The 279,680-nt window shown below is 45.2% G+C and overlaps 14 protein-coding genes across 33 annotated transcripts; 4 read left to right on the top strand and 10 right to left on the bottom strand.

Moving 5' to 3' along the window:
- Positions 1 to 4,052: 4,052 nt before the first annotated feature.
- TXN2 (thioredoxin 2) lies at positions 4,053 to 12,463 on the bottom strand. Of its 2 annotated transcripts, none has more exons than XM_033057873.2 (4): positions 12,387 to 12,463; positions 11,699 to 11,883; positions 10,572 to 10,695; positions 4,053 to 5,846 (listed from the first exon to the last, which is right to left on the bottom strand). In XM_033057873.2, exons 2-4 carry the CDS (start codon positions 11,881 to 11,883, stop codon positions 5,730 to 5,732), a joined length of 426 nt encoding a protein of 141 aa, XP_032913764.1. In that variant the 5' UTR covers positions 12,387 to 12,463; the 3' UTR covers positions 4,053 to 5,729. The 2 variants fall into 2 exon arrangements, with proteins under 2 accessions (XP_032913764.1, XP_032913765.1); XM_033057874.2 differs by lacking the exon at positions 12,387 to 12,463 and adding an exon at positions 12,217 to 12,370.
- A 940-nt stretch (positions 12,464 to 13,403) lies between these two features.
- Positions 13,404 to 22,200, bottom strand: FOXRED2 (FAD dependent oxidoreductase domain containing 2). Its single transcript, XM_033057872.1, has 9 exons — positions 22,076 to 22,200; positions 21,061 to 21,606; positions 19,399 to 19,650; positions 18,648 to 18,917; positions 17,770 to 17,936; positions 16,975 to 17,140; positions 16,240 to 16,481; positions 15,241 to 15,411; positions 13,404 to 14,474 (listed from the first exon to the last, which is right to left on the bottom strand). The coding sequence occupies exons 2-9, from the start codon at positions 21,582 to 21,584 to the stop codon at positions 14,209 to 14,211; spliced, it is 2,058 nt and encodes a 685-aa protein (XP_032913763.1). The 5' UTR covers positions 21,585 to 21,606; positions 22,076 to 22,200; the 3' UTR covers positions 13,404 to 14,208.
- Positions 22,201 to 22,386: 186 nt separating this feature from the next.
- Positions 22,387 to 29,550, bottom strand: EIF3D (eukaryotic translation initiation factor 3 subunit D). Of its 2 annotated transcripts, none has more exons than XM_033059030.2 (15): positions 29,469 to 29,550; positions 29,048 to 29,181; positions 28,724 to 28,769; positions 28,205 to 28,341; positions 28,021 to 28,106; positions 27,479 to 27,551; positions 27,231 to 27,346; positions 26,940 to 27,072; positions 26,235 to 26,382; positions 25,871 to 26,001; positions 25,339 to 25,424; positions 24,981 to 25,110; positions 24,401 to 24,543; positions 23,349 to 23,629; positions 22,387 to 22,542 (listed from the first exon to the last, which is right to left on the bottom strand). In XM_033059030.2, the coding sequence occupies exons 2-15, from the start codon at positions 29,168 to 29,170 to the stop codon at positions 22,529 to 22,531; spliced, it is 1,647 nt and encodes a 548-aa protein (XP_032914921.1). In that variant the 5' UTR covers positions 29,171 to 29,181; positions 29,469 to 29,550; the 3' UTR covers positions 22,387 to 22,528. The 2 variants fall into 2 exon arrangements, with proteins under 2 accessions (XP_032914921.1, XP_032914922.1); XM_033059031.2 differs by having other exon boundaries at positions 27,231 to 27,343.
- Positions 29,551 to 43,151: 13,601 nt separating this feature from the next.
- Positions 43,152 to 95,999, bottom strand: CACNG2 (calcium voltage-gated channel auxiliary subunit gamma 2). 2 transcript variants are annotated; one of them, XM_033058150.2, is made up of 5 exons: positions 95,682 to 95,998; positions 94,998 to 95,143; positions 48,947 to 49,030; positions 45,113 to 45,253; positions 43,152 to 44,676 (listed from the first exon to the last, which is right to left on the bottom strand). In XM_033058150.2, the coding sequence occupies exons 2-5, from the start codon at positions 95,137 to 95,139 to the stop codon at positions 44,141 to 44,143; spliced, it is 903 nt and encodes a 300-aa protein (XP_032914041.1). In that variant the 5' UTR covers positions 95,140 to 95,143; positions 95,682 to 95,998; the 3' UTR covers positions 43,152 to 44,140. The 2 variants fall into 2 exon arrangements, with proteins under 2 accessions (XP_032914041.1, XP_032914040.1); XM_033058149.2 differs by having other exon boundaries at positions 94,998 to 95,999.
- Positions 96,000 to 110,685: 14,686 nt separating this feature from the next.
- IFT27 (intraflagellar transport 27) lies at positions 110,686 to 120,236 on the bottom strand. Its single transcript, XM_033056958.2, has 8 exons — positions 120,092 to 120,236; positions 116,436 to 116,515; positions 115,323 to 115,382; positions 114,620 to 114,679; positions 113,557 to 113,674; positions 113,132 to 113,241; positions 112,831 to 112,932; positions 110,686 to 112,208 (listed from the first exon to the last, which is right to left on the bottom strand). The coding sequence occupies exons 1-7, from the start codon at positions 120,123 to 120,125 to the stop codon at positions 112,834 to 112,836; spliced, it is 561 nt and encodes a 186-aa protein (XP_032912849.1). The 5' UTR covers positions 120,126 to 120,236; the 3' UTR covers positions 110,686 to 112,208; positions 112,831 to 112,833.
- An 86-nt stretch (positions 120,237 to 120,322) lies between these two features.
- On the top strand, positions 120,323 to 174,644 carry NCF4 (neutrophil cytosolic factor 4). Of its 5 annotated transcripts, XM_033056948.2 has the most exons (18): positions 120,323 to 122,999; positions 128,414 to 128,502; positions 134,181 to 134,869; positions 144,056 to 144,206; positions 148,251 to 148,375; positions 149,577 to 149,585; positions 153,462 to 153,539; positions 155,974 to 156,081; positions 163,918 to 164,004; positions 165,907 to 165,991; positions 167,154 to 167,307; positions 167,628 to 167,698; positions 169,011 to 169,138; positions 170,120 to 170,177; positions 171,746 to 171,844; positions 172,580 to 172,710; positions 172,804 to 172,869; positions 173,658 to 174,644. In XM_033056948.2, exons 9-18 carry the CDS (start codon positions 163,973 to 163,975, stop codon positions 173,875 to 173,877), a joined length of 1,044 nt encoding a protein of 347 aa, XP_032912839.1. In that variant the 5' UTR covers positions 120,323 to 122,999; positions 128,414 to 128,502; positions 134,181 to 134,869; positions 144,056 to 144,206; positions 148,251 to 148,375; positions 149,577 to 149,585; positions 153,462 to 153,539; positions 155,974 to 156,081; positions 163,918 to 163,972; the 3' UTR covers positions 173,878 to 174,644. The 5 variants fall into 5 exon arrangements, with proteins under 5 accessions (XP_032912839.1, XP_032912840.1, XP_032912841.1 ...); XM_033056949.2 differs by lacking the exons at positions 149,577 to 149,585; positions 153,462 to 153,539; XM_033056950.2 differs by lacking the exons at positions 120,323 to 122,999; positions 128,414 to 128,502; positions 134,181 to 134,869; ... (2 more) ...; positions 149,577 to 149,585; positions 153,462 to 153,539 and adding an exon at positions 137,794 to 138,507.
- Positions 129,889 to 139,769, bottom strand: PVALB (parvalbumin). 3 transcript variants are annotated; one of them, XM_033056963.1, is made up of 5 exons: positions 139,751 to 139,769; positions 139,266 to 139,333; positions 137,178 to 137,310; positions 136,589 to 136,698; positions 129,889 to 131,443 (listed from the first exon to the last, which is right to left on the bottom strand). In XM_033056963.1, exons 2-5 carry the CDS (start codon positions 139,324 to 139,326, stop codon positions 131,415 to 131,417), a joined length of 333 nt encoding a protein of 110 aa, XP_032912854.1. In that variant the 5' UTR covers positions 139,327 to 139,333; positions 139,751 to 139,769; the 3' UTR covers positions 129,889 to 131,414. The 3 variants fall into 3 exon arrangements, with proteins under 3 accessions (XP_032912854.1, XP_032912852.1, XP_032912853.1); XM_033056961.1 differs by lacking the exon at positions 139,751 to 139,769 and adding an exon at positions 139,618 to 139,702; XM_033056962.1 differs by lacking the exon at positions 139,751 to 139,769 and adding an exon at positions 139,435 to 139,675.
- Positions 174,645 to 176,118: 1,474 nt separating the features above from the next.
- On the top strand, positions 176,119 to 191,227 carry CSF2RB (colony stimulating factor 2 receptor subunit beta). Of its 3 annotated transcripts, none has more exons than XM_033056939.1 (14): positions 176,119 to 176,293; positions 177,105 to 177,299; positions 178,424 to 178,553; positions 180,504 to 180,688; positions 181,018 to 181,166; positions 182,050 to 182,221; positions 182,304 to 182,436; positions 182,534 to 182,694; positions 183,438 to 183,583; positions 183,684 to 183,858; positions 184,876 to 184,966; positions 185,239 to 185,308; positions 186,089 to 186,192; positions 186,469 to 191,227. In XM_033056939.1, exons 2-14 carry the CDS (start codon positions 177,230 to 177,232, stop codon positions 187,670 to 187,672), a joined length of 2,790 nt encoding a protein of 929 aa, XP_032912830.1. In that variant the 5' UTR covers positions 176,119 to 176,293; positions 177,105 to 177,229; the 3' UTR covers positions 187,673 to 191,227. The 3 variants fall into 3 exon arrangements, with proteins under 3 accessions (XP_032912830.1, XP_032912829.1, XP_032912831.1); XM_033056938.1 differs by having other exon boundaries at positions 177,010 to 177,299; XM_033056940.1 differs by lacking the exons at positions 176,119 to 176,293; positions 177,105 to 177,299 and having other exon boundaries at positions 178,478 to 178,549.
- A 12,443-nt stretch (positions 191,228 to 203,670) lies between these two features.
- Positions 203,671 to 210,838, bottom strand: TEX33 (testis expressed 33). The gene is made up of 4 exons (XM_033056960.2): positions 210,087 to 210,838; positions 208,209 to 208,356; positions 206,879 to 206,989; positions 203,671 to 206,673 (listed from the first exon to the last, which is right to left on the bottom strand). The coding sequence occupies exons 1-4, from the start codon at positions 210,093 to 210,095 to the stop codon at positions 206,600 to 206,602; spliced, it is 342 nt and encodes a 113-aa protein (XP_032912851.1). The 5' UTR covers positions 210,096 to 210,838; the 3' UTR covers positions 203,671 to 206,599.
- Positions 210,839 to 210,929: 91 nt separating this feature from the next.
- Positions 210,930 to 219,654, bottom strand: LOC116994942 (thiosulfate sulfurtransferase). The gene is made up of 2 exons (XM_033056957.1): positions 218,993 to 219,654; positions 210,930 to 211,402 (listed from the first exon to the last, which is right to left on the bottom strand). The coding sequence occupies exons 1-2, from the start codon at positions 219,576 to 219,578 to the stop codon at positions 211,104 to 211,106; spliced, it is 885 nt and encodes a 294-aa protein (XP_032912848.1). The 5' UTR covers positions 219,579 to 219,654; the 3' UTR covers positions 210,930 to 211,103.
- Positions 218,315 to 222,473, top strand: MPST (mercaptopyruvate sulfurtransferase). Of its 4 annotated transcripts, XM_033056942.2 has the most exons (4): positions 218,315 to 218,379; positions 218,785 to 218,858; positions 220,202 to 220,854; positions 221,466 to 222,473. In XM_033056942.2, the coding sequence occupies exons 2-4, from the start codon at positions 218,818 to 218,820 to the stop codon at positions 221,762 to 221,764; spliced, it is 993 nt and encodes a 330-aa protein (XP_032912833.1). In that variant the 5' UTR covers positions 218,315 to 218,379; positions 218,785 to 218,817; the 3' UTR covers positions 221,765 to 222,473. The 4 variants fall into 4 exon arrangements, with proteins under 4 accessions (XP_032912833.1, XP_032912832.1, XP_032912834.1 ...); XM_033056941.1 differs by lacking the exon at positions 218,315 to 218,379 and having other exon boundaries at positions 218,620 to 218,858; XM_033056943.1 differs by lacking the exons at positions 218,315 to 218,379; positions 218,785 to 218,858 and adding an exon at positions 219,710 to 219,785.
- Positions 222,474 to 223,726: 1,253 nt separating this feature from the next.
- Positions 223,727 to 235,811, top strand: KCTD17 (potassium channel tetramerization domain containing 17). 6 transcript variants are annotated; one of them, XM_033056952.2, is made up of 8 exons: positions 223,727 to 228,774; positions 229,393 to 229,501; positions 231,216 to 231,307; positions 232,244 to 232,339; positions 232,713 to 232,838; positions 233,556 to 233,640; positions 233,885 to 234,110; positions 235,087 to 235,207. In XM_033056952.2, exons 1-8 carry the CDS (start codon positions 228,568 to 228,570, stop codon positions 235,106 to 235,108), a joined length of 963 nt encoding a protein of 320 aa, XP_032912843.1. In that variant the 5' UTR covers positions 223,727 to 228,567; the 3' UTR covers positions 235,109 to 235,207. The 6 variants fall into 6 exon arrangements, with proteins under 6 accessions (XP_032912843.1, XP_032912842.1, XP_032912847.1 ...); XM_033056951.2 differs by having other exon boundaries at positions 223,731 to 228,774; positions 233,885 to 234,183; positions 235,087 to 235,176; XM_033056956.2 differs by lacking the exon at positions 233,885 to 234,110 and having other exon boundaries at positions 225,837 to 228,774; positions 233,556 to 233,706; positions 235,087 to 235,161.
- A 547-nt stretch (positions 235,812 to 236,358) lies between these two features.
- On the bottom strand, positions 236,359 to 253,808 carry TMPRSS6 (transmembrane serine protease 6). Its single transcript, XM_033058444.1, has 18 exons — positions 253,731 to 253,808; positions 251,984 to 252,140; positions 251,667 to 251,809; positions 251,425 to 251,492; positions 250,035 to 250,219; positions 247,366 to 247,407; positions 246,375 to 246,579; positions 245,919 to 246,055; positions 245,597 to 245,709; positions 244,993 to 245,102; positions 243,785 to 243,930; positions 242,768 to 242,866; positions 240,739 to 240,852; positions 240,336 to 240,452; positions 239,456 to 239,624; positions 238,820 to 239,091; positions 237,997 to 238,133; positions 236,359 to 237,304 (listed from the first exon to the last, which is right to left on the bottom strand). Exons 2-18 carry the CDS (start codon positions 252,129 to 252,131, stop codon positions 237,146 to 237,148), a joined length of 2,364 nt encoding a protein of 787 aa, XP_032914335.1. The 5' UTR covers positions 252,132 to 252,140; positions 253,731 to 253,808; the 3' UTR covers positions 236,359 to 237,145.
- A 2,264-nt stretch (positions 253,809 to 256,072) lies between these two features.
- On the bottom strand, positions 256,073 to 270,134 carry IL2RB (interleukin 2 receptor subunit beta). Its single transcript, XM_033058877.1, has 9 exons — positions 269,740 to 270,134; positions 269,288 to 269,414; positions 267,711 to 267,825; positions 266,413 to 266,524; positions 265,729 to 265,877; positions 265,122 to 265,299; positions 263,312 to 263,408; positions 261,429 to 261,513; positions 256,073 to 260,099 (listed from the first exon to the last, which is right to left on the bottom strand). Exons 1-9 carry the CDS (start codon positions 269,819 to 269,821, stop codon positions 259,272 to 259,274), a joined length of 1,773 nt encoding a protein of 590 aa, XP_032914768.1. The 5' UTR covers positions 269,822 to 270,134; the 3' UTR covers positions 256,073 to 259,271.
- Between the last annotated feature and the right edge of the window lie 9,546 nt (positions 270,135 to 279,680).

Genomic DNA, 279,680 nt, shown 5'->3' with positions numbered 1-279,680 from the left:
GCAGTCACTTCTGAGCTATGCCAGGACGAAAAGAAAACAACCACTTCTGCCTGCACAATACCAGCACAGAACAAAAAGCCACTGTAAATGAGGTTTTTCGGCATCACTCAAAACTAGCCAAGCTTTGAAAGACGAAACTCGCAGTCAAAAAAAAAATAAAAATGTTCCTAGTGAACAAGTGAACAGAAAGGGCTTTGACAGTTTACTTTAAAAGCTGGATTAAAGCAAAACTATGTTATATAAATACCAGCGGGCGTGCTGGAGCTTGCATCACTCCATCTCTATCCCAGCTGCTGGGACAGCCAGACCCAGGGCTGGGTTTGTTACCTGCTGCAGCCAGACCCAGGGCTGGGTTTGTTACCTGCTGCAGCCAGACCCAGGGCTGGGTTTGTTACCTGCTGCTGCTGCCTGTGCCATGGCCCTGCGGGTAAAGCCACCTGCAGGGAAAGGAGCTGTGCCATCCCTCTGCCCGCGGCTACAGGCGCTGCAGGAAGTGTTATTGCCTCTCGATGGAGCAACCCCGGGGGATGCAGCTCCTCTCCTTCCCGAGGCCATGAAGCTCCATGGGCATGGCCTGCCGGGACAACACCCTCTCACTGACAGCTGTGGGGGACTGGCGTGGAGGAGTTGCAGCCACACGGGTGACCAGAGGTCACCACCTCTGGAAAACACCAAAATCCCTGGTGCGTGTTGTACCCTCTGGATGACTTGAAGTCAGTATTTCTGAGGACTCTCACTGCAAAAATTTCCTGTTTTTCAGGAAATTGCTCAACCACTTGTCCACTTGTAAGAGATGGAGCCAGGGTGCCTTTAGCAGCAGAGCGAAGAGAAACGTGTAGAGGCTGAGAAGGGTACAGGGAGCTCAGCCTTGCCTTGGATGGGAGAGCCAGCAGGCTGGCTCCTGTCCTTTTCTGTCAACAGCTGCAGCTGCTGGGGACATCTGTAAGTCACAGAAACTCCTGGCACTCTCCAGAACAGAGAACAAGTATGGGAGTAGATAAACACATATATATACATATTCACTGGCAGGAACCTTATTTCACAGGCCTTATTTCCTACAGGCCATGGAGAAAACCCATCAATTTTAGTGCATTTTTATTGTGACTTCTGGATCATGAGAACCTAGGAAGTCAATGTGAGGTGGGCAGTTGGGTGCTGCCCTGTTGCACGCAGCTTCCAGCTGTCCTCCACCCTCAGGACACGAGCAGCTCCAAGGGACCCCTTGCCATCAGGAAGGCAGCCACAGGGTTTCTCCTCACTCCATTCCCACTGGGATGTGGGCAGATGCATTTTCAATCTCTCCCTGTAGGCCTCTTGTTTTCACCTATTTGGTTCCTCTGGTCCAAGAAATTTGGGGTTTCCCCTGCTGCTCCTGCCTCCATCGTTCCCTGGCTGGTAGAATGCACAGAGAGAAAAAGCAACCAGGCATGGCTCAGCACAGCAGCCCCCTCCAAACCACATCCAGCCTGTGGCTATCACTCTCCTGAGAGCTGCAGTCTTTGGGTTTTGCCTGTGAAAGGTTCTATGGAGAAAAGTCTTGCTGAAGTTACAGAGCTGCAGAGGCAGAGAAACCACAAAGCTCACAAGGGCACCTCACATCCTTGAAAAGAGCAGCAAGACATGGCAGAACACCACCCCTGTGTGGTGATGGACAGTGTCCTTGTTTTGACTGGGACAGTTAATTGTCTTCCTAGTAGCCAGTGCAGTGCTGTATGTTGGATTTAGTATGAGAATAATGCTGGTAACATGCCAATGCTCTACTTCTTTCTAAGCAGTGCTTACTTTAAATCAAGGACTATTCAGTTCCCTATGCTCTGCCAGCGAGGAGCTACACAAGAAGCTGGAGGAGCATGGCCAGTAGAGCTGATCTAAAATGGTCAAAGGGATATTCCATGCCACAGGACATCATGCTCAGTATATAAACTGGTGGAGTTACCGGGAAGGACCCAATCACTGCTCAGGGACAGGCTGGGCATCAATCAGCCAAATGGTGAGAAATTATATTTTGCATCACTTGTTTTTTTGTAGTTTCTCTTTTCATTATATTATTGTGTTATTATATATTCTTATATTTTACTTTTATTCAAATTATGAAACCATTCTTGTCTCAACCTATGGTTTTGCCTTTTTTTCCCCTGATTCTCCTCCCCATCCCACCAGGAGAGGTGTGAGAGTGAGCAGCTGCCTGGTACTTAGTTGTCAGCTGGGGTTAAACCACAGCTTGGGTGTGTTGCAGGGCAGGTAGGAGGACAAGAGACTGTAACAAGTGATCTAGTCTGGTTTTGGTTTGGAAATCAAGCCTATGGTAGTTTTATCTTATCTTTTTATTGACTAGACATTGCAGCTGCTGTTACTCTTTAACTTGCAGGAAACTCAAGCAAACACTTGCCACCCTTTAGCAGTAGTTTTGAACAATTCTGTCTGAATCCTGTAATTACTTGGATGAGAAAAAGGATGTGTGTGAGGGAAAGCTCAAAGTGATTAACAAACTGTCTGGGCCAACAGCCTGGCTGGGCTGGTGAAAGGCCCTGCCTAAGGCAGTGGGGGCCATTTCCCTGTTGACATGGAGCTGGTCTTTGTTTTCTTCTTTGCACAGGAGGAATCATAATTGTTGATAAAGCAAAGGATTTACTGGCCAGGCGGCCAAGGTCAGACCTCACTGGAAACAAACTGGTCCCCTTCAAAGGACCACATATACAGCTCACAGTGTGCTGCAAGCCAAGCAAGTTTTCCTGAGTTTTCCATCTTCTACCAGCCTTGAAGCTGCTCCTGGCATAGCACTTTTTAGTAGGGAAGACAGCAAAGCTCTCCCTCCCTCCTTGCAGATACTCACTGTGAGCCAGAGCAGCTGGAGATTAACTTGGAGTTCAGCAGGCAGGCACAAACATCTTGGGGAAAGGAGCAGCTGTGTTAGGGCTTGATGTAAGTGCAAAGCCAACAGAAAGGAATGGAAAACCTCTGCTTGTCCGGAATCAGGTGCCTTGGACAAGACTGCAAGGACAGAAGCACTGTGCCTGAACCTTGGGGGAACCTTGGCATTGGGTTCAAAACATGCATGGGGAAGAGAAGTGGGCTTAGGTGAGTGTTGCTCCACATGGGAAGGCACTGAATGCCATGGCCTCTTAAAATAGAAACAAGGAACATTAAGAGCTGAGAAAGCTACTGCAATAGATGCTTGGGTAGGACAGAGCAAATGCTGGACCCATCAGAGGAGGATTCAATGTGCTTAACTCTGAAAGGGAAAACAAACTGCATCCTCGCTAGAGAGAGGAAACAGTTTCCCAGCTGACATAGAAAAAACAGCTACTGCTGAGAAGTTACCCGTTGCTTCAGCTCTCTTCAGTCGGGAAAGACCAACATCACATTCAGGTGGCATGAAAATTGCAATGCAACCCCTCTTTAGCCACTACATAAATACACTGCTGGCACTGCTTCCTGCTTGCACCTTCTGTTATTAACACCACTGTGGGAATCCTGAAGGCTTCCCCAGCAGTTGGCAAACAGGGAGCCGACTTAAAAACCTGGCACAGAAAATATCCTTTTGCTCTGAGTCCTGTCCTGTGGTGGAAACCTTGCAAAATGCTTGAGGAATCTCAAGCTGTCCCCAGACCTCTCCTCCTACTGCCCACCTGTTACACTGTTCTGAAGGATTCCCACAGGGCCCCAGGTACCTGGGTCTTCAGCATTTATCTAAGAAACAGTAGTGGCTTTTGCATAATGCACTCTAAAGTGTGCTGGCACTTTAACAGCTGAGTGACACTTTAACTCTGCTTTTCCTTAGAAGGAAGTAATAAAATAACTATTTTATACTGCCCCTTAATTACACAATGCAAAGTCACTGTGTTTTTTCCTGTTCTGTAGGATGGTAAGGCAAGAAAGTTGATTATTGTTGGGTATGTGACGCTGTTCCCCTACTTTTTCCTGCTTGTGCGGGAAAATGGGGAGTCTTTACACTAGAAGTGTTTACTGAGCAGGAACACTAAAACTGCAGGGGAAATTGCCCAGCCTGAAACCCGAGGTCAGGAGCAGCACAGCCTCTGTGATCTCTGGAATAAAATGAAATGCCAGTTTTTATTGATCGTAACCAACAAGCAGTCCTTTACCAAATTACATCCAAGTGACATCACCTCTAGCAGCATGCCAGCAGTGAGATCAGTCCAGCCCGAGTGGGAGGCACCCACCTCAGGGGACCAGTACCACCTTGTGCAGTGGCCCAGGCTCCAGGGTGACAGAGGCAGGGGGGAGCAGTGATGCCAGCCAGTGTCACTGCTGCAGCAGGACTTGGATCACCACTCCCCTGGCTCCTTCAAAGGTCATACATTGTTATGGAGAGGTGTAGAAAAAAAATTACCTGGCTGCTCATATGCCAGGGAGGTGAAATGGAGCAAAGCCAAAGCAGATTTAAGAGTGACTGAAGGAAACAGAAGCTGTGGCAAAAAAAAAAAAAAAAAAGCAGCTTGTACATAGTTATTAAGCACTTACAATGTTCTCATGCAGCTTAGATAAGCAAGCTGGAATTAAACAGTACAGTAGTCATCAGTGCTGGTGCTGTACTCTGCCTGCAAGCATAGGAGGAGGCTGGGAGTACTCAGAAGCCAGGTTGACAGGAAACAGGTGTATGTGAGGAGGAGAAGGAGGAGGAAGAGGTTGGAAGGGCTGAAGGCTGCTCAGATAGAAGTCCACCCTTAGTCCAAAGGTCAGGGCAATTGAAGTTAAAAGGCTGCCTTCTGGCAGAGCTCACCTGAGTGAGCACATTTAATTATTCACAACAGAGAGAACGAGGCTCTCAGGCCCCACAGAGAGGGGAGGGGTGACAAAAGCACAGGGGGGAGCGAGCACAGCTCAGGTTCCTTGTGTGCAATGAACAGCTGTTCATCTGTGCATGAGAGGCGAGTCCTCCCTCTGGCCTCCCGGATCCAGCAGCACACAAAGGGGGTCCTACAGGCAGCACTGAAAGCCCCAAGGAAGGAATCCCCTATTTTGTTTTTCAGCACATTACCTTTTAGTAGGAATCAAGTCATAACCTGTACTTTCCCAACCCATCATTAGCAGCTGTGCTGCTGATACTCCCAACTCACCTCTCCGGACAGATTTGTGAGAATCAAGTTTTATTCTCCTGGCTAGACAGCAGTGACTGATAAAAGTTCTCTACTGCAGACATACAAAAGGAGATCCATAAAATATTTTTCCCTATTTTCTCTTACAAAATTATGATGGGAGCCCATAGATTTGTGAAGGAGTTTTACCTGTCCCAGTAACACAAGGACAGAAGAAGAAAGAGACAGGTTTCACAGACAAGGCAGAGGCATTCTCAGCTTTAAACAAACCCACCCAGGGCAGGTATGTACCATCATCTTGCAGGGAGCAGCTGCCCTCTGCTCTGGGCTATCAGATGTGAGGCAAAGACAAAAACATTCCTCCTCTTAGTTCAGCAGCAGCAGCAGCTCTGCACGTCAGCTCTTGGCTGATAAATACAGGCTCCTAATTCCAGCCACATTCCCCGTTTTGAGAATAAGCAGCCCTGCTCCTCAATGCCCTTTACAACTACTGCTGCTCATGAGAAGGGGGAGAAGGAGGGAAGGATTACATTTTCCATCTCCTAAAAACACCAAAACAGAAGAAACCCCCGGGTTGTACAGGGCAGGCAATTGACCTGCCCTCAGCTCTCCCAAGCAAGGAATGCACAACACGGACGTGTCCAGAGGCAGAGGTACAACCATCCTTTTACTTCAGGCTCCAATGAGTTTCTTGAGGAATGCCTCCAGCTGATCCTCATCCTTTATGCCCACAAATTTATCCACAACGTCTCCGTTCTTCATAGCCAGCACAGTTGGCACTGCTGACACCTGGGGCAAGAGAAACAGGGAGACAGGTGAGCAAAGCCTGCAGGAAGCCACCTGTGCCTGGTTCCCCAATGGAAGCGGCTACAAGGGAGCTGAGCATGCACCGCTCTAAGGTAAGATGTCCACTCACAAAACAGGCCAGCTGAGCTCCAGGTTCCCCCTCATTGAACTGACTTACACCACTCTGCTGAAGTCAAGGCTGAGCTGCTTCTTGAGTTTAAATATGACCCAAATTTTTAAAGAGAAAGCCACAGTTAATACGAAAACCATCTCCAGTACAAATACTTCTTCTCCTTCCCTTTTGTCCTATCATAAATGAACACATCTAGGACACATCTCAGACATAGTGACCTTAATGATCTTATGGCCAGGACAGCATCGGACCTGGACCTGTGTTTTTCTCCAGACAGGACTGGAGCTCTAATCCTAACCTGCCCCCCATTCCACAGGCAGACTTCCTGCTCCATCATACTATGGCAATGCCAATATCCTCCAAGCCTTCCTCCTTTCCCACTTCTGTTTTCAGTGGTTTATCTGGTCACAAACCAGTGGTCATTCACTGCAGATGTCTGACAATTAGGTAAGAAGCAAAAAAGTCCCTCTGACCAGAGTTAGCAGGCTATTGTTCTAGGCGCTGCTTTTTTAGCTAAGAACAAAGTTTTCTGGGAATTATCCAAGAGAACAGTGTTGGAAATGACAATACTCCCCATGGACTTGCTGGTTGACTAATGACACCAGAGACCCCAGGGATATGACTGAAAGAAGGAACAAGCAGAGCTTGGAGACCTGCAGTAATGGAAGATCTGATCACATTTCTGACCCCACAGCTTTGCCCTTATCTCTGCAAAGTCTCTCCCCCAAAACACATCCCGTCCTTATCTTGCCTGCTGACTCTCCTCCAGCCTGCAGGGCCTTCCCGTGTGCACTGCCACCCCTAATGCCAACAAAGATCTGCAAATCCTTCTGGAAACCCATCAGAGAGCTGGCTTTTCTCCCACTGAAAGCCTGAGATGAAAGGGACATTTTGTCTTCCCTTCCCAGCCGGGCAGTCCAGCGTGGCTCCCCGCAGTGTCCTTCAGGGCTCTGCAGTCCCATCTGAAGGGATGGGAGTGTTGGGGCTGCTCAATGCACAATCTTCAGCTCCTCCTAGTGACTGCAGGGAGCAGATCCAGAGGGCCTAGGCTCCTGCACTGCAGATGGTGCCAACACATTTCCCTTGCGATTTTAGGAGAGAGAAAGGATGCACTGCATTAAGCTGCTCCCTCCCTGAGAAGGGCAAACCTCCACTGAGCCTCCCTCTGGTTTGCACAGTAGGTTAATATCGAGCAGAGTTGCTCCAGTCCCATCCAAGAAAAACAAGAGCTGGCTCCTATTAGAGCCAGGGTGAGGAACAGGCAACTCCTGGAAGCTCTACAGAGAAGCAGCCAACACCATGTTGCCAGGCCCTGCAGGCTGACCAGCACACCCACAAGCTTCACACAGCCTTGATTCCTCTGTCTCTTTCCCTCTTCATGCTGGTGAGCAATCTCAAGAAAGAGTGGAAGGTCTGGGGCTGGTGCTGCAGAGCCAGATGAGAACTGGGGGCACAGAGCAACTCTGCTCTGCTCAGAAAACACAATGTTTTTGTCAGCTTCCTTCCTGCCAGCTGCAGCAAGGGCAGCCTGTTAATGGAGCACATACTTTGTTTTGCTGGTTGAGAAGCAAATGTCATGGGAATTTCTAGAATGCAAAGTTGAGGGCACATTTTCTTTTTTTGGGTCCCATCTGCACTGAACCTAAACAAACTTTCCTCCTCTCTGAAGAGCATTTCTACAGAAAAAAATCAGTCTGCTTTTGATTAGTGTTGACCACACAGATAAATAAACATGGCCATCCAGGTTATTCCTGGCAACACTCGTATCAAGGGAATTCTCTCCTATCTGAAATTTTTATATGAGCTTGGATGCCACACAACAGAGCAGGGGGAAGGATTTTAGCCAGACCTCTGAGTGAGGAGGTAACAAGATGGAGCTCCATTGATTAATGACCATCTCTGTAGCAGCAGCTCTCCTGAGCTGCCCACCCACAGTGTCCAGAGAAGGGGCTGCCCTTTCCCGGTCACCACACACACAGGCAATTGGCTGAGGCAAGAGATGAATCTAAAGAATTTTAAGACACTGCAGATAAACAAAAGTATTTATTCTCCCTTTCTGTTATTAAGGCGAGAGGTCAGGAGCTGGCTGGAAGAGTGAAGAAAGGCCACAACCAGAGATGAAAGGTATTAGATAAAATGGGGAGTCCCCAGAGAAAGCACTTTTGTGCTGGGCATAACAGGACAGGGAAGGGCACTGGGGACATTCCTAGTTGCAGGAAATGCATCCGTGCTTTGTGCTAAGCTGGAATGGCTGAGAGCCAAGGGAAGACAGCCGCTTGTACAAAGGAACGCATCAACATTCCTCAGCTCTTCCAGGGGGTCTCCCCCTCCCATGGCCTCCCCCTGTGCCAAGGAGGCTGCTGAAGAGGACATTGTGCAAGCAGGCAGCAAGCTGGGGCTGCGTGTGCGCGTGGGCAGGGGAATAAACACGGATGGAGTGACACTTCCTGGCAGCTAGTGAAGGAGCTCTGGGGGTGGCATGGACACTAAAAACCCCCAAACAAAGACTTCCTCAGCGTGCAGACATCTGATCCCCAATGGAATGGCTTTAAAACAAATCTTTTCCGATCCCATCTCTGGTTCCCCTGATCTCTCACAAACACTCTATTTGGTCACTCTTTGATCTCAACTTGGTGCCTTCCCATCAGCCCTTACATTTCTCCTTACATGGCAATTTCCCAGAAGATGAAGCAAAACCAAGCACACGCTCAGCACATGAACAGAACGTCTGCCTCAGAAAGGATGATCCAAACTATGAAGATCTGAGCAGAAAATTCTCCTATCCTCCTACCTGTTTGCAGCTATGGTACTTGCAGACTGTCTAGGGATAGTGTTTTAGACATGGCCAAGACACACACACATCACTCCAAAAGTGGAGGAGGGCCTGTTGCAAAACAAAAACGTCATCATGTTTGTTTATAAGGTTCCAGAATGAACTACTAGAAGCTGACCCTCCCCTGCAGCCTCAGTCCTACCTGCACACAAACACACACAGCAGGCAGTGCTCCTCAGCACCTGTGGGGAGAGGACACGCAGCACATCATCAAACCTGCACAATGCAGGACTTTCAGCCTCTTTTCACAGACCTTTCTCTGCATGCACACGCCCTGCTTGTCGTTCTCCACTCGTCTGAGATTATCCTCTTGTAATCCCAGCTAATTCTATCTACTGGAAGGCTTGGAACAATGCGTGAGTTGAGCTAATAATCTCTATTCTCTTCTCCTTAGCGTGGCTGCTACCAGAGCTTTTCCCTGCATCTATTTAAGGATTTACACACTTTCAGATCATCACTGAAAGCACCTCATCCTCTTCCAATTTCTCACCAGCACCCTCTGAGCTATGCAGCCTTTTGGGCTTGCAGCAGCCAGCCGCCATCTCCCTTGGTCTGGGGTGTACCTGCCAGCACACCTCCACCCTGGAGAGCACCGGAGATTCTCATGCTGAGCTTGTGGGAGCTGCAGTTCATGACTGTGGCCACCAGCTGTGTGGGCATGCCACCACAGCACAGGCAGAAAGGTCTCCCTGGGGAAAGAGTGGGAGGGAACAAGCTGTTTCCACTTCCGTCTCCTTCTGGCTCGGCAGGGCGCGGGAATAGAACACAGCATCTTCTCCAGGCTCAACAAAATGACAGCTTGCTCAGGAGATGGTTCACACTTTTCAGGGCAGCTTGAGGAGCTTGCTGTGCTAATTGTCAACCTGGGAGCAGGACTTCATCCTGCAGAAGGGGAGCAGATCCATCTATGTGGTACCCAAGTGAAAATGAAGCATTTTTTCCCCTCTAAAACGTAACAGCAGGATGCCCCAACTCCATGGGCAGAGTGGTTGTTTACAAGGAGAGACAAGAGAGGCAAGCACGGCCCTCAGAGGAACTTTTGTGTTTCTTTAACTATCCAATCACTGACAGAAGGAACAAATAAATGAATCACGTAAACTAAATCCATGGCCTTCTCCAGTCATTCCGCTCCTTCCTGGGAGAAAGTCAGCACAGGGAACACACCCAGCAGCAATGTCACACACCAATGTAAGCACCAAGGTCCTCTCCTTTCAAGAGCAGGACACAAGCTCCGGTTGTTTATGTGTTTTTTCTGACCTAGCTTCTGCCTGTCCAGACAAAACTCACTGTGTGTCCTTGTGCTGCAACTGAAGGATGGGGACGTTATGACCTAGCTAGTGATCCTGAACAAGGAGGGAAAGAGAAGGTAGGCTGGTTGCACAAATAACCACGGAGCACAGAAGAATGGAGACTGTAATTTCATGTTCTTGCCCTGCACCTGAGCAGCCCCAGCTGGCACCAAAATGCTGTGTGTGGTCCAGGCTCCTCGAGGCCAGGGAAGTGTTTACACTGACAGACACCTGCAAGGCCTAGAGGACACCTCCCTGCAGAATTAGAGTTGGGGATGCTGGGCATGACCAGCAGAGCTGGAGCAGAGCGAAGCAGCAAAATCCACCTACTGACAAGTGACCCAATGGATCAGGAATGTGTAGGCTCTGAGCTTCTCCTCCCTTCCAACGCTGCTGCTGTGCAGGCACAGCTCTCCCCAGGGAGGCACTTTGCACTGCCAGCTAAAGAAAGTCTGTGCTCTTCCACCTCCTACCTCGTACTCAATAGCAAGGTCTGTGTGATCATCAATGTCCACTTTGGCCATCAGCACCTTCCCTTCCAGTTTGGCCACAAGCTTCTCCAACCTGGGGCCTAGGATCTTGCAGGGACCACACCACCTGATGGAGCAAGAAAAGAGAGGGGAGATTAGGAGAGGCAGGTACAGCCATGGAAGGCATGCTGGTACACGTTTACCACCATTGCTCTTCCACTCAAGAGCCAGCCTGGAAATACAATTCCTGAACTACGGCTTAAAAACACACTTCTCTCACAAAGGAGCTGTCAAAGGTTAAGGAAGCTCTGTATCCAGTTTCAGGCTTCAATTAACTGTCCTCTCCTCCCTGGATGATCCCAGCTAATACTGATTTTGGTTTGTCACTTGGTTTATTTAGAGCAGAAGATTTTTGGCCGTTTTGTGTTCTGTTTGCCACAAATCAGCTATAACAGGCTCACATAACAGTACTGGAGGACTATGAAAATACACAAAAAACCCAAAGATAATTAGTATCGTTAAAAGAGCAGATAACATCTAGGAATATTTTTACTGGCAGGTGGATGACAGCATTTTTATTGATGACAACTGCTGTCACTGGTGTCACATGGCTGTTACTAACACATAAAGGTGTTTGCCATAAACAACCTCAAAACCACACAGCTTTAAGAAACATGGACAGATACACCATAACAATAGCAAGCCATAGCAAGTGCAGAACTCTCCTGGCTGTTAAAACTTTAATGTTTCTAAGACAAGACGACATTTCATCCATGAAGCCAAATAGGGCAGATATCAGAGCTTTTTCCTGAGGCATCTTTTGTAGGATGATGCAACACTGGGGCTGGGGTGGCACCTGAGCACCTGGAAGGTGCAGCTATGCCACCCTGGGGAATGCCTTCCTGGCACTCCTGTTTAACACTGCTGCAGGGTGTGGCTGTGAGGGGAATCTTCATGGATTGAGCCTGACAGGCAGAAGCATCTTTCCACACCAGACTACACAGCGTGGGAAGCCCTCAGGCATGCTCCTCCATGGTGTGCCAGCAGTGCTACTACATCAGGAAAGCCACAGGGACACACCTGCACGGGTGATGCTGGAGAAGGGTGCAAGAGCCACGGGTGGAACTTACTGTGCGTGGAAGTCCACCACAACGGGCTTGGGGCTGTTCACCACCCGGTCCTGGAAGTCGCCGCCATCCTGCACGTTGAAAGTGTTCCTGCGGCCAGCTGAGGTGCCAAAGGCCCTGCCGTGGGACACCAGGGGCCCCCGGGTGGGGAGGGACAGCAGCCGCTGGAGCGCCAGCCTCTGGGCCATCTGTGGGGAGAGTGGTTGGTGGGATGGGTGCACCCCATGGCTGGTCCCACTGCAGCAGCGCCCTGATCCGAGTCCCTCGGCAGGACAGCCCCAGGCCAGGAGCTGTTCACGAGAGAGGCTTATGGGATATGACATGGGAGTGCTTCCCGCCCCTGTGCCCTCTTCTGCAGCGCCAGCCCCACAGCCACGGCGCCTCCAGCTGGACCCCGCCTCCTCCCCATTTACAGGAGACAGCTCCAGGCACATGGTCCCCGTTTCCCTCAGCCCTGCAGAGCAGAGCTGTCCTCGCCGCCCGTTCCTCCCCACCCAGCGGGATTCCCAGTGCTCCGATACCGCAGGGCTCCTTCAGCTGTCCCAACAGGTGGCGCAGGGCCCCCGGCCCCCAACCCTGTGGGGGAGAACAGCCCCAGACGCCGGCGTTCCGCTGCTCCTCGAGCCCGAGGGCAGGACAGTACAGCCGGGAGGGCCCCACTCCACCCGCCGGGCCCGCGCCCCGCCCGCACCTTCCCGGGCACGGAGGTGACCGCTCGCACCGAGCTTCCGTTCGCCGCCCTGCGCTGATTGGCCGCCGCCGCCGGAAAGCGGCTGCAAACGGGGCCGGTCGCCCTCCCAGCCGATTGGAGCAGTCCCGAGAGCCGGGCACCTCCGATTGGCTGCCGTACCTGTCCTTTAGGCGACTTCGCCCCGCCCCTGGAGGCCGCGGTGGGATGAGTCACGTCGGGCAAACCCTGGCTGCCGATTGGCGGTGGAGCCCTCCAATGGGCGCAGCATGACCCGTGGCGCGGCCCGGCGGCCCCAGTGCCGCTCCCGGTGCCGGTGCCTCCGACCGGCAGCTCTCTTCAGCTTGAGGCTGGACAAAGGGTTGTCTGGTTCACCTGCTTCTTTAAACTCTCCTGAAAGCGTACAGCTCTACAATCCCTCGGCTAGCAATTAACTCCGTTTTACGACGTGCCTGCCCGGGCAGGGCACCGGGAACAACCTGCACCCCCGCCACCCTCAGCGGTGACCACAAACCAGCATGGCCCAGGCCCTCTCCAGCTGCACGTGAACAGGCGCTGTCTTCCAGCAGCAGCATTGCTTGCATAGCCCTGTATTCTCAAAGAGAGCAAGAACGCCCCTGTCACATCCTTGACCTCTTCTGCTCCCCAGCCTCTGTAAGGAACTGGGGTTTTACTGAAACAGCAGCTGAATTCAAAGGATTGGGAGAGGTTCAGGTACATGTAAGGTACAGTCCCTCCTCAGTTTGGAAGCAATAGCGTGTATTTTTCAACAAGCTAAAGGGTTGAAAAACATGGAGATAAAAGCCTGTTCCCTGTCACCCGTCCTCTATTTCCTAGAAATCACGGGGACATCATGAGGTCAAGCTCAGAACTGCTCTTGCTTTGCAACTCCAGGCCCACGGAAGGAGTCCACAGGGAGGTGACAGGCAAGCGCATGTGGCTCACAGAGGGAGCAGTAAAGTGCAGACAGCCTTCCTGTCAGTCCCTTCAGGATTCCCCCTTCAGGAATGGAATAAAACAGACATTTTAAGGAGCATTTTAACAACATCAAACTTTCTTGATGGGACATAGTGCAAATAGGAGAAATATTTGTCATGCTTTATAAAAGACAGGCTAACCTTCTAGGCTGCTTGGTGTGAGAGAAGAAAAACATGAGGACAGCAGAGCCAAACTCAGTGTAAGTATCTGTGTCCCAGGCATTCCAAGCAAGCTACTCATCCATTGTGGAGGAAAGAGTCCCTTGTAGTGCTCTCTGGGAAATTATAAATTACCTGACTTATACAGTAACTAAAAAAAGTCATCTTTCCCCACTCAAGCTACACAACTGGAAAAATACCAGGAAGTTTGCCTGAAGTACCACTTCAGCATTTGACGCAGAAACAACTCTTCAAGTGTACACAGCATAAGGCTTCCAGGGACCAGAGAAGTGGCACTGGGCTGCCATAGGGTGTGAGCAGGTCATCTCTGATGGGGCCATGACATCTGAAGTTTCCCAGACATTCCTACGCTCACTTCTGTGGCCTCTGTATGTCACTGCAGATATTGGTCAGTGAGATAAACACAAACACCATCTTCAGGCAAAGCTGAACTCTGCAAGGACAACATGGGAACCTCAACATCACTGATTTTGGTCCCTCACTGAATCCTTCAGAGCATGTTGGTCCTCTTTGTAACAGCAGAATCTGAGCAGGTCTTTGGCAACTCACGATCAGTGGGAGGCACAGGGATAGAAAAGGGACACTGGAAAGGGCAGAATCCTGCTGTGGATCTCTGTTACAGTACTGTCACAAAAGCACCTATAGATCTCAGTGTGGAGCAAGAAAGGTTAAAGCTCATCCTTGGCATTAACAAGATGCTGCAGAGGACGAACTGGTATCCCATGATCTCTCATCAACTGCTCCTGTGACCCATCATGGCTGTCAGGGGGTCTGTCACCCAAAAAGTCTGTGTGAGTGTAGTTCTGGAGCAGCCCAGCCTGCACCGCGTGGTGCCGGAGCTCCTGGCTGCCCACCAGTCCCTGCATTCTCATGTAACCCTGCTGGCAGGAGGGAGGCAGCTTCTGATGGGTGAAGGCAAACAGGAAACAGGACTCTGCAAGGGAAAGGATCAAAAATTAGAGTCAGCAGAGATAGTTTATGGGAATATTTCCCTACAAGGTATCAGAGACTTGTTCAAAACAAAAGGCAGAGAGGATGAGGGAAGATGGCTGGAGTTTCCTACCCGGTACCCTGCCCTGGGTGGCAGCACAGTAATTGACTTAATTCTGCAGAGCTCAGCAGATGCAAACAGGGATACCCAGTCTGCACACTGAGAGAAAAAGAAGACAGAGTTAAGTTTGCATCCATCTGACATCTTCTGTGTGCCACATGGTGGCTTTTTTCCTCTGTGTGCCACAGGGGCTTCCTGCAGGAGGGTCCCACATGAGTCTTAAGACAAGGAAGGGAGAGAGCAGAGGCTCTTGACTTCTCACATCACAGCATTCCCATTTCCCATGGGAAAGCAATCCAGTCACCAGTACATGAGATCTAGTACACAATGGCACAAAGAATGTTAATGAAGAAGAAAGGAAAGCAGCTAGAAAAAGGATTGAACCCAACCTTATATGCCTTCCTCTAAATCCTGGCATGCCTGGGCCAGTCTTTTCTAATGGTGAACAAGAGCAAGGACTCTTTAGGAACATACACACAGAACAGCACTTTGTACCATCTGGTGAGTGCATTGAGGAGGTGTGACTGACAGTGAGACAAGCAGCTCACCACAGGGAGATCTCAGCTACTTGCAGAGGAGATCACTCCTGTCACTTATTCCTCACATTCCTCCTCCTCTTCCTGCCACTTCGACCCTGCACACAAATTACCTGCAAAGAAATTGCGCAGGTCGGTGCTGAGGCAGTTCTCCAAAAACCGCCTCAGCGGCAGGATGTGAGCATTTGGAGCTGTCCAGTCTGTCAGAAAGTCCTCCACAATGTGATGGATGGCATCTGGCCGGGGCAGAGGCCAGTCTGGGGGACGGAGCCTCATCTCATGCTCTGCCAAGAGAACATTAAGGGAGTCTCTTAGAAGCAAAATGGCATTGAAAAGAGTTGGGGAGTGGAAAGCAGATGTGACAGCTGTTTCTGCTTTTGTCCTGACCTTTTAATCCATTACTTTCATTTGCAATCCCCTCTGCTAGCTCTGTCCTCAACAGCCCTGCCACTGCACAGCTGCCCTCTGTCCCTGCCCATAGCATTCCTGTCATTTCACTCCTGTTCTCCCTGAGCAGAGACTGCCAGATGGGCTAAGCTGCGTTTAATGCTGCTACCTATCATGCTTATTTCCATGAAGGCCAGCTGGACCCTGACCTTAGGTTTCTGAAGATGAAGATTTCAACACACTCATTTCCCAAGGAAGTCTACCCTGAGCGTCTTTGCTGCTGGATAGAACACTCCTCTTGAAACCGTTGCCTTTGGCTGCCTCTATGTCTGTGTGACCTCTCAGACCTGGGCCTGCCAGAGAGCAGCTTTCTCTTGGCAGCAAGATGGCCAAACAACAGCCTCATCTGTCAGGCTCTGCAAAATACACACAGGGTGCCAGCCAAAGGGAAGAACTGTTCCTCTTTTTGGCTGTGGGGAAATTTCCAGCATGCCTGTTTGTTCCTATTTTCAAATGTAAGGTCTCTGGTACAACCCCCCGCCACCCCCTATATCAGTCTTAACAATGGAACTTTCTTGCCAACTCTCAGCTTCCAGTTCAGCTCATACAGTGGTGGAGGGTGTCTCACAGGAAGGGGGAATACTGCTTTCAACCTCACTCTGGCTCTGATTTATCTTTATCCCTCTTTGTTTTGGTTGTGTCACATAATTAGCAGGAAAGCTTACCTGTTGGGAGGCGTTTGTAATAGTAAATAACAGGGTGTAAAAAATTGGACTGCCAGGCATGCTGGGCCTCTCCCACAGCACGATTGTAGTAGAAGACATCCTTGTCAGCTCCAGAGAAATTCCTCCCATACTCCATGATAATGACAAAGAGCCCACTGCAAGCCTTTCTTCCTGTCTGCATTTCCAGCTCAGCCAGGATTCCAGTAGGGTACTCTTCCAGGTATTCAAATGCTGTGGCATTCCTGTGAATTGCAAACACACCATCAGAATTCTCCACCAGAGAAAGCCAGCTGGGATTCAACCCACCCTCAGCTGGTCAAGGCTAAAGCTAAAAAGTCATCAGACAGTACTTTTGTTTTGTCATTACAGATCTGAGCTGGACTTGATGCAGAGCTTATAAAAGGCTGCAGAGACTGTTACAAGACACCATTGTTTTCCTCAATTATGGGATTCTCTCTACAGTAGCACCGCTCAACGAAGTTTTTCCCTGGCGTCAGTAAAAACTACTACAGCTGTGAGCCTGAAGGGGAGGTCTGGACCATTTCAGCTCTTTAAGAGGGAGAAATAGTCTGCACAATTGGGCACCAGTTGCAGCAGTGGTTTGGGGTGGCTGCCTATGCAATGTAACATCCTTAGGCAGGAACAGTGCAATCTGTGAGGTGGCAACACAGGAAGCAATGGAAGAGACATAAATGAAATTATGGAGTGCAGTGCTGGGAGTAATTACTCACTCACTCTCTCAGCAGTATGATGTCAGCCAGGACACTGAACATCTGGTAGAGGCCTGAGGCCTCGTTCACCCTCTTGATGATGGAATTGGTCAGCTGTGTAATAGGGTAGACTGTGGATGGCCAGGGGACACCATGGTGACGGTTTTCCAATAGGCGATGGACTGCCCGAGCTAAGACACGGAGAGAAACAAGACAGCTTATTTAACAACCCAAGCTTATGCTTTAAGAAATCAAATCTCTGTGCTGCAGCAGGACTCGATAAACAGCCTTTACAGCTCCTCCGTGCTCAGGATCTCCCACTCCAAGCACTAGTAACCGCAGTAGAGATGCCCTTGGAAAGCTGATGGGATGCTAAGTGGTGGGGGAGGGCACGGGGGGATCCTTGGGGATATTTCATTACTTCTCAGCAGTCCTTTAACGATAAGGATGGGCACACACACATAAAGAAGGAGATTCTCTGCCCACAGCTGCTGGGTTTTAACTCTGCAGCACAGACCTCTCACCCACAGCCTGTCACGAGGCAGGGCGTCTGGCAGGAAGAAATCTATTGTGTTACATAAATAACAGACAGCAGGGAAGAGAGACACAAGACAAAACAAAGACAGACAACCAAAAACTTCATATATGACCCCAAGTCACTTCTCCTCCACTTCAGATGATGCAGCTGCAGCTGTGTTTTGTCCTTTTTATTGCCAGAACAAGACTAAGGGCAATCTCTTTCCAGTAGTAAGCTATGGATTGTTCCTTTGAAGGGAGGAACGATTTTCACCTCTACCCTTTCTGTACACCCAGTACTCACTTGTATACCGGAATCCATGGATGAAGCCCCCAGCAGATTTCCTGAAGTCAACTGAATGGCTAGCAGTGCCAAGAACAAAGAGCCCCCGAGTGCCTCTAGACTCATAGCTGGGTTTGATTTGAGGATACTTCTTAATATTCCCTTTTCCTGGCATCATTCTCAGGGATCTGATATGCAAAAGAAAAGCAGGCTATCAGGAAAGACAGGAGTAGAAAAATAAAAAGGGTTTCTGATACACATTATATTGCAGCCACTGCAAGGTTCTGCTTCATACCCCTGGCTGCCTTCAGTGGCTTTGACTACTAAAATGAGAGTCTTTGGAAGCTAAGGGTGTTCATCTCAAGATAGCCCTGGACAAGATCTAATCCTCAGTTGAGCCATTAACAATGAATTTTGGAAGACAGTGAAGTTAGCAGTATGATTTTCAACTGCAGGATGTACCAAGGTGGAATGAAGGTTGCATCCTCAGGGAATTTTTTTTTTCCCCAGACAAAACCTTTTCATAGCAATCTGCACCTTTATCCTCCTCATTTCCAAAAAAAAAAAAAACCCCAAACACTGCTAGCCTTGTCATTGTGATCTGGCAGGTCAGGATATTAAGTTCTAAAGGTACAGACTTTTCTGTGTCACTGAAGCCTCACTGCTGCCATCTGTGCAGCCTTAGAGCCTGTTGGTCAGAGGGCAGCGACACACATTCCCACTGGGAAACAGCCTTACCTGCAGGATAAACAAAGGACTGTGCAGCACCAAGCAGCTCAGAGCATGGAGCATGGAGGTCCAAACAATGCTGCCAGGAAAGACTTGCTCTTCCCTTTCCTCCCTACTCAGGTCCTTCAGCCTAAATGCCTTATTTCATGGAGACCCTGGTTCTCCCTCACCTATTATAGATAGAGAAGTCAAACTTCCAGCCCAGGCAGCGGATGACACGGTCGTAAGGTGCGCGGGTGGCAAAATTGTCCAGTTCATCCTGAGGGAGAGTGATGGAGTCGATGCCTGCACTGATGTTCCTGTTCTCCAAGTAGAACCGCAGGGTGATGTGCAGCTTTCCCTTTTTGTCCTTAACAATGGCCAGATCTTCTAGGTCACCCTCCAGAAGCCCATCCAGAGATTTCAGCTGGTAGGTGTCTAGCAGGCCATTGTTAATTGCTCTATGGAAAACACGAGTACATAAAGAAGGGAGGTTCTGTCTTAGCTGGTGAAAATGGGATCATTTATCAGACATCCCAACTCCTCTCCAGTGTAAGGGTTATCCTCAGAGCCTCAGGGCTCACAGGAACAGCCCAGTTAACAAAGGTTTGCTGTCCTTGCAGCATGTAGCCAACCTCCTAACTTTTCTTTGTGACTGGAAGCAAGGGAATAACTTGAAAGCCAGTACATTTTAAAGATTACAGTTTGCAAGTGGACATGTTTCTATTTCACACAGATACCAAAAAGCTCTCACCAAGCCTCTGTATTCAGCAACGGCAACCTGGATTTCTTTAAACCAAGGACCTATAGAAGGCCCTGTATTTCCCCTGTGGCCCCCACGAACATAGCACCAATCCAGCCCGTAGCCTGGGAAAGAAGTGATTGTGATTCTCCTTGTTTGTATTCCAGCTGGTTAGAAACAGGAATAGAAGTGGTTCTTACCTCAGATCCCCGACGTAGTGGGTGGCCCACGAGAGGCGCACGCGGGACCGGCTCACCATGTGGATGAAATTGGTGACACCCAGGATGTTCTCCGCTGTCTCGAAGGCCGAGTTCCCTCGGCCCAAGATCAACACGGTTTGGCCAGCAAAGTCCTCCGGGTTGGTGGACACAGTCTCGTAACCCTCAACGTACTCTGAGCCAGGAAAATTTACCACATTGGGAACCCACGTCCCAGCAGCAACCAACAAACAGCTGAAAAAACAGGAATAGTACTTGTAAATGCAGAAATTTCAAGAAAGGGGCTCCATCTCCTCATTCCTTTCTCCTCCCACTGTGGAAGGTGGCTGCAATGTGACCCCAACAGTGAATTGGACCATCTGCACAGGCCATGGTTTCAAAAGGAACCTCTACCTAGCTTCAACTAATGACCTGCTCTTCTCTTCCCTATCCTCAGGACAACTAGGAACACTGTTATACATAGCAACAGTCAGTGTGGGTGCTATACATATGCATCTCCCTCGCCTGTTCATGAAAGCAACTTCTACTCATATGAACTCATTGACAGAATATATAATATAGCTGGTTGATTATATGTTGCATAAAAATGACTTTGATTTAAAATTTGAGTTGACATTTGGCAGAGCAGAAGTCATTTTTAAGACAGACAGGAAATTGTTTCGATATTTTGAAATGTAACTCCCAGTCATAAAAACATGTTAGCAAGATCACTAATTGTTAACACCAAAAATTACTGCAGTGATCTTTTTATATCACTCCATAAGAGCTTTTACTTGATTCTTGAGGAAGTTCTGATGACTTAGATGGAAACACCAGGCAGCTGAGGCAAGCAGCACTGCCTGCTGTCCCAGCCTTGCTTACACAGCATCCCGAGAGCAAGTCGCTCACAGTACGTGGGTGTCCGGGATTGCCTTCTGTCCCCTCGGAGCCTGCCAGCAGCACACCGGCAAGTGACAGCCAGCTCGACCTGCTGTCGTAGAGCTGAGGTTCTCAGGAGAGGTGAGAAATATACTCCGTATGTTCATACGAGTAACTTCGAGGTTTTTAGGAACGGCACTCAGTGGCGGTACAGGATACACACACGTAAATAGGATGAGTGGAAGGGGAATTCAGTCACCAGCAGACTTGAAGGTTATTCCTCACAGTCCTTGCCCCTCCTCCAAAAAAGCCCCACTTTCCTCTGCTTCCCCCTCTGTGTTCCAGCTCTGTGCCAACCAAGGGCTTCACTTGTCTGGGACACACCCCTGAGCACAAGTGGGAAAACGGAGCAAGATGTCACCGCACTGACTCAATCCAGTTTGTACTAATGGCAGTGTTGGCTGTGAGTACAACTGAGTTACCTTTTTCACAGATAGCAATTATCTAGTGATAAAACAAAAGTGATTTCAAGCATACCTATCAAGGACAGACGCTGCAGTGACGGCCATCACGGCCAATTTGTGCCTGCCAAAGCCAAAACACTGCTCGTGAAAGGCAATGTCTTCCCAGGAGCAGTTATTCCACCCATCCACCTGCCAATCCCTAAAAAAAATGTTTTCCGCCTCTGATGGCGATTAAGGCTCTAATAGGCTGTGAAATCTCCCTTCTCGGAGATATTCACACCTCAGCAGGGCAAAGCTCTGAGCTGCGTGTCAAGCCCATTACCTGCACTTGTAGGTCTTCCTGTCCTGGTCGGTCAGGATAAAGTAATGGCCGTTCCAGGCCTGCTCATTCTTTTCCAATGTCACATGGATGATGGCCGTGTTGTACTGAATCTGCAGCTTCAGCAGGGAAGCAAAGTCCTCCAGGTAGCGCACCATCGCGTCAGCGTTGGGGAAGAAGTCGCGAGAGTAGCGCCGGAAAAGCAGCCGCCGGTCGTGGCTGAGGAGCGAATTCCAGTCGTGACGCAGGTTGAACTCGCTGTTGGACTTGCCCGTGTACTGCTTGTTGATGCTGATGAGTTTGCGGTGCCGAGGGTAGAGCGCGAAGAAGCTGCCGGGAGCATGGCTCCGCTCGAAGACGACGTAGTCCCGGCCCGCTCGCTGGAGGAAATAGGCCGCCTGCAAGCCCGCGGGGCCGGCCCCGATGACGCAGTAGTCGTGGTAAAGGAATGTGGCACCACTCACGGCGCACAGGCTGCTGGCATACAGGGCCAGCCCCACGAGTGCCCCGCAGACCGCCGTGGCCATGGCGGGGCTGGCACAGCCGGCCCTGAAGGGAAGAGGACCAGGAGGCGTCACCCCTGGGGCTGCAGCCTTCCCACAGGAGACCCCCAACCCCACCAGTCCTCGCCCGCCACCGCCCAGACTCGGCCGCCATGACGCCCCCACAGAGGGTGGGGTGTTGGGGCGGGGTCCTGCTCCCTGCCAGCCAATGAAAGCTGGGGTCCAGGGCCTTCCAGCCAATGGGCGCACAGTGCTCCCCGCCCACAGCACACAGGTGGCAAGGTGGGGCAGCACCTGTGGACTACGGGTCGCGAGCGCCCCTGCGCCCCACCAGCCAATGGGGACGGGCGGCCCGAGCCCCCCAGCCAATGGGAGATGGGGTGCCCCGCGCTGCCCTCGCTCCCCCGCCAATACGGTCCCGGCCCCGATGCCCCCGCCCCCGCCCCCGCCAAACGGCGCACGAGGCGCGGCGCACGTGACGCGCGGGGCCGCCGCCGGCCGCCCGGATCCCGCACCTGCACCATGGAGCTCCCGCCGCGCCGCTCCTCCCGCTCCGGGCTTTTCCCGCTCCGCTCCCTCCTCCTCCTTCCCGCGCCTCCCGGGCAGGGCGGGGCGGGCACGGCGCTGCCTCCCGCCCGCTGCGGGGGCGAGCGAGGGGGGGCAGCGCGCTCCCCGCATCACGTGACGCCGCCACCGCCGCCGGCACCATGGCGGCGCACGCACCACGTGTCCGGGGGCGGGCGGCTCTTAAAGGGACAGGCGCGGGACGGAGCCGTGACCGCGGGGGGCACCCGAACCAGGCACACACACACACAGACAGCGCCGGCACTCGCCAAAATCAACTTTATTCCGCTTTCCCCCCATTTATGATCGATGTGCAGCACAGCCGGGGCGAAGGTGCAGCCACAGCCCGTCCCCGGGACCGGGGCTGCCCAGGCACTACAGCCCATCGGTGCTGGTTGGAGGGTTCAGCTCTCCTCCTCTGAAAAAGAAGAGAAACAAAAATGAAGTGGAGGCAGCTGGGGAAAGAAAACCCCAGAATTAAACCCTCGCTGTCAAGGAAATGCCACAAGGAACGCAAAAAAGCAAGGCTGCCACTTCGGGATATTTATCCCACCTCCAACTGTCTCCTCGCCTCCCCCCAGCTTCCCAACAAACCTGCCATGAGCCAAGACCACACACTCCTCATACACAATTTACATTCCTGAGCAAATTATGAAGCAACCCAACTAACATTTCCATAATGAAATCCACAGCAGCCAGGCTAAGCTTACAGCCTAAAAATAATCTGGGAGATATTTTTTTCTCACAGAAGCACAAGTCTAGGATAAATGGTTCCCCACTGTCAGCAGAACACACAGATCTCATGTCAGGGATCAAAGATGGTTTTAGGCAGCAAAGGGAAGGCAGCATTTGTCCACTGGGCACCACTGATCCTCCAAAACTTGCATCCTGACCAGCCAATGATTGTCCAGCTTCAAGAGTCACTTCAGAAAAGCCTTCACCACATTCCCTCAATTGAGCTCCATCACCACACATTTTAAATATGTCACCTTATAGTCACTTCCATTTCTAAAACTGCACAAAAAAAAAATCCCAGTACCAACAGAAATAAGCACCCACCCACTCCTGCAGACCTTGGGGCCACTGAATGAAAAGCTTCTTGGCAGGTTTTGTTATGCCAGACAGTGCTCTGAATCTGGGTACTTCCCCCAACTCCTGCCAAAATCAGTCCTCTCCAGACTACTACATCACTTAAAAGCAGTAAGCACCAAGTATGCTACAAACCTTCCTCTTCCTCTTCTTCCTCCTCATCCTCCTCATCTTCATCAGAGCTGAAGGTGCCATCAGGTAAACTGTAGATGCGGATCACCTGCTTGTTGGGGTCTTTGAGGATGAGGTACTTCCCCTCATCCAGCTTCATGCAGATATCAATGACGCATCTCAGGATGCCCCAGGCGTTCTCTATGCTCAGATTAATCTGGCTGGCAAATTCATTTGGCTTGAACTGCTGTGTGCCCAGGATCACATGGCGGGCAGAGTCCTTCACATGGTAACGGGATACGTACCTAGGGGGGCAAGAAGTAACCAGAGGGGTATGAGGAGATTATGCCCAGACAGCAAAACACCAGCAAATGAGCTGTGTGATCATCTTATTTTTGTTTTCTGGGCTGGAAAATCATAATACTCCAACACTGACAGCTAAGAGGATCTCCTGGCTATAAACTGTCAATCTGCAAGGCACTTGAAAATCCCCAAATCGGATGGAGAAGTACAAAAGATAAAGAAGAATTAGCCCCACAGATAAAATTAAGCAATAGCACGATTAGCTGGGAGTTTGGAATGAAAAAGATGGAAAAATATCAGTTCCATGTCTGTGGATGGAACTGAGGGTTGCAGAACCACTAGAACTTATTTAGCAAAAGCCTCTTGCTTATCACCTCCAGTACTCAACTGATTTTAAGCTGACCATTTAAAAAACACAGTGGCCATATATCCCTTCACTACCCAATTCCTCAGTAACAGGGCACTGAGGATCTCAGATTCCTGACAGGCATTGCAGTTGCTGTATGTATTTCTCGTGTTGGTGACCACAGCAGAGGCTGAGAGCCCATGCAGGCCACGTGTCCTTTGTGCATGGTGTTAGTCACAGCTGGATGCTGAGGGGAAGCAGCTTACACCAAGACTGGTGCACTCACCACAAGCTTTCCTTTCTTGGCCACTCAAACACTGGGTGATTTTAGGATTACTCATTCTGTAAATGCTTCACTCAGACATATAGGAAGTTTAATAATGCAAAATGCACCTGGAAGATATTCACTGTGAACTGGCCCCCTTACCCGAGTTTAAGATACTCTGATCCAGCCAGCAGCGCACAGCATGTCCAGCGGGCCAGTTTGTAGCTGTTGTTCTTCAGCTCCGTGGCAATGACAGCCCCTCTCTGAGAGTCCAGCTTCTGGCGCCAGTCCACCCCATTGCAATACTGAGAGGAGAATCAGAACCAGGGTCAGCCTGACAAGCCAGCAGCCATCTCTTTGGCCATCTTGTCAAAACACAGGGAAGCTGTCTACCCTACGGTACCACGTGCGGGAATGGGAACTACAGCCTACAGGGCAAACTCTTGCACCGGGAAGGGAGAAATGTGAACAGTTAGGATTGCTCAATGTTTGTGGCAGGGGTTAGAAAGGGTAATTTGTGAAGGAAGAATTCTAAAGAGAACCATACGAAGACTGGCTACTGTGCTGACCACCAAATGACAAGAGTGTTCAAATCAGCTACAACATTTAGGGGAGAATCCTTAGCGGAATGTAACACCCAGGGGATGCCGCCAGATGTTTGTCTCATCTTCCCTGCTGTACCTGGCATGTCAGGCAGCAGTGAAGCAGTTAGAGCTAGCTTGGGGATCCTGCTCTTCCTCACCCTCGAATCCCACTCGTTCAGTGTTTTGATGTTGATGAATGACACTTCTCCATTAGCTCCTGTCATCACTCCATCATGTTCACAGCGGACAATGAGATCTATATCATCTCCCAGCTTCCACCTTCGGTATCTGCCAATAAACAATCCAGCTCGTTATTTCTGACCTTTGTTCTCTTCCAGATCCATGTAAGCATTCTTTAAGTAATCCTTTCCTCCTCTATCTTTTCGCTGTGAGGTTGTCCATTAATCCATCTCAAGGTAAAGCTTCCATCAATAACACTCCCAACCTATTTTGCCTCCGTATCACACTGACATCCTGCCCCCTTGCCAAACCTGGGCATCAGAAATATCAACTTACCTGTATGCAACAGAGGCTACTTCATTTTTATCCATGTCATCCTCCACAAAAGGGTTTGGGTTGGGAAACTTGTATTTCTCCTTTCCCTGCAGATGAAAACAGCAGAGCATGTTAGGAGACAGCTTTCCTCTATTAGAAAAATATTCTTTTACAGCAACAGTAGCTGATTTCCCTTATGTATAGAAACACCAAAACATTAAGACAGCTGATGGAAGCCTCATGCCCACATTAGTCACAGCACTATAAGCAGTACTTATACTGGCACTTAGGCTTCATTAAGTGTACTGAGAAGCCTGTCAGCATCATCAATGGGAGTAGGATGACTTCTCTGTGAAATCAAGGTGAAAACCTTTCTACAACAAAGTCACACTGCTCACCAGAAATAATCCCATCTCTTTCAAAACTGAAAGACCACTGGTGTAACAGGACTGTCAATTAAAATGCTTCTGTGTTGTATTAAAGCAGCCTTAATGAAGTCCCTTCTGGAGACTCTCTGAAACAGACCCCACTACTCATCACCGTTCCACCTTACCATCCTCAGACACTGCTGGGAGAAGTTATGGTTGATGTAGGTAGCTTCCATGGCCAGGTTGCGTGGAGAATTAAAGGAGTTGCCCTCCTCCTGAGGTGGTTCATTGGCTGTTTCACTCACTGTCAGGAGGTCTGGGAAGAGAACCAGATGCAAGTGGATATAGTTGGGGGACTAACTATGTCAGCTTTAATGAGTTTCTAGCCACACATCAGAGCAGATCAACACTGAAATTCCCCACACAGCTATCACATAGCTGCAACTATCAGCTTGTTCAGGGGGTTCAGTGTGGACATGCAAACAGGCATAAAGAAAATTAGACCCTTTAGCTACTGCAACAGAAATTTCTTCCAGGACTTTTCCTCACCAAAATCTGAGTTGTCCCTCTTGTCAAAGAAAAGCTTGGATCCAACTCTCTGGACAATGATGTCCCAGGAATAGACAGAGCGAGTGCAGCTCATCAGAGTGGCCAGGATGGCATCTGTGGCAAACACATTCCCTTGTGTCTTGGCCAGCTGTGAATACAGGAGGAGGGGAAAACTGTTTCAGCGATAAGAACAGATACCCCTTCCCTAGGCAGGACAAGAAGTGCTAGCAAAGCACATCACTGATTTCTTCTGCTGCTCTGACTGAGAAAGCTGAACTGCTTAGTATCACATCTACTGCCAGACAAAGCATAAGGTACTACCCAGCAATCCTGGCCCACCCTCACCCATACAAGGGGAAAGCAAGAAACTACTACAAAATGCTAATTCTCTTGAAAAATGCATGGTTTCTTATTGCCCATCAGGTCACAAGAGAGAAATGTCTGAGCCTTCCCTCAAAAGCAAGGCCCCAAGGATCAGGTCTCTGACATAAGTTTTGCTCCCAACACAGCTCAAGTACTGGTTTCCTTGCCCTTCCAGAATTACAGTTTTTCCTTGGCCAGCGTTCCTAAACTGCATTAATCTAGCTCTGCCTTCCACCTAAGAAAAATACACCAGCTAATGCTTCTTGCTTTTGCCCTTTGGTCCGAAGGTGACAGCTGATCTCCAACAACAGCACCCACTGAGTTTTACAAACTGGTGGATACCTTTCTGATAACTGGGTCATCCGTGGTGGTGACGGTATGGAAGATGCGCTTGATGCTCCTCAGGAGCTTCTCGTTCCTTGTTGTAATGCGGTCAAAGGCTTTGTCATAGTACTCTAGGGCTCCACAGCACTCTCTGCAAAGGTAAGAGGACCATCTGGATACCCCTCCTACAAATACCACCACCCATGAACCACACAGGGTTCCATTACCTCCCCCTGGTTTTGGTACCCCCACGAGAACATTGGCACCAGGCAGGAGACCCTTGAGCTCCCGATTTCCAAAAGAACTCACATGTCCTGTGGCTCTGACACCTCCAGGTAGCGCATTTTCATCAGCCGAGGGAAATCCATCTCCTCCTTCACCTCCCAATCGCTGCGAACTTCAACAGAGGAGTCACGAGGTTTCTGCTGCGCGGCCAGAGGCAGGACAGGTACAGAGAGAAACAGAGACACATCAGGATTTGTGCAAGAGGAGCTGCCCTGTGAGCAGCCAGCAAAACCTAACCATCAGAGGGGCACAATGCTCATCAGTTTGTCTACCTGTGATTTCTGGTCCCATTTCTGCCTCACTCCAAACTGCTTCTGAAACTTCTTTTGTAGGCGCAAACGATCTCTAAAATGACAAATGTGAAAAAAGCCGTGAAGAGAAGTTCTTGATTCCCATGTGCCACAATCATTCCTCCACTTCCAAACTACTACCAGAGGAGCAGTGCTCTCAGGCACTGAGCTGCTAAAACATTTGTTGAACCATCTGTTGATCAAGATGTTCTTTGATCTGAGCAGCTCTTTATATAATTTTACCTGAAAACTGAAATGCAGTTTTCAGAGAGGATATTCTGTTTTGAATGCCACCTTTGTTTTCTAAATACAATTAAAAAAATCTCCTAAATTATTAGATAGCCATTTGAAGTCCATGCTTTTAAGTACTACTGACACTAGCACAAAATTGGACTTGAAACATCCTGAAATTCTTTGCTGACTGTTTGCTCCAGCAGATTCTGCTACTGTAAGTTTGCAAATTCATCAACAGTATGTTCACACACTCCAACCCGAGCTCGGTACGCTCATCTCCGCAGCCTCACCTCTCCTTTTGCTTGGCACTCTTTGGCAGCGTCTGCATGCTGAACTGCAGCATGTTCCGACGGTCCTTGTCTCTCCGAAGATTCCTCTGCAGAAATGATGGAAAGAAAAATGAAGACATTTTAACTGGGAAAGAACTGTGTGCTGCCAAAGCTCCCCTCTGATCCTGTCCCCTGAACACGTTACCTGTGCAAACCTCATACGGTTCCTCTGGTACGCTGTTTTCTGCGTCCGGGCCGTGTCCACCAGCTGGAAGCTGGTCTCATCCTCCTCGTGGAAATAGGCATATTGGCTTCCACCGCCGAACTGTGAGGAGTACTTGTCTGCAAATAAAACAAAGTATCTCAGCACCAAGGTGCTAAGAAAAAACCCTGATGCTTTGCCCTTTTCTCTTCCCAGCTCCCTTCACCTAAGTTTGATATCTAAATTGGGACTCCTGCCTTACACCTGCATGTCTTCTCCCCCTTCAAACCTCCCTTATGAGCCCGGGTAGCAAGGCAGTACAAAAACCCCCAGAATAAGCCCCAAGGACAGGGAGAACCCCACAGAGCTGTCCCAAGGGCAAAGCACGCTTCCTAAAGTAAGCTGCCTGTCTTGCTGAGTTGTGCAGGTAATTACAGGGTGGGTGTGAGACATGAAAGCAGGAATGACGCTTGGAAGACAACTTTGCAGAAAATAAACCCCAGGAACAGCCAGCACACGTACTTGTGTATCTTTTATCCTGATACGTGGCTCCTGTCCAATCGGCCACCTAAAAATGAGCATAAACAGTCAAAACTAAGTATTAACACAACATTTCTCCCCCACACCTCTAACTGCGCATGCAGGACTCCCAGCAGCAGAAACAAACACGTGCTCCAGGTCTAATCCTTCTGATTCCCACCTCTGCCTGCCAGGTGTTCAGTGTGCTAGGAGGCACTGCCAAGGGTGCCAGAGGAGCAGCCGAGGTAACAAAAGCGAGCAGGGGAGGCAGCGTGCGGGGGAGGCTCGGAAAGTGCCCAGAGCTCCGGGCTCAGCACGGCACAGTACCTTGCCCAGGCGGTCTCCTTTGCTGAAGGGCTGGTAGGGCATGTCCTTGAACTGCTCGGGCACAGCACACGGACCCCAGCCGGACGGGTTGTCCTGGATCACGGGTGCCACAAACTTCGCCATTTTTTAGTTTTCTAAAGGTGAGAAAATGATAAAAAACCCCTCAAACCCTCAGCTGCCGCACGGTGTGGCACCAAGACCTGAGGCCTTGCCTCAGCACAGGCTGCCGGGAAGGGAAAGCGCCTCCGCCAACCGGGCCGGGGAGAAGGAAGGATCCCGGTGGGGGCTGCGTGTGCCGGGGAGGGGCGGGGACGCGGCCCCACCGGAACCGGCGGGGCGGGGCCGGGGGGGTCTCGGTACGCGCGGGTGGGGCCGGCGCGGCAGGCGAGCGGCTCTGGGGCAGCCTCAGCGCTTTTCTCACCTTCGCGGCCCCGGGGCGGCCCCGATGGCGGCGGATCCAGTGGCGGATCCGGGAGCGGCTCCGGCGGCGGCGGCGGCGGGCGGGGAAAGGGCCGCGCGCAGCCCCGGCGCGCCCTTCCCGCGTCAGCGCCGCGCGACGGCAGCGCCCTGTCGTAAAAGCAGAGAACCAACAACCCGGAACAGCGAGCAGCGAGCGCGGCCGCCGTAAAGCGGCACCGTTGTCGCAAAACGTCAACTACTAAAAAGAAATTCTAAAGGAAGGATGTTGTTTGATGTTTGATCTTTCTGTGCTTTCAAGTCTAGTCAACAAGAAAAGAGGTGTAGTCTGTAAAACAGCAGCTAACAAGCAAGCTCCAAGTGATGTCCAGGTGTTAGAAAGACAAATTGCTTGACAGTAGAATTGCCTTGTTAAGGTTTAGGAATCAATGTTTACCTCGGGGGAGCTAAACAAAGCTCGGGAAGGATGTACCACAGGTAGTGGGGGCAAAGAATGCAAATTTACAGGCCACGGAGACATTTGGCAGAACCCCTAAGATAAGGAAGAAACTAATAAAGACAGCAACTGTGCTGAATCAGCTGCAATGGAGTAAAAGGTAATTCTGGCAGGGGGAGATCGTGACCACTGACCCAAGAAACCACCGACTCAAAGGAAGAGAAAGATTGAGCATGCAGACTAATTAGCATGAGCAATGAGAGGATCATTAGCCAATAGAAGACAGAATACTAATTAAAAAGAGAATTAGGTAACTTGTAGCCAAGGGTCATTAATGCCTTTGTTTGCCAAAATATATAAAGAGTGAAAAGTTTTGGTAGTTGTTGTTCTGGCTTTGTGGATTTGCCATTCAGCACCTCCTTCTATGCAGAACTGTAAATAAATCAAATGCCTGGATTGTGTGGATTGGCCTCTTGCAGACTGGGTGAAAGAACCTATTTTTGGCTAACACTCATTTACTGAAATTTTGTTCCTGCATTGTTGCCACTTAATAAGGAAAAATATGCAGTAGTGGAAAGAGAGTGATGTTAAAGGATAGTATAAATTTGCCCTGCTGATTAAGATGCTCGAGTTAAGTATAAAAATTGGGGGTAGCATGTTACAAAACACCATTCACTTTGTACCCAGATGTCATAAAGAGGAAGAAAACTTGGCTTTCTGTGTGTGCTGAAGGCTCAGCAGAGCACTAGCTCAGACAATGGTGAGGTCAGAAACATTTCCTGGAACTGTGGAACTTCTCCTGGCAGAAGTATTCAGCCCTATAGTAGGCAAATGCCTATTGGGAATGGCTTTGGTGTAAATGACTTGCCCTTTTTCTTTTTTCTTTTCTTTAGAAAATCATGCATTCAACTTGTACAAATCGTGTATTGGAAGAATATTGATCCTCAGCTTACTCAAATACAGATTTCAACTATTAATGTGCAGTTCCCATCTGGTAAAGTTTGCTTTACAGACATGATGGAGTTACTGTGATGTCGGGTTGGTAAATTCCTGTTTTCCCAGATAAAAACTGAGATAGAGGTTAGGAGATTACTTTGACAGAGAACAGACTTACAGGACTCTGGACAAGAAATATGCCAATAAAGTCACATGACTTAGTGGTGTGCCCTCTTCATTTTCTCTCACACACAACTTCTTAAAATAAAAATATATTCCAAACTCTGGAACGACTGTGGAAAATTGGGTACTTTTCAGGCTGTAGCTGTATGATCATTCAACCAACTTTTTGTTTATAGAGGGTGTTACAGAAACCACTGGACTTTGAGAGTTAAAGATGTGTGAAGAATGGGAATTGCGGTTGCCCTTGCTGTGTTCACAGTGTGATATTCAAGCTTTCCCGTCGTGGCTTCCCTGGACCTGCTGGAAGGCAAACCTAGGGCTGGAAGTTGGATTCAGCTCTACAGCCTCTCTAGGAGACCATGAAGCAGTGATTTAATACAGCAGTGCCTCGGGTCCTTGTCTCTGTAATTGGCATAGTATTTCTTCTCAGGGGGTGAGGGCAATAAATCATTAAATCCCAAATGTTCTCATGCCAGAGTGATTGAAATTTTTTCTACCCCTAAAAAGAGCAGGATCTGGTTTACAAATCTCTTCAGCTTGCAGGCTAAAAAACTCTTCAGAGAATTTTACTGAGTATCTTTTACCTAGGAAGAGTCTGGATCAATATTTTCCAGGCAGAGAGGCTGTGCATTTTCTTCTTTATTTTCCACTTGTGATTCCTCCTCGAGAAAGAACCGAAGCTGCAGCGGTCTTTGCTTTGACAAGACTCCCTGCCATTAATCAGAAGTGGGATTATTAAAGTGCCTCTTCCCGCTAGCAAAAAAAAATCCACTTACAGAAATACAGTTTATAAAATACGATTTGTAACTGTCTCACCTAAACAGCCTTTTTGGAGACAAACATCATTAGTGCTGGAGCTGCCTCGCTGCTCGCTTGCAGAGGCTCAGTGGGATCTCAGCTCCATGTGACCCCCACAGTGCCTGTCCCTCATCCCCCCAGGCTGGGATGATGGGCTCTATGGGCTCAGAGGGACTCACAGCTTAGCAGATGGTGAGGAAAAGAGGAGGAAGTCCTGAAAAGAGAAATAGACTTAGGAATGAACGAATTAATGAAGAGAATAGACTAATAAAACAAAATCCCGTGGTTTCCACACTTTCCTCTTCACTCCTGAGCCTTTGTGAGGTGCATGCAAGAAAATGTAGTGCTGCTGCTGTCTAGCAGAGATGCCAGATCACGTGCACCTTGGTCTCAGCCCATCAAATTTCCTTTTCTGGGGACACAGTTGGATACAGGTGTAGGTTGGAGGAGACAGCATGCATAGGGAGTGGCTGATGTGGGATAAACACTCCCCTGGCTGCGGATCTAACCTTCCATTTTCTTAGCAAGGAGAAGAAGAGTTCTATAAAAAAATATCCAGTCTTGAGCAGTGGAGATTTTCTGTCACATTTAGAATCATAAAGTATTAAGGGTTGGGAGGAACCTTAAAGATCTTCTAGTCCCAACCACCCCTGCCGTAGGCAGGGACACCTGCCACTAGACCAGGCTGCCCAAGGCTTTATCCAACCTGGCCTTGAACACTGCCAGGGCTCAGACATTCAGAACTTCCCTGGGTAACCTCTTCCAATGTCTCATCACCCACACAGTAAAGAATTTCTTCCCAAAACCCAGCCTAAATTTCCTCTTTCAATTTGTAGCTATTAGTCCTTGTCCTATCAGTACAGTTCCTGATGAAGAGTCCCTCTTCAGGATCTCCATGAGACCTTCTCTTCTCCAGAATGAGCAGACCCAGCTTTCTCCGCCTGTTCAGGTCAGATTTACTGGGAGAGGGAGCAGGTCTGTCTTGCTTCCCACCTCACACCAGGCACTGCACCTCCTGTGTCCTACTGGGACCCTGCAGCTCCACGTGCCTTTGGTCCTGTCCTGCTGACCCCACACTCTGCTGCCGCTGCAAACATTTCCCCTCCTGGCCTCAGGTTTTCATGAAAGGCACGTGAAATATGTTGCTTCCTGGAAAAATACTCCAAATACACTTGTCTTGCAATCATTTGATCCTTGATCCATAATTTCAGTTCATCAGTTAATTAATCATTTAATCAGTTAATAAGACTAATGACTCTTGCCTGGAAGATGAGAACAGCCAGGATAAATTGCTCCCATCTGTTTCTCTGTTCTTCCCTCCCACTTCTCTGGCTTTGGGCTCTCTGCTGGTGTGACCAGTCCTATGGAAGAGGTTCTCATTCCAGCACCTTAGATGTTCCAGTCCAAAACCTTCTCTGCCATCCATCTCCTCTGTGGTTTGGAACTTGCTGGGGAGCTGTTGCCCCGTGAGCTGGTGCTGCCCTGAACAGCCTCCTCCTGCTGAGAGAGGGTGATACACAACTCAGCAGTGTTACCAGAGCTTTGCCAGGTTTAAGTGAAGGAGAGCAAGTCCAAGCACCCAACCCATTAGGGGCCTTTCCTAGAAAATAGATCGCCTCTGCCTTGAAAAAACTTTGGAAAGCATTAAAATGGGTTGCTTTCCAGCTTGTATGATGGTATTTCCAATCAAAGAGCCAGCTGAGGATTGGAAGACTAATGTTCACATTAAAACTCTATTTTCCAGTACTTCCTTTTCTCATTCTTTCAAGAAATGCATCAAAAATAGACAGTTGGGTTCCTTTTCCTCACTAAAGACCAGACACACCGTATGCCTATGCCATATGCTTAGTCTCCACTGCCCTGTGCTTCTTGACAAACCCAGAAACCAAGGGGTATAGTCTTCAGCCTTAACACCTTCCCACTGTGGGGAACCCTGATGTTCACACACACCTCCTCAGGTCAGATTCCTCTTCTGCAGTCATTGTCATCATCTTTAAGCAGCAAAGCTTATTGCTGGCTCCAGGGCTTTTGTTGTAACCAACCTTGGCCATGTGTGGACTGGCTCATGCCCCGGACTGATGTTCAGGGGCTGGGAAGCCCTCCTTCCTTCCCTGGCCCTCCTCTTTGCATCCCATCTTTTCCATGGCACTTTTATCTGCCTCCTCAGTCTGCTGTTCTCTCAGGCCAGGTGCTTTGCTGCAATGCTTGCTCTCCTTTCCAAGAGCTTCATTCCTCTTGCTGTTGTCCTGGTTGCTGAAATATAAACCTGTCCTCTTGAATGGTGGTTGCTCACCAGCTTTGTCAGGGAAATTCTTGGTAGGATTTCCAGGAAAATTCTTGATTGGATTTTCAGGATCCTTGGAAAAATGGCCATAAAACAGTGTTAGTGTGTTTGTGCAGTGAATCTGATTTTTAATTTGCTGTCTGTGCAATCTGTGGGGCTGGGAGCAGGTGGCACCTGGCAGATTTGCTGTGTGTTTTCAGACCAGTGATGTCTGTCCAGTAAGGTCCACACAAAGAATGTGCTGGGTTCATTATTCTTGGTAGCCGATAGTGTTTTCACTGTGAGATTTTTCCCCTCTTCCTCCTCCTGCTATGCTGAGCTCTCCCTGGCTGCTGGGCTGGACTGTCTTGTCCTCAAAGACAGACAGAAACTGAGCAAGGGCAGACTTAGCCTTGTTAAACCACACTGCTTCTGTAGGCTGGGCTCAGAGCCTGACCTTGCACTGTCTGCTCCTTCCATGCTACCAGGAAAAGCCACAAACTTTTGGTGTGTGCAAAAATTGTATTTCTCTGAATTAGTGCTGTCTCTTGCCTGGTTTTTGACTATTTTTGCCACCAGTGTCAGAACTCCCTCAAGGCTTCTGTAGCTTTGACCACCAGGGTCTGGACCGCATGAATTGCCGAAGAGGCAGTGCGTGTGTGTCATGCTGCATCCTCACCCTTGGCTGCTGAGCACTGCCCTTTCCAGAGCTGCAGAAGGAGCCCAGGTTCTGCTGCCTCCCCTCAAACTGTCAGCAAGATTGTCTCCTTTGATCTGCACTCAGTGCTGGATTCTATCCCAGCAGCCAACAGGCTAATTCCACAAGTTTATTCTACAAAGCTCAATTAGAGCAGCTGGCGCCAGCAGCGTCCCTGCTGGCTCCAAGCCTGCATCAGGAGAGGAAGGCTGGTGCAGTGGCTGGGGTATGAGCTTGGGAGTCCACAGGCTCAGCTGCAAATCCCTGCTCTGTGGCTGTTTTCTAGGCCACACCAGTGAGCTTCTGCAGTGGGAGCTTGTCACTCCCGTGCTGTGCAGGGAGGACAACACTCCCTGCCTGACTGGAGGAGATACAAGCTTTGGTGATAGGGAACCGTGTCAACAGAGGCTGCTGCTTCTGGGAAATGCTGCATAGATCCAGCAGATCTACAGCAGGGAAGAGGATGGGGCCCTGGGTAGTGGAAGGTGCAAGGCTCACAGTGCCTTCTCCCCACTGAGTTAGCAGTTTGCTTTTCAGCTGCTGGAGCCCTGCTCTGTGCCCTGCGATTATCCAGTCCCTGAGTTGTCTGTAGCACTGCTCTCAGAAGGATCTCAGTGTGAGCAGGGCTGTGAGCAATATGGGTTTTGTTGCCCAGCACAGGAGCACCCACTGTTATTTCCTTCAACATCATCAGTGTTACAGTAACTTATGTGAAATATCGAATCTTCTGGGTCTAAACATGCTGTGCAAATCAACTCTTGCTGGGCTGGTCTCTTCTCTGGAAGGCTTAATGTTTATGCCAGCCAGGAAAAGAGGCCTAAGCAGAATATCAGGAGCCAGAAAAGGAGTGCAAGCAATTTCTGCTAGGAAACACAGTTGAACCCTATTACACAAGACCTAGTTTCAAGGCAGTAAGGAGCCAAAAGCAGATGCTACCTATGTGAAACATACTGTTCCCTTCCCAGGGACTGTCAAGAAGGTCCCCACAAAAGAGAACAGCAGCAAGGGATAAAAGCAGCAGCCCAGCAAGTCCATGATTGCCATTCCCTTCTCTGCTCCTTGGTAAGTCAGAGACAGGGCTGGCCGACACGCTTGGCCGCGGACAAATGTGCCTCTTGGGGTACAGGGAGTACGGAGGGTACAGGGAGTACTGAGCCTCGGGGCCATTCCTTCCTCTCCTCTTGAGCAGATTTCAGTGCCATCTGCTCTCTTCTCTCTTTGGAGAAGTCAGCCGGGTGCTTTTGTCCCTTCTGGCAAAGCTGTGTTGCGTATGTCCCCCATCGGGCGTCAGGTACCCCGAGGCAGCTGGGATGGATGCGCACTCTCAGCCTTGCTCCAGAAAGCTCCCACTGCAGCAGTCCAAGGTCTTTCTTTCTCTCCTTTTCCCTGTCTGCAGCCTGTTCCTCTGGATCAGGCACTTCCCAAGGTCACAGCTGACTCCCAAGGTCAGGCCTTGGCTTTGTGTTTGTAGGGGATGGGAAGGGGTTTGGGCTGGGAAGGAACCTTCTCTTCACCTCTTTGTCCTCAAAGGACCCACGAGCAGCACCAGGTACTCGAGGGAGAGTAGCAAGGGCAGAAGGAGACATGCGGCAGCCGTGGGGCTCCCTGACTTTGGAAATGCTTTGTGGAATTACTCTTTTCTCTGCATGCATGATGTATTACCCCACTAAACGCTCCTAGATGATCCCTGGCCAGGCACCAGTCAGAGCTGCAGATTTTAGAGCAGGAGAGGTGGGGGGACTTGCTGATGGTAGGCAGCTTCCTGGGACATGCTGCCTCCAACCTCAGGGCCACACCGAGCTCACAGTAAGAGCTCTGTTATCTGCCCTCCCCTCCTAAATTAGTACCTGCCCCTGTGCTGGCTGGAGCCGTCACGGGGGGGACTAAGCTGAACCCCCAGGTAAACTATGTCCTTGTGTCCCCTCTGAGCTGCTGTCAGGAGAGGAGGAATGAGGGAAAGCAGGTAGTGAGGAGCCCTGGCAGAGTGGGAATGTCCGCTGGCCACCGCTGTGTCCAGGGGGACACCGGGCAGGGGTCCCAGCGCTTCGCCTTCCCGGGAAGCTGAGGGGCTGCTCCAGTCCCGCACCGTGCGGCTGAGGCTCCGCTGCTGTGCCCAGCTCGTCCCACGGGATGGCACTGCCTGCTCAGGAACAGCCAGCCCGGCCGGCGCTCCTGGCAGGCAGAAATGCAGCAAATTAAACGGGGCTGGCAGATTCTGATTGACGGGTCCCTAGAGAGCAAAGTCTCTTGTTTTTTCCATCCCCGAGGGGATCAGGAGCAGCAGGAGGAGCCGCAGCAGAGAAGACCCTTTCCCGAGCTCAGTGCTTTGCCCTTGTGGATGTTTCTGGGACTCAGCCCGTGGCCGTGTACCTTGACCCCTTTGCCGGAGCGGCGGGTGCCGCCGGCTCCTGCGCTGCGGGCGCTCCGCAATGTCAGGGGCTGACCCCGCTGCGGAGGCTCCGAGCCCCGGCCCTGGCTGCGGACACGAGCCGTGGCACCCTTGTCCCTCCGAGCCTAGGGTGCAAGGCCTGGAGGTTTCAGTAAAGGGCAAGCGAAATGAGGCCAGCGGGGTTTGGCGTCATTCGCACGTTACTCCTCTCCACGGTGTAAAATTGGCACAAGTGACAACGCTCTGCCAGAATGGTTCACGTCTGTGTTGGCTCTGCCAGAGCCAGGTCAAAGCTGGGATTTGCAGCCAGGAAGATGGAGGCAGTCACCCAATTTTTGCTGCTGTAGCTGTGGGAAGCAGTGTGGCCCATTGGGGTCCTGGATCCCTGTCAGGGTCCTCAGTGCAGCTCCATGTCTGGCAGGTCCTCAGCACCCCTCAGCACCCAGTGGCTGATGGCTTTAGTAAGGTGCAGCCACCACAGACGCTGGGACATCACAGATATGCCCTACCCCTGCAGGCACAGATCCCCAGTTAAAGGTCTTTTTATGACCATGTCCGGGTGACAGGGCCCTGTCCCCTCTCTAGGGCTGGAGGGGAGTTTCTCATCTCCATGGGGCATCTTGGTTGCACAGCTACTCTGGAGCTCTGTGTAGCCAGCAAGCTGTGGTACTGATCAGAAGTTGTGTAAATGCCCTGCCTGAGTGAGGAGCTGCATGTACACAGCAGCCCACGTATGGTCCAGCTCCATGCCTCATCTCAGCCTGAGGGGTGACTTGTTGGAGTTTTACCTCTTGGAGGTAAAACTCAGGCTGGTGGCATTTAATTCATGTCTGCATAATCTGCATCGATCCCACTCAAATTTTATCCTCTATCTGCCACTCTTTGCTGCCAAAATTGTTCCCTCTTCTTTCTCTCTCTCCAGAATGTGTCCAGAAAAGTCTGGGGAGATGAGGGGAGAAGGTCCCAGCAGCTGGAAGGGACCTGGGAAGGAGATGCCAAGATGTCTGGACCCACCAGTACCTTTGGGGACTCTTCCAGGGCAGTCAGATAGCCTGTCCTTTGCCATCCTTGCTCGCCTAGCAGCTTTAGTTATGCTGACTGTACCTCTTCACAGGCCCTCCTTCTCCATCAGCTCTCCATCTCAAACCTTTCTGTGTCCTTGGCTTTTGAAAGGTGAGCTGTGTGGCTGCCTCCTTCCCCCGTGGCAGTCCTCACACACAAGCAAGACAGCAGGCTTGCGTGTCTGACGCTTGGCCTCTCTCTGTAGTCATCTGGCACTAAAAATTATCTGCAGAGAAAAATACTGGGCTCCATACCTGGGTCTTAATATCCTCCCTCACCAAACCATAATTACTAATTATCACTCCTGGGTGTTTAAACCATTATTTCAATGATGCAGTTAAATGCCTGACGTTAATTTAATAGCCAAGTATCTGGGTTTCCCCACATGAGGAGCTCTCAGAGCGTCTCCCAGTGAAGCAAAATGCAGCCAGCTCTGGCTGTGGTCCATATGAGGGAGGCAGCAGAGGAGCAGCAAGCACATGTTGACAGAAGACCCACACACGTGAGGGCCTGGGCATTACTCAGTAGCAAGTGCTCCCTTGCCCCACACCATCCTCCAAAGGCAGCCCCTCTCCAGCCATGCTGTGCCTCCATGGGATGGAAGACCTGGCACCACTGCCAGCCCAGGCCAGCATCCCTTGGACAGTGCAGGGCCTCTGGAGCTCAGATCCTTTGCCAGAGGCATCCTTGTGGATTGCTCTGAGTAGGGCAGCACTCCCTCTGGCAGATGCCCTGCCTGCCTTCTACCCATGCCTGGCCAGCATTTGAGAGCATGTCCTCAGGTTTAGAGGGGTGCTGTCCAAAATCAGCCCCATACAGGGCCAGGCACTGCATTCCTCTGGCATCTGAAAGCAGGGAATGACCATAGGCTCCAAAGAGGTCACGAGGCTGGGGCATGACAGGGACCTGGATGAAGGCATCAGACCAGACTTTGCCTGCTCCATCTCCACTCTGGCTGTGTGGTGAGGGGCCTGCTGTCTCTCCTTCCCTATTGCTGGGGCTTGGGACTGGGGCAGGAACTTTTCCAACCCAAATACTTTCACTGACCTCTCAGTCATGAGTCTTGGGCTTCCCTAAGGCCTCAGTGGCTCAGTGCTGTGGAGGAGAGGACCCCGGTGCCCTGCTCACCCCTGGCATGCTCAGGGCCTGCCGGAGCACACAGTCAGCAGTGGGAGCACTGAGAACTAGGAGGGGTGCAGGAAAACATTGGGGTCTCTCCCCTACCTAGGTGTTAATGTGCCTGGGGAGAGATAGGGAACGAGAGCTTCTGCCCACGCACAAGTCGTTTGCTTTCGATGCTGCCCCTCTAAGACATCACTTAATATGACATTAATTAGTTAATGTTTGCAAAGTGCTTTGAACATGAAAAGTGCTGTATAAGTGCTGAATATTAGTACTAATTATTATGGCATGGAGGCTGGTGCTGTCTGAGGAGTATTCTCCACACCTAATTTCAGGCCACTGCTGCTTCGCTTCCTCATCCCATAAATGCCAGACAGAGAAGGGGAGAAGCATCTGCTCCCTGCGAGGAAGGAGCCCCTCATGGAGTCATGTGGAGGGGGTGAGCCATGCATCCCCTTCACTCCGGGCAGGACATTGTGTGGGAAGCGTAGCCACATCTCCTCAGTGCCTCGCTGGCACAGGTGAGGATGAGAGAGCACACTCTTGCCCCAAACTCTGCAGCAGGCCAGGACTGGAAACATCACAGGGTGATGAAGGAAATGCAGGGGGGTTCCTTCAGCTTATCCCACCCCGCACTGGTAGAGGCTTCAGAACCAGGCAAGGAGATGAGAAGGAGGTGAGAAGGTTTCAGGGTCTGTGCACTAGGTGGGGTGGGAAGGCAGCTACCTCCTAGATGTGCATGTGGCAGGGCCAGAAGCTCCCTGGTGTCCCCCAGACAGGCTCCTGGCCTGCTTTGCTGCCTTTCCCCTCCCTGTGCCCTCCTTCTTGGCGAGGCCGCTGCTGGGAAGGGTCCCTGGAGGAGGAGCAGAAATGGGTCGGCGGGTGCCCCCAATTACCTTGGCAGTGAAGTGTCCTGCCAGCTGGAATGCTGGGGTGGGGCTTAGGTGCTCCCAGGGGCCCAAAGAAGAGGGATGGGCTGGAAGAGGTTGTGCTGGAGGGGGTGCAGTGAGGACCAGAGTGGGGACCCACTGGTGCTGGCCAGGGTATAAGGATGCTGAGCACAGATATCAACAAGTGTGAGGTGCTTTGGGCAGCAGAACTGCAGTGCTGTGACCACACTGCGACCCACCAGCGTCTGCTGAGACTCCTGGAGCCAGCTGTGCCTTCCTTGCCGCTGCCAAATCAACTCCCGCCTGCTCATTCAGCTTGAGGCCTCACTTGTCTGCTGTGGGTCACACACAGAGAAGCTTTGTCACTCAGGTGGCTGTCCTTCCATGTCATCCCTCCGAGCTAGTGCTGACAGAGTCTGATGGGAATTCTGGTCTGCTTCAGAAGGTCATGGAGGGTCTCACGGGGAGTTAGAGCCCAGTGCAGGGTGAAGGGATGCTCACTGGTGATACCCTTGCTGCCAGTGTGAATGCGAGGTGAGGTGCCAGGAGCCCAGTTCTCTTTGTGGGGATCTCGCCTCCCTGCTCTGCTGCCACCTTACCTGTTTCTGGGTCTGCATCTCCAGCTGTAAGTTATTCCCCCGTTCCAAGCTCCTACGCTGAGCATTTCCACCAGGCATCCACTGCCAACCCAGATACTGAGGAAATTGCCATGAGTGCTGAAAAAAACCCCAAAGCAATGCTGGGGTCACTTTCTTTCTTCTTTTTGAGCCCTCCAGTGCGTATGAATTCCTACCTTGCTGGCAATTCTTGGCTTGCCACGAAAGCTACTGTTCCAGTAGGAATTGGAGCATCAGCCTTTGTGGTATCTTCACCCCAGGAAGAATGGAACAGGAGGGAAGATGCTGGAGGTTAAAGGGAGACTGGAGCAGATGTTTTGGAGGGCAGCAGAGAAAGTCCATATGACTTGAGTTTACCCACATTTACTTAAAATAAAAAGTTGTGGCAAAGCCCTCTCCTCTTGCCTCATGCATTCCTGTGTCTCGAAGACCATCTTGAAGCAAGACCATCTTCTGAATTGGCAATGAATAGGAAATTGTCCACAGTAGTAGATTCTCGTGCTGGGTTTTGAGGTACTTTTCTGGCACTACAAATCCCCCCCAGTAAATCCACATAAACGACGACCAAGTTATAAAAAAAAAAAATCTTTATTTCATGTACCAGGATTTTTTTTTTTGTCATTTTCTCTTTTTAAAATTTTTTTTCTTTTTAACAGTCTGAAAAAAACCCACGAAATAAAGAAAATGGAGGTTGGTTTCTTGGACTGGTTTGAGCTGGACATGAGCAACACCCTGGGGAAAAATCTTCCCCGCCAGCCCTTGCCTCCTGCACACGCTGTCCCGGCGCCCTCCCGCTCTCCCTTTCCCGCCTGGCCCCGGGCGCGCTCAGCCCTGTGAATGCTTCCCAGCTCCGAGCAGTGTTGGGTGGGGATGGAAACCCCAACGCCACCTTCCCTCTACGCCGGGGTCTGGGGAACTGGCTCTAATTTATTCCTCGGTGGGCACTGGAGGGGTGGATGTCCCCTGTGAATCGTTCTGAAAGGGCTGGGGGGCCACGGGAGCAGTGTCAGCATGGGGTGGGGTTCGAACACTCAGGCAAGGCGTTCGCATCCCCCCTTGCCCTGTGATGCCGTTTCTGGGGGTGACCCCGCCGCTCTGCTGCCCCCCGCCCTACCCCAGAGCGGGGAAGGGGGGGTGAAGCAGCAGTGGGTCGGGGGGAGCGGGGAGGATCTGGCTGCTTTAAAGCAGAATCCCCGCTGGGACCTGGAGCGGGGACTGCGCAGCTCCTAAAATTGGAGCAGCAGGAATGGGGACGGAAAAAACGTCGAAAAGTGGGTCTGAGCTGCCGAAGGGCTCAGCGGCCCCATCCTGCAAACTCTCGGCTTTGTTCCTGCCCCGACGCTTCTGCTTTCGGGGGGCAGCCCCAAAGGGTCCTGTCCTCGCCCCGGGCTGGCCGGTGTCTGTGGGTGTCACAGGGGCACCCCATCACCGCTGCTGCCGCCTCCCTCGGGGAAGGAGCGGCATCAAAAGCCGGCACTCCGGTGCCCCTTCCCCGGGGGCAGGGAGGGAGGGAGGGGGCGGCAGCCAGGCCAGGGGGCCCGAGGGAACGGGGAGACCCAGCTCGCCTTGCCTTGCGGCTGTGGAGGAGAGCACGGCAGTCGGGAACCCCAGGAGAGGGGTGGGGAGGAGGACAAAAGCCGGCGGGCATGGGGACACCCGCTGGCTTGGCAGCTCTCTCTCCCCGGCACGGCTGCTGGGGCTCGGGGGGCTCGGGGGGCTCGGGGGCTCTCTGCGATGGGGGCTGGCAGGCTGCACGGATCAGGGCCAGGGTCAGGGTGTGCTCACTGTGCCCAGGCGAGGATGGGAGCGATTTCAGGGGGCGGCTGGGCAGCCTCGCCGAGCCCCTGCATGGCTGCAGCCCCACTGATGTGACCCAAGGGGGATCTGGGCAGATTTGAGGGGTGCATGGCCACCCTGGGGAGCCTCTGGAGCATTCACAGGAGAGCATGAGCCCACCAGGGCACGAGTGTGTGAGCATGGGCACACCTGTGCGTGAGTGCTGTCCCCCCCACAGCATCCCATGTGTGTCCCCCCCACAGCATCATCACCCTAAAAGGATGGGAGCCCCAGCTGCCGTCCACCAGCCCCCCCCACCTGTGCCTCCCACACAGCTCCCTGCTGCCTCTTTTCCTTTCTTTTTTCACAGTTTAAAGCTGAAGAAAACAAAAATTAAAAGAAAAAAATACTATCTGTTCTTCTTGCGAGTAAATCCACTTATTATATTTACATTTATTTATAGCTGTTGTTTTATTAAAAAATTGCCACTTTATTTTTTTAAGAAACCTCTTTTGTCCTTTTTTTTTTTTTTTGTCTCTGCGTGTGTCTTTATTTACTGTATCTGTTTGTTTTTTGCACTGTCACCGTTAACCCCAGGGTCCCCAAGGCTGGGGGAAATGGGGACCCCCCTGGGGACTCTGTGGAGGGGTGACTCAGCATCAGCTCCTGCACTCCATAGGGACACTTTAAACCGCTGTGGACCTGTGGAGGATAAGCGGATCTCCACAGATCCCAGGGGAATGGAGTGGATCCCCATGGGTCTCGGGGGAACAGAGTGGGTCATGGCTAACTCCAGCACCGAGGACCCTCCATAACTGGCCCAAGGACACCGAAGTCACTGGCAGCCGAACTCCCATCCCCTGTTCCCCAAGAAGCCTGTGCTGGGTTAAAGGTTAGTGGGAAACAAACCATAAAATAAAAGAATAAAACCTCCGAAAATAAAAAAGCTGCCTCCTCTTCCTCCCACTTGATTTATTTTCATTTGTTATTTCTTGGTTCCCTTTTATTTTTTTAAATCTGTTTTTATTAAATGTTAAAATAATGGTACATGGGAAATCATGCATTTTCTTTTAAATTTATTTCTATTTTTTAAATCTCTTTCTCTCAGTTTTAAGATTTTTCTTTTTTTTCTTTTTTCTTTTGCTTTTTTTTTAAGAATTTTTTTCACTGTTGTCTCTTTCCTCATGTTTCCTTTTCGTTTGTTTGTTTTATTTTTTGTTCACTCGCTTGTTTGTCTGCTTATCTGCTTGTTCGTTCGTCGTTTTTTTGTTTTTTGTTTTTTTTTTTTTGTCAGTTTTTTTGTTTGCTTTTGTTGGTTTTTTGTGAATTTTTTTTTTTTTTTTTTTTTTTTGCATTGGGAAGGTCCCCACTCCACCAAGGGGCGGTTCCACCTCCTCCTTCCCTACCCCCCTGCTGCCCCCTGCCCCCTTCCACCCTCCCCACCCTGCAGCCCACCCCCGTCTCCTCCTGCCCGTTCCTGCCCCATTTTCAGCTCCTGGCGACGGCTTCATACCGGGGTGGTCCGGCGGTTGGCTGTGTTGGTGTGGATAGAGTCCTTGTTCTCTTTCTGGATACAGTTGTGAACCTGGAGGAAACTGTTATCCCTGTCGGAGTTGTAGGTGGCGGTGGGGGTGGTGGTTGCCTTCAGCGGGTCCCTGGTCAGGGTGTACATCGAGATCTCTGTTGATGGGAGGGTGTTGAACCCTTTGATCCCGACGGGAGAGGCATCCCTGGAGTGTGAAGGCTCGGTGGAGCGGGAGCTGGAGCGACTGCGTCTCTGATAGCGGTACCGGTAGCTGGGGATGCGGGTGATGGCGGAGGACTGGAGGTAGTCCGTGGCACGGGCGTTGGCACGCAGCTGTTTGTGCCGGTCTATGAACATGTGGACAGCCAGCACTCCCACCATCTCGGCTATAATGAAGGACAGGGCCCCGAAATAGAAGGACCAGCCGTAGGAGTAGCTGTTCTTCTTGGAGTCACTCTTGGAGGGGTCTCCAGCGTTGGCTGATATGTATACGATGATGCCAATTATATTACTCAGACCTGCAAGCCATCCGGCGGAGGAGAGAGAAGGAGATGTCAGAAAGGTCACACGTGGCAGTGGTGGGGGCTGTGGGGTGGAATCCCTGCCTGCAGGGGCAGTTTTCCTTGGGAAACTCAGCCAAAACCCTCTTCCTGTGCCTGCCCCTTCCCTGGACTGCACTCCTGGTCCCTGAGAGATGTCAGACTTTAGGGAATCTCTCCCTCCATCAGCTCCCAAACAGGAGGAAAGCCCCTGCCTGCCTGGCTCTGCTGGGCGAGCAGGCAGGGTGGACAGTCATCTCCGTGACGCTGCTTTCAGCCTGAATAAGACTTATCAGGGCTGGGAAATGCACACACTCCTGCCTAGGCAACTGCGCCGCTGCAGACGTCCTGGCTGGGCAGCCCCCCAAGCCCTGGAGCCCAGCCCCGGGGCATCAGACCCTGCGCATCCCTTTACCTGCAGACACGAAGAAGATGCCGGCACTAAGGATGATGTTGTGTCGGGTTTTGTAGAACTCGCTGGCTGCAATGCAGAGTCCACCCATGAAAAGCAGAATCACACTCAGGATCGGGAAAATACTAGAGGCTCTAACAGCCCCTGCAGAGGAGAGAGAGAGGGCGGGGCAGAAAGAATAACAGAGGTGTGAGAGAAACAGGGGCATGGAAATGGCACCGGAGTGGGGGGACAGGGGCACGTTTTGTGAGTGGGGGTGAAGGGGAGAGACAGAGGGCAGTGTGCAGTAGGGGAGTAATTTAAGGAGAGATAAAGCCATTGGGGGATGGAGGGAGGGAAGGAGGGAGAGAGAAACAAAGTGTGTCAGAAAAAGAGAGTGGTCCAAAGCAACTCTCCCATGCCCTGGCCACTAGTGCTGCCACGAAGCTGGTGGTCCAGCACGGGGAGGCAGTGGGCTGTGGGGCTGGTCGCTGAGCTGGGAGCCTGCCTGCATTGTCTGTGCCCCCTCACTCTGTCTTTTCCTCTGTTTTGGGGGGAACTGTGGGCTGGAGGGGGAGCCCAGGCACCATACAGCTCTCCTTCTGCGGGGCTCTGCTACTCAAGTCTGCACTTCAAAGAGCAGCAACCCAAATGCTTCCTGCAGAGCTTCTCAATCTCAAATCCTCCCAAAAGGGCATGAGCATCTCAAGGAGATTTTTTTTTTTTTTAGGGCTGAGAAGGAGCTTGTGGTGCCATGCACTGCTTTGCAGCTGCAGTGAGGACTGAGAAGAAAAAGTCCCAGCCCTGTGTGCTGAAATGCTGGGCTTATCCTAGTGATTAAATGACTGGGCTCCTTCCAGAGGGCAGTGATGGGTTTGGATGTGCCAGCTCCCACACACGCACACTCTCCATCGGTCGATATGGGAAGAGCTCAGCCAGCAGAGGGCAATGGCATAGATGCACAGATGCACGTATAAGCTCATATGTGCATGCAAAATGTACCCCAAAACTTCTGGGGGCCCTGACTTGTGTTTACACAGTGAAAGGCCAGGTCTGTGTGTACGCACACCCACGCACACAGGCACGCATGCACGCACCGCTCGTGGGTGGCTCAGTGGGAGCCAGTGCTCTGCCTCAGTCTGCGTTGCGAATATTCCTATTTTTTTTTAACTAGGAAGGCCTTCTCTCCTCCCTTCACAAGGGAAAATAAGCTGTTAAAGTGTGAAATGAAGCCTTGCTTGATAAAGAAAGGTATCAGACGGGCTGGTGCAATTCTGCTTGTGGAGCAAAGATCTGGAAGGGGGGATGAAAGCTAATCCTTCCTTGCCTGTAAGAATGAACCCAATGAAGCAAATGAAGGACTTCTCCCTAAGTGAGCAGAGACCCCGCTTCAAAGACCCTGTTGGCCTCTGGATCCTGCTAGGCACAAGCAATCAGCTTTTTTTGGGGGACCAAGCCCACTGCCTGTGCATGGGCAATGCAGAAGGCAGGGAGAAACCTCTCTTGCTTGCTTTCCAGCTCTGCCTGGCTGTGTTTCAGGGAACAGGATAACAGTAATAACCATCTTAATAGCTTCTGGAAAACAAGGTGGCATTTGACGATGGAAGACTTAAATAGCAGGAAGCAAACGTCAAACAGACACCCACTGTTGAGAGGGTTTCTAGGGGGATGCTTGGTCAGTCCAGCAACCTGGTCCTGACTACGTCAGTTTTAGCTGTGTCTTCATTCTGAAATTCATGTCTGTTGGGAGAACACAAAGTTGCTGACTGACATGGGAAGATGCAGGTGTAATGTGATGGAGAAGGACAGCAGCCTTCCTCAGCCTTTCAGGAGGACCATGCCAGCAAAAGAGGGGGAGGATATAATCCAGTCTTCCTGACTCCAGAGCCTGTGGTCTAAAGAAAAGGTGGTGTATGCTCCCTAAACTCATCTGTGTCTGCTAGCAAGGAAACACAGAGATGCTTTTGCTTCCTCTCTGATAACAGGCATTTGATTTCAAAAATCCTAAGATGCCTTATGGGGATGGCTGGCAGAAATAATGGCTAAGCCATTCTAGCCAGGCCATAGACACTGCCCCATCACTGTCTGGTCCCCTGGGGCATGAGGGAATTGCTTACTCTTATACTGATAAACAACTTCTTAGCTGCTCCTGATGGTACCACCAGGCATTGCCCAAGCACAGCACCCAGGGACTCTGGTTTGACAGAAGTTCTGGGAAGAAGCTGTTCAGTGGGGTCCTTCTCCAGGCAGGTCTAAGCCAGCAGAAATCTCAGTTCCCTCAGGAATGACCCTTTATTGACTTGCCAAATCCCTCTTTGAAGCTGGCTCTTTCTTAAAGAGGGCTCTGCCCTCGGGACACTGTCAGGTCCTGACATTGGGCCAATTTTTGTCTTCAGATCTTGTTCCCTCTGAAGGAACAAACCCATCCTTCTTGAGTTGTTTAGCCCCTTCCCCCAACTATTTTTTCTGAAGTGCAACTGATGCTGCAAGCAGCTTCCTTGCTCCCAAGCAGCTCTGCAAGGGCTGCTATACCCTTGGAGGCAGCCTGCAAACCTTTGGCATCCCTGTGAAAAAATGGATCAAACCCCCTTTCACTCTGCTGTTCAGGGACCATGCAGCAATTAAGAGACTGGTGCTGCAGAAAGGCAGCTGGAATAAGCAATCTCTCTCGGTTATTTACAATTTACACTGGATGAAGGACTGTTTGAGAAACCAAGAGGAAGCAGCATAAGATCTGCCTCTTTTCACATACAAATGAGCCTCACAGATCCTAAATTATCTCTCTTATCCTTGCTGCAGGGCTGGGTCTCCACATCTGGCTTGGAGCACACCCGGATGACAAGGAGCTATTCTGAAAGACTCCCAGTCTTTGGAAGCCTCTGATGATTAACCTTGGAAGGTCAAAAGCACTTATCTCAGATTTCTGTTGGGAGAAAAATCTCATGATGTCAAAAGACATTGGACTTGTGGAGGCAGGTCAGGATAGCAAGGTGGAGATCTAAAAGGAGGTGTGTTCCCTGTTCAGCTATGCTAAAGGAAGAGTAAGCTCCTGCTTCTGGAGTGGGTGGAAATGCTGGCTGGAGAGGGCAACCCAGCAGGGTAATTCATGATGTGGATCTGTCCTGCTGGCCAGGGTGCTGCGGCACAAAGTGGTGTGAGATTCACTCACACATCTCAGGTTGGACTTGGAGCTCGGCTAGGTTTCATTACAGACATGCCACGTGCCTAGGGTCCAGCACCTCTCCTAGGGGCTCTGGGTGAGCACCAGGTCTTTCCTTCAAAGGACTCTGACTGTCTTTATTCCTGCTTCCTGCTCCCATCACTAAAACCAGCAAGATCAGATCTGCAGCCTCTGTAGGGAAGTGGTGTTTGGGGAAGGGTGAAGACAGCAATAAGAGCTCTTCAGACAAAATCCAGCTAATTTCTTAAGTCTGGTGCCACTCGAGTATCAGATAAGGGTATATAAATTTCCTCTGCTTTAGGAGGACGTGCGCGCGCACACACACACACACACACACACACACACACACACACACACATACACACCCACACACTGCCCCAGCTAGGCCAGTCTGACCTTAAGCCCAACCAGCAGCTTTTCAGTGGATTTTCATTAAGACTGATTTTGTACCACCATTAATTGCTGCTAATAAAAAAAAAGCCATTGGTTGTTACTGTGAGTTCAGATTTGCACTGTCTCACAGGCAGAGCCCCTGGGAGGTGAGAGCAGAGTCATTTTTAGGGGGATTTCCGCTGAGCCTCACAGGTCCTAATGTCTCCACCACCCTGTGTTCAGAAAACAAAAGGTGCCCGACGCTAGAGCATAGGAGCCATTGCAAAAAGAGCCTGCGGACTTACGGAGGAAATATTCTGCTGTATCGGCTTCATAATCTGCATCCTCAGGGAAGTGATCGATTTGCTTACACAGACCTTTAAAATTCCCTAGGGAACAAGAGAAAAAAAAGAACAAATGAGAACACCAAAACCTGCCTTGCAGGAACAGCTGCCCTCTGCATCACCTTTTGTGCCCGCCTGCCTTCCTCCCAGGCAGCATGCCCACTCGTGTGTGCATGCCCGGGAAGAGCCTGGGGCCTCTCCTTGCACACTGGCACATGTACCTCCCTCGTATTTGCACAGGAATGTGGGGATCCTTGCTGTCAGGATCCAGCCTGATGCCCAGCATTCTGCAGAGGAGAGCACCAGAAACTCTGTGACTCCTGCCGCAGACAGGTGGGAGAGCACTGCCCTGGGAATGGGAGCTAGATACTGGGCAAAGTAAGGTGTCGGGGTCCCCTCCCTGAGTTACATCATCAGAACTCAGTGTTTCCCTTGGTGTGACCTCAGTGGCTCCCAGCAGTGAGGGGATCAGGGCAGGATGATTAGGTGTGGGTTGCCAAAGTACAGTAATTTCACGACCATATGGCACACTGGACTATAAGGCGCACTCCCCGGGAATTGGCAAAATTTGCAACTTTGTAGATCATATAAGGCGCACTGGACTATAAGGCGCACTTTTTTTTTGCAGCGAGGCTCCGCCCCCATCTCCCCCCACGCGGTTGCTGGCCGAGGCCCTGCCTCAACCCGGCAGCCATGGGCCCCCGGGCCCGCCTCCACCCAGCAGGGGCAGTGCCGCGAGCCAGCGGGCCTCCCTGGACCCGGTGGCCATAGGCCCCCAGGACTGCCTGGACCCGGGAAGGGGGTGCCGCGGGCCCCCTGGCCCGCCTTCACCCTGCAGCCATGGGCCCCCTGGCCCGCCTCCACCCAGCTGCTGTGGCACTTCCAGCTCCCCCCACGGCTCACAGCTCACACTTCTGGTTTGGCAAATTTCGCAAATTTGTAGATCAGATAAGGCGCACCGGACTATAAGGCGCACTTCCGGGTTCGAGGGAAAATTTTAGTCAAAAGGGTGCGCCTTATAGTCGTGAAATTACTGTATTTGTTTCTCTCAGCTGTGAATTTGCTGCCCTCTCATTCCATGGGAAGGATACATCCCTTTGTTCTGGTTTGGTGTGAGAACAAAAACCCTTCATCTACTTTCTCCATATGACTGCTTGTTTTTGCATACCTTTGTCAAACCTACTCTCGTGTCTTCTTACAGACTGAGGCTACAAGAAGCTCAGTGCAAGTGTGTATACGCAGCTCAACAGCAAAACACCCTTGTGCTGGGGGAGCAAAATCTTCCACCGTAAGTGAGGGAAGCTGGGCTGGACACAGTTCTATCAGGCTGGTGTACACACAGGGCCTTCTGTTTCAGTCATGGGGCACCCTTTTTCACACACTCCATGACCAACAAGGCCATCCCAGCTGGAGACCAATGACATCTTCCAAGTCTTTTGTTAGCTTGGATGTCTATCAGACTCTTATATTTATCATTCATATCTCCTCTTGACATCAGGATTACCACTCAGGCCACATCAAAATTTTCACCATGACCATTGATTAATTAGTATCTCAAATAATCAGGTTGTCCATTCTTGTACAGGATTGTCCATGTGAAAGACAATTTCACAATCTCCTGGGGTTCCCACAAATTTTTTCGCCTGCCTTCCATTCCATTGCCCTCTGGGTACTTGCACTGACAGGCCATTAACACGGAACTGATGGACATAGTCTGTCCAGAAAGGAGAAATGCATTGTCTGCATGAGGTGCATGGTAGGCATGGTGATCCCATAGGCCTACTCACCAGAGATCAGCCAGCAAAGCGACTCAGGCTCATTGATCCCTCAGCAGAAGCATTTGGAGCCTGAGTCTGAAGAGTGACAAATGCTGTGGCAACCTGGGTAAGCCTCCTGCCATCGTGACCTTGAACCCAGCTGCTGAACCAGCTGAGTGTGCAGGGCAAGGGGAAAATGAAGCCACCACACTTGAGCCAAGTTTGGCTTCTTCTGCATCCATCTTGTGTCTGATGTCTCCAAGCTACCTATTGCAATTAGCTACTCATTCAAAGAGCTTGCATGAAGAGACTAGAGGCAGCAGAGAGGGGTGTGTGTGCATTAAGAGGTAAGTAATAGGAGAAGAAAGTAGAAACAAAGCCTCTCTGTGCAGCTCTGGCATACTATTCCCACACTGAAACTGTGGGTTATGAAAGATTATTAATCACCCATCCCTAATCCAGTTACCCCGTTCAAAAAGTGTCTGCTTCTGAGCCATGACTCTTCTGGCAGGAAAGCTTCATAGCCAAGTAAATTGCCTTGGCATACTTCCACCCTGCTACTTGCCCACTAAAATCCCTATGAGGCAGGCAGATACAGCATGAAGGGGGTCCTTTCCCTTGCTTGCCCCTGACTGCCTGGGGCCATCTGCCTGTGACAGATGAGCAGCTCCCCATCCTGGTCCTTTGGCTGCTGTCACTGCTGTACAGTGCATGTGAACACTGGCACACTCTGGCACACTGGGGAGGTCTCCAGCTTCAGATTTCAGTTCCTTGCCCAGCAGATCCTGAACACTGAGTTCCTCCTGCCCATACATGCTGGGGGAGCAGGCAGAACCTGCATACACCTCCCAGGTGATGTTCCTGGCACACAGCCGGAGCCTCTCAGTTGGAATCAGCCAGGGAGGGAAAATGCAGTGCATCTGGAAACCCCCACACTGTGTGACATCCTTTCCCTGCTTCCTTTTTTTTCCTTCTCCCCCACTCTGTTTCTTGCTGAATTTGAGGCTGATTAATTCCTATGTAAAGAATTGAGCTGCTTGGGGAAGATGCTGCATCTGGTGCAGGCTGTCTTTTATATGGACTTGCGTGGGATAGCTGGTTAGAGGTTCAGTCTTGTATAGGCAGGCAGAGGGGATACACAGGCTCTTTGAAAACCTGCTCCTGGTGCTCAGTGTCCCAAAGGCTTTGCTGACTTGGCTCAGCAGGGCACTTGGCCTTTGGAGTGTCCAGGCTTGGCTTGCTTAAAATGCTGTGACATTGTGGAGCTGCTCTTCTCCACAGGCTGACATGCTGTGCCACATTGATTCCCCTCCCTGGATCAACCCTAATGGGGTTCGTGATGGCGTTGGTCCCACTTTAGCCCCTGCTTTGTCTGTGCTCAGCACAGAGTGCTGTGGGTTCAGATGCTGACTGTTTGCCTGTGCTACCACACCCTCCCCTCCAATGCTTCCTAGCTCCCCTTGCAGATGGATGGGGAAAGGATGCGGAATTTAGGTCATTAATGCGCTAACTGGGAATATAAGAGAACAAGATTCAGTTTTTGCTCTGCCACAGGCATGCTGTTAAAACCACTTCTCTCTGCCTCAGAGTCCCACCCTGTAAAATGGGGGTGACAGCACTCCTCTGCCTGGTGCCGTACGGGGACGTGTTAAACAGGGCATGGTGTGGGTGTGCTGGTGCCAGCAGCTCCGAAAGTGCATGGAGTAGGTGAGTGATAGATGGCAGCGGTTCAGAAACCTGCTTGGTGTGGGGAAGGCCTCGATGTCACTTCTTGTGCCAAGGTCACTCGGCAATTCTGTGACGGACATCTGTGGCCTGCTGAGATGGTACAGCAGCTTCCCTGGCACCTGTGCTGGTGGAAGCACAGAAGGGGATGGAGCAGCTCAGCAGTGCTGCTGAGGTCTGACACAACAGCCTTTTCTTGTGCTGTACGTGTGGTCTGTGGAGCCAGGGATGGTGAGAGCCATGTGCCATCCTATAGTTAATACTCCTGAACGCCTGAGCAAGATCAAATCATCATGTGGGAGGGCATGTAGGGCTCTGAGAATCCCCCCAAGGAAGTAAGAGCAACATCTCCTCTCTACTTGAATCCCTTTTCCCTTCCCATTCTTCCCACCTCAAGGTATTTCATGCTGTGAACCTTGAAACAGGGCATGTGTCTCTGTCTTCTCCCATACACCTCTCTGAGAAGCTTAATCCACATGCTTCCACCTCCTCCCTGTATCTCTCCCAGTGCAGTTTGGGCTCTCCCCTTGCTCATGTTCGCCCATCAGATCTTTCTCCTGTTTCTCAGTCCCTCTCACTCATGACAGCCACCTCCCTCTCTCTGGCATCAGTGTGGGCATCCTCCCAACTGCCTGCTTTGCGGTGGAGGCTGCAAAGAAGGTGGGGATGTGCATCAGCCTGTCTCAGAACAGGAAGGTTGCAGATGCCCAGGTTCATGGAAAATCACAGAGTAGTCCTCACATCCCTTGTGTGTTACTAGGAGTCATTAGGCAAGATCACCACTGTTTGCTTGTTGCCTGCCCCAGCTTTGGAAAATTGCAGTTTAGAAGAGCCAGGACTGGTGCAGTAGGCACCCATCCAGTGCCAGGCCAAGGACAGAAGTTGCCCAATTGGATCATTAGGAGCAGAGACAATCTTCTCCTACTGCCAAGAGGGACTAAATGTCTAAGATGCATGAAATTCAATGTCAACTGTGCGTTCATCTCTGAGAGAGACCTCCTCCAGAGTGTCAGGATCATTGTTTGGGTATAAGGTGTCTATCCAGGACAGCTGGCAACCGCCAGCCCTGCTGCAGCAACACTCAGACTCAGCTACCCCCGATGAGAACCCGGCTCAGTATTGTTGGTGATACAGTTTATTTTTATGCTGCTTTGTGCAGCCCTGTCTCTTTCAGAAGTCTTGCTTGCCTGCAGAGTACAATCCATTGCAAAATAGTAAGTTCCAAAGAATGAAAAGCTACTCCCTTCCTGCGAGGTAAGAACACTTTTAAATGGTCAGGACCATACATCTGAAAACTGCAAGCCAGAGGCAGAGGAAAAGACATCCAAAAGGAGAGAAGCAGACAAAGAGGGATGAGAACAGAAAGACCTGTTTTCCCAGAATGATTTGTGATATTTCCATTTATGGAGAAAAGCAATTCACTGAAAGCTTTTCTTCAGTCTTACTCTCTAATTTAGCAGAAGTTTTGGCATGATGGCTTCTAGAGAAATAAATAAAGGGGGCTGGATATAGCTGTTGTCTCTAAAAGCTGAGAAAGATGGCTTGGTGTTGGCCAAGGATTCAGTATCACTTTCTGTCACACGCTCCTGTACCATTTCAGGCAAGCCACACACCCCCTTCACTCAAAATGGGAATAATGGTATGTCCCTGATTTAGGAGATTAGGCTGAGGATATTTGTATTAAAAATATGAAAGTGATCAAACACTCGATCATTTGGGCCAGATAATTCTTCCCACCATTTAGTTCAAATGTAACTTCCTCATTTTTCATGTGACCTTCTGTACATGAAGGCTGTGCAAACATGACAGTTCTCAGAAGTTCCCACTTGTGCTGCCTGCCCTAGGAGTAAACTTTGGTGCAGGTTAAAATGTCTGCTATTTGTCTATGAAAGGGATACAAGAAATGGCACATGAAGGACAGGTAGTCAGACACAAACACAAACATTTCTGCTCCAGGATTCTGTTTCTGAGCAGTGTTCCTTTGGTACCAGGTGGTGAAGTGGGGCTCAGAGCCAGCCTCTGGGCTATGAAGACAAATTCCACAGCTACATGGCAAACTGCTGGCATACCTTTCTTACACACAAAAGGCTTCCAAACCAGGAGAGGAGGTTTGTGATCCCTGTCAAAAATTGACACTGGTGACACTGAGTTGTTAATGCCCAACCTGACATGACTGCAAGAGGAAGGAGTGAGGTTTCATGAAGTGACAAAGAGTGCAGGGAAAGCCTTTTGAAGGCATTTTGATTGCTCTCCTCCCTTTCAAGAATGAAGCACTTGAGAGCACACATAATTTTGGGGGATTTGGAGCTGATGAAAAGCACAGTGGCAGGGAGCACAGACAGTGCTTGTGGGCATCTGCTTTTACCCACCTGTGCTGACACTCCCAAAAGAAAGACTGGCCCTTCAAAAGGGCTGATTATCCCTTTCTGGGAATCTCTCAATAGATAGCATCTTACAAAAATTAGGCCATTTTTTCTTACAGGTTGTAGGGTTAAACCAGCAAATAGAGCACAAGGGATGGTAATTCTGGGGCTGGAGCAGGTGCTGCTCTGGCAGCTTTGACCTTGCACAGTGGCAGGGGATGCTGTGCTAGGGTAATACCGTTTGACCCAGTCGAGTAGTTTTAAGACTGAAGAGTGCTCAGCTGTCATTAGGGACAAAGGGATTTTCCACTACAAGGTGAAGGTCAGTGGGGCAGTAAACGTGGTCTGCAGAGTTGAGCCTGGGACAACAGAAGAGATCCCATGGGAACTCCAGGTCATCAAAAATCTTGCCACCTTTTTGTCCAAATGCAAAGCACCTGCTCTGATGTGGTCTTCTTCAATGCAAACACGCAGCAATGCATATGTTAAAAATTCCAAAAAACCCCTTAGCAACATAACCAGTATGTTGCATACATAATTCTCTCCCTGGGGAGAGGATAAAAGAACAAACCACATGTGACTGATATCAAGCTCCATCACTTAATGTGCCACTGGAATTCATTCAGATATTGTGCGGAAGAAGCCTGTAAAAGAACTGGTGCAAAATAGAAATTGATCTTAGAGTTACGAAAGAATATCTGCCCTTGCCTATGAGGTAGAACCATTATACCAGCTCTCCTCACCTTATTATTAATAATCATGTTTATTACAGCTGTTGCCAAGGATCAGATGATAAAGGGAGTTGCAATAAAAATGTTACAAACACTGTGTTACAGACCACTGCTGCCTTGATGAGCGTGGAGGAAGAAGTGTATCACAGCACATAGCAATGACCAAAGCTACAGAAGTAAAATGGCCTGAACATACTGGTTCTGGGGAGATTATTTTATTCAGAAGATGGCTGATAAATAGGAAAAGAAAAGCAGACATAGATGGGAGAAATAAGTGGGAGAAGCCAGTATGGGGTAACATTGAAGAGGAGATGATGAGGTAGAAGGAGAGGGGTATAGAGAGCTGCCAGTGAGAACCAGGGAGATTAGTCCCATCCAAACCAATACTGGGCTCCTGTTCTGCCTTTTTCAGCTCTTCTCCTCACTTACTTTCTGCACCCATCCCTGACAACCACCTGGCAAAGGAGAGAGGGCTAATGACAGAAGGATCATAGAATCATTTAATTTGGAAAAAATGTCCAAGATCATCGAGTCCATCCTTTGACTGATCACCATCATGCCAACTTAACCAAAGCACTAAGTGCCATGTCCAGTTGTTTCATGAGCTCTTCCAAGGATGGGGACTCCACCACTTCTCTGGGCAGCCCTTTCCAATGCTTAACCATCCTTGCAGTGCAATGACCACACGTGCTGCTGGAGGTGACTCAGGTCCCTCCTGTAGCGCCTCAGTGGCGTGGGAGTCCAGGAGAGCCCATCCCACCACGGCGTTGCCCGGATGGTGCCTTGCAGAGCTCTGCTGCGGCAGCCAAGGGGGCCCACGCTGTGCTAGGGCTGGACTCTGCACTGCTGTCAGCCTGGTACCGCTTTGCATTTTTCCTTGGAGGTGGCAGCCTCTCCTCCTTCCCACCCTGCTCAGTGCTGCTGCTGCATGCTGCTAAGTAGCCCATAGACTGCCTCAGAGATGGCTACAGCTATTCCATGTACGTGGGCGGAGATGCAGTGGTAGCAAAACCTATTATTAAGATTATATGAAGATTTCCATTTATAAACACCCTCTTTTTACAGGGTTGTAACTTTCAAAAATATCCTGGCTGTGGTTTGAAATTTCCCGTGCTTTGTTACAGGCAGAGAAGTGAGATTGGCTGGAAAAATTGGGCAAAGGCTCTTGAATGCGTTTTGGTGCAAACGCAAATCCAGCATGTTTGAGCTTTACAAACTGAAATATTGCAGGTGGCTGGATTTCAGGGACTGCTAAACATCTGTCCAAGTCACAAATGAAAAATCTCAACACAGCAATAATAAAAATAATTTTTAAAATAATTTTTTTTTTGCAGACACCCAGTACAAACATCTTCCACGGTTAACAAATGCCTCTGTATTCTAGACTTTGCCAGAATCAGACCTGGACTGAATTTCTTCTGAAAATAGTACTTAACACAAAAACGCATTAGGCTCATCTAAATCACGGAAAGCTGTAGATAACTGTGCTCCTCTTAATGTTCTATTTCTCACATTTGCCTTTTGCACTGACATTGCAAATAATTTTATATAAATGTATGTATCAAATTCATGATTTCATTTATATCTCAATGAAATAATTTGGCTTTTTTAATAATTATACTTTCCTGTGTGATTCAGTGAATGAGTAAAGCATGAACAATATCTATGGTTTCTCAACATCGAGATCAGAAACTATTTCTACTGTTGTTAGAGAGACTAGTGTCAGTCTAGGAAGGAAAAATATATGAACTTTCTTTGTTTACAAGCCCTGTACCAGTTTTCAGGTATATTAGCTGAGTTACTAGAAGTGCTGCCTTTGCCTTGCCAGAAGAGACAGAACTAGATTTGAAATTATCTGGGAACCAGAAATAGAATTGAGGAAAGAGCTTGTAAGAGATTGTGCTCAGATGTGCTACCATGATGTTGGGTTTCAAATATGAAGAACATAAGTGCTGGACCTGCTGTGGTGGAGGATGGAGAAATAAAGGCAGAAGTTGATCAGGACATGGAGAAAAGTCTAAGCAAAACAGGAAGGGCAAGTGAAAGAAATAAAAAAAATTACAGATGATTTTAAAAAAACAAACCTATCAATTTGTAGCAAAACAATTTATGTGTGTGTGTGTGGATCGAGCCAAATGTGACACTACAACTGTGAGCGGAGTGACAGGAAGGGTGATGCAATTATCTGCAGTGAGAGAGAAGTGATGTGCATAAGGTGTGGGAGGAGAGGAGATGCTCCATAGCTACCACAGGCAATCCCAATACACAGCTGCACATCCAGATGTGAGAAGAAGGAAGACACTAATGTAAGCCTGGATGGAAAGGGGTGAATGGGATGGAGGAAGTATTTAAGAGCTGGTTCTCCTGTTTTCTTTTTTTTTTTTTTTCCCTTTTCCCTTTTCCCTATCGCAGCAACAATATTGTAACTAGGACAGTTTTTGCATATAGGGTTATAACATCAAACTCTCAGAAATCGGAGCATGTAAACAACATCCTAGCTGGATGAGGACATAAAGACTGAACCATCTCAGTTTGGACTCAAAGACCCAGAACTCAGATGGATTAATCTTTCCTCAGAAGTATGTAGAGGAAAACCACAGGCTAGAAAATTTCTGATTCAGTTCATCCTATCATGTTGCATTTTTCTGCTCAGATGTAACTGTGTTGCTGATCTATGAGTATGCATCAAAGGACAGAGCCAGGCTCACCTTGTACTGTAGGTCATGGTTTAGATCAGTGATGAGACTGTAACTCTTGTGGTCACTGTGCACAGAAGTAACTGTGCACAGACATGGATTTAACAGGCAAGAAAAGAGGGCAAACCAGCCCTCCTCACATGGTGAAAAGTGTCCTGCACAGCCTGGGATGAGCCACAAGCTGTGCATGCCTTGATACAGATGTGAACTGAGCCCCTGAGTCAGCAGGAACTAGGGCCTGGCTATCCCCAAACTCCAAATCTTGAATCTTGCAATTGTAATGCTGTGTTCACAATGCTTTTTGAATGCAATTTCCTTAGTCATTTTTAAATTATGAAGGAGGAGAAAAGGCACTTCAAATCTTTCATCTTCTACTCCACATTGCATTTGTCTCTGACATACCCAGCTGCATCTATAGGGAGACGCTGTCCTCAGTTAAACTGGTGTAAATCTAGTGTGACTCTGAGCTTCTCCTTCAGCAGTTAGGGCCACAACCTAGAGAGGAATCAGGCTTGCAGCTGTTAATTAGCTTACGAAGTATGTGGTGTGCTTTAGGGTCCTTCAGGATGCAAAGCGCTGTATAGAAATTATTATTCGTTATTAATAACAAAAATACCCAAGAACCCCAGGGAAATAATCCAAAGAATGGAACAAGTCAATGACAGAGGCAGCTTTTAATCCATCCTCCCTCTTCTGCGCCACTTAAGCTCTCCTCCCCCTTCCCCTCCGAGGCTCAGACACATGGAGGAAGGGAGAGCCCACCATCACATGTGTTTAGCAATTTGGCAGTCTCAGTGAGTCTCCTGTGTTCTCCCACACAACATCATCAGCCTGCAGTAGGAACTGTGAAATCTGTAGAAGAATTGACACCCAGCAGTAGAAATTTTGGGGAATAACAGTGTGTGGGAATTCCTCAGCCTGTTTCTCATGGAAAATTGCAACCCTGCCCAGTGGTTTTTTGGGCTTTTCATTTCATTGCTCTCCCTTGCTCTGGGGAAAAGACTGAGAAGGTAGGCACCACTTGCTTACTTTGAAGGTCTCTAGATGAGAACTGGGGGCCTGTTTGCTGTTACCTGAATTGGAGAGAGTGGAAATTAACAACCTGCTCCGGCCATTCCAGCCTAGGAGATAAGTGTGAAGTGTATTTCAGGTAAGGAAATAGAACAAGGGAAGGACTGGACTTTCTCTAGTACTTTTTTACCCCAGGGAACCCAAAGCCCTTCATGCAACACTGACAGAGGTTCCCCAGTGTGGCAGCTCTGCAGATGAGTGTGGCAGCCATTACATGCTCGCTGAGCGCGCACACACTTGCCCTTGGAGAGTGGAGGCGGCTTTGCCCAGGCAGGGAATATTGGTTATCCCTTAGTCTGTGCAGGAAGTGCTCTGGGATTTTTGCTTCCCTTCAGGCAGCCCACCAGAGATGGCCAGGAGGGAACTGGGCATAGGATTTCCTTGGCAGATAGCCCTGCTGACTGCAGTGCTTCAGGTTGAGCTGCAACGTGCAGGGCCGTGCACTCACAGAGCTTTTCTGCCCTGTGTCCTTTATGCCCTGGAAAGCACTACCTACAAATTAGAAAATGAAAGCCCTGAGGAAGAGGTCAGGACTTTCCAATTTTGCAATTTCGTCTGGCAGTCACTACGTCTCACCCTCCAGCACTGGTGTTTTGGGAGAAGCCTGACCCAGAGCAGATACCCTGCTGTGCTCTGGGGAACATGCTGGGATGAAGGGAATGTGAGTGTGCTGAAGCTCTTTAGGATGTTCACTCCTAGTGAATCCAGTCCTGACCTGGACCTCACTCACAAAAGTATCCAAAGCCTCCCAAATGTTCCTAAATCAACAAGGAATAAGAAACATGAGGGAAAACAGGGCAGGAATAGCAAAGGACTGATCTGATGCATAGCAAGCCCCTTCCTACTGACAGCTGAGGAGGACGCCACTGGTCCTGAGCTAGGCACTTGAATACAGGGTTAGTCATTGCTAAGTCCCTGACTTGACAATGTCTTCAGGATGGGGACAGCCTCCACTGCAGTCCCTTCCCAATCAGCCTGAATGCTGAATCCAAACATGGATTGTTTCTTGCTTTTCCCAGCTATGCTAGGATTCTGGATTTGAAGAATTGTATGGATTGTATGGGTTCCAAAACATTTTAGGCTCATACCTCCCTGTGCTTATTTAGGTGCAATTGCTGCCAATGCAAGTATCCCGAGTAACAACCAGACTGTGAAAGTCGTAGGAAAGCATTGCCCTCTGTGCTAAAAGAGCCAGGACACAGAGTTTGTTTTGTTATACACATTATGCTTGTTTTTCACTTGGGTCACTGGAGCTCAGAAAATGTTCATAAATACAGCTTATATCCCACAGGGCCATGCAGCGTAGCTGTGAGTCTGATCAAATTGCCTTAACGCAGCTATGCTGAGGCTCCCAATGTCTCCAAACAAGCTACTGCTGTTCTAACTTGCTGCTTTACTCATAATCCACATCAAACACTGGGTGTTAAAGTAGATATTGTACAGATCTGATTTTAGGTCCCTTTCTGTGCAGCTGAGCAAAAAACAAATGCCAAGCCTTGCAAGTGTTGTTAGCTTTTAGAGGCTGCTATTAGAACATTAATTATTTTATTATTGTTATTTCCTCAGGGTTGCAGGTACTCCAGTGATTTACAAGAAAACAAAGTGATTTGGGCCTCTCCTGAAGCTCTTACAACAAAAGTTAGACTTAAGCACAGCACAGGGCTTATTTAACAAGCAAACAGTGCCAGCAGGGTGTTTGGAAAAGGGAGGTTTATAGCAGCACAGGATCACGAGACATTTACGAGTGTGTGCATGTGTATATCCTGTTAGTTTATGCTGGCTTTTAAAAAGAAAACCATAGAAGGGAAAGGTGTGCTAGATTTAGGGATGATGCCTGCAAGAAAAATGAACGGAGGTCAGCGAGGGAAGGATGATTTGGAAAGGGGAGGCTGAAGGGAAATCTGCAAAGGAAGAGTGTAGCACAGCCAGGGAAGCAGGTACTGCTGCTCAGTCATAATAACCATTTGAAGCTTGACTGCAAGTCGTGCTGCTCCACCAATATTTTTTCATCCACTGAACACATTAATTTATTACAGAAGAGCCCGTAGGTGTGAGCTATGTGCTAATGCTAATCTCTGAAGCGTTTTCAGCTACTCTACATGTAACATTACTCTTGCATCCCAGGGAGGAGGCTATTCATAATGGAATAAAATTTACTCACAATACTAGACTGGGGAATATTATTTCTAATGTGATTTGGTCCAGTTATACTCAGTTAGAAACCTGAAAGGCCGTTTCAGGGTTTGAATCATGTCCAAGCAGGTACCAAGCCACCTTCTATGTCCTGGATTGTACTACCTGGAGACATATCCATCAGAGCTGCTTGTACCAAATGGTAGCTCTGTATTCCCCACCTACACCACACAAGGAATAACATAGGTCTCAGAACTGAAACCTCCCTGCTTTAAACTCTTTAACACGAGAACTTGTTTCCTAAGACTGCCAAAACCCAAATCCCTTTCATATTTGTCCACTTTTCCTTGGAAAATATGAGCAGTTCTCCAATGGAATCACTGGCCTGAAGTACCAGCCCCTTTCTCAGTTTCTAATTTACTGCTATAGCTGCAGCAGTCTGTGAAGAAACAACAAAAGTTGTGCTGCATCTTAGATCTTAACCTCATTCTCTTACCTTTGAACTCAGTTGCCAGACAAGAAAAGTGCCAAGATCAAAGAACAGCAGCATCTCACCCTCACTGTGTGTTTGTCTCTCCACGAGTAAATCCCTTTTTATTTTTTGTCACAGCCACTGCTGAAAGTCTTTCTTTCTTGAAGTTGGTCAGCATTTTTCAATGAAAATTTCTCAGAGGGGTGCAAGGACTTTGACCTGGTCACCTGAATCCCAGGGGAATAAAGCGAACAACTGAACTATTGGCTTAATGACAATTTCAGTGCATCTAACTTACAGTTTTGGCTTAAACAACAAAAGGCATAAAAAACTATCTTTTTCCCACCCCAATGTAGAACAGGGAGTTTTATAAATCCAGAGCTTTGTGGGATGAGAAAGTAGCTGTCCATGTTTTTCCAGCCTGGTTTCTGCATCTGCTTGACTTCATGTCAGCTACTACGCAGCTTTTACTCAGCATATGTTTGCAGCTTCTCTTTGGGTCCTGCTGGGACAGCTGTGGTTGCTGAAGACACAGCTGGCCAGCTGTTCCTTGGGCACCACTTGGCCACTTACAGTTGCCACACCTCAGTCTACCGGTCTGCTCCTTCAAAACTGACCTCTGAAATCCATCGTGCACCAAGACCTCTTGGTTGGCATGGCCTTGGAAGGTGCTGGTCTTGGTTTTGCTGAGCCAACATTAGAGTCATGTAAACCTCAAACACAGAATTCAGTCTGTGCATTAGTCTCTGGTCCAAACTGTCTCTTGCGGAGCCTTTTTTACTGAATGTCTAAATGAGTTTTGACCAAGCTGGAATGAAAACTGTGCAGGTTTTCCTCTTGTGACCTGACATAACAAATGGATTGTGAAAATACCTCTTGAGAGTTGCCCTCCACTCCTCCTGAAGGACTCCTCTTTTTCTGTAGTGCACTTCAGCAGAGCAAGGCGATTGATACGTCAAAGAGAGAACGAAGGACTTTACCTAACCCCAGGATCCTGTAACAACCCCAGCACTGGAAATTCCCCTGCAGGGGGTGGGAGGGGTGAGGGCGTGGAGAGACGAGAGAGCATTTCCTGACAAGCTGGAAACCTTGTGTATAGAATACCTGTGGAGACTGGCAGGGAAAGCAAGCAAGCTGGGACTGGATGCCTTCCAAGCATCAGAGCAAAACTGAGTCTCTCAGTGGAGGATGCTAAATTTTGACAACGGGAAAGAAACAGACAAGGGGTGAGTGGGAGGGGAAAGCCTTTCCCTGATAATGCTGTCTGCTTGTGGCTTTAAGCATTATGTATTTCCACATGCCATCTTGTACAAACATTTTACTGGCAGCTAAGCAGGCAGAATTTTGTCCCCAGGATTTTGCAATACAGAGAACCCCAGCATGTGGGGCTCTTACAAGTGAGGACACCCAGCTCTTCAGAAGAGGCTCTCAGCAGCCATTAGGCAGCAGCAGCAAGGCCTGGATCCTGGTCCTGGTGAGGTCAGTGGGAAACAGTGGGGACAAGATTAAGCCTGAGACTTGCAGGATGGAATGAGGGAAGGAAGTGCCTGAGAAAGGTCAGGCTGAGTTACAGCATGTTCATATCTTGTTTGCTCCTGGCTTTAGCTGGGTATCTGTGAATCATTCCTCATTCCAAAGATGTAATATAGTAAACAAAGTTAATAGTCAGAAGGGGCAAAGCTTGCCAAGGGCATAGGAGAAGTGGAAGTCATTAACGCAGGGAGACTAACTGCAGTAAATGAGTCCTGAGGGCAGCACAAGGGAGGTGAATAAGGTTGTGCAGTGGAAGGAGGGAAGAGGACAGCAGGAGAGGAGGAGCAGAGTCATTGCTGCAGGGCAATGAGGGGGGCTGGGGAGGGGCAGATGTGCTGAGTGAGCACGGAGTAGCATGGGAGAGGAGACAGGGAACAAGCTCCAAGAGAGCCACGTGAGGCCCTGAAGATGAAATGAGAACTGAACTTTGATGTAGAAGGAATCTGGAAGTCAGCACAGGGATTCAAGTAGAGGAAATGACACAAGTGGAACAGCAGGTAAGGAAAAGATAATGTAACTAACTGCTGCATGCTGGATGTTTTAGTGTGAGTATTAAGCCTCCCCTACAGTCCTGTTGGGCCTCTCTGGCACTGAGAATTGAGTGGGTTTGTGCTTTCGTGATCTGGTCTAAATAGCTGGATAAAATGTTATCCTTATATTGCTTTTGCCTAATCAATCATCCACACATCAGGGATGTTCATTTGTAAAGGGAGGCAGTGTCAGGGAGAGGGCTGTCTGAGTGGTGGGATGGATGCCACCAGAGCAGCAGAACAGTGTCACTGAGGGGCTGAGGATCACAGCCCACAGGTTTTAGGGTGCAGAGCATTTCTACAGAGATTGGGGGATTTCCTCCAATCTCATGACTTCCCCAAAAGTTGATCAAGGGGTTAATCCCAGCAGTAGAGCATTTCCCACACTCTGTGGGTTCCAAAAAAGATCAATACCACTGTCTGTTGTTTAGTGCATCTTCCCTAGGTCATGTCTTTGGTGTTTAGGTCATGTCTTGTCAAGAGTGTTTCCTGCAGGACAGAACTGCCAGAATAAGCAAGAAACATTCCTGTTCCTGTGGCTTCTTCTGGGAGAAGCTTCATCTCCCATCTCTGAAACCCCGAGTAGATTATTTGTGTTTTTTTTTATCAGCTCATCTCTCTATTTACTTTTGAAACAATTTTCTATATATGAATTTCTTCTATTTTCTTACCTTCCATGATTTTCTAGATTTCTTAATTTTTAGCTTATTGTTCCAACTCTGGGGACTTTCTTCCTGCTGCCTCTTCCTCTTTCTTCTCCTTCTTTCTCAACTATTGGCATCCAGTTTCTCAACTTCAGCTTCCTGATCTCTGTGACTAAGTCTTGATAAGACCAGCTTTTCCCACCCCATCCAGTGCTGTCTTGCTTGATTTGCACCAATCCCTGTTGTCTCTTAATCTCAGAATTACACTAAACCTTTGATTCCCTTCAAGCATTTTCCTCATATGCCTATTAGTACTCACCTGCAGTTTGACTGGCTCCCTCCTTTCATCTCTCTGTCCATTATGGCAATACCTGCAGTGTTGAGTTAATCTCCATTTCTGTCCAATGCCATCTGTGTTGAGTTAATCTCCATTTCTGTCCAATGCCATCTGCATTAAAAACCAAACCCAAACCTAAACAAAATCCATTACTTCAAGATCTTCTTCAGGATGCTTTATCAAATCTCTGATGGTCAAATGTTTGGGTTATACTTTCAGGAACAGCAGTGTGAATCCATCCTTCATCTCTACCAGGAGACTTAGGCCAGTTTATCAAGGACAGTCTTGTTATTTCTTCTCTGTTTCTCAAGATTAGCCCTTCCTCCCTGTTCCTCTGACACCACTGTTATTCCCAGCATACTCATGTTGTCTTCACCTCCTAGCTCTTTCCCAAACAATGTACTTCTTCATCTTTCAATCACAGATTTTCCTGATTTATATTGTTTAGACTTAACAGCCCCCTTTCCTGAGCCTTTCTCATGCCTTTCCTCCTACTCTTTTGCAGCCGTTGGAAACATCTGACATAATTCAGTTGCTCAAGAAAACAACTACTTCTCTTGACCCTGGTACCTCTCATCAGTTAGGCCTATCTCCTTACTCTGTCTTTTTACTTTACTCCTGTTTCCAGTAATTCCATAGCTTCTGGTACTTTGCTCAGCTCTTTGAAAAGAAGCCATTATCTGCTGTGTCCTCAGGCTCCTCCATCGACACTGCTGTTCCACTTAACAAGCACCCAGAGCCTCCTTATTCTTCATAGAGCACTTAAGAGAGTCACTCCCTGCTATCTCTCCTACATGACTGTCCTCATCCATTTTCACTCAAGCTTCATGCAGACCGCAGTGCAGGAATCTAATGATCTCCTCTCTGCTAACGATGCCTGGTCCCATTTCTTTTTTTACCTCGTGGCAGCCTTGTGAAATGGTTGCCCACTTCATTCGTCTCGAGGTATTCATTGTGATGAAGGTACTGTCGTTTCTTAGCAACTGCTCAACTTTCAAGTGGTTCTTCGGATGGGGATGCCTCTTCTGTGCTGGGATCCCTTCCCCAGGGATAAATGATGCTTTTAATTTTTTTTTTTCCTTATAAAAATTATAACCATACCTAACGTTGATACTGCTTTTCACTCATAGAGCTCAAAGTATTTTGGAAAATCAGTAAGCATTGTTTTCTCCATTGTAGAGACAGAAAAGCTGAGTCACAGAGAGACACTAGGGCCAATATTTTCATGTGTTCATTCATTTTATGCATCTTCATTTCTGGAAACCCAGTCTGAAATAACTTAACCTAATTGCTTTGCTGTAGGACATGAAAGGGAGCAGTAGGTTTTGAGCACCTTTGAAAAATACAGAATAGAACAGTAGGTGCAAAATATCTCAGATGAGGCACAGAGAACTGAGTACCTATGGAAATGTAGTTGTATACCATCTGATCAAGACCACTAAGAGCTCCCTTACTTCTGACATCTGAGCCAGAGACCTCCATTCATGAGCCTACTACTGCTTCAGGATCTTCTTTCTGCCTTAAGTGGTAGAGAGATATGATGGTGCAAAGCATCAGGGTATTTTAGAAGTTTCAGAGTAGATTTTCGTACTGTGACATATCCAGACCTCTTCATTTGTTTTTTGTTTTTTTGATTTTTTTTCTTTTTCTGAGAGGAAAGTAGAAAACAACAGTGTCCTAAAAGTACTGGTGGACTAGTAGCTAGACTTAATATTGCAATGGTGGAAACTGGTTCAAAATTCTTATCACCCAGCAAAGATTTCATCCTGGAGTTCTTGTATTCTAGATAAGAGCTCATTAAAAGATTTGGTTCTTCTGGCTGCCTCTTCTCCTTCTCTCCTTCTGGCCAGTGAATCCATCTCAGATCTAAGCAACCTTTTCCACTGAGACTAGAAAGTATGTTCCTGCAGAGTGTCAGCTTCAACAAACTGCCATCCACAGACAAAAAACGTATTTGAGTAAAAAAATTTCTGTGAGCTCTATGTGCCATGTTAATGTCAATAGTACTCAAATACTCACATTTTTATAACTGCATTGGCTTGTCCCTGCTTATCTGCAGCTTCTCTTGCCTAAGAAATTTTCTGGATTCGTATCAGTTTTTCTGAGTTAACTTCTTCACGGGTAGAATAGTTCCTCTTAATTTAAAATGCTTCAAATAATCAATATCACTTTTCTGTCCCTGTTTGAAACCCATTCTGCTTATGTTATATGATGGTTGATGAACAACTCAACATGAGCCATCAGTGTGTGCTCTCAGTGCAGAAAGCCGAAGGAATACTGGGCTGCATCAACAGGAATGTGGCCAGAGGGGCAAGGGAGGAGATTCTCCCCCTCTACTCTGCTCTTGTGACCCCCCCCACCCCCAGAGTGCTGTGTACAGTTCTTGAGTCCCCAGCACAGGAAGAACATGTTGGGGAAGTCCAGAAGGGACCATGACATTGGTAACAGGACTGGAGCACTTCTACAAAGACAGGCTGAGGAAGTTGAGGCTGTTTAGCCTGGAGAAGAGAGGGTTGTGGGGAGACCTCATTAATTTTTTCAAATCCCTCTCCTTTATTTTCCAATCTGGTTTGTTACAGTCTGTGTCATTACACAAATTTCTCTGCTATCAGAGGCTTCTTCAGTGTCCCACAGCTCCAGCTGTTGACATGTCTTTTTTCCAATACTGCTTCCTTTGCCTGGACTAACATTTCTCTCTGCTTTTTGAACTCAATCACTCTCTCTCTCTCTATCCCCCATCTTGTTTTCAATTGATAACAGATTTGTTTTTCAATTTTTTTTAAGCTTTAGTCCTGGGTTTTTCCACCGTGAAACGAAGCCAACCTGCATTTTTCTAGCACTCAGTACAAATGTTACAAAATACAGGATTGGTAAGTAATATAAAACTGAATTCCATGCATGATCAACAGAAATTCCTTATTTCTTTTGAAGAGCCTGGGAGATACCCACTTCCTCAAAACCATTAACAGTCTCTCCCATGTGTTTTCAAATAATTCTTGAAGGAACATAATAGCTTCCCTTAATTTGTTTGTTGATTGACTTTTTTTTTGACAGCATAAGGGCAATTCAACCACTGACTTGTTTGCTAATCTGTATCAGCATGGCTTCAAGTATATGAAATGTGAATTTCAGTTATTTCCTAACTGGAAACATGTACTCAATGACTTTTATCCTATGCCATTAACTGAAAATGGAAAATATTTGGGTTTCCAGTTCCCCCACAAAAGAAAGGATGTAACAAAAATATGCCCAAAACCCTAGATGCTTTTGCAGCTTTTCCCTCAGACAAAAATTTCCAGTAACAATTTGGTAGTTGCTTTAACTCAGTAGTAGTAGTCTCATCAGAGTGAATACTTTTTGGTTATAGAATCAACATTTGCCTTTTACAAACGTGTTCACATAAATGTTGCTATTTGAGGGAAAATCCATGCCAGTAAATATGTTTCTGGAACAGTCACAGAAGGCAGACAAATGGAGTGGGAGCACAATTGAAGCTAATTTGTTTGAAGTCAACTGAATGATCATACACAAATATTTTGTGTGGTATTTACTAAAACCTATGTTTTTGCCCATCTGATGACAACTACATAATTGTTGCAAAGTAAAACAGGTGCATGAGAGCCTAGCCTGTCCCTTCAAATGGTAGGAGTTAGCCAACACTGGGAGATGTACCATGCTGAGTTTTGTTTAAAGGGTAGTCTTAGTGGTTAGTCTTAAAATTCAGGTCACACACACTTTTCACTCCAAATGCCTGTATACACTCAGCCAAAGTTTGACTGCATCCACAGAATCCTTCTTTGATGAAGAAAATGTGACTGCAGAATCGATACTTTAAGGTTAATGACAGGTAGAGGGTATGAATATCTCCCTTCTTTTGGTGGAAATATATCAGCTGTCTCAATTATTGGTCTTTCCAGCTATGTTTCTCTCCTTGGCTGCTACAGGAATGCTACTGTTATAACACAGGATAATCTTACAGGTGTTATTAAGGAGCACCACATCTCGATCCTACTTATTGGACAGCAAGGGGCAAGTGTGGAGGAGTCCAGCAGTAGTTCAGGTGGCTTAAGCTGTGTGAGTTACATGCTGGCAGGATAGGGAGAAAGCCACATTGCAGCAGCTCACACTGCTTTGGTTTCACTCAGTTCAAGCTGTGAATGTAACAAATATATACATTTTGCTGGCATTTTTTTTAGTTATAGACTTCCATCTTTTCCATCCAAGCCAATGAAACAGATCATGCATCTTGCTGGGTTAAAAGCCTTTGTTCCTGACTGGGGAAGTCCTGGAATTATACCCCAGATGTTTTATGCAGTGAAATGGCTGCAGCACAAAGGAATGGCTGTGGATAAATAAAGTTGGTATTGGAAGTGTATGTTGCAAACATCTGGTGAACTGTTCAAAAGAGAGATGACAGAGATGACAGTGTCGTCACATCTAGCTCTGGATCAATCATGCCACTGTACACTATTACATGCCTAACATATAGATTATAAGACAGCTATGAACTGATGAGCAGCTCTGGGAATCACACATATTCCAAAAGGAGCAAACCACTAAGCGCTTGCCAAGGTGCATACTGGTGAATGTGAGCAAACAAATCTGGGCCTGTTTTGCAGAGCCCTATGACCAGGTTCCTCTGCTACACAGCATTAGGGTTGGAATACAGCATCTGTAACATAGCCCCATTTCCTAGCTGGCCTGAGAAGCCAGCTCCAGGCAAGTGGGATTAACAACACACTGATACGCACACGTGCAAGGAATTAATGGAGGTGGCAGTAAAGAGGAGATGCCTGTGACCAATGCAGCCACTGCTATGCCAAAAGGCAAAGCTTCTGATCATACAAGAAGCCCAAGCTGTTACTAGGGGTCTGCACAAAGCTGTTTGCAGCTTCATATCTGCAGCATCACTGTGCAGTACCCAGAGGTGCAGCTTCCCCGAGAGCTCGGAGTTTGGAACAGGTCCTCTGGATACAGGTTTGACTGCCCTAACCAGGCTGATTCAGTGGGCAGCCTAAAGCCTGTTTTGTGTGTTTGTCTAACATATTTCACAGTAGGAGGTACTGCTTTATGAAATACAGTTTCTAATTGCAACCCAGGGTTTGCTAGACCAGTGGCATTGGCTGACAGACGTTCACGTGGTCCCAGATTGCCTTTTGCCATGTTTCTCATCCTCTCATTTATCCAATAGACCATTGAACTATTGAGCAGCTTTGGCTGACACATTTTTGCAGCTCTGAGACCTACAGCACATCATCCTCAGTATATGGGGACTATGATCTCTTGTCACATTAAGGGGAAAAAAAGAATAGTTTTTATCTGAAAACAGCTGAATTGGTTGATGTTGCTGTTAAAACTTTCTGTCTACTTGACATTGCATAATGAGAGTCCTTGAGCTGTTGTGCAATTTCCTGACTAAGAAGCCAAATAAATGGGATTTCAGAGGAATATTTTTTCTTTGTTCTTCCTGACAGGACATTATACCTCTTAGAGGAAGAGTTCAAATCTGGTAGCATCCATGCTGACCAGAGACAACTTCACTGCTCCTGTTCCAGGACTCTGAGGATGCGCTATGATACTGTGATTTATCCAGCCTAACCCTTTGCCAACAGTAAGCAGTAAGTTTTTGTTTCATGCACAGAAGCCTATGAGTTAGCTCACAAAGGGAAGTCCACCCATCCCCAGGACAGAGGGGAGCCCCCTGTGCATTTGACTTCAGGGACTAGAAACAGTGTGCGTGGGATTTCACCAGCTGGTGCAGAGAGACATCAGACATGTTTCCCACGGGTTCAGAGCCTTCAATTTGCACACAGCAAGCTCCCAAGGAGTTTGATTCTGCAGAGCACATTTTCCTATATCTTTTACTCTCTGGCTACCCTCTTGTTACTGTGATAAAGTAAATGAAACTCTGCTATCTCTTTTCTTGTGCACATAACCTAGGAAAAGCCACACAAGGAGCTTCCTTTGGCTTTCTTACAAGCATGTGGCCCAAGCAAGGCTAACAGCTTGTATTGATTTGAGATCCAAGATGGGCTATTTTCAGTTCTTGATCAGTACCCATTGAGGACTGCCAGAGTGAGGAGATGGGATAAGTCTCAAAGATGTGATGCACAAACCACTAAGACGGAAGTATAAATTTTTAAAAACCCATCTGTCTCTGGAACTTTGGGCATAGCTGTTCTTCAGTGAAATACCACATTCACTTAGAGTTCTGCCGGGATGTGCTATCCACAAAGCCTGGCCACAGCTCAGTAAAGCCCTGAGCAAACTGGCCTGGCCTCACAGCTGACCCTGCTTTTGAGCAGTAGCTTGGACTAGAGAATTTGTGAGGTTCCTTTCCACCTGCATGCTCCAGTTATCATATGATTCTAACTCCAATACCACAAAAACACCACTCAAACACAAATGTCTAACCAGCTTTTCTTTACCAATATCCCTTGTACTGTGTCTAGAGGTTGTATATAAACAAGCTCAACTGGATGGTGAAAGTCAGTGCTATGCCATTGTAAAGCCTGGAAATAGAATGATTCAATACATGCACAACATAGTAATGACCCGACTATGAATACCTATGGAGTAACTGTAAAATTTCATTCTACCACAGGATCCAGCTGCTGAAATTTGTGTTATAACTAGAATTTACAAGGAGAAAAGGAATCGGATTGAAAAAAAATATAGAGGGAAAAACAAACTTTCTCAAATTGGCAACATGTTGACAGATTTCTGTCAGTGCAACATATATTAAAGTAAAGGAAGCGTCCATGCTAGTCTAAACATAAGAAATGGATGAGTACTCCAGCAGATCCACCCATTGGCTGGTCATGATGTTCTTCACAACTGGTTAAGTTTCTGAGAACATTCTGGGATGGAAGCCCAGTCTTCACCCAAGATTTATGATGCATTATTATCATTATTATTATTATTTCCAACTTACCAGTGAAACTGAATCAGAGAAAAACAACTGAAACTGAATTCTAACTCAGGCCAGGGATGTTTTATTCAGCTTGGGTTGGCCATGGTTCTCACCACATTTGAGAATAGCAGGAAAACCAGAATCCCAAAATCCCAATGAAACAATCTCAACAGCCACAAAACAATGCTCTTCTCTGCATATTGCTGCTTTCTTATGGGAGGTAAAAAAAACCCAGCTTGTAGTTTGCATGAAAGTGCAGCAAGAATCCAAAATCTATTGACTTCTAAAACCACCAGTAAGCCCCAGTTCTTAACCTATCCAGCCTGGGGCATAAACTTCCCTCAGAGTCATATTTCTCTGCATGAACTTACTGTAGAAGACAGAATTGGGATTATCAGTTTTGTCCCTTCTCCAGTGGGGCTTATACAAGTTCATTCCATTACTGCACTGATGAGACTGGTGCAGGCAATGAGGTCATGACTGCAGTTACCTTGGACCTTCAAGGGTCTCTGGGGAATCATAGCCCTTTTCTCTAGGAATGCAGCTGCACACTTTCAACCTGCATTTATCTTACAAAGCACCGTGTCTCGATTTGAAGTTCTGCACAACAGGATTCCTCATAATGGACTTGACAAATCTGGGGCAGTGCACAGAAAATCTCCCTTCAAGGGAACAGGTTCAGGTGCACCGACACTGATTTTCACTCTTCAGCAGATGGAAGGCTATTTAGGGGTGGAACACTGAAGATGGCATTATTTACCAAGAGTTGCATTCCAGAGTTTAAAGGAAAAGATCTGCCAAACAGAGAGTTTATGCTGGTAAGAGACTCCCAGACCACCCCAACTCCATTGCATCAGGAGGACTGAATGATAAGTGACCTTGAGCAGATACTTCTCTAATGGGGGTAGAGGCCGTTGGGAAGACTTTTTGTACCTATGGAATGTGTCCAAGGAGAGATACGAGGTGTGTTTAAGGAAAAAATCTAAGACAAAACAAGAAAGTGTGCAGCCATCTAAGCATCTGGAAAGAGGTAGCACTGGCTGACCTGACAGACTTGTTTGTATGTGCATGGTGAAGCCTGAAGATGAGCTGCCAGGGACAGCTGAGCACATTCTCTCCCTGAGGATTTCTAGATGGGATTCTCAGACTGGGATCTATCTCCCTGTGAAATCACTGAAGCATACACCAGTTCCAGACTGTGTTGCCATGCTCAGTAGCTTGTGGGAGAGGAATAGTGTAAAGACAGTCTTGCCACACTGGACTTAAGAGCTTACTATGAGAAGTGAGGGCATGTCAGGATCTTCACTTGGAGTCTCTGCTGCAATGTGGGAAATATCCCAGGCAGGAGTAGAGTCCCAGGGACAGGAGTGTATGACATACAGAATAAAGCTAAGATGCTAAGATGACCATACTTCAACTGCTGATGAATGGCAGAAGGAGAAGGATCAACAGGCTCTTCCTTTTTTTGTCCTATCCTGTTGTTGTACTCTCTAAGGCTGCTGTGGTATTGCTAACTTGCTGTGTTAGAATATGCTTGTTAACTCTCCATGGAGTTAACAAGAGGAGTGAGAGTGCATTTGGGAAAAGGTAGAAAGAGAGAGTATGGAAAATATCTTGGAAGGAAAGCCAAGGGCAAGCAGATACAGTTATGATGCTTTGGCTGGGACGTATATTGAATAATACTTCTGAGTTGCCCATAAAGTCAAGATCCTGGCAGAGGGTGGATCTGGATGCTAACTCAGCATTTGTATGCTATGAAGAGAATACCATGGGGACTCAGTCCATTTTCCTCATTGAAATTATCAACTCAAGTGAATTAACTTGGTTTCCAACTCATCCAACCTTAATCATCCTCCTTTCAAGTTCTCCTTCCTCATTCATGCTGTAATTGTGCCCTATATAAAAAATCCAATGTGTCTCAAAGGCAGCTGGAGTACAAACCACAGAAGGGACATGAAGGCCTTTTATCCAAGACAAACCTACACTGAAAATTAATCCTGGTTTTGGACACAGTAATAGGTCTCAGATTAGAGAGACAGAGGAAGGTAGCATGGCTGGACTGCAAACTATGCTTGCTGCCCTTGAAAGGGACTGATTCAGAGGCCTTTGTTCACCCAGACTAAGATACTTGTTAAGTTAGAGGAAGGTAGAAAACCTTGTTCTGATGTTACATAAGCACACCATGCAACTTAAACTGAGGGATCAGTTCAACTCTGTAACTCTGAGCAAGCATAACTGTAGTGAAATAAAATTGTTACAAGAAGGAGTGAGAAGGGGTTTAGAGACTGACTTTTCTGTCATATCTCTCGGGAAGAAAATCTCAATGAAAGCCACCAGTATTAATGAAAGCCAATTGGAACTTGATAGGAATTATTTTGCTATTTTGTCAGCGTTGGTTGGAACACAGGGATTTAGGAAGATTTCCTTTGTAGAAGCACATCTAGGAACACTGCGCTGTCTCCTCTGAGCTGTGAGATGCACCAGCCTTTGGGAATTTGTATTTCTCTCAGGATCTGGTTTGTATGCAGCTTTTCAGATTTTCATGGAAGACCAACAAACCCACATTACTGGCATCTGTTAACTGAATGAGAACACACAAGCCTAGACCCAAATCCTACCTACATGCCATGAAGGAACTAGAAGGATAGAAGGGAAATTCAGGTTGCCTGGAATTGCTGTGCCTTTTCTAAGAACTGTCCCCATAAACAAATACATTATCACAGTGGGGTAAACTGCCAAATCCCAAAGAATGGACTTTGAGAAAGTCCTTCTCAGGTTATTAAACAGGTCCTATCAAAGAAATGGCAAATGCAAAAGTGGCCTTTGTTTCCTACAGTCATGATGGGTCTAGGGACTGGAGTGGTAAGGCGGCACAGTAAGTGGGGACCAGCACAACATGTAGGGGTCCCAGAAAACTGAGAGTGCTACAGTTGAGTCATTTCCTAACTGCATTTGCTGGTATTGCACTTGGCTCTGACCAGAGCATTTCACTGCTTTTTATTGGAAGCACACAAACATTCTCTCCCATTTGAAAGGAAGGAGAGCTCAGCTGCAGTGAAGAATAGAGAAATCAGAGTGTGAGGGAGGGAGCTGTGAAGAAAAGATCAGGTATAGTGCATGTCCGATGAGGTCCATCTGTTCCTCATTAACCAGATGTCTCCCACCCACCTCCTGAAGTGCCATTGACTGCGTATTGTCAGGACAAGAAGGGGATAACAATGCCACCACGGTGCAGACATTCATACACCAACAGGAGTCCTGCCATGCAGCCATCCCTCCCTCTACTACCCTTCCAGATTGGATGCCAAGTCCCTCTTTTTCATAATCAGCTTTTAAACAGTTACATCCTCATAAAGCTTTTTGCATTACAATTGCCATGTGTTTCATCCTGCTCTGAAAATGGCAAGTTATTTCAGCCCACTTTACCAGAATCAGACCTTACTTCCTGTAAATATGTCACAACTTCCTGCAGCATTTTAAAGAGAGAGAAGTGAATCCTTGCTTTAAAAAGTGATTTCTGCTTGCCAAACTTCATCATTTTAAGAGTCAGAGAGTCCTTGGATTCACACCTGTATCCAAAGTACAGCAGTAGATTTATGGACAATTCAACCTACTAAAGATTATTTAGAAAAGCAGGAAGAAGAATAAATTACTTTCTCTATGTTGTTAGCCAGGGATCATTTATAATAAGAGCCCATCAAATCATCCTTACTCCAATGGTGATCTGTGCAGAGGTCCATGTGTGGGCATGTCAGCCCACAGAGGAAAATTCTGCCTTATTCTCTAGGCTGTATTCACAGCCCATTCATGGCAAGTCTTCCTTTGCCTCCATATCCCTGATGAAAGCAAAGCACTCTGTCCTCAACCCTCTCAATCATTCCACAGCACAGCTCATAAATTGTAGTGTGCAAATGGAGCATCTGCTGAGCTGCAGCCACAGATAATGCGATGCTTCCCCCTATTTTCCTTTGTAAAAGCATGCAGGCTATGCTGTGCACTGGGCCCCTGACTCATGTTACAGCTAGAAAATAGCCTGTGTCTTAATCCTGTCATTTTGCTCCAAGCTCCTGCACACTGAACTGAATGGCTGGAGGAGATCTGGGTGGGCATGTGTCCTCCAAAAGCAGCAGCTCTGAGCAATTGCCAGATGAGCAGCTGAAGGCCTCAAGAGCTTGTTGAGATAAATATCTGTACCTTTTTCAGAGTCATTGTACTTAGTGAGCCTGACATGCTGCTAGATTAGCAGCAGGTTTAAATGCCTGTTGAACAGCTGGTGCTGAGCCTCATGTTGATGTGAGACCTCTGCATGAGCTGCACACTCTCCTTGATGTCACGGTGCTGCTACATTGCTGTAACTACAAGAGTAACTCCAGTGTGGATTCCTGCTCACTGTGAGGCAGAAGAGTCCTTCACACATCAACAGCAGTTGGTCCTTGAACCCTGGTGGGTAATGACTGAGACTGCTCGTGGGGGTGATGGGATTGCTGAGCCCTGTGCATGTTGCAAAAAGCTGAACAAAGCCAAGTAAGATGGAGAGGAATAAAGAAAGACTTGGTTGAGCAACAAAACAGAAAACTTCATCAAGAGACAAGAGAGAATGGATGGCAGAGAGAGGAGTGAATGTTTTTTTAAAGCAAAAAGCCTCATTTGGTGAGGGGAATAACCACAAGCAGAAGAGACAAATTAAGAGCTGGCATCAAAGGCAGGAGATCTCCTGTTGAGTTAACGGGAGAGGGAGCTGTTGGTGGGGGACATTGTGTTTATTGTTTTTTCATGATCTGTTTTTCCTTAGAGGTGATGGGTTTAGACATTATATGCAAATTTCATCTTTATCACAGATGTGTTACATCTGGTAGTGACTATAAGTGAAAGTGTAAGCTCATGCCTCATGATAGGCTTTACTTAAGCTACCTGGGGAAGTTGTGTGAGCCTGCAGGGAGAGGCAACTGCAGTAGGAGGTCAGGTTCTCTAGAAGGAATGGTCGATAGAGCTCTGTGCCCCTCAAACATCCCTGGAGATGCCCAGTCAGGTGTAGTGCTTTTGTCTCTCTTTACGCTCCAGAGGCTAAAAGCATGCTGGAAACTCAGCAGCTGGATTCTGTGGCAGCAATCTGATTAGTGTCCAACAAATGGCTCCTAGCCAGGTTTGTGACAACCTGATCAATCAAATTCAGAAAATCCCTTTTTAGCTTCACAGCTGACATTGGGAAAGATCTGGGAACATGTTTGGGAATTGAAGGCACCTGCTGAACATGAATGAGAAAGAAAAAAACCTCACAGACAGGCAGGTGAAGAAAGAAATGAATGAAGGATGGTGTGATGATTCCATGTGCTGGTATCTTGAAGAAATCAAGACACCTTGGATGCCAAATTGTGTCCTTGCCTGCATCTCATGGCAAACATGAGACTGCACTGTGATGGCAGCTTAATGTGGATGCATTTCCATGTCTTGCTTTTGCAATAGGAAAACACACCTGAAAGTTTCTCCAGGTGAGTTACAACTGACATAGAAAGCCTGAGAAGAAAGCTGGGATCCAGCAAGACATGGGAAAACACACCCAGAGTGCCTGTTGTTGCTATTAAACACCATCTGTCATGGACCTACACAGGAGTTCAGTATTGGATTCTTTTTACATCACAAAAACTAAATGAAATAATCTGCATCTTAGCTTCACACACATCATTGATGAACGTAAGAATTAGTAGTTCATACTTACTTGTAGTAGCCATGGATTTGACCAGATATGTCAACTTCATGTCTTATTTCCTGACACTGCCCAAGACTTAAACAGCATGGATTTTATTTTTCTTTCTCTCCCTTGCTGTTTTCTTCTCACTCAAAGCATTGTAGAATTGATTTGTTTTTTTAATAAAACCTTCTTTAGGTGCCAAGTAAGCCTGCAGCTGCAGCAAGAACAATACCCCAGTGTTCTCTCTCTCCCCTTTGGTTCTAACAACCTCTGAGTATCAATCAGGCATTGCTTTGCAGAGAAAAAAAAAAGATAATAATGAATGATTTAAAATATCTGCTGAGAAAAATATGAGTTTGATTTCAGTTTCAGAGGGAATAACTTTTTTCCTGGCTCACTCACTGACTAATAGAAGACCAGCAAGGTCTGATGTGGCTCCAGCAGAGACTTCCTACGTTCCAAGGATCTGGGAGCTTGCAAGAAGTACCATCGAGTTTGAATCAGCTGTAATACGTTACTGATTGCTATCCATGACATTTTCCTGAGCTTTAGTCATTCTGTGTGCTTCACACTTGGAAAACAGTCAATATCCTTCCATGGTGTGATAGGCAGTGGGGTCAGGTAAACAGCACTTTGGAAGGCAGGCGGAGAGATCTGATACGGACTTACGGCTTGGTGAAAAGTGAGTTCAGCTCTGCTAACCCCTTGGCTAACCACTTAACTTTCCCATGTCTTAAAGTTCCCATAAATGGACTGGGCATGGGAGCATTTTCTTGTACTCCAGGGACACTGGGTGACAGAAAACTTCAAGGGGTGAAAAACCATGCACTACCAGAATGGCTTCTATTTCTCTGAGCAGAGGACAGCAATTGCTTGCATAGAAAGCACAAGTTGAAACCTCATCCAGCAGCAGTGGTTTTGCTGTTGAAAATTGGGACATTGCCTTCAGTAATTCATCTGTTAGCCTTTGTTTACCTGATCAGTGATGGCACTAGTGGGTTTGGAATGTCATCTTGATTGGCACCAGTAAAACTTTCATACCATGATCTGCCACTCTTTGTTCTAGAGGGGCATGTGTGTCATGGAAAAAAAATTATTTTGAGGAGTTTGAAAATGTTATTGAGACTATTCTTACATTCCTTTTCTGCAAAAGTAAGCATCAGTTACTACTCAACAAACCACACAGACCTCACAGAAGGCCATAATCTAAAATAGTCTCTCTATGCATAAAAATGTCAACATTTTAAACTCACGCCATTCAAAATGACTTCTGGAGAGAAGCTGTGGATTTCCAGTTTTTTCCAGTGGTGTCTGAAGCAGGATAGTTGGTGTGTGGGTTAAATGTGGCTTTGTGCTGCGTTTGTGTTTTTCTGATCACCAGACCAGAAGAGATTGGCTTAGTCTCTGATACAAGCTGGAGTACCTCAAGGCTGTTGTAATATATACCTGACCAAATCCTAACTGAAAACAAGGGACCACTGTAGCAGAGGACTCCTGGAACATGATGTATTAAACTGTTCATCCTTTGGCCACATCCCATCACTGAGGGAAAGCTTATGTATTTCTTGGCTATGTGTGAGTTCCTCTTAGTAGGAATTTAAACCACCAGTATACAGCAATGTTAGCACAGGGCAGGATCTGACTCCATGGCATCAGGCAGAGACAGAATTAACTGAAATAGCATGACGCTTTCTGTCTGAAAAAAAAAGAAGCCACTGCCTCAAGACCAGATCTTATTTGTTTTGGGCCTTGGGCAGGTGTTGTTTTGGAAGGCAAAATCAAAAATGTCACAGTGTCTGCTTCAACTAATAAATGAGAAAAATGCACATTTTCCAGGGAAGAGATACTTCAGCCATGAGAAGTAGCCTTAACTCAGTGCAGTAGAAGACTACAAACCTTTCTCATCATTCCCTTGATGCATTCTAACAGGGCTACCAGTGAGTTCAAGCGATAGTATCTGAAGAACCCAGCATGACCTCGAAAAAACCTGTATGACACAGCAGTACCTGATAGAACCAGTGAAAAATCCCCATGATAACCTAGCATGACCCGCAAAGACTGACCCTGTGACAACATTTGATTTATGACAAATGACATGGATTTAATCACTCACTGGAGAATGCTGAATGACGCAGCACAGCATTGCTTACTGGCTTCTACTGAACTGGCACGCTCCGATTGGCTTCGGGAACACACCCATTGGGTGATTCATACAATTAAAGAGCTGCCAATCCTCCCAACACTAATGAAATGCATCTCTATTTTACTGGTAGCACTTTCTAGCAACCCATTTAGGCTTTTCTGCTGCTCTCATCACCCTAAGGTATGAGCACATCACAATTGATGGACAGCTGGTTTGCAGCTGAGGTTAAAAGGAAAACCTGGTTCCAAATAGGATGGAATTGAGTAATTATTGAGTTTATAAGCACAGTACAAATATTCTGTCAGATAATTAATTGCTATACTGACTTAGCATGGGTTAGATGATGTACCCCCACCTTGGGAGGGGGACATATTAATATTAATCTAGGAATGCTAAGAACTGTGTGTTCTAAGTAAGCTAGGGTTACAAAATCATTGTAGTGCATAAACTGTATCTCAAATGTGGTTTGAGATTTCCTGCAGACTGTGAGCAAGACACTGTGGTTCTTCACTGGAAGGAAAAGTAAAGATAGCTTCAAGGTGCACAGCAAGCTGCCTACTAAGATCACTGATGTATGAGCATACATCAGCTAGAGCAGGTGTACAGGGCTCAGTCCTCAAATTCATTCCAGTTGATTCAGCCCATTTAATAGCACAAAACAACAAATAATTTTGCTTACATTCCAGCTGAAGGCATTCTGTATGTAGGGGAAATCTTGGACGACATTAATTAAGGGACATGTGGACTCTGCTTAAGACTCTTTTCTCTTCCTCTGTCATTCTGGACTGAGTATGATCCAGACATTTAGTCTGGAAGATTTAGTCTATCTAGGATAGGCAGTAGGGTCTGTTGTGAACTAAACTAGTTCAATAGTATTCTCTAAAATCTCACAACAGACCTAAATTTCCTATTAGAGCCTCAGTTTCCCTTATTTCCTTTGGTCTAACACCCATTAGAATCCAGCTCACTTCCTTCCCTGTTTGAAAATGAAATCCTCCCGTGCTGTAGGGTCTATGCTGATTCCCCACTCATTTTTTTCTGTTGCACAATTAAAATCCAGATTCTCCCTCATTCACTCTCCCCATCCTTTCGATCTAATGCCCTGGTGTTATGCTGATAACGGCATGTAGAGATGTGAACTGATGTGCCTCCCATCTTGTCATCTTCTCTCACATATCCGACCCAGTTCCCAGGGTCTGATTTTGTACAACTATGAACATTTAGTCTTGAAAATTGATCACTGGCCCAGAGGCTAGATGTTTGTTACCCGGAAAAAAAAGATGACGTTACAGTTATTCTTATTTTAGGCCCTGAAAAGGGCAGGAAGTCCTACTACATTAGCAGTGAAAGGATCAAGAGTGGCTCAAGAGGGTCTTAGCAGGTTCAAAAAGTCACAACATTTGAAAGCATAGTCCCCATTTGATCACCTATCAACAATTTATCAATAGCTCAGTGATTAAAAACAAAGCTCTTTCACTTCATTAAACACATTCAGTGCCATTTGCTCTACATTCCAAATGGCTGAACTGATGTTCCAGTGCAGCCTATTTTTAGTCTTTCTGATTAGTTCATTATTTAGGAAAAGCTACTGACTCTGTATCTGTTGCAGAGATCTAATTCTTCATGTGAATCCCAAGGAAGAGAAGAGCTTCATATAGGTCTTAAAAATTTATTTGAATGTGGGTTTGACCACTGTCCCTGCTGTGCTGCACCTCAGTGAAGTGATGAGCATGGAGCTTTCCTCTCCTTGAGTATTTTCCTTGATTTTTGTTACAGGAAGAAGCCCTGTAATATATTATACTTTTTTTTCCCCCAAGAAAACTAAGATGTAGATTGACAAAACTAGCAGTCTCAGTGAGAATTAAACAAGATACTCAAAATAAGTGATCTCTTGGGTGTCTGAGTAAATCACCACCTCCAGATCAGATTTTATTTATTTTGAGAACAAACTATTTCTTTGCTGGTAAATCCTGCAGTTTTGTCATGAATCCAATGAATTTTCACTGGTAAGTGACAACCCTAGAGACAGAAGTGGCCGTGTATCCCCAGGGCAGATACCACATGGGCAAAAGCATTCCAGCATTGCCTCTTCAGCAAGCTTCATTCCTCATGTGAAAGGACAGGATCTGCAGGTCACATGGAGATTAGTCTCTATGTCCTTTAGCCCTGCCTGCTAAAACTGCAAAGAAGAAGTCCAGCTGTGATGGCATCTTCTGACTCATGATTTCTCAAGCACTTGCACACATGTCTGGGCCAAACTCCATTTCAGAACCCCAAATAATACAATGCCCCTCCCATAGGAACAGAATGAGATGGGATTATTAATTTCTTTCAGACCACCTGTGGTTACCAAGCATGGGGGAAAACCCCTCCAGTCACCTAGGCATGCCTCTTGGGGGACATGGGAATTAGATTTGGACTGAGAACTGAGAGAGGCTCTTACTATAAATCCCCATGGCACAATGGAATGTGACCTTGCACGGGTTTTGGAATCTGCACACCTGAGTAAGCACTGCATCCTGACGACTCTCAGATGCACAGCTAATTTGCCTGTGCAGGGCACCATGCTTGACTAGCCATACTCGAAATACTTTAGCTAGCTTGCTTAGAGTTATATGGGAAACTCCTCCTGGCACTGCTTGATGCTGGGCAGGTAGGCCCTGTTCTGCATTCTGCTCTGCCTGGAGAAGGAGATGAAGTCCGTTCTAGGTGTAATACCCTCTTAGTGATGTCAAAAGCAACAACACAGAAACAAGTTCTACACATTTGCTGTCTTCTGCTTTGCTGCCTTTCATATGTTGTCATCTTAGAGTGTCACTTCTTTCATGTAGGGACAACAATTCTGTGTATGCACAGTGTCTAGCATAAAGGTGTTTCCACCCTACGTGAAACATTTTTTGTGCAGCTGCAATGGTACAATGGTAAGAAAAGGTAAAATTCTCAGAAAATCTCCAGCAAAGAACAGAAGTCAGAGAGGAGCATTAAGTGTTGGTTCCTCTGCTTTATCAAAGATAGTCTAGCCAAGCCATGGGTTCTTTGCCATGAAAACTGTACCCAAAGACTCCAGAAGGAGGACCAATTCATGTGCTTCTAGCTATGAGACCAACAGAAAGTGCCAATGTATGAGGTGGCCGTGCCTGCCTTTCTTCGCATCACCAAGTCAAGTCTAAAATTTCATGCTCCAACTAGTTTGTTTCTTCTTTCCTTTTTCAAACTTTACTGCATGGAGCAAAAATCGCTGGTCACACTTTCCAAATTGCTGGAGGTCCAAGGCTGGTTTGTCAATGTGATTAATCCTGCCCAGTCTTTCTATGTCCGAACCCTTCTTTCTCCCATGGACTGGGGCAGTAAGGAGTGAGAGGGAGGGCTGTTAGAGGTGGCAGATGTTGGCATCAGCAGGTAAAAATCCATTCCATTCTACAATTCAGAGAAGATGGATCAGGAGGTCTGTCTCTCCATCCATCAGCTCCAGCTGATATTCCTGCTTCTCTCAGCAATTTAAACCTCTCCTACCTCAGTCCCAGGATTTCTTCTGACTCATCTTCCTCTTTTAGACCATGTATCTCAATTATCTCCTTCCAGCACTCACACTCATTCCTATTACCACCTTCCCTTGTCATGTTGTGGCCAAGTCCTGGGTCCTCTCTTGCCTAATGTTTCTTTCTGGCACCTCCTGTGCTTTCCAGCTGTCATAGACCCTTCCAGCCCCAAATATCCCTCTGTTTCCAGCATGCAGAGATGCTTTCCTCCCCAGCTGAGTCAATTTATTCCCAGAAACAACCCATCCCTTCAGTTTCTGCAGAAGAATAAAAGTCGTCCCTGGTCCTGGTGCCTTTGTATCATCACAATGCTCTTTCTCACAGTCTTGCTTTGCACTGAGTGCTTTCCCCCTCACTGTTCCTGTAAATGTGGGCCAAGCTGTAATGATGCAGCACACAGAAAAACACATTTCTCCTGTGATCTTAGACAGCCCCTGGAATTAATTCCTGGAAAGTCATTCTTGGCCTTTCTGAGTTATGCTTTCCTGTGAACAGATGGACAAAATGATGGATGAAGAGGGGAAGAACGGAACAATGATTGAGAAAGAGTTGAGCAATGATTAGGTGCTCACCTAAAATTTAGAAAAATTGTCAGTCCCATGCATTTTCCTGTGCTGTGCTGCTGTTTGCATTGCAGTTCACTCGGCGGGGTAGACATATTATTTTCTCTTTTGCTCCCTTTCCCAACAGCAAAGCAGCTGCACTGCTCTGCTCTTGGCAGTTGTTCCATTTGAGACTATTTAGTACAGTTCCAATGGAATCCTCAGCTACAGGACACTGGGCGATGTTGAGCTCCAAATATCTCCAGCAGCAAGCCTGTTCACAGATGCTCTGTTGCCCCAAACCCTTGCACTTCGTAAGAGACCCTATCATCCTCTCAGGCTTCCTCCTAAATTCTCCTATTGAACTTTTTTGTGTATTTTCTCTTCCTTGAAAGAAATACATGACTCCTGCTTTTGGAGACAGAAGGGCAGTAGTAGACAACTGCATCTAGCCCATTGTGCAATCCCTCCAAGCCTAAAAGATATGAAGGAACCTAACCCTGGTTATTTCTTGCAGGAGCAGCTGCATGTCTCCACTTCTGTTATTTCACAGGTCAACTTAAAATTTCTCTCTGTGCTGCATACACTGAGATCATAGGGCTCCAGGCAGGCATTTTGAGGAATATCTGGGACAGAAGCTTCTACACCAAACTGTAGCATTCCCATACCAAAAGCATGCACTGCAGTAGTGCTCTGAAGCAACTGGAGGAGAAAGGAGCCTGGAGATAGCTATTCCAGGACCTTTCCTCACTCCTGTCCAACTGCATTTCCACAGTGTGTTGGGGATCTCAGTCTCTCACTCAGTTGTTTCCAGTGGACACCAGCTCCTCCTGCTATCCCAAAAATACACTAAACCAGCTCTTCATCCTGCTTACAATGTTTTTACTGTCTGTAGAACTCTCAAAACCAGGGAAACCATCCATTCCGTGGTTGTGAAATTCAGTAAAACTTCATAGTGGCTCCAACTTATTCCCTGTACTTGATTTCTTAGTCTCTGAATATTTTATTTGCGTCTCCCTCCCCCCTGCCTTCAGGCAGGATGACATTCTTTTCTGCTCAGTTCCTTTCAGGCGCTACTGATCTTGAAGCTCCCCAATTACAACCACTTTTCTTGCGATGGTGACACCTTAAGAGACAACAGCAGCTGCCTATAAAGGGCCTCTGCCATCTGTTTCCTCTACCACTTCTTTGAGACAGCTCTAGTTATATACAGAAAAATATTTATCACAGTTCATTCACTCCTCACTCAAAAATGAGCAAAAGAAAAATGTCTTCTTTCATGACTCTGCCACTGCCCTTCAAAAACCCATGACCCTCAGCCTAAGGAAAAGGGCAATGCTTGAATCTAAAATGAAGCAGCAGAAATTCTTGATGACTGGTCCCTTGAGACCCTGTACTCTGAAGGCAGTTCTGGGGGGCATCTACATTTGGGAATGACTCCACATGGCTGTCTGAAAGGCAAAAGTCAAAATCAAACCACTTCATCTCAACCACCAATCTTTCATACCAATTGTATCTGAAAGGAGATGCACGTGTGCACATGTGCACACTTGCACATTTGAACAGACTTAGTTATAAGTCCTTTTCCACCACCTCTCCAAAGAGGCTGAATGGGATGGGATCAAGGGGACTAGCTCCTACCCAGGAGGACTGTGGGCTAGAAATGTAAAGGGAAGAGCAGAAACGTCATCAGGGGTTAGGACTGTGGGAGAAAAATGCAGACATGCGAGATGATGTGGAGAAAAAGGGAAGAGAAGAATAAACAGTGAATTCTGAAGAACGAGGAAAATAATAAAGAAAAAAGAAGAACCACGGGTGAAAAAAAATTGAACTAAGAAAGAAAAATATTACGCAACATCCTCAGGAGGAGATAAAGCTCCAGGAACAGGTTCTCAGAAACTTACTCTTTACAATGGACTGGTCACAGTAAGGTTGCAGAAGTCAGCAAATAGGGTTAGATGAAAAGTCATTTGATTCACAGTGATCTGTAATACTGAATGAACACAACCATAAACCTGGGAAATATTCAGTGTTCAAGCATGATCCATCTCACTGCAGCTACACTGGTGATATAAACAAGACCTGAAGAAAAAGAAATTCTCTGAGTGATAGCAAATTTAAGAATGAAATGCTGTTATGAAGGAGTGGGAGGAGAAAAATAAAACCAGCACTAAAAAAAATCATGTTCAGAAGGAGAATGAAAACTGAGAAATAGGAAGAGAAAAATCAGAAAGGGAAAGAAAATCCAAGGAACGGAGGTGGATAGTGTTATTCTTTATTTGACAGAATGTATTCTTTATACAACAAGCTAAATCAGAAATTTATAGGTGTTTGCTTCTAGCAAAAACACACATCAGAAAAATCCCTACCCATGAATAGGATGACATTGCATTCTCAAGTTTTTGTATACCATCCTCATTTTCTGTTTTTCACAGCTAGAAGATAGGAGTATTGCTCTGGGGGAATAGGAAGTGCAGGATAAAGTCCATATGCTTCTCTGGGGAGTTATAGATTTGATAGGAAGCTAGTATAACTACTTTAGTCACCTGTGCCACAGAAACAGAAGTGGATTTCACCTATCCTGCAGGGCTTGGTATGAAAACTCTGACTGAGTAGTTTAGAATTTTATGGGAGGGCTTTTCTGTAACACAAGCAAAATAAATGGGTCTGGGAGATAGAAAGCTGTCAAAAAAGAGAGAATCAGATGAAGATAGAAATGCAGAAAGAAGAGAAAGGGAAAGGTGAATGCCAGCAAGTTCATGCTCACCCCTGCCATTTTACACACTCACCCATACAAGGTAAGGAATCTGTATGAGAATTTTTGCCCCACAGGAAGAGGAGCCAAGTTGAATTTTTTGAATGAGGGTGAAAGATGATGAAAATGGGAATAGTTAAAAAAGGAACTGCTGGACTTGGTGAACAGCTGGCATAAATAAGTGCAAAATCTCATTACCTTTGGGGCTGTCGTACCCACTCACACTAGAAGTGAATTTAGCCCCTGGTTTGTTGGGTACGTCACTGGCGGAGCGGGGACACGCGGTGACCTTGGGGGCATGGATGTTTAAAGCACGCACAGCCCTTCCTCAGCCTCGCTCTCCCCTTGCCTACACAGCAGCGTAAGCTCCATCCGAGTCACTAAGGTTACATCAGAGCAAATGAGGGGAGAATTGGGCCTCCATCTCTTGTGCATAGAAACACTACAGTATTGTACGTCATCAGATGCCAGTGCAGTAATCATTTCCACAGATACAAGAGAAGCGAGACAACCTCGTTTCTAATTTAGTCATGATAGCATCAAAGAGACCCAAAGCCTATTGCTTTCTGGGAAGCAGGGACTTCAACAATAATAATTCTTTGCACATATATAGCACCTTCATTGCCAACTACTTACTTTATACCCTGGGGTGTGGAGAAAAAGGACTCCACTTAATTCCATATGCTCTTAATTGCTCTCTATCCCAGATCCTTCCTAGCAAAATATGATAGAAATACTTAAACTCACTGTTAATTTGTCAAATTAGGGCAGTCATTGACACAAGTAGAAATGCAGGCCTAGTTTGCATCTTACATTGCAACAGCACAGCATAGCTTCTAGAAACAAAAGAAATGCCAGACTAAGTAAATCTGAGCTCTGTTTAATCCCTGACAAATGTTTCAGGGAAGAGGCAAGAACCACATGGCAGTCAGATAGGGGATAGACTGCCCTTGTGAAATGTTATCCTAGTTTTTATGGCGACTGGCTTAATTGCTGAATTACAAAACACCCAAAATGCTGTTCACATCCATTAGGAGGATGCTTAATTTTCGTGAACTCTGTCGTAAATGCCCACTTGCTTGCTAAATGTTGTTAAAATCTTGGCCATGAGAGCTCCAATGGCAGTGAGCTCCACAGCCCTGATATGCATCAAATGAGAAAGCTTTAACTGGGTCTCCCATGACTCATGTCAGGTCCTCTTGTCTGTGTGTTACAAAATGGGGAAATCAAGAGCTACTGATCCACCTTCTCTAGCCCATTCATTATTCAACACAATCCAATCACTTTCCCTCTCATTCACCTCCTTTTCCCGTCAAACATGCCTAGCCTTCACACACAGTCTTTTCTACTCTTCCTTGTCCCTATCCCCCTTTTATGAACCCTATTCTGACTTTGCAACACCCCACCCTTGGATGGCCCTTGCTTCTGCACTCTCTACTATTCCATTTGCTTTATGCCTTATGCTTGGAGACTTGCTGGTGGTGGGTTTTCTGTCTGCAGCCATGTGCTGCAATAGACCATTAACAACAGCGTCCCCCTTTCTGGCACCCAGGGAGTCACCACGGTTCATGTAGAGCCCTGCATAGTACACAATCCCCCTTTTCTCACCAGCCAGTGATACCCTCTGTCCCTCCTCACTGAGGTTCATTCAGGCAACCATGGGGCTTGGAGCTCCCAGCCCCATTCACCTCTCCACCTCAGATATTCCTGACAATCTCAGAGGAAATCATTCCCCTAAAAGCAGTTCAAAAAGAACGACTGCTCGCTGAGACTCTTTTGTATGACAACCAGAGATCCTTCACTGTAGTGCACAACAACTGCCCCAGGGTTATGGCTTGAGAGACCCTTATTTTCCATTTGGACCCTGGCCTGATCCATGTCTGAGGGTTGCCAGGGAGGGCATTTAGGGCTGCCATGAGCTCCTTCCAGCCCAGTTGCTGGCTGCACGCAGATGAGCCAGCTCGTCAGCTGAGCTGCCAGTGAGCCCTCTGGCCATGGGAGGTTGGAGGCAGCAAAGTGGAGGGAGGTTGGCTTGACCACAGGCAGTGAGCAATGAGGCAAGCAGAGGGAGGGGCTAAGGTCTCACTCCCCTCAGAGGTACCTGGGCTGCTGGTAAGAGGAGACAGCAACTGGTGTCATACACTGCTTGGAGGAGGGGGCACTGGCTGGAGAAAGGAGGAGGGGGACAGCCAGAAAGAGGTTGGAAAAGTGTTTATTTAGAGCATACAGGCAGCACAGCTCCAAAAGAATGGGGTCCTTTAGCTGGAGGGAATGACTGTGTGTAAGATGCGGTAAAGGCAGGAGGAAATGATGGCAGAGAGAAGAGGAAAGATGATAGAGAAATGCAACAGCAGGAGCAAAGGGGACAGAGAGGAGCAAGAACAAGATAATATAACAGAGGAAAGAGCAAGGGGGATGGGCCTCAGAGAACTTGGAGACAAACAGGGAGAAATAATGAAGAAGAAGATGCTTTTGAGAGAAAGCACAGAAGAGATGTAAAGATGAAAGGGAAAAATAAAGAGGAAAAACAGGGGAGGGAAACGAGAACAAATTAAAATGGAGATGGATAGAATGAGTCAAAGATGGAGGGTGAGGAAAAAGCTGGGGTCATACAGCCAAGGGAAAAATAACTTTTAGGCGTATTGTATTTACATTACGTTCTGCCTATGTTTAACCAGTTCTGCGTGCTGTGTTTCCCCTCCTGGGTGGCTGCTGCCTTGGATTGGGGGCTGAGTGGGGAAGGACATGGAGCAGGAGCCCTACTGCAACCCATTCTCTCGGCAGCAGCCCCCTTCCCTCCTTGAGAGCCAGCTGCAAGGGGGAAGGTTTCATGCCCGTGAAAGGAAGGCAGCAGCACATCCCCTGACAACGAGTGTGATATGGAAGGGAGAAGCAGCGCAGAACGGAGCAGCGAGGGCTCCCCCTGGGATAAACCGGGTATGCTTGATTGGGAATCTGCTCTTAAAACAGGGGCAGGGGGCAGAGCCATCTGAGAGCCTGAAATGTTCCCTGCTCCCCCCGGCAACCTCCTCGCTACTGCTTTTAAATTAAATAAATACGGAGATTCTACTGTCAAACCTTAGTGGTTCTCCTCCCCCAAAACTCTTGCTTAGATTGTACCAAACCGCAACCAAGTGAGACAGGGACTAAGAGGGCTGCATGGGGAAAGGAATGGGTTAAAAGGGAAACATTAGATAGGAATAGCTCCTGGTCTCCCTGGCAAAGAGACATTTGTTCTATCTCTGTGTAATTTCTTTATACATTACTGCTGCCACACTGCACCTCCATGTCCCTCCCACTGCATTTCACTCTCACTCTTTTCAGCAAGGCAATTTCTGGTGCATTTCAGGACAGTATTAACCCATTCCTCTTTCTTGTCAGCAGGAAGATTCATAATTTAAAAGCAATTTAGAAGTCTGTTCTAGCAACTCACTAGTGAGGAACAGCATTTCCTTGTCAAACCTTACTGAGCTTGCAGGTCTCAGCCCCTCAAATCCCTGCCTTCTCTGTGACTTCAGTCAGGTGTGAATTTAAGTCAAGAGGAGATCCAAACCCACCCAAGTCTGGGATCCTGAGTAATTCTTCCTCACCTTCTGCCACTCCACTTTTTAAAATCTTTTGTCTTCTCCGTCACCCAAGGCCTGTCCAGCTCTGAATTATTTTTTTCCCTGGCAGATTTAACACCAGCAACAATCAGCTCCATGCCTGGTCATTTCCTCCTGCTGCATCTCACGACTGGGCTAGGATGCTCCCGGTCCTGAACTGTGAAGACATGGAGACCCTGATTTAAACTACTGGTACACCCACTGAAATTTCAGCAAAGGCCCTGGATTAGGTTAGCAAGGATGAAAGAAAAGGATCCTTTGTAGATTTGTGGATCCTTGGAAGTAGGAAATAGGCAGGCAATTCTGCAGAGCAAATCTAGGGACACTGACAGAAACAACAGCTGGAAGAAATAAAATCATGAAAGGTAAGAGGGAAAACACAGAAAAACCTAAAATGGATGTGAAAGGAAAGAGGTACACCAGGGACAAACAGCAGTGGGAGAAGGCAGTGAGAGGAAGCGATGCAGTGCCAGAATTGTCTGGCAGAAGCTTGTCCACTGCCTGTGCCCTGCCTCACTTTGCTGTCAGCTCTTCGTTTTTGCAAACACTGAATCTGCTCTTAGCTCTCATGCACTGTTCAGATATAACAAGCTGGAAAGGGAACAGATCAGCTCATTAATTCTTCTTGGGAAGGGTCTCTAGGCAGGAATTATTTTCTCCACCAACATCCATTCAATTACTTGCCTTCACACCAGTCAGATCTACAGGGATGTCTAACCCCATGTGCATCACTCATGCCTGCCTGCCCTGGACTCTTCTCTCCTGCCTTCTCAGTATAAAAGCCTCTCAGACCTATCCATTTCTTAATAATAATGACAACATGACAAAACCAATAACCTGCAGATATAAAATACATTTCATTTGCTTGCTTCATAAGACCCTGATAAGGCATCGTCCCTCACTTTTTGAGATCCTGTAGGAGATCTACAGGAGCTAATGAAAGAATCAGACAAGGCATCACTCATAATAAAAAGTGGTTTTAAAACATTCAGTGCCAAGAAGGAATTAGGCTGGAATATCCGCAGCCATTTCGAAGTTGTAAGAGGTGCAGCATCCATGTGGGGCGTGAGCTTGCAGATCTCAATTGTTCAATGTTTGTATGTGTTTTGTGCCTATAGAGCTAAAGGGCTGAGAAAAAACATTTTTCTTGAAGGGCAGAGACTTTTGAATGTCCCAGAGACATATTTTGGCAACCCCAAAGTCTGAGAGAGAATCATCTGGATGAAGATTAGGGAAAAAATCAGAAGCATGTTCTGGAGTAATGTGAACTGACACCATCTGTCTGCTTGAGTTCCCACTGTGGAGCAGGGGCTCACTGTAGGGCTCACAAGAAAGGGGGGAAAGAAATCCCAATAGAGGAGGAACTTCCCAAAATTGCACTCTTCTTTGAAGCAATACAAAGATCTAAAAATGCTGACTGAAAGTCCATTGTAGGGACTAGAATGACTGAAGAGAGGGAAACCCAAAAATTGAAAGCCTGGGGACCAAATTTTCCAAGAGGAGGTTGCAATTCTGACCACAACGTATCTGTGCATACAGCCCAAGGTAAGTGCTCACATCCATTTCTGTTACTGGACCTCTTAGCCAAGAAAAGAAAAGCAATTTAGCATGATAACTGGAACATGAGGTGTCCACCATCTCTTACAGCTACAGTGTTGACTAATGCCAGTGTTCCTCCATGTTTCCAGAAATGAAGGCAACATTATCAGAGGCTTCCTACCAGTAGCAGACAGCAGTTTGAACTCCTTCTTTGATTATTTTCTTCTTACAAAGCCTCCTGCCCTCGTCTTCACTACCTTCCCTCACCCTACAGACCTGCCCTGACATCTACCCCAGGCAGAAGAGTGTCTGTCCCACATCCTTTGTCAGGTGCCTCTGCCACACTGTGGGCAGGCTGTGCACATATCCAAGGTTTCTGTCCTTTGTACAGCCTTCTGGGACCAAGCCCTTCCCTCCCTCCAGTACCCACTTTATGTATGATGGGAGAAAGGAGCCTTTGCTGCATCCTCCTCCCTCCTGCTCACCAGCAGGAAGCTTTCACCAGGGAGAGGGAATCAGCCAGGGACACTGTTCTGATTCCTTTTGACAAGAAAGAAGATAACCTCCTACTAAGTTGATCAGACATGACAGTAAGAGCCCTGCCATCCAGGGGCTGGTGGGGATATTTGGCTGTGCTGTCCTGGGACCCAGGGAGTGCCAGCCATCACCCCATGCAGGCTGTGGGGCTGTGGGAAGCCAACCAGAGGCATGCCAGCAGTGGCAGTGTCAAACTTATGCTGTGCCACCTCACAAGGCAAACCCATGGTCAGGCCCTGCTCAGAGTGTGCCCACAGGGAAGGTTTTGCCTTCTGCTGAGATGCTCTTGCAACCAAGTCTTTATCCAAGTTTTAGTACAACCTGTGCCCTCAGGTGAGGGACTCAGAGCTGAGCTCAGCTCTCCTGTGGTGCATTGCACCCTCCTACCCCTCTTGCTGCTGCTGCCCAGCATTCAGGGGCTGGGGGACTGGGCCAGCCCAACTCTCACACGTGTGGGGTGAGTGAGAGCACCCTGCCAAGGCCATGCAGTTGTGCTCAGGCTGAATTTCACACCGTTCATGCAGGGCTATGGTTTTAGCCCACCGGAAAGCATCAGCAGGGAGGGCAGGGGACTTGGACTGGCAGCACAACATTGTGGGGGCTGGGGGGACTTCAAAGCTTTTAATTGGAAGCATCCTGGTACATTCTTTTGCCATGCAAGTCACTTCTCAACAGTGCCTGTGGGGTCCTGTCAGATGTAAAGGAGAAGGAGCCCCGAGCTCCTCCAATCTGACAAACCTCACCCGCCCCTTCCTCCTCCCCCTCAGACCGCGTCCCTCTGGGTATGGCTCTGTGGGCAGATAGACATGATCTGAATTCACTGCCTCTCCTGGCTGGGGTCCTCATACCTTCTATCTCCAGCCCAGCCTCCCTCCGCCCTCCAGCTTGGGGACATGGCTCAGGAAGGGAGTTCATCCCTGCAGCCTCTCTTCTCTGCATGGCTTTGCATTTGGGCTTTTTTTTTCCTTCTCTCTCTCATTAATTTTTAATTAAGGAGATGTCTCCTTCCCTGGTTGTAATGAATATCTGTGTGAAAGGCTTTTCATTTTTTATTAATATATACCTCTATGTATTTATCAATTTGCAGGAAATCTGTGCGTGTGTGTGAGCAAGTGTGTTTAAAACATCCCCCATTAATTTACTGCTATTGATTTTCTGGCGTGGATACAGCATATAGTATTCAGCATAGAGCTCCTCTGCAGGATATGTTAAAAGGCAGCAGTTTGGGTTGACAAAGGGCACTAAATGCAGTATGCGTCAAATAGACCATCGCTCAATGAAGTCACTTAGCTATTCAAAACATGTCCAGCCATCACTCAACCATTTGCACCAAGAACGGGGGAGAAATTCACGCTTCTTCCTGGACACAACCATTTCCAAACAGCAGCTTTAGCTTTCTTTGGTGAGAGACATCAAAACATACATAGTTTATTTCCCCCTTCCCCCTGCCTTCCACCTCCCAGTGCCGGGTTAAGAAAATCAGTTCTGCGGTACCCACTTGCCGTTCTCTCCCGACAGGGAGCTCCAGGCACACCCAGCTCCGGTAGACACCGGCAGACACTGATCTTATCCCTGGATGTCCATGAAACCCCGGCAGCCCACCGTCCAGCTGGAAGCTGATTCACAAACAGGGCTTTCACAATGGGCTGTAATGTGCGCCGCTGTTCTCTCACTCTCTCCTCACTACGTGTGTAACATAAACCACGCATTTACATCGGTTGCCCCTCTCCCTCCAGCACAGGCTGAAGACCACCTCCCCAGCCCACACGTACGCCAATAGCAGTACTCAGCAACACATATTTAAAAGCGAATCACTGGCCCCTCTTTTCTTTCCTCCTCCCTTTAGAATGTCTGATTCCAGAAGTTAGCTGCAGTGGTGTCTCTTCTGTCATCAGACATGTCACTGAGTTGCTGTTCAGTTTCACCACATCCGACTTCAGCTGATTTCTCCATTCAGAGACTTGTTTATTTTAAGTCTTTACCATAAGCCTTAAAAAAAAAAACCCCAAAAAAACCAACCCCCCAAACAACCCCCCCCTCCCAACAACAAACAAACTGGGGAAAAATGCCAGCCCCAAACCAAACCAATCAGTGGCCAACTAGACCCCTCTGCATCCTGCTCAGTGAGATGTGGTTGCCTACAGACATTACAAAATGCTCTGAACTCTGTTTGAGATGACTGGTATCGTTCTGTATGAGACATTTTGGATATAACCCCGTTGCTCTCTTTTTTCCTTCCTAAAGTGAACTAAATTGCATCCAAAGTGCTTTGCAATCATCTCTTCCCGACATTGCCCCTCACTCACAGTCCTGTCTTTGCAAATAAGGCATTTGCAAAGAGAGCAATTATTTCACTCTCTGGTTGCAGCCGGAGCACAGCAATAACACAGCATTTTGGCATTGCTTACCCAGGCAATACAAACAAGCTGAAGACAGGCAGACTGCACAGTTGCTTTTTGAAAGGATCTCTCGGTGGTTTTGTAACATTATTCCAGTTGGAGGGAGGAAGTGATTTTTCGGGGAAGGTGGGAGGGGGGAGGATGGGAAAGAAGGGAGAAGGGAACAGAACAGTGAATGTTTTGCCTGTCTTCTTGCCTCTGTGCTCTGAGTAACTGAGCCCACCACTCTCAATCCACCACGAAAGGAACAAAGTGAGAAAATGGTGGAATGTGGAGGGATTTATTGGGGGGAGAAGGGAGAAACGTGGGGTGGTGGGAGAGGAAAGGGTGGGGGGGTGTGGAGGTCCAGAATCAAATACCTTCCAGGCAGCAGGTTCTCCATAATCCAGAATGGGTCATGACTTCCTCGTTCTTTTTGCTGGTTTCGTTCTCACTGACAGTTTTAGTCTTGCAAACCCCTCTGGAGTAAAGCCAGTAGTCGGTCCCCACAGCTATGGTCATCAGGCTGAAGGCAGCGAAAGCACCAACGGTGGTTAAAAGCATCTGAACACCTCTGTCAAAGAGCCCCATAATTCTTCATTATACAAATACCCAACCGCCTTCTGATTCTTGGGGTGTGTGTGTTTAATAAAATAAAAGAATAATAATTCCGACTAATAATATAATGGGTATAGAGAGATAGATATCAAAAAAGGGAGGTAAGAAAGCCCACGGAAAAGAGTGTAAATTAGAAAGACCACACGGGAAGAGGCTTGCCTTTTAAATCGGAAACGTTCTGGTTGAAATATAAAAAAAGGAAAAAGGAAAAAGAAAAAAAAAAGAGAGAAAAGAACCAAGAAAAACCAAAGAAATAAAGAGAGAACCCCCCCCAAAATGAGACGCCTTAATCCCTTTTTCTAAAATTCTGGTCTCCAGTTTCCATATGTAATGGCTAATTTGGAGATGGCTTCCACAGTGAACAGGGGAGCAGCAGCAGCATCCTCAACACAATCTCTCATTATCTGGACCTAGACAGTTAGAGACTGTAAGAGCAGAGATGCAACCTTCAGTCTTCTTGCTTAGCTCTGCAGCCTGCGCCATGAAAATCCTTTTCCTTCCCAGTTATCTTCCTTGGGCTTTTTATTTTTTTTTTCCCGGCAGCGGCAGTCGCTCCAATCCTCTCTCACTTTTTCTTGCTTGCTTCTCCTTCCTTTTGCTCGCTCCTACCACCAAGCCAGAGTGCCCAGTATACTGTAAGCCCTTGATTTCAGCTGAACAGGTGCCGAGGTCTTGCCTCCCATGGCTTTTCCGCACAGCCGCGGCGCTCGCTCCCGGCGGAGGTGGGCGAGGAGAGAGGGGGGCTCCTGGAGGGGGGGGTTGGGGAGGGGGAGGAGGGGGACAGGCGCGGCGCCCCTCCCGGGCGGGGGGCGCGGAGCAGAGCCCGGCTGCGGCACCCCCTGCCCCGTGGCGGCCCCCGGCGACTCCCGGGCCCCGCTACTGCATCAAGCCGGCGGCGGCGGCGTTGGCGGCGCGGCGCTGGACGGCTCCCCCGCGGCGGCGGCGGCGGCGGCGTTGGGGTCGGTGTCGGTGTCGGCGCTGGCCGGCGGTGCTGCAGGACAGCTCCCCGGGCGGCGGGGCGGGCGGAGCGCTCCCGGGCCGCCGGTGCTGCAGGACAGCTCCCCGGGCGGCGGTGCGGTCGGAGCGCTCCGCGGCCCGCGGTGCTGAAGGACAGCTCCCTGCCCGCGCCGCCCGCCCTGCCCGCGCCGCCCGCGCCCCAGCATCCGCGGGCGGCAGCCGCCCTCCTCCTCCGCCCCGCTCCGCTCTGCGCGGGCAGGCACAGGCAGCAGGCAGGCAGCGAGGGGCGGGGGGGCAGCCTGCCCCCGCCCTGCGCCTCGCCCGCTGCTGCCGGCACCGGCAAGGGTCGCTCCTCCGGGGCCGCCGCCGCCGCGGAGCTCAGGGGAAGACGGCGCTGGGCTCTCCCTCGCTTACCGCCTTTCTCCCCCCACCGCCGCCCCCCAGCTCAGCCTCCTTCGCATCCCCGCCGTAGGTGCCCGAAGCTGCGAGTGCGACCTGCACACCGCAGCTAGACCCGCACAAAACTTCAGTCAGCCGTTTCTTTCCCCAAGAGGCGGGTGAAATGTAACGTGGAAGGGTAATTTAAAAATAAGCATGTATTTCTGCTCTTATTGCTGTTGTTATGATTTTTAAGTGCTTGCTCTTCACTCTTCTCGGGTTTGCTGCAAGTTGCATATGTCTTGGTGTTGCTCGTTTTCCGTCCCTCTGCCTCCCCCTGACCAGTGGTGTGTGGATCCCTGTATTCTTACTTTGTCTTTAGGGATTTCAGTGAAATCCCAGTGCCTGCTCCAAGAAGCAGACATTTTGGGAAGATTCTTCATGAGAAAGGACGATTTATGATAATTAGTATAATTTTGTTAGGGAAAGGAACCACCAAAATTGAATTCCTCCACCCCCTCAACCCTGGGAAAGCAATCCACCTTTCACATCCTCATTTTACACAGAAAGATGCATGAGCTGAATGGATGCAGACTGAAATCTATCACTGCTTAAGTTTTGTGTCAGACACAACCTGATAGTACAGGGAACACATATAAAATTGTGCAATACTGACATCTAAGTATGTCATAATCCTCTCTCCTTTCCTCAGCAGTATCATTACACCAGGTTAATTACATTAGTCACCTCCTGGTTCTATACATGTAGCTGCTCATTAATGCAACAATCATGAAGAAAAGAAATAATCTAATTCTTGATGCTACCGATTTTGTTTCTCTCTGATCAGATTCATTGTTCAGTGAAAAATGAGACCAGAAGATCTGCTTTAGGTTCACTGCTCTTCTATGCAGGGGAGCAGCGCTGGGGGAAGGGGAAGTTGAACCAGTTGGAGGGCTTCAGCCATGCTGCAATTTCATAACTCTAGTTATCTCTTCTCCCTACTCCCTCTCTACGTGCAAGCTGGGCCTGCCCTTCCAGGACAATCTGTCCCAGGACTCATGGACATGAAGGGCTCTACAGCAAGCAGTCAGGGGGCCACTGTCTGCCCTACAGACCCTTGATTATTTCCCCCATTTGGAGGGCACAATCCAGGCTGCCCTCACAGAAGAGACTGAGGTAGAGGTGTTTATCAGCAAGCACTCATGGTGTCCAGCTTCAGCCATATGCAAATCACCACCAGCAGGCAGAAAAGGCCTCGGGGAAGGCAGAAAAAGGGAGAGGTGGTAGGAGACAATGCAGGTTGAGACTGCTGAAAAAATTGTTGTGGACAAACAATACCTAGTTCATCTGGGGGAATCCTAGCCTTGACCTCTGCCACTGGAGCTGGGTGGGGGGTCCTTCTGTATCCTCAGAGCTGCTGAACAGCTGGGGATGAACAAGCTGGGGCAGGTGCATATTGTACTCCGCATTTTTAGTACTCTGAGTATAGGCTGCTGCAATATGGAGGATGGTAGTTTGTGGACAGGCTCTCTGAACTGTTGTCCTTGGTGCAAAGGAATTTGAGAGGCAGAGAGATGTGGAGAACACTTCTAAACTGGTCGGAGATTATGGCTCTACAGGGATGGCCTGTGTTGAGGAGGCTCCAAGAGGCTCTTAGCCGAAAAAGCTAAGGGGACTTCTCCTTCCCTTATATTTTGCCTAAAAGAAGGAAGGGATCCTGAAGAGGGAAACCATAAGGGAAGAATTAATAATTCTTGTGACTCTGAGCATTTTCTTTTTGTGTTAGTGGTTGTTCCTTTCCAACCCCATCCCAATATTAAAACCTTCTCATTCTTCAAAGAAGGATAGAAAGTCTGGGCCAGAAGTCTGAAAGATTCTGAAGAAGAAAAATCTTCATTTGGTTATTCTTGCACTTAAATCCATCAGGCACAAACATCTCATGTATGGACAAGAAAACCACTCTGGAAATCTGGACCTCATACTCATACCCTCATAGGAGGGTTGGCTCCTCAGTCACTCTGTACTCTCAAATAAGTGTATTACAGCAATAAGAGAAGGGCATGTTCTCCCCAGAGAAATTGCAGTGTAAGAAGGCCATACTTGCAGGGTGGCAATTTCTATAATCTCTGGCTAAGAGGAGTCAGACCTATGAGAGCTCAGCACATGTCAGGATCAGAACTAAACATGGCTTCCTGCCTCACACTTCCCAATTTCCAGAAATAATTCTCTTCCTGCTACCCTACTTATATACTCTTAGACTGTTCACAATAATCCCTCTACAGTTCTAAATGCCACAGGAGAAGAATGGAACAAAGCAATGCAAATGCCAGACTGTCCTGTGTGACTGCTTGTGCTGTGGTTAGATGCTGTGCTGAGATTTCGTCTTTCCTACAAAGAATCATTAAAAATTATAATACAAAACAAGAATACAGAATAAAACCACAGTGGCAGATTTTTACAAGTCGCATCTTCTGAATAGCGCAACACAGAATGACATCTACAGAAGAGTAAGGAGAGAGAAATTAATAGTCTGGAGGAAATAGAGAGATTTTAAATTACATTTTAAATTACTTGAAATGAGAAGTTGATGAGACAGGGAGCCACAGGAAGTCTGCTTCCAATGGCAAGCCAAGAGTGCTGCTATTTGTGGAGAGAAGGGGCAGTGCTGTAGGAAAAAAAGGGGCATGAGAAAGATGCAGGAAGCGAGATGAAGGGCACAAAGTCGGAAGCAACTCCATGGGATGGTAATGAGACTGAATAGTGTTTGCGGATTGAGTGCTGCAGTGAAGCTCTTTGGCACATAGGATAAAATCAAACAGCGATAGTGTATAAAAATTGGATCTAGGAATCTTCATCCTGGGGAGGCCAGCTGAGAAGGAGCTGTTGTAATGAGATGTAAAAGAGATAGAGTTGATGCAGCTGCATTTGCAGGCAGAGCAGAGGTGTTAATGGGGAAATGCACCAGCAGAGGAGATGTTAGAAAAAACAAACTGGGCTTAGGGTGATAATCATAGAACTGGAAGCCAATGGAACAGAGAAGAGAAAAATGAGATACGGCATATAAAGAGAATTAAAATGTAAGATATTTCACTGGAGAAGAAAAAAGTCACATATCTGTACTGTTAGAAAAGCAGATGGGGTGATCAGAGCAGTCATCACTGACATCCAAAGCTGAGGGTCCCAAAGTACTTCAGAAACATTCTCATCAAAGTTGCATGCTGGTGGTTTTCTTAGACCAGTTCAACAAACTAGCAAGCGATGGAAAGAAGATTTGTGGGTTTTGCTGGAGAATCGCAGGTGAAGGAGGTAGAGATGGAGATGATAGACATAGGAAGATACATGCAGATGGAAAAAGCCTCACTGGTCCTCTCTTCTTATGTTCAGGTTCATGTAACTTCAAGATCAACTACAATTAAAATGTCAGACATTCAATACTACAGCAAAGTCATCTCTAGTGTAACCCTGTGACCAGAAACTAAAGGAGAAGGGAGATACAGGATATGGAAGTCTGTCAATTAAAATGAGCAGATTTCCATGCAAAATGGGTGTGCGTGCTGCCCTGAGAGTGCCTAAAAACACCTCTTGTGATAGACAGGAGTGGAGTCTGGCAGGCACCAAGTATGAGGTTCCATTGCTGCTACACAGAAATCCCTCAGTTTCTCACTCATGTCCTCTTCCAAGCTAAATCTTGTACAAATGGTCCATTTAGCCTCACAACACTCCTACAAAGTAACATGTTCATTAGTTTGCAGAGGCACTGAGGCACCACAAAATCCAGAACATATTCATAAAGTACACCAAAGTGAAAGCGTTTGTGCTGATTTTAGTGGGATCTGGGTGCTGTTACAAATGAATTGGGTACCCATGGGTACCCAAGATAACTGTTTCAGATCGAGTCTTGAAGCTACAACTCCCGTGCTTTCCATGTGAGACTCCTTTTCCCTTTTTTTTTACACAACCTTTTCTTCCATTGAATGGTGTATTTGAACATGGCTGGGAAACCAAAAGTGTCCTCTCATGAGCCCTGAGGGTTGTATTCTGCAAAAAAGGAATGCCTTCCTTCCCTGTTCAGAAGAGGTAGTTGGAGAAGACTGAGATACCCAGGATGAATTTTCCGCCATGATGAGTTGCTGGGATGTGAACTGTTTTGCCTCCCTTTCTCTTTCCATGCCATGCTAAGGTTTGTATGTACAGCAGCCTCCTAATCAATATAAATAGAAAAAAATCAATACCTGCAACCCATTAGCTCTAACAGAAGGCAGGCTGCTAACAAGTCATTCTAGCTGGAATTCTAGTATTTGGTAAAGCTCTCTCAGTGAGGATATATGCATATGTAAATATATATATATATACATACATATATATATACACAAACCGAATATGACTAGCAGAGAATATAAGTTGTGAGAACATTCCCCCTCCCACCAGCATGTCTACCCCTATGTATTTACATAAGTATGCTAAACTAAAGACACTCTTCCCCACTCAGATGCTGTGCCTCATACTTATCCTCTCCAGAACACACATTTTTCTACACTTAATCTATAATCCCAGGCTACCTTCATGTTGGACTATCTTGTGTGTACATAAAAACATGCCTCTACATTCCCTTACCCCTGCATTAACCACACACCATAGAAATCCAGCTTGAGATTCACTTATGCACAAGCATACAGCCATTGTTTCTCCTTTGCTGTATCCCCAGATCCTTCATGGAAATACTCTTTTTAGTTCACATTCATATACAAAGCCAGGCACAGACAGTTCCACTGACATCTACATATATCCAACCCTAAAAGTATATTCCAGGCAACAAAAAGTTGATGAAAAATTTTTGGCACAGGTTTTGTAGTCAGAATCTGCTCCAGGGCTTAAGGCACAGGGAAGAGTCTCTAGAATGGATCAGAGAGGCAATGGATCTCACTGCCCATTGTGCCTGAAATACGGGCACCAATAACTATGTTGCCCCCAGTAAAGCCTTTGTCCATTTATCCACTGACTGTAACTAGATTAGACCGTCACTCCTGATTTGTCTCTTGTGGAAGGGGTGGTTGGTTTTTCCTGGTCAACTTCGGAAAATCCAAATTAAAAGCAGTCATAATTTCTTGACAAACAGTTTTATGAAACTCTCCTGAGGAAATGCATATGGGCTGTGGTTTGATTCTTCAAGAAAAAAGAAAAAAAAGCCTATTTCCATGTAAACATAGTAATCAGAAAATTGCAAAGAATAAGTCAAAAAAGAGTAAGGCCTTACTTTTTTCTAAAGGCTTTCAGAATCTTGTTGGAAGCATCAGTGCAATGATAAATGCTGAGGTAAAGGTGAGGTGTACAGTGAGGATGGTTTCTGTTGACACTGATCGATATCCTGTGGTATCAGTCTTCCATTCAGTGTAAAGGGCACAGATGGGGACAGACAACAGGATCCTGTGCAGACGCATCTATTCAGTATCATCATTTAAAGCCACAATCCGGCCCTAATATGAGCTTTTGCCACCTAGACCTCTGCAGCCACAGAGGCATTACTGGGGCTTCCTCCACGGACAGACTTGCTCTCCTAGGTCTGGTGGTACTGGCACAGACAGTACCGCAAGACCACTATGCAAACTTTCATCTTTAGGATACCCTGAGCTTTTCTTCTGTCAGATAGTTTAGGGTATTGGGGCAGGAATATTAGACATTTAACTTATCTGATGCTCAGTAGTATATCAGGGTTAAAAGGATTCTTGAAGGAACATCCCAAGAAAAGCAAGAGAAATGGTTACTGTCTAAGAAAGGCTATTTCATCCTATGAATTTTTGGAGGGACAAATTGAGAGCAGCACATATCATAGCACCTATTCATGAGTTCAGTGAGTTGGCATTCTAGGAGAATTCAGAATCACCATATCCCACTGAAGCCAGAAACAGATTACCAATTTTAATGTGAGAAGGATTTACTTCTGTAGTCCCACATAGTCAGGGAGGTATCGAGGTGTAAAAGTACCTAAGACACTGTTTCAGAGCAAGTTAGCTGATACATTGTGACCACAGAGCTCTTGTATTGTATGAATTCCTAGGATTTGTTTTCACATTACCATTGTAATGGCTTTGGATCCTCCAAGTGAATTCCTATAGAGGAAGTAGGTTAAACATCAGATTAAGTCAGTCAGATGCTAGACTAGAGCATTATGGTGATGCATAGAAGAGTACTCCATGGATAGAAATTGTCAAGAGGTGGTATTCTCTGCCATGGGAATAAAGGCCCACTTTAAAAAAGGAAGCAAAACACGTAAGTCTATTTAGGCTTCTAACTCCATGTTTAGACAGTGAGGAACTGTCCTGATTTTAAGTTGTGCTAAGCAGTCAGCACCTCTCATCGAATTTAGAGAGATGTCGGGGCTCCAAACACCTCTGAATATCTAGATTTCTATTTTGATGTTTTAATGTCATTTAACAGAGTAGCTTTGATCTCATAAACCAATAAATTTCTTAACAGAAGTTAAATCGAAAATCCCAAGGCCAAATGGTGGGTTCATCAGTATTTGACACTTTCAGTCATTTACTGCAGCTACTGAACACTTTTGAAAATTTCTGGGAATGATCAGAAAGCGGTGTTTATTTATATGGTGGAAAATGATGGGAAGTGAGGAGCCTACTGCAGGGCAAAACAATTCCTAGCACTGCACTTGGCTCATACAGCTCCACCAGACCACATCATCAAAGCTCAGGGCCTTGATGGTGCCTCTCTGCCACTGTGTGGGTCTCTTTGGCAGCTGACCCCAGCAGAGGCTGACCAACCACTCCCCCGTCCTCCAAGAGTGTGGGATTATGGGATCTCCTTTGTGCTTCTCTAATTTGTTTGCTCAGTTATTGTCCTCTTTGACACAGTGAGCAAGCCAGGCAGAGGATGCAGGGAAGCGTTTCTCAGCTATGCTCTGCAATCCATAGCAGAGACATGGGAACATACACAGGAGTAGGCAGCTCAGAGCAGCAGAAAGGCTGTTTTTCCCCTGGGTTACGAAGGCGGCTGGGAGATGAGCAATTCCCTGTGCAAAGCTGGTCCTCCTCCCATGATCATCACTACTGCATTCTCTGACAGGACCCTTTTCCTGTGTCTGTTAGATAAAACTATTCATTTGCCATCTTTCCACTAGCCAGTCAGAAATGACAAAACACTTCTCTGTTTCACAGACCATTGGGACTCTTCTCTGCAACTGACCTATATTGGTTATAAGCTTCATTTGTTCTGGCCTGCACTCCTCTCTCTTCTCCCACATGGAGTACATGCACTGCTCCTCCCCCTCAAACAAACACCTTTACACATCCAAGGACATTGTAAAAATAAAATGATCACAACCTGGCCCTCTGGGAACCTTGGTTTTACAGTTTGTCCCACTCTGATGCCAACAGAATTCACAACCCAGTTCAAGAGAGACAGACAGTGAGTGAGAGAAAGCAGGCAGACATGCACACAGACAGAAGGAGATGGAGGAATCAGGGAGAGAGAAAAGGAGCAGAAGAAAAGAAACAGGGCTCCTAGTCTAGAACACAATGGAGAAAGGGGGATGGAGTTATAGGGACAATATATAACTTAAAATTATAGAAAATTGAAGGAGGAGAGAAAGAAGTAGATGGAAAAAACCCCAGGAAAGTATAGAAGAGAAAAGAAATGGTCAAAGGGAACAGGGGGAGGTCAAGTCAGGCAGCAAAGCAAAGTAGTGTCTGTGAAACTAGGCAGAAAAATAAGAAGGTGCTTGTGAATCTGGGCACTACTTTTTCATGTCTCCTTTTCTATTGTGAGTACACTATAAGGAAAAGGACAAGAGGAAAGGGAAAGGAGGATAAATAAATACCTGAACTGCCATCTTAAACAGCTTCTAATAGTCAAGCAGATATGCTTGAAATAGACAGTCCACAGGTAGCAAACAGTCAGGCACAAATTGCAGTTCAGCAGGTAGGAAACAGTCTGCACTAGCATAGTGGCATTTACATTCCTGGGTCCACTGGGTCTCTCTGTGCACTGGCAGTGAGCCCTGAATGCATAAAAATGCTTCTGTTTAGTACTGGGGATTTGTGCTCTGATGGCTGCCCTGCATCCTCTCTCAGGTTCCAATAAGAAAATCTCAGCCCCAAACATACAAGTGCAGCTAGTCTCCCTTCTTTTCATCCAAATCCCTTCCTCCCCACTGCCTGATGTCAGCTTTCATTTGCACTCCAAGGGTTCACCTCTATCTAGCCTTGTTCTTTTGTTGCTCTGCTCTCTCCTCTTTCCTTATGGCTCCCCTCCTCACTCCCATTCATTCAGCTCACCCTTATACAGGCCTATATAAACACACATACACAGAATTTATCTCCACCTCTGTAGTTATCCACTTACCTATGAGTGTAGTACCTGGCTGGCACACTTCTCTCTCCCACAGACAATCCACTGATTTCCACACCACAACCCTGCCAAATCTGCTGTTTTTCCTTCCTTCACTGCCTTTCTCTTGCTGCCCCCCAGCCCGTCTGCTTCTTTGTCTCTCCCTGCACAGTTCTTTATGTTTTTCCCTCTCTTCAATCCATTCTTCTTCCTTCTCCCCAACTCTGCCCATCTGTCTGTCTGTCCCTCCTGCCCACAGTTCTCTCCAGCTGATACACATGTACCCCAGTGTCTCTCTCCCCTTCTCCCCCTGCCACATTTCATTTCTTTGTGTCTCCTACACACCCAGGCCCACACTTGCTCCCTCCCATACTGAGAGGAGGCAGCAGCAAAGAATTTGCTGCTGACCGCTGCATTGCTAGGAGGCAAACACATGGCCGGCCTTGTGCAGGCCAGTTTCTGCCTGAGTGCCCCAAGTCACATATCCCCAGCATCATCTCCAGCACTGGGAAAACAGATGGTATAATAAATGAGCGCAGTCTGATAAAAGGAGGAAGGGGTGCCTGCCTCGGATGCTCCTCACCCGCACAGAGACACACATCCGACACGGGCACAGCCCTCTCGCTCCTGTACCAGTCCAGCTTTGTGCCAGAACTAGCCAGCTGAACAGGACACAAGCTCTTCCCCAGCACCAGACGGAAAAGAGAGGGGTAGGAGAAGGTGGTAGTGGATAGAATGACCAGTGGCTATTTTTCTGACCACAGCTTCTAATCCTGGAAAGCAAAGTACATGGGAGGAAATAAGCAGTCTTAAGGTCACGGGAGGGCTGGTATCATGGGAGATATAGCAGAATTGTGGGGACATATAAGATTTCCACATGCAGAGACAGGAGGAAAAAGGCAAGAGGCATGGACAGGGAAGAGGAATCATGTATCAAAATAGCTGTGAACCAAGATGGCATTCAGGGATCACTCTATCTCAGTGAAGAGGGAAAGGAACCTATTGACAATCTTAGCTGTGAGGTCCATCAAGAGCAGTGACACACTCTGCTCAAAAGGGACAGAAATCAGAGTGCAGGGCTTGCATTACTCTGCTTTTGCTCATACCAGAACCATCCTTCTGCTCTTATCCAGTTCCATGACATTGTCCAAGAATACTCCTTTACCTCTTCCTTTACCTCCCCAGATACCTCTATCCAGACACTTGCAGCATCCTTTCCTCCGCATTTACCTGTTAGAAGAAACCCATACTTGCTACTCTTTTCAAACCCACCACAATTCCTTTCTCAACTAACATTTTCACATTCATTGCAGCCACTCTTTGCTGACAACAGCACTGAAAAGTATTACCTTAACCCTGCAAGACATCTTTCCTAAATATACTGTTTTGCTGTGCCTACAAGCTGATTTCATGCCTGATGTTTCAACTATAACCTGAATCTCAACACCTCCAGTTTTGCAGTCCTCAAACTGAAGCCACTCAACATCACAGAAACAAAGTCCTAGATATGGCACACAATGGCCACACATAACTGTTAGACTAAGAGAGAACAATGCTTAACAGGACTCAAAATTGATTAGTAAAAGCAGAGAAGGGAAATGAATGCAAAAAATATTCCTTCCATCCTTTCTGCTGTATGAACTGATTGTGAAGTTGTGAGATATCAATGCTCAAGTTGTAGTGGGCATTTCTGCCTGGCCAGGTGGAGGTGCAGGTTCTCTTTCCACTCCCTGAATGTATTCATGATGCACCATCACAATTAGGCATAAATGTATGTGTTGTCGCCCACTCTCCCCCTCCCCAACATCCCCCCAGAAAAATTAAAAAATGTTTAAGCAGTAAAGTCATGATAATTTCTGGCAAAGGAAAATAGAGATAGTGGAGATAGCACTGGAATTAATTTGTGTTTTAAATGTGTTTATGAAGATATGTGGGCATCAATTGTAGATATCTAATTATCTCCAGAAATTCCCTCAGAAGAGCTGTACTCAAAATGAATTTCCAACATCTCTTCACACTCTTCCACTCTGATAGTCTGATAGTGCCCTCAGCATACCTATTCTATTTTTTCTGGTCTCACCTGGATATGCTGTCTCCAGCCACTGCTGCTCACAGCATCACAGCTTACTGTTCTTATCTCCCCACACTATTCCTAGGTTTATCATTCTGGATTCTTGCTACTGCCCTTTCAAATTCCAGTGTCAACCCTGTCACACAGACTTTAACTCTTCCTGCCTTGTTCTAATGCAGGCCCTACATCTTCAACCTAAACTGATGGCTACCAGTGACCTTCCTCATCATGGCTCTGAATTCCCCTGTCTGCCCTTGGCCCTGAGAGCTTGGCCCTGAAAATCTCCTTTCAGTTATTTATTCTTACCACTTGCCCTTCCACCTGCAAGGTCATCCAGCTCTACCCTGTAGCCTCATTTTCCCTCAGTGGTTCATGCAAAAATTACTTTTCCTCCCACTTCATTTCCGTACAACATTCTAAAAGACAGGAAAATCCTTAGGTTTTCCCAGCCTTAAATCCCACCATCCCAATCTGCTTCAGCAAATCCTTTGGGCTCTTCATGAAGAAATACACACCTACACATTTCCTACTTCCTATTTCCTGTTCCCCTACTGCTCCTGCACATTTTCCCTGTCTGGGACACAGAAGTCAATCACTTCTGCCTTTTATACCCTTTCCCTCACAGTTCCTAACTTGCAGCCCTCATATTGGCTATTTTTCTTCTACTTGTGCAGAAAGATTATAGGCTCCATTTATCTCCAATTGAGGTATATCTGGCTGGAGGGAAACTCATCAAACTGACCCCATCCCTGACCCCAGATTGACAGGTAGGGTCTGTCACATTTCCCTTTTAAACATTCCCAGGTTAAATCTCAGAGACCAGGAAAGGGAGCAATTCTAAGCTTCTCTTGACAAACAGCTCTAGGGGAGGAAATATGTGAAGCCGTGACAGAAAAACAAAAGACCTCCAAGGAGTTAAAAAACCCTACCAAAAATTCCCACCAAAACCCCAGGTTAGAAGGAGAACAGCCAGTGCCTGACAAAGTTACACTGCAGCAAGCTCCAAAGAGCTGAGATGAGGCTGCCAGGACTGAGCTGGTGGTCTCCTGCCAGGAAATTGCACTCTAGACTGAGCAACATACCTATCTCTCAGGTGACTTTGACAGGGAGTCACAACAGCTAAAGAGCCCTGAAAAGACTCAAGACTGAGTAGCTCTCTTCTTCCTCCCTCCCCCAAGCATTGTTGTTCCGGGTCAACAGAGCCAAGGGCAACTGGCACAGAAGACATTGTTCTCCAGGCAAAATGACAGCAGGAGGAGGAAATAGGACACGAGAAGTAGAGAGATGATGTGCCCTTAGGCCAAAAGAGATGTGGGGGCCAACATGGCCCTTGAAGTGCTCCTGCTCTGACTCCACCTTTGCTGCAGAAGGTCTGAGAAGTCCCTCAGCCCTAGGTTCCACATAGTACCATCTGCAAGATGGAAAAATTACTTATTAAGAGCAAGTAGAGGTGGATGTTGTCCAGCAAGGAGCAGATATGAGATAGGGAAAGAACTGAGAATGCATGGGGAGAGAGGGGTCCCATCACAGAAGTGTCAATAATAGGGGTATCTTCCTGCCACTAGCATATAATCAGCCATCATGCTGCTGACTTTGTGCAGGCAGATGAGACCGTAACTGCAAGCAAGTGCCATCTGAACATCATAGATACAGCAATTATTAAAAACAGAGCACAGCCTTGGGTTGCGTAAGGACCCCCACAGATCTGCATAAGCACAGAAAGCAGTTGCTGCCTCCAGAACAGAAATGCAGTGTTTTCCCTGCTGTCAGCACCTGCATCAGGCTCCCAGTTTCTCTTGAGATATAGCTCTTAATTGGGATAGATTGTACGTTTTCTGCTGCAGCCCAGCCCAGCTCCCAGTTTAATTGCTAGTTTATGACTTAGCCTGTTTTGTGCTTTCCATGCTACTTCTTTCCTCACTTAATCTAATAGAATTATAGAAAGTATTGCTGGGAGGACCTCAGGAGGCCACACAGTTTATCCTTCTGCCCCAAGGCAGTATTTCATTTTCAACAACATCATGTGTCTTTTGCTATCAGGTCAGATCAGTCCAAGATGTATAGTGGGTAAAGAAATGAAGCTTACCCAGGGGAGTCAATTGGCATAAAAGACTAAATCCAGCTCTTTAAGTCACTGAAGTTATATCAGAAATAACCCTGGTCCAAATGGTGTCACTTATCAGATGAATCTTTTAAAAGATGTCCTTTCTTAAGTTTAAAGTCTTTAAATGAACAAATCTCCAAAAGAAACTGTTTTGACAGCCCCATTTCAGTATATTTAATGCTTCATTATGAACAGCAGTGACCACTCCATTGTTAAGACTCAACAGATCTTATCAGTGTGATCAGCTTTGAAACTCCTATTAATTCCCACAATAAAACCTGAACTTTCTGGAATTTTACAACCTGAATTTCACTACACAGTAGACTATGTCTGCCAAGACAAAACAAAACCCATTAAAGCATCTTTAATATGACAACTTTACACAAACAAATTTTCAGTAAAATTTCAGAATGTCAGACAGCTTCTTAAGGCTTTTTTTACAAGATAATTTGACAAAAAATTCCATTTTTGTTTCCTTTCGTCTATTAATCTAAGAAGAAATGTCTTGCAGCCTTGGGAATAGATAATGCAGAAATTAGAAGGATAAAAATAAATAAGCTGGTGATGTATCAAGCTAAGTAAAGCAGGGCACAAGTGTAACAGAGATTCTGTGCAGACCCATGAGGACCAAAGGAAAGGTAAGGAGGGATTCCACGGAGGAAAGAAATGATTTTGTCTAATCAAAAAAGCAAGCAGGAAAAAGGACTACATATCCATTAAAATCAGGTAAAGGCCTGTTTGTTTCCTTCCCCTTCTTTTGAAATTTCAGTTCTGGTTGTGCTGGGTCCTTTCTGTGTTCTAACACTCATGCTGAGCACCGGCAGGACTGCACAGCTGGACAAAGCAGGAGAGCTGTAGGAAGACAACAAGCTTCCTGGTCAGCAGACAGGCTTTCTGTCTTCCTCCCACTGCTCTCCACAGCATCTGCAATTCAGACTGATGCTAAGCCTATAAGCAGCAAACACACATCCTCACTCTCTAGATGTGACTGCCACAGTTAGTAAACAGGTAGGAGAAACTTAATAATAGCTCCAGACTCTTACTCATCCAGCTGATCCAGCTCACTCACCACCTTGAACTCCTTACACAGAAACAAAACTATTTCCCACAATCTTCCCATGTTTGGCTCCCATGTTTTCTACTCTCTCTTCACTCCTAGCCTCTACAACCAAGGTCACAACTAAGCCAGGAAAACAGCAATAACCACCATTCCACCGTTTGCATCAGGCTGGTATTATATAGCACATTAGCCAGGAAGGACAATATATCATGCTGTTAAAATGCATTTGAAAGGGTTGAGATTGTTTTTGTCAAACATGCTATTTTGAAGGACACTAAATTGTGTTCACATTAGTCCTTGAAATAGTCCTGTAGAAAGCAGGTAGGACAACATGCTTTACACACAACTTCTTTTCTACTTGTAGTTGTGGCCTGTGGAAGAGGGAAAGGGGCAGTGGGTGAATCCCTACTGTTAGCTTATTAGATCATACATTTCCTCTCTCAGGCAATACATCTTTCCCTGCACAGGCTGCATTTTTCTTCACTAACTTCTCAAAAGCAGCTTCCCTATAAATCACAAATCACCACTGCAAGCATTCCCTTAATGAGCTCCTCCAGCTTTTGCATTTATTTTATAAAACAGCATTCACCAATCTTCATCTTACTGGTGCATTTAGTGTGTTTATTTGAAGTTATGGTAGGTCTTTCAGGTGCAGAGAGATAGACTCCCTGGTTAAAGATTGCACAGAATTCATTTTATTACCTATTTCAAAGGCATTCATCCCCCCTAGATACACTATGTCACAGGTGACGTACACATCTGGTATGTTATTTTCAATATGAAAAAATATGTGTCTTGTTGTGATCACATCATCAATAGAATCAGGAGGAAATTAGATACTAAATAAAAACAAACCCTCTTCAGCTCTTCAGCTAGACCAGCACAGCATCCAAAATAGCTTTTATTCTTACTAGTCAGAGACATCAGCACGTGCAAGCTAGTTACCCTAAATTCATGGAGGACCTTTTCCCTCTTTGGAGAAAGCAGGAGCTTTCCCAGCTTATTCTGTCATTTTTGAGTTGACTTCTAGAAAAAGAACCTCTTGTTTTCACTTTTTGTAGATTGAGCTCCTACTCATCCTCTTTAACTGGTATTCAAGCTCCCTAGCGAGTTCCTAGCATCAACATTCCGTTGCCAGAGAATGAGACCAGTGCTTCTCCAGATTCTTGAAGTGCTTCATAAACTCTGCTACAACATCTGCAGCCATATTTCTTACATTCAATTTAATGTACTTTTCCTAGCACTGAGCATAAAAATGATTATAAACCACATGCATAGAAGTCTTGAAACACAGATTCCTGAAAAGACTGCCTAAAAAGTCACTCAGTGCTTAGTCTCTACAAAACTCAGCTTCCCTTGCCCAAGGGAGTCTACCATAATCTGGAAGAAAATGGTTAAATTTTTGAAACTCATGGTGTTAGGCTCAGTTACAAGGCAGTACCTTACCACAGATGCCTTTGTATACTGCATTAGCAAAGACTCTTACACATGCAACGTCAGTACTCCACACAAAAGAGCCACTCTCTCTAGGCTTTTACCTTTTCTAATACGAAACTTCTAGCCAGACACAGCTGAGTCAGAGTAACTTAGCCAGGCTGTCTTTCATTTCCTTAGTCCTGTTTCCACTAGCAACATCAGAACCGTGGTCTTTTATCTGAAATTCAATGACAAGCAGAGAGACTTTAATAAGAGGACTCTGATTTTGAGATTGAGAACTGAACCTAATCAGAATGTCATTGCCAAATTCAGCTGACATAAACGAAACAACAATATATAGGATGATAAAGATACGAAGAAGAAAAGGTAATTTTTTATAAGTTTTAGATTTATCTTTAGACTAGAAAAGGTATTCTTGCAATTTGACTCCTTTTAGCAGTTAAGGCAATTTGGATGTGCCTGCAGGAAGCCCTTCTTGCTCACTTCAAGGGAGGCGGCAGCCTCTGGAGAACTCCTGTGGCCCGGGACCAGCAGAGGGCACTGCGTCACCAAGTGACAGCGGTTGGACACGACACAGCTCCCACCAGGCAGGGACAGTGAGCCACACCGAAGGAAAGAAACAGATTCTGGAAATTAGAAACATGCATTAGTCACCAGCATATCAATACGACAACTGATAAGGGCAACACTGTTAAAATTGGTCTCCAACTCCGGGCACTCCTGGAAACACACCTAAATCCAGCTCTGCCTCCACACATCTCAGACACCAGGTGTTGATTTTAGGGCAATAAGCCTCCTCCTGAAAATGCTTTTCAAGGGGTAGGGCCAAATCGGTCCTATCCCGCAGTGTATGTATCAAGGCTGGCTTAAGTCAAAAAACATCCTGTCAGCTTCCTCTCTCCTTTTTCAAACCTCTAAATCCTTGCTTGTAGCAGCAGGAAGTCTATTCAGACAAAAAGATATCAAAGCAAAGAGCTGGCAATTTCCATTTTGTCCTCCCCTTTTACTCTCCGCCTCCTCCAACCTAGCAGACTTTCAATGAGCAGAGAACCAAGTTAGAGGACATGAAAGGAATGCTGAGGTAGCAGTTTCAGAAGAGTGTCTTTCTACTTGCTTATTTCTAGTTTATTTTGAATTACCAGAGGATGACCATGAAGTAGCAAATAGCTCATATTTTTTCTTCTCTCTGTATTCAGTACAGCAGGATTTTCAGTACTAGAAGAAGCTTACAGGAAAAATAAATCATACCAGTCAGGCTAGTGAGTGAAAAGTTTCCACTTTCTCTTTGTACAGTTGGTGGAATAACTTTGCCAGGATATGGAAAGGGGCCTCAAAATTTTTCATTTCCTTCTGTAAAGAAATAAGAGTTGTGAATTGCAGATGGAATGAGCATTTGACTATTTCTGCTCTGTTTCACCAAAGAAGGATGAAAACTGAGTTAGATGACAAACAAGAGGAAGAGAGTTCCCAGTTATCTTTCTCTGCCTAAAAGAGAAGATAACTTTACAAACATCCCCTTGCACAGATGGTGAAAGGAGCAGATACTCACCACTGACATCTCACAGTATTCCAGGCCATGTTTCTCAGCCCACTCCTGTGCTTGCTCCTGCTCCACAGCTCGACAATCAGCTAGGTCTGTTTTATTCCCCACTAAGACACCTACAGAAAAAAAGACATGAAACAAAAGAAAAAAAATCCCAGCTCATCAATGCTGACTTGTAAGCCATAAATACAGGAACATTAGTAGAAGTAGCTGAAAAAGTTGGAGGTGTGGAGAATAGTCTGCAACTACCTAGAAAAGATTCCAAAAAGGAAACATATTCAAGCCTTATTTGTTTTTTGATAAAAGTAATGGAGTTGGAGGAAGCCATGTCTGCCCTCGACTTAAAACAAATTCTCTATTCCACAGCTCAATAGAAACAACTGCTGTCATACAGAAGGGGAGTAAATGACAAGAATCAAACCCATTCTTACCTGGGATGTGCACCCCAACTGCTTGAGCCCTCAGCTTCTCCAACCATTTGTCACAGTTGTTGAAGGATTGCTCATTAGTGATATCATACACAAGGCACAGGACGTTGGGTTGCTCCCACTGCACAGCAAGAAAGGAACACTGTCAGCTCTAATGAAACTGATGTGGTCAACAGTCAGGCTGTAAACGTGGCAAACACAGCTGCTAAGATGAAAATAAAAAGCCTAACACCCAGGAATCCTATGCCTTGGCTGAGGTTTCACATTTCAGTTGACCCAACTAAATCACTGACATTGGGAGAGGTGGTCTTGCTTTCCTCTCTAGTCCTGTCTGTGCAGTCCTACCCCTTTACTTGTATCAGCTCTGGCACTCATCTGATCCCTGGGCAAGCTGATTTTTCATGCTGAATCAGCACAAAATTAATCCTAAAAAAAAAGCAGAAAGGTTTTCTTCCAATTTGAGAAGCTGAGCCAGCTTCTAGAGAAGTCTCTTGCAAACCAGATCTAGTGCAAGAGCAAAAGTGGAATTGCTCTTGTAGACAATGAACCATTAGGTTAACTTAGTCATCTTATGAAAGCTCACATCAATTAACTGATTCTGCTTCTCAAAATGAGGTAACACAGTAGAGAACTATACAGGGAAGGTCACAAATATGTGAAGGAAAAAACCCAAGGGCAGGATTATGCTCAAGGACAAGAATGAATCCTGTCAGATCAAACACATTACTGTAACAAAAAAAACCTCTTCCACTGTTGAAGTTGCAGCAAAACAGATGTTTTTCTAAGAAATAAAAATAACTTTAAACAACAGTACACAAAAATTCTCAGTTAAAATTCCCTATTTCTTTTGTAAGAATACTGCCTATCTGCTTTCCTTTCTCTGGAAAGTATTTCTTCTAGTACTTATACAAGTTTTAGAGAGGTAGAACAGGATGCGTTGGCAACTGAGGTAATTGCTCCCATTTACACTAAAGACAAAGTTTGCTACATCTGCCAGACTGGGGAGCTCAGATCTTCAAAGCAAAAGCACTTCTTTGGAAGAAGAGGACTGTTACATAAGACTTACCACTTTCTCCAGCATTTCAGAAAATAGATCTTTTCCTGCAGAGTCAAAAATGAAGAATTCCTGAAAGCGGAAACAGAAAGAAGGCTCTTGCCAAGAAAAATGCAGTAATGAAGTAAATACTGCAACTTGTAACTCCAACATTTTATTCAGTATAGCAGTGTCATGTCCCTAAGGGACAAGTTTCCCACACCGAGAAAACTCCAGATAGTATGAGAAAATAAATAGTCATTTTTCAAGTATAAGCAGTAAGAGTTACTTCCAAGGCCCAAGTCTAGTTTCCATCCCTACTGGAAACAGAATATGTGGAGTGGGACAGTAACCTCTACTATCATTAGAAATTACATACATTCCATTAATGGGAGTATAGGGCATTAAGGAAAAATAACAGATAAGCTTCGGCTTCTGTAGTTATAAGAATCACAAACTAAATGCAAGTACCCTAAAGGACAGAACAGAATCTCAACAAAACTAGCAATAACTTTGGTTTAAAATGTTGTGTAGGATACAAGTATATAAAAATTACATTTTTAACACTAAACCAACCCTGGAGTATCAGCAATTATACATGATCAGCCTCATTTCCTTAATGCAACTTAATTGCCCTATGAATATGCATAGTGATCTTCCACCAGAATGAGACTCGTGTGGGGCTTGAGCTCTGGATGTCTCTTTCTGACCCAATTTATGTCACAGAAAAACTCACCACACTATCACTTGTCTCTGGAACTGATACAGCCTTCACCAACAGTTCTATTCCTGCTGTCTGTCAAGAAGAATCAGGAAAATGAGGATCAGGAGAGTTTTTAAGAGCCTGTCCAACTGTATACCAACCGTGCATAGGACTGAGGCAATTCTTGTGAATCATTGTAATTCCATCAAACACAGACTGCTGGAAACTCAGCAATTCTCCTCCTAGCTCTGGTGACCTAATCTCACCAATACGTCAAAGACTCCTAGATTTGCTCAGTTGGGGGAAAAATGAGGAGAACCAAAGAGATTTGCTTAGATACAGCTCAGAGTATTAGCTGAAGTCTGCAGGTCCACGTTCACTCTCGCACTGCTGCTCTAACGCACGCCTTAGAACGTTTTGCACTAACCATGTGATGAGCTAACATATGGGACCGAGATTATTTGTGCTTCTTCCACCTTTTATCTCATCCCACTTTGTAGCTCATTTGTTCTATTTCTATCCTTAAATTCTGGTTTCCATCTTTATTTCAATGAATAAACATATTTTATGGCTTTTTTCTCTATACTCATATTTTCCTTTTTTTACTTTACTTATATTTACTTTTATTTTTATCCTGCTTCTGATTAGTCGTCACCATTGATTCTTACACTGAAAGACTGCAAACTGTATCCTCTTCATCTGGGAACAGTTTCTGTACATTATAATTATCTTGGGGCTATGCAGCACATCTTGGTGTTTGCACAGTGATAAGCGCACTGTCCACATGCACATTTAATAGTTGGAATTAAAAGCTTTCTCCTTCACCAGTGCTTTTTCATAGAGTAGTCCCTAAAGGGGGGAGCTCTCTAACACCACAAAACCTTATGAAAACATTGGTTCAGCAGGAAAATCACAAGATTAACTAAATTATTCTGCTTTAAGTTTCAACAGCAGCACGTACATAATGCAGACTTACAGAATGTTAAATGTTTTCAGAATCTAGGGTGTAAAAAAGAAAACCCTCTAAGATCCCCCCCTTGAATGACTCAACTTAAAATCGTATTTATTTTGTTCTAGGCCTCTCAGTTTTCCCATTCACCTTAGAAAAAAAATTTAGACAGCAGTCAGAGCCTGTTGTATGCTTACCAGTGTGTAGTTCTTCTGAAAATGAGCCCCATCACTGCGAAACATCTGGGCTAAAGCACTCTTACCCACAGCTGGATCTCCTGCAAAATCAAAACTATAAAATATTGTTGTTTCATACTAGAGTATCTTATTTTTCCTCAGTTCTGTTACTATCACATGTTTAAGAGCCTGGATGCTCTGACTCTGAATACAGGCTATTTAACTGTCACATGAAGCACAAAACCATCTAAAAGGCAATACTCACACAAGGAAATGAATATTGCCACTATCCATACTGGTGGCTGACATCTGATTTCAGACCTATGCAAAACAGCAAAGGGCTACCAGATCAGGGTGGAACTGCAGTTCTAAAATTCATGCCTACTCTATGGCCCTAGCCTAGGAATCAAAATTTCCCAGATATGTTATCATGTAGAGAAAATTGCAATGTGATAAAGGACTGGGTTTCCTAGGAGGCTATTTCCTCTCCTAGGTTACCCATTCCTTCAGACTCAAATCCTTGTTATATACTGAGACAAAGCTGCTTAATCTGGTAAGATTTCTCAATGAACTCTTCTTGCTGACCCTGCTAAGAGAGCAACTCTTGCTGACTCAATACTGCTGGTGGCTCATTAGTACATCCTGGGCATAACAGAAACAAATGTCAGAGAGAAAGCACATGGCTGGAGAGAAGAGCCTGCTGATTCATCCCTGTACAGAAGGAAAAGCAAGGTGCTTTAGTTTTTGCTCTTCTAGAGAAAGGCTTTCTGATATGGTTTGCACAACACTTCAGGCAAACATGGCAACTGCCTGCTTTGGCCAGCTCTCACAAAACTCTGTGAGATCCAAAGCAATCACAGGATCACAGAATAAGCTGAGTTGGAAGGGACCCACAAGCATCACCGGGTCCAGCTCCTGGCCCTGCACAGGATCATCCCCAAGAGTCACACCATGTGCACAAGAGTATTGCCCAAATGCTTCTTGAACTCTGTCAGGCTGATGCTGTGACCACTTCCCTGGGGAACCTGTTCCAGTGCCCAACCACCCTCTGAGTGAAGCACTTTTTTCTAATATCTAACCTAAACCTCCCCTGACACAACTTCAAGCCATTTCCTCAGGCTCTGCAAAACTCACATATGCCTATATCACTACATGAAGAAAATCATAAATCATAACCCTTTCTAAACAAAGACCTAATACTTCCAAAGAGCTTATAATTTCTCCACATAATGTCTTGCTAGCCTGGATAGTTAAAAGGACAGACAGGAGCCAGTAATTAAATACCTCAGTGGTTCAAGCTTTACCCTTAAAGGCACACTCATAACAGCCAAGCCTGGAATAGTCTTTCACATTATGTTGTTAATAAATACAAAAAAGGAAGTATTTTACATTATGTTGTTAATGAACGAACCAAGAAAGGGCTGTATTTTTTAACTCCATTACAGCTTCTTAATGGTGTTTTGAAGGAAATTGGTAAAGCTCTCTGCTCACATACTGTTACAGAAGAAGAAGGGTATTTTGGATAGTGACAATTACCCCTAGATGCATTAACCAAATGTAGTTCTTGTTTAAACATTTTTAGCATGCTTGCTTACTTTGAGCCGAGTTGGGCTCATAATATTTAGACAGAAAAATCTGGTAAGTCAGCTTGTTTGTTCTCTGATCAGTTCAAGCTTGTGCGGAAGACAACACTCTGTTCTGAGTGGAAGCTATTCTGTATTTCAATAGACAATTAGATCTCTCTTTGTAAAATGAGATAGAGAGGCACACATTGCTCCAAACTGTGCAGGCATCAGCCAGCATAAATTCTTAACTAATGTGTTCCCTTTCTTTCACTTGACAGCCCCAGGTGTTCCTTCCCTCTTTTTATTTTTTGCCATCCTTTTTACTCCATCACATCAGTACACTTCCTCAAAGTAAGTTTCCTTGCCCTTTTCAGTTAGTCTCATGTGCCAGCAGTGCATTGCACAGTATATATTCTACCCATATTTCTGTTATTCTGCCAGAATCTGCAGGGTCTTTCTAAAATGCCTGTTACTGCCAGCTGTCTCTCTACAATGAAAACCTTTGTGTAGTGTCTCCATAACTAACTCGGACAACAGATTTTTTTACTTTGTGTCTGTAAATGACCCTTGAGGTAATACAGAATCGTCTTTTATGGTCAATTTAATAGTCTGTTTTGCTAATATGAGCCCTTTTCTCCTGTTCTCTGTGACCTTGGTGTAGCTCCCAATTCTGGCTCTTCATAACCATTTATTTAGGTCCACAAGAGCTCCCAGTTCCATTTCTAATGGGTTTGCTCCTATCTATGTAATTGCATTTTCTTGTTCCCTTTAGGTTGTTGTGGATACTCATACCTTAGTTCCCTTTCACTAGGGTGTTTTTTTCTGCAGTACAGAATCTATTTTGCCTGGTCTGACTCATTAATTTATTGTTTTTAATAATACATGGATATTATTGTAGCACATAAGAGAATGACATATGGCATAGGACATTCCTGTTCTTTGTCCAAGAGAATTGGAAAGGATGGTCCAGACACAATTAGGATTAAGGACATTAACAGGTCATTCAAAGAAAAGTTATATGATATTAAAATGGTCATGGAATTGGCCTGTAGTAACACCAAACAACAAAACTGGAGAGAATTCAGCAAAGTCAGTATATTGGAAGCAGGAAACTTCCAAATTGGAAATGATGCTTATGTTTCAAGTGCAGAAGATGGGCAAGATATCCATGTGTTCACAGCAGTAGACCCACAAGGGAGATTAATTCTTTTGCTTTTGCCAAAGACCACATCTGGCTTTGTGTGAGTAGATGGTCAGCTGCTTCTGAGGTTAAAAAGGTAAACATTTTATTCTGGATGAAATAATTTGGAACGAAGAGTTAAACCTGGGAGTTAACTGCACACAAAGGATTTGTGCTTTTGGCTGAGGCTGCACAGCGCTTCAAAGCAGAGGAAGGGGAAAAAAGAAAAAGTTTTTTCCACAAAGTGGTAACAGCCAGCTGTACTTACTTTCAACGTTTCAATAATCCATCCTGACTAAATAAATTGGTGTCTTCACCTCATTTTTTTTTCTCAGGTTAGTCTCCAAATTGTTTGGGGAAAAAGATGCCACTGTAAAGTGCCCATGCTTCATCCTTCTACTCTTTGTTTAGGCTTTACCTTTCTATCATGCTCACAGAATCACCCAAATTTCTGACATTAAATTTTCACATCAGCCCAAAGCAAGGCTCACAAATGAGGCAGGACTCAGCTGCCTACCCTGCTCCCTTCACGCTTTCTCCAATCTATGCGCCCATCTTTCCACACTGCAGAAATACCCTTTTTGACTTGGGTTTGGGCTTTTTGTCCCTCTTTTTCAGACCCTGTCCCTGGATTTCAGCCGATCCAACTACATCTCACACCCTCCCCGGGAACAGCTCGACTCCACGTGGAAGGTGGGGCCGGGTACCGAGTGGTGATAGCATACACAGTTCCACAGTTCCGTCCCCAGGCAGCCGAGGTCCTCACTTCTCTCCCGTCGCCTCTTTCCCCACCTCTTCACCGGCGGGGCGGCCCCTCGACGGGGGGTTGTGGAAGCCGGGCCGCCTGCGCTGCCGGCCTCGCCCCACCCCACAGCGCCCGCTCTATCCCCTGTGGCCAGCGGGGCGGATGGGAGCGGGCGGGCCAGACTCACCTGCCAGCAGGCACTTGGCAGCGAGCTTCACCATCGCGCCGGCCGGAGCAGGCGGCGGTGGCGGGCCCGGACGGCGGCAGCGAGAATCGCCACCGCGCCGAGCCGCGGCCTTGGCAACCGCGTGGCCTTGGCAACCGAGCGACCACCCGCCCATCCCCATTGGCTGCTGGCCCTGCTCATCAAGGCCATCCTGAGTTATTATTGGCTTCCCCGTTTCTCCCCGCCCACTACCCGTGCGGTCAATCAAAGCAGACGTCCCCGCCCCTCCCGGTGGCGCCGCGGAGGTACGGGAGGCGCGAAGAGAAATTCTGCCTGGCAACTAATTACGTTATCGAAGGATAGCTTGTTATTGGGTAGAACACAGAGGGCCTGCACCCCGGGGCTGAAATGACCCTCTGAGGGCACGGCAGAAAATGATAAAAGTTACGGGCAAGCAGCTGCGGCAGCCCCAGGGCGGGAAGAGGCAAGCGGGGGGAGAAGCCTCCACTTCCTGCCCGTGAGGCCGCGGAACGCGATGTTCCGTGCGGAAGGGCCCTGGCTCCGTGCGCCCTGCTGCGCATGCGCGCGGCGGGAGCTGGGCCTGGCGCGGCCTGCGCGTCCTCGGCTTTTGGGTCACGCTTCCCTCAGGGCTCGGGGCGGGAGCGGGGTTGCACCGGGCTCCGGGGCCACATCGGGCTCCGGGGTCGCATCGGGCTCCGGGCCGTGCTGCGGCAGCCTCACAGTCGGCCACGAAGCCGGGTCAGCAGGGCGGGAACAGGCGGTGTGCGAGGCCGCTGTCACCCTGCGGGAGTGGAGCTGCGCTCCTTCCGTGGCCGGGCAGGCGGCTGATCCGCTCTGCTTTCCTCCAGTGCACTCTTTTCCGTGTGTTTGGCCGTGTTAATATACTCACGGAGAAAGCTCTCTTGCTTGCTGATTTCTTAGCTGCGTTCTCCTTCCTCCGCTCCTCTTTGTTAATTTTTGTAGCCTTTCACACTGCACTAGGTTAATTTCTTTATTTGTTTGTTCTTATTTTTTAAATATTTCTACAAAGCTCTCCCTTGGCTACTATTAAACTATTTATATTCCCTATTTTTATTCTATTAACTGATTTTCTGTCTTCTTTAAGCAGTCCAACTGAGTGCTTTGAGTGGGAGCCTAAAAAGGGGACCAGGAACCTTCTTGGATTTTTCACTCCTTGCAACCACTTTGAAAGATCTGTGCCATCAGAAAGCATGCCATTAATAGCAATCTTAATTTAAAAATACCTTTTTTAGCCTATCAACTTTGCTGGGTTGCACTTTGGATTGTTTATTCTGGAACAGAGAATGTGCTTACTGTGGAAAGCTTGGGAAGAATGGAATAATCATAAATACATCTGTATTTGGCTTATAATTTTGACCATTGTACGTACATTCCAAGGATCCAAAAAAAAAAAGTTTTCCAAGTTTTATTTTAATGTCAACATTTTATTTTAATGTGACTGCTTAGAAGACAATTCTTTTACCTTTCCTGGGATAAATTACCTGTTACATGTCTAGCTAGGCAAGCAAATAACAGAAAATTAATGAGAACCTAAAGCTAAATCAACAGAGTCTTCTATGCACATAATGTTGTTTCTGTGATAAAAACATGGAGGGGAGGTCACTAGCCTGAGTGGGCAGACTTCAATTGTTGATAATGGCTTGCAGTAAAATATAGTGACGGAGTCACTGCTGTTCCTTTAAAAAGGAAAAAAAGAATTAATCCTAGGTTTCATTATTGCTTTCCCCATTTTCCATCCCCAAATCCTCCATCACATAAAACAGATGTGGGCTATTGATGTTCTCCATCACTTATGTCTAAATAGCTTACCTCCTCTTTCATCTTTTCTGCCTTCCACTCCATCCTCCAAGAAATTCACTTGTCTCTGTGTTGCTCCATTTTTGCAATCTTTGCATTATCCTTTGTTGTCTATTTGTAATATTGCCCCCGTTTACTGACAGGTCTCCAAGCGAAGGCTTTGAGGCCCCATTATGATGTACTTGAGGTTTATTGATCGTGGCTGCGGTGTGGTGGTATCCATCAGCATTTACTGAGGTCACAAACACCCCCGGGATTTTACTCTGGGATTGCTGCATAGATTATGTTGGAAATGAGATTTTCATTGCTACTGAAAATTTCTTCTTGGAATATGCATATCTCCTTCCTGCTTGCTGCTTTCATATTAGCACCCCATTCCTTTATCCCATTCCCTCATTTCCTACCTCTGCATGCATGTGTGCACAGAACTCTTAATGGACTTGTATCCTCTCTATTGCTTTTACCCCACTATATTTTTTTTACCCAATCTATCTTTTTCTCTGCCTGGCTTCTCACAGGTATAAGTTGTTCCTCTAGCAGCATTGACAGTGATAGATTAAGGATGGAATGACTTACCTGCACTTTGTAATCCAAACAGAATCTCAGTCTGCTGTTAGCAGTCCACAGGGGTTGCTGCTGAATAAATTGGAATGCTGGTAGCTGTGCCTGCTGAAGCTTCTCTCATCTTGAATACATGAGAAAGACGGAAAGAGGAGCCCTGTGGATTTAAACAAAAAAATAATCCAACAATAGAAGGTGATACCCTTACCCTAGAGAAGTGTTTATTAGGTTAAATCCTGTATTTAGCAGCTAAGGAGGAATAAAGCACTCTTTTCATTCACACATTTAATTTTTCCCTCAAATGAAGCAAAATAATTTTGCGTGGGAAGTGCCCCTTCCCCATGTGAGCAGGAAAAGTTTCCCTGTCAGCCACAAGGCCCTTAAATTGGAAGTCACATTCCCTTAGGCAGTGGTCACAAACCAGCGGTCAAACTGCACGTGTGTGTGGCTCACATTTCATCCGACTGCAGAAGGCAGTGGTGGTGGAACTGCATCTCCAGCAGGAGTGGCAAGGAATTTCAGACACCAGGTAAGACTTTACAATGGGGATTAAACTGAGCTCGTGCAGTCTTTTAGACTGAGGTATAACTGGTGCTCCAGATTCTGCCAGGCACTGCATATGTCACTTCATTATTTTCTTCACAGAGCATACCTGTTAAAAATTGATTTTTTCTGAGGCAGAATTCACTAATATTACTAGGACTTGTTTTCACAGTTGTTCATCTATCAATGCAAACATTCTGGATATGTTCAGAACAGAGCAGGTTACAACCTGGAACTTGAACCTGCTGCCTGATAAAAGCTACTGAGAAAGAACTGTATCTTTCTTTGGAGTGAGCAGTGCTTCTCAGGAGAGCATTAATGTTGAGGAAAGGGAATTAGTCCATCTTTCTGTAAGAAATCTGTTAAATACCAAGTATTTCATCAGTTCTTTTTAAAATCTTATGTTACTAAAAGGAAACAGTGTGACAAAACGGCCTCAGAAGTATCTTGTGAATGAATATAATGAATATTCAGAGTTCATGCAGCTTTTAAAATCCGGATAGATTCTTATAGGATTGACTATGAATGTTTACTGGTATGTCTGGAGAGCTGTGAAAACTGCAAGAAAGGATGTGTAAATGTTATTGTAGATTTCCATTCTTTACACTTCCCCCAAGCAGTGGAATAAATAGATACTCCATCTATTTTGAGGGCTACTTCATTTGGCATCCCCCAAAAGCAGCTTTTATTTCTCTTCAGAGTGGGGCTATTAGTACAGAAGTGAGAATTTGGATGCTTTCTCTAGCTCTGTTGATAACACCACTATAGTTCAGGTCTTCAGATTTTGCTCTTTTGTGGTGGGGGCTGAGACACAGATCTGAAGGCTTTTTGGCTGAGAGTTGGTGCACTGAAATGTAAGATGATTGCAAAATGGTTGAATCAGCCAAAGGATTTGTTGGCAGTTACAGCAACCCTTCTGACTGATCTGGCTTATCTGCCATTTGTTTCTGATCTATTCCGTTGGGAGAGTGGAAGACAGAAATGGATGGCAGTTGTGGCATCAATGGGAAGTGGTAAATTACTAAATGTAGAGTAGATACCTCTACAAGATGTAAACTTGTATAGAGTATGCTGATTGTAACTGTTATGTCCTCTCTTCTGATGAATATGAATGGAGAGAAAGATTTCTGAAGGATGCATTCAAATCCACAAGGATGAAGATAATTTCCGGAGAGTAATTATTCTGCATACATCTGGAAAAATTCCAGCTCAAATCTTTATTTTCTTGCTCATGCACATGGAAGCTTGAAAAAGCACTGGGAAGACACCCTGAGATCTTTATTTAATTTTTAATAATACTCCCCAATGCAGTAGAGAGCAGGTTGTTGATCAGGGAGCCGGAGTGTCACACAGAAAGAGGTCTGGATCTCCCTCTGGGGGAGTGTCTGTGGCAGACTGAGGGCTCACTGTGGCCTTGTGTGTGGCCTGAGCCTTCCGAGCTCGATGGCTCATGCTCTCCTGCACAGGTCTCCTGCTGCTGGGGAGGGAGCTCTGATGTGCTCTGCATCCCAGGGAAGGGGTTAATCTGTCAAACAGAGAATACATGAATATGTGACAGCTTTAAATGAGCTACCCACAATTCCAGCATGCCAGTCATTATGTGCTGATGATGACTATGATAGCAGCTGGGGATCTTTTTTTGGATCTCTAGATGCTGTCTGCTTAGAAGGCAGATGCTAGGCTTTCACTAATGCTTATCTTATGTTAAAAACTGCAAGACAGATTATATTCAAATAATGAGATTTATTTAAAAAATAGAAGTTAATGTTTGGGTTTATATCCTATTTTTTTAGGCTTTGAATGTTCAAGGCTTTTTCTGAAGGCATGGCAGCTAGAATTTTTCCCCTTTGCTGAAAACTACGATTCAGCCATCTTACTCTACAACTTGGAGGTTTAATGGAGGAAGGAGAAGAGAAATATTTGAGCCTCCTAATTAAATTTTCAAAAGTTTACAACACTCTGTTTTCTATTCTCTTCCCTTTTAGACCAGGCTAAATTATTCACCTTTATGATGTCCTTTCTTTTCAAAATTAATTTGATACAATGGATTTATATTATAATAAAATATCTTCCACTCCAGGCTTTTCAAATCCTCGCTCTAATCATCCTAGTACTTCCTGCTCTGGATTTCCTTTTCCTGAGACCCTGAATTTCAATGTTGTTCACCCTTTGACCTCTGTCTCAGAGCTCTCTGTCCATTTACTTCCTGCTTCAGAAGCAGGGCTCCTGCCTTCCCAGTAGCTGCTCACACTTCTTTCTTCCCGTGTGTGGCTGAGCCTTGTTGGTCAAAATCTTTGTGGCTTTCTTCCTACAGATGTAGGGTCTTGATTCCTTCTTCTGATGAAGCCTTGAACTTTTGGGCTATGCAGTGAACTGATAAAAATTCTGTGGGAGAAGGATTCAGAGCTTATAAAAATAGGATAAAAAACTACGTGGGAGCTCTTCATTGTTACTTGTTCAATGCTTTGTATTCGATAGACTACATGGAATTTCAGGTTAATTTTGACCTATCAGACCTTCATTGGGAGATAATTTAATTTCTATTGTACCAGTTACCTTTCGAGCATTCAAAATGAAGATGCATTTGAAATCTAGGATTCTCAACAGCCCAAAAAAGATAAAGATTCATGAAGTCTATGGGCAAATATCTCTTAAGACTCTGCTTTGCTAAGAAGGCTCTCACATGTGAACAAGGAAGTTAATATATGCAGAGAGAACAGAAAAACACTGGCTCTAGTAATGGAGGTTGTTACAGAACATAATTGAACACTGACTGCAGCAAAGCTAAAAGGAGACTTGCATTACAATGACAAAAAATCTTTATTTTTTCCCCTAACCTCTGATTTCAGCTGTCTGACTAAGAGCAGGTGCTGGGCAATAGCTCAATTTCAACAACCCATTGCAGCTGAAAGAGTAGATGCAATTGTGCTGTATCCAGCAAAATTGAAAATTGCTTTAAAGGAGAGGAATGCAAATGTTTTTAAGACAGAAAATCTTTATTCATCTGCAGAACGAAGCATAAAATTAGCACAGCTTCATAATTTTTATTCCTCTTCATAAAACAGTAATAACTGTGAGATAATTTGCTATTTCTTATATATTTTAGTATCTTTCTAGTGATACATTTTTTAAACTGCATTGCACTGTGAATGCACAGGGAGTAGAATTTGTTAACAATTAAAATGTTATAATTTTAAAAATCCCTCCAGACGATGTTTCCAAAACCTGGAAATGTCTCTGGACCATTTGGGTTTTCAGCAGTCCTTGGACCTTCCCTCCACTAATCAATAGTTAAGCCTTTGACCTCTGATCCTGCACCCTGATGACCCATCTGGAGTCATAGAATGGTTTGTGCAATGAGGGACCTTAAAGATCATCCCATTCCAGCCCCAAAGCCTCTAGAGCAGGTTGCTCCAAGCGCCATCCAACCTTGAACACTTACAGGGATGGCGCATCCACAGCTTCTCTGGGCAAATTGTGTCAGTAAAGAATATTTTCCTAATGTCTGATCTAAATGCACATTAATAGAGAATTACCGTGTTCTTACCACCTGAAGGCCTAAGTTATTTCCAGTGTTGTGCTACTGTAGTACCAGTGAAACCAACTGTATTTCTGTAAATAAACCTCACAAAGCATCTCCTGGAGTTAAAAGCTGTTGTGGCAGTATGAGTAGAGCAAGCTGATTCAGGCACTGACAAGATTCTTTCTCTTAGATTTTCCTAGGTGGGAGACTGAATGAATTTATGAAAGAAATATTTTTCTAGCTGCATGTTCCGTAGGCTTATTAGTCTAGGCCTTCCTATTTGTTCCATAGGTCTTTCAGTATTTATATTTGGATCATCTGATCCATTTACTGTTGGTGCTCATGCTACAACATGAAGTTCCTTCTGTTTTTCTGGTGGTTGGAGAAGGGACTCTAGTATTCATATTTATATTAACTTCTGTCTTTAAAGGTGCATCAACCTTTGTTAAGCTTTGTTGCTTTACTGGCCAGAAGAGCACAAAGCAGAAATGTACTTCCTCCCTTGTGAAACAATTACCCCACATTAGAAGATCCTACAGTCCAAAAAGTTTTGATGATTGATCTGTCATGCAGACAGCTAACCCTGTTTAGCCACATTTGGCTTCACTTTCCTGTATTTAGGAGAAATGTAATTTTAAATGTCTGAGCCCTAGGGAGTGCTGGGATTTCTACAGGGTGTGTCTCTTTGGAAAAGGGAATCAGCTGAAATGCTTGCTCAGAATGAAGAAGCAGGAGCTCAGGTTCAAGCCCACAGAGGAGGTATTTAATCATCAGCCTGTACTAAGGCCATTGCTCTTCTCTCTGTGTTACCCATGGCTCCTAAGTGGGGTTAGAACAAGAATGTCAGCATGTAATTTAACCACAGCTGGATTTTGGAATGCTTTGCATGCCTTATAATTTCTCTTTCATTTGAATTTGCTTTACAAATAAAAGAATGGGTTCTCTATCAGCCAGCCATTTAAAACTCAATCTAGGATTTTAGAGTCAAATGAAGTTATTTTGTACATTATACTCATTAATTTAAAAGATTGGGCTAATCTGTGACTTCAGTAAACCTTTAGGCATAGTTTTTGCTGTTATTTTGTTAAGGCAAGACTTGTTGCACATGTTGTGCTATGCTGCAGTTTGTAATTCCATAACAATATTAACTCAGTTTTGAACAGAATGTTGTTAATGTTCAGCTACTATAGCACAGAGGCTCTGCTAAAACTATGTGTGTTGCAGGAAAGGGAAACATGAACTGCATTACCAGTCTTCAAAAATACTTAGTTTAGTTAGAAAAGGCAAAAGAAGCAAACAAACAACCTTTGCATTGATAAAGTGAAGGAAGAGTGGAAGCAATCGCAGGACATGAGGCAGTGTTGATCTCTGTGGATAGACTGTAAATAGAAATCCTTGCTCAGCTTCTGCAAGGTGAACAGGTGTTATGGCCTCCAGTCCATTGATTCCCAAAATAAGACATGTGGAAAATTGCTGATCCATGAAACTCCATTAAGAGCTTGGCAGGACCCTTAAAGCATAAACAATTATGCATTTGTTGGTTAAGGATTTAGTAATGGTAAATGGTGGTTTGAGTTGGTGACAGTCTGCTCATGCAAACTCTTTCTGTTAAATGCTAATGTCATTTGTCAGGAAGTGATGGTTCAGCTATGACTTGAGGATTTGACTCGTCTTCATCTTGAATTGTAGCTCAGAGCAATTTCTTTTCTAGCAATGCAGAATACCAGTATGAACAAGTAGTGCCTGTTTTTTTAATTTGTCATTCGATTGTGTCTCATTGCAAACCATTGAATATGAATCTAAGTAAAGGATATGTACTGATTATTTAAAAATTCATCTTCAATAGAATGGCTGAAGTTTTTTTTTTTCTTTCATAGCTTCTACTATATTACAACAGGGAGGAAAATTATGGAACACAGACTGTTCAGGGCAAAGAAGATGTAAGATGGCAATTAAGAAATTTAAGGTAAATGTTTCTTGGAGAAATGTAATTTTGCTCCTTTGCTTATGCATTGAAATTAAAACATCTTTCTTCATGAAACAGTAAATTGCAGGGTAGTGTGGATTTTTTGTGTTTGTCAAGAATATTGTAATCCACACTGTGCAGAAAGCCTGATTAAATTTTGTAGCAAATTCTGCTTTCTTCAGGCTTTACAGTGGTTTCCGTGACAGTCTCAAAGACATTAAAGCAAGAGCAATATGAGAATGAATAATTTAATATTTTATATATGAAATGTTTTGTTTTGTATTTTATTGTAAATTTCAAATTTTGCATTTGTTTGCTGTATTTTGTTTCATGTCTAAATGACATCCAGCTAAAAGGAAAATTATTAATTTTTTTTTTTATTTGAATGGAAACAATTGAAGATTTGGAGAAGATTTGGAAGAAATTTGTGTGGGAAAAATAAGAGTCTAAGAGGAACATTGAAGATCCAGCAGTGGAAGGAAAGTAGTAGTTTGATGGCAATTGATAAAACAGTCATTTTATCTCTGGGCAGAGATTTACTTATATTACACTTGTATTTGAATTTTTCTTTTCTTTGACGATAGATGCATATTGAAATTTGAACTTTTAATTTAAAATGCAGTGGGGGGGGAAAAGTGTGTTTAAATAGAGTTTTTGAGAATTCTGAGTGTAACATCTCAGAATACAGGACATGAGTATACCAGTTGCATATTTGAATAAACCAACCAAAAGCAGGTTTAGAATATCTTATGCTGTCAGCATGAAAAGTAAAAGACGGTATTTTGGAGGTCTCTCTACCCATTGTAACTTTTTCAGTTTGAAAGTAAAGGATATTTATTTTCATATTCTTCATTACTATGTAGCTGAAAATTTTCAGGCCAAATTAGGCACTCAATGTTGCTTGTTCCAGAATGATTGAGGTAGTAATATGAGGAAAGACTGAAGAGGAGATCATTGGGGTATTCAAACTTTTATTCTAGTGAAATATGCCACTGATGTTGCTGTAACTTGATTTATTTAATGCAATCTGCTATAATTATTCTTTAGACTCATTAGTGGCTTTATTTATTTGTTATTTGGGTTTTTTTTTTTTCTTTGTTTTTGCTAAAGCCCTGGATAAAATCTTAGCTTTCGTGCCATCCAGTGAAGCATTGAAATACAAATCGTGGCAGCTTCAGAGAACAGAAAGGGTGTATAAAGGGCTTTGTTTATACAGTGACTTTTATGTCTATTCTCGCATTCCCTGGACCTTCATTCCCGCCGCTGCGGTACCGGGGTGCCGGATGCCTTTTCGGTAGCCCTGCGCGCTCCTGTAATGAGGCTTTATTGCCACGCGAGGTCAGCAGCTGCCGAGAAAAAGCAGGAAATAAACTCGCTCCACTGCAATCCGTTTTCATTTGCTTTATTTAGAATACTTAAAAATCAATACATCCTTCAGAACCGTATGTACAGTGTGCAAAACCAAAGGATTTCTTTTAAACGCTCAGCATCTTCAGCAAAGAGTCTTCCTTGCGAGTTACTACAGAGGGAGGATCTAGAATGGCTTTAGGGAACATTTATTGGCTTCCCGAGTAGCATGGGATAATTGCTGTGGCAGAGGATGGTATTCTGTACAGTGTGGTGATGACAGGGTTTCAGCCTTATCTTTTCATCTCTACTAAATTCATGATAATAAATCTAAAATGAAGAAGGTATTATTTCTGCAGGGAATAGTTTGGAATACAGAAATGGAAAATACCCTTCCTTTTTACTGCAGTAATAATCAATGTTCTGTCAAGATATGGGGGCGATGTCACCTGAAAGGATTTCCCCCCCTGCTTTAGTCTTGCTTTAAAAGCAAAACACCCCCCAATAACACAGGTAAAAAGCTTAGTGCCAAAGTTACTGAACAGGATTTGGGGAATAAGTATTGAGCTCTGTTATAGGCTTACTATTGGCTAATCATTTCCTTAGCATAAATCTCAGTTTCCTATATGTAACTCCAAAGAAGATATTCACTTCTCTGGTTAAGTTTTAGAATAAATTCTTTTTGATGGGATTTTCTGATTTACTGTTTTAACAGTGGGATTATCAACTGCAGCAGCACACCTGAATCTTGGTGTTCTTTTTCCTGAAATTCATATTGTTATTTCCTGTGACTATGCCATTCTTCCTGTCCTAGATAGTTGTGTAACATTGCTAGTAAACGTTCCCTGTGTTTCAGAAGTGACTGCATTTTAATAGTTTACAAAGTTATCTTCATGCATGATTGGCACCTGATATATCCAAAAATCCCCCTGCACCGGGCAAATTTAACAAATTATACAGACGACAATCAATTTACTGATCACCAAAATGCAGCAGGGGAGATGTAGTTTAAATATTAGGAAATTTTTAGCTATAACACTGATTAAGTTGAAAGAACAAACTGCCAAATGAAGTTGGGTAATTGCCATCACTGGAGATTTTCCATCACTAGAGATTTTCCAGGCTATGAGTATGCATCCATTTAGCAGGGATGGCTTAAAAATGATGCAGTCAGTTTTGCCACAGTTCAGGACTCGGACTGAATGACTCATCATATGAATGTTTTATCCCAAATAATTAAAAAAATTTCTTCCTACTTTACCCTAGCTAGGGATAAAGCAGCAGGGAGGTCAGCAAAAATACCAGTAACATTTTCTCTCTGCATGTGCCAAGCCTACATGAAATAAGAAACAAGTTGTAGTGAGAGAGAAGAAAGCCCAGATTGATGTGACCTTTATTATTTTAACAGTGTCTTTCAGCGCAATTACAGAGTTGCAGGATTGCAGAGAACAGAGCTGGAGTATAAAATAACATAAATAAATAGAACAGGAGCCAAAGCAGTCAGCAGGAGGTGGTTGGAATTGGGCAGTGAAGGATGGGTGAAGGGTTTGCATTGGTCAAAGCCTTTATGATTCAGCCACCATAGTTGCAAATTCTGGAGAAAGGAAAGAATTTTAAAAAATATTTAAAAAACACAAAATTTAAAGAAGGGGGAAGCATATTACAATGAATACAGAGTCACTGGGGTAGCAGTAACATCACAATAACAGAAGAGCAAAGAAATCCAAATTAATTAAAGGGAAGTATGATTTGCAAAATCTTACAGTGAAATGAAAGGATTTTTTGAGAGTAAGGGAGAAATGCTATACATGCCAGACTTCTACCACTATTCATCTGAAGAACTTGATTAGTTCTCAGTTATTTCTTTGTAAAACTCAATGGGATGAAGGCAAGAACTAGAAATTTAGTCTTGCGGTGAGATAAATTTCTTTAATATTAGAGTTTGGCAAAGGGAATCATTAATGAGTCTCTTAAATAATTCATGTCCCATATTATAATTACATTGTGTTTAAACTCACTTTTGTATTTGTAAATTGAGTGAAAATGACAGATTACAAAAACAGAAGGCTGATACCAACCTATGTAGCAATTTTGACCGTGTTAAAAGAATGAGAAAAAATCCTGTGGTGTCAGAGAGCCAGGATTTTACCATGTGTGGGTTTTATTAGTGGTACATCCATAATATTTACATAAACATATCTATCTGCAGTTTGGGGTTATTTTATGCTTTAGTATATATAATGCCTTTCAGCAGGGAGATAAAGCATAGTAAAGGCACATTTGTATCCTGGTGAATAGCTGCCTGGTTATAATTCCTAACTCCATCTAACCTTGGAAGTTACACATGAGAATACCTTGCACAGTTTTATGTGCCTCAGAGCACTGAAAATGACAGACTGGAGGGAATCCCAAGAAGGGCAACAAAGACGATAAAGGGATTAGTGGGTGTGCAGAGAGAGTGGTTTAGGGGTTTAACATAATCAGCTGAGAGGGAAATGACAAATAGGAGAGGCAGTCGTCTGTAAAAGCTCAAGAAAAAATTACTGAGGTTTGACATAATGAAGAGTAAAGTCTGGCAGCTAAAAAAGATGGAAGATGAAAATTAGGCACTTTAAAGAATATTCTAGTGTTCAGTTGAAAAATACTAAACTCTAAACAAATGAGATCTTAATTGACTGTTTTGTGCAAACAGATCACACTTTTGATGGTGTCTCCAAAAAACATGTTGCCAAATGCAGACAAACCAGACTAAGAAAGAAAAAATATATCAGAGGGTTTAAATTAATTCCAAATTTATCCATCGTTTTGAAAGATGGAAATCCAAATTAGGATTAGTGATGCAGATTACTTAACACAAAACATGTATAAATCCTGTACATGGTGGGTACATAGATTGAAAACGTTGCAAACTGAATTTAAGAGATAACATAAAGTGCTTGTGATCAAAACCCCAACTATTCTGGGCAGAAAAGGAGAAAGGCTATGATTATTAAATCTCTGTGTGAGTAAGTCCTGCAGAGAGAAACATGGACTGCAATAGATCAAACCTTTCCAAAAAGGAAAATTAACTATGCATGTACTGTTAAAACAAGTTAAATTAAATACCTTTTACAATAATTTGTATCTACAGAATGTATTTGGAAAAGGTTATTCAGATTTGCAGCCAAATATTTTCTGTAATACATTTTGATAGTGTTATTATCACTTCATAGCAATATATTTCACAGGTACTTTCTGATATCCAGCAAACTATAAAATACTCCTTCTTGAATAATTGCAACAATTTCACTTTTCCCAGGATTTTCAATGTATTTTAAATATTTCAAAGATGTTCCAGTTGAATAATCTTCTAAATTAGCTCACTACTCATTTTTGTATGAAGGTTAGTGCAACAACAGGTGACTTGTAGAAGCGTTGTTACAAAGTGTACTCATATATGCAAACCCTTTGAGATAAGGCAGTCCCTTGTAAATGGTTATTGCCTCTGACTGGCCTGTTAGTGAGGGAAACCTTGTGATTTACTACATCCTTGTATCCAGTTGCAGTTGCCCTTCCAAACAAAATTATGTCCTTTTTTTTTGCACAAATAGTGGCTTTAAATTGCAAAGATTTAGACCATTTTGTCATGTAAAATAATTTACTAGCTGTTTTATGTCAAAGCTCTGACTTAGAAGGAGAGAACTGTTTCACTGTGTTCAGTACAGTTTAGTACTATATATCAGCCTAATACATGTCCTCTAGTATTTTACTGAAATTACAGACATGATTACAGGCGACGTGTTGTAGGCTCATGATTTTTCTCATCAGATTGTATTTTTTACATTTTCTTAACGACAGCAAATCTATTTAGGAACATTTATGAGTAATGGCTTACACTATTTTAGAAGACAGAAGAGCACAAAGCAGGATAAGAAAAGAAGGAATTCCAAATTTTTTTTTTTTTTTGGTTATGGCTTTCACCTGATAAGGTCAAGACTTAATAGTTGCAATTTTGCATGCTGAGTGTCACACTTTTACAACATTCTGATTTACAAAATTTGGATTTGTGCTGCCCTCAGTGCATGATCTTTGAAAGTTCTCTATGTACTTTCTCAAGTCTACTAATACCAAGAAACTAAAAGGCATGATGTGCATGACCAATGCCAATACACAAAATAGATTTAAAACAATATCGTGATTAGAAGTTTTTATCTTTTTTTTCTCCTCTTGCTTATAAATATTTTCCTGAAGCTAGTAGAGCTGGTTCAGCACCATTTTTTCAGCCCAATCTGGAAGCTAAGGTTGCTTGTGTTATGAGGTAAACTGGACTTGACCTGCAATTTTTTTTCCAGATTCATCATCCTCTGACCACATTGGTGGAATATGGAGGGGGTTTGACACTGCACAGAGGTTGATTGTGTGTTACACGAAATGGATGCAAGTTTTCAGCTCCTTGAAACTGCTTCATCAGTCACAAGTTCAAACTGTGATCAGGCAAGAGATAAACTGCTGAAACTATTTCAGAGTTGAATGGTCTTGCAGGAATGAGGAAAGATTTAAAGCAATAGACCTAAGAAAAAATTTGTAATGTGAGACCCCAGCTAGGAGAAGGCTGATTAGATTGGGATTAATGTTTGTGATGATACATCTGAGGAAGTTGTCTCTGTGGTGTTTAAAATCCCTAAAGATCAGTTCTTACAAATGCTGTGGGCTCCTGAGGGACAGCAATCAAGGACCATCAGGAAAATTAACATTAACTCCTGTGAAAGGCTGCTTGTTTGCAATCATTTAGTGATTTAGGAAGCTGATGTTTGAAACAAGGGGTAGAAGTGATGCCTGACAATTCAGCTGCAGGGAAACAAAATTGGTTTGCAGCAGAAATACAGCATTGCAATACTGCATATGAAGTGTGATGTACATTCATGACTTTACATTTTATTTACATATGCAGTTACATTCTTGAATCGGATTTATGGGTCAAAGGAAAAGCTGGGAAGTATCTGTTCTCATCCTTTGGTCACAGTCCCAGCTGTTAACTTTGGTATGTATTTCAAGCCTTTCTGGTATAAAAATTGTCTGTTAAAGTCAAATTTAAGAAATGGAAAAGTGTCGTACAGTAGGGATATGGTCAGAACAATCTAAAGAAAAAAGCACATAATTCTCTCCTTATTATCAAGTGTAAACACAGAGTAATTTCATTTCGAAGTTAAGGAATAGTAAAAGTGCAGAAGAAAGAGATAAGAAGAAGCATTTAATATTGCTTTATTACAATTACTGGGTTTCAGGCATTGTTTCAAAGAAAAAAGTTATGGTAGTCTTAAATATAAAGGTTAATGCTGTATTTTCTTGTACAAACCAAAATCATTACACAATATTGTTCTTTTATTCCAATAAAGACTAGTTTTGATTTGCAGCCTTCTGGAATAGCTGAAAATTTATCTGATGTGAGACTGGTGGATCAGCTCTAAGCATACTTACCTGAATTAAGTTTTCTTTTGAAAAACTTGCCCAGTGATTTTAGTACTATTATGACTAATTTCAGTGTGTATAAAGAAGATCCATATAATAAAGAATATGAAGTTTCAAGAAATGGCACCCATGCTGGATTCAGCAGCACTGCTGAAGTTTAGCCTAAACCGTAATATAGTTATGATTGGAGAAACCAAGAAGCTTTGGTCTATGAACATGGCCATAGTCACTGATATGCCAGTGTGCATCACATGATTGGTGTGTCAGTGACTGATTTTGTGTGTTGTCTTCTAAGTTGGAAGACTGTGTTAGTTAACTGCTTTTTACTTCTTTTTTAATTGACTTTTTTTTTTGAGATAACTTTTTAAAAATCACAGAGATTAGGTAGCAGAGAGGTATGAGGGGGTTTAGGTATTTTTTAGATTTCAACTTATGATATGGCTTATCAATATGTCAAAACTCTAGCAATTGCCTGCTCTCTAGTTGATTTTATACTCTGGCCACAAACTTCCATCTCCTGCAATGAGGAAAGCTTTAGTTTAGAATAGCCTCTCTTCTTGTCTCCTTCAGTGTGTTTCATTCACTCTCACCTCCAAAAAAGAGGAAAAAGGAGAAATTTTGTATGTGGGCTAAGCTGATTCATCCCAAGGGGGAATAGAAAACAGCACTAGCTTTTTAAGCAACGCTATGAGAGGAAAATTTGTTCTTTTCTTGTATTTCTCATATTCAGTAAAAGAGAGTGACAAGCTTTCTTAGGTGTGAAGACCCACGTAAACACTAGCATAAGCTGGATAGACTGTTATTGTACAGAAATCCTGTAGCAAAATGGGTGTACTTTGAATTTTAAGAGCATTGCTTTGCTAAGTAATGCGCTACTTTCCTGCTAACTAAACATCAAGCAGAAATGCTGGCGCTCAGCTTTTATTCTTTCCAAACTTTATAGTCAAGCCTCCATCTCCTTGAACTCGCTGGGTCCTGATCCTCACTCCACTGATATCAACAGACAAATTACAGTAATTGAAGTAGAGTTTGGCTGGGTACTTAGTTCTGCGCTGCGGAGTGCCCGACCCATAGCCGGGTTCTGTGAGCTCCTGCCCCCTCTAGTGTCACAACTCGGCTCCTCTTCCTCTAACGCCTCCCAGCAAGGTATGGCAAATAGAGCAGGACTTGGTATTTCATTAAACCCAAATTGTGCCCTTCAGAAGGTCACAGCCCCCAGTGATCCCTAGGTTTCCTCGGTTCTTTTGTGTAAGGGTTGTTACTGTCAAACTTTGCTCCTCTAATTACATACCATCAGCGCCAATTTTACCATCACCGTCCTTATCTCCAGCAGCCAGAAGAGCCTTCGTTTCTTTGTCTGACAGGTCTCTTCCTTCTGGGGTAAAGCCCTTCAGGACAAACCTAAGGAGGAGACATAGAAAAAAAAAAGGAAGGTTGGTTTGAGGATTTTTTGTTCGTTGTGGGCTTGTTTCTTGGTTGTTTTTTCTTTTCTTTTTTTTTTTTTTTTTTTTCTGCAGAACAATTACACCTCATATTTATTTGTACTCTGATTTGAGACACAAGTTGGAATCCAGCGTTGTGTCTTCTGTTGCTGACCTTCTTTAACATTCAAAAGCACTTTACTCTGAAACGGCATTTGGTTGAAGAACTACCTGTAAGGTATTGACCATTCCTGTGTTTCAGGGATCCTGCAATCCAAGTGACACCTAGCTATCTCCAACACTCTTTAGATCGTGTGTTCAGCAAACAACTGGCATAGGACACAAATACTAGTCAAGAGTTTGAGCTGTGTTTCACTACCTAGAGTCTTGTTAAAATAACCCACAGAAAATTAGACTCTTAAGGCAGGGTTATTTGAGAGAGGATGTAACTTTACTTACTTCAATTCTTCCTCTTCAATGAAGCCGCTCTGATCTTTATCAAGAATATGGAAAACCTTCTTCACATCTTCTGGGCTCTTCTTTTTCAATCCTACCATCTCGAAAAACTTCTTGTAGTTAAAAGATTCAGCCGCTGTAAGAGATGAAAAACCAAAAAACTGCTTAGAAAAGTCATTGAAACACACACACCAACACATACCCATGGTTTTCTTCCGTGCTGCTGTTTTTCCTGCACTGGGAGGAACAGCGGAGCCCGGCTGTGGTAAGAGCTGGGTGTACTCACTGTAATCGTCCACGCTTCACAGGTGCTAATGGAAATAAACAAAGGGGCAGAGGGGCAGTGTCTCTGTTTTGCAGATGAAGAGCTGAGCTACAGAAGGATGAGACTTGCCCAAGGTCACACAAGAAGTCTGTGATAAACTTGGGAGCTTTGGGAGCTGAGGTTTAATGTGCTTGGTCTCATTTCGGTGCCTTAACCTTTTTTTTTTGTTTTTTCCCTCCTAAGTTTTACACTAGAAAACAGACATCTGAGAGTGGACTCTGACTATTAGATATCTGTCACTTTTTCACATTTCCACCCCCGGAAAAAAAAAAACCAACAAACCAAAAATGCTCTTGCTCAAGTATTGGCGAGAAGTGTTTCAGAGCACTGTTTTGTTTTGTTTTGTTTTTTTTCCTGGAGACTTACTGAAAATCAGTGTTGCATTTCAACCGCTAAAGGAATGTGCAATCGTGGTGTGTGAGCTCAGACACTGCAAGGGAGTGCTGTACGGCGCACTGCCTGCAAGACCTTGTGAGGAGCTGTCTCCGGGGAGGAAAAAAACAAACAACCCAGAGCCCTTGAAATCGGAGCCGAGTTTACCTGCTCCACCTCCATTGTCCTTTAACCGCACCCGCTTTTGTCCCACCCAGGTAGCCTAACAATTGTGATGTGGATTGGAAATACCATCGAGTGAGAGTGACCTCCAAAACATGCGGTGGACTTCTTTTTTTTTTTCCCCCATGCATTCTTGTTCCCGCCGCATTAAATTTTCCCATTACGTAAAATTAAGGACGCTCAGTCTTCCGTGACCTGCCTGAGATCTTCCTGATCTGTCATTAGTTGCTGCTAATTGCATCTGCTCCGGGACTTGGAGATGGCCGTAGAACAATGGAAGCTAATGAGTAAAACAGCTGCTGGATCCAGCAAAGCAATTTGTCGCTCCCTTTGACTCTCCGGCTTCTGAGCTGAGCCGGGCTCAGCGGGTCTTGCGCTTCTGTCTGTTCGGGAAGGTCATCGCACAGAGCAGGACAGACAGAGGCGGCTCCCCGGGATGGTGCGGTCAGCCAGGTAGTTTGGGGGAGGGGGGCATAACGTGCATCCCGGAGCACGATTTCTGGCTTTCTTTGAGAGCAACCTTAACTACCTGAATCTCTGAAAACACGAGGAGGGTTTGCTGTCAGTTTTGGGGGTCGCGATGAATGAGAGGGGTAGGGAACATCCGATACCCCGAGGAGTCTGAGAGGGAAGTGTGGACCACTGCAGCCGTTCGACCTGCAGGGAGCCCCTGCAGTCGAGCAGTGCACCCGCTTGTTCTACTGTTGCCTTCTGTCCATCCCGAAAGGCAAAGCCCACCCGGGGATTTTGCATAAGAAGTACGAGAGTGGTTTCTTATATCCTTGAAACTGGAAACAGCAGAAACATCTGAAACTAAATTTCAGGAATGAGTGGGAAGCTGACGACATCCACTGCTGACTTCTCTATCCCACATCAAGATACAATGCAGCGTGGTTTGCCAAGGGGTTTGTTCCCTTTGAAAGTATCCTCTTGATAGAAGCAAAGTCTGTCTGCAGTTACTGCTTACTTTCTTTTAAAATAAACATTTCACCTCTGTAATGTGCAGGACAACTTTGCTGAGGATGCAGCCTTGTACTTCATAAACCTGTCAGAGGCATTCATTGAACATCTGAAAACACATCCTCATTTGAAATTTTGCCTAGCTAGTTCCTCTAATCTTCCCATAGCTAAAATAAATGCACAGCTATCAAAACCTGAAGAGATGAAAGGAGGAAAAGAGAGAAGGAAAAAAAAAGGAAAAACCCACTCACCTGAAAAGGCTCCCACAGCCTTCTTGATATCCTCAGCGTTGAGCAAGTCAGTCATAGCCATCCTGCAACTGTTTGAACAGGGAAGCAAGTGCGAAAAGATTAAAAAGTGCTTTTCTCATCATTTCTGCTCATATGACCAAAGCTGCAGTGCTGTGTGGGGATGGCACACCGGGAAAGGCTGGACCCGTGCCAGCTCTATAGCTCTGCGTGGATAAGTGCTGTGGGCTGTCGCTCTCCAGTTTGCAGAGCCCCAAGTAGTCCACAGACGCGAGGGCTCAGCTAAAGAGAGGGCACGGGGATGCCTTTGTGGGGGCTGGGGTGGGGGAGAACGCGGGTGGGGGCTAAGCCTTACTGGATCAGTGCCAGAGTCTGCTGTGATACCGGCTGGAGAAAGAGTTTTGCCAAGGTCAAGTCCTCGGGTGCGGTGGACAAACTAGTGGTGCAGAGCAGAGCCTTTTCCTTTAGTAAGTCAGGATGGGCTTTACCAGTTATATTCAGTGATGTGTAAGGAACTGCAGCATATGCCAAGCTTCAAGCTGCTCTTGAGGTCGGGAAGCAAATGTAATGTAGCTTTTGAACATTTGCCTTATTGTTGCCTAAACCATTCCCCTTCTTCCTTCCCCCTCCCCTTCACACACATATTCCTTTTAGACCTTGTTTCTTTCGGGCCAGTCCATATTAAGCATCATCCTCACTGAATTAATTATCACATCCCAGCGAATCCTACAGATCCCGTTTGTAATGCACAATATGCTGCAGAATCTTCCGCGATAGGGTATGGCAAAATGAGATGCGAGGTGACAACACACTCGTGAGGAGCTCCTGTGCGGTAGTGGGTTTCTCAGGCAGGACCGGGCACTTCCCATTAGTGTCAAAAAAAGAAAGTGCTTAGGATCTGTAATGTGTTTTCTAGGGTTATTTTTTTTCTCCAAGAATCTCTGCCCATTTTTCACATAAAATATGGCAAGTAGTCCAACTTGCTCTGAGAGTTTGGGCAGGAGCCATTAGGCGGAGGTAGCCAAGGTTAGGGCCCAGTAGTAGGGCAGATCTCTGCAGGAGTATTGGCAGCGCTGCTTCAGGAGAGACGGGGGAGGACAGAGCGGTGGCAGCGAGATCCCTGGGCGCGATCGGCGGGTACGGCCCGGTCCTGCTGCCACAATCACACCTCTCCTCTGAATGGGGCCGCCGGAGAGCAGCCTCGAAAAGGGGGCGGCTGGTGCAGAACCTTGGCTTCTGCTGTCAGTAATGGCTCGGTGCTTTTAAAAGTACGAGCCCCATTCCTTTTTTTTTTCTTTTTACAGAGGAGGAGGTCACATTTTAGTCGTCCCACCTGTCCCCACCCCGCCTTTTCTTTTCCCCTTCTCTTTTTCTTTCCTAAAGGTTGTCTCTTCATTGTGGAAGGGACTGTCATTTTTCTCTCGTTGGAACTTCCCCTCTGGCCTCCCTTTTCCATGTATTTCCCGAAACGTAAGAGATGCTTAGTTTTCTCCAAGGACAAGCAAGGAGATGGATGGTGCAGCCAAGTCCCTCTCCCTAGGCTGAACACATCCTTCCCTGCTTTACAGGGAAAGAGGAGCTGAGCGCTGGGATGCTGAACCGAGATAAAGAGAAGCCCCACAGAAAAGCTCTGCGTACCTTCTTGCACGGGTCGATCTCAGTCAGCGGCCCCGTTGTTTTGGAGCTGGGAGGTGGAAGGTTGCAGTAAAGACAGCACATGGATACTGAGGTCTCTGGCTTTAGAGGAGTTCAGGGTTAGAACCCTGTGGTTAGTCCGTTTTAAACGTAGGGTAAGTGCAGACCCATCAATAAGCAGCTATTTGCCAGAGATCAATGTGCCATATCTTATGGAATTGACGTCCCTTTCCCTTTCCTTAACTGAGGGAAGAGAGGACAATCTTTTCTTGCTCCCAGTTCAGACACCGCCAGCCCAGTGCTACATCGCCCTCTGCTTTCCCTGCTTTGTTGCATGCAGTATCGGCGCCGTCTGAAGAGGAGTTGGGCCTCAGTCTCCGCAGATTTTTGCCTTTTTTTACGAATTTTTTGCAAACCCCTTGTTGAGCCACAGAGCTTCCTTTTAGGTCCCTCCAAACAGGAACGCACCTGCCCACCCGCCAGCGAAGATGCTCTCCCGGCGGATGACTCGTGTTTCGGCGCTAACCCCGCTCTGCTGACGAGGCAGAGCCCATTTGGAGGGCTGCCCTCGGGGGTAACTCGAGCTGGTGGCTGGCAGAGGCGACACGCGGCGCTGCCTGCTGTGCTGGCAGACGCTGATCAGGTTAACTAGCCTCATGCCAAGCCGACCGGCCAGAGGCGCATTCCGCGTCTGTGTCCTGGGGATGGGAGCCCGGCGGCTCCCTGCACATCCCTAACGATGCGCGAACTGCCCCGCTTTCCCTCCGTCATCGGATCTGTCAGCCCTCTACGGCCTAATCATGCTGCGGAGGCGAAAAGTGAGAGGTGTCAGAAAAATGAGGCTTCAGATCAGGTGGAGCCATCTGTAGAGCGTAAATAACATTTCCCCCAGCTCAGAAGCCGTGTGTACCCTCCGCAGCCAGGAAGGAGAAAGCAGCGACACAGGGTTTGCGAACCGGACAGCTGGGATCTGACACGGAGGAGCGGCTGAGGCCCAGCTCCAGCCTCAGCACTGTCTCTCTTTAAGCACAGCTAACAAATTTCCAGAAGCTTTTGGCCTCCAACCTGTAGTCAAAACTGTTATTCTAATAAAAAAGGCGTTTCACGAATTGACAGTTTCTCACTCGACCCTTCATCTTTTTCTCATCATCCCTACGAGATGAATGACGCGTTTTCCTTTATCTCTGAGACTTTGCCAATTTTCCTGCCTGAACTATTTGCAAAATCTACACCGTGAATTTCCAAGTTGTCTGCACCAAAACTTTTGTGTAGATCAACACCCCCTTCCACCAGCTCCAGAATGACATTGTTACTAAGTAAACGACCAAATAAGTTAAGAAGAAATCAGCCCACCCTTGTCAAAAGGAAATAATTCAGGGAGGATTTCCTGAACAGCACGAAGCCCTCACACCAAGAATTGAAGCAGAAAGACGGCGGTCCTTCGCAAAAAGGGTGACACATTTCCTTTAGCTTCCTAGTGATCACACCAGAGACAGCAGCTTCAACCCATCGCTTACAGTCATCTGTGCAGAAAGAGAGGTGCCATTTCTAGACGTGTTGTGGATGTTGGGTTTTTTGTCTTCGGTTCACAGCTGGCTATTTCAGTAAAATCTCTTCGCAAGCCCTTGTTAGTGTTCTCGTTCACTTTCTTCCCTCCTGTGCCCAGTTTTGTCATTCCCACCTTCTCTCCTGCTTTTCTTCTCATTCCCCGTCCGTGAGTTCACCTATTTACTCCTTTTAATGATCTCGTCCTCTCATTTGGAGTCTTCTCTGCGGGAAGCCATTCCTCAGTGTTTGAGAGATTTGCATCTCTTTGTTTCTGGGGTTTTGTTTATGGAAAAGGGAATGAGGCTGGAATGATGGAAGACCCCCTGATCTGTGAAGGTCCTGCTTCTTTGCCCGGAGCTGGTAAATCCATGTTTGCTATGGAAATTCGAGCATTTTCTTGCTACTTACCTCTTGGATCTCTTGTAAGCACGCTTGAAAAGGTGTTAGATAGGGAGGTGGTCAAAAAGAGGTGAACTCGAGGTAGGAACCCCACTTATATAATCTCTTTCACTCTTTCTATTTTCGGCAGGTGATACCCACTCCTCACTGGTATCAGATATTCAAGGGTTTTGTTGGTGGTGTCACATTTATCTTTCCCTTAACTAATAGAGGAACGCTATTAATAATCCTTGGCGCTTACCTTCCCCTGGCTGTGAAAACCCATTACATTGGCAAACTGATGGTCCGCATGGAACTTGAATGTTAAGGAGAGAGGCAAGCAGTACAAGGGACAAATAGGCAAATAACAACCATAAAAATGACATTGAGACCTATTTTCCATTTTGTAATCCCTCTAGAGACACTTTTCCTGATATTTAATGTTTTCCTGGCAAGGGAAAACGTTTTGCAAGGGGCCGTGAATCATACATCAGACGAAAGTGGCATTGGGGAGATCATGATGCATTAGGAGGTTCAGTTCAAGAGATGGGACTCTGCTCACAAAGGGAACTCCCCGTCTGTGTGAGGGAAAGAAAAGATAAGCTCCAGAGTTTGCCCCTTTCTTTCTCTGGCTTTGACAGATACCACTTGTAACAAAATAGAACAGGTCTAAACTGCCTCCTGCACCTGAAGCTACAACATTCAGCTTTATCTCTTGGCCTTGAAGGAAGTCAGAAATATATTTTTTTTCCCCTGCAGGCAACAGCAAACTCAGTTGTGTAATTCTGATTGCTCATACTTACACAGGCATGCAAAACCTGCATTCAGGGCCCCATTGGGCAAGGTGCTGTAGAAGTCTAAAAAATTTACAACCTGAGCTTTCTTGGGAGAGACAGGGAATTGTAAATGAAGAGATCCTATATATACAGCCATAATACATTGACTGTCACCTTTTCAGCATATAAATTCTTTTTATGCTGAGTTGCTTATTCCAGGGAAAGACACCTTTGAAGACACTCCTATTTTTACTCTGTCAAGCAGTAATAACAATAAAAATGTCTATGAAACGTATTTGTCATTTTGTAATCCATTTGGGGACATGTTTTCTGATATTTAATGTTTTTCTGGCAAGGGAAAATACTTTATAAAGGATTATGCACTGCATTTATTTGTAGCAGATTTATGAGTTTAAAAAAGTTTTCTTTTTTTTCTTTTTCTTTTCTCTGTTTCAGCACTCTAACCCAAGATTTCTTAGATTAAAAAGCAACCAAGGTTTTGTGATACAATAGAAATGATCTTTTGGGGAAGGCAGGTGCTGCAAATGTGAGCTCTGATTTTTCTAGCTTGATTAATTGATCCTAGAAGTGAAGAAAGATAATCGAGGTACGTATGGGATAGGAATATTAAAAAATATTTCTCTATTGCCTGTATGCTAAGTTCTGTGATAAACTGAAAATACTCCAGCAGCTTTAGATAATTTCTAAAGAGACAGCTTTATTGAATCAAACATGACAAAGGGTAATTCAATCATTTGTGTTCTCTCTTTTTTTTTTTTTTTCTATTACACTTCCGGTAGTGATTTTTGAGTTTACAGTGTGCTACTGTAAGCTCAAAAAAACCTGCGCTACCATACTACAGTGTTTGTAGTACAGGAAGTGATACTACTTTTCAGCAACGTTCTGGATTTCTCACAAACACTGTGTCCACACCCTAGCTCAGAGCAGGTGATAATTACAGTGTGAGGTAGCTGGCTCTTACGGGTACAGATGTTTCAACCAAATGGTGTGTTGTCCTTTGGAACAGCATAAGTCATCTGTCCTGGTTTGGAGGACAGGTGTCTGCTAAGAAAAGCAGAAGCCTCTCTTTGAAAAAGAGAATGTAAACCCCCTCCCTCCGAGTTATTATAATTTTGAAATTAAGGGGATCTCAGGCAAAGGTATGAAAAGTAGGAATAACAGTTCTTTACTAGGAAAATTAAAATAGAAATACAGTGCTACAAAGAACGAACCCCAAACACTGACAGAGTCAGAATACAACCTGACACCCCGTCAGGGTGTTGGTAGCAGTGCGATTAAGTGGTGGCTGCAGTCCTCTTGCAGTGACAGATGTGGTTCAGTTGAAGCAGTGGTCCTGTAGAAGGGTGCAGTTTTCCTCCAAAGGTCCAGTTTTCCCTCTAGAAACCAGTGGTTTGGTGTTCCAAATCTCAGTGTTTTTTATCTAGGTAGGGAATGGTAGGTTCCTCCCCCTGGCTGGATCATCTCCCAATGGGATGAAGTAATTTTATCAGTCATACAGTGGGACTCAAGGGGTCATTAGCAGACGGGGCAAGGAGGAAGGATGGTTGTGGAAAAGATAAAGATCACTGCCCCACCTGGTTTCAATGGATGGCTCATTAGCAGATAATATATCCCATGGAGATAAGAATCACTGCCTCACCTGGTTTCAACAGATGGTGATAGAATACCCACTTTTAGTGAACCACATCCTATATTGCAACCTAAGACATCATCATATCCTGTTTGCTACATTCAGTCACGTGGAGTTTTTCATTGCATATTCCTATATCATAAACCCTTGGTGTAGTACCAAGCCTAGATTCTGGTTTAGAGATACCAGTATCTCATGGTTATTAGCTGCATGCCTCATTTCCATTTGGTAGCTGGCAGAACAACTTTTCTCTTTTACCTTCCTTTGGCAGCTTAGAGAGGACAAGGATTGTAGGACAGTATTTTTGGTTAATGGACTGTGACTTCCATTTCTGTCTATTCCACTGGAATGACTGCATTTGTCCAGTGGTGAAAGGAGAGCAAGTACAGGGCCAGTCATTGTGATTCTACTCTGTAATTCAGCCATGTGAAAGCAATCCTGATTAGTGGAAATCCTTTCTTATCCTTTTAGTTAGTTCCTATTAAGGCATATTTACAAAGAGAGAAGCAGATTTATGACCAATTGGGCATATAGTGAGGTCTTTGTTACTTGTCAAGTATTTAATTAATTTGAAGGGGTTTTGTTGTTGTGATTTTTTTTTTTTTTGTTTTTTGTAAGAATACAATCAAAATCTGACACATCTAGGTTATTCATACAAATCTTCCTGAAACTGGAAGGTGTGGAGAGTTGTGGCAATCTCAGGCTCACTGAGATTCTGAGATTTCACCTATGTGAAATGGTAGCATTTAGGGAGGAAGTTTGTGTTACTGCACTTGTCAGTTTTGGTAATGTGGTTGCATATTTACTACCATCTCAATCAGGTTCATTCACAAAAAGATTAGGGCTGGCTTTCCCCTTTAGGATACTTATACAGTGCGGAGCTGGGGATGCTCATCCATTATAATTTCTTTTTCTCTTTCCCATCACATATAAATAACTGTATTTCAAATAATAAGGTGCTCCAGGTCCCTATCAGCCAATGTATCCAAAATTTTGGGGTGGTATCATCACAGCACTAGCATAGCACCTTAGAACAGGAAGCTTGCCTTGCTGCTATCTCCTATGTCTGCTATATTTTGTGACAAGCAACTTCAGCCTTCAAGGATGCCAGCCAGCCGTCTTTTGCTCGCCGTAGATTTTCCTTATTTGTTAAAGATGTAATAGAATCACAGAATCATGAAAGTTGGAAAAGACCTCCAAGATCATCAAGTCCAAACTTTGACTGAACATTACCAGCTCTAAGTGCTACATCCAGTCATTTCTTGTACACTGCCTGGGATGGTTACTCCTCTGCTTCCCTGAGCAGCCCATTGGAACACTTAACCACCCTTCCAGGGAAGAAATTCTTCCAGATGGCCAACCTGAACATGTAGTCTATTGAGGATGTTGTGATGATGAGTGCTTGTATGTGCTGGAGAGGAAAACGGACAAATTAATGGAAGAGAGATCCACTGAAAATTATTAAACTCCTACAGGCCACCTCCAGCTTGTGAAGTTCCTGAACCAAAATGGTCGTGATTTGGGATAGGATTAGGAGAAGATGTTATAGTCTGACTGGCTTGCAATTACATTCCTCCAAACACTTTTATCTATGCCCACTGTCACCGTTCACACTACTGAAAATATCCTTTGTTTTGTATATACCAATTATAATTTCCCCTGCAATGGCCTGTTCTTGGCTTTGCCTGAGAGAAATCTGTATTCCTAGGATCAAAGCTCAGTGGTTCCATTTTTACTGATTTTTCCATTCCTCTGATAATTGTCTCAAAAGCTGAAGATAGTAAATAGCTGCAAGAGATACCCCAGAGGTAAGAAATAGGTCACTACTAGTCCATGCTACCTGTGGGCTTTGGGGACTTCCCAGCTTGTATTGCAAATGGTGTGGAAAAGAAAGTGAAATGTCTCACCCAAAGGGGATAATACAAATAAAAAACAGAGATAGGTGTAAACCCCTGGTGAGAGTTAAGCTCAAATTACCAAAAGAGAAAAAACCAAGTGCTGAAAGAGTAGGTCTGTGTATCATAACACCTCCTAGCAACTTCAAATGGATATTTACAGCAGGAAAAAAAGGTGTTAGTCCCAGTGGGAAACCCTGACCCCAAGGTTAAGAGAATGGAAACAGTTGGTTTTCTTTACAACAGACACTTGTGGGTATCAGACATTTGTCATAATTGACACTCTGGTGGTGTTCACACTGGGATGGATAAGCCCCATGTAATTATTACCACAGGGGTTATATTCCAGAAAAACTAGCGCAGCAGAAAGATGGTTTCATTACTTATTCCTATTTATACTAGGATGCTGGTAGGAGAACAGTCAAAGTATTTAGATCATGGTAAACAGCTTTTGGGGAAATGGGACTTCAGTTTTAGCAGCTGGAATCCTATGGTATAGGATAGTAATTGATAGTAATTTCTTAATTAATCTGTTAGGGGTTTTTATTTTATTTCTGATTTTTTTTAAAGCACTTATAATTTATTTCAGAGATGTTAGTACCCAGTGAGAAGGATTTAAAAGTCAAAGGTTTGTAAAGGAGTCATATCTTTCTGGGTTAACAGCAAGTGGGGAGAATTTTATAGCTGTGATGCTCAAATGGCAAGTTGAGGCTTTTTTTTGCCAACATCACTAGTGGAAATTATTAGATAACGAAGTCTATAACTATTACCAGGACAGGAGCACTGTTATATCAGCTTTGTATTTATTGTCAATATTTCAGTAGAAAGCAGTTCTTCCATTTGCACAATTGGTAAATGAGATATATTCTCAAGTTTAAGTGATGATTTGCATCCAGTTAAGGAGAGTAACAATAAATAAAAGTCATTATTGTGTAGTACTGTTTCAGTCACCCTGATGAAACGAGCTGAACAGCATCAGCCCAGTTGCTAATAAACAAATACACACAAAATGATCTTATTTGCACTAAAAGAATCTCTCCATGTTGTTCATGGCCTGAATCTGACCCAAACACTGAATTCTTCTGTACTTTCTCTTCTCTTTAAGTTGCCTAAATGGAAGACTACAGGAAGGAAATCTCTGCTCTTGCTACCTGTTCTAAACTTCTTAAGAGAATGGACAGACACTTAAGTGTTAGCTTGTCCAGCAGTATTCACTTGGGATCCCCTCAGGTAAATGTTAAGTTGAAAATTTGAGTTTATCTCTTGTAACATCCTTATCCTCTGTGTTCAGGAGAAAAAAATATTAAAGAAAGGCTCACAGGCATATTCCTAAGGGGACTATATTTTTCCTGCCATTTCCACTGTATCTAAACTTCTTCTTACAATTTCCTTTTGCATATTCCTTCTGATAATCATCACATTGTTAATAATTTCATGTATGGGGATTTTTTTATTTTCCTATGAAAGTGAAAAAGTTTATTCCTACTATTTAAAAATTGTTTGCAAAAAGGAAATAGGTATATTGGACCAACCATTTTTATAGAAACTTACATCATGTTTTTTTATATTTTGCACATCTGAATTGATCCCCATTATGAGCATACTTTTTTTTTGCTTGGATATTTGTATTGTTTCTCCTTCCCCAAAAGGTTCATGGTGGCAATCTCTTGCCGAAATCATCCTGTTGCAGAACCTTTTTGAATTCCTGCTTTCGAAACTTAGTATGTATTCCTTATGTAGGTAAAAGAAGTGTTGTAATCTAAAATTAGGGCATCAATGCATTTGGTAGAGATGCATCAGCACTTTAGGCACAGGCTTTGTATTCCTTATGTAGATAAAATAAGTGTTGTAATCTAGAATTAGAGCATCAATGCATTTGGTAGAGATGCATCAGCACTTTAGGCACAGGCTTTGGTATTTTGATGGTTGTTTAGAGGAAATAGCCTCCCAAGCCTTTTGAGTTTTGATCTCACTGGGACACAGAAGCTGCTGTGTTGAAGAAGAACGAGATATTTCAGAAAATGAATCATTAATAACTTGCTTGTGGATGATGCAGAGACTTGCAAGACACAAGTGATGTGCTGGTTGGCATTTTGCCTCTGAAATTTATAATCTCAGTTATTTTTCTGCACTTCTGTTGACAATTCTGCTCTATAATTTGTAAAGGAAAAAGCAAATATCAGGGCATACTAAAAACCTTTTTGGTCTCTGAGGAAGTGTACTTCCATGTCTTCTGTTACTATTTCCTGGATGCCTAGGGACTTATTTTTCCAACACTTTCTCCTGTTAAAGAGCAGACAACTGAAATGCCAACAAATCAACTGTTTACATGAGACCACACAGTATAGTGGCACAAGAAATTGCATGGTACTTCCTGTAATGGGGTGGTATCTTCCAAAATTAACCATCCTTTTCTTTTTTGTTGCTCTAGGTCTTGATGGTGAGAAGCATAGCTTGTGACAGCAGTTTCACTTGGATGGAGCAGAGAGATCATTCCTTTCACATAGAGGATTTGTTTGTTACCTGACCTCTTCTTTACTACCATATTCACCCTGTTTATTGCACAGAATGCTGTCTCTTTTCAGTTGAACTTCTTTCACCCATTCTTAATAGAGCTGGATTTTTCCCAATGATTAATATTACTCAGAAGCCTGTATTCATAAGCATATTGTAAAAATGCTTAAAGCTGTGTTCACAGGAGACAGGGGGAGGAGTGGGGCTCTTCCGTCTCCCAGGAGAGGGAAAGTTTGCTAATGCCCTGTGAGGGGATGACAGATGATTTCTCTCTCAGGTTATACATGCTCTAAATCCTCGCCACCGTTTTTCTCCAGCAATGAGGAGACAGATGCTCCTGTAACAGCACAGAACTTGCTTAAATCCCTTACAGAGACCTTTATCACTGCTCTAAGTAAAACCAAGTGACTTGCTTAACCTTTCATCCTATTTTTGGATGAGCTTATGTTTCTGAAGGATGTATTTGATTGCCTTTCATGGTTTTGGCTAGTTTTCTGTTGATTTTTTCCCTTTTCTTTTAGTGCGATATGGGAGGATGAAGGTGTGAGAAAGTGTCTATTTCTCTGAGCTGTTGTGTTGGTATTTGTTAACCTGACATTTTGTGTGATGTGCCCAATTCTCTTTCTAGCAGTTTCTAGTAGCCATGGGAATAAAGACAGCAGAAATCACACTTTTCACATACAATTTCTCTCCTGAAAAAACCCCAAAACTGGTGAAAGGGACAGACAAATGATTTTGTGAACAAATATTTGATTTGGCCTCAGGGTAAATGCTATGAAGTCTTGGGAGAGGAAGTTTGTTTTTATTTCACCAGTTGAGTGTGACCTGGTTTGCAAGAATTGGTTTTGCATCCAGAGAGCTGTAGTTTCAACTCGCTTGTCTTTTGAGGGTCTGAGCCGTATTCCACAGCTGTCATTGAGATCTGTGGTGTATTTAATGGAGATTTCACAATGGTCCTCCTCTAGAGCTTTTCTCAGGAGCTGCAATGTTATTGGGACCAAACAGTACCACTGAATAATTGCTTTGTAGAGAGAAGGCCAATTGGTTAGGAGTTTCATTGACACCATAAATTCATGTGGGTACTCATCTCTTGTTACATATCAGTGACTGTTGAAAACTACTGATGATTTAGATTGTAATCTAAAGGCAGAAAAAACAGATAAAAGATTTGTCTTTTATTCTGTTTCTTCTTAAGCATCCATATTTTATGCATGTGCTTTTTTTTTGTTTGTTTATAAGAAAGAGTACACACTACACAGTCATATTATGTTTCGTTTTGAGTTTCTGTTTTAAGGGTTTTTTGTTGTTACGGTGTTTGTTTTTTTTTTTGTTTGTTTTGTTTGTGTGTACGGATACATAATTGTCCATCTTCTGATATAGAAGAACCACAGAAGCCCACAATCTGGAATGAGGAATTATCATATAGTGTCACCAAAACTAACCAAGTATTGACATACAAAGTTTTAAAACACTGTGTATTTTATTACTCACTAAGACCAGGAGGAATATCTGTTCTGGTAAGCACTTATGAGTATGTGACAGAAGCAAACAAGGGAATGATTGATGGTGTGAGGATGAAGACTGGGGAACAGATAGATACATGCTGAGAGAGAGAGATGTAGATAAATACCTTTTCACTGTGGGTGTCAGCTGTCCAGAGATGCCTCAAGCTTGCATGCAGCCTTAACCAAAGTGTGTGTATACATTCCTTCTCCCTACATAATCTACACTTGGAGATGGAAGTATGTATCTATGTGAAAAAGCAAGTACATACCTGGTGTAGAGCTAAATGAAAAGTTGTTTCAGTAGGTGAGTTCCTGCTTTTATAAAATCAGGGAGATTGTGGTCATCTTGAAAAATATGTGGAAGCTTTGAGAAACCTGGGGAAAAAAACATAGCTCTCCTACATTTTGGTAAGTGGAACATTTGGAACTTTCTGCTCCCCTACCATAAGTGCATCTGATACACTGTACAGGGTTTTCAAAGTTTAATTTAGCTTAACTCTTGGCTGCAAACAACTGCTGATAAATTTAGTTGGGGGATTAGGGAAGACTAATAGCTCCTTAAAAGGAGCCTGAAGATGAGACAGCAAAACAAAAACATCTGCTAGAATCTCCCTTAGAATGGTAGCACACCAAACAGAGATATTTTAGAGAAATAAATAGGTTGGTTTTGAGCAATAAGTGATTTTTGTAGGTATAGGCACTTGGAGAATACACAGTTTGCTAGCTCTTTAAAAATAGGTATTGTTAACTTATTTTCCCTATTTTAAAAAAATGGAACATTGTGTTTGTATAATCTGTGGATTTCTTTGGCAGCATTAATTCAAATGTACATTCTTAAGTAAGGGTACCACATCTACTTAAATTTCTCTGTGGTTTGTAAAGAAGTATTAAGCAGTATTTTATATGTCCAGTCAAACTGGAGACTCAAACCAAATCAGGGCAAGAAAACTTCGGTGTTTATTTGGAGAACAGACTTATTGAGAATTACTAGAACTTTCTCTTCCTAGATGCTTCTTTCTCACTTGTTTTATACTACATCAAATTTTCTAGATCCAGCTGTAACTGGGAACTTTTATAAGTATTGTACATAGATGTTTGATAGCAAGAAACAATTCTTATGCCAAAGGCACTGTGATCTTGCACAATCTTCTTTGTCCTTAACTTTAGACTATGAATAGTCCCTCTGAAGATAGATTTGGAGCTTAAATGAGAATGAAGTAACTATTTAATGCCTTTTTTTCCTGTCTTCTTCACATAGCCTTCTCCTATCCCACAGTTACATTTTTAGTTTTTCTATTGCCCGAAGGCCCCAGAGAGAACTTACATGAGAAAAGGATAAAAAAAAAAGTATTTGAATAATTATTATTCAAACTAAGAGGGAGTAATCATTTGATAACATTTCAATCTGCTTAAAAAGAAATGCCCTTTCATAGAGTGTTTAATTATCTTGTGGGTTTAGCAGCTGGATGGCTATTATTTCAGCAAAGAGTTTATTGAGATTTGCAGAAGGATTATATATAAAAGCCTAGCTAAATCTGATAGACTGTGAAAGCATAAGACAGTCATCTGTAAGAATGTGATCTATATTGCCAAGTCAAGCAAGTGTGTTTGGTTTTCAAAATTTTTTTTCTCTTTGCAGCAACAGTTGAAAAGAAAGTATTCAGATTAGAATACAGATCTGCTCTGATGAATCAGAATATGGATTCAAGAATGAAAGGAACTAATAATTTTTATAGTATAAAAATTTCTGTTATGTTCACAAACTCTTTGTATATTTATATGATGATATAGGTGGAGTGGCAATCCCCAAGTCTTGCATTCGAAATATCTGAACAGTAACTTTTCTGTAACTGAGAGCAAAATGTCACTGACTTTTCAAGTTATATCTCTAAAATACCAGTTGGAGTTATGTAGTTATGTAGTTATGTGGTGAAAGTGTTATTTTCTGTGATTCTTGTACTCCACATAAGGTCTATTTATAAAACTCTGCAACCTTTCTGACTGCTCACTAGTTGACAGCCTAAAGAGCCCAGTTTCAAGTTGTGTAAATGTGTCTTCATCCTTTGTTTCAGCATGTCACGCATGGTGAATATTATAACTGTTTTATTTCTCACTCTAAGACTCTTGATGTCTAAAGGCCACAGCATTAGCAAGAATTAAGAGACTGAGGGTAATGGGAGACAAACTACTAAGGCAAAAGAAAACCCAAAGAAATGTATTAATTGCTAATAAAATTAGTGCAGGTCTAGTGTTTGTGTGGTGCATAATTTTAGCCTCTCTATTCATTTTCATGGCAGGCATATTTCCCTCCTCCCCCCCTCTGGAGCACTGAATACTTGATGTGTCTGGCAACATTTGAGGAAGGCTGCTCAAAGGTACTTTACACATCAGGATCTCTTGATTATTTTACAAGTCTCATTAATGCAGACCAGGTTTTCCCTGGGATTACCGGGTCAGTTTATAGGTTTCTTGGCCATTCCAAAGCTTCCCCACACACTTGACAGACTTGATGACAAGAGACCTGACAAAGCAGGAGCAGGCCCAAAGCCAAATAATTAGCTGCTCTTTAGGGGAGGTGCCTTGAAGAATTATTTTCCAGCTCAGAGGTTCAAGACTAGAAGAACAAAGATTGGGATCAATAAAGGAAATAGAAGTTTATATGAAGAGAAAAGTAGGTTGAGGAGGAAGATGGGCTTGGAGAGGGATGAGTGCCACCAGGGGAAAATGGAGAGGAAGGAAAAGTTGCTGATCAAAGAGAAAATAATTTGCAAATGAATGCGATAAGAAGTATGAGCCAGGCAGGGAGATCAGATGATTTCTTCTTTTTGTCAATCCAATTTGAGAATATGCATCAATACATTTTATTAGGATGTTATTTAAGGTAATGATTTTAGAAGTGTTGATTTTAGGGGAACTTGGGTTTAATCTCATTCCTTTTTTTTTTTTTTAAATACAAGAAATTACTTGTATCATAGACTGTCTGAAGTGTTCATGGTTGCCAAATGCCTGTAAGATTTTTATTTAGGTCAAGCAGATTGTGTTGGCAGACCAGTAACTCTGATGGAGACTTTAGTTGTTTGAAGATAGCATCTGGTCCCTGAACACAGTATAAGCAAGGTTAGAAAGGGCCAGCAGATGTCATATATGCAGTGAATAGCTCAAAGATGACCTAATATAAAAGGGAGGTTAAACTTGTCTAGTTTGCACATTTCCCGTGACAGAGATCCCATAGTTTTTTAGGCCCTTGTTTCAGTGTCATGTTGAATTATTTTTTCTTATCTGTGCTCAGGTTTTTTTCACTTGTGCAACTCTGTCTCCTGTCCTTTCATTGTCCACCTAGGAGAAGAGTCTAGCTGTGTCTGCTCTTTAATCTCACTTTGTTTAGTTGGAGTAACAATTATATCTCCCTCCCAGTCTTTCCCTTTTTAAGCTAAACAAAGTAATTTACTTCAGCTTTTCCTTGAATACCGTGTGCTTCAGCCTTATTTGTCCTTGGTTGAGCTCTATCAGACTCTCACTATTTGTCTTGTTTTTGAGGGTCCAAAACTAGTGATAGTATTCCAGATACAGTCTTACAGTATTCCTGATACAGCCTGATAAGCAGTTACTAGACAAGAAAAATAATTACTCTTGACCTACTGGCTACTGTTTCACTACTGTAAAAAAACCCCAGCAAACTGAAGTGGAAGTATATGGAGAGAAATAAAGGCTATAAACAACAAAGATCTATGAAAGAAGAGAAAAAAAGCAAGGATTTGAGCAAAGCTTGGTCAGCAAAATTGCAAATGTTGTGGATCTGAGACTCTAGTTGTGCTAGGCAGCCATGTTGTCAGACAGTGGAAAAAAGGCTCTGATCTATTACCTTTTATGCTGCAGAGGTCTTGGCAAGGAATATTACTACCTCAGGGCATCTACAGCCTTTCAGGTACCAACAGAGTATATTCCAGGCAGTTCCCCAGAGGGTAAGGTCAAGATTTATCAGTTTTCCCTTCCTATCTCCTGACGTAAATCATATTGGCAGATATAAGGGAGATAATTTATAGCCAGTCTTCTGGGTGGTCAGCTTCACATCTCATAAATTAGATAGCCAGACACATGTGGGTCAAGTTTGGAAATGCACTGCATTTCTCTAGAGAAAGGATAGATTCTTCCCAATTCTTCCTCTACATTTGATTTTTTCCACACATCCCTATTTTTACTTTTTATGTTACTCTTTTTGTCAGCTGTGCATTGTCCCTATTTTTTCTCTCATTCTGTTCTTTCTCTTCAGTGGAGCATGTTAGTGGTTATAGTAGATCAGTATATGAAGTTACCTGACTATTATGTGTAATCTTTTGTTTATTTGACTTCCCAGATATAGAATAAAGGACTGTGTTCCTCTTCCCAGCCTTCTCCTCCCCTGTTCTCTCTACAGAGGCACATCTTTCACAATGAGATGAACTGCAGAGAAAGTTCAAAGAAAGTTCTCTGGATGTCAAAGATCATGATGCTCTCTTGCAGGTGAACAGCAGAAGGAGATGTCCCAGCTCTTCTTAAATTCTAAAGAAAGATTTAAATTAGTCTCAGATGGGTCTGTGGATTATCATAGCACTCACTGTACAGCAGAGCCTGAGATCCTTTCCTTTTTTTTCAGACTAGGTTTGTGCTTGATACTGCTGGTCAAAATAATTGTCAGAGAAGAAGCATTAGTGAGGATGATGCAAAGAAATCTTTAGGCAGTGCAGATTATTTTGTTCTGGCATAGTGTTTACAGTAGAAGAAGTTATTGATATAATTCTGTTATCATTTTTTTTTCTTTTTATTTTGCAGTCCCCTCACTGTCTGTTTTTGATACAGTCAAGAGAAAGAAAATTGTAGTGGAGAGAATACAGTGGTGTGGGGTGTTCTCCTTCTGGCAATATCAGGACCAAGGAAAAAGTAAGTAGTATTGAAAATGGATCTAATTCAATACTGTGAAAAGTGATAGTTCCACTAAAAGGCACTGGGAGCAAAGAGGGGAGACTGTTTTTTTTCTGGTTAGTTAATGGGAATACATCCAGTTCAATCCTCTACTGAGTACATCAGCACATATTTTGAAGGTTACTTGACCATTCTCATTTAAGTAGAATGTATTACAATGCAGACTGTCTCTGTGAGATGCAGAGATGTTAACCAAGGTGGGGAGAAAGACAAAACAGATTCTCTTTCAAACCCTTGATTATAATATTGCAGAAATCAGCTTTTATACTACCTCATCAGGGTAGTATTAAAAGACCCTTGTGGCCAAAAGCCTGATTTAATTTTAGAGCAGCTGGACAGAATCTAATACAGGAAAAAGGTGGGAAGAGTGTGCTTCTTAGGTTGACTGATTCTTTGTAATTGCTGGCAAATCCACTGGATGGATCTTCTGACAAACTGGACAGGGTCAGATGGAGACAGATCCTTAGTAAATCTAAGAGCCAAAAATTGGCTAAACATTTTGGACAAGTTTGGAAACTTGTTTCTTGTGTCTTGTTTGGCTCATTTCCTTGTCCCATCCCCCTTTCTCTGCAGCAGAAGCAGTGTTGAAGGGTGTGCACTCTGTCTAGCAGGCTGTTGGAGAAGTCTCTGGCCTCAAATTACACAGCATGAGAACTCTGTGCACAAAATTAGCAGCAGAGTTCTGTGTATTAGGTGCCAGGGAAAAATGTCACATTCAGCAGAACTCAAGAGGCGAGATGTGGAACAGAAAGAACTGGAACAGGACATCAATTCCCCTCTAGCCTTTACTGTTTTTCAGCAGACATATTTGAGTGTGTCATAACCACCTTGTTTGGACTAAGAATTATTTGGGTAGTAAATAGATTTTATTGTATGTCTTAGACACAGGCATGTTTGGTTTTTACTCCCCCCTCCCCCTCCAATTCCTCCTTTTCATTTATTTTGAAGTTTTCTTCCGGCCTTTTCACAAGGAAAACACTTTTCGATCATGAAGAAGTGCTGCTGACATACGGTTTTCTGCCCTCTTTTCCACCTACCTGTGTTATGATTCCTGATGAGAAACCCACTGTCATGGCACTGCGTTCACATCGTGCAGCAGCTTGTACAAGTTGTTTGTAGTGTAATCTGGAAAAATGAATAAAGTGGTGGCAAATAAATAAAGTGATGGCAATCAGGGCAAAGACACTGAAAAGGAGGGAGGAACAGCTACTCAAGAACTGTGTCCTATAGATACTACCTCTGTAGCTGCTGTCTCATTCAGAAAAGCTATTACAGCAAAGGTCATGGTTTGGGGGTGTGTTTTGGCTTCTCCCATACATCATAAAAGTGATAAAATTCTTGCCACACCACTGTTAGATTGCCCTGAAGCATATGTGTGAAAGAGGCTGCATTAGTATCTGCATGTGGAGATGGATTGTCAGGACACAAAATGAATTATTTGGGTATGTACATGTACACACATACACTCACTGTGTTGTCAGACCAGACTGCTTTTGTAAGACAGTTATCAGGCAGTACTTGTTTAATGTATTCCTCCCCATTCATTCTCCTCTTCATGTTGATGTCTGTGCTGTGAGCTGGGCTGGGAAATTGATCTGTGGCTTAAAAAAAGTGTTTTTACAGCTGGCTTAGTTAGCTGACGTATTTTGCAGCATAGCCTTAGATGTGCCATCCTGTGAGGCAGGAAAAAAGAAAGAGTCTGTGAAGACAGGGAATCTCCTAGGCTGTTACCATTAGCATATACTGCTTTCTTGAAATCCCAACTTCAAAGTTCTCCAGTACCTTTGTTAGGCTCAGATTATTGAGGCAATCCACTAGCACAATGATGTATTCCAAAATTAAATAGCACTCTGAGCAGAAAGTTACTCTTCATCTCCTTTCCTTTTCTGTAGTAGCAGAGGCTTGTTGGCTACTGCTGTTTGACATATGTGATAATTTAGCCACTACAGTCTCTTCTGAGGGTTTGGAAATCTGTTCTAAGGCCTGGCATCAGAGCATTACTGGCACATTTTAAAAGAGCAATCTTTTTATATTTTCTGTTTGCAGGTGATTTTGAGTGCAGGTGGATTGCAAGGGATAATGGTTGTAGTTTCTCACTTTTTACCTGATTTTCCCCAAGAATTATACCTCTACTGAGCATTTTTCCTTCTCACCTCCCCATCATGTGAAAAGTCTTAGCCCTGTTTTACAGATGGCAAAGATAAAGCAGAAGGAATTACACACAGCAAGCCAGTGGTTGAACTTGCTGTGGCAGTTAATTAAGAGGTCTCTTGTTCAGACCCGGTTTCACATAATGAGGCAGCCTTCTGCCTATTGGGGTATGGCAGACATAAACTCCAGCCTTCCACACTTGAAATGGACAGTCCAGCTGCTGATTTGGGATTGAATTGCTTGTTGAAATGTTAATTGGTACATTCATTCCACAAGTTTGTCTTTCAAGGAATGAATGTTGAGGTAATAAAGGCTGGTCGGTGAGTCAGGCTGTAAGTATATGCTGTGAGGAATAGACAGAACTTTGAAAATCACAGGACTTTGCTATTTATTGCCTCTATATTTGCCACTTGCCTGCCTATCCTAATCTCTAGCTCCCTTGCCCCCTGATTTTACTAAGGAATATTGTCCCAATTTATGAACCATTAGAAAATGAGCCACAAACTCTCTAGAAGGAGCAGACTGAATATTTCTGCACCAGAAAATTGTGCTTCTTTGACTATATCAGTGTATCTTAAGTAGTACAACTCCCCTAGGGTAAAGACAATTATACCAGTGTAAAAGTGCATATCCAAATATAGCTGAGTCCCAAATGAGAAGGTACCTTTGTACCAGTAATAACTAGGTCCACAGTAAGGGACAGATTTATTACCTTGCCTTTAAAAACCTGAGGTGACAAAACTGGGAATATAGCCATTTCATAATTCCTGTATATTCCTAGGAGACAGATAAAACCTTCATAGGGAGAATTGGCCCACTTGAGATCCTATTTACTGGTCAGTGGTGCCTGTCTCTCTTCACTTTTCAGAAATATTCACTTACCTACAGGCACTTATCTAAAGTTTCTAAAGAAAGTAAAAGGAATTTGGCACAGGATTTCTTCAAATGAATGGGGAAATTAAACTGTTAGGAACGGTGTAGGTTGATTTGAATGCATCACTACAAATTTTAGCAAATCCCAACCCTATTTTGCCATTTGGGCAAGTTCTGTGAAATTTTTTGAGTAATTTTAACAGGTCTTTTAACTTGTGAAATAGATGAAGCAGAATTTTCTTTGCCTTGAGTAGCAATAACTCTGCCAGATTTTTGACTCTCAAGATGATTAGGAGACTTAAAACACAAAACCCCTCCTGCCACAGAGGTGCTGCTGTGTACTCAAACTAGGTTTTTAAGTTCTGGAGGGATGGCTGTAGGCATAGCTCTTCCAGGAGGGCTTGAATGGAACTTTCCTGCTTCTTAGTCTGCAATGGGCAGTTATCAGATTTTGACATTGGTGAAGTTGACTGGAGCACAGGGCTCCACCTCCAGCCCACATCTGTCATGCTCAATAGTAGTGACAAGCTCTGCCCTATTTCTTCCTTATTTGCCTCTTGTATCCAGGAAGTGATATGTCATCTGGCTGAAGAAATGTTCTCTTGCTGTTTCTGAGCTTCCGTTTTTCTCACTTAGTCTAGTCCTGGGCATCAAATGTAAGTTCAAGCTCTGCAAGAACAAAAAACCCAATTGCTCATAAAGAAGTTCTGTCTAACTCTTCCAATCTAAGTGATTCTATACTATCAGGAAGAAATCCTGTATATTTTCAAAAGATTTTTAAAGGAAGCAGGTTTATTGTAAAAGAAGGATTGTTTTCCACAGAGAGGAGGATCACAAAACTGAAGATCACAAAACTGCTTGAGATATTGCTCTGCATAAGAAAAGCTGGCGAGATCTGCCTATTGAATCTTGAGCTATCAAACCTTAGAATGGTACTGTTGGTTGCATATTTCCAAAATACTGATAACGTCAAAAGAAAAAATCCACTTTTTGGCGTGCTTTTTATTTTTTCCCTGCAATACTTATTCCTTATTTTGCTCAAGCAGTAGAGGTGAAAAAGCCAAGATTCAGGTATATGATTTAGTTTGCTGTTCTGAGAAGAATGTAATTTTAAAAAATGCTGCTCTTTCTTTAACATTTGGTTCTGTAAACCTCTTCCATGTCGAGTAATAATTTATTCTGGAAATGACACCATTAAATTCACTGTCAGGAACAGTGGTAGATGCTGACCTTTAAATTTCTCCAGTCCAAGATGGATTATTTTGTTGTATTTATATCAGCAGGGCATGAAAAGAGTCTTTTCCTGCAAATACCTACTAGCTACTTTTCATCCTAAAAAAGCAATCATAGAAACTGTGTCCAGATTTAATTCAAAGCACATTTCCAAATTCTATCAATCCATACCCTGTAGCTTTTATAATCCTGACACAATGCATGACAGGGAGAGTATCCACACATTCAGTCACTATGAATTGAGCCATTATCGAATGAAGAATACAAAACCAATTAGCCTGACTCCTAACTTATGCCCTCCTTGTTGTTTTTTTTTTGTTTTTTTTTTTTCCAAAGTTTCAAGTTCAGGAACAACTTCAGTTGTTGTGTTTATTTTTTTTCCTTTTTCTTCAATTGACCTGAAAGCATATTGGAAAGATATAGGAAAGAAATGGTCTTATTACTTATCCTTGTGCCAATTGCCTCCTAAGGATTTTGTAGCACTACCTGAAAAAGAGCTACAAAGATTGCAGGACAAACATGAATAGCTTATCTAATGTAATTTTTGTCCAGAAATTTTACAGAACTGTAATTAATTATTCATGCGCTATAATAAAAATAATATCTATTTTATACATGGCTGTATTTGAAAATAAATATTGTATTAAAGCATTCTGTAAAGCTTGGGTCTGTACAAATATTATTAAAGGAAAATATCACCAAACACTTCCCAAATCAGTGTTATTACAGCTGCAACTCAGTCTCAAGCAACCACAGGAGTCAAGGCATCCAACTGCTAATGATGTGTATGCTACAGAAACAAATATTCCACATATCCTTTGAAAACAATAGGTTGAATGAAAGTATCTTGCAAGCCAACTCTGCTGTATGTGTTTCTATTTGATGTTCAGCTTCCTTGCAGTGATGGCTAAATGTTATTTCCTTTGCAGATTAGTCTGTGATGAGATCAGACATCTCTTAACAATATTATTCTTGTTCACTTTCTCCTATCACTTAAAAGATTTATTCTATGGCTTGTGATGGACCATAACTGCACTGCACTTTTGAAAGGTCAGGTGCATTAGAGAGAAGCCATTATTCTGTAGAGACATGCAAAAGATACAGAAGCTGCTGCCCTAGCAGATATGGTATGTAGTGCTGTCATCCAGACTTGATTCAGCTGAGTATTTCTCCTACATTTTTTGGTTTACCTTTTATTAGTGGTTCATATATCTCTACATTCCTGTTTTTCATTAAAATTCCTCACATACTTTGGTTGTTTGGTTCTGGCTGATACTGTCAGATTTCCAGGGTGCTATCCTTGTACATGTGTTTTCTAACAACAGGTGCGTTGGACAGAAGGCCACAGTTTCACAGCCCACAGGCATGTCCAAAATAATAGAGTAGACTGTGAACTGTGAGGAGGCATGTAGTGGTGGCAGCATATGGTCATGATTCAGTCATCTGAGGATTCTCTTAGTAGTCTCCTTTGATGAACCAATTTTTGTTCTCTTGGTTGAATTTCTGCTTCCTCTTGCACATGTATTTGGGTTGGTGCATAGCACCACAATGACCATGCCAGGCATGGTATATGGATGGGTTTTCTCAAAACTGAGAGCTGGCCATGTGAAATTGGGCACTTTCCTAGTGCAGGCGTATCTCTTGACATAGGTACTGTCATTAGGATATCAGTTTTGTAATGGATATTTATTTCATTCATAAAATAATAATTTGAACAGAGAAAGGATGTGCATTTGATTAGAGACAGCCTATTTTCTCAGTCCAAATAATAGAAATTGTTATTTCTACCATAGTAGCAAAAGACTAGAAATGGAAAGAAAAACGTGTGGTAGTTGTGAGTCTGTTTTGGCACAGAAGAATATGGCAAAGCAGTGTTTCCAATCTTAGTCTCACAGCCTTGGTGATCCCTCTAACCAATCAGCTATTCACTCTTCTGAGGTAGAAATCTGCCTTTTGTCAAAAAAGCAAGCCTTTTTTCTGATTGAGTTCAGAACAAGAAAATACTGCAGAATCATAAGCATTCTTAGTATGTTTAGCATTATTCTGTCAGGTTAGTATTATTACTAGCTGTAATCTTTAGTAGAGAGTGGAATTGAGCTGCTTTCAGTTTGTTTTACTCATCTTACAGCAAAGCATTTTCATAGACAATTTGTCTGAGAGTTTCTGTTGACTTTTTTTTCAAAAAACCACGTCCCCTGATAAACAGTGAATATGTATTTTTGCATTGTGTCATATCCTCTGTCTATTAAAAGGTGTACTTGCATTGTATCTAGAGTATCTTTCAGGACATTTGATAAAATTAGGATACCCTTCCAATTATTTTCTTGTCAAAGCTATGATATGTAGCAGAGTAGCAGATCTCAGAAAATACAGCTGAGAATTTTGTTCTCCTGGTCCCTTCTGATCAAGAGACACTGTATCCCCTCTCAAATTCTATCATGGTGCCCAGAGTTATCCGTGGAAAGGAGATGGGTGAAGGATTTACTTCATTAAAATGCAATGCAATGCAGTTACTCTCAAGGCTGATGATTGCAGTTGCAAATAGAATTTTATTTTGAAGGATGCTAGTTGATTTTTGCTCCATTCAGAGGGGAATTTTTGTTCTTGGCAGCGGAAGGAGGAGAAGGAGGCAAATACGTATTGAACACGGAAATGGAAGAGAGTCAAATACTGAAATGGAGAGGCAAGGATGCACATAACAGCTTTTGACTAAGGCAGATAAGCTGTGTTACAACTTAGCCATATTGTTAAGAAATCGTGGTTTCCTCATTATCATTTTCTTCCTTTTATCTTTTTCTTGGAAGATTGTCAACTGGTGTTCTATAAATGTTTTGTCACTACAGTTTGAGTACAAGCCAGGGCAAGCAGTTACCTTGTCTTTGTGTGTGGCAAATGTGGGTTGTTTTGAGCTCATGAAGCTGAAAAGATCTCTGGCCTTTAAAGAACCCCTGCCTTAGTTTCATTGATCCATCCTTCAAAGCTCATCTCCTGTGCCCAGTGCCCTGGTGTTTGACAAGGCTGATTTTTCTGATGATGCGTTCTGCTCCCATTTTAAAATTTATTCTTTAGCTCCACCTCCTGGCTCTTGGTCTGTGAAAAGGAGGACCCTTGGGAATCCAAGAGCCTCAAAAAGGGATCAGAAGTATTTATCCTATTTTACAAATGTTAGTGTAGAGGTGTATATGGGGACATTTTGGCTGAGGCAAAACAGACTTTGCTGAGCCCACTCACACTTTCAACAGAGGCAAATGTTTCGGTGGACGGTGGGCAATGGAATATCTGGCTCATAGTTTCTGCTTTTTCTTGGGCTTTCAGTTTCTCAATTGTGGCAGTTTTGAGACATGACAGACATCACAGAACAGTCTCTCTTTATTGCCGTTTTCCCCTTGGTACTTCCTCAAACCTGTGGGGGTGGGGAGGTACAGCACAAATCGTCTGACACTGAAACATTAAAAAAAGGTCTCTGAGGCCTTGCAAAGGAGTCTTGTTTCATGCAGGGAGAATTACTTTGACTCTGTGTTCATCCTATTAAACCAGGAACTGCCCAAGAAGCAGAGGAGTAGATCTTAGTCATCTGGATTTAAGAAGAACCATGTCTCTTCCCCGCCAACTGCGAGAAAAGAGGTAATGTTTCTCTCCCTGCTCCTGCCTCTGCACAAGCCCCATGTAACTCCTGTGATGTTTGGTTAATTTGGATGCAAGCATCTTTGATGATTCTAAAAGGCTTCTTGTTATGGTGTCTTCCACACTTTTAGGCTGCTTGTGGTCAAGCAGACCATTTCTTATGCTGGAGTGGACTTTCTTCTTTTTGTGGGGAATATTCACCAACTAGAGCATAGTGGGCCATTGCCCTCTTTACAGCTGCAAAACAGTTTCCTTTTTACTGGAGTTGATGATATGAGTATTTGTGATATGACTAATTATATCTCCTGGTCTCCATAACCACATCCCTTTTCACAGTAAGGGGTAGTATTTACAGTATTGTGGGCGGTGCTGATTCACGGCATTCTCCTCATACAGCAAACTGCCTGCTGTATTGCAGGGTGTTGCATCATTGCTTCAGCATTTCAAACGGGCTACACCTGCTGGAAATCCCTGCTTGGGATATTCTCCTAGCAGAATAAACTGAGACAACTACAACTTTCTTTTGGTATTATCAGAACGTTTCACATTCTGTCAGCTTGGCATTTCTTAGATGATCTTTTAAAAGTCTCTCTCTATCTCATTTGTTATCTTTTTTTCCTCATTCTAGATGCTTTTTACTCAGGTGTTTATATAAATGCCCGTCTAACAAGACTGAGTTATAAGATTGAAGCAAAGATGAATGTCTGCTGCTTGTCAAAGCTGTTGCACAAAGGAGAAGCTCACAGAGGGAAAAGCACCTGCCAATCCATGTTTTTTTTGTTGAGTTGACAGTACAGGCAGGGACTATGACTGTGTGGTCATATGGCTGCTCATTAAGTATTCCTGCAGGGATCCTTCCTTCTCACTTCAAATCCAGTCCTTTCTAGGATCTGCAAAGCTTATTCTAACCTTGCCTACTACCATGTATTCCTTCACACACTTTTGACATTTTCAAACAAGTATCTTTGTGCTTGCTTCAGGTTATCTGGTGTGACTGGGAGATAAATACCAAGGTCGTAGGTTTGATCCCTATGTGGGCCATTCATTTAAGGGTTGGACTGGATGATCTTTATTGGTCCCTTACAACTCCAGATATTCTGTGATTCTGTGATGAATCTTACCTGTTGTGACTGGGAGGTTTCTCTCCAAATATTTGATAGCCCACTCTTTTTTTTCCAAGCCTCATTAAGGGTTTGCTTTATTGTGATGTTTACAAGAAAACTTGACAACATTTTGACAGCTGGTGTAGGCACCACTAATTTTGATATAGAACAATACTATGCTTTTTGTTTGTTTGGTTTTTTTCTGTTTGTGCTTATCCTATTGTTTATTTTCTCATATGTATATGGTACATTTTACACATCAGGCATGGAGTATAAAGTTTTTAGGATTTAACTTTGTGCTGTCAGTTTCTACAGCAGCTTGCACAACAAGCTCTTTTCTCAGAACTGTTTCCTATTCCCTACAGTAATGCAGTAATAATAGCAGCATAAATAATGACATATAATGATCTCCTTAGGATAAGATCTACTGATGCAGAGTTCTTACTGTAAATCTCCTAGATTAAGGAAGGATTAAGAATGCATCCACAGCTGATCACATTTCTCAGGAAAAGCTTAGCAGTTCAAGCGTTTGTTTTGTAGTCCTGTTCCTCGAGCAAGCCTCGGAATGAGAGGGGTATTTTTCAGGCATGATGAATCTTCACAGTGGTCATTGACTTGTGCTGAACTTATTGAAACTTGTCATCTCAAGATCAGACCTCCAGAGGAAGAGAATGACACCATGAGTTTCTAATGTCTTGATTTTGGTACTAGAAAACGTGATATTGCCCATCTTTGCTCTGTGTGGCTCAAAGGCTATTAGCAGTATGAATAACCTAAATCTTCTGTTCTTGCTTCACAGTGATTTTGACCAGCTTCCAGATGACGTACCTGTTTCAGCTAATATTGCAGATATTGAAGAGAAGAAAGGCTTTACTAATTACTACGTAAGAAGGAAGATTTATCCTTGTCTCTATATGCCTTCACCTGTGACTGGCTTGGTTGTGGGAAGCAAGATGCAGTTAATCTGGTGTAATTGTTTTATGGCATGAGCAGTTCCACATGGAAGACTTCTCAGTGCTGTATTTTTCTGGAATGGAGTATAGTTATCCCAGATCCAGTCTAAAAACATATTTTCTGAGTGAAATGTGGGAGATATCTTCTAACATCATAATTCTTCCCTAATATCTGATTTGTTTCCTGTTGGAGTGCTGTACTGTTGAAGATAGTGGGAAAGTATTTCAGAGGATAGAAAGGCAGAATCTTGCTTCATTATTCCATGGTACTGGCAAGTTAGGGTGATCCCATCTTCACAGCACGTAGCATATTAAGACAAGAAAGACCACACAGGAAGGGAATAGTAGGGAAAGACACTAAGATTTTCTGAAGGTTTGAATATGACCAGCTCAGTCTGACTTCTGCTGGAGACATCGCTCTTAGAAGCCTTCCCACTGGAGTATCCAGGTTTTACTTTGGAATGGAGTGATGTTTGGTTGCACTATCTTTATATTTGCTGAAGGATATGGATGCAATGTGACTCAGAGGTCAGTGAATGGAAATTTTGGGTTCCTTTAGAGCAAAGAAATTTTGTCAAGGGATAAATAAAATAGTGGTTGAAGGAGGTCAGACCATAATTTCTGCAATTGTGTACATTAAAGTCAAAAGAAGTATGAATACCTTCAATTCTGAAAATCAATTCATTTAGATGTCTGTCTATCTCTAGATTTAGATGTCCAAGGCATCTTATTGTAATATATTTGTATTTGTCTACCTAATGTATTTTGTTTGTTACTGAGGGAAAGTGTGTAAGCATAAATTTGAATCTAGTTATTTCATGTTTCCCTTTAAGATTATATAATATAAAGCATCCACAGGGACATGCTTCATATATAAGCTGAACCCACACAAATACCACACTGGTGCTACCTTGTTATTTCCTAGCTCCTGAATTTGCAGATGCTTAACTGAAGGCTTGCTTTCCTCTCTGCTCCTAAGAGAATATTCCCACTAATGGAGCACTGATCTGATGTTCCTATTTTATTCCTCACATTCATTTGGTGAGTATTTATAAGCATGAACATCAGCCTGAATCCCTATTCTCTGTTTCAGATGTTTGTCATTGAAGTAAAGCTTAAAGGGGGTGGCAGGTACCTGATTTTCCGGCGCTATCGTGAGTTCTATGCCCTTCACACCAAACTGGAGGAGAGATATGGGCCAGAGAGCAGTAACAGCCCATTTACCTGCACCCTCCCTGTACTGCCAGGTAAGCTGTCAGTACCAAACCTTTGCACAATTAGCAGCTTTCTCAGCTCCAGGCTGTCCTAAAGAGGAATGCAGTGAGCGAAGCAGTTGTGAGAAGGAACTAACTCCTGGCAGTGGATGCCAGAGAAGTCATGTTCCATTGACAGTCCCATCACTTGTGGTAAAGTTCATCTAGAAACCTAAAATCCATTAGAAAAAAATGTAAATTTTTTGAGTATCTACTTCCTCCCGATTGCTTCATTTCTCTGACAGCCTTTTTTTTTGGTTTTTTTTTTGTTTTTTTTCCCCTTCAATAATTGTCACAGGTTTTATATTTTCCAGGAAAAGTTTTTGTTGGTGCCAAAAGGGAAATTGCTGAGAACAGGATTCCTATCCTAAATGTCTACATAAAGGTAAAACTTCATTTTAAACTAAAGAATGGACTGATCACTGCAGATACTTAGGCATTGAAATCAGCTAAGACAGAAAGTACTATTAGAGTTTTAAGTATCTGCTTCTCTCTGTATTGCTTTCCTGAACACACAGTGCCCACACTGTGGCAAAACCGGGAGTCCTCTTCCCCACATTGTTCAGACTGTAGGATCTGCTGGAGTGTGCCGTTCACAAAGGCTCACTCTCTGTCTTCATATACAATAGATATCCTTACCAGAACCCCCGAAGATGTATGAGGAAATGGGCAATCTCCAGGTGTGTTCGTCCAAGGGATTAGGAGTGGGTGTGTGGGTTGTGCTTTAACCCCACCCACCATCTAAGTGCCACAGAATCGGGAGGACAATTGCGAAATTATAAAACCCATGGAATGAGATAGGAACAGTTTAATAATTGAAATAAAGTAAAATATAATACTAATAAATAATTGTAATTAGAAAAGAGGTAACAAAAAAGAGAGAAATAAAACTAAAGAGAACAAACAAATGATGCACAATACAATTGCTCACCATCTGCTGACTGATGCCCAGCCAGTCCACTGAGCAGTGATCAGTGGTTCCTGGGCAACTCCCTTCAGTTACATGCTGGGCATGATGTCCTATGGCATGGAATATCCCTTTGGCTAGTTTGGACCAGCTGTCCTGGCCATGCTCCCTCCTGAGTTCTTCTGCAGCTCCTCACTGGCAGGATTTGGGAAATAGAAAAGCCCTTGGCTTAGACTAAGTAAGCCACTAGTTAGTTATCAACATTATTCTCATGCTAAATCCAACACACAGAACTGTACCAGCTGCTAAGAAATGGAACTTTCTCACACCCAGAATCAGGACAGGTGGACTTCTGAGAGTACCTGAATTACAGTGAAGATGCAGCATACATCAAGGAGAGATATCCTTTGTGTACAGGTTAACTGAAGACCTGAACTTCAAATCAGTAAAAGGCTGAAGCACTGGCCAAAACTCCCACTACTTAAGATTGCCTTCTTTCCACAGTTATTCATGTTCTGGAGAGAAACACAAAAAGCAATTTACTCCTGCAGTAAATCAGGTACAAAAAGAGCGAAGCAATACATTGGCCAACTCCAGGAGTAAAGAGGAGAGACTGTCAGCTGTTCAGCTGTGTCCTGCTGAGTGAGAAGGGAGAGGAGGGAGATTTCTGGCAGTAATGAATATCCTTCGTGATCCTGTAGGTCAGAGAGGCATATTTGTTACATGTAAATAAATAGAGAATTGGTCTCTCCCACTGTTACACTCTGCTTCCTGCTTGCTCTTGGCACAGAACCTACTCTGCCTCCCTGCCTGGGTGTTGATGGATGAGGACGTACGGCTGTTCTTCTACCACTCAACCTTTGATGGTGAGCAGGTGCCTCACAGACTGAGGCGGCTTCGCCCACGGACACGCCGGGTGTAAGTGATTGATGTGTTTTTTTCAACATTGCTTGATGTAAGAGATCTGTCCAGTTTTGGGGGGAGAGAGAGATGGGGATCACCACTGTGTTTTCCAAGTGAATCCACAAATCCCTAATTCTAAGGGTCTTTGTGGTGGAGTGAACACAGAGGATTTCTTGTTTTCAGTAATCTCAGATTTCTGAAGTGGATGTGGTACTCGCATTGAAGGAAAATTCCAAAATGAGAGTATATCTTGCTTTTTAAAAATATTGTCCAGCTCTATCTGCCTACATTTCTTTAATGGTAATCTCTATTATAATATGCAGAATATACAGGCCAAGCTTAAGGACATAGGCCTGCACCACTGAAGTCGATGTGAGTTTTGGCACTGAATTCAGTGAGATCAGGTTCAGACACTAAACGAAACTGAATACTTAATTTGTTCCTGTCCATTGCCTAAACAGGGGCCTGTCCTACATAACAGCATTGACACCTCTTTGGAGAACTGCTAAATACGCATCATCCTTCATTACCCTTCAGATAAATTAATTCTCCTTTCAGCATCCCAAAGATGGACTTACTTTCTTTTCACCTACCTCAAACAGTGCAAAAACTGCATGTGTGTATGATGGCAGAGTTTGAACTAAATGCCATAAATGCTAGAAACAATGATGCCCAGAAGGCAGAAGTAGGGGGACTGAGCAGTGCTGTGGAAGAGAGGTCCAGCATACTGACTGTATTGAAAATTCCATCTGTTCTCAGCAGCAGACACCATCAGATTGCTGCTGCTCTGCACTGAAACTGAGAGAACTAGGGCAGTATTGTTGCATCCGCATTTATTTACTTCAGTGCTGCACACAGATTCTAATGCAGTTTCTCCAGTGATCTATGGCTTGTATGTCCCTTAAATAGTAAAAACACAGACACTGCACTACTGACTGTAGGATTTTTAATGACTTAGAGGGATGTTTCCCCCGCTGTTGTCTCATTTCTTTGCAGTAAGAGCATTTCAGATCCAGTGCCTACTTTTGACCGCACCGCAGCTCCGCGGGCTGAGGTGAGTACTCTGCACAACCTGTCACAGGACAGGAGATTAAACTCTGTTTTACTTCGCTACCTCATCCATCAAGTTGCCTTTTTCAATTAGAGCGTCGGGGAAGAAAGTGAAATCAACAGAGAAAAACAATTGATTTTAACAACAGGGAATGAAACAAAGGATGGAAAGAGGTGTTCTGTTCCTCATCACTTGAGTAATAAGAAGGTCCTTGGTGAAGTCAGAATGACAGGAGATTCAAAACTGAGACACGTACAGTTCACTGCCAAATTGTCCACATTTGCCTAGTGCTAGCAATAAGTTAAATCTAAAACAGGCATAAGCTTTGGCTTCATTGACTTCAGCATATGTTTAAAAACTTTGCAGGTGAGACATCTTAGTATTTTCTGTAACATGAATGTTCTACTGAAAAATGCCCATACTCTTGTCTTTTGTGGCATATTTTCTCATTTTTAAGCACGAGACTGCTTTGCAACCAGTATTTCTCTGAGCAGGGTCTTGCTTCCTGAAACATGTGACTTTGCCATATAAGATTAAAACTCCCATACATCTGCTTTGAGATTTGTTGGTTTTGTTCTTTACACAGAGAATGACAGGTCTTGGAACAGTCACATCTCTTGAGTTTAATCTATTAATTTATTAATATTGAATATACCTACCAGAACTTTTCAATAGATGAAAAAAGGCCTTTGAAAGAGCTATTGAGCAGACATATGAACCACTAGCACAACAGTAGCCAGTGTTTTGTTTGTTTTTTGTTTTTTTTTAATTAAGAGAACTCTTGGCATTAACGAGACCAAAAGAACCATTGCATCACAGACTAAAGAACATCTTTTTGTTTTTGCTCCTCCTAGACCATTTAAATGGGTACCATGTTCTCTAAGTACAATAAGGGAGATGTTCATTTTCCATAACTCAGCCACTTCAACTATCCAACTTTTTGTTAGGGTGGTAGCATGTATTTGTCCCCATTTTTTTTTTTTTTTAATCCCTGAAGAGGGCATCTAAGTTCCATTTTAAAAGCACCTCTATTTCCCAGGCCTTCCCAAATCTCCCAGTTCAGCATACGGACCTGAAAATTAGATGTAAAAGCAATAGGCACAACATTTCTGCATTTTTAAAGGCTCTTTGTGATATTTTGGAGCAAATCTAAAAGCTGTAAAGCTGCAAAGAGAAATACTATATTTATTCAAATCTCAGGATTTCAAGCTGTCAGTTGGCTTCAGCTTTGCTGTCTTACTTGCTCTTAATGCTTTCAAATGATGTATATTTATTTCTCTAGTGTTCAGTGTTCTGCCACTTTAAGAATCTCTGTATGTAGCTCTCTCAGGGCCATGTTTATCCTAGTGCTTTCACTGCTTCTTCAAAGCAATCTTGTGTGTGCTGAATAGGAGAAGAGATTGTGAGAACTGCAGACTACGGTCAAATATATGTGACCTTATCCCAGAAATACATATACGATGACAAAGTGCACACTGCCTTGCTGCTTTATGCTTTCTCTTCAAGAACACAACAGAAAGATTTGCTTCTGTAATTCTGTGAATTGGTTTCGAGGTTATTACTTTCCACAGGCACTGTTTGATTTTCCTGGAACCAATAAACTGGAACTCAGCTTCAAGAAGGGAGATTTGATCTATCTCCTCAGCAAAGTAAACAAAGACTGGTTGGAGGTAAGACTGCAATAGCAGCACTGGATTATTAGCATACCTTGAAATACAGGAGTAGAAAGGGCTCTCCTGATCCTTGTGACCTGCCTCTTCCTCTCAGCAGAAACTGTATCGTAGTCAGGTTTTACTGTCAAGAATAAATCCTAGATTCCAAATTGGTAATTGTTTGGTTCCTTGATGGTTTTTAGCTTACAAATTTTCTGCCCTCCAGACTTCAGTTTTTATTTGAGTTTGCTTCTGCTGGAATGTTTTTAAATTCTTTGGAAGTGATTAGAACACAGAAAGGCCACAGAAAGGAGATGGAAACTCCATTTCAGCGATTAATGGTTTTCTTGCCTTAGGGTGAGTTGATGTATGCTTCATGCTTCATACCACAACACACGTCAGCCTGATTAGAGAGAACTTGGGTAATGCAGCAGTGTTCTGAAAAAAGGATGAGGGGAACATACTGTGTGTTTGCTGATATGGTATCTCTGCTTGCTCAAACACCACAGCCTTCCCTGCTAACCATCTGACTTTAATTTTTTACACACTGTTTCACTCCCCTGCCTGGTATTTGACTATGTAATTGTATAATATTTTTGTAGGGATGCCATCAGGTCACTTCCATAGAGTTTATTTTCTTGATTATAGTGGAAAAATTCTTACTGTTGTTTCTATGTAAATTAATTCCAGAACCTATTGCATGTGGCCAAAATGGCATGGTTTTCTTGATTCTAACATCTCCTATCATTCCAGGGAACTGCTGATGGTGCCACTGGAATTTTCCCATGTGCTTTTGTGAAGATCATAAAAGATTTACCACAGCAGGAAGACACAGTTAATAAAGTTCGCTGTTATTACTATGATGAGACCATGAGCACTATCAGGTAGTAGCAAAATAGTTTTCCACTTTACTGCTGAAGAAACACCAACAATTCTCTTGTCACAACATCTAATGATTAGATGTGCTCTAAATACAGGGATATCTCAGTGGAAGAGGATCTGAGCAGCATTCCATCATTCAAAGACCTAATGGAATTGATGAGGTACAATGCAAGCACTTGGTTGTATATTTGATACTTAAACATTCGTCAACTTCATTCCAGCTGGAGATTTCCCTCATTCTACTTGGTCATCACCGTATTTTGTGTATGAAATAGTTTTCAAGTGTCTTGAAGAAGTTGCACTTTGACTTGGCCCGGGGCCATCTGTGTAGACACTAGTCCTTCTTGGGATTGCCAATGAATAAGGAATGACAGCACTTCTGACTCAGTTGTGATGGGTAGAAATTCCCGTTTCTTGTACTAAGCTAAGAGCCATACCCCCATAAAAGCATCTTTTGGCTAGTACATTTCTTCAGGATGTAGAACATGGCCTTCTAACACTTTTAAACTAGTGTTAAACTAGATTAATCTGGTGTTGAATATCAGCAATTTAGAACATTAAATATTAGTAAATATTGGTAATAGAACACCTGTTCTAATATTCTTGAACTCCTCAGAAAGAGCAAAAACAAGTAGGCAAAAGTGGGTAGTAACAACAATCAGCTGTTTTGCATGGTAATTCTATCAAACACACAGATTAATTGTACCATTTATATGGTGTTACTGGAAATGGTTCTTGGTTCTGATATATTTCTTACCTTAAACACAACACAACAAGAATGTGGTTATATGATTTCTAGTACTAGCTGTATCAAGAAAGCCAAGATGCCCGAGGCTTTGTTTGGCTTTTATAAAAATTATTTAGATTGTCATCATTATTTATATTGTTCATCATGTAGCACCTCCCAGTTCTTTGATTCCTGGGGATCAATCAATTTCTTTTCTCCCAGGCAGGAGTTTAACCAAGATGACATTGTTTTGAATTACCGGGACCCTGATGGTGATCTGATCCGCTTGCTCTCCGATCAGGATGTTGAACTCATGGTGTCTCAGAGCAGAAGAAGTCCCTCTGAGAAGCACTTTTTCCCTTGGAAGTTGCACATCACTCACAAAGATGACTTGGGTGTCTACAACACTAGTCCAGGAACAGATGCTACTGAAAAACAGTAGGAGCAATATAAGTGCTATACAGATATCCCTCTCTGCAGGCAATTTCCTTCAATGTGTCTTTGAAGGGTCCTTGAAATTAGTAATTTTTACTAATAATTATCTTTTGGTGTAAAATCTGAACTTAGTTAACTTCTTCAGCTTTTCAGCACTCACCTGCAATAGAGACATCTACATAGAGACCAGAGAAGGTGAGGAATAGAGAAATAAAATCATGGGCCATGTTCACAAAGCAAGTCAGTGTCAGCCTGCTATAGAGGTCTCCTGAGCCCCCAGACCTGCTCTAGTCTCTGCTTTCACTCCCAAGGCTAATTACTTGTTCAGAATATCTTCATAAGATTTTCTTTTTTTTCTAGACTCCCATAAATTTCTCTTCATTTGCTGATCTGAAGGTTTGTGTGCCAGTATGTAATTATTTCTCTCATGTTGGAATCTGACTGGATGTTCAGAATTTGTCCTAGGAGCATCAAGAAAACTTTTTTTGGATTTCAGTGAAGAAATTGCAGCCCATCTTAGCTTTCTTCTTTTCCACTGACTGGTGGAAAATATTGAATTCTGTGAATCAAACCTAGTATATCTGTGGTGCTCCTTACAGACCTTTTTATAACTGTACAGTCTACTTATTTTCACGTTCTGGGAAAATGTGTGGGATATCTACTCAAACAGCAATTTCTATCTTCTGCTTTCTGACACTGCATTTCAAAGCTGAACTAACAAGAAATTACTGTATCAGATTCTTCAACAAATAAAGTTAAATATTAGTTCATCAATTTTTATTTTAAAGTGTTTTTTTGGGGGGAGAGGGGGACTTGTTGATATTGTTTTGCTAAGATATTACAAAATGTAACTTTCTGCTTCAGAGGCATTGTAGCAATGCAGTTGAGAATGGAGATGAAGTCATAGCAATGATTGTGTTAGTGATATTACATGTTGTGATACCTAAGAAAATGCATTGTAAGTTTGAAACCTAAGGGCATGTATGGCCTGCAAAGCTTCTAGTGTGCAGGATTCCTTGTTGCTTGTTACAGGAGTTCAACAGAGCACGTAGCACTCAGAGATTTTCACTGACAGCTAGATCCTGTGATGAAACCAGCAACTCAGCATGTCTCTCTCAAAATGGAGGAACATTTTCAATGGGAAAGGAAGGGGAGGGAAAGTGTCTGCTGGGAAACAACTGTCCTCTTTTATAGGGGTGCTGGAAGAAAAACACACTGGCCTTTGAAAATCAGAGCAGGATGATCCCCCTCTGCCTTTAAACTGCAATGCAAAATAAATTCTTCTCGTCCAATGAAGTTGCATATTCCCCTGTTTGCGGGTTTTATATGGACACCTTCTGACACACAATTTCCCCAGATATTCTCCATATTCTTGCTTTGCATGTTTCCCTTATTCACGTGATACTTTTTTTTTTCTTGTTTATTGATGGAGTTCTGATGAGAGAATAACTTTGCTAACTGTGGTTTTGGTCAGTACCATGGCGATTGAGAGGAGGAGCAGCAGTGCAGGAGAGACAGACTCTGGCAGTTATATTCTGTATCTGGGGACTCATCCAAGCCCCCATAGTTTATCCCTGAGAACACAAACCTCAGCATGTCTCTTCCTTATGCTGCCTAACTTTCCTAAGGTTTATTTTTGAAAGCTACTGGGCTACGTTTTATGGTTGGATTAAAAGACCAGCCTGCCTTGGATGTAGGATAACTTCAGATCAACTACTCTCACCAGTTTTCTTTTGTTTCCTCTATGTACTATACCACTTATAAATTATTATTAATTGTTGTTGAAATGGGTAAAACTTAGAAATATTACTCAAAGAGTTACAGAAATAAAGGTAGTTCACTCTCCCCCAATATAGATGTACAAACAAAAGTCCAGAGGGATCCCTGCCATGAAGATTATCCACTCTAGAGTACAGAAAGAAACAGCACTGGCGTGAAAAACAGAAAATTCTTTCTTCGCCTATCTTACTTCTGCTGCAGTCAGTCTTTTCTCTTTCTTAAAATACACAAGTCTCATGATCTGTAATTGCTAACATACAGATTGGCCATGAGAGACTTCCTTTCCCTCCCATCACAGTTAACCTAACAGTCCCATCTGAGTGCATGCTTTGGGGGCTAAAATAGGAAGTACAGACTTCCTATTTTGTGCAATTGCACAGACTTTCCTTGAAAGGGGCGGGGGGGGGGGGGGTGTCAGCTTCTCTGAAAGTGGCATTTGAAGTTCACAAAAGATGTAGCAGCTATTTTGAAGACTTACTTGCCAAGAAAATCCTGTGGTTGGTTTATACTTCTGTCTCCAGTTCTAGGCAAGTGTGGGTTTGCTGATTTCTGCATCAGAGGATTCTGGTGCTGCAGGGGGAGGCTGGACAGGGAGAGTCACCCATGAGGCTGAATCATCTTCCTCACAAACACCCCTGGTTCAGGTAAGGGAATAGCTTCCTTTCTGGGGGAAGCATAACGGCAGAGTCTGCTCTCATACAAGGACTTGTGAGTTGCTGGGGGATTTCTTAGCTGTAATGATTATTCAAGGGCTCAGCCAGCTGTTTCTGGTCCAAGGAAGTGGCATTTGGGAATCTAAAAGTCAATAGGAATTTAAAAGGAGTTTTCCCATGCTCCCCTAAAGTAGAAAAAGTCTCATATCTGTAAAGTACTGAAGTAGGTGTGTGTATTATGATTTTGAGAGAGCAATGAGAGATGGCCAAAAGGACTTAAATTCCGGTATTGAACAATGTGGTCCATGGTCCTGGAATTGCTCAATCTACGTTCACTCTCTGCAATCACCAGAAAAAAAAAAAATTAGTTTCTTTGGTGCTATGTCTTCATTTTGCAACTTGTTTGGGGGGACACCTAGAAAAGCAGTATGTTGAAGGAAATTCTCGAAATGAATGAATATGGAAATCCAACCACTATAGCTCCTAGGAACTGTGTGGTTGAGATCATATTTTTAAGGGAATTAACCCCTGTTGTAGTTCATTAGGAAGGCTTTAAGCATAAAGAGCAGAAGAATGAAATTAATTTTAAGGTTGAGTTCTCATCACAAATTAGGATTTTTTCTTGTTGCTACTCAGCTGACTAAATCCCTGCACTTCCTTGGAAATGTATATTTACTTCATTCTTTGCTTGCATTGCAACAACACAGCACGAGAAGACGTGGATTTTGTCCTACAAGAAATGAGGTAGAAGTTCTTCCTGAATGTCACTTCAACATGATCTTAGAGAAGTTCCCTTATTCAGTTTTACTTCCCTTTATGTGAAACAAAAACAAACAGCTCCACAGTAAGCAGGGCAGGAGAGTAGCCAGTGAGCAATGAAAACTCTGAAATTCTGAGTTTGGATCAAGCCTGTGTGCCAAGGACAATATGAACATGAAAGAGATTTTCATCCTGCTGCTGGATCTGTGTTTGGTCTTCTGTGTTCAAACCATAAGAGGTGAGATTCAAATTTCTATTCTCTTTTATCCTTCCACTATTGCCTTTCCTTTTATATGTCTCCTTCTTTCGGCTAATGCTCTTCCTCCTTTTCTGCTTCCTTCTCTTGTTTTCTAAGCTATAAGACAACAGACATCCTGATCAAAACCAAAATATAGCAGGTACATGTGCAGCCAAATGAGTTGTATGTTGGTGGTATGGTGAAATATTGTATAAATGGATGAGATGAACAAGCTGATTGGATAATGAGTGAATGAAAGGAGGGATAGACTCTGATAATTAGTGAAAACATAGGAAAATAAAGGGCTGCATAATGTAGATGGTAGTGCACGGGAGTAGAGACACATGGCCAGACACAAGACTGTTGGGTGGGGGATATCAAGAGCAAAATCCATATGACCTGATTTCCTTCTTGTGGAATAGCTTTCAGATAACGAGACCATCTGCCATATCCATTGCTTGAGTTTCATTTCTTACACAATGAGAGCTTATTCCTCTCCTCTCCTCTCCTCTCCTCTCCTCTCCTCTCCTCTCCTCTCCTCTCCTCTCCTCTCCTCTCCTCTCCTCTCCTCTCCTCTCCTCTCCTCTCCTCTCCTCTCCTCTCCTCTCCTCTCCTCTCCTCTCCTCTCCTCTCCTCTCCTCTCCTCTCCTCTCCTCTCCTCTCCTCTCCTCTCCTCTCCTCTCCTCTCCTCTCCTCTCCTCTCCTCTCCTCTCCTCTCCTCTCCTCTCCTCTCCTCTCCTCTCCTCTCCTCTCCTCTCCTCTCCTCTCCTCTCCTCTCCTCTCCTCTCCTCTCCTCTCCTCTCCTCTCCTCTCCTCTCCTCTCCTCTCCTCTCCTCTCCTCTCCTCATGGAGTCATACCCCATCCCTGGAGATGTTCAGGGCCAGATTGAACAGGGCTCTGAGAAAAGTGGTGCAGTGGAGGGTGTCCCTGTCCATGGCAGGAGGGTTGGAACTGCATGATCTTTGAGGTCCCTTCCAACCCAAACATTTCTATGAGTCTGTGATTTTCTGGTGCCAAGAGGAGATACTGTTATCAGTGCCTTACCCATTCTGTACCTCCTGCTACCTCTCACCATTTATACTTTTAACCACTGCATCTTTTTTTGCCTGAATTCCTTTCCTAGAGAGTATCCCAATGAAAAACTTGAAGTGCTACAATGACTACAGCTCACAGGTGACTTGCACATGGATGGAGCATTTAGAGGCTCATGACCTGGTTGCTATGATTCTTTACCAGAGGGATAATATTAGTACGTAAGTACCTGAAATGTGCTGAGCTAGATAAAAGTCCAAAGGGAAATTTGCTGTAACTTGGAATCCTGGGGACAAGCAGGCGAGTTTCTAGAAAGCACATCCTCCTCTCTTTTTGAATTAAGCAAAAGTTGTATCTGCTTCTGAGGCCTCGTCTAGGAAGAGGGGTATGAATAGGCTATTCCAGTGGAGTTGTTTCTACCACCTTTACAATTATTTTCCATAATTTTGTTGTAGGATCATAGATATGAAATAAGATGGGACATACAGGCTGCTAATAATCAGCATTAGGGGAGAAGGAGGTATCAGAACAAGTGTGAGTACTGTTTGTAAACTCTAAAGGGAAGAGACATTTCCCCTGTCATTTTGTTCATTTGGGAGCATCACTGAGAGTGTGCTTTTGATAACCTTTGAGAAATATGTGTAGACTGTATAGTTATGAGATAGAGAGGACTGGTAAGTTCTCCATCTGTGCCATCAGCTTTCTTCCCAGAGATACTGGTGTGTTTATGACAGTGTCTCTCTGTTATATTTGTTTCCTTTTCAAAAGGGAACCAAATCACCAGACTGGATCGTTGGTGAGAATAAGAAAGAACAGAAATGAAGGAATAGTTAAGGGAGAGAGAAAGGCAAAGATGGATAGTTGAGAACAAAATAATTTAGAGTCTGGGGATACAGGAAGAAAAGGAAAGAGAAAGAAGTCTTGAATTTATTGCAAACAATAGGGAATTAATAGACCTAAAAGCAGATGAAAACAGTGGAAGAACTTTGGAGCTGGACCTTGAAGTTAAATACTTCTGGGAAAAGATGATATAAAGTTCCTTGGACTTTTGGAGAATTCTCTGAAACACTTTTACATGATGAAGTGTGTGAGCTAATCAGACAAGCAGGTATTAAACATGGACACTCACACAGCTTAAATCAAAATGGCCAACAATCAAACAGGATCAGCTCATAGATGAAAAATAGTTGACTAAACCCCAAACTGTAAGGTAATGCTGGTGAGTAGATAGAAATAACTTCAGGGCTTCACATCCTCTGGGCTGACTCTTTTGCTCAAGGCTACATGCATACTGCAGTGTCCAATCCATACTTCAGCAATATCCCTAGTTATCCTTGCTAATACCCAACTTATAAAAATAGCAATAGTGCTGAATAATGCTTGCTGACATATAGTTGGCTAGAAGACTCCATCCTCCCCTGGAAGAGAGTATTTGGCCTTAAATATTCACAACAATATTTCTCATCTGAGCTGGAACAAGATAATATACTGGGCATGAAGCCATAAGCACAAACAAAATTCTACAGGGTACATAAAGAAGCAGTACATCTCTCCAGCAGCTAAGGCTACTGCTACCTCACAAAGATTATCCTCTCCTGCGTAGTTTAAAAAATTGTCACTAATTTTCATGATGCTCCTTGGCCTGGAGAAAGGCCATCTGAAAGGATGATTTACATTGTGGATGAAATCTTTAATGAATACTTAAGATCCCTTGGCAGAACAGAACTACTAAGGATACAAAAGTACATTTTGGTTGAGAGTCTTTTTCTAAGTGTTTTTCTGGTACTGCAAAAGACTGAAAGTCTTCAAGCAGCTTAGGATGATGAGAAATTTTATGGCCTTTAACTCTGAGTAAAAGGTGTATTTACATGACATTAATTTTCATCGTACTATTTCTCACCTAAAAGTATGAGATTACATAGAGCTAGGCTAAAAAGTAACAAAAAAGAACTGCTTCACAACTTTGAAATGGGGAGGCAAAATTCTGGTGTTAAAAATGTTTCTCATATCAACTGACGCAAACCAGGACTAATAGGAACAGTGAGAAGAGGATTTAAGTGCATTTGTGAATTATAACAACGGGATGGGATGAAATTGGTTTCAGTTGTTTAATTTTGCAGTAATACAGGTCTTCAGATGAGATCATTATCGATCACTTTCTCTGTACACAGGAAGAACAAGGACATGTTTTGCAAACGCCAGCCAGAAAATGACTTAAATGAAACTCCAGACATGTATGTGCACTGGGTCTGCCACAGGACTACAGACTATTTTGGAATAGGGGTAGATGATATTTATGGCTTCAGACCTAAAAAGGTGCTTCAAACAGAACTGAAGGTTAATCTTTTCCAAAATGGTAAGGCTTAAATACCAAATTCTCATTTCCCCATGAATTTTAAGGATTTTTGAGAATGTATTTACCATTCATCTGGAATTTAATTCCACTTCCGTTGTAAAAACTGCCGAAGAGTTCCACATTGGGAGGGTTGGGCAGGGAGAGGAGAAGGCAAGTTTCTGAGAGCAGCTGGACCTGGTATCATCTCAGGAGCTAGTCAAGCAGGAGGTACTTGATCTGTCAAGGATAAGATACTCTGGAAATGGGGAATCTTACCTGGATGTTTTCTTCCCCTTCTTTGTGTAATTTCCTCATTATCTCCTCTCATGCGTTGTACCTTCAACTTCCAGTTCAGCCCCTCCCACCTCAGAACCTCTCAGTCAGCTCAACAACATCAGGAGACTTCTTGCTGACCTGGAAAACAGGCGATGGAAGCCAAGGGCTGGGGAATGCACTGGACTATGAAGTCACTTACAAGCGAGAGTGGGAGTCCTGGGAGGTAAGAGCAGAGGAGCTGAGCTGTCCTGGTTCGGGCTGCACCGTTTTGGGCAGTTGAAAGTCTGTGGTAGAGGTTGTGTGAATGAGCAGTCTTTTCATTCTCAGGGACTGTGAAGAGATACAAGTGTATTTTTGGTCAGGTGGAAGGGGCTCTTTTTTTGTTAGCAAGTCATTTGTCCAGTGAAATACCATTTTCCCTGAACTGAATGCTGAACTGAAAGCAAAGATCTCTTTTCCACTCAAAGAAACCCCCAACCACAGTACTTGTACCCCCATAACTTATACTTGAGTTGTAGTTGAATCCCTCTTAAACGGAATTAAATAACATTGCAACAGGACGCTGTGGGTTCATGTGGGGAAACAGCAGAATACATTTGAAGTTGCTCCCCATTTGAGACAGATATGTTTGGTGGGGTTTTTTTTGTTTTCTTTTTAAAAGCTTTTAGGAGTCCGTATCCTTTGCCCTATCATTTCCCTAGATCTGTATATGTTTCTGTTCTGTAGCTGTCAGCCTGATCTTTAGATTTTAAGGGAATTATCTTGGCCAGATTCCCGTGCAATTCTGCGCTGAGCAGCGCTATGAGCATATGTAGCTGGAGCTGAGGACAGACTGGGCTTTGCAAGCTGCAGGAGTTTGCTACTTGTTGTGGGAGAGATTGTGCCTGGCAGTGGCCATGCCTCACCTTCTGGAGTTGTGCTGCAGCCCTCGCTGGAGCCTCTTGTGTGGCAGGGAGGAAGCAGCACATGTGCATGGACCATCGCACCTGTGGGACTGTTGGAGATGCAGCCTGCCAGGCAACTCCTCCTCTCACTCTTTCCCTGTCTTCCCTCCACCTCTCCGTTCCCCAATGTGCCAATTTCCTCTCTCTCTCCCCCATCAACAGGAAGCTGCCTCTCTCTTGCTGTCCAACACCACGCAGTGCAGTCTCAGCCACGAGGGCCTTGTCCCAGGGAGCAGCTACGTTGCCCGTGTGCGAGCCAGACCGGGCCAGGCCAGCAGTTTCTCTGGGCCGTACAGCAAGTGGAGCATGGAGGTGTCATGGAAGACCCCTGAAGGTAGCACGGGATGGAGTGGGGCTGTGCAGGGCTGGAAGCCAGGACTTTCCTGTCACTAACCTTGCACTGGGGTTGTCTGAAGGTGACCTTCAGCCCAGGAACCTTCGCTGCCTCTTCAGTGGTGGAGATCGTCTGACATGCAGCTGGGAAGTGAAGGAAGTGATCACCACTTCTGTCCTCTTTGGCTTGTTCTTCAGGGCCACCCCAGCATCAAAGTATGTGCTCTGCCCACAGCAGTGTCTGTGCCTCTCCCATGGGGCTTCTGCCTGCCCCATTCCCCTGAGTTCCATTCATCCTGTTTCCTCCCCTCAGAGAAGAGGAGTGCTCTCCTGTGCATGAGAAGACTTTGCCTCACACCTCATATGTGGTTCAGAGCTGTGAGATCCCTGTTAACAATTCCAGCAACCAGAGCCAGTACCATGTGTCTGTCCGGGCCAAGACAGAGGAGAAGCTGATCGAAGCCTACAAAAACAGTGAGTTTCTGTGTTCTTTCTTGCTTCTCCTTCTTGTTTCTTGGAGAGATGCCTGTCTGAGCAATTGTGGTGAGGAAAAGAGAGTAGAAAATGGAATAAACAATCACTGATGAAGAAAGGGACTATATGAGGTCAGCTCTGGGGTGTAGGTGTGGAGTTCCTCAGTGGCACTTGTTACTCTGAGGAAGGTGACAGTGATGGAGGTGTTTGTGGCAAGTAGGAGTGTGTCACTATATGATTTCTCAAGAAGCCAGTGAGCTCTTGTGGGTTTGTGCAATGGCCCCTGGAACACCGGATGAGGTAGAAATCCTTTGCCCAGTGAGCTTGGCCCAGGTAGGTCATCTGCCCACATACATCTGAAAATATTTTGGTGACTTTTCAACTCTAAAACTGGGGAAGCTCCTGCAGTGGGTGAAAATATCAGGAGGCAGCTCCAAGAGAACTGAAACTTTCTTGAAATGTGGTGGAAAAATACAGATATCTCAACTATTGCTTTGCTGCTTTTCTGTACACAGGGAGTGCTATCAGTATTCATAGGTATGGATTTTCTGTTATTTGGTGGTCCACTGTTGTATTTGACTAGAAAATGAAGATGCAGAGGGTCAAGAGGTGTTAAAAAGCTGAGCCATTATACATTTCACAAAACAACCTTGTTTTCAGTCCCTGGAAATGATTCACAATGTGGAAAGAGAGCACTCCACCAGTAGGTTGGTAAGTGCTCTGAGACATTCATTGTGTTCCAGTTCAGGTGCTGCCACCAGCAAATGTGACAGTAACAGCAACAGAGAACCAAGAGTATGAACTAAGGTGGAAAAAACACCATTTGAATTACAGCTTCATAAAACAGAGATACCAAGTCAGGTACTGGGAAAACAACCGATATGAAAAGGTAACTTACAAAGTGCAAGAGTCATGGATGTTTCTTTGCTGGTCAAATGGAAAGACAGTTCTACTCACCTCTGTCATTTGCGCTCCTCCCCTCTCCACAGACTCTCCAGGAGTTAAATATCAACAATGATGAACCTCCCTTCATCTTCACCCTGCAGATGCTGGCAGCATCTACAGAATATAGGGGGAAAATGCGTGCAAGGGTGAATGAGCCTCTGGCATATGAGGGACCTTGGAGTGAATGGAGCGAGGAGTTCACCTGGAAGACTGAGAATGGTACTTTTCATGCAGCTGCTTCTGTCAGGTTTTGGTGGACTGTTAATGGCTGGAATGGCTCTTTATAATAACACATTCCCTCGGCTGGGGTTGCAGTGAGCTGCAGCCATGGCCTAGCTGGAGTCACTTACCAGGGCAGCTGCTCTGACTGCATCTTTGCAGTACCTCAACAATGCTAGTGAAGGAAGTGAGTGACCTTTTCAGCTTCTTTCTTACCTGCCTTCATGAGGTGGGTACAACTAACCATAAAGTTTTCCATGTGGAGAAGTAATCAAAGACATCCTGTTCGAAATATTATCATTATCTTCTGATTCCAGTAGTCCATTTTGCTGTCAGTGATGAAAGAGCCTGATACTTTAGGAAGGTAGAACATAAGCCATCAGCTCTTTATATCTGCTGAGTGACTATAAGGTTGTGTAAAACTCACAGTGGAGTCTGCTGGAGATAAAATCTTTACATGTTTTTGCTGTTTATGGACTCAGAGGCAGAATGTCTGCCATCATACAATCTTTTGCCCAAAGTAATATGATCTTGCATGATTTGTCCTGAGGAAGGTTGTAGTGGTTATACTGTGGGCACATTTTGATGTGCGTTTTCACGAAGAAATTAGTGTGCTGTTGTGGCTGTTAGCAGGGGGAGCTCTTAGAAAATCTCTGAGATCTCATTTCCTCAGACCCCTACAGAGTAAGGCAGACTTAAGATGTCTGAAGTCATGCCTACTGTTCATGGTGGAATAAGGTTCATAGCCATCTTTTTATTAGCTTAAAATGTTTAATTCTGATGACAGTAAAAGCTAAGAAGTGAATCAGTAAAGGAAACAATGACCTCCATTTGTCACTATGCTGTTCAGGTCATGTTTGGCCTGTCCCACTTTGGAGGATATTCCAACGGTTTGAAGGCCCTATGATCCTGTCCCTCCACATATCAAATTCCCTAGATAGTGGCCAGAGTGAAAAACCTGTTGAAGGAAACAGTCACTCTGCAGGTGGACACCTTTTTCTCTTTTCTTTGTTTCAGTTCTGGCACCTGTGATTCTCCCTGTGACGCTCCCAGCTGTCATCATCGCTCTGCTGATCCTTGCTTACTGCAGCTATAAGTATTTCCTCAGGTAGGTTTGCCTTGCAGCGTGGAGACTCAGCAGCCCATGTGGGTGGCATAAAGTCTGAGGCAGCTTTTGTCCCCCCAGGAGACAGGTCTGGAGATGGGCCTTGGTGGGCAGCTTTGTGCATGGCTGTGCAAGGGACAGAGTTGGGGAGTGCTGTGCCTGTGCCTCCCTTGGCTGTGTCTCACTGTGCCTCGGAGCACGGTGCATGGGGTGCAGCCTTTTCTGGCAGCAGCCACATCAAGAAGCAAATCTTGACAACTGTGTTCTTGCTGCAGGAAGAAGAAAATGTGGGAGGAAAAAATACCGAACCCCAGCAAGAGTCTCCTGATCCAGAGCTACCTGGGGGTAAGAGGGAATTGTTCTTTGAAGGATTCATTATTTCTCTTTCTTTTTCAGGACTTCCAATAATCTTAAGAGCTCTTTTTGTTTTCTAGTCCACAATGAACAGATATCTTCATTTATCTATTACTTGTTTTTAGGAGAAGTTCTGGTCCTACTCAACACAAGAGTGCTCTTATCTTTAACAGACCTCTTTGTGCTGTGCACAACTGTGATTTAAAATCAGTGTAGAAAAATTTTCAGTACTTTAAAATTTCCTGCTCCTGTGCTTTTAAAAAGGGGTTCTTAAACCCTGCCCAGCACTCCTAGACTCACCAACTCTCAAAAGCAGGTTCCTAGGAGACACTGTCAGGTAGCTCCCTGAGCAGTTTGAAGTTTGCTTTCTTGAAGTGCAGAGTAGCAACCCTACTGTTCCTTTTTCTTTTTTCCCATTACTCTGAAAATTTTAAACTGAATCACTTCATGATCACTGTAGCCAATACAACCACCTACTATCAAATCCTTTAAATCCTCTATTCACAAATAACAAGTTTAGGAGGGTGTCTTTCCTAGTTGGCTCACTGAGTACTTGTAGTTAGATCAGTGGTAAGACAACATGGATTTGAAGAAACCATCTTCTGGAGAGGAAGAACAAAACTTTGAGCTGTATTAGTGAACTTGTATCCCTGCTACCAGGTGCTATAGGAATCTCCTATTTGTTTTCTTTGTCCACAAGGAATGTACAATTCCTGATTCTACTGCTAGTGAGATGCTACTCTTTGGTCATGTCTGCTTTTTCGTTTTCAGAAAGGACATTTGGGAAGTTGGCCAACAAGCAACCAGCTGGACTTCAACAAATACAACCTTTCAGAGAAGATGGAGCAGGCGAGCTTCCTGCAAGTTGTAGACAGGTAGGTGAACAGCACATGGTACTGACACTGTGGATGGTCTCTAAAACCTCACTGCATCACAGCAGAATATAATCAAATGTTCTGTCACTAAAAATCCTATACAAGTTTCTTCTGAGGAGGAGATTCAATTTTTTACTACAGGAGTAGTTGCATCTGCAAGAAATTTTTTTATAGACCTCTGTGTAGCTATGTGTGTTTTCCACTAAGATTGGTTTCTGTTTTGTGTTTAAAACAATAATCTCTCTCACGAGGAACTTTTAACTTTCCCACATTCAGGCAGGCAAAGACTTTGGCAGAGTGCCTTGAAGGGCAGACTAGGAAGACAGATGTTTTCCCTGTTGCACCGGACCTACAGAACTCATACCAAGCTTTAAATGAGTCAGAGCACACCCCAGCTGCCTGCTCAAGACAGAGTGCTGGTCATTCCTTTCCCATTTCAAGGAGAAACAGTGCTGATGCAAGTATTGCTTCCCACACAGCAATCCCTTGCTTTGCTTTCAATGGTCCTTACTTGTACAGCCCAGTGGTGTCCTCTCACTCTGATATACATCAGACTCTGGAAAAGGACCCCGTGGGACTCAGCAAGAAATCGGTTTCCCTTCAGTATGTGGTTCTCCCAAGGGAAGACTCTCCCCAGGTCCCACAGAGGCAAGAACAGCCAGGAGCAGCTCCTCCAAAGGATATGCTCCCAGATCTGAAGGAAACGATGCAGCACCTCAATGACAAGGAAGGAGTCTCACCGGCCTCACCAGCCTGTGGGGAAGACACCAGCAAGGGAACAGAGGAGCAGAACTCTCCAAAGGCTCTCAGCTGTTCCACATCTCCTCAGCAGTGCCCCTTGGAGTACGTAGCCACAGACAGCTCATTACTGCCATCAGTCAGCACCTCCACCCACCCTCCACTGCTCACACCTGAGGAATCACCCCGTGGCTCTCAGGAGCCACAGCATCTCAGTGACGACTCTTGCTATGAGTTTTCTCTGGGGAAAACTGGTGTCATGATCCCAGTTTCAGGCCAAGCACCAACCTCATCTCCTGAATTGCACCTGGATACATTTGGTGACTATCTTACTGTGCCTGAAGGTCTCCATGAACATTCAAAATCAACAAAGATTTCTTTGCCTGTCTTACAGAAGGCAAATGGTATTCCTAAGAAGCAGCCTTTGTCAGAAGGTAACTTGGTGGTGTTAAACCCTGACAGCACTGAGCCAGTTTTCCTTTGCCAGGTTGATGACTACTGCTTCCACTGCCTAAAATCCACTGTGAAGATGGATAATAGTCAGGAAGATAACCAAGTCAAGAAACTTTCTGAAGGCGAGACAACACTTGAGCAGCCTGTATGTGATGATGAATGTGTCATGGGCAAGGAAAAGGATGTATGGAAGAGGGAGAAAATTGAGGCCATTCAGCTTTTCAAAAACCTGAAATCAGATGATTACTTTTCCTGGCAGCAATCTTTGAGGATCAAAGAAATCTGTTAAATGGTAAATATTAATGAATACCAAAGAGACAGGTAACTGAAAGAAGTTGCAACTATCTGATGAAAATGAACCCTCAAACCTAGGAACAAATAAAGACCAGTTCCATTCTCAAGTTTCCAGTCCAATGTGTTAAAATACTCGAAGTAGCTCAGTATCATTCTTGGTGGTCTTTGCAGATTTGGCATGAAAGACAGCATAAATATTGCCCTTCAGTGTTTTTTGAACTTTTTGGCTTATCCATGATGGACAGTTTATCCTCCTCATAATCCTGTAATACATCACAATCATCTTGCAATTACATCAGATTGCTTGGCAAAACTCGTGGCAGGAAATGCAGACTTAACAGCTTGAAAGGCCATCAGAAGAAGACAAGCTTGGAAACCTTGGAAAGAAAAGTTCTATCCTTAAAAGCAATTCTGTGCACTGGTAAAATAGCTCTAAAAGTCACCAGGGAACTTCTGTATCGCTGCTTTTCCATGATGGCATGAAATAGATATTGTTTAAGGTGAAAAAACCCCAGAGAGTTATACAAGCGTAAATAAAAAATAAGGAAAAAGTTGTTGAAATCCAGGAAAACTTTCCTAGTGGTAATGTGCAGTATATCATGGTGGATTCAAAGGATAAGAAGGAAACATTACTGGGATACATAAAGCAAGTTCTAGAGAACCATTTGGAAGAAGAGATGTTACTGAAAGAACACCTAGGGGCTCCTAAGGTTCAGTGAGAGAGAGTGGGGCAGATAACAGAAAATAGCAGGTAACTGGTACTGAGAAGGTGCACAAGGCTGTATTGCTGGGGTTCATCTAAGTGTTGAAGTACCATATGATTTTCTTTCAGGTTTATTGACTACTTATGCACTATATACTTCATCCTAATGAGTAACTGATTCTTAGTTTGTTTTTTTTTTTTTCCTTAAATAATGAGAGTTGAGAAAGAGGAGACCTTTTTTCCCAGTTTGTATAGAAAGTGGTGCAAGATAAGAGCATTTGTTCAGAACTGCTACTCTGTGAAAAGGCTTTGGTTTCAGACCTGAAGGTGGACTTGACTTACAAAAAACTATATTTTTTCAAATATAAAATCTATATTAATAAACATATTATTTCTTCCTGTAAGTATTTAATTTCATATGTTAAAAATATTGTGTTTACAATAAAATTACTATTAGCTCATTTGCTCAGTGTCAAAAAATTCTATCAGTTCATCTATGCCATATGTGAGGTAGGACATTTTCTCCTGACTTTGCTGTATTACTCTGTATGACAGAGAAAATGAGTTCTGTGTTTGTGCCACCCAATTCCTCCTGCTGGGTTAACAGGATAGTGCTGATTCAGAAATTAGAGTAAAATTATTTGGGTTTTTGAGAATTTAATCCTTGTAAATACCATTTTAAATCTGAAAGGTGTGCAAATTGAACTTGGTGGTTTTCACAGCAGAAGGCAGGCAGTTGTAGTCTCTGACAGAGAATAGTGATGAGCACTTTGAGACATTTGCAATTAAGACCTTTTGCAATTAATGGATATTTTTTTGTTAATCTCTTCTTTGGCCTTTTATAAGTGGCACAATTAATTTCTTCCAGGATGTATAATTGTGCTCTATCAAAGCATGTCCTAAAAGGAGATGTTCGAATTCATATGCAAATATTGTATCTGAATGAATATCTTAGATATGCTTCACTTTTCTGAGCCTTGAATAATGAAGAATAATGAGTGCGAGAAGTTTTGTTCAACTCGGTGGCTTTTGGATAAAGCCCATTTGCATTGTGATCAGTACTCTGACAGCTCTCTGTTCCTTCTGTTCCTCTGCACTTCACTGGGCATTTGCAGAGGCTGATTTTGGAGACAGGATTTACAGATAAAAGCACATCTTTCCTACAGAGATGGTATTATCATCTGAAGGAGCCTGTAATTTGCAGAGTAACATGCCATTGTCAGGATAGGGGAGCTGCACAGTGGTTTGCTTGCCAACTATAACAATTCATCTAGAGCAGAATGAGTTTCTGCTCTAGGGAGCCTTTGTCAGTATCCACCTAAGTACCCTTAAATAAAATATGTAATGAACATTGGAAACAGAGCTCATAATCTATGACTCTTCTCTGCCAGAGGAATACACTTCTTACTGGAATCGAAACTTCTATAAACTTAACCTGTTGTTGATCCTATGAATTTTTCATTCTCTTCTGCATGAGGTCCAGATGCAGTGAGGGTGGTAAAAAGCATTTTACAATCCTGTAGTTTGGTGATTCAAAACTTAGAAATAGTCATGAGTCCCAGCTCTTCAACTTTCTGATCATTAGCTATAAAATTACTGTGCAAAAGCAAGTTGCTGCTCCCTTTCCCAGTGCTGGGTACTGATACACAGCAGAGGAATCACCATTCTGATGATTCAGGAGCCAATTATGACATGCTCCTCTCTGTAGGGCTCCTCACTAAGTAGTTCCAGCCCCTCAGCCTGTATATCTGCATGATGAGTCACCAGTGTTTCCTATATAGTAAAAGAACGAGTTATGAGGTGATTGCAACCCTTTCCTGCATACTCAAACATAAAAGATTGTGCCCATGTTTTAACAGCAGGCATTTTTCCCTGCTCTGAAGTAATCACTTTATTATTTCCTTATCATAATCTTCACCAAACAGAAACATCTTACTTGAATTTGCATGAGATTAGGGTAGGAAGTTTGTGACCTCAGTAGTTCTAATTAAGGTCAATGCTGAACTGGTCTGTTGCTGTATTTCTGTAGGCTTGGGAGTTGTCTCTTATGTAAAGAAGAAAAATGGGGCTGAATGGTTTGCTAGAAAAAGAAATCTTTGGTGGAAAGCCCTCCAACACCTCAAGGAACAATGGCTGGAAAATTTTAGAGAGTCCTGTACCTCTGCTGGGTAATGGAAAACCAACCAACCCATCCTGCAGGCCCTACCTAGTTTCTTGTTCACAAGCACATTGTACACACAATCTTATTCCTATAGAACTCCACTCTGTCTCTTCTTTTCACTCCCTACATACTCCCTCAGCTCTCACTATGGAGATAAAATTTCCATGAAAAGAAACTCCAGATGTCGCATTCTGCACATGGGGAATAAGTAACACTATGACTTGAAGCCTCTTTTTGCCCTTTAGAAGTCCTTTGAAGTGTGTGCCAGGATTCCATATGTTCCAACCCTGACCCTATCAGCTCCTCATACTACACAATGGATATTCACCACAAGGTTCAGTGGGTGAACCCAAACTCCTCCACAAATTTGTACAAGATGGACCAGATTGAGGTCAAAACCTTTGTAGGCTGGTTTCCAGATTGTGGGTAGGGAACCCATCAGTCCTCCTTCTCGAAGGATGATTTGCTTGTCTAGAGAAGTAGTTTTGAAGCTATCTAAAACAACTGCACAGCTTTTCCTATCCTCTTTTAAAAAAATTTCCAGCTCCTTGCTTTCAGTGCGTACATACATTGCAAAGGTTTAGGATGAGTACTTTTTAATCTTCTAAGCTGTTTGCACTTCTGCAGCACTTGAAGTTACATAAGATATTGACACACATTTTTGAGTTTATTTAATTCACTGCAGATTAAACCCTTGAATTCCATGACTTCTCTCTTTATTTAGCTTTCTTCACTGATTTGGGATTTCAATGAGAATAGTTTTGGCAAGTTTCAGTCTTTTCAGTGCACCTCTTTTCATCTCAGTATATGTGGTGTAACCCTAACCCTAGGCAGAGCAGTAACAGCAGCCTTGAGCTGAGGCTGGTGCCATGTTGTTTCAGTCTTGTGTTCCCCTTGGCATGCCTTTTCTAAGTGTGGTATTCTGAAATCAGGGAAGAAAAGGGAACAAACACTCTGTAAGAGAGATGTGATCAAATAAATCTTAATTGGAGGAAACAGAGAATTTGGAAATGGAGTGACTACAACCAGTTATACAGACATGAAAAGGAGTACAGTGAAAAAGAGTCAAACTTGCCAAAATTATTCCCATTGAAATCCCCATATGAGAGAGGAAAGCTAACAAAGACAGGAGAAGAAATAGAAGAAATTAAATGTTTAAATGAAAAGGAGGTAATTCTGAAACAGAAGGAAAACCATGAAAGCAAATGGGATGACATGAAGTGCAGGGAAATGGACCAAAGCTTGCCTAATTGATCCTCATTGGAATTGCTGGGTTTCATTCCTGTAGTGACAGGACAATTGGCAGCAGTTTTAAACTGAAATAGAGTAGATTTGGATTGGACATAAGGAAGAAATTTTTACAATGAGGCTGGCAAGACAAAAAAACTGGCAGCTCAGAGAAGCCGTGGATGCTTATTTCTTAGAAGGTTCAAGGCCAGGTTGGATGGGGCTTTCATCAGCCTGGCCTATTGGAAGATGTCCTTGCCCATGGCAGGTGGTTTGGATCCTTCCAATCCAAACCATTCTGTGCATCTCTGGCTCTGTGACTCTAATCTCATATCCCATTTATACCTAATAGCTCAGTGTTTTCTCCATCACCATTAGGTTGGAGTACCCCAGAAAAAATGTTTCCTTTCTCAGTCACGCAGATCTCTTAGGTTAGAGATCTCTCACCACTTGGTCTGCCAGATAATTAATAACCATGTTGAAAATTACAATTTTCCACTTAAATCCTTTCTCCAATATGAAAACTAACTATTAATTTTTCTCATTCATTTCCCATCTTTAAATGATTTCAATCTGCATTACATCCTTCCTTTTATCTTTAAGTTTCTTGGAAATGCTTTTTTGAGGAGCTCTTTAGACATCTAGGTATGAGGCATTAATTGGATAACCCTGTACATGTTTAGTTCTGGAGTTCTTCCAAGAACTCTACCAGTTTTATGAGGCATGAGCAACTCTCTTTTATAGAGAGATGCTAACACTTCTCCAGAACATTTTTCTCTACTACTTCTATTTTTCCTTATAGTTTGCATCATCTTGTACAAAAGCCAGCCTGATTGATCAGTAGTTCCCTGGATGTAGCTCCTCTGAGTACTCCTCAAAAGCATTCATTTGGTATTTCTTTTTCTCTGGTGCTGAGGCCTGCTACAGCCTTTGATTATTTGCCTCAATTACTTGTTCAGCAATTGAATGTTTAAATTTCTTTGCAGATTTATATGATAAGAAAGCAACTGAGTAATAGTATATGTTATACAAGGCTTGTAAAGAAAGCAAATGTGTTTTATTAAATGGTAATATTTAGTTGGAAAAGATCATTCTAAGTTATCATTTTTCTCTACATGTCTTGCCTCATTTGCTTTTTCATAACATTTAGGTTACAATAACTCTACCTTTATAGCATGGCTAGACTTTCAAAAGGCCTAAATTCACTTTTTAAATTTGTATATGATTTTTTTAAACAGCTCCTTTATCCACTGAAAACATTTAATCCTTTAACAGCTTCTTGGCCTTATTTTTGCCAGTTTTTCCTTAAAACGTTATTGTGCCTTTCATTGTTTCAACTTGTACTACATCCTGTATATTTTTCAGGACTAAATCTGTTTGTTTTCTCGTGAGTGCTTCCACAAATAACTCCAACAAGCAATCATTTACAGTGGCTAAAAAATAGACTCTGTGGCTAGATTCATACTAGCAAATAAAGTAAAATAAAACAAAGCATTTGTCTTGATTTAATTGCACAGTTTTATATGTTCTGTTTATCTAGTTCATTGTTTTTCTCTGTGTTTTTCTTACCTTCTATCCTATCCCTTTTTCTAAGTCATAGGCTTTCTGTGATTTCAGACCACACAAATAGATCAATCCAAACAATTTATTTTCCACATCTGGCATCATTGCCTTGGTTTTCATTTTAAAATTGCCTCATAGTGTCTTTAATCTTAAATGTCAGCAGCACTGATTCTGTTTTGATTAGGTGGAATCCATCTTATATAAACTTAATCTGCTTCAAAATGCTACCAGATACTAATAAATATAATCCCCCTTTCCCCACAGAGTTTAATCAATCATGCAGTGAGACTCTTATCTTACAGAGTGTATAAAAGCAGGACCACTGAAGAATGCTACTATGCAGGACTATTTTTTTCAGCCTCCTGGTTTAAACTTTGCTTTCAGAGCCTCTCACCTGCTGTTTCTCTGTTATTGTGCCACAGCCATTGGGTTTTTCTTGGCACATACTGAGAGAATGTCTACATACCTTGTGATCTGCCATCTTTTCAATGGCTTGTGCCTTTTCTACTAAAACATTTGTCCATTTTTGTATTTACTTAGTCATGAGAAATGAAGGGGATGTTATCCTTTTTTTTGCTCCTGAAGAGAGCCCATCCTGCTTAAGAAAACCCCTTTCAGCCTTTGCTGCACATGGTACCTGTTGGGTAACTGCTGGTGCAGTGCTGGTAGTGTTCATGTAACTCCAGATCTCCTTTTGGGAGTCTGTGACATCACATGCCTGACAAAGCTTCCACTGTGTCCAAGACACGGTGTCTAAACAATGATTTGGGTTCATCCTCATGTCCTGTCCTGGAACTAAAGGGCTTGACTTGTCTACCTATTCAGTCAGGTTTTGTCCCACTCTGGGATTCAAGTTTTTAACTGCTTTACAGATGGCCTTTGGGTGTCTTGTCAGCTCATGATTCTGTGTTTCCTGAGAGGATTTACTGAAGTATTTCTGGTCAACGAGCCCATCCCAGTAGCCTTGAAGAGATTACCAATGAATTTATGGCAATCTGCACACCGCTTTTCACATACTCCCATGAAAGTTGCTTTCATTAAGACTCAGCAAACAGAGAAGGAGAAATTCTGGGATTTAGACTGATCTCCCCTGCTTGCTCTTTGTATCAGAAGAGTTCTCGAACCTCTACCCTAAGCTACTGCTAAAGGCTCTAACTGGATTTCGCGTTAAAGAGGGAATTAACGCACCAGTTAACTCCTTTTGTGTGACCTTTAAGAAGAAAAGCACCGCTTCACAGCCTGGCTCTGCAGAGGGAGTTGCCTTTCACCCTTCCCAAGCCAGAGCTGTCAGTCCTTTTTAGCATAGGTAAAACAGTCAGGCTGCTGTTCCAGTGCAAACGAGCGAGGTAACCGGGGCTGCCAGACTCTGCCAGGGGACCAGCCTGGTGAATTTGCTGTCACGGATCCCGTCACATTCCAGGCAAGCACAAGTTGCCGCAGCTTTGCTGAACAGAGGTGCCTCAGTTCCACCCTAGGGAACTTTAATCTCATGTTCACCAAGCGCTGCTCTGTTGCAGAAACACTCCATCTGATAGGCAGATCCTTGGTGTCTAGGGATGCCGGAACTTAATTGGAGTAAATTAAGTGAGAGGAGTAACAAAGTATTGCTTGGAATCACACACAATGCGACTGTGTTCAACAAGCATGAAAAAAAGAAAAGGCAATTATTTATGAATGACTGAAGTTTCGAGAGACATAGTGCATGGGTATTCACTACCAGTCCTCATCTTTCCCCACTGAGGTCTCTTTATCTAAGTGGGAAAATTCTTCTGCCTGTTAAGAAGAAGCTGAAAGGATAAGTTTACATATCTCTCTCTCCAACCCCCCACCCTATTTTTTTTTTTTAATCTGGGAAAGGAGCATGAATAGAAAAGCGTACATGTGTGCCCTTTGGGAAATGTGAAGATGAAAAGTCTCCATTCTCAAGTTCATGTTCATACACTGTGCACAACATTCATTTTTACAGTGTATTCATTTTTACATTTTTACTCTGAACATTATTGTCAAGTAGCTTTCCCTTCTTCTTCCACCCCTTGGCTTACTCTTTTGTTCTTTTAGCTTTTAATTTTTTTTTTCTGATGTGCTTTCAGCTGCCACTGATTCCTAAGAAACTGTGGCAGATGTAATCCAAAATAGCCTGAGCTGTGGTACTTTCAATTGCTGAAGGTACGTACTGTCCAAACTGCAGAACTCTCTTCACAGGGACTTCAGTCCAGGTTAAAAAAAACAGTAAGAGACTTCACCTCTCACTTCTTTAGATGCCACCAGCCCCTTCCTTTTTTCCCCAAAGATTAAGAAGATAAATATATGTTACATTACACTGTCTCTATTTGAGTCTATTCACCTCACTTCTATTGAGGCAGAGTGGTATTATCACTTAAATTAAAATATATAATTAGAGTGCAGCTTGAATTTTAATCCCTCAGCTGTGTGGGTTTGGTTAAAGCAGAATCCATATTTAGTAGTGCTACTATGAAATACTCAATAGTGCCATTACATACTCAGTAGTGCTATTATTTGAATGGAGACAGTTTTTTACACATCGGACTTAGCAACAACAGTGTGCCTTTAAGACAGAATTCATTATGCAAATCAATGTTTTGTTTGATGACTGTTTAAATTTATAGAAATTAATTTTCCTTTCAGAAAGCATTGCACACCAGAAGAATGGTGATTTAAAGGACAGGTTCTGACATCAGATTAACAGAAAAGGGAACAAGCAGCAAAGTTCAGCCTCTGCTAAGAGATCATTACATCTCACTGGCAGAAAAATATCACAGTTCTGGGAAATTGGTTAAGTAAAACGTAACAGTGAAAATGCTTACTTCCCTATTCCTAATTTTATGACATCTGGTCAGGAACCTCCTTGCTGGACCTGTGTTAAAATCAAGATTTAGTTAATAACAGAGATGGCAGAGCAGAGGCACAGCACCTGTGTGAGTGAGGAACAGCCATTACTCATAAATGTTGGAAACTCTGGGGTGCTTAATAAAAGGTATTGAAACAAAAGGTGATTAAAAGGTTTATGGTTTCATTTCCAGGTAGCAACTAACTACCACTCAGTGCCTCTAGGTGGGATGATAAGAAGAATGGGAAAGGGAAGAGAAAAAGTGAGAAAACTTGTGGGTTGAAGTAAGACAGTTTAATAGAGAAAGTAAAACCTGCTCATGGAAGCAAAACAAAACAGGGAGTGCATTCACCACTTCCCATGGAAAGGCAAGAGTTCTGCCATCCCCAGGAATGCAGGGCTCCATCCATTACATGTTATAGTGACTTGGGAAGACAAATGCCATTACTTCAAACATTGCCCTTCCTTCTTCTCTCAGCTTTATACACTGAGTGTGATGCCATGTGGTGTGGAATATCCCTTGGGTCAGTTTGGGTCAGCTGTCCTTGCTGTGTCCCCTCCCAACTTCTTGTGCACCCCCAGCCTCCTCACTGGGGTGAAGTAGAAAAAGCCTTGACTCTGTAAGCACTGCTCAGCAGTGCCTAAAACATCCCTGAATTATCAACACTGTTTCCAGCGCAAATCCAAAACAGAGCCCCATAACAGCTACTGTGAAGAAAATTAACTCTCTGAAAGTCAAAACCAGAACACCATTGCACACTGATCTTTCCAGAAATAAATACATAATGGGAAGATTATAATCCCTTACCTGACATGTGATTCACAGTACTGAATGCCATGGATTCTGTGGTCTCTCAAGCAGTAACTCTACAATGGCTGAAATAACCTGGTCTTGGCAGCCTGTTTCACTTTTTGGACCTGACAGTGACTTGGCACAGGCACAGGTGTTTCTTGCAAGGTTAGGCTGCCCTTGGGCTGCTTGGAAAAGCAAAATCATTCATTGACATCTTTTGGCTGCTGTTTCTGAAAAACAGAGCACTCAACCAAGCTGATCCTTGTAGTTCTCATGACAGCAGAGACAACTTCAGCTCCTGTTCTTGGAGTCTGAATTCTCAGGCAAGGGCACATTCATTTTCTCTGGTTAACAGTGACCTTTCCTCAACACAGACTCATCTCCCTCACGCACAGAGGTTTTGCACAAAAGAAAAAGGAAAAGCAGGTTCTATGCAAATCCACCTACGAGGTATGTTTGTTTACTGATAGAGGGACACGAGTTGTTCAGCTGCTAGGTTTTTGAAATAGTTTTCTTTGCCAGGAAGCTTTCTCCTTTCTGTGACTTTGTAGCTAAACAGAGTGGGTGTCTCTCACTTGTGCATATGACTTCCTAGAGGCAGAACTCTTGCTAAGGCAAGTGGGCTTATTTGGTGGGCATGGCAATGTATTCACCAAATGAAAACAACCCACAAAGGCAAAGTTGAATGTCTTGCTTAATGAGGCATCTAGTTTTTGCCTTAAACAATAAATCACTCACTCATATCTTGCTCTAACTGACTTTCTACTGAGATCTCTCTCTTGTCTTCTAGAAGAGCAGTGGATTGCTGAGAGCATTTGTTTGGCTTTTAAAAAATCTGTCATTATGTTCTTAGAAGTTGTTTTTCTAAACGTCTGCCACATTCTTTCTGTTGTTAAGGGGTACAAAAGTCAACACTACATTGCTTAGGTCCTGAGGGTCCTTTCATTCAGCTTGGACCCTTGCTCATTGCAAAACTATGCAGAGAATTACCAGGACTCAGAATTATGCTTATGCTAGGACACTGATACTGATGTGAGTGCTCAGCTAAATAAATTCCCATTCAGCATTACCCAGTTGGTGTTAGTATTCTCATTTCCTCTACCAACAGGCTTCTCACTGGGGAGACCTGCTCTTTTAGGCTTTCACACTTGCTTCAGCAGCCTTCCATCTGTGTTGGGGTTTCATGGAGCATCAGGCCTCTGCAGTTCAGGAAGAGAAACAAAGGTACCATCACAAGTCTTAGAAGATAGTTCACTGTGTCAGAATGGCTGTGATTCCTTTTGGGGGATAGGAAAGGGAAAGATGTGTTTGCAGTTTTAGCCAGTGTTATGAGGCCCTTTTGATACAAATGCATGAAGTCTAATGAGGCTAAAAACCATCAAGCTTAACCCTTTAGACCTATCTTTGAATTAGAATATTTATTAAAAATTAATTTTACCTATTAGAAAACAATTCCTACTTTTCTGCACAGGTTGTAGACCAGAGCCTCACTTTTCTTGTATGATCATTTTGATTTACAAACAAGAAGAGTCAAAGAGTTAAAATTTTTTGAGTTCTAAGACTCATGATAAATTTCTGGTAAAGGGCAGAGAGTCCAGCCTATTCTAAGAGCAGCAACTGATCTTGAAGTCTTCTTGTCACTTTCCCATGAAAGGCCAATTCTGACTAGAGAAATAAATGCAGATCAATACCATGGATATTCCCAGCAGTTCTCATCACCCAGCACCTCACTTCTCTATCTTTTCAATCACTGTCCCCTGCTTTTGCTGTGAGAGCACACAGAGACACATTATAGCAGGACTGGTGAATTATTGCACTTGAGCGGAGAATAATGTGTTACACTAGAGGCAGCGGTGATAACAACTAATCAGATTGGCCAAGAGGGCTGGTTCTTCCTTAGGATGGCAAGAGCATAGCTATGTTGAAATTATTTCTGCAACACAAAAACTGTGAGAAAAAAAGAAGTTGTATGTGTTTGTTTGACTGGTGTTTCCTCTCAGCTATACTAGATATGTCTTGCACTATCTCATTGCTGCTGCTGCTTCCTTTCAGGAAGAAAACAGAACAGTCAGACTGGAAAGTATGAGAGAGAAGAAGGGACAGAGAATAAAGAAGAGATAGGGGAAAGAGAAAAAGTGGATGCTAGAGATGGAGGGATACACAGCAAAGGGATTGGAGGCAGGGAAAAAAACACATGAAATAAGAATAGGAAGAAAGTACCTTGAGAAAGAGCTGCAGGATTAATTAATGAATTGGTTTGACAGCTGTATAGCCAATAGAGAAAGTGGCTCTTAGAATCCCTAGAGTACTGAATCACATTCTAAAAGTTAGCAATTTGCTGTGGGTTGAAGTCTCAAACCACAGAAGTGCTCCTGTGGCTTGACTTCACAGTCTGCATGGAAATAATTTTCTGTTTGCAGGAGCTCTGCAGTCCTACAGTCCTCACAAAACCTCTGTCACAACTGCTGATCACATTTCTCTGGTGTCCCTTCTTTGGATTCTCCAGTGTAAGCAAGCATAACAGATGTGTGTACACATGTAAAATGCCAAGCCTGCTGCTATGAAGTCACCAGCTTTGCTTGCTGAGAAGGTGAACTGGGAGCTGAGGGTGACAGCAAAGCCTTGACCTCAATGACCATGGTGTAATTCCACACTGACAAGAAATGCAGAGCAGTGAGAGTGACCAGAATCAGCCATCAATCCAGACCCCGTAGAAAGTCTCTATCCAGTAGCCAGACTTAAGGACAAGCTAGGAAATCAATCCCATGGATCACAATCAGCAATGTGCATCACTGGGCACAGATATGGCTGTGCCATAGCCCAGGCAAGGGCCTGAGTTTACAAGCACCTTAGAGTGAAGGTGGGGAGACCATCAGCCAGGATGATTCCAGTTTACACAGCCTTGAGCATGGGCAGCCAAACCCCTTTTGGGGGAAGGCAAGAAAAAGGTTATGTTCAGGGCCCAGACACCCACCAACCCAAAATAGTTTCTGTAAGTGTACCTTCTTTTGAGGAAAGAAAGAAAGAAAGAAAGAAAGAAAGAAAGAAAGAAAGAAAGAAAGATAGAAAGAAAGAAAGAAATAAAGAAATAAAGAAAGAAAGAAAGAAAGAATGAAAGAAAGAAAGAAAGAAAGAAAGAAAGAAAGAAAGAAAGAAAGAAAGAAAGAAAGAAAGAAAAGAAGTGTTTGATATTAGAGAATTTATTCATGTCACTTAGTAAATTACAGGAGTATGCCAGCATAATGTAATATTGATTTAGAGACAGAATAAAATATGTGTGGGGAAGGTTTCAGAAACCACACATAGGGCTGTGCAGCAGCATCCTATTAAGATGGTCATGCTTTTTTCCTTCTGATTAAGCAGGAGCAAGGAAACAAAGAAATGGACCTGAAGGTCCCACAAAGGTCTAAAACACCCTGACTGCCAGAACTTCATGATACCCAGAATGTGTCACATCCCTGGATATGATCAAGAAAACCACACCTTCAAAGCTGACCTCATAGTGTAGGCTGAGATAAATATCTACTTGTTTCAGAGTGATAAAGGTAAACCACTAAATCTTGTTTTCAGTCTTGAGTATTTAAAGCATTCTCAGATTATAGTATTGAGTATCTAAATCTAAAATTCCTTGCTAGCCATAGGGTGAGAGCAGGCTGCCCATGGGTATGACCCCTTGCAATGGGGGGAACAAAGCATTTTCACCCGTTTTTCTCTTGTGTCATCTTCCAAACACCTATGGAGATTTCAAGGAATTACTGCAGCTGCAGACCTTGACCTCCCTGGATGGAAGTCTGAGGATAGAAAACTGCTTCCTTTCTTCTGCATTTCCTTTGGAAATAGGTTGCAGTAAAAGGCAGTGGAAAGCTTGTTGGCTGAATTCCCCCCAGTTTGCCTGAACACAACTTCCTCTCATGAAAATACGCATATTCCCTTTCCTCCTCGTCCTTTAGAAATGACATACTTTCTTCTCCTTGAAGCAAAGTCTGACTTTGAAAGTGGAATGTAAACAAAGAAGAGCTGCATCGGTCCCAGCCAGTGTGTGGCTGATCAGAAATAGCTCCAAATTGTCCATAATGCCTCTAATTTATATCATGTCTTGAAAGATAGAGTGGGAAGGTGACCAGAACACTCTCTTTGGGAAAATATCCTAGGTTGCAGAGCAGTCAGGGAAGTTAATACAAATTAAATTGACTCCTGGGTCTCATGATAATTATCTGGCTCTTAGGAGTGAGGGTCAGGTCTTTTTAATTTGTACTTTTGTAAGTCATGTGAAGGAAAGATGGGTTTGTCTGCAGCTTCTTGGAAATTGTTGTCTTCTCCCTTTGTCTGTTTCACACTCAGTGCTTGTAAGAAACAAGGACCCTTTATTGTGTAAAACTGACTGCAAAACATCCCTGAAAGCTCGTGAGCTTCATAAACGCTGATGCTAGCAGTCACATTGCCTGAGTTATTAGCGCCAAATAAATCAGGGCCAAGATGTAGTATCACACACTGCCTTGCTACTTCTTGCACTGTTTTGTTGTCAGCACTTCCCCTGCCATGGTTTTGCCTGTGCCAACCAGTGCTCTTTCACAACCTGGCACCTTTTGGGAGATAGCACAGGGTAGCAACAACTTCCACTGGGCAACACGGACACAACTGTACTGTGTGAGGCTGTATCCAGTGTCCTTCAGCAGCATTCCAGCAGGCTTGCTTTGCACACAGGCTGTGCAAAGTGCATCCTTTTTACTCAGAATACAGCTGTAACACAGTGTGTCGTGCCCTTTGAACTGAATAAAAGAGACACAGAACTTTATCCGTGTTTTAAACTGCAGAGGCTCTGTGGGAGACCAAGGAAACCAGCAAGTCTGCAGATGCAGCCAGTCTGTGCCATTTTACCAGAGAGCCAGAGAATGGCCCCTGCCCTCGTTTTACTTACAGGAAAAACATGGATTTTTCTCAAAAGTTGAATTGTGCTTTCATGTCTTGGAACTGGGACACTTGTAGTTGGCAGTAAACTGTTCACCTCTTCCTGTGTCACAGAAAAGTCTGAGGCTTACAGCTTCTGAGGAAGGTACAAGAAATGTCACCAGAGGTTCCTTCTGGCTTCCTGGAAGACAGTGTACCCCATTAGGTCATCTCCTGTTCTGTCTGTATGCAGCTGGCACCTTAGAGAGCTGCCAGCTGGAGAGCTGTTAGCAGCAGCCAAGTCCTGTGCTTTTTTCATCTGGCAGTGGCAAGGAAGACAATGTAAGGGTCTCCAGAACCCTAAAGAAAGCTGTTGGAAAAGGAAAGTAGCCAGCCTTGGGATTCAGAAGACTGGAGTTGCAGGGGTGTTAGATAACCAAACCAAAAATTCAAGATATAACATCATTATTATCCCATTTGCTTTCCAAAAATGCTACTTCTCCTCTCCAGCTTCTAGTCCAACATGGTGAAAGATCTCAAACAACCCCACCTCCTTCTTATATTAATGTATTTGGTAAAAGGGACAGGCCATAATTCCTAGGCACCTGCATTTAGATAGTCTTGTTTTGCACTCCCCTGATAGGTGTGATTGGCAGGGGAAGAAGTCAGATTTAGCTAGAGCTTCTTTCTAAAAATAGTTAATCAATTTCAGTTCAAGGCTCTCGGGTTATAGGAAAAGATGATTTCACTTGGGCACATAATGAGCTTGGATAATCAGTTTTCCTGCTCAGAAGCAATGAATCCAAGGGTTTAAAATAAAAGGAATGTTATTAAGAGAGATAAAACGGCAACTCAGCATAAAAATTGGTAGGCCTGTTCACTCAAATCAGCAATAAAACCTTCTTGTATATTTTTCAATGTACCCCCCACCCCTATTTTGCTAAAAGCTGAGAGAGCCTATTCTCTGTCTGCAAGGAGTTGCTGTTCTTAAACCTCTTGTACTGTTTCCAAGAGCAGTGATCCCACCCCTGACACCGGGTCACTGCTCTTCCAGCTTCAATCCATGAAGCCTTGGCTCTGTCAGAGAGGAGTCTATGGCAAGGAAAACACAAAGTGAACCCCAAGGAATACACCACTTGAGTTTTGGTTTTGTTCTATACTTTTCTTGCTTGTTGGCTCATCTGCTCTACCACTGTCGAGTGGAGCACCACAGGTAATTCCTCAAATCACTGTTCTCTCTTGATGAATAAGAGTTTTCAATACCTTCAAATGTAAGACACAATCGTATTTTAAACTCAGTGCCTGAGAGTGAAATCCACAGAAGTCAATTCACCTGCTCCCTTTTTGTTGTGATCTCTTGTCACTTCAAGCAGTGCTGGATTTCTCTTTTATCCCATTATAGGCAGGATCAGCAGTAAGTACTAATTCTTTTAGGAATACTGGGCTTACCTCAGGATAGATGTAGCTCTGAAATTAGGTTTTACTTCTGTGCAAGCTTTACAGCATAAAGGATTGAATCGAATAGTTGGCTGAAGACTCTAATAAGAGTTTTTGCAGTGTCTGTCTTCTGTTCCTACAGTTGTTACCATCTCTTTATATGAGCCATTCAAAGTCATTCACAGTGGAGACAGACTGGAGTGATTAGATTCACTTGGGAAGCATTCAGGATAGCATGAGATTGGCAGAGGTCAGAGGGTTAAATGAAAAGAAAAATTAAATATTGTTTGAAGAATAGGAAATATTTATTAAAAGTGATATCCATCAAAATGACCTGTGCTTCAACTGCAGTGATGCATAAACCTGAACTAAGAAGTAGCCATTACTGCTAGAAATATTTGTGAGGAGAGTGCTGCAGAAGCTGGGGTGAAACTGGTTTCTTCTACTTCAAATCCTTGTAGTCTGATTATATTTCAAGTGCACTGACTGTTTAGAGGTGACATAAACAGTTCTTAAATACCAATTTCAGTGAACGGTTTAGCTAAACCAGAGAAGAACATCTTTTTTTTCCAATTTGACTTGTCAAATAAAAAACACTGGCTCAGAGCTGCCACCCAACGATCAGACTCTGTAAAATCACTTAAATACGGGCTACCTATGTTGCAAAGCACTACGTTCTATGAGACAATACAGTGGAGGCAAACTAATTTCTTGCTGCATATAAAAGGCAGTGAAAGGCCATTTCCACCTCCACTCTTCTTCTACTCCTCTTTCCCAACATCTGCATATCCCATCACTCATTGCCTTGTCTGCAACAAGGTCCTTTGCTTAGAAACTTTAATTGGTTATCCTGTTAACTTTTGTTTTGTTTTGTTTTTCCTTCTATATTGATTTTCTGCTGGTTTATCAATTTGACTCAGTTCAGAGCGTGGGCAGGGAAGTGCCAACACCAGCACAAAACAAGCAAGAAGGAATGAACTGTTGAGGGACAAAGAATGGATAGAAGGGAGAGTTCAGCTGCAGTGAGCAAGAGCACTCACTTCAGCTCTGTTCTTATCTAACTGCATATGACATGGTACCTGGAGATTCCAAGGCTGGCTTTCCATATATGTGTTTGGATACCCAAAGCACTCTACAAAAAAAAGTGACACACAGGAAAATGCTCCTTGCCAAGGCTGTGGCTAAATTAATCTGTTCAGCACTCAAAGACTTCAGGTATTGATTGACCCAGTGGCTGTGCTGCCTCACTGAAAGCTATAATCTCAGTTATCTCTGCAGCATTCACGTATCACCTGTCTGAAAGTGTTTGTTCCTGGCTGAGCTGTACCATTTGGCAAAGCAAAGAAGATGAAGGGGGATTGACACAGGTACGTTCATTTGTCATCAAACAGCCGTCACCCATTTGAGTGCATTGTACAACACCAAGTATTTTATACTATTTAAGTGTTTGTAAAATATTTTCATTTCTAAAAGGTGTACACAGTGACTTCATTTCACTTCAAGAGGCAAACACCCCATTTTGTGCCCAATAGTGCACCAACAGGACCTTTCAGTCTATTTCTCTTCTGATCTACTCTCTTAATGAGCCCTTCATGAATAGCAAAAGGGCATTTGCTTCCTGCTGAACCATAATCCTGCAGTCTGCCTGCTTGCCCTAGTGTCTATTTCTAATGGCTAATAGGCATTTTTAATGTCTAGTAGAAACACATTTGTACATCTAGGTGTGGATTCATCCCACATTATGTGTGGCCTATTAGCTCACTGTGCCCTGAACTGCCTGCTTCCAGTATGCCAAACAACATCAGTAGAATTCTGTTCAGCTTCACATTGTCTGGATTAGGACCTGCTGTGGTCTCAGAAGGCAGGGTTCATTATGTACCTGGAGTTATATTGGCCATCAATGCTGGATGCAACACAGAGAAGTGGCTGTTCCTACAGAGCTGTGCAGTTCAGGGGAGGTGAGAGTGGTGTGTGCTCAGACAGCAGTCACTCAGTACTGATGTACAAAGCAAACCCACAGGGAGGTTTCTACAAGCTGCAATTTGGCCAGTCTCCTTAATTTAAAAGACTTGGACATCTGCCTGGAAATATCTGGTTAATTATTGGTGGTGGAAAATGATTATCACTTGATTATCATATTAGTTAAATTTTAGCCTCCTTCACTGCTTTAACAAAGTTAGCATACTGTCATTTAATCACCAGCCAATGGTGAAGTAACAATCCTAATTCTGTCCCAAAACAGTTCATATTATTGAGAAAAGCATCAATCTTCTAAAATGGTGAGAGCTTAGGACCAGACAGGGAAGAACAGGGCATCTCTATTCCCAGAAATGTACTTTGTGATTGCTGCACCAAATGGCTACGTTTTGGAGCTGGAAGGCAGAGTCCTGAAATAAAGTCCATTAGATTTGTGAGAAAAACATATCAGGAAGCACTAAAGGCCCTTCATATCCTGCATCATTCAAGCTTTGGGTGGTCCTTACTTCCTGCCCAGATACACCCCTGAACTCCAGGTTGTACAGACTGGACGTGTGTGCTTCTGCCTGAGAGTCACCTCTGAGCTAGGGAAAGGGCTGTCAGGGGCAGGTGGGGCTTATGACAGCTTCAGTAAGGGTACATGCACATTGTGGGGTGATCTGTGCATTGGAGGAGTCCTGAGGCTTCTTGCAGCTTTCTTGTCCTCTTTAGGTGGCATAAGCTGTTGTTTCCTTGGTTTTACTTTCAATGGCTTGGCCTGTAAATAGCGTGAGCTTTCACAAACAGCCTGATGTCTCCTCAGGTGAATTTCCATTTGCTTTAGCACATTTCTGCTGCTGGGACAACCCTGGTTGCTTCCCAGTGCATCCTCTGTACTCTAGAGTGCTAAGGCAGCTGTCAAAGTGTCCCGAATCTTCTGGTAACCATGAATTTGTTCACAAACACATACCCCTCCCACCACTGCCCTCTTACACCACTCCCAGGTCCTGCTTCACCTTACATGCTGAGCAGGTGACTTTCTGTGTTGGCTCCTCTCTACACCACATCCTTCTGCAAGGGTATGGGCCCCACACTCTAAACCTTCCCACTGTACCAGTGACCAACAAAGTGTTTTTTATTTTTTTGTTTGCATATTCAGATTTATCTCACACTGCTCTCCCCAGAGACACTTTAACAGAGAGGGGAGAAAGCACCAGGAACAAATCTGCTCTTGCCAGCTAGCAGGCAATGGGTTCAGGTTTCACAGGCACGTTTATTAGACGGTGGAAGAAAAACTCGTTGAATGCGCTCTGATCTTCAACCTTCATCTTCTAGAAACTGCCTTTCTTACTTCCCCCCGTGTTTCTCCTTCATTGCTTTCTGCACGTTAATAGCTAGGAAATGCTTCTTATACCATCTCCCTGTAAAGAAGGGAAATCATAGTTCAGCTACAGCCTCCCTCCTAGTCCTACCATACCCCAAGATAATTCTAGCTGTAGAGCTCTCTTGTTAAAATGCTGATTTCTAGTCCCCTTGTGCTTCTGCCCAAATCCATCCTTTGTCCCTGGCAGAAGCAGCACCCATCTCAGGAATTCAGCAATGTACTTTTCCTGACAGAAGTCATACCTAGCTCAGTAATTTTTTTCCCATGCCAATGTCTGGGATCTATGGTTGACTTCTGAAATACATCAGGGGTGTAGGAATCTCTCATCAAGCTTTGGCTCTTCAGTGGGCCACCTGCAAGGAACAGCAAATAAGGAATTGTATGAAGAAACCACCCTACTGCAGTCCTGGAATTGAGCAGTGGAGCAACACCAGTAGTTGCTGGGGCTCAAGAAAAGGCATGTCTTGACTGCAGTACATTTGATCAGGTTTGAGGCTGGGTGCTGAACAATAGCTTCATCATCACCACCCAGGAGGTGTGTTTGCCAGTTTATCTGCTTTTCATCCTCAAATACGATGCACACAGAGGGTGCTGCAAGCTATCATCACTATTTGTATCCCAGTGCCCTTTATTCAGTCAAGTGCCCACCTACCTCCTGTTGAATCTCCTCATCCATGTGAGTAGCTTCCTAGCAGCTACTAGCAGCACAACTCCACAAAACCCCCACCACCTTACCACTCCACACCTTCTTGATCTCATTTTCTTCCACAATACTTAATGAAGAGTTGCCAGCTGTGACAACAGTTTTTATCTTTTTATCCCCTCTTTACTTCTAACCACGAGGGGGCTTTATTTTAATCTCTAATCCTTTTGTCTTCACTTTCCTTTTAATCACACTTTTGTCTTGACACCAATGATTTTGAGCTCCCTTCTTTTCTGTGTGACCACACAATCCCAGGACAATGCAATCCTCAATATTCAGCAGGGTCTTGTCATGGAACGTACTCTATAAGGAAAAGGAATCTGCCTTATGCTGGTACCTGAGAAACTAGAACCAGTGACAACTATTTCAGAGTTTCTTGAACGAATACTCAGTTTACAGTATTTGCTTAGATGGAGGGATCCTGGGCAACCTTGGAAACAGAGGTTTGGGAAAGATATTTCAGAGCTCCACATGTCTAAGAAGTCTGGAAGAGAAATGATGTTGGCACTGGAACTGGAGGTAGCTAGCAACTGGAGATGACAGGGAACATTGAATTGCAAATGGTGTCCATTTGGACAACTCTGGACAGGACGACAGGGGTTATGATTCACATTCATTTTTCACACCGTGGGAAGGAAAAAAAAGTGAAAGAAAAGAAAGACACAATACATAAAATGGGAATGTCTAGATTCCAGTTCTTCAGGTACCACAGCCTGGAAAAGCAGTGACTTTGGACAGAAGGAATAAGAGGGGAAAGCGAGTATTACCAATGGTCACATCGCTACTCACAGCACTGTGGCTGCCTGAGCCTGGCAAAGCATACATGGAACCAGCTTTGAAGGTCAGGAGTAGGCAGTGTGTCCCCTTACCTTGAAAGAGATTTACTGCCAAGTTGTAACCCAGCTGGTGGTAATCTGAAAGAGATGCCCAGGCCAAGGAGCTTTTTGTCATTTCAGTACAGTTGTTGGGTCCTTTTTCTTCTGTTCCAAATGCTGCATTGTCCTGATCTTGACATTTCTGGAAATACAAACAACAGGGAAGCTCTGTTAATCCACATTCCCAAAGTGCACCAAACTCCTGGCATTTCCACCCCTGCACGGCTCTTTGAACTATGACTAATCCCTGGGACCTGGGTCTGTCCTTGAGTCTCCCTTAGTGGCTTCTGCAGGCATTGCATTTGCATGGGATAACTAGGACAAGAAGTGCCTTTCCTGCAGAGGGAATGTCTGTGTAACCCTCTTTCAAGTCCTGCTTGTTGGGTGTGCTCCTTATCCCAGGGGCACTTGACAGGTTTAGCCCATGCAAAGGCTGTGACAAGTCAAAACCAAAGCCCTGGCCCATAGTGGTAGAATATGGTAATCGTGAGCCTGATGGCACTAGCAGCAGAACAAATGGGATCTGGATCAGGCAGGAATGTACCTACCTATGTTTGAATTTATCAGATTAGCTCAGGATATGACACAGGGCTTACCTTCTGCTCTTGAGGCAGTTGTGGGAATGAAGGTGCCAGCCCAAGGGGTAGGAACCCAGTGCTCCACCAGGGCTGATTGGAATCAGCAGCAGCTTGGGCTTTACACTGAGACAGGTCTTTGCAGTACCAAGTCTCACACAGTATTCAAGGATCCTGAAGCTGAAGTTACTGTATCAGCCAGACTCCAGGAGTCAGTGCTAAATGCTCTGCAGAACCTCTCCCACAAAAAGAACAAGGCCACAAGACATGAGGAGAGGAAGCCAGTCCTGACTCACAAGGAATGATCTGCTTCTTTTCTCTATCACTCTTCTTTCTTTTTAAAGAAAAGCTATACACTTACACATGATCAAAGTGCAGGAAGCTGCTGCTAAATAAGCTGCCATGCTAACTCCCACCTCCTACTTAAAACAAAAACATGTCTGTCTGTTATTATTACTATATTCAGTAGGAAGAACTTTCCAGTCTGCTGATGCAGAAATTCCTCCTCTCCCATTTCTTCCAACAAAGCAGAATTTCTGTGTAATGAGGCAGTGTGCTCATTTCCCAAATCCCTTTCATCAATAATTTTCCCAGTTCCTCCTGGACAAAATGATACCAAAGCCTGTAACTGTGCCTACTTTCTAGTTTGTAAATAGATGTATATGATGTTGTCACTTGTTGTCACTGTTATAAAACCACTGCAACTGCATGTGATTGTTATTTTTAATTTTATTTCTGATCCTGAAGGTCCAAAGTCAAAGCACTGCCCAGACAGTCCCACATCTTGAGGCCAAGAAGGACTCTAAGGCCATTTTACCATCCTTCTGCATAACAGAAACCACAGAAGTATGTCTACTTATTGCTTTGCTAAATCAATTCTGTCACGACAACAGGCAACCAACCAGAAAAAATATATCTTAATCAAAGAGCTAAGAAGGATTAAATGTGATCTTTCTTTCTGAACGAAATATTTAGCGTAACACTCTGACTTTCCTGACATGCAGCCTTTGAGAAAAGAAGGAGCTGTTCTTCCCAGGCAGAAAACCTCCTTAGACAGGTGTGGGACCTGGCCACTTTCACCAGCCACCAGATGTGGCCAGGAGCGGTCTCATAGGCCTTCCACATTTGGCTGGGTCTCCAAAATATGAGCAGGTTTCAGTGAGTTTCTAAACCTGAGGAGCCCCGTGGATACGAAAATGACATTTCTCTCTCCTCATCCTTTTTTTTTAAATTAAAAAAATCCAAATATCTATGATTTACCAAGAGGCAAAGCCTCTTCCATAACTACCCCTCTCACCTGGTCCATGATCCCTGGTGTGGTGACTGGTGGTTTGTACAAGCAGGCAGGCCCAGCTGAAGTCCAAGTATTGAGGTGGGATGAGGGCTGAAGAGCAGAGATGGTTGCTAGGGAACAATGCTCCCTCCCTCTATGAGCTGTGGGCTCCAGCTCCACGGGAAACAGAATTCACATGGTCTAGAAAGGGCTATCCTCACTGATTGGAAAAACACACAAGGAGCAGAGTAAAAAGCTCATGTCTCATGAAATATCTGAGCCCAAAAGTTCTCATCACACTTACAGGATTTCTTGGAGACATTCCTAACACAGTCATGATAATCAACAAGACTGTATTTCAGCAGAAATGGATCTTTTAGCATCTCCAAATGCTTCACATGAGCTCTGTGATCTCAGCCTTCTTGTTGGGACCTTGCTGCTGCCTATGTGGAAAACCAGTAGAGGGTAATAATCAGTGGGCCATCCCAGTTGATACCATACATTTTTTTTCAATGTCCCTTACCTGGACCCCAGGGAAGCAACACACCTCCCTGTGGGTTGGGTCCAGTTGCCATATGGAAGGTACCCCCATTTTCCACATTCCAAATGGGAAGATAGTAGGCTGGCAAGAAGTCTTCCATAGAGTCAATGACAGAACCACAGCTTGGCCCTCCCACGTCCAGTACCCAGTGGTGTATTTTAGCACTGGACTTTGCATTCATTCTGCTCCTGATTTTCACCAGGCCACTGGAATTTCTGCAGGTCTTCAGGAACAGAGTGTAACTCTCTTTCATGCTGCAGAGCTGCTTTTCCCACCCAACACAAGCAGATTGCAGGTAACAGAAGGGAATTAGAAATACTCACAGATGCATCATATAACATTTTATTAATTGTCAAAAATCAAAAGTTCAATAGAAAGCTAATGATAATTCTTTAAAAAAATTGGCAAAATCTGAATCAACCAATGTTTACTTCCACCTCCTCCCTTATGCTTTACCCTGGGCTGGAGACAGCTGGGTTGCACCAGCCACAACTCTCCCGCTAGGCCTTGCCACGCTTCACCTCAGAGACCTTGTAGTGCGGTGGGGCTCGGTGGAACCACTCAGACCAGGAGCCGTCGTACACGGCCACGTCGCGCTTGCCGCACAGGAAGGCTGCCAGGGCGATCTGACACGCCGTGACGCCCTTGCGGCACGTGGCCGTCAGCGGCTTTGAGAGATCCACATTCTTCGCACGGAATATTTCCTGGATCTCCTCAATACTCTTCTCGTGCCCTGTTTCTGATAGGAATGAGTGGAAGGGTATGTTCACAGCACCAGGGATGTGGCCAGATTCCAACCCTGCAAGAGTGAAACAGAAAAGGCAACATGAGCAAGGACATATTAACATAGGTGATGAAAGACACCCACGAGAGACATTAGAGACATCACTGCTGATAGTCTCACTCCCTCCAAAAGACTCATCTGTTTCATTTGATGATGAAGACGCAAAGTGGTATTGAACTAAAAAGAACAAATATTATTCAGCTTTGCTGAAGTCAAAACTTCCAGAATATTTAGCAAACTATTTCCTCATCAAAAGCAATGAGATGTAGAAATCTGAAGAAGCCCTAGACACAGCAGGAATTGAAGAACCTCCACAGAAAATGCCTTAACAAAGTTATTAAAGGCACCTGCGGTAAGAGGAATAAAGCAATGCATTTACAATCTTCCCCAGGTATGCCAGCAGTGTGTAGTGACAAGAGTTTTCAGAAGAAATAGATGTGGCCTGTATATGGAATTTGTGAAACTGGTTATCTGTTCACAGTTTGTTCCTGCATCACCTTAAAATAATATTTCAGAAAAATAAATAAGAAGTCATAAAGCAACCTTAAAGTCAGTCACATCACTGGTGAGGCAGCTATCCTGGGACAATCGGGTCAGAGAAATCAGAATTTAAATTCTGTATCACTTTTTATCTACTCCATTGATGAAATCAGCACAGGTTCTGTTTTTCTGCTGGTGTATCTGACCACTTTAGGCAAGTTCAAAGCTGCACATCAAAACAAGGTCTTCAGAGAGTAGCAGATATAGAAATATGACGGACAAGGTTGGCATCACATCCTTGAAATTCAGACTCTCAAGGCTCTTAATGGAAGCTTTTCCAATCATTTTGAGAGGCTTTGGATCCAGCCTCATTGGAGCAAAAATCATTATGTATTACACTGAAAATGTGCTTCAGGGAATGGTTCCTTGCTAGGTTTGAACTTCTAATGAGACAAATCTGAAAAAATCACACGAACAGTAATCTGTTTCACTGGCAGCTTTCCATTTCCCCAAATCATTGGAATAACTGGTCTTGGGAGATGGGAGAGATTGTGGCAGTTTAATCATCTGACTTTGTTACAGTCAAATGATTAAACTATACCTAGACAGAGACTGACATCACACATTATGACACTGCAGTTTCATCACTATGCAGAGTGGTAATATGACATGGTGAGATATAAGGGGAAAACAGCTTGGCATGGAATTGAAGGGAATTTTTGCTCTGCTGGACAAAGACAGAGTCTAAAGACAATCAAAGCTGCCCTGAGTCAGCTTCACAAGTTCTTTCCTGTTCCAGATGGACCCTCTTTGTCTCTTGATTCATCCTCCCCAACTACATAAAAAATACGGCACAGTTGTCTAGGAGTCACCTCATGCATCCTTCAGAAATGTTTAGCATTACTGAGAGAAGTTGGGAGAAAAACTGCTGACTTCTGCAGGGACTAACATTTAAAAAGGAAAAGCAAAAATAAAAGAGGCAGCGTTTTGGACTGATGCTTTCACCACATTTTTTCCAGCTCCAGAAGACAACAGTTCATCACTTCAGTACAGAGTACAGATTCATTGCAAAATTCACTCATCAATAAATATCTGTATGACAGAGAGGAAATAAAAAATGAAGCAAAAACTGAGAAAACCTTGTATAAAGTTCTCAGACTGCAAAGCTGCTTACTAGAGCCTCTTACATGCCTGTGTTAGGCTACCACTTTCCCATAGAGTGAATGGGAAAGGATCCATTGAGCAAAAGATTTCTGCAAGGCTGGTGATCATCCCAATCCAGACAAGTCTGTGAGCCATCCTAGGGCACTGGGAAGTGTACTGAGATCAGGAAGTCCTGGAGAAGGAACAAGAAGGGAACTCTTGCTCAAAGAAGCTTGCTGGGCCATCAATCCACTCCCTAGGTGTCCCAGGTACCATGATCATTATGGCTTCTCTAGACTGTTCACACACCTTAAAATAGGTTTGTATCCCTCTCTTATTGGAGACTGACAATTCACCACCCTTAAACAACCCTTCAGGTAGGAGCTGAGCAGATCTGAAAAAAACCACTCATTTTAGAGCAGTTTTGATCTATAGGGAGACTTTCTTGCTCCAGAGATTCAAGTCTGTTGGAGTCAGAGACCAGTGCTTGCACTCTGCGGGTGAAAGATGGGGAGTTCGGTAGAAAGTGCATTTATTCACATATGTGGGCGTTTGGTTGAGAGAAAGAGCTGAAACTGCACAACCACAATCTCTTGGACTGCCTAAGAAGCACTCTCAAGTGGCTAAGGAAGCTTTATAATCTCTCTCTGCTAGGTCAAGAGCAGAGAAACATCGGACTGGAAGGCAAAGCCGGATGCAGCAGGAATCTGAACAGGGGAGTGGATACATCTGCTGCTGTCCCATACGAAACAGAGGATACTCCATGCCAGATTCATGCAGTCACCATCAGAAACTCCAGGAAAGAACCCTAGGACTACAGAGCCTGGGCCCCAGCTACCTCAGTAATCATTTTATAAGCTGCTTTTTAAAAAAGTATCCATCTCAGAAAAAGTTTGGATTCCTGTCATGAAACTTCCCACTGAAGCACCTCCTGACTCATGTGAGGAGGAATATTAATTTCCTGTGTTCAGATCATCACAGTCAGTCCATGCACCATTTATTCTTGAGCTAACAATGCCCTATAGCCGAAATGGTTTTTCTGCCCTTCTGCTATTGCTCCAACAGACTGATGGCAAGCCTTCAGCACTCCAAACAAACTCATGTCCTTAGCCTAAACCCAGTAAGAGCCCATTAGATACACTTTTCTCTGTCTTGGCCACCCTAGAAACAGCTCTAGGTGTCCAGCAGGCTTCTGGATAAAGAAGTGCGATTTCCTAACATCACAGTTGGTACACAGGAGTTGCCAAGGCTAAATCACATGTGATGTTCCTGAACCCAACAAATTCATTCAAGTCTTACCCTCTTCTATTGCTTCCAAATGTGGGACATCAGCTTGTAGGAGAAATACAAGCAGTTTAGTGTTTTGGGTACTAAGCATTCAAGTTTGCTGCCTGCAGTGTTATACTCCCTGTCACTCGTACATCTGCAGGTGGCACTTCACATAATAGTCTACATGTGATCATTCAGACCTTCCCATGGCTGTGCTAGCAGCCCATTTCAGTAACAACTCTCTATTTTCAATGCCTTGATGATTCAGGAAAGTACGAAACAAAATACAGAAGCTTAACAATGGGACCATGCTGACAAATTCCAGCCCCACAGATCTTTCAGTACACGCCGTTCTTATCTCACTTATCTCATTTTCAGTCAACTTTTAAAATCTAACAATACTTCTGCTATTTGCTCTCTCCTCATATTCAGCTAATAAATGCTCCTCTAGTGTTATGCCCAAAGCATTAATGAAGTCCAAATGGCCCAACTCTACTTGTAATTGCTTCCAATGACTGGAAGAAAAGATCAGACACAACTTCCAGACATGCATGTTCCCATTTCTCGTATTTGGCCAACTAATTCTGTTGGCAAGAAAATAAAGCCCTTGGCTGCAATGCAAGTCTACCAACATATTTTACTCATTTTTGCCTTAATTTAAAATAATTTCTCTTGAAGAGTTTCTTGAAAGCCTCTCAGTTTATCTGTGTTAAAAGAATAGCAGCTGCCTAAGTTGTGCTGTATCCCCAATTCCAAATAGGAAATTCGCAATTGTTTCTGTCCCACAGAACTATGCTTTGAATAAATGTATCAAATTCTTGCCACATGAAGTTGCAATGTCACATGACTGATTTTTGACACATATTTGGGATCGGGATCATCTGCCTCACTGATTTGAGCATGGGGATATCTTTTGGTTAGCCCTCCCCTTGCTCTGCAGAATTATCCTTAGGAGAGAAGAAATTACGGTAGCACAGACTCAGGGCTCATATAATGCTGTGACCACACACAAACAATCTTCCACCTGGAACCCCTGCTAACTGCACAGCAACTTTATTTATTCTTTCTCTCCTTGTTCTCTTTTGTTCACTCTGTTCCAGAAGTTTCCGTTATTTAATTCCTTTTGCCAAGTCTCACTCAGCTTGGTGTCTGGCAATCCTTCCTCACAATTTATAACCTATAATATGCTATCTTCTTCACTACTTAATCCCCTTTTCCACATCTGTTAGAGACTCTGCTTACATATTGTTTTTATTGTTGGCTATTTATCTAAGACCATAGTCCCTCCTCTCTAGCCTTCCCTTTGCGATGAAAGCTCCAGATGGAATTTCTTAATGTCAAAAAGATAAGAGATTTGTTCTGTCCATATTTAACTCCCTGTGGCTTTGGAGTGTGCAGGCTGCAGATAGTTCTTTTCCAAATGTCTCCTCTGTTGCCTCCTTGTTTATCTCTCTCTTCCATTCAAATGGTATGTCTTAGAAGGGACAATTACTGATCTCGTCTAACCTACCGTGAACACATTGTAAGGAACACTTTAGGCTTGGTCCTGGCCAGCTCCCTGAAAGTCCTTGTAGGTTCCTGTGGGTTGAAACAGACTTTGATAGTCTCTTACTCTCCACTGCTGTGCCCCAAGTATTATTACACGATCAAAGCAAAGCCAGTCCACTCCCAGCTGCAGAATCCTCTCGGAGGAGAGGGGGAAGGAAAATGTACATTTTGTTCTCATTCCCACTGAACATTCAAGATGAGCAAAAGCTTTATGTTTGGGGCAGGCAGGATGGAGAGCTGGGAAAATGGGCAAAATCTGAAGAGCTCTATATGCAGAAAGGAGACGAGGACTGCTTTGGGGCTGAGAATGACAAGAAAAATACCTGTAAGTTCATTACATGATTTTGTGTTAGCTCTCTTTTTTTAGATGATAGAGCTCTTGCCTGGCAACTTTCCCCTCTTTTCTCAGATGTGTACAAAAGAATTCAGAAATTCACAACTTTTCTGTATGCATTTGGTTACTATAATTGTGGTACATCAGTTTTCAGTGCCAGACTGTCAGTGAGGGTCAGCACTGGCAACTATCATGTAATTATTATTATCACCAGCCCTGGACAGCCAGTTCCTGCAGAAACACAGCACTGTGCAGGGACACCTCAAACTCCTTGGTGCACAGGTCAGGGCTGCACATCTGTCAGGTTTACGCTGCACACTCTGCATGAATATCCAAGCTTTTCATCCGAAGCAATACCTGCATTTAAGACCCATGAGACTTGACCTGTAGAGATGTCCATTTTTCTCTACTCTGGCAACTTTGGTGAACCTCTCCCAGCAAATAAAAATTAGTCCTATATTATGGCTTATCTTAACCAGTACAGAGGTCTAAACCCAAGCAAGGATAAAAATAAAACAGGAACAATTAACTCTTACCACAAAGAGCTGAAAAACTAAAGAGGCAAAAGAGTCAGCTGCAATTAGCCTATTCTAGAGATGAAGTTCACAGAACAGGAGAGCTTAATTGACTTAATTAGGAAGTCAAGAATTGAAGCAATAATTAAACTCAAATCACCTGAGAAGGCAGCAAGTTCCTTAACCTGAAGACCATTAGTCTTCTCTAAATTGCACCCTCCCTGATTGGATGACCCCTGCAATTAATCAGCATTGATTTCAAATTGCTCTTTTAGGTGTAAGCACCGTGTTTTACCCACTGCTGGCTGATGTGCTGCTACTGGCTAGCTTGGTTCAGAGAGCTGTCAAGCTCCTGCGGAACGAGCAGCTGCAGCTGGAGTGCTTATCCTGCTGGATCTGCTGTGGGAAGCAAAACTAGACCACCACAAATAAGCTGTTCCATGCTGACTCATTTCAAGGGAAAAATCTGTTTTGAAGATGCTGTTGGGTCTGCGGTATTTGTCATCTGGTGACAACTCTCACCTTGGGGAAGAATGCAAAATCTACCAGCTCCCAGCAAGGAGCATTTTAGTCACATCTTGAGGTTAAAATTCAACTTCACTTTGATGGGCTGTGGTAGGAGAAGAAACAGAATGAGTGATAAGCCTAACTTTCCCTTTCCCCTGCCATTGTCTTCTCCATCAATCCCACTACCTCTCCCACCTTCCACATTGTCCTTGTGCAGGTCAAATGTGGTGGGCGGCTCCCTGTAGACACTTGGGCCACTCACGTGTACAGAGTCATTTACAGCCAAATGCCTCCTGAAGTTGGATGCAGAAATGTACTTCAGAACATGTTGTTACACTAACAGCCTGTACAGCAGCACATGGAAATGTGAACAGCCAGGACAGGATGGCAACAACCTGTGGGGCAGTAGGGCAGCACAGCCTAGGGACCACAGAAAACCACTGCACCTTCTGGGACTGTGGGCTCTGCTCAGACCCGAGAGCTGCTGCTGAGCTTTTCTGTGCTTTCTTCTAGAAACTCTTCCAACCATTTCTGCGATTCCCTTGCTGAGGAGCACATTCAGTGCAGGTAGCTTGGTGTGCAGCTGCAGTGTCAGCCACAGGCTGGGCTCTGGGTGGTGAGAGCCCCAGGTAAGTGGCCAGGAACTGGCACTGACCCTTGGCACAACAGAGGGCACAGGACCTGTGGCACAGCCAGAGCCAGGTGACCGGATGCTGAGACACAGCAAGAGCCAAGGACTCAGCTGCAAGAGCCAGGACTTTGTCACTGACAGATTGAGAGAGCATAAAAGTTCAGTGTTTACTCTGTACTTTTGAGGCTCTGCTAAGGAAAACCCAGGCTTGAGACGGTAAGAAAACCTGGTCTGAGTATGTGTGTGGGATGTGTAGGAAGTCAAGTGGGGCACTCATCAGTTCAGTGGAGCTGCCTGCTGAGAAGGGGCTTTGGTCCCAGCAGTTAAAGTCTCTGCTGCTGGGAGTGGGACTGCCAGAGCGCCTCCTGAATGGTCAATCAGGAAAGTTTCCTTTACACCCTTTCAGAGGGGAGGTTATTCTGGGATATATCAAGGCTTAAATTACACAGCAAGGGCCTCCTTTAACCAACTTCAATTTCATTGCAGGCACACAGCTGTACCTGCTGTCCCCACTGCAAAGGACTTCTCTCACCCCTGCTGCTTGTGTGTCCAGTGCTTCACCAAGGTAACAAAATCAGTTTTTGTTCCTGTAACTTGGGGCACCTAAAAGAGAGAGGCTGACATCCCATACATTTGCTAAAGCTTCAGACTTTTCTTACATAAGCAAAAGGACAAAGATCAGCTCAAGCAAATTCTCCGTTTGCTGGGAGCCAGAGTGATAAGGAGAATGTCCCTTGGGTTACTGAATTACCTAAAACCTTGGCTTTTGCTAGTGCACTCATTATGGTGAGAGGTGCCTGTATGAATACTGATAGTTTGTATGTGTCTGCTGGTTTTAGATAGGACCTTGAACAAACCCTTGGGAGCTCTCACCTCCCATGTTTGCATCTTGATAAACTTCTGCAGGGTGTGGGATGGGAGATCCTGGAACCAAATGACTGCAGCCCTTTTCTGCTATTTCCTCCTGCAGCTGTATAGCCAACTGCAACAAAAGAATTCAGTGATGGCACTGGGGTCTGAACGTGCAGCTGTGGATCCCTTAAGGTAATCAGTGAGTCGGTCTGAGGCATGCCTGTGCATTAGGAAAATCTCTTTGATGGCTGCCAGGAGCTGTTACTCCCAGTCTAGTATTGACATTCATCCTGTTCTGGGGCAGGTGCCAGTCCCACCTCCATTACCTTGGTCCAGCTCTGTCCCCCGAAACCGGCCCTCGGGGCGGGAATCCACCACCTGGAACTTCAGGGATGACACGTTCTGTACCATCTCGTCAAAAGTCTTCACCAGGGCCCTGTTCAGCCTGGCCTTAAAGACAGCCGGGGTGGGCTGGGTGATCTCTGCCGTGACAGGGTGCCCCTCCTTCACCCAATTCTTGAAGCCACCATTCAGCACGGAGACCTCCTTGTGCCCAAAGGCCCGGAACATCCACCAGGCGCGGGGGGCGTAGAAGGTGCCCACCTCGTCCCCGTCGTACACCACCACATGGGTGTCATTGCTGACCCCCAGCCCGCCCACGTAGTCAGCGAACTGGGACTCGCTGGGCAGCATGAAGTCGTAGGGGGAGGACTTGTCCCGGCACTCCTCGATGTCGAAGAACGACGCCCCGGGGATGTGCCTCTCCTTGAACTCCTGCCGGGCGTTTCGCTCCTTGGGGGGGTACCAGGAGGCGTCCAGCACCCGCAGGCCGGCGCCCACCCGCCCGGCCCGCACCGCCTCCGCCAGCCAGGAGGCCGTGACCAGCGCCCGGCTCAGGCCCTGCCGCGCCATCTCGGGGCACCGGTGGGGCCGCGGCCGTCGGGACGCGCTGCCCTCACACACAGAGCCCGGCACAGCCCGACACACGCGAAATGGCGGCGGGAGGCGCGGCCCGAGGGGCGGCACGGAGGCGGCCGCACGGCCGGGACCGGCCCGCTGGGAGCGCTCCCGCCCTCCGGCGGCGGCCGTGGCTGGCGGGCACCGGGGCCCAGCACGGAGGTACGGGAGAAGCGGCGGCAATCGCGGCCCCGCCGGGCCGGGGGGCTCGCAGCGGGCGGGCGGCGGGGCCCCCGCTGCAGGTGTGCTCCGGGGCGGGCGGAGGCGTGGGGCCGTGCCTCGCCGCCAGGCGCTTGGTCCTTGGGGCTGCCCCGCTCCGCTCTGGCTCCTGTCTGTGCTGGCTGGGGTCCCTGATGGGGCCGGAGGGGCCGGGCGCAGGGCAGGACTGCCGTGCCTGTCCCGCTCGGGGCATTGTTTGGGATGAGCTCTGGGAAACTACTTTCAGGGCTGGAACATTTCAAGCCCCTCGTTGTAGGCTTAGCCAACGCCTCAGTGCAGACACAGGTACCAAAATGCATCTTTGTCCAGTTGCTTTTTGAAAGGCTGGTCTCTAATTTGTGACTCTCTATCTTCTACAGTCAGGTGGACTCGGGCAGAATCCAGAAATCGGCTAATCTCAGTCAAGACTCAGGAGCGATGTCGCAACAACTCCTCTACCGTGCTCTGGTGTCTGCAAAATGGCTTTCAGAAGCCATCAAGTCCCAACAAGCTGGCCTGGCCTTGAGAATCGTGGATGCATCCTGGTATTTGCCGAAGATGAAACGTGATCCGAAGCGGGAGTTTGAGGAGCGGCACATCCCTGGTGCGGTTTTCTTCGACATTGACCAGTGCAGCGACCGGACCTCGCCTTACGATCACATGCTGCCCAAGGCTAATGACTTTGCCGAATATGTGGGGAAGCTGGGTGTGAGGAATGATTCCCATGTTGTGGTGTATGATGGCAGTGACCAAGGTCTCTTCTCAGCACCCCGGGTATGGTGGATGTTCCGGGTCTTTGGACATGAAGCTGTCTCCCTTCTGGATGGCGGCCTGAAGAACTGGCAGCGAGAGGGCAATGCTCTTACCTCTGGGAAAACCCAGGTAGCTCCAGCTGAGTTCCATGCGTCCTTGGACAAGTCCCTGGTGAAAACATATGAGGATGTCTTAGATAACTTGGATTCCCATCGCTTCCAGCTAGTGGATGCCCGTGCTGCAGGACGGTTCCGGGGAGTAGAGCCAGAGCCCCGAGATGGTAATGTGCCTTCTGAGACAGTGGCATTATAAAGAAGGGCTTAATTTAAGGTGCCCATTACTTTGACTCCTGTAGAGGTAATGCTAGCAAATAATGGCTGTCTTTTAAGGGATAGGACTTCAGGCAGTGTGCCCACCTGCCCTCCTTTCCTTTTGACTAGCAAGTGCTACTCTCTGAAAATTCAGCAGTGGGGAAGTCAGATTATCTTTTTTTCCTCATGAGGCATTGGGGTGAGGAACATAGCTTTCGATATACCCCAAAGATTCTTGTTGATCTCTTCAAGTACTGGTGCTACTCTTCCCCACAGAGTGGCCTGTGGAGGTGCTTCATCAGTGTTGGTTGCTCTGATGGGGAGACAGATGTGGAGGGAACTAGGGGAAAAAATGGAACTTGATAGGGTTGTGCCCACGTGGTAACATGAATGTTACACATAGAGCCATCCTTCCCGAGTAATCAGTGATCTAGTAAAGCCAAGTGTAACAAAAAAAATGTACTTGTTTTAACAAAATACAATAAGCAATAAATATTCCTCTCAGTGAAACAGAAGAGGCTTTGCAGTAGGCTTGTCCCAGACAATAGAGGTTGATTCCTATCTGTATTGTTTTCTCTAGGGATTGAGCCTGGTCATGTCCCTGGGTCTACAAGCATCCCCTTCACTGATTTCCTCACAGAGTCTGGCTTAGAGAAGACGCCTGAGCAGATCCGTACTCTCTTCCAGGAGAAGAAGGTGGACCTCTTAAAGCCAGTGGTAGCCACGTGTGGCTCTGGGGTCACTGCCTGCCACGTGGCTCTGGGGGCCTACCTCTGTGGCAAGCCAGATGTTGCAGTGTACGACGGGGCCTGGGTGGAATGGTACATGCGGGCACAGCCTGAAAATATTATTTCTGAGGGAAAGGGGAAAACAGTGTAATAAGCTGCATTGTTTCCTAGCTGTGCACATAGCTTGCCTTGAAACAGGATTTGAAAAAGATGGGTTTAGCATTCCTGGTTAAGTATCTTGAGATGAAGGCGTTGGATAACAATTATGTGCGCATGGTGCTTTGGCACTTTCTCCTTACCCTGCTGCTGCTTAGGAGGATGAAGATGACAGCAGTTCTGGGCAGCCAGCTCTGGGTGACCCTGCTTGAGCAGATAGGGTGGAACAAATGTCCTCCCAAGGTCACTTCCAACCTCAGTCATTCTGTGATTCTGTGACCATTTCACCATACCAGATGGATGGCAGAGAGTGCTGCTGCCAGCATGGGGAATTAATTGAGTTAAGGCAAGCTCCTGACTCAAAACATTCACTGATGTTCATTCATGGGATGGTCATACTTATATAACTGTGCCTCATAATCCTGCTCTCTGCCTCTGTCCCATACATGCACATTATGGCCATTTTGAGTGCAAAACTTTGTGGAAAGAGTTGGCTGTTAAAGGAGCAAATATGGCATTCAGGTTGGCACTTAGGCTAGAGACTTGATTTGTATTTCTTCTTGTACTTCGACTCTACCGTGGTGTGTGCTCTGCCAACCTTGTAGCCAGATGGTCCAAAATCCCCTTTGAGAAAAAGAAAAGATTCTGGGATTTAAATAATGTAAATAAAAATGTTTCAAGGTCTTTCTGCTGAATGGAACTTACACGAGTGTTGCTTGGGTGAATTCTTTTCAGGAATTCTGTTTTTATGGAATCATTTTGTCCACAGTGATATTCAAATGAGATATTTCCTTCTCTCTGTGAGTAGAACCACACCTCTTATCCTCCACAAGCTCTTTGACCCAGGAAAGACTATGGTATGCCTCTCTCTTGGGTCTCTACACCATCTTCCTGCTTTCTGTCCTTGTCCATTTGCTTTTTTGCCTTTAAGTCCACAGTTGTCAGTTACAGCTCTGTTCTTGAAATGCTGGATGGTCAGCTTACATACTGGAAAATGGACTGCATAGATGTTTTCATTCTTACCATGTAACCTTCCCCTAGAAACAGCAGAACAGAGACTTACAGAGGAATAGCCCACACTGGCACCTGGTGTTCCCCAAGACACCTTTTTCTTTTATGTCTAAAAGTTGAAAGCACACCAGGTATCCCTGATAATATTCAAGAATTTGTTCTCTCTAGGATTTTCTCCTCTACAAAAAATGCCCAAAACTAAACAAAGCTCCACAGAAACCTCCCACAAAAAAAAACCCCACCAAAAAAAAACCCAAAACACAAAAACCTAAAGCAAGCCTACATCTCTTCTGGCCTACAGGTAACTTAAAAGTTAATCAGACAGCTTCTTCTCTTGTGCTTGCAGCAACAGGTATCTGTGTATGTCTATGGATGACGGGGTTGCCCTTTCTAGTGAATGCAGTAGATGTATGTTGTCGCAGGTTTAACTGTAAGGACAGGATTCTTCCCTGTTGCGGATTCTTTATTCTTTGCATTTCCCCTTATCTCTTTTGGCTGCTTCTTCTTGGCCTTGGCTTGCATGCATACAGTCTCTGTTTCTGCTCACCTCCTGGACAGCTGGAGTTTCACTGTCCAGTTTATTTTTTCCTCTGTCCTCCCCACTCTCACTCATACAGTCTGACCACCCAGTGACTGACAGCCTGCAATTTTCTTGCTTGCATCCAGACCGACAACCTAGCTCTTTGAGGACGTGGGGCTGGCATTGCAGCAAGTGCTGAGTATACAGAGTGCACAGGGGTCTGAAACAAGTGACCCTTTTGCACACAGAGAGGCTGATTTTGTGATTATGTGGCCAGATGAGTGCTCTGCCTGCTCTGTTTCTCTAGGAAAATTTAGCTATTAGGAAAATTGACATATTGTTTCAGAGTTTTTAAACAGATGCAGGGAGCTGGCCCTTGTGCACTCTTCCAGAATATTTTTTGGTGCATCTTAAGCACTGTATTTCTTTTTTGCCACTCACCCAGCAGTCCTTCAGGTCAGTGGGAATCTCTCTGTTTCCCCTTAAGACTGAGATGCTTTTCTCTGTCCTGGGTATTGCAGGAAGGTGTATGGCACAGTCCAGCCATCCACCTGGAGGTTGCAAATTAAGTGGAAAACTTCCCTCTTGCCTTGCTCTACATTTCGCCCCTGTGGCATGATGATGACATAGAGCAGGGCCCTTCCCCCTCTCTGGTATTTATGCCAAGCTTGGCAGTACTCAACTGCACTTTTCGGGCTGAATTTTGTGCTACAAAATCTCAGTGGTTCTTCCCAGCTTTTGGCAAATCTTTTCCCAGATGCTTAACTTTGCCTTGGTTTCTCCACAGAGGAGAAACTGAGATCCTCTTTCCCACAGCGAGATACTTTGTTTTTCTGGGGTATTCCCTCTAATGTTATGTATCAAAAATCTATCCAAGAGTATCTTCTGATGTTTCCCCTCCTTGTAGTTGAGATCTGTTCTGGTGATGCAGGCAAAGCACTGAGAACGTTGTGAAGACTGAGACAATGTTTTCGAAGCCTGGAGACTGCAAAAACCTATTTTGAGCTATAACAGATGCTACTGGACATATGGAACAGCTGAGGGGACTTACACCAGGACTATAAATGTTCTGCAGATCTTCATATCCCTGACTCAGTGGGTGGGTTTCCTATAGGAACCAAAAGCTGGGGAGAAGTGGATATAATGCAAATCACTAATGTTCATGACTTTCCTGTGGAAAAATTGCCACAGGGAATTGGGAATAGCATATTTTTAGTGGAATAGGGCTCATGGTAGCCAAAAAGGTAACCTAAGCAACAGCCCTGATGTAGGAGGAAGGTCACATTGACCTGTGGCTAACTTGAGACTAGGTGTTCTTACAGCTCTCTGCATAAATTTGAGAATCCCAGGCCAGCATGTAAATTCTTTATTGTTCTGTTGGTATGCTTTACTATATGCAATACTTTTGTCCTGAAGGAGATTTGGATTCTGTGAAAACAATCTTGTCTAGTCAGAAGTAATTCCATGGTCCCCTCTTCTTCACTTTTCTTCTTTTCTTCCTCTTCCTTCCATACTGCTCCCTAGCAGTCAGCTTGCACTGTTTCACACTTCATTTCCCAGCTAACTTTTTGTTCCTCTGCCAATTTATCCAAATTCTAAAGCAGCCCTTCTACCAGCACCACTGCCTAAGCATTGCATGAGCCGTGGTAATTGGTGTTTGCAGGGACATTTAATATTCCTCCTATCTCTCCTGGTCCCAGCTTACAACCAGGTGCTACACAACCATTCTTTGTCCTTCTCCCAGCAGTCTTCCAGAAAAGGTGCTGCATGTGCACATCCACACACAGGCTTTGCACACTGCTTTGAATGCAGGTACATTGCTCACAGACCTCATGCAGCACAAGCAGGTGGAGGAAGATCAGCTCACCTGTATGCCATGGGGCCTTTCTATTCATGCTGCAACATACCTGGGTCAGCTGGTAGTCAAGCTGGACTCTATTACTCAACTGTGTCCACTCCCAAGTCCTGTGCGGGGAATTTTATTTGGCCAATTCACTATTGGCTTACTGGCAAAATGTCAGAGCATCACTTGTATTCCCCTCCCCACTTCCTGCAGAAAAGAGTGGCACTGATCCTACATGAACATGCCAACTAGTTCTTCCTGGTGTCTTCTCTGGTGCCTCCTGCCATGTAATCCCCAATATGTGTTCCCAGCCTGTCAGAGTGGTGACACTGTCTGTGCCAACACATGGTGATCCCTGCTCCCACTGCTGTTCCACAACACAGCAGTTCCATAAGAGCAGATCTACGACACCAGAGATGCATCATATGCCATGTACCAAGCTGCAAAGCTCTGCAGTGTGTATAGCCTTCTGCAGGATTGCATTGCAGGTCTGACAGCTGAACCAGGACACTCCCAGTTTACCCCCTGCTCTTCTCTCCTCAGCTCTTGTTCAGCCCAGTATCCAGTGGCTGTCAAGTTTTTCCTGCTCCCAGTCCATCTGTGCAATGGACTCCATGATTTTACTGGGCATTCTGCAAGGCTGTATGGTTTTATACCATCACACAGCCCTGTGTAAGCTCTTTCTTGCTCTTCCCTCTGTTTTTGTGCATATATTTTATATAGAGTTATCATGAAGGCAGGAGGAACAAGTCATAGAATCATAAAACATGAAGGTTGGGAAAGAACTGATATCATTGATCCAACCTTTGACCAGACAGCACCGATTGTTTAAACTTAACTCTCCTGTGTCCTATTGCTTGATTTTAGGGGACCTTAAAAAGGGCACATCAGAACTATATCTGGTGATAGTGTGCAATCAAATCTGTATTTAGCCAAAGCAGCCAAGTCATCAGAACATTTCAGTTGGCAACTCACCCCACACTGGCTTCTTTCTAAAGAGGATTTTCACATACTGTTGGGAAATCCTTGGCCTGGTGCATTTTCAAGGATTTTTTTTGCTGTATGTTGCAGAAAAAAAGGCTCTGATATTGGAAGTGGTGTTGCTTGACATTTTTCCTTGCTCACAATATATCTTTTTAGATTTAGCAATTAACTTTTCACCCCATGGCCCTGGGTGAGCAAGACTTGAAGTTGCAGCCACAAATGGAGACAATATTGATGGAAGAAGGTATGCCTTGAATACAGACCATCCTGGACTCGTGAGCAGCATTGTCAGGGACCAGGTTGGAAAAGAACGTGTTGAGAACAAGAGATGGACCCTAAAAGGAGAAGGAGGCTGAGGGGCTGTGAGAGGAGGAAAGGAGAGGGTGAACCCTTGGTAAAAGAGGGAAAAATTGAAGGCAGGGCAGATTTCTTGGAGGGGGAGATAAGAGGCTATAGGCTGCCACCCAACTGCTGCATTCATATCGGAGAGCCACAGTCCTCACCCCAGCTCTGTGCTGGAGCTGCAGCCAGTACAGACAGGGTCCTGCAGTCCTCACACACCAGAGTGCAGGGCAGAGGTCTCCAGTTTGCTGTGGTTTGACTCAGAGCCAGAATTAGGAGGACAGCAGTCTGACAGCCCAGAGCTCTGTTGCACTGTGTGATGCTTCAGCCCAGGTCAGTGTTGTCTGAGCATCTTTGATGCATGTTGCTGCTCATTGGAGACTGGTCCCAGGTCTGGGCAGTAATTTTGGCCAGAGCCTGCTCCATATAGGTAGGCAAAAATATTTTTTCATGCTCTGTTAGTGATCACTCTAGTGCTGGTTCAAAATTACTTGAATTTACATCCTGGAGCAACTGAATTGTTCCTGTACTTAAATTAGCTGAAGGTCAGCAATCTTGAAACCTCTTCCGTGTTACCCTCTCTTCCTCTCCTCCCCTTGGCACTCCTCCAGAGAAGGGGCGAAGTACACATGCCTTCATTGTGAAGGAAATCCTGCGTGATTTGAGGGAAGTGATAAAGGGAGTGATTTGCAAGTAAAAGAAGGAACGACAAGGAATGTAAGAGTAAAGCATAATGTTTCTTTTTACCCAGTCTCTTCACTCAATAATACCCCACCTCAAAAGGCACTATGATCTAAATGCGAGAAAAAGAAAGTGTTGTGTCTCTGCTGTGCTGCATTACCCTGTCAAGGAAGAGCCAGGAAGTTGCTTAGGTGGAGAAAGTTTTTAGCCACACTGGGGTGAAACACCAGCCTCTCCTTTCCATTCTTAATGTGCTGGAGCTGCTACTGCGCTTCGGTAGGACTGGGAAAAGCAGAGCTGTTGGAGAGAGCTTGTTCAAGTTGTGTCCGTGCCAAGGAGTGTGTTTGAACGGAGTCCCCTGGGGCATGAACTGCTGAGCACCAGGCTCGGCCTGGCAGGAGCAAGTGGCAGAGGCAGGATTAGATTCCATTGCACAGGACTGGCACATCAGCCTCGGCGGGTGATACATGCCTGGGGCAGAGGTAAAACCCCACGCAGAGCTGAGTTACAGTCTGAGCTCTCTGTTGCCAGACACAAACAGGGATGGCAGGAGCCCTGGGAAAGGACGCAGGGAGTTTGCTCTGGTAGAGCAGCACAGGCGGGGAGTTTGCTGAGTCAGCAACTCCTCTGACCTGTAAGAGGAATTATTCCTGCCTCCTGCCAGTACTTCATGCGGATCCAGATTACAGTTCCCAGAACTGTCCCTATATATGTTAGCAAGAAGGCAGCAGTCTGCATATTTTGCTGCAAGAAAGTATGGCAACTGATGCGACACTGAGCGGTGAGCCTGGAGTGAGCCTGTCCTGAAGGGAATGCTGTGAAGTACAGCGCCGAGGGGCTTAAATCTGCCGACTGCCAGGGAGCAGGCTGTGCTTCCTGTCTCCGAAAAAACTTGCAGACAAGACCCAGGACTTGGAAGCAGGCAGACCGCAGGGCTGGGGTCATGTGGTGCAGTGCCCTTCGTTACAGCATCCATTGCAGGAACAGCGGGCTGGGAAAACTACAGTTCCCATCACCCTTTTGTGCATGTCCCTGCGAAACTACAGTTCCCAGAACCTTTTAATGAGCCAGACAGGATGTCTATGGAAATAAATGCCGACGATTTTTGCATAACACCCTGCACCTCCGGAGTGCTGACTGGCCCGTAGTCTGTGAAAACGGGAACAGGGGAAAAGCCAGGGAGTGTCAGCGCTGTGGAGCTGTGGGTTTGCCCACCCCAATAGCCACAGTGATAATCCTCTAGCACCGAGCAACCTTCCTCCTCTCAGGACTCCCTTGGTAGTCACAGGGAAGATCCTGGCCCCCAGGAAACACGGCTGCTGCGGAGGGAGAGGCAGATAAACTACAGATCCCGGCATTCTCCGACAGGCAGCACCTGCGGCAGTCCCTGCACGCCGTGGGGGAGGTGGGGGTGAGGATGAGGATGGAGGGCAGGGAGGAGATGCAGGGCGCCGTGGGGCTACGCTGCACCTGGGACATCCCGCCACCCGCTGGCACCCAGGCCAAGTGGGTGAGGCTCAATGTGGGGGGCACCGTTTTCCTCACCACCAGACAGACCCTGTGTCGGGAGCAGAAATCTTTCCTGTGTCGCTTGTGCCAGGGCGAGGAGCTGCAGTCGGACCGGGTAAGGCAGCTGGGTTGCCTCCCGCACCTTACCCCACCGAGCATGGGGAGGGCTGGAGGGATGCAGGGATGGAGCCAGATCCTGGAAGCTGCAGGAACAACTGAGTGAGAAATGCCTGCTCTTTTCTCTCCTTCTCCCGGGAAGGATTTCCCCATACCAGATTCCACCTTGTTGTAGTCTGGCACCTGCCTTCCCAAGCTGGGGAGAAGAGAGACCATCTCCCCTCTGCTCCTGCTCTCCTTCCTCTTTGTCACCCCACATTCTGGGTCTGCTTCCCAGCATGTCTACCTGACTCAGCCTTGTTCCTGTAAGGGGATCTCTGCTCTCTTGCACCAGGCCTGGATGCACAGTTGCACAGAGACTGAGGCCTATTTCGTGGCTTTTTCAGCTGGATTGATTCATGCTGAGGTCGGCATGCTGAGCAGACCAATACAGGAGTTAAAACCCAAGATGGACTGGCTTGGCTAGGGACTCTTAGGACCCACGGTTTCCAAAGAATCTTAGAAATAGTGAATATTTTTGTTTAGGTTTATATTTTCTTGTATTCTAGGGCATTTGAGGGCTGGTTACAAGTGTTCCTTGGTTTTTTTCCTCCTTGTGATCTATCTCTTTTGCTAGGATGAAACTGGTGCATACCTAATAGATCGGGACCCCACTTACTTTGGACCGATTCTAAATTTCCTCCGTCATGGAAAGCTGGTCCTGGATAAAGATATGGCTGAAGAGGGTGAGTTGTGGAGCTCAGAAAAGTCCCACTTACCACAGTCAGGAAAAACAGGACTTGTGGTCAACCTTGTGTCTTTTTCTCCTTTTGGATGTTGATGTGGGGGGATTTCAGAGAGCTATCCCTGCAAAGCATGACAATGTCTCCTTTACTAAAGGGGTTCGGAGTCGGTGAGGAAGGTGTCCTTGCAGGTGTTGTGGCATCACAATTGTGCAGCAGAGATGTCACCAAGACAGAAGCAGGCAAGATCTCAGAGCCTCAATAAGCCATTTTTCACCTGTTCTTGATCTACTTTTAACCAGGCTCTGTGACTGAGTTTTCTATTAATGTCTGTTTCTAATTAGGAATGAAAGCCCAGTAGACCAAACAAAACCGAGCTCATCTCTTCTGACTGTAATAAAGACCATCATTAGTCAGGGATATGCACTGTATGCTACTTGTGCTCTCATGGGTTGTGGACTGCAGAAATTTCAGTAGAGCAAGTCAGACAAACCAATCCCTCATTTGAGGTTGACAGTGGGTCCAATAGGATGACTTGGTGACATCACAGCGTTACCAGTCCATAGCGCCTTGTTATTTTTTTGATGCTAGATTCTAATAAGGAGCCAATTCCAAATACAGGCTGTGTTGTCCAGGCCTTGCCAAGCACAGTTTCACCATGGTCATTAGTCTTCTTGCCTTTCTTGCACGTTTTTACCTGAAGCAGGGAAAGTTTTCTCCAGAGTAGTCTTATCAGTTATAATTTCAAAAATATACCCAACAAATGGTACAGGATTGTAATAAGCACAATTTTTAGGTGTTTCCTATGTGACATTTATTGTAATCCTGAGATCAGACAGAATTCATCAGCAGGTTTTAATATCAAATCTGAAGCATAAACAGGAGTCCAGTTCATTTGCATTGACTCTTTTTTCTGCTGCAAACATTCATGCTGGTGTAAAACTAACCCATTAGACAATTCACTGCTGAATGAGAGACACAGAAGAAGTCTTAGCGTGTCAGGTAGTGAAGGACCAATCTCCCAATCTGTATTTTCTTTGTACTGCCCTGGGGACATGTGAGTGTTGGCTTCCAGCCACCTTTCCCTCACTGACCCCCCAGGAACCACCTCCCTTTTTCTGAAGGCCTGTTAGCAAACAGGTGTGTCTCAGGAGAGGTGATGGATGCAGACACCATAGAGCAAAAAACCAAAAACATTTCTTTTTAACTGTTTTGAGTTGAAGCACAGGGAAGAGAGCCAAAGATCATGTAAAGTCATATGGGGTTGCAACTCCCAGTGGTCCTGGAAGTAACTTAGGCTTTTCTAGCTCTTTTGGTGACTTGTCAGAGCCACAAGTTGTGGTTCTCTGCCTTAATAAGAGAGTGAGCAAGGTGATGACAAGCAGTCATTGAGAGAGACTGGAGCCTACAGCTGTTCTCCTTGGCCAGGTATCTGGGGAAGGTATTAGCAGTCCTCTCAGCACAAGCCTTCATTGGCAGTGCCTGTTTCTGTAGTAGCAGGCAGCATAAGGAAGTTGGGGTGAGCATTAGAAACAAGATGCAGAGAGCCAAATTTCAATTCTCTGCAGTAAGAATTTCAAGCCTGTTAAAAAGTAAGGCAGTAATAAAATTTCTCCCTATGGACCTTGTGAAGCTCAGAATTGATCTTTTGTGAGTCAAAAATAAAGATGGGCTGCTAACTTTCTGTCTTTGTGGTCCTACTGTCTGTCTTTCTCAGGGATCCTTGAAGAAGCTGAGTTCTATAACATTGGTCCTTTGATCCGAATAATCAAGGATCGAATGGAGGAGAAAGACTACACAGTAACACAGGTATGGCAAGATAGAGTGGGGTGGGGAAAGCAGGGTATGTAAAAAGGGGAAGAAATGAGTCTAGAGTGGGAGAAGAGTCGAGAGAAGCAGCAAGGAATGAAAAGAAGCAAGGAATGGAAAGAAGCAACTAATTAAAGATTATGTGCTTATCCCTATGCAGCAAAATCTTGCAGGGGACAAGCTGCTACCAATTTAGTTACAATAAACAAGTTGCAGGCTTGCTTTGCATCCCAGAAGTAGTGTTGGATGTTGCCCCTTGAACTAAGTGAGCTCCTCTAGCTTTTGGAAGAAGGCAGCTTGTTGCTGTGGGATATAGAGGAATATTTGTGAGGAGATCAAAGGTGTCATGGAGTGGAGGACTAATGTGGGGAGTCCTGGGAATGTAATCACGATGAAGAGCATGGTAATGCCTGTAGAGAAACCTGGAGGAAACAGGTGAAGAGATGGCTGTGAAAGAGTTAAATGCAGACAAGGAATCAGTCCTGAGGCACAATCACACCCTGTCTTGGCCAGCAACCTTTGAAAATCTTTCTTAGAGGGAGGATTGTCTGCTATCTCACTTTTCATCTTGTCTGCCTCAGGTTGTAAACCTCTAGCAGCATGGTCACTTTGTGCTGCAAAGCCCATCAGCATTTGTTACATTTGCAAAAATGATTTTGTAATGACAAGTGCAAACTCCCCATCAAAAGAGGGCAGTATGTTCTGGGGACAATGCAGGAAGCACTGAGCTCAGTCGATGCTCTCCAGAAGAGATACTGTTCTGGCCTCCAGTGACAGCACAGGAGAAAGCTGGATTGTGGTTTCCACTCCCCTTTCCCCTGGGGCATGGGGAAGAGGACAGTCTGTCAAGGAGGAGTATTACCATTTCATTCTGCAGGAGGGGAACAGCTTTTAACATGTGACTGTTGTCAGTGTGCTCTGCAATTTTGCTCTCAGGTGCCTCCTAAGCATGTCTACCGTGTGCTGCAGTGCCAGGAAGAGGAGCTCACTCAGATGGTTTCCACTATGTCAGATGGATGGCGCTTTGAGCAGGTATGGATAAGGCAGAGCAGGGGGGGAAGGAGTTGTCTTTTGGGGGAATGGTCATGGATACCATACAGCTGCCAGGCAAGGCTCCTTCCTGCTCTGAGAATACTGGGTGAGTCACTGGTTGTGCCATCATACTGGCTCTTTCTTGCCCCTTTCTAGAGGTTTAGAGGATACTGAGTGAGGCCAGTCTGTTTTGCATCCTGGCTAACTTCTGTCCCGGTTCTCTATGTTGTCTCCTCAGCTTAGTTGTGAGGCCTTTCCACCAAGATTACAGATTGGACTCAGTGCTGCATGGTGGGCTTTCCACCTTGCTCCCCATATGGAGTGGGTATTTTCAGGAATATGAACTTGTGATTTTTGCTCTCATCTTTTCTAGCTTGTGAACATTGGCTCATCCTATAATTATGGGAATGAGGATCAGACAGAATTCCTGTGTGTGGTCTCCAAGGAGTTGTACAACTCCCCCAGTGGCCTGAGCTCTGAGCCCAGCCAGAAAGCCAAGGTGAGATTTGCTATGGCCCTGCTCCCATTGCCTATGAGATCCTTTGCTCTTTGCTCCTTCTCTCTTTTCTTCTCCCTTGCGACAGTAGGGCACCTCAGTGGTGAGGGGGCACCTCAGGGGCTTGTCCTGGTGTTCAGCACCGTGGCGTTACACCCCTTGCCCAAAAGGAGGAGTGTGTGTGTTGGAGGGGTGGTGTGTGGCTGTGTGTGGCAAATGGCTTTAGCAAGTCACCCTGGCACCTCTCATGCTACTCTAACATCCCCCTCATGCCTCCTCATGCCCATTCTGTGTGTGTCACTGCCAGTAGGCCTTTATTTCCCTGAAGGTTTTGCAGCATTCTCTTTCCTTTTTCCGAGTCTCAGCCTGACGGGCAGATATCTCCTGCTCCCCTTTTGAGGGAAGGACAGAAACCTGTGGCAGTGCATGACATCTTGTAGACACACAGGATGCAGGAAGGAACACTAGCAACTGATGGCAGTTGTTGGACACTGGGGTCATGGCACTTGTAAGTGGGTTAGATACCCTGATGTGATACTCCAGGGGAAAACAAGCCTCTCTGTTCCCTGACCTAGAATTGTCTTGGCCATGGGGAAAGGTCCCTTTTTATGCCAGTGTTATGATAATTGCTTTGTTCCATTGTGTCCGAAAGAACTGCCATGGCTCATCTTGCAAGTATCTCCACTCTTTCTTCCTTTTGTCCCACATGCTGGGCCACAGAACACAGAGGAGGACCTGGAGGAGGAAGAGCAGGAGGTGGAGGAGGAGGCAGAGGCAGAAGCAGAAGCAGAAGCAGAGGAGAAAGGTGCAGCAATTCCCTGAGGAAAATGATAAAAATAACCCCCCAGGCATAGACTCGTCCACCTTTCTGGTGAGAGCTCACAGCTAGCAGCAGGGAAGGACTAGAACAGGTGTGGGGTGTGGGGGCTATCCTCTCCAGGAGTTGGAGTCTCTCTGGAGATAAAGCTGATAGGGGAAAGCTGTTACCATGGCTGCTGCTTTGTATTTTAAACTGTTTGGTTTATCTATGGTTTTATTTTTATTTGCAGACTGTCCATCTATTCGGGATTGTGCTAAACTCTCTTCCTGTGCTTCCTGTGGACCCTCCCTCCTGCTCCCTTCCGTGTCCATCCCAGCACTGTCATCTACCTCCCACATTGCCCCACTCGCCAGCCTCCAGCATCTTTCCCTCTGCTCTCTTTGTCCCCCAGGGCTCAGAGTGGTCTCTGCCCAGGGCCCTGTCTCTCTCTGCTCCTCACTTTTCCTCCTCTGCAGGTATGTTACCTGTCTGCACTCCCAGCTCCTGCCAGCCTGAGCTCTGCATGAGTGACTCACTTCCCTCTTGTGGGTATGGTCCTGGTTTGTGGAGCTTGGGGAGGGGAAGGAGGGAGGTGTGAGGTTGACTCATCCCTAAAGTGGCTTTACATATTCTCATCCTAAGCATGCCTTTACCTGCCAAGCAGATCCTATGGCTGTGGACCAGAGGCTCTGGCAGCAGAAAGGAGAGTGCAGCTGGGAGAGGGGTGGAAATGAATGCAAAGCAGGCAGGGGTGGTTTGGAGAAGGGGTGGAATTTTGCCATGTGTCTGCGTGACACGCACTCCAGATCACTTCTCCAGACTGCCGTCCGCAGCTCCTTTGCCTGCCAGCCCGGGCAGTTTGCAGAAGGCAACTTCCCTGCTCTCACTTCCCTGGCCTTTTCCCCCACTAGCTCTGCCAGAGTGAGAGCGCAGTGGGAAAGGTGGCAAAGGCAGAGCAGAAACAGCTGGTCCCCATTGCAGATGTTCTTACAGCTGTGCGCAAAATGAGCCTCTCTGCTCTGCTCTGCCTCCTGCTTAGGAAGGCAGGCTGGATGACATGCATGGGGCTGGGTATGGAAAGTGTTAGAAAGAGGATTCCTCTCCATACTGCAAAACTGTGAGGCTCTTGTTAAACTGGAGATGTTCATGTCAATCCCCACCAGTCCTGATGGAGGGCACTTGTTAGCTGGCTGGCATTTCTCTCTTCCTCTGTTTGAAAGCCTCCTTGTCTATCGCTGTGGGACCTGAGTGTTATTATCTTAAGACTCAGTGTATGTTAATTACATGGAATTTTTCTTCCTTCTATTCTGTATTCCCACCCTAATTTCTTTTGTTTTTCTTCCGTTTGTGTTTCATTTGTCATTTCCCTTTTTCTGTTTCTCACTCTCCCCTTCATGCTCAATTGCTTTTTTCCTACCTTTGATTGCGTTTTCTCTCTCTCTCCTTCTCTAGCTGTTACAAGCCAGAGATCTGAAGATCTGAACACTCCACTCCAGCCTTTTAATTTCTTGTTTATATCTTTATTTTTGTACTGCGGTGTATGGCAGCCCGTTGTCCCACGGTGATAGCCCGAGCCCCCTTCACTCTCACATGCAGCCATTTTTTTTAACAATCTCACCTCGGAGGCCTGAGCTTCCAGCCCTGGAGGAGGGCAGATGCTCCATGGAGCCCCTGAGCTGCAGCAGCGGGAGCTCACGGCCCCCTCCTATGCCTGGCAGTCTGGCTTTCTGTAATGTCACAGTGGCCCCTGGTGGGGACATCAGCGATCAGCCACTGCAGCCTGCGGTCCCTTCCTGAGCACCCTGGATGCAAATGGAACCGAGGTGGTGGCAGCTGTGGAAGGACCAGCCCTTGCCCTTTCACTGTTGCAGGCAACTGGTATGGGCTTGTGGCCTGGGCACAAATGCAAAGCCACTGTCCTTTTCTGGGCCACCCGTATCGCTCAGAGATGTCCCTGTGCTGGGTATCACATTCCTTGGTGCCTCCCTCCCTGTCCCCCAAAGCAGCCCTGTGCCAGCAGTGTGAGAAGGAGAATGGTGTGCTGCCTGGGTACCAAGAACATGCTGGTACCTGATGTTGTGTCAGCCAGTACTGAGAGATCCCAGTTTTGGGGAACGGGGTGTTTGCTTCACTGCTGTGTCTGAAGAATCCTGAATAAAATTCACAGTCTGTTCCTCCTTGATGCCTCTCATTTCAAGTGGCAAGAATTCATTCCTGCTGTAAGAGGGTGGGAGTTGCAGAAAAGGAGTTTGGATTCATCACCTGGAGCCACCAGAAGCTGCTTGTGCTGGGCTAGTCTTCTGGGGGCTGGAGGTGCTTCCCACAGTGTCTGTGCTGCATCCCCACTGCAGGCAGCTGGGCTACAGAGCAGGTTTGCTTATTGGTATCTGCACCTCTAAATCAGAACAATAAGTGAGGACCACCTGTCTGGTGAATGTATCGACTCCAGGGACATCTGGGGTTCAGGGCTGGGCAGGGGTGTGGAAACTTTTGCCAGTTGCCAGGACTGGAGCTTGATCAAAAACATACAAACAAGATAATTTTTAGCAGAGTGAGGCAAACTAGAGCCAAAAAATCCTCAAATTAATTTTATTTCTAATTCCAAAAAGGGCCAATTATATATACATACATACACACACACACACAGAGTTAAAAAAACCAAACCCTCTGCAGTTGCAGTATAAGCCCTGTGCCCTGAAGCCTTCTCCTTCACCACCTGGATTATATGAGATAGGAGATGGAAGAGTTGAGATGCCCTGATGTTAAAGGCATTTGGAAGGGCTGAGGGAAGGGGATGGGAGCCTGCTCCAGCATTTTTACTGGGGGAAGTGCAGCAGTGGAGGCTGGGTGCTGCTCCAGCGGGAGGCAGGACACGTGCTTGGGGGTGCGATGCTGGACTCATGCCTGGGAGTCAGTGAGACGTGAAGAGTTGCCTGGCTGAGCTGAACAGCACACTGAACAGCACACGCCAGCTAAGAAAAGAAGCAATTAGGGAGATGGAAGAGGAGGAGTGATGGGAGGGGAAGGGGGATGAGGGATAAGCAGCAGGAAGGAAGAGGGAGGCAGATTGATTTCACAGTTACTGGAATCTCTAACTACATCAGTCACATTTTCTTTCAGCAAATGTTCCAGCATAAGACTGTGGCTGAATCACATGGTTCATGGAAAGTTCAACTCCCCTTATCCCTCTTCTCAGAAACCATCAGCTTGGGACTATTCCTGTGTGTCAAATCATTGCCCCCAACTCCCTCACTTACCTCCCTTCTCCCCACTTCTGGATGGATAGCCTAAAAACCCCTTGGGATGCTCCCTGGGAAGCACTAATGGGGAAGAGGGTCTGCCTGCTTTTCTCTACAATCCCTGCAGCAGACTTTTTTTACCCTGTTCAGAAGAGCATCCTGGGTCTGACAACATCCCACACTCTCTTTCTCTGGGAGGCAAGTGAGCAAGATCAGGAATGAGTGCCATGTGAGTGTAGGTGTGATGGGGAGAAGACAGAGATGCACTTTTCTCAGCTCATGGTTTGGTTCATCCAGCCCAGCACTTGAGTGATCCTGGTGTATACTCCATAGTGATTTGCACGTGCGCATCCCATTCCCCAGCTGACCAAACCAGCCAGAAACCATCTGCCACTGGGTTCTTTGCAGGCCAGTGGACCTCCAGAATCACCCTAGAAAAAAGAAAAGTAAAATGAAGTGATGGTGATCCCACCAGCTGCTGCTGCTGCCTGATTATGCTCTTTGAGTCCCTATGTATGCAGGTTCTTGTATCCCCTCATCTCATGCCTGGGACATCTGGAACATTCCTTTTACCTTAGGCAGATGTCAAAAACTGACTCTGTTATTCCTTCATTGTGCAAATTCCTCCCCCTCAGGCAGGTCCCAAAATGTTGATTGCTCTATTGATTCCTCCTAGTCTGTGTGGCATTTCCAAATATGTGGCAAGTAAGGAAGCTTGTTGGAATTTAACTGGATTCCGTGAGGAGTGACAGAGAGGAATTCCTTGAGATTGATAGCAGTGAAAGAACAGACACAGGTTACTCTGTATGACAGGTGCTAAAGAGGCTGAGGGTGTAAGAGACTGATTTAGTCACCTGACTTGAAAGTGGGAGGTAGAGAATGGGCTGAAATGAGATAAGGGTAATTTAACTGTATTTGGATCCTGTCTAAGGCAAGGATGCTGGGAAGAAATGGTCATGAGAGCTGTTGTTCGCCACTTAGAGGAAGTGTTGGGAAAGTGACCTTACATGGTCTTTCCCCCCTCACTTCAGGCTGTGGATTGCATTTGTGAGACACATATGCACACATATGGGACACATCCCACCTCTGGTAGTCAACCCTGATCCCACAAGTCTTCTGTCACCTGGCAAGCATCCTTCTTGCCCTGGTAGTACCCAGCACACAACATCCTGGGAGTAATCATGTAGTGATAAGCCTCACTGCAGATGTTCTGCTGGATGAGCTGCACATCCACCTTCTGCAGAACATTGCTGATGTGCCCTGAAAAGTAGAACACCAAAAGTAGCACAGGTGAGCTATGGTGGAACTTCCCCTAACCCATGCCTACCTCACTGCATGTAGAAACCTGCCACTGAAATTTTTGTTCTGCTCTCCACTGGCATCACAGTCTCTGACTTCCAGCAGAGTACTTTTTTTCTGCATGAAAGACATAAAATTCCACTTCATTCCTTTCCCGACAGGGATATGTTGTGGGCACTTCAGCTTTTGGGACTAGGAGTATTCTGTTTTGGGGAAACCTCTGGGTCGTCAGAGTCTTGGGTTTGTTTCTCACTGAAATTGATTTTAAGCTTTTCTGTCTAAGAGTACAAACCAGGAGTGTCCAGTTCTGTACAGTCTCCTGCGTGTTTCCAGTTAGGAAGGAGTTGGAACAAGTCTGTGAGTGGGTGAAGGCACTAAGCTGATCTGACGGACTATTCTAATTTTTGGATGAAGAAACACATGCTGTGCCATACAGATTACCAGACTGCCATGCATGCCTTTCCACATAAGGTTTCAGGGCACTCAGGCAACGGGTAGCTTTGGTCAACCTATTACCCAAAATCAGAAGGAGTGAAGGAGGCACAGTGTTTTGGGATGAACAGAAGCTGTTCTGTCTGTGACCCGTCTGAATCTATGTTTCTGCCTCAGCACTGCTGCAGTAGGCCACCAAGAGACCTTGAACCTACCGCCTTCCTTGAGGGCCCCCCAGCCAGTAATCCAGCAATGAAGGCCAGGCTCAAAGATGTGAGAAGGAGCAGGCAAGCAGATGGGCTGGATTAAGGGTGAGATGATCACAGGATGATCCAGCTGGAGCAGGGCCACATCATAATCATGGCTGTCCTCCTCGTAGTAAGGGTGGAGGAAGAGATGGATAACCTTGAAGGACACCTCTGTATGGCCAGTAGCATTTTGCAAGTATTTGCCCAAGTAAACCGTCCAGATGGAGGGGGAGGCCAGCCTGTAGGATGCAGCAGAAGAGCATGGGAGCCAAAGGGCACACTCTGCTGGTAATGCTATCCCCATCCTAGAACATGCTGAATGTCCTTTGTTGTGACAGTGTGGTGGCAACACAGAGCCAAAACAAAGGTGGAGCTGTGCAGCATCTTCAGCCATCATTGCCCCTTTTTCCTTGCACACATCCCCAGATAATACTGCATGTATCCCTACCCGTTTCTTCAGTTCCAAGCCATGGAGAAGCATGGCTGAGGGGTCAGAGGAGGGGTGCAGCTGCCCCATGACATTTTCATCAGTCAGAAGAGTCTCCAACCATGCATGGAAAGCAATGCAAATCTTTCTATCCAGCACCTTCCCTCTCCATTTACCTCTCATCCTGGAAGCAGTGCGCAGCTGAGACCACCCAGCGGTCAGCAATCAGTGTTCCCCCACAAATGTGGCTGCCCCGAACTTGAAGGCTGGCTTGCCATGGCCATTCCCCTTCCACAGAATTCATACCACCCACTATCCTGCTGAGAGGGGCTTGCATCCCACAGTCTGAGGAGGAGACACAGCAGGTATTTCAGGGAAGGAAGGGAATATGATATGCTGTGCCCGCCCTTCCTTTCCTACTTAGTTGACTGAAGAGTTTGACCTCTAATTGCTTGTCTTACCCAGCTAGCACATGCTTTTTTAGCACCCAGGACAGGTCTAGTGAGCACTCCCTCCCAGCATTCCCCACCTCCAGCTGCAGCCTGGGGATGCCTTTGGGGCATGCTGACTGTGCTGACTGCTGAGCTGTCAGGAAACCCTCCTGGTCATTCCCTTTTACTGTGTACCGAGGCTCCAGAAAAAAAAACAAGTAGGGAAATCAAAACATAAACTCTCTCCTTGCCAGTGGCCATGCAGACATGGGTGATTTTCTGGCTGGAGCTTTGTACAATGGCATATAAGCTGACACATTGGTCAAACAGGAGTCCTGTGGGTTGAACCTGGCCTGTGAGACATGTCTATCTGCCTGAAGGAGGCAGGGAGCAGCTGTCCAAAGAGCAAGTGCCTACTCACACTCAGCATAGAGTTGGCTCATTTCTGCTGTCCCTGCCACTGCAGGATGGAGCAGAGGCACTGGTACTGTGGGACTGAGGCGGGGAGGTGGTGGAACAAGGGAGGGTGGGTGTTTCTTCTGGGTGGCGGGAGAAAACGGGGCAGCTTGCAGGTACATGTCATCCTGAACCTGCCTGGCTGACTTGTGGCTGATCATTTCCTCACCACAGTGATTCTCATCAGACAGGTCCTTGCAGTCTGGAGTGGTGTCACACAGAGGGTTGGGTTTCTTCACACAGGTCCCGTCTTCACAGCGGTAGGTGAAGGGACCGCAGGGGACTTCTGCAAAAAGGAAAGGAAGCCAAGGCTGAGAGAGGGTAGTTGGTTGTAGATGCAGCCTGAAGTCCTTTAAATGAGGAGAAAAGGCAGCAGAGAGCTTGGGGGAACTCCATAAATGATGACAGGGAATTTCCTCAACAAACAAACAGCTCACAAACATTGTGAGGAGGTTGGGCGAGTTAACTCCCAGATGGTGCCCTTATGTCACATGTGGGGAAGTACTCTACAGGCAGCCTTGGTTTGAACACAGGAGTGGACATTTGTCATCCCAGCTCTGTCCCCTCCCTACCTCCACTGCAGTGCTCCTCATCACTCCCGTTGACACAGTCCAACTGCTGGTTGCAAATCCTGCTGAACTCGATGCAAGTGCTGTCCTCACGGCACTGGAACTTCCCAGGGCACACTGCACAGGAGGGAAGCACTTGGGAATCAGGCATGCAAGACAAGGTTTGATGTTAGGGTCATAAGCCCTGCAGTCTGTACACCTCTTCCCCCAACTCATAAGCTGTGCTTAAGACCAGCTCTTGTATAGTGCAGCTGTGCATCTTTTGCCTGATCTGCATTGTAGGTGTGCCTGCACCCTGTCTTACATTTTGCTGCTGCTTACTTAACTTTTCTTGTTTTGGCCTCAGGCCTTCCTCAATACTATGTCCTTGCCTTGAGGTCCTCAGACCAATCCTGGTCTACTTGCCTTGTTTAGGGGTTTGTGGGACTGCATCCTGTCTGGTGAGGTCACCGTTCCTCCTGCCTTTCTGTCAACCCCAGCTCATGGGTCACAGTTTCATACAGACCAGCACTTCCCCTTGCAACTGAGTCCTGAACAACAAAGGTTTCCGCAATGTCCATGAGTTCTGGTGGACATTGGAGGATGGAGGTGGGTCTAAGCTGCCTGCCCACCACAGAGTTTGACTTCTATTCAGAGATTTCCACAGGAGAAACTTGCTCCGTTTGTGTGTACCACTTTCTTACTGCAGTGGGTATAGTTTCTTCATTAATGAAGCTTCTAGACTAAAGGCATGTGAAGGTCTGAGGCAACTTGAACTCCAATTTTTAAGACAAGGATTGTTCCATACCGACATGGAGTGAATAATTAGAGATGTACTAGTGGCAAGAGTATAAGAAAGGAAGGAAATCATAATGTTTCCATTTTATTTTTCAAATATAAAGCAATGTTGGGAAACAGTGGGAAAGAGTGGGGTTTCTGTCAGTCTTGGTCTGTGTCAACCCGTGGAACTGAATGACATGATATCCCTGGGGCTAAAGAGATACTGGGATCAAGAAAGGATTAGATGTTCATAAGGATGCAAATGTATCCCTGTCTACAGGAGGGAAGCATGCAAACCCTCATGTCAGATAGCTGGGACAGAGCACATTGTCAGCAGCACTGCAGACAATACAAAACCCAACTTCAGCAATCTTATGTGAGCTCTCACATTTCTAGGAATCAAAGCTTCCTTAGAAAAATTTCTCCTTCCTTTGACTTTAGACTTTTCCTACACCTTCATCTGAATCTTTCAAAACTGGCCACTTTCTCCTGTGGTTCAGGGTTCTTTATCTGTGAACAAAACATTTTTAGGAAACAACTAATGAAAAGTTAGTGGTGGCAGCAATATGATGAGTGGTCCATCACATCAGAGATGAGGGAATAGATGAATTAGGTGTCATGTCGAAGCCTGAATTGCTGTTCCTATGAGAATGGGGCTCTGCAGGACTTCTGAGATGCTAAAGATGAAGCCTGCGTCTGCACCAACTGCTTTTGTCATGAGAAACCAATTGGGGCTGGTCAAGGACTTTGATGCTCTCAAGCTGGGGTAAAATATATGAGTGAGGATCTGTACAGATGAAGTGTCACATATGGCCTGGGGGGAAAGAGGAGAGAGAAGGGCAGCAGGTGGGCTTGGGGAAGTGTGAGCAGGAAGGGGGATGCTGAGTGCTGTTACAGCAGAGGGGGCTGTAGGCCAGGGCTCAGGTTGGCTGTAGTCCCTGGGTGGGAGGAAAACAGGACAAGGTGGGGGACAGCTTGGGTAAGGGGCTTCTTTCAGGCTGCCTGGAACTCTTGGTGCTCTTGGTTACTAGGGGACTCTCCTGGGAAGGTTGTGCTGTGACAGGAGCCAGAAGCATTACTGTTCTTTCCAGAGCAGGCTAAAGCCATACAGCATGGGATGAGACTTTTAAGGGCACATAGGTTTAAGCCCCTGAAGTTGAGGTACAAGGCTGTGCCTTGGCCTACCAAATCCTCCCTATCTCTCCCTGCCTTCAGAGGAGCAAGGGGCTCTCTTGCTGAGTCCAGAGATCAGCAGGGAGAAGAAATGACTCACCACAGTTTCTCTCATCCAGCCCATTGGGGCAGTCTTTGATCCCGTCACAGGCTGGGACACACAAACCGTTCACCAAACAGAGAAACTCCCCAGGACAGGCTGTGAAACCAAACGAGAGTAATTAGTCCCCAGTGACTGGAAACCTCCTCGCAGAAAGCACCATGCCTTGAAACAGTGGAACTGCACACTCTCCTGACCACAGGAGTGCTGGCAGCACTCACTACACTCCCCAAAATCTGCAGTGTCACCTGCTCTTAACAGGGGCATATGAAGCCAGGCTATGCATCAGGGAAAAGAGGGCTTTCCCTGTTTTGCATTGTACCAATGGGCAATATCCAGGACAACCACCTGTCTGGCACGCCATACGTTGGGATCACTGCTGTTTCATGTCTCCTGAATGCCACAGGAAAGCTGAAACAGGCTCTTTGGAGCTGTTATCAAAACTTATGTGGGACCTTGAAGGGGTTGTTGTTAGACACGTTGACAGGTGCACATATTCAGGGACTGGTGTGCATTACTGGCACCCTTTAGGAGGGAGATGGTGAAACCTTGGAAAGACAGACTGTGGGTGGCATTTGCATATGTGTGTATTTGTGTGTGGTTTTATTTATGTCTTGTTTGCACGGATTCCAAGGTGAGCAGGAAACAGCGCTCTCTAAGAGATCTTGTAATCAAAACAAATGTTGCTTCAAGCAGAGGTGCTTTCTCATTGAATTCCCAAGGCCAGTCTGTGATGTTGACATGAGGGTAAGATTTTAGGCAATTTTGTAACCTTGGGTTTTGTTGCATGGATGCTGTGGCCACAAAAGGCAGGGCCACATGTGCACAAGCAGCTTTGCACATAATTGCCTCTTCTTTCGGGGGATCACTGGTGCAGCACTGATTTCTGAGCATCTTCCTAAGGGGTGGATGGCACCTAGGGCTCCCGGGCTGTTCCTTGTGCTTCTCCCAGCACAAGCCAAGTGCAGAGGGGCTGCTGGTCCCCCCACCAAGGAGCAGGGAAGAGCCTAAGCTTACGGTCAGATTGCTTGTACAGGCTGTAAGCTGCCTGCACGCCAGGGCCAGTTAAGGAGATCTGCGAGGTGAAGGTGATGGTGATGTCAGCAGAAGATGTGACTGGGATCCTCTCAGCATAGGCTTGCAGGGTCCGCAGGCCACACAACCTGAGGGGCAAACACAGGCAAGGTGGATTGGACAGGGAGGCAGAGACAAGGCAGGGCCAGGGGGCTCTGTGGGGCTGGGGTGGGAAGGGAAGGGGTTCACACAGACTGGGTGCTGCAGGTGAACCAGGAATACAGTGTGCATGAGATACAGAGTCCAGAGGGACCCTCCTATCTTTGGACATTTTCCACTTTCTGGCAAGCACTGAGATCAGGCAGTGCAAAGCAGTTCAGTTCTTATAGTGCAAGGAGATTCTCCTTCATCATCTTCCCAGAAAAACCATACTGTAGAAACTGTGGCACTGACTGTTTAAGAGAGGAAGGCAGAGAGAGAAAAAATAGAAATCCTATGCCAGGGTAACATAACTTCTGGATCAGATCCTTCATAGGAAGAGAAGTTACCTCCACAGGAACCATGGAGAAGGCACTAATGAGGTGGGTGGGGGGAGGTTTCGGAAGGAAACAGGCAATTTTGCAATAGGTGGGAGGAAACCAAAAGCTGCAGGTCCATCTATCTCAGAGCCTGCTTTGAGGAGATGGGAGCACAACAGGTCTCCATCCTTTGCACCTGGGCAGTGGTGAGCAGTAGCCCCAGCTACATACGAACGCTAATTGTGAGAAGTCCTGCAGGGGAAGTGGGTGAAGTCAAAGCAGGAGGATATGGAGCTAAGGGGAAGATCTGTACGGAGGTGGATGCAAGGCAATGGCACACACAGATAATATTGCAGAGGTGGTGACAGGCAGATTTGCAAACACAGGAGACGTGGGAGGACACCAAGGTTACACACACAGGAGAAAGCTAAGAAACCTGATGCAAACAGCAAGACAGAGAAAGCAGGTTGGTAGCTCGAAGCAAATCTGTGAGAAATCTGTTCACTGGGGAGAGAGTGAACAAGATGAGCAGAAAAGCATGAGGCACCAGCACAGAGTGGTCATTGAGTGTACTCAGTGTATGGCTCCTTCCTCAGATATGGTGGCAGAATGAGCAGGGAACCTGCAGAGGTTTAATCTCAGTTTTATCCCAGGTGGGAAGTGAGAGACAGAAACCAGGACCCCACCACACACCTTCTGTTCTGAATTATCCACTGGCCTTGGGTACAGGGCAGGTCGTGCTTCTGTCTGCTGAGTGCGTAGGCATCAAACCAGAGGGCGACCCCATAGTCGAGGGATGGGACCTGCAGACAAGAGGGTGCAGAGCAGAGGGCAGATGGCTCCTAGGAGTGTCACAGCACACTCCTTAAGTCAGAAACGAGAAGAGCAAATGTGATGGCCAGATATGCTCGGCCACGTTGCTGGTCAGAAAGAAGCACCCTCTAAACTGGAGCCGTGCCACAGCCCAGGGTGGCTCTGCTGCTGGTATCAAAGCCTGGCAATTCTTAACAATTCCTTAACAATCAATCTGGTTCTGTTTTGAAGAACTCCTCTGGAGATCAGATTTCAGACTCCTCCTCAGCTACGGCATCTCTGTGCCAGTATGCAATATTAGACTTCTTCCCCTTCAGAAACACACCTTATGTAAAGGCTGGGCAGGCTGTCATCCTCTTCTTGCCACTCATGATGATCTGACTGAGAGCCCTGGCTGTACCCCCCACAATGTGTGTCTACAACCTGGGAGTGCAGCCCGGGTTTCGAGGACAGGGTGGATGCTCTTGTGGGAGCTGGCTCTTACCGTCATGTGCCAGGTGCACTGCGTGTTGGGCGAGTAGTAGCTGGGGTAGTGTGGGGTGCCGATCTTCCCCTGCAGCTCCAGGCTCTCCTGCAGAGTTATGTTCACTTCACAAGCTGTAAATACAGACATTCAAAGCTCTGCCCTCTGTCAGCTCAGCCTCAGCCCAGAGATGCCCTGTAACCTGCATTTTACTGACCACCCTTGCAATCCAGAATGAATTCTGTTCCTAACAGGGATGCAGGACCTCTAGGAGCTGTGATGCTGTAGGAGAAAATCCATCTTCTCCCTGTAACTATAGCCACTCTCCTCCAGCCTTCCTTACCTTCGAGGGGCACTGCCTGTGCGGAGAGGATGAAGGGGTCGTAGTAGCTGTACATGGCTTTCTTCCACACAATGGACATGACAGGGCCAGATGAAAGGATTTCCACAATGGACTCCTGCCGGCTGCAGCCGTAGATCCTCAGGGGAAAGAGATAAAAGGATGGGAGTGAAGCAAGCAATAAGCAAATGAAAGAGAAGAATGAGAAAGAGAGACAATGGATATCTGTGTGAGCCACACACAGCAGTTGTAAGGCACTACCTGAACCAAACAAAGGGCCAAGAGCCACAGCTCCTGCAGCATGGAGACATATGCCACCTCAGTGACTTCAGCTGATCAGCAGCAGGCAGGTTGTACACCAAGGAGAACCTCCCCTGGTGACACTTTCCCCTGCTGAGCTGTGTCATACCATCCTGCCTGTGTTCCCCACCGTGTTCTCCCTGCTCAGGAGCTACCTACGAGGTGATGAGGTGTTTCTCCAGGGGCCCGGCTGCATCGTACATTGCCAGGCGGTCCCTGCAGTCGGGCAGAGTCCACTCCAGGCGCAGCTTGATCATGTAGCCCTTGAGGCCATGGAGGTGCCAAAGACAGCTGGAGGCCAGGTAGTCAGGGCCCTCCAGCCTTAGAATGTCATCCTCCTGAACGTAGTTGTACCTGTAGCAACCTGAAATAAATGTGGTTGTAAGAGAAATTAAGATACGGGATTGTCACTTTGTACATCAGTGTAAGCCCTTTTTTAGGGTAAGGCTGACTCATCCCAATGGTCTTGTTTTACTTTTATGTATGTTGTGGTGGCACTGATCCTTTTGTACCATTGCCCCAGTTTCTCTAGGCAGCACAGCACAGTTATCTTCCACTGGCTTTATTTACTTTTTCAGCTCTTTCTCCTCTCAGGCCCATATTCTTCCTGGTTTTAGATCTCCCTGGTCTGAATTACAGATTTCAGAAGACTTTCACACCAGGATTTTTGAGTAAATATCAGCTTAAAGGTGAGCTTCTAATAGCACATCTAATGCAAGCTGCCAGAAAGAGAACTTACAATACTGCCTGAAATTACTAAAAGCATCTTCAGACATTGCCAAGACAACAGACTTCTAAATGAGGCACATCCAGTGCAGAGCCACGCAGGAAACTCCCATCCTGCTCAGCAGCATTGCATGGGGCTGGAATCAGCACTGTGGCACCAGTACACAGAGCTATTTAGCAGTTCTCATTAGGACCAGGACAAGTCTGAGGTGGCTGCATTTCCCCTGGCAGCTGGCATCTCTGCCCAGAGCCATCCAGGGGTCACGTAGTTTGGATCTGGCCAAGCAGCAGCACTGGTGCTCCCTGGTTCCTACTCTCCCCTTCCCAAGATTTACAACTCCAGGAGGCCAACAAACTTTCTGTCCCCAGTGAAAATCCCTCCCATAAAGTCATGAACTCAAAAGGAAAGGAGAAGGTAGCCTACCCAGAGTGGATTTCAGCACTACTATGTCTTTCACACTGGATTCTGTTAGAAAGAAAATATATAAAGGAAGATAAACAAAAATATAAACTGGATAAAAAAGATAATCTGATAACCTAACATGACAGGTGAGGACTCCCTTCCTTCCTTATGTAACTGGCTCACTTATAACTTCAGCATGGGGCATCCTCCAGGTACCTCTGTCTGCTCTCAGGGACCTGTTTCAATTGTGCGTTTCCCAACCCATCTCTCTGGGAAATTTCTCCCGCTGACCCAAACACAACAGCCCTAATTCTTGCTTTCTACACTACCAGGGACTGGTCTGCTTTTTTCCCTTGCCCATTTCCATATGCTGTTCCAGGACCTCTTCCCCTTCTCAGGAGAGCTGGGCATTGCTTAAGGCAGTCATCCCCCTCCTGTGCCAGCCACATCACAGGGCACAGCCCCACTTCCCAGAGCCTTCGCCATCTGCTGTCCCACCTTAAAGAATGCCCAATCAAAAATATGGGAGGCATTGAGGGTGGAGAAGGAACTCTTTTCATGACCACTGTGCAATGAGCTACTCAACATCCTTATAGAGTCCGCTTCTGGAGAAGGGAGTTGCAGAGAAAGTGACCACCAGGGGCTACAGATCTGTGCAAAACAGTCACGTAACACTTTAAGAGAGCTGGGTTTTCTCCAGCCTCCCAGCTGAGCTGGAATCAGCCAGAGATCGGGTGCTACCAGGACAAATTGCCAAAAAAAAGGGCTCTGTGAGGTCAGCTGGGTGTGAGGATTGTAGTTGGGGGTTTGCCTAGGTCAGGGCTTTGGTTTTCTGTAGCTTCTTAGCAAATCTGTGGGGAGAGATGAGTGGTTTTGTCATAGCAAAAGCAGTTGTGGAAAATAGGATCCTGCAGGCATAAGGCAAGCTCCTAGCTGAGCTCCTGTGCTGTAGAGAATAGTTTGTGCAGAGTTGGTAGTCAGTACTCTTTTATCTGAAGGTAATAAAACCGAGTTCCTGCAGGGAACAGGAAGATCTGAAAGATTTTTGGGGAAGGGGGAAGCTAGTGTACTGGGGTGAGTGTGGCTGTTAGTAAAAATAAAGCACTGGAGAGGCTGGATGGGTTCCTGTACTAGTCTGGAACTGCTGCTGGTTTGCAGCTCTGTGTCTCAAGGCAGAGTGAATGTTTAGAGCTGAGCAGGCCAGAGAATCTGTCAGAAAGCAATGAATGCCGATGACCTGCTATTAGCTGGCTGTTTCACACTCTAACTGTACAGGGCAAATTAATCCAGAGGTTAGGTCACTGGCTGGAGGTTACCTTGGCTCAGCAGTAGGAGAAATTTCTGACTTTTGTCTCAGTTATCAGACTGTACTTCTGACCGGAGAGGGAAAGCAGAAGGAGCTGGATAAACTACAACTGGTGTGTTAAGTCCAAAATAGAAACAAGTGTGGTCTGCTGAAATGAATAAGACAGTGAAACAGATGCAAAGCAAATAAGAGGGAACTGGGAACAGCTAAAATTATGGCACCATCATTTTTATCTGTTTATGAGTTGCATTATGAAGTGAGCAAATAAAAGGGAAATGGTAGATGGGCTGACTTGGATTTGGTATATTTTTTTGTGATGTCTTTGTTAAGAAAGTTCATTTAAACTGGCTGAGCATAGGATCTGGTATGCTGGAAACAAACCATAAGTAGAAGTAAGGAGCTAACAGTAAGTGTGGGAGGAGATGTCTTGATGAGATGCTAATGCAGCTTCTGACTAGGACCTTAAAATGATGGTCTGGGTGAGGCAGTGAAAGTCATTTAGAGGAAATCGAATTGTCTATACAGGCACCAAAAAATGACCTACAAAACAATCGGGATGTGGGGGTAATAGTTAAAGTATGGGTGGGATATAATAAAAGAAGCTTAAGCTTAGAATAATGCAAGATAGCATGCCTGGGAAAATAAAACAAACTCAAAGAAACAACTTGGAGATTTAACATCTCATGGGAAGAAGAAACTTGAAATAGGAATCCCAAGAGGAGAGAAGGAACACAATGTATTTTAAAACCTGTGAGATTTGGGACTCTGTAAGAGGGATCAGACTAGGCTGACAAGTTAAGTCTCATTACAAAGATCAAACATAAATTCCAGTGGACTTGTATGTACTGACAATAGATACATCCCTAGTTCCTTACCTAACACCTACTCTGGAGCAGTTTTGCATGGGTGGCTTTTTAAACAGGCTGTGACCTTCACTGTGAACAACAATAAATAATCCTTAAAATCACTGAAGTGACAACGATGCTTTGTCTCAGAGGAAGACTTAGTGATGACTCATATATGTTGCTTTTGTTCTCTCTATCAAATAGTCTGGAATAATCTCCCAAAGGAAAGTAGGAAACCTAAGTGCTTGGTATTTTCAAGATGAGCTGATCAAAGTCATGACCTATTGAAGATGTTGCTCTACAGAAGCCAAAGCCAAAGGTTTTTTTGTCTTTTTTTTTTTTTTTTTTTTTAATTGAACGTCAGTTATTGTCTATCAGGAGAAAATGTGCATAATTGTATCTCCCAATCCTTACTATTTCCCTCATCCTCTTCAGGTTTCCTCTGTCTCCCTCAAGAGACTCCTGGCCTTTTCTCCTAACCTTCTATGTTGTGGAGCCTTTCTGACTGCTCAGGCCAGAGCTGAGCAGCTGGTACTTACCCAGGAGAACCAGAGAGTCTGGGTTGACCCTGTACTCTCTTTGGTAGGACAGGCTGCCCGAGCTATTGAAGCTGGTGGAGAGTTCTTGGTGGAGCACTGTGTTTACCCTCTCAGCAGTTGCCTCCTTCTGCTGACTCTCAGGGATTTGGAGGGTGAACCAGAAGAAGAAGGTCAGAGCTCCCTCCCTAACAAAGAAATAGCATGTCAAATATTCTTGCTCTTCATCACCAGAATTACTAGAGAGACAAACCCTGGGGAATTACCCTCCCCAGTATTTTTCCACAAATCAGACGTATCTGTGTAGATTTTCCAGCTTTGCTGCTGTGACCCAGAGGAACCTCTCTGAGTGGGGCAGGAGAGCTGCAATATCCATGGTGTGAGTCAGTGCTTTGTGGGAAGAAGCCTTTCCATGCCATCTGGCTTTAGTGAAGACCATATGAGCTCAAATTAATGTGATAATTAATCAAGACCAGTTTAATGAGTAGTTTCATTTCAGGTAGAAATGACCTTTGGGTACTACTGACCAGGGGTTGAGAAGAGAAGCTCAAGACTTCACTGTCTCATCTCCCAGTGGTGACAAGTGGATGATTTATGACCAAGTACCTCACCCCAACCCATTAATGCTGGGCTGGCTAAAGCTGCAGGAGACCATGCCTGGGAAAGTTCTGTTCAACCAGCTGGCAGAGAAAATTGGCTGGGGGAGGGCAAGGAGATGTTGAAACACATCTTTGCTCAGTAAAAGGCCAGAAGAAGATGTGCAAGTGAAACTTGTCTTTTCCCAGTTGAAAATGGAATTACATCAAAGTTGGAATGTTCCTTAGGTGAAGGACAAATGTAGGGGTGTGGTTTTCCATAGGAAAAGAATCAGAAACAAATGACTATCAGTCTGGAAATTATTTCTGCTATGCTGTTCTACTGTTATGACCTGCAAAGCTGTAGTCCCACATCTGTCCCATTCCACTGTTATCCTGTTCCCAGGTGGTCCAGGCTTCTTGGCGGGAATAACTTTTCCATGCTGCATTCTGGCCTCTCCCTTCTGGTGCCTAGAGTCAGGCCATAAAATAGCTTTCTTGAATTAGAAAAATTAATTTCCAGCTGCTTAGTTTCTACTGACAATGCCAAGACAAAATTTTTTTAATCTCTTCCCAGTTTTTTTTGTTTTGTTTACACTCTTGAACTTTTGCCTCTCTGAAAAATTTCTCAGTTTTGGCTTTTCATCATGACCTGAGATGAACAGGAACATCAAAATATCCCCAGCTCTGTTATGCCGGAACCATTCTGAATCTCAACTCTCCTGAAGTTTGTCATGGGCAGATTTCAGGGAAACCAGAGTAGAATTTACTGGAAGCTTTACACGGGAATAAGCAAATATGGTGCTGGTGTTACTCACCCAAAGGCATACACCATGCTCGAGTTGTAGAACCGACCCAGCTCTGTGGCATGAATCAGCTCCTTCAGCTGCAATGAGAATGTGGTCTGATAACTACAGTGCAATGTCACAGTGCCTGATCTGACCTTTCATCTCTCTGTACAGGCCCACCAAGCCTTCCTTGGATGACAGTGCGTGACCCCTTCCTCATTCTACTCACTGAGCAGCCTCAGGGCTGGCTCTGCTGGTGGAAGTGCCCTCACCATGTTCTGGAGCTTAGCTGACTCCACCCAGAAGGCTCTGGACTCCACGTGCCCGAGGTCCGGCGAGTACCGGCGGTTGAGCACCTGGAGGCTGCCACAGTAAAACTGCAGGATGGATGGCTCCAGGTGCCAAGGTCTGTAGTCTGCCATAGAGAAGACACCACTGGGTTACCTTAGTGATAAGTAGGAAAGAGGGGGTTACCCCTGTGTATGAGTGTCTAAAGACCACCCAGAGTCACTGATGTGCTTTGGGCTGGGCATTGCTTTGACTCCCACCCCTCCACCTTCTGCTGGGGGGAAAAAACGTGAATTTTTACCTAGGAAGTACCAGGTTGTTGCAGCAGCTCCAGCCAGCACAAGAAAGGCTATCCCGAGGGGCACATAGCGGAGGCAGCAATGGGAGTTAGTCTCTGATTTGTCATTTGAGAGGGAGCTGGAGTCTTCCTCCTGTTCCTCGGCCTCCATCCGGCACGTCTGGTGACACAGCAAGCCAGGATCAGGCTGGTTTTTCTGTTTCACTTTACACCCTCTCTGAAGGTGTTATGCCAAATCTGTCCTCCTCTCCTAAGATCTATGGCCCTGAGAGATTACTGTGCAAATCATCAAAGACTTTGCTCAAAGCAAATGTGGGTAAAACGGCTGAATCAGTGGGAGACAGGCTTCCAGGACGCTGTCTTGTCTACATCTCCTGGTAATCCCTTGGTTTTCAAAGGCATTCCCTGGGTTTTGCTTCTGTAAAAACTGAAAATTAGTACAATAATGAATTTCTCTCGATATAAAAGTGTTGTGCTCCCAGGCTGGGTATTTTAGAAATCAATGCAGAAGAAAATCGGTGACCTGAAATGTGAGCAAAAGTTGCGCAAAGCAGCCACTGCCTGGGAACCTGAAGTTACACTTTGCCTGCTGTGCCATTTTTATCTCAATCCCTAAAACTAAGCAAACATTGCCATTCCCACCAGGCTGTGTGCTCCCAGGCAAAGCCATTGCTGGCACAGGCTCAATAGCTGAGCTAATGAGAAGAGAGCATCTAAATAATGTTCAGCCTTTCACCACCACCTGATTGTGCCAGGGGACACCTTCTGTCTTCCTTTGCCCCTCATCTCCCCCAAGCTGCTTCTTTTGCTTCTTCCTGGCGGCTTCCCTTCTGCCGGCCCCACGCTCTGAGGGTAAGAAATACCATTACCCAGAGAGCCACATTAATTCTGTTTTTTTTACCCACTTTCCCCCTGCTTTCCTCTGCCACCACGCGCGCCTGCCCTCAAAAGTTTTCTGTGTTTCTGCACTGGAGAAGAAAGGGATGTGAATGCATCTGCATGGGAGAGCACGGAGGTCTTGTGGAATGCTTGCGTCCTGTCGGTGTCTGTGAACCATCTCTGTTCCCAATGGTGCGTGTGAACATGGGGAGAGGAGTGCATGGGAGGGACTTGCTGCAGCTGAGGGAGGAGGTGGCTTGACCTCATGCACATTTTAGCCCATGTGGGTGGCACTGGGCATCGCTTGATAAGGGTGAGTGGGTTTTCAGCCTCCTCCCCCCAGTTAGAGAGCCTCAGCTCTCCAGGCTGCCTGGCAACATGGAAACACGTTTGCAGAATGGAAGCAAGGTCACTCACTCCAGAACATTAAACCCAGCCTGATGAACATCCCCACTTGGACAAGCAGTCCCACATCCTCTTGCTCTAACACACCCTTCCAGAGAGGCAGCAGTACAAGGCCCAGCAGAGACTGCCCTCCCTTGCTCCTAATGGGACACCTTTCTGTGCAACCCCTGGGAAGGATCTCCTCCCCCAGGAGCCACGTTGGGTAGTACAGGAGAGCAAGGGCACTTCTCCACTACCACAGCATCCCCTCAGAAACAGCAGGCACAAGCACACAGCCACAGATGGAGGGGCAGGGGAGGGAGGGCAGGAAGCAGCAGAAGAGCCTCTTAGTAGATTTGATGGCAGCACTGGGGTTTCCCCCAGAGCTGCAGACCTACCTCTAAAGCCTGCTGCTGCCTGTGAGACCTGGCCCACACCCCAGCTCACACCTGCATAGAGTGGGGGAGGAAGCAGGACATCTATTTACCCAGCTCAAGGTCTCCTCAGTGATCAATAACCTGATACCATGTCCCTTCAGCTCGGCCTTTGTCCTGTACCATCCTGCTGCAGCGGGTCGGCGCACCCTGCACAATGGCTTTTTTCTTTTCTTAAATGAAGGGCTTGGAGGCTTAAAGCAGGAGAAGATCTGCAGGCTGAGCAGGGGAAGTCCAGAAGAAGTCAGGGTAAGGATGTCCAGCTGTGCAGAGAAGAGCAATCCAGGACACTGGTGCAGATCACTTACATTGTGTGCCCCAGGAGACAGAGAGTTGCTGAGCGACTGCTGCGTTTCTTAGCCACCCCCTTTGGTCCCATCGGTGTGTGCTCCCTGGCACAGCGATGGAGCAGATGCTGGCTGGCAGGGGTAGATGGTTGGAAGGAGGCAAGACAGCAGACTGGTTCCCACGGTGTTCATGCAGATGAAAGCAAAGCACAGTGCCTCTCAGTGCCAGCCTCAGAGACTCCCTCTTGTCTTCTTGCCCTTCTCTTGCTGCCCATCTCCTGACACTGGGCTCTCCACACTCAGCTGCACCACCACTCACACCTCCCTGCAACACCTGCTTTTCTTCCAGCCCCAAGTCCTCCTCAGCCCTGCACAACCTTCTGCTTACAGTCCTGCAGGTCTGTGTGTGCCCCTTTGTTTTTCACAGAAAGCAGAGACTCTGCAGCTAGAGCAGAGTAAACAGAGCTTTTCTGTCAATAAATGGGTGACTCCTGACCCAGAGCTGAGCTCCAGCCAGTGACATCGACCTGGGGTTGAGCTCATTTGGGCCAGGCCTTCTTGGGCTCATTTTAGCAGCTGGGCAGGGATAGATATTTTTCATCTCTGCCACTGGACCAGGTTTAGTCTGGGACTGCATAAAGACCAAAAGCCATTGCTGTAGTTGCCTCATGGTAGATTCTAGTAGATAAACATTAAATGTATATAGAAAGCTGTAGTGTTTGACTGGGAATGCTTTCAGAACTGCTCAAGAGATTTGAGACCTGATTTCACTTTTAAAAGTTACTTTGAACCAGAATTTCCACAGATAATGAGGGACAAGCTGCATCTTTAGGCACATATGTATTAAAAGACAGCTTTTCTGAGTTGACACTATGAGGGGCTTGCCACAGTGGGTCAGAACCCATCTGAGAGTATTTCTCAGTGCCAAAGACCTTACTTTTTTGAATTAAATTTTCCTGGAAAGAAGAAATTTCATTCTCTGGTGTTTTTAGCAGAACAAAAAATGTAGAATCTCGATCTGATCTATCTAAGCAAGCATACCACATCTATCACCACAGGCTTTTGAATCAACCAAGGACCCAAACCCTTGATCAGATCTGACTTCAGAGGAATTTTTTTACTGCAAGTACCCCTTGCTTTCTGTTTCTCCATGGCAAAAAAAAAGGAAGAGACGTGGGGGAGGCTGAGAGTGATATCTATTTATGATCAAGGCATTTTGGAAAGGAGATGAGAGATGTGACAGCTATCTTCGCTGCCTCTAGGCTTAAGATAAAGAAAGGACTCATGCCTGTGGCTTTCACCTCGATATTTTCCACACCAATATTTTCCACACTGTGCTGTTGTTCACCTTTGGTTGGCCTCTGGTACCAATGGCCATAGCGTGTGTCTGCGTGTTTGCGAAGCACGCTCCGCGTTCTCATGGGCTTGGGACGGAACCGAGTGTGACATTTCCAAAGGGCTGTTGGGAACCCAGCAGCGAAAGGTCCCCACAACGCCGAAAGTACTCTGACTCTGGCATTCACAACCCGTGTTACTCACACACAGGGCCACATGATCTCGTCTTCCTGGAAGAAAGGTCCGGTTATCGCCAGATCTGACACTGAGCACTTCCTGCCGCAGTGTGTCACACATTCACACCCAGCATGGCTGCGAAAGCACTGCTAGCAGCTTGCCAGCTCCAAAGCTGTCAACATTTCACAAAAAGCGCGGGATGGAAAAATACTGAGCCAGCAGGACAGTCCTCACGAGCGTGCAACAGGACCACCTCTAACTCTGTTTTCTTTTTTAGGTGTCTGAGTCCCTTGGGGAAGGGAGTAGGAAGCAGAGCTAAAGGTATATTAGTCCTAGCAAAACTTTACCTAGTTCCCCATTTAGAAAAGTTGTTAATCATTTCCCCTCACCCCAAAGGATTGAAAAAACACAGTAGATTACTTAATATTTTGTCTATTTACAAAGAAGCAAACCTGTTTTTTTATACTTGGATGTACTCAGTAAGGGTACAGATATATATTTTGGTCATGCAGACAGAAAATTAGAAAGGAGAAAGTCCAGTTAGAACTCAATCTAGCTGCTGTCATCAAAAATAACAAACACATTAATAACAAAAAGAGGGGCAAGGAGAATCTCCATCCTTTATTCATCATGGAAGCGGAATATTGACATCAAAGATGAGGCTGAGCTACTTAATGCCTTCTTTGCCTCAGTCTCTAACAGAAAGACCAGATGTCCCCAGGGTACCCACTCCCCTGAGCTAGAAGACAAAGGGAGCAGAACAAACCCCCTATAATCCAGGCAGAAGCAGTTAGTGACCAGCTGTGTCACTTAGACACTCCCAGGTCTGTGGGCTGAATGTGATCCACCCAAGGGCACTGAGAAAACTTAGCAGAAGAGCTCGCCAAGCCACTCTCCATCATTTATCAGCAGTCCTGGCTGGGCAGGCAGGTCCCAGGTGACTGGAGGTTAGCCAGTGTGACATCTACAAAAAGGGCTGGAAGGAGGATCTGTGGAACTATAGCCCTGCCAGGCTGACCTTGGTGCCACATAAGGTCTTGGCACAGGTCATCTTGAGCGCCACCACATGGTAGAACATAATGTGCAGAACAACCAAGGGATCAAACTCAGCCAGCATGGGTTTAGGACAGGCTGGGCCTGCTTGGCCGGCCTGATCTCCTTCTATGACAAGGTGGCCACTTAGTGGATGAGAAAAACACTGTGGATGTTGTCTACCTAACTTTCAGTTAAACATTTTACACTATCTACCACAGCATTGTCCTGGAGAAACTGGCAGCCCATGGCATGGGTGTGTGTGCTCTTTGCTGGGTAAAACACTGGCTGGATGGCCAAGCCTGAAGAGTTATGGTGATTGGAGTTAAATCCATGTGGCAGCCAGTCATCAGTGGTGCTCCACAAGGCTCAGCATAGGGCCAGATCTGTTTAATATCTGTCAATAATCTAGATGAGGAAACCAAGGGCTCCCCTTTAGTCAGTTTGCAGATGATACCATGCTGGACAGAAGTGTTGATCTGCTTCAGGATAGGCAGGCTCTGTAGAGGGGTCTGAACAGGTTGGATTGAGGAGGTGAGGCCAGTGGTGTGAGGTTCAACAAGGTGCCAGGTACTGTTGGCAGCAGGGCCGGTTGACAGTGGCTGAACCTGAGCCAGGTGTGCCCAGGCAGCCAAGAAGGCCAGTGACATCCTGGCTTATATCAGGAATAGTGTGGCCAGGAGGGCTGGGAAAGGGATCATCCCCCTGCACACAGCACTGGTGAGGCCACACCTCAAATCCTGTATTCAGTTTTGGGATGCTCAATACATGAAGGACATTGAGGTGCTGGAGCATGTCCAGGGAAAAACTTCTTCACTGAAAGAGTTGTTAAACATTGGAATAGGCTCCCCAGGGAGGTGGTGGACTGACCATCTTTGGAATTAAAAGTAGATGTGGCACTTTGCAATAAAGTTTAGTGGCCATGGTAGTATTCTGTCAAAATTTGGAGTAAATAATCTTGAAGGTCTTTTCCAACCTTAATGAATTTATAAAGGAAAACAGAAAAGCTTAAGAAAGTCTACATGGGGACAGTGTAGCTTGGATCCTTGGCCCATGTAACATCGCAAACTGTCCGTCAGAGGCAAGGGAGTCAGTGTATCTTTTCAAAGTCCATCTGGGAAGATTCTCAAAGTACAGAAACAGCTGGGAAAGCCTTGTGCTTCCTTATCTGGGAACTATGGGGTCATCTTCTCCTGTTTTTTCCTGGACACAATGGAGCAGTCCATGTCTTGAGACAGATAGAGAAGGAGCTGATAGGAAGAGAGGAATAGTTCCTGAAGCCCTCCCACCTCCTCTGAGCAGCTCAGAGGTGAAATCCAAGCCAGTGGGTGACCCTGCACCCAGGACTCATAATGGCATTCAGGATGCATACTGCAAGGTCAGGTAGCAGTGTAGGAGCAGGAATATCAATGCTTGGACAGGCAGAGATAGGAAAGAATTAGTTCTGGTCTACACTCACAGCTGTGACTGAAGCACTAACAAGTTCAATATCCTCGAGCTTTTTGGTATAAATTCTCTTAGAAGAGTTTTAAAGAGATAAGAACTCTTAGCATATGGCTGGTATTTTCCCACTGCTGAAAAGTCCATAAACACATCAAGAAAATGGACAGATAGTACAAATGGTGAGTGCAGACATCTTCCTTTGCCTTACCACTTTTCCTCTGTGGCTTTTTTCTTAAACCAGATCAGGGCACGTAGAGGAAGAAGAAAAATAAAGTCTGTGCTATCCCCATTCTTTGCAGTGGATTGAGGTTTTCTTTTCAGTAAAGGTGCTGATTCGTGGGTTAGTTTTCTGGGCTCATTCACCACATCTTTGCTGCTAGTTAGGCAATGGTTTCCCTTGAGCAGTGGAAGGAATGGGCAGCAATGCTATGGTATTTTCCACTTATACAGGATGTGGGATGAACTCTTCTGCAATCAGCTTATCGCAGTCAAATAACTGTAGTTTGCCAGCAGGGCAGAAAGGCTTTCGATTTCATGAAAAATATTGTAGCAAGAATGGGAAACTGTGTGAGTTCTTTTTGCTGCCACCGTCAGAGTTGGAGGAAAGAAAGAGAGGGAGGGGATTTCCCCAGTATTTTAAGCCCAATAATGGGGATTTCTTTTTTATGCTGCACTGCTTAGACAGCTGACGCAATTGTGGCTCTGAACCAACCTTAGAGTCTAGACTCTAAAGTCTAAAGCTGGACCGAGTAGCTTAGAATGTAATCTCTAATTAAAACCTAAAGTGAGGACATCATAGAAAAACATCACACCCTTGATCAATCAGGAGGAGATGTCTTCACCCGTTTCATCATCCATGCCAGTACTGACTGGCAGTGTTATTGTCCCCTGTACAAAATCCCATATCCACATCTTCAGCTATGTCTGCATCCCATGAGAGATTTTTCGGCCAGTATAAGGCAAACAGACCATATGCCTGCTCAGCCTCAAAGCTGAGTGCTATTTTACACCAAAATGCAGAGCATGGAAGTGCTGGCAGGCACAGTCTCCTACTGGGAGCTGGGAAGGGAAAAACTTGTTGGTGAGGTTTGGAATGTCACTTGAGAAGTGTGAGGTGTTTCTATGCCATCAGAGCTGTTATTAACAGAAAAACAGATTTGGTCATCAAGGTAAGTCCTTGTTGGCCTGTGTTTTCCAGCCTCATTAGCGAGCAGTCCCAATGGGATTGATGCTGAAGTTACATTCATGTCCTGAGGAGAGAGACTGTCCATCTAGCCTTCCCTGCAGAGGTGGCATTTCCCACCCTGCGGGTCTCAGAGCTCAGACAGAGCAATGGCTGTACTGGCTTTGGAGGTCCCTCAGAGAAAGGTAGGCACCAGTGTTTGGCACCTGGCTGGAGAAGGCTGTGTGGCATGGATCTTCATCCTGTCTTTGCCTGACAGGCAGAGGCTGGGAGCAGGAAGAGGAAGCATTTGCTGCTGGGGTGCAGGGGTCAGTGGGAGCGCCCCCCTCCCCGCTCCCCTCTGTTTCACTGACAGTGTCGCTGTCCTGCAGCTCCAGTGGATCAGGAAAGTCAGTGTCCAGCTGGCACACGGCCTCAGCAGGTTGTGAAACTGCTTTGTCCATCACTTTCTCATCCTGTTCCAGAACTGGTGTTGGTGAGGTGCCTTCGCTCGAGTGGAGAGCCCCAGGAACAGCCATGGCCTGCTGGGCTTCCCCTGCTGGCTCTTCCACGAAGGAGCTCTTTGGGAAGCCCTGGGTTGCCTCCATACAGTGAAAGAAGTTGCTGGGCAACACATTCATGTCCTCTGCCAGTGTGCAGAGGTCTGGGGAGGGGAGAGCTTGGTAACACTCGCCATCCCTGCTGCCACTGCCCTCCTGAGCGAAAGGCTCGTAGGTGAAGTACACCTGACAGGGCTCGATCTCAAAGGAGTTGGAAAGGTGGAAGAAGAAGTAACCTTGGTTGGTGAAGCAGCTGGATCCAGAGTGCACACTGGTTTCTGTGGGAGGATCAGGAGTCAGGGTTCCCTTGGAAAGTAGAAACCGGGATTCCTGGTCGTTCTTCTGCATCACCTCCAGCACAGAGATCTCTGGGATTGTGCTGTTCACACACAAGGAAGATGTGGAGAATGGGGAGGAGAGCCATTTCTGGTGGGGAAGAAACACAAGAGAAAGAGAGACCAAGATTACCAAAGTAAAGTACTCAGAGAGGAGCCACAGCAATAAAGTGACCTCTTCTCTGCCCAAACAAAGGTTACCAGAGGTGGTGGGGAGGGAAATTCCCATTCATGATGTCTCATCTGCAGGATTTTCAGAAAGAGTATGTCATCCTGTCACTTTAAAATTAAGACTGGATCTTGATCTATGTTTTGGGATTTCTGGAGCAGGGAATTTTAGATGGAGAATTAAAGTCAAACAAAGGGAATTTAAAAAAAAGGTAGGAAAAACTCTTACAAAACCATAAGATGAAGTGAAGCATGAAAAACAGTATTGAAGTGCATATAATGGAATCTATTCCTTGGTGCTGAACAAGCTTCTGACATATCCACATGGTCATATGCAGATTTCTTGTCTAAAGTGCTCTTCCAGGCCCCTTGTGCCTAATTTTCACATTCATCATGAGCAACATCCTGCAGTGCATCATTATCCTTAAAAATAAGCTGGTTTTGATGACACCCAGATCCATTGCCTTTACGGCTTGTAAAGCAAATTTTTTAAGTTCTTTCTGCACAGATAAAGTGTCTTGAGTGCCTGCTGCACAGTCCTGTCCCCCTACTCTGCACTCTTTCCCTGTAGTTTAAGCTTTCTAAGCCTTTTTACACCTTGGTTTTTCCAAAGCGTTGCTGTTTCTGAACCCTCTGCAGTTTGTTTCCATCCTTCTTAAAGCAAGATGCCCCTTGGGATCACCTCCCACGTCTTGCATCTGACGCTCCCTTTAATGCTGCACAGAATGGTAATTGTCTCCTTGCAGCTGCCCATACTCACAGACAGCCTAGGGAAAGGGGAATAGTGGAGTGGGAAAAGAAGGGAAACAGACAAGAATGTAAGGAATAGCTAAGTGCTGTATGGTGATGGCAATTCACAACAGGAGCACAGAAGAAGATCACAATGGGAAATTTAGGGAAGAGTTGGGCAGTCTAGGGGAGGTAGGGAGGCACTGAAGAGGGAGGGAAGAGGATCTTGAGAGGCCAAGCTCCCTCCTGCACGTCCCTTGCTGTCCCTCAGGCTGCCTATCGTGGGAGCAGGGTGCTGTGTTTTGTGTGGTTTGCCATTTCTCCATTCTGTAATTAGAGATGACTGAGCTGAGCATCAGGTTTTAGAAGGTCAGAAAACAGAACTTAGGCAGAGAACCCACAGCTGGTGCTACAGGTGCGTATATCATGTGTGCACACGTGGGTCTATCTGCCCTGGGCATGTGCAGCTGAATGCTCCTTTCCCTCATTTCTCCCCTCTATGGTCCCATCCCCAGTCCAATACCTGAATATCACCTCCGTGAACCGAAACAAGTGGGGGAAAAAACTTCTCGGGGTCTGGGATGTGAATCTTCAGTATCTTCTTAAACCTTGAGGAAAGAGAATGAGAAGGACAAATGAAGCAGGGCCTGATCCTGACCACTGGCACTGTGGTGCGAGTGTAAGTGTACACTGCAATTCACAGGTACTGCACTGGCAGTGGGGAGAGGAACAATAAGGTCGAGCCTGAGGGCTGTCCTTTCTCTCGAGTGATCTGAGAGGCACTAGCTGAGGCACAAGATGTACAGAGGTGAGACTGATAAATCTGGCACTAGAAAACATATTTCCCTCAGCCTTTTCCCTGGGGAAGGACAATCCCTGGTTTTAGTGGTCTCTTCCCTGCCTTGCCTGGTCACCTTGACCACTCCACCTTCTCCACCTGCCCCCTTCAGCCCCTGTCCTGATGACAAGCTGAGCAGGCCTCCCTTGTCTCCAAGCTCCTGCTGCTGTGACCTGCTCTTTCTTTGTTTTGCTGCCACCACAACAACTCAGGACCATGTGGCCTGAGCAGGGCCATCACTGGGAAAGCTCTGCCACAGCTCTCTGCCCTCCTAGCAGGATGCTGCATGGCATGGCTGGGGTACACTGGCTGTGCAAGCCATCTCAGTGAGTATGCCTTGCATTGTCCAGAGGCCTCTCCCTCCCTGGAACCAGTGTGTTGTCAGCCTGAGGCAGCATGAAGTGGTCTAATCTACTCATCAGTTTCTCAGAGTGGTTGGATCATCTTATCATCCCTTTGCTGAAGCTTGGCTATAGGATGTTCCAAGGAAAAACCCTCCTGACCTCTGGAGGCAATCGGTGTACTCTCTGAAGCATTAGAACTTGCTAGGTCTTGCATATAAACTACCTTACATCATTGTAGATGCTATTTTTATTCATGCATGTCTAATCCTTCCTTGCATCTTACCTCAGCATTATTCTGCACTCAATTCCCTAGGTTAATTATACTTTGTGGAGAAAGGAGGCCTTTTTAACTCCCTCTGTGCTGTACATCTAGCACTTCCTCAACTTTGTGTTGTGACTCAGGGTAAAATAGTGACCAGTGACTTTCTCAGTATCCATCTTCCTTCAGCATGGCTGTCTTTCCTTACAGAGAAACCATCCAGCCTCTGCAACTTCATCCCTGAGAATGTTTGTCCCTGCTCCCTGCCATGAATATCAGCGCCCTGCCTCTTTACCCCGACCTGAGATGAGCAAACCTGTGATGTTTCTAACCTTGCCGAGCTGAGAGGTCACTGTTCCTATTATTGTGTCAAGTAACTGTGAGACGCTTTTCAGTCCTTAATAAAAGTGGTGTCTGTGTAGAAACACTGGCAAAGAGGTCTTGAAGCATCATATGGGTTTTATCAGTGTGTGAGGACTGCACAGACCAGGGAGAACAACAGAGTTTTGCCTGCCTGCCCAATGTCACCTCATCCTGCTTGAGCTCTTGCTGGAATGTTTCAATGAGAGGGTAGTGGCAACCAGGCTTGCTTGGTCCTTGCTACAGGGCGAGTTCTCAACCCAGTGAACTGCTTTTGATAAGGCAATTTTGATGCATCCCTGACAGGAAACACCACCCTAACCCCTGGGCAACAGATGTGCTGAGGCAGCTGTTTTAAATTTAGCCAGGGCATGGCAACAGGTCATAGGAGCATGGCACAGTACGACAGTGCTGGTGAAACCACATCATCTTGGGTGATGTTATTTCTTCACAAGCAAATATCAGTCTCAGAAAGCTGGGCTATAAACCATAAATTGATTGGCTTAAAGACATCTCTATCCTGAATAACACCAAGTAAAAAACAATTTGAGAATACACACAAGATACAGGAGAGGAACAGAGATGTAAACTTAATTCTCAGTTACCATTTCAGGGTCCGTAGGTTAATGAGGAAGGCAGTCCCAATGATCACGAAGACCAAAGTGCTCACTATCAGAACTGGCAGGACTGGCTGGGATGTTCCTGCAAGATGAGAAAGAATGAGGAAATTGCTGTTAAAATTTAACCAAGATTCTATAGGTAGAAGCTGCAGTCCTTTCATGGCTGTTCAAGGTGATCAAAGTGGGCCTTTGCTGTACTTTTATAAAATAGTATAATATTATCTAGAATTATAATATACAGTTCAGAGTATATGTGAGTTTTGCTGTGTTGTGTAGGATGGCTTTGAGCTGAAAAGGGCTTCAGGGTCTGAGCATTGCTTAACAAATGATTTGTGCTGAACAGTTTACATTTCCTGGTCATAACAGCACCACAGCTAGGGGTTGCCACAGATGAGGTGGCACAGTCTGCTAGCTGAAGTGTCTGTCCACCATCCTTTCTGTTTCATTGCCATGGAAAGCAGGGACTCCTAAAACCAGCTAAAGCGGGGCTGGAGGCTTTAAACAGCATTAATGGTCAGTGGGGGAGTGGGAGTCATGGGGTTCACAGGTCTCTGAGAAGGCAAGAGGATAAGGATAGAGATCAATGGACTGACTTCTTTCTTTGGAGAGGTGTAGGGAAGCATTAGGAGGCTAGGAAGGTCACAGCTTTACACCAAGTTTTAGTACTTGGATTGTGGGTTAGGACAAAGAGACTCAGTTCCCACGTGCCAGGGCTGCCAGCACTCCTCAGGCTTGTTTGGCATCACCTCAAACATTCCTTAATCTGTCTCCTTCACACTTATCTCCCCAGTGCACCTTTGCTTGGTCTTGCTATTCTGTGCCTGCCCCTCATCTCCTCCCATCCCTCGTGTCCCTTGGTCTGGTCATGCAGAGAATCTCTGGAGCAGTTAAAAGAGAACAGAGAAAAATAAAAGACGGGGGAGACATTTTTAGCACATTCTTTCTTTCCCTGTCCTTGAGATGCTACTCAGATCACTTTGTCTCCTCTGCCTCTGGTACCCTGGTTATCTTTGGGTCTTGGTTGCTATGACAACTGGTTGCGGCTGTATCCTATTCACTGACATCACACACTGTCAAAATTTGATCGCCACAGCAACACGGTGCCCTTTCTAAACATAGCTCCTCTGTTTATACCAACACCAGGAACAACAGGGAGGGGTTGAACAGAGGCAGGATGGGGGCAACGTGAGAAGGAATAACCTCTACCTGCTTATTTTTTGAAGAAAAAGTGGCAGAGGCCACAGCCACTGACTCATGCAAGTCTCAGCAGACCTTTTTTGAAAGGGTCTTATCATGCAAGTAAGTCTCTCCCAGTTTCCATGAGACTTTTCTTCCCAGGCTCAGGTGTTCTTCAGCTCAGGAGCTGAGAGCTGTTTCACTGCATTTCACTGATCAATACCTCCACTGAACCTGGCATTTTAGGAAGCTGGGAGAATGTTCCCAGGAAACATTAGCATCTGGGAAAATGCCAATCCTGGCCACTGCTTCTGCTGGTTTGACATCTGGCCTTACTGCTCTGGGGAAGCAGTCCCTGATTTATCCCTTGTGGATTTTGCCTGGCATCTGGAAGTCAAAGGGGTTTTGCTGGGGTGAGGGAATCTTTGCCCTTAATCTGTGATGCTGAGATGGTCTCACCTGACTGATCAGGAGGGACAGTTTTCAACCTTTCTATTACTCTTTGGTCAGCACAATTCTCCCTACTCATTTTCCTTCAGCTTCTCACCCTGTTTTGGCCATTCTACCTTGTTTGCCCTGAGTGCCTGTTTTCCCCTCGAGGTCAGAGTCCCTGACTTACCCTTTTGGTCAGGGTGTGTCCTCCACAGGACAGGCTTGCTCCAGTCACTCCACACGCCTTTGTAGTGGCTCCTGGCACTAGGCCTTGCACGGACAGCTGCCTCGTATTTCGAGTTGGGTGAGAGCCCCTCGAAATTTACCCACATCTGGTCCTGTTCAATGGGAAGGTTTACAGCCTCCTGGGAGTAGGGCAAATTTAGAACATCATCAACACCCTGGTTTACAGCCTCATGCAACCCATCTTCTCCAAGGCCCTCAGAGAAGACCTGTCTCAAGTCCTCACACCTCGTGCACGGCTTGTTCACCCTGAAGGAAAATTCTTCTTTACTCGGCTTTTCTCATCCCTTTCAGGTCTGTCCTGGAACTGTCTGAACTTTTTTGTGACAGCACTAAGTAAAATAGGATCCCCATCTGCCTCCTTATCACCACCAAACACTGGCAGCAGGTGACACAGATAAAAGAAGGGGCTGTCATCATCTCTCCAGCTTCACCAAAAGTGGTTATATCCTGAGAGCACGCCCGGGAGAAGTTTTGGGGGACATAAACAAGACCAGGATTCATCCAGGACTCGTATGGTAACACATCCCAGTTTTCCCCTCTGTACTCACCTCCCAGGACTGACTCACGTGTCGGTACTGCACTTGGTACTCCCGCTTCCCATCCAAATAGTGGGAGGAAATATTCAGGCTCCATGTTAGGTTGGAAGTGGTTTCAGTAATGTTAGCCAGCTGAAGGTTTTCTGGAGGCCTCAGCTTTACTGGAAAGAGAGAAGAAGCAGGGTTGATATCTCCATACTCTGTCCATAACAGGACTGCACATCAAGCCCCTCAGCAGCAGGACATCTGCTTGAGACAGGTAAACTCACACAGCCAACAAAACAATGTCCCAAACAGATGTTTTTCTTCTGGATTAGTGAGCTGAATCCTTTCAGCAAAGACTAAGACATGCCAAAGCAGTCCTAAAAACGAGTGGAAGTACATAACTAGAGAGGGGCAGAGGAAGAGCAGCAAGACTTTCCATCCTTCTTGCAGCGCACACTTTTCTTGAGGGCAGCTGAGCTTCATTACCTGTTTGAAGCCAGACATGGGGCAGGGCAGCATGTGGCTGACATGAGACTGCATGACAGAGGGGCAAGTGGCGGGAGTCAAAATTGTGCTCATTGTAGCAGGGAACAAGCAAAAGACAAACGCCTAAAATCAGCTGTGGGTGTTGCATAGGAGTGGATGAGGAAGGAAAATTAGCTATCCTCTCATGGGGAAGCTTCAGAGACCAGAAGGCAGGTGAGTACTCACTATTATCAAATGGGCTGAAGTCTTTTATTTGCACAGGTATTTTGGGTTTTTTCTCTCCAGTGTGGCAATGGACAGAAAAGTTAAGACTGTCTGAAATGGTGAAGCACTGAGTCTGCAAGGAAAATTAACCATTAGTGACAATGAAACCTTGTGAATAAGCGTTCAATTTCTAAGCATTACCTATGCATGAAATGATTAGGCGTACTGGACAATAAATATGGAAGGTATTTGTGGCAGACAGGCATAAATCTCAGTGGTGAGTGAGGAACCAAAAATTTGTATTTCATGTGGTTGGATTTTTTTGTTTGTTTGTTGGCAAGAAGGGCACAAAATATTATGATACACTGGTTTCTTGGGATTTCTGTACATGCTGACTAAGCAGGAAAAAAAGTTACTCTCTATGAGAGACATTTATTGAGAAATTTTATTTTTACCAGGACTTTTTATGTTCCCTTGTAAGACTGAAACCACATTAGTATTAAACATGACACTTGAAATGCAGTGATGCTGAAGGGCCACATACATCATACATTACTGAATAAGCAACAGAGAAATTAGCTTGATTAGAAAGAAAAGATTTTGGAGCTATATACCAACCCTGCAATTTGTCTTTGCACGTGATATGCAAATGCCTGAAAGCTTGTCTGTCATTAGGAATGGTTGTGACTTTACCAATAAAAATATTATCTCAAATTTGGGTGGGTGTTTTCTGAAAACATGGGGACTGCAGTGACTCTGGATGTGACTGAAGGAAGTGCATAATGGATCTAAAATAAGACTGATTTGAATAAAGAATAATAGTTAGAAGATTTGCATCGCCATTATGTTCCAATGATGTGTTGCTGTTGCATCTTCCATCAGACACATTTAAGCACATTTCACAGTAGCTAATGATCTGGAAAATGGTATTGATATTTCCTAGGAAAATAAGATCAAGAGGTGACCTCAGAGCTGGTGGTGATGCCCATCTCTCCTCAGGGGAAGGGATTAGGGTCAAACACAGGTGATTGAGACATGGGACACGGCACGGGATCTGTCTGTCCTGCAGCTCTTCTGCATGCATCAGGACTGCATGGCCCAGCTCACAATGAAGCCAATCCCTCCTTCCTTCCTTCAAACCCACAGGCAGCATATATCAACAACACACAACACCAAGCCTGAGCCCAGATCCAGAGTCAGGGATTAAGTTTGGGCTTTTTGTACTACCCCTGGATGTTACACTGTTTATACACTTAAAATGCATATATAAATCCTTTCCATGTCATTGTTAGCCAGGACATCCCAGATGAATTACTCACATTAACATTTTGGTTTAAGGTTTTGGTGCATCTCCTCAGTCCTGTCATATGCTCTGCCTTGGGTAATTTGCAGTGCTTCTTGCGTTTTTCAGGTGAGGGGTATAACTCTGGTAAACTGGGAAGTTACAGTTTTGTAGTTAGTCAAATATTACGTAACACTGAAGGGTTTTCAAACCATTTTACATCCTACTGTATCTGCTGAATAGGTTACAGCAAAGATTTAATCCTGCTTTCTCTCCCCATTGTATCATTCAGACAAATTTCATGTGATGGCGCCTGGAAGTCAATGCACCCCAGTTATTTCAAGGCAAATATAACAGCAGATTTCCAGTTTCAAAGATTTCACAAACACCTCTTCCTATCTTCTCTGCTTCCTGTTGATATCAGAGGGCATACAGAGCCCAAACTCACCCACAGCAACATTGCTCTGGAAGTCAGGTGCCAGTTTCAGCCCCGCTAGGATTTACAGGTCTCCTTCCAGACACTGAGAGTCCTGTATGATCTCAGCTACTCGGTGACATGTACCTTCAGAGCCAGGTCACATCTCAGCCAGGACAGTGCATCACAAGTGGCAGCACTACACGACAACCTCTGCTCTGCTCTGACAAGTGGGGCTGGAGAGCCCCAGCTGAGCTCTGGCATGGGGTGTGGCAGGGTGGAGAACATCTGTGGGGTTGCAGCTGGGGCAGTGTCTGACTGAGGTGCCTGTTCCAGCTCTAAGGTCAGATCAGGCCTGGGACTCACAAACAGTGGGGAGGGTTTTCTTGCTATAGCCCAGTCAAAAAATGGCACAGTTCCACATGCAGCCTCAGTTCCAGCCTCTGATTCACACCCATGGAACAACATAAATACTTTAGCCTTCTAGATCCATGCACCAGCCCCAAGATATATTTGCCAATCTAACCCAATTGGAGATGTCTCTATGACAGTCACAAGCTATGACAGAATCACACTGAGCTTCTCCTTATGTCAGGCACCCAGGGCAGTCCTGGGGTTGGCTGGTAAGCCTCTTGGCTGCAGATGTCCTATTTGGAGATGGCAGACCCTCAGCCAGCCCCCACTGCAGCGCTGGCCAAACACTTCCCCTCTGCTGGGAGGCATAATGGGAGAGGAAAACATCATGAACTGGAAGAGATGAAAGAGCCAGGGGAGAGAAGGGGGACAGTATTTTTCTTCATTCATTGTTACTCAGGGTGCAACATCTCATCTCATTCTGACAATTGCCAAATGGCCTCTGTATAACTTCAATTCCACGCCTCTCCAGTCCCATCTCTATACATCCTCAGTTTCCATCGATAATGCCTTTCAGTCCCAAGGGTGTCTGCCAAGGAAGAGGGATTTTTTTGAAAAGTGAAGTTCAGATAGAGTGATAGAGTTGGGAGATGGGTTGTGCTAGACAGTTTGGGACTGTCAGGTGGCAAACACTGAGCAGTGGCTGCCAGCATCTCAGCCCACATGGAGTCAGAGTCCAAGATAAAACGCCTCAGCTCTGACTTCACTACACCTGGCCTGAGAAAGGGAAGCCTACAATTTTGTAAAGTGGCATTGTTTTTTCCTCAGCCTCTCCAGTCACCCACCTGTCACAAAAGCCTTTCTCTGAGAAAATCTCCAGCTCACATGGTGCTTCAGCCAGGTCCCTGCCCGGGTCCCAGTCGCAGAAGAGAGCCGCCCGTGAGTCATACCAACAAGTGAGGCTGGAGGTGCCTGCCAGCAGAGAGAGATGGACAGCAATGTGGCTCAATTAGCAATGATCCTTGGTGTTAATCATCACCCCAGACAATGCTGCCCCATCCCAAACAACTGACTGACTCCTCTGCACAGCAACTCCAAGTAAGAAAGGCAGTCCCACTCATTTCTCTGTATCCTTGGAGGCTGATGTCTCATCAGAGACCTGTAATATTGCAACCTCCTCTGCCTGTATATTACAACACAAACGTTGCACAGCCACATACTGTGGTGCCCACCCTGCCCTGGCTGACTCCCCTCCCAGCTCACCCAGCTGGCACAGGTGAAAGGAATTGCTTCTTACCTTGTGCCGAGTCTGATGCCCACGAGGGAGGCAGGAGGCTGAACAGGCAGAGGTGAGACAGAAGCAGCAATGAGGGCTTCATCAGTACTGGTGACACGCTGAAAGAGAGAAGACACCCCCACAACACAGCTCAGCAATGGAACTTATAAAGATGTCGGGATGTCATCACACAGGAGGCATCCACTGTCCTAGGATGCAGGGCCAGTCTTCTAGGTTCAGAAACTCATATCCCTTCCGCTCTAGAGTCTGCACTTTTCCCTCAGCACCTCACTGTTCTTCTGCCTTGGGTGCTTTTCTGAACAGTGAAGCTGTTCACAAGGTAGCACAGAGGCTATTTGCAGGAATCATATCTTCTGAAAACGCGTGAGTGAGCGCACAGCAGTCCGTGTGTGTTGTCTCAGGCTGCCTGCTGACTCAGGTAGAGAGTGCTGCCTCGGCTGCACACAGCTCATGCTTTGAAGAGCTTCTTTTTTTGGTAAACCCTAGGGCTGAAATAACTAGGTGCTTGCTGAGTAAGAGGGTCCCTAGATGCAACTGACAGAAGTTAGTTGCAGAGCTCATGGTTTAGGAGGCAGATTTTGAATAGCATGTTTGGGACAGGTGGGGGAATCAGGGAGAAGAAAGTGTTTACCAGGTTCTAGAAAGTCGAAGCTTTACCATATCAAAAAAATACTACATAGTAGTGCATGAACTAGGCATCATCCCCTCCAAGTAGACCCTTGCTCTGCCTTGGAAGGACTCACAATTTTAGGAGTATCAGAAAATTTGGGCTTATAATTAGGAAAGTCAGCAGCAGCCCTCATCCAGCCCAGGCACTCAGGGAGCCTCCTTGTCTTACAAAGCCTGTACAGTCAAGTTCCATATTAGACAGACTGACCTTACAGTCTTCTCATCCAAGCCTCTGTCTCTCCCCATCCACCCAGACACCCCTCCCTCGAGATCTGCCTTTGCCCACAGGAGAAGGAACCGCCCTCACCTCTCACCAGCCCTGGAGCTCAGGCAGACCTGAGGAAAATGAGATGGAAGCACCACTGGACCTTGCTGGGACTGCCAGAGGAGTGTGAAAAGAGGGTTTATAAAGGGCTGGCATGAGCTTACTACCAATTCCAGTTGTGATAAGAGATTAGGTTCAGAGGAAGAAAAACATGATGACAACACGTTAGCAGAGAGAGGAGAGAAAGAGAGAAAGCGGGCAGCGTGGTTGTGAGATGCGGGGTAAGATTTAGAGGATTGTGGAGAGACAGAGAGATAAATATGTTCTCAGCCCATCCCAACGGCGAGATGCAGTTTGTCAGATTGAAACTCCCTCTAAGATGCTTTCAGATCAGCCACCCCCATGTGGGAGAGAGCTGGCATTGCTCCCTTTACCTTCCAGCTCCAGGCACCGAGCGGTCCAGACGAAGGGAGTTCCTCGGTCGTGAGGTTGGATGGCAGCAGGTGCTGAATGTCCGGCAGTGAGGGGAAGGGTGAGGGGAAAAAGGGAGAGTGATGAAGGCAGATATCCTGGCTCAGTGCATGTTCACAAGAGAAGAGGTGCCTACAGCCCAGCAGTTCTGATCCAAAGCTGTTTCTCTCATATGTGCACGGTCTCTCTCTGTCTTCTCCCTCTCACCTGTGCACAGGAAGCTGCTGCTTGCTTGCCTTGTCAGACTGAGACAAGGCCCCAAAGTATCGAAAAGGCTAGTAAGGCCAAGAATTTAAAAAAAAAACAAAAACCAAACCCAAACCACATTTAACTTCCTGCTGGTAGAGCAGTAAGTGCAGAAAACCAGGTTATAGGGGTCAGGTGTTAGCACTGCTCAGGCATTCTGGGACCAGTTTCAAACCATTGCTAGGAGGCAAAAGGGAGAGCAAAAAGGACCACTTGGGATACTGGCAAGACCCATAGCTTCCTCTTTTAGATACCCAAATGTATCACTCATATTGCTTTCAGGGTCTGCACAAGTTTACAGATCACTTTGAAACTGGGGGCAGGAGTTTGTCTATAGTTTGTCTATTCATGTAGAAATACCATGAATCATTCTGTGAAAATAGCTGGAATTGATGACCTGAGCAACACCTGAATGAAACCAGAAATCATTGCCCCAGTTTTAGAGGATCCGTGCTGGGTCTCAGTGGGAGTGGAACCAGGTCAATGCTGTGTGTGAACAAGTTTGAGGCACACCCTCACACTTACAGATGGTGTGACACCACAAGAACACTCATGCCACTGCCTCCCTACCCAGCCAAATGCCCCATTCACTCCACAGAAGGAAGAACCACCCTCTCTGACCTGAGCCTAGCAGCTAGTCCAGCCAGGCAACACCGCCCTGCAGTGGCTGCATTGCCTGTTTGGCATGGCTTGTCCATTCAACAGGCCAGACAAAGATGCAAAAGGTATTTTCTCCTTCTTCCAAAGCTTCCTGTGCCCTCGCCTTTGCAGACAGATAGCCCCTTTCTTTGCCTTCACATCCCAAGTCAAGACAGATGTACAAATGCAAATCCACAGCCTGATGGTTGCCTGGTTCACAGATAGACACAGACCTGCAAACATGTCCTTACATCCCTCTCCCTTTTCCATACAAAAATAGAATTCTCTGAAGTGCAGCACATCACATTTCCTGTCCAGTCCAGTCTGGTCTGGACTGCACAGTGATGGCCACTGGTGTGAGGCCAGATGATGAGAGTCTCTTCTTACATGTTCAGTGGCCACCACACTTGATGCTCCACGTATTTCTCTCCTCGAGCAGCTCAAGGCCCAAGCTCAGCTTCGGCAAGAAGGTTTTGCTGACCAAAAATTGTCAGAGGCTAATCACAAGTCTCCAGGCAGTTCCTGTTTAAGGACTCTCTAAACCTGGAGAATGGCACCTAGTTTAACAACAAAGGGATCTTGGATTCAGATAGTGGGGAAAGGATGTAGGAGGAGAATGGATTCTTAGTCCAGGAAGCCCAGCCCAGAGACTGGATCTCAGAAGATAGTAGACCTCAAAAAGAAATAGTGTTGTAGCAAAATGGTAGTTTGAAGGCAGAGCCATTTTGCAGAAGGCTGCAATAGTTAATCCTCATGGCCATTTCTGGGAAAGCATTGCAGTTGATCCAGAACTAAGCACTCCCTTAGCCAGCAGCAGTAGAGTGCAGCGCCTCTTTCTTCACCACACACAACAAGGACCAGGAGTCTTGAGAGCTGTCATTTGAATGGATCTGAAAACTCTGTCATGGCCAGGCTTGAGGAGGACAGCTGGGGAATCAAAACCAACCAGCCTCTGCTGAAGAGGAGTAGAGCTCTCCTGTGCTCTCCTGCTCTGGTAATTGCTGGCTGTGTATGTTGCACCGTAGAGGCTCCCATTGGGATGGAGATGTAATGGCATGGATCACCTTTCCCAGGAGCTTTGAAAATGACTGTAGCTTACTCTGGCACAGAAATCCTCGGCTGAGGCAATGAAATTCTCTGTGAGTAAGCTCTTGGTATCACCAGCGTTGCAGCTGCAACGGAGCATTCATGTTAACCATAATTTTTGCTGTTTGTCCTTCAGGCTATAGAAACCTATGCCTTCGTTAAGACCAGAGATTACTTTGGGAAAGCAAATGCACAAAGCACAGATTTTTATTGTTCGCCTTATCAAGGAAAAAAACTCCACTGATTCCCACTTTTTCCCCTATTTTTTTCCTTTTTTTTTTAATGCATAAAAATCATATGAGGTTGGTTGTGCACTATGGTTCCTGAAATAGTGGAAGAGGAAAACTTAACATGCGGTCAGTCCCTATAGGAGATGGGTGGCTGATGCAGTTGGGAAGAAGGATTTGTGTGATCAGCTGCCTCTCTGGAGACCATTTTCTTTTCTAGATGTGTTTCTCTACAATAGATTCTTGTGCCATCTAGTAAGGACTGAAGACTTTCCCATGGAGGGTCCCAATGGAAAACAAGCACTCCTCTATCAAGATGCCCTTGCTCTATAAGGGATATACCTCTTTGTCAATGGCAACTGCAAATGATTGACTTCCAAAACAGTGAAGGAGGGGAAATGATCCGATGGATCAGCTACAGACATCCAAACCTCGATGTGTGAAGACACAAAATCCCTCAGCATATTTTCCTTGAAAATACAGTTTTAAATGTATTGAAGCAACAACTGCGTGGCATAAATAAGAGAGGGTCTCCTGCAGAGACACGATAATGGCATTATGTCCAGATCTCATTTGGCACGTTTATATTACGCTTGCTGTCAGCACAATATTTGAACTTGATTGCCCAAGATGATTTGCTACTGAGAATGTTGCACTTTTTATCTCCTCACACTGATATTGCTAGGAATTGTGCCATTTGTAATGTGAGAAGCCGAAGAAAACCACATTGTCAGCAACACCTGCGAGGTGTTCTTGTCTTTACCTTCCTGTCCCGTAATGGTGGCTGAGATGGGTGAACACTGCAGTCAGTGTTGTTGTTCAGTGTTAAAGTGGCAGGTAAAAGTGTGATGATGGAGAATTGGTTAAAGGTGTTGTTTGGTCCAGGCTGGTTTCAGGGGCAGCATAAGTTTTAAAAATACTCAAGACTGAGGCATGTACTCATGCACAGGACTTTTTCCCCTTACACTGCTTTTTGTTAGAGGAGTGCTGCTGAAGCTGCTCATTTTCAGTTGCGTGTCCACTGAGAGTCTCTGCAAAATGGCAAAGGTGAATAGGGGAACAGACACAGAGAAGAAGAGTGAAGGGCAAAAGTGTTTTGAAATTACCCCATGATTCATCAGCTCATCATGTTCATTAGGCTGGGGGCATCCCTTCCCTTTGCTGGCTGTCAGTGGGACCAGAGAGCCAGGCTAACTGGGGTGTCTTGCAAACTGCCCAGCCCGCCAGGGTGAGCTCAGTGGAGGGCTCAGCAGATCCATCTCGGCGTCCTGTCCCCATGGCCCCCTGAAGTGGAGCAGTGGGAAGGGCACAGAACCAGCAGGAGGTGAAGGGGTGAGGGCAGAGATGCCTTGATGGCCACTAAGGTTGGCTTCCTGACAGCATACACTGTGAAGGTCTCTAGAAGCTCTGCAAGTTATTTCTGGTACTTTCCAAATAATGTTGTTTTAACTATAACCTTTGCATTGAATTTCCTGCCAATCGTATGCGTGCGCTTCTCAAAACTACGCTGTTGTTCTACATCTGCAGTTATTTTCCCCTTAAACTGTGGTTCTACTCCGAAAAATGTCTATAAAAATGGCCTTGTGGGAAACCACTGCTCGGTGTATAAGTGAGGTCTTTATTGAATTTGTTCACATTACAAGCCTATAAAAGGCTTTACTTCGTATCAAAACAGCAAACTTGGGCTAATGTGAGAGAGGTTTTTTCCCTCCTGCTCCATCATTCCTAGAGATATTGCTGCTACAGGCTAAACACTGCCCTCAGGTTAATCTCCATCGCTGTGTTTAAGTGGAGAGGTATTTAAGAAATGGAATTTAAGAACTGGAATCGGGTACCACAATGGAGTAACAATGCTGGGCAGCAGGTACTAAGCCTTCCTATAGAGTAGATGATATTCCTGCATTTCTCTCCTTACAAATTCTACCCTACAGAGTATCCTGATGGACATGCCTGATAAAGGCAGTAGACATCAAATATACATATGAATACACAAAATATTCAAAAGTAGGGATTCCCTAACCCTGTAGGCTATAGAAGAACATGGACAAAAGTGGTAGGAGGCTGAGGCATTCACAGACACTTTCACTCAAGACAAGTCAGAGACCTGAGGTGGGAGGTGATGGAGGAGGTGTTCATTTTCACTCCTTGACAGTGATGGCCACAGGCCCAGAGAAGTGGAGGGAAAAGGGTGGGAGGGAGAGCATGCTGCTTTCAAGCAGTTTCACTCTTAGCTTACCTGGCTGTGAACACACTGCTATGATCTCATTAGAAGGAGCACGGGACAATCATGAGACATCCCTGCTTGGGACCTGAGCTCTGGCTCCTCATTGTGTTTGGGTTGAACTAGACAGTATTGGGACTTTGGCTGGAGGGGCTGGAGCCCAGCAGCAGAGTCAAGCTTTAAGAGAGCTCCTAGGAGTGGATGCCTGTCTCTCTGAGTGCTCATGGGGGCTGTTCAGACCCAGAGTCCTTCCCTAGACACCCTCAAAGAAGACCTGGGCTGTCACCTGGGCCTGGCTCAGCAGCATAAACGAAGGCCACTGCCTGCACCCTTGTCTGAGCCTCTAGGCATCGTGCCTGAGGTCCAGCAGGCATTTGAGCCACAGCAGTTTGGCAAGTGATCTCTGTCAGCTTAATCATGGTGCCTGTGTATGCAGATGGTCTTGTTCTGGCACACTGTGGTGGAAAACCCAGCACTGGGAACTGGAAGGAAGGTACGTACCCACGGGACTACCAGTGTGTTTGTACAGCTCTCACATCCTTTCTGAGTCTCAATTTCCACAGCACAGAAAGGGACGTAAAGGACACCTTCCCATCTTCTTCGAAAACAGATTCATAGACCAGGCTCTGGGTCTTGCATCATAGCCAGGTGCTCACTGCCCAGGTCTGTAGGGCCATTATTGACTTATAGTACTTAAACCTGCCTCTGCAAGTCCCTGAGGGTTAGCCTGGCATTGAACACTGAAGATGCATGGCCAGACTGCCTGCAGAATTTGCTCACAGGTCTGTATTGAAGATGGATTGCCTGTGCAAGTGATACGTTCTACAAGAAGGCAGCACTGGACTCAGAGAACAGCCTTACATCAACTCTATGCCCAAGCAAGGTAATGAGCTGAATGCTGGCTGATTTGTTATTCAGCATCAGTGGCTGCTCTTGTCCTTGGGGGAAATCATTACCTTATTACCTGGGCAGTCTTGGAAAGATAAAGCCCTGCTCTGTTTTTCAGCCTGTCAATGTGTTACATGTCTCTTTATTTGAAGTTAGGGGGTACAAATGCCTGACAAGCCTAATATGAAGCAATGACAGTTTCCAGACCTAATAAATTGAGAAGAATTTAGGGATTTATTGTACATTCGAAATTGCTTGAAGGCAAGACATGATACTGTAAGGAGATTCTTGAGAATAAACCCTCAGGTATTTTGATTATCAAGGCTTGCTTCCAGTTTAATCACATTTCCCTTCCTTCTCTAGAGGAAAAAAATCATTACAGCCACCACCCCCATTCTGCTCAGAGCTCTCCTTGCTCCTCTATTTTCTTCATCTCTGCCTGAGCAGCTTCTAGAAAGGGAGTTAATTAGACTGTTGATTTTTGTTTTAAAATATGGTTGGTGATGTCATACTTATCCAAGGGCCAACCTCCTACTCCCCCTTAAGCCCTTCCAGGGGTTACTGATTTGTGACTGCAGCAATTATTAACTTTCATGTCATTAAAATGCCTGAACAGAAATTACTTGTTTGGAAGCAGCTTCCTGTCTCCTTACAGCTCACTGCTCAGGAACTGCATTCCTGTTTCTCCCCTGGGCTCAGCCAGAAGAGCTATTTTCCCTCTGCTCTTTTCCTGGGTTCAGCTCTCCCCCTATTTGCCTTCTAACCTTGCTGCTCCCCACCTTGGGAGGCAGAAGTTTTGATGAGAAAGGCCACAGCCAGTGCACTTGAGTGCATAGAATGGAAGGGAAGGGTGCTGTTCACGTGGACCACCTCACCCAAGGACTTGAGGGATGTACCACTACCTTGTGAAACAGCTCAGAACAAAGAGTTTCCCAGCTCTCCTGAGAGCACAACTCTGCCAGGGTTTTAGCTCTGGGATTGCTCCTCTGAGGATTTTCCTCCTATGGAGCCCTCCTCTGAGGTCAACTGCCTGTAGCACAGTTGGCTCTGTGGCTTGGTGAGACTGCACACAATTGAAAAGCCTTTTGTGGCTATGGGGCAGGCAAGGCTGCGTGTTGGTGGAGACTGCTAACAAGATCCTGGTGAGCATTGCAAGATCGCCACTTGGAGGAAAAACAAACACTGTGGACACTACTGTTTTCCTCTCTGTGGTCTCTGTAGATGCTCCTTGAGAGATGCAACACAGACCCCTGTCTGTCTGGTACCTGTGAAGTCTGTTGCCATAACACAAAGCCCAAGATGTAGCTCACCTCATCTGCTCCACAGGCTGTGCCCCTATTTGGGAAATGGGATGTGTATGTCTCAGGGAAAATGGGACTTAGTTCACTGCGAGAAAACCACACAGGTTCGAACTTTCCTCCTCTTCTCTTCCTGGCTGACACACACGGGCAGGGGGGAAATGTCATTTTGCGCATCACCATTCCCTGTTGCTCTGGTAGCTCCCACATAAGAGGCAGGAAAGGGCACAGAGCCTTGAAGCAGTTCATGATTTCACCCTCTCTCTTCCTGCAAAGAGCAGTTGCACGGGGCTGGGAGGGCTATTTTAGGGTGCTGTGCCCCGCAGTTGGGGCAGGCTGCGGGGAAGGTCTGCGGGGGCACTGCCCTGTGCTTGCACCTGAGCACACATTCGTGCACACAAACACACACACGGAGCACAGTTCAGCCCAGTGGGGAAGCATGGGGTGCATCAAGCACTTGGCTGCGCTTGAATGCTTACCCTGGAAACAGGCCAAGGACAGCACGTGTCCGCAGGGACCAGGGTCCCTTCTTAGCCACTGTCTACTTAGGTGAGGCTTTAATTCTAGCAGGCAACATGTACTGCTGCTTTTATGTTTCAAGGACTAGAGCGTCACCATATTTCTCCAGTGCTGACCTTCCGTGCACCACAAAGTATCCCCCCGCTTTCCTGCTGCTTTCCCCACTCTCTTTGCAAGCAGCTGATTCCTTCATCAGAGATGCTCAGCGCTCAGATGGAAGGTGGTTGATGAAAAGGATTGCTCAGGGTCTTTATCCTTTTGGTTTTGGAAATGATGCTGGCAGGCTGGTGCAGCATCTCTCCCTCCTTCCCCCTCCCCTGCTTGAGCCCCCGTGTGGGGGAGGGCAGAGCGTGGGCGGTGGAAGGAGCTGTGGTCCCCAGATGTGTGAATTGTTGCCGAGTAGAAATAGCGCACCACGGACAAACCGCAGCTCAGCTGAGAGCCATCGCTTTGGGCTTTCGTCACTGACCTTTTCCTCTCGCTCTTCTCTGTCCTCACCTGCCCTCACACTGCTCCCCCTGCACTTTGCACTCTGACAGCTCTCTGCACAGCTCTTTGAAATGCTGAGGAGGACTGGCATGGCAATAAAGGAGGCATGAAGTAAAGGAGGAGGGGGGATGTAAAAAACAAAAACCTGCAGCAAAGAGAAGGCTATGCATTCATCCTCTCTCCATTCCCTCCTGAAATGCCCAGGTTGCTATCCTGTAGAACAAGAGAGTCGTGGGCTGAGCCCACTCAGCACTGTCCCTGCCTGGTCTACCCAGTGAACTGAAGGCTCTGATGCTCTGTCTCCATGGCTGGCAGGATGGAGGGTGAGAAGGTAGCCTGAGGATCAGGGGAGTGCTTCAGTATCTACCATATAATTAACAAACAGAACTTAAAAAAAAAGTTAAAATCATGTGGTACAGCTGCAAAAGCATGCATAATTCTCTTAGACTAAAACAATGCCACCAGCACACCATACATAGAAAAGTGTGAGTTGGGGCAAAGCAAGGGCTTGGGAGGTGTTTTGGATTGCGTATGTAATAGCAGTCCTGTGGACCTGTGGCCCTAAAAATCTGCTGAACTGCTGGCTGTGGCTGCAGATGACAGCCTCATTGCCTGGAATGTCCTTTCCAGTGATCTGTCCCATTCCACTATTTCAGGGGAAGAATTGAGGACATGTGGGGAGAAAAGAAGTGTCTGTAGGGGTGAATGTGAGAATGCCACAAACCCAGAAAAGCATGTGTGGGGCAAACAGAATGCAGACCATCACACACTCCATGGAAGATGCTTGCTCTGGGGCATTTTTGTGTCAAACACCTAGAAAGTGGTCAGGGCTTCAGAGCAGGGGACCAGAACTGTGAAAATGATGCCTGCAGGATGTGTGCCAGTTAGACGAGAGACCTATTGTCCTCCTTCTCCGTGGACCA

This window comes from Catharus ustulatus, chromosome 4 (assembly GCF_009819885.2).
Source record: "Catharus ustulatus isolate bCatUst1 chromosome 4, bCatUst1.pri.v2, whole genome shotgun sequence".
Taxonomy (NCBI): Eukaryota; Metazoa; Chordata; class Aves; order Passeriformes; family Turdidae; genus Catharus; species Catharus ustulatus.
Note: the sequence above shows the minus strand (reverse complement) of the source record. Positions and strands in the feature narration are given on the sequence as shown.

Coding starts and splice junctions, on each gene's coding strand:
- NCF4 (XM_033056949.2), top strand. CDS start 163,973: ATGTCTCTTCCCCGCCAACTGCGAGAAAAGAG. Junction 165,992..167,153: donor AAGGCTTTACTAATTACTAC/GTAAGAAGGAAG, acceptor TCTCTGTTTCAG/ATGTTTGTCATTGAAGTAAA. Junction 172,711..172,803: donor GAGACCATGAGCACTATCAG/GTAGTAGCAAAA, acceptor CTCTAAATACAG/GGATATCTCAGTGGAAGAGG.
- TMPRSS6 (XM_033058444.1), bottom strand. CDS start 252,131: ATGGAGGCCGAGGAACAGGAGGAAGACTCCAGCTCCCTCTCAAATGAC. Junction 240,453..240,738: donor TGAGGAGCACTGCAGTGGAG/GTAGGGAGGGGA, acceptor TCCTTTTTGCAG/AAGTCCCCTGCGGTCCCTTC. Junction 238,134..238,819: donor GGGGGCCCTCAAGGAAGGCG/GTAGGTTCAAGG, acceptor TCTACTTTTCAG/GGCACATCAGCAATGTTCTG.
- TXN2 (XM_033057873.2), bottom strand. CDS start 11,883: ATGGCCCAGAGGCTGGCGCTCCAGCGGCTGCTGTCCCTCCCCACCCGG. Junction 10,696..11,698: donor GTGGTGGACTTCCACGCACA/GTAAGTTCCACC, acceptor TTGCTCCATCAG/GTGGTGTGGTCCCTGCAAGA. Junction 5,847..10,571: donor ACCTTGCTATTGAGTACGAG/GTAGGAGGTGGA, acceptor CTCTTGCCCCAG/GTGTCAGCAGTGCCAACTGT.
- EIF3D (XM_033059030.2), bottom strand. CDS start 29,170: ATGGCGAAGTTTGTGGCACCCGTGATCCAGGACAACCCGTCCGGCTGG. Junction 28,770..29,047: donor AAGGAGACCGCCTGGGCAAG/GTACTGTGCCGT, acceptor GCTCATTTTTAG/GTGGCCGATTGGACAGGAGC. Junction 23,630..24,400: donor TCAGAGTATCTTAAACTCGG/GTAAGGGGGCCA, acceptor TTGCCCCCCTAG/GTACGTATCCCGTTACCATG.
- CACNG2 (XM_033058149.2), bottom strand. CDS start 95,208: ATGGGGCTCTTTGACAGAGGTGTTCAGATGCTTTTAACCACCGTTGGT. Junction 45,254..48,946: donor TACAGCAGAATATTTCCTCC/GTAAGTCCGCAG, acceptor TCTCCTCTGCAG/GGGCTGTTAGAGCCTCTAGT. Junction 44,677..45,112: donor CATCTTCTTCGTGTCTGCAG/GTAAAGGGATGC, acceptor GATGGCTTGCAG/GTCTGAGTAATATAATTGGC.
- TEX33 (XM_033056960.2), bottom strand. Junction 206,990..208,208: donor GGCAGTAAATCTCTTTCAAG/GTAAGGGGACAC, acceptor TGTTCCTTGCAG/GTGGCCCACTGAAGAGCCAA. Junction 206,674..206,878: donor GAAAAAAATTACTGAGCTAG/GTATGACTTCTG, acceptor CCTTCTTTACAG/GGAGATGGTATAAGAAGCAT.
- KCTD17 (XM_033056951.2), top strand. CDS start 228,568: ATGAGGATGGAGGGCAGGGAGGAGATGCAGGGCGCCGTGGGGCTACGC. Junction 228,775..229,392: donor AGGAGCTGCAGTCGGACCGG/GTAAGGCAGCTG, acceptor CTCTTTTGCTAG/GATGAAACTGGTGCATACCT. Junction 233,641..233,884: donor AGCAGAAGCAGAGGAGAAAG/GTGCAGCAATTC, acceptor TTTTATTTGCAG/ACTGTCCATCTATTCGGGAT.
- IFT27 (XM_033056958.2), bottom strand. CDS start 120,125: ATGGTGAAGCTCGCTGCCAAGTGCCTGCTGGCAG. Junction 116,516..120,091: donor TGCCAAGTGCCTGCTGGCAG/GTGAGTCTGGCC, acceptor TTGATTTTGCAG/GAGATCCAGCTGTGGGTAAG. Junction 115,383..116,435: donor TTCAGAAGAACTACACACTG/GTAAGCATACAA, acceptor TCTTCTTGACAG/ACAGCAGGAATAGAACTGTT.
- IL2RB (XM_033058877.1), bottom strand. CDS start 269,821: ATGAAGCCCTCATTGCTGCTTCTGTCTCACCTCTGCCTGTTCAGCCTC. Junction 269,415..269,739: donor GGCATCAGACTCGGCACAAG/GTAAGAAGCAAT, acceptor CTCTGCTGGCAG/GCACCTCCAGCCTCACTTGT. Junction 263,409..265,121: donor GACACACCCTGACCAAAAGG/GTAAGTCAGGGA, acceptor CTCATCTTGCAG/GAACATCCCAGCCAGTCCTG.
- FOXRED2 (XM_033057872.1), bottom strand. CDS start 21,584: ATGGCCACGGCGGTCTGCGGGGCACTCGTGGGGCTGGCCCTGTATGCC. Junction 18,918..19,398: donor CACTACGTCGGGGATCTGAG/GTAAGAACCACT, acceptor TGTTTTCCATAG/AGCAATTAACAATGGCCTGC. Junction 17,937..18,647: donor GACTTCTCTATCTATAATAG/GTGAGGGAGAAC, acceptor TTTGCATATCAG/ATCCCTGAGAATGATGCCAG.
- CSF2RB (XM_033056939.1), top strand. CDS start 177,230: ATGAACATGAAAGAGATTTTCATCCTGCTGCTGGATCTGTGTTTGGTC. Junction 181,167..182,049: donor GAGAGTGGGAGTCCTGGGAG/GTAAGAGCAGAG, acceptor CCCCATCAACAG/GAAGCTGCCTCTCTCTTGCT. Junction 183,584..183,683: donor AAAACAACCGATATGAAAAG/GTAACTTACAAA, acceptor CCCTCTCCACAG/ACTCTCCAGGAGTTAAATAT.
- MPST (XM_033056941.1), top strand. CDS start 218,635: ATGTGTCTGCTGGTTTTAGATAGGACCTTGAACAAACCCTTGGGAGCT. Junction 218,859..220,201: donor GCAGCTGTGGATCCCTTAAG/GTAATCAGTGAG, acceptor TATCTTCTACAG/TCAGGTGGACTCGGGCAGAA. Junction 220,855..221,465: donor AGAGCCAGAGCCCCGAGATG/GTAATGTGCCTT, acceptor TGTTTTCTCTAG/GGATTGAGCCTGGTCATGTC.
- PVALB (XM_033056963.1), bottom strand. CDS start 139,326: ATGGCTATGACTGACTTGCTCAACGCTGAGGATATCAAGAAGGCTGTG. Junction 137,311..139,265: donor GGCTGTGGGAGCCTTTTCAG/GTGAGTGGGTTT, acceptor CATCTCTTACAG/CGGCTGAATCTTTTAACTAC. Junction 131,444..136,588: donor TGGTAAAATTGGCGCTGATG/GTATGTAATTAG, acceptor TCCTTTCTCCAG/AATTTGCAACTATGGTGGCT.
- LOC116994942 (XM_033056957.1), bottom strand. CDS start 219,578: ATGGCGCGGCAGGGCCTGAGCCGGGCGCTGGTCACGGCCTCCTGGCTG. Junction 211,403..218,992: donor GGGGACAGAGCTGGACCAAG/GTAATGGAGGTG, acceptor TCACTCTTGCAG/GGTTGGAATCTGGCCACATC.